General features: G+C 47.8%; 5 protein-coding genes across 5 annotated transcripts; 2 read left to right on the top strand and 3 right to left on the bottom strand.

Moving 5' to 3' along the window:
* Nucleotides 1-11,420: 11,420 nt before the first annotated feature.
* ADAMTS14 (ADAM metallopeptidase with thrombospondin type 1 motif 14) lies at nt 11,421-46,823 on the top strand (the record flags this gene model as incomplete). Its single annotated transcript, XM_082308123.1, has 22 exons — nt 11,421-11,493; nt 11,909-12,330; nt 19,423-19,579; nt 20,846-21,042; nt 28,795-28,878; nt 30,595-30,751; nt 35,652-35,757; nt 35,931-36,074; nt 37,957-38,089; nt 38,213-38,326; nt 39,718-39,866; nt 40,087-40,262; nt 41,086-41,219; nt 41,423-41,546; nt 41,669-41,752; nt 41,909-42,072; nt 42,758-42,974; nt 44,240-44,372; nt 44,513-44,720; nt 45,090-45,216; nt 45,674-45,784; nt 46,468-46,823. The coding sequence occupies 22 exons, from the start codon at nt 11,421-11,423 to the stop codon at nt 46,821-46,823; spliced, it is 3,570 nt and encodes a 1,189-aa protein (XP_082164249.1).
* Nucleotides 46,824-51,322: 4,499 nt separating this feature from the next.
* Nucleotides 51,323-54,915, bottom strand: LOC309588973 (steroidogenic acute regulatory protein, mitochondrial-like; the record flags this gene model as incomplete). Its single annotated transcript, XM_082308804.1, has 7 exons — nt 51,323-51,424; nt 51,564-51,657; nt 51,860-52,044; nt 52,884-53,042; nt 53,573-53,718; nt 54,472-54,579; nt 54,852-54,915. 7 exons carry the CDS (start codon nt 54,913-54,915, stop codon nt 51,323-51,325), a joined length of 858 nt encoding a protein of 285 aa, XP_082164930.1.
* Nucleotides 54,916-62,301: 7,386 nt separating this feature from the next.
* On the bottom strand, nt 62,302-74,243 carry LOC309588971 (microsomal triglyceride transfer protein large subunit-like; the record flags this gene model as incomplete). Its single annotated transcript, XM_082308801.1, has 18 exons — nt 62,302-62,449; nt 62,739-62,909; nt 63,208-63,332; nt 63,650-63,877; nt 64,309-64,430; nt 65,538-65,635; nt 66,251-66,465; nt 66,596-66,808; nt 66,936-67,043; nt 67,492-67,657; nt 68,049-68,206; nt 68,895-69,048; nt 69,346-69,485; nt 71,166-71,273; nt 71,927-72,034; nt 72,494-72,637; nt 72,843-73,024; nt 74,177-74,243. 18 exons carry the CDS (start codon nt 74,241-74,243, stop codon nt 62,302-62,304), a joined length of 2,655 nt encoding a protein of 884 aa, XP_082164927.1.
* A 23,190-nt stretch (nt 74,244-97,433) lies between these two features.
* On the top strand, nt 97,434-129,458 carry SGPL1 (sphingosine-1-phosphate lyase 1). Its single transcript, XM_082310595.1, has 14 exons — nt 97,434-97,489; nt 106,186-106,351; nt 108,277-108,344; nt 110,306-110,453; nt 112,137-112,216; nt 113,757-113,885; nt 120,909-120,997; nt 122,145-122,250; nt 122,730-122,828; nt 123,892-124,041; nt 124,300-124,538; nt 125,184-125,330; nt 126,366-126,486; nt 126,585-129,458. The coding sequence occupies exons 1-14, from the start codon at nt 97,487-97,489 to the stop codon at nt 126,723-126,725; spliced, it is 1,686 nt and encodes a 561-aa protein (XP_082166721.1). The 5' UTR covers nt 97,434-97,486; the 3' UTR covers nt 126,726-129,458.
* A 1,640-nt stretch (nt 129,459-131,098) lies between these two features.
* On the bottom strand, nt 131,099-254,632 carry PCBD1 (pterin-4 alpha-carbinolamine dehydratase 1; the record flags this gene model as incomplete). The annotated part of the gene is made up of 4 exons (XM_082308800.1): nt 131,099-131,197; nt 131,735-131,815; nt 132,181-132,312; nt 254,603-254,632. The coding sequence occupies 4 exons, from the start codon at nt 254,630-254,632 to the stop codon at nt 131,099-131,101; spliced, it is 342 nt and encodes a 113-aa protein (XP_082164926.1).
* Between the last annotated feature and the right edge of the window lie 28,888 nt (nt 254,633-283,520).

Below are 283,520 nucleotides of genomic sequence, written 5' to 3'. Positions count from 1 at the left end.
CATATAATTATACAATAATATAAAATACATGTTCTATAAATATTCTATAGAATATAATGTATAATAGATATTCTGTATAGCAATACATATATATAATATATATTCTATATAATATATAGAATATAAATATAAAGATATATTTAAAAAGCAGCTATTAGTAAGATGGGGTTAATGAGCTGACCTCCAGCCTCATTGGGGTATATTCCCTGCCAGGAGCAGCACTTAGGCAGGCAGGAAGGCATCAGCAAGGGGGGTCTGCAGACAAAAATACTTACCAAGAAGAAACTTAAAGGGTGTTTTTATATTTAAAAAAAAAAAATGCTATTTTCCATTGGATGGGTCTGCTAGCTGACCTTTTCACTGCAAATCACTTAACACGAGGTTCAGGGAGCAAAACAAGCCTTTATTTGTTTCACCTTTTTATTTGTTTCACCTCTTTATTACTCCCGAGTCCTATTTACCCTGTTTTTTCAGAGCCAGCTTTGCTCGGCTGAGGAAAGCCCATGGAAGGACAACTCGTTGATTGATTTTATTGATTTTCATGAAAACTGGTTCTCTGCAGGTTTCTGACCCTTGGTTAACTGCGTTATACTCGTATTTCTCCGCTACCCCCGTCTTCTTGTTCAGGGCTTTGAGCGTGGGAATACAGCCGAGGGGATCCAAGGTTATTTTGGGGCAGATAAGTAAATGTTTACATCCCAGCCAGCAGTCCTAAGGAATTGATTTCAGAGCAGGAAATGCAGATCCCTGGCTGGTTTTCTGCTATACTGGCCTGATGGTATAGCACCCATCCATATAGCAGGTGGTATAACATCTCAGTGTTCATCCCAGGTCTGCATCTCGTTTCCATGAGGGCATCCCTACAGCTCTGGGTATCACTGCCCATTTTTTTGGCTTTGTTTTATTTACAAGCCCTTTTTCCCAAACCCTCAGGCTCCTGGGGAAATGGGAAAGAGCCAGCTCTGCAGCCATGGGAGCCAGGCTGGCTTTAGGGATGTGATGTCTGGGCTGCCTAAGGATGCAGGGCCAGGCTCCAGGGGCGAGGCAAGGGGAGAAGCCACCACCCCTCGAAATCACCCAGCGTCCTGCCATCGCACCCATGTTTGTACACACAGGCTGGGGTGGGTCATGGAAACTCTTAACATTGCGTAAAAAAACCCCAAAATACCCAGCCCTTATTCTGCCTATGGAAAAAGTTATTCGCGGCATTGAAAACGTTCTTTGTGGCAACAGCTCTGATGGAGCCTGAAAGAGATGAGAGTATTTTGAAAACAGGACCACAGCTGCCTTAATAAATAGTGCTAGCCTGTGCCAGAGAAAATATATATATTTTATATATATTTTTATATATATATATAGCTGTAGGAGTGAATTTAAAGGCTGCCATGCTGGCACAGCCTTGCCTGTATGCACCAGGCTGGACTGCATCATTTTCTCAGAGGAATCAGGGTGCTGCATCCCCATCAATACCTCCCTCCCCACAGGGCTGGGACCTGCAGTCTTAAGGGCACCTGTGCTGAGTGAGGGCAAATTGTCCCCAGGTGGGCCCTGCCTTACACCCCTCCCCAGGAGCTGGAACCAAAGCTGGGGGCACCAGGAGCCCCCCCAATTTCTGCTTGCAGAGCAGTGACGTTTGCATTTCTCCCCATGCTGCTCAGGAAGCCTTGAGCACAGAGCAAAGGAGGGACGCTTGCTCCTGCACGCCAGAATACCCTGGATCATCATCAAAGAGGTTTTTTTTGGCCAGTTTGGGAGTCCAGCTCCGTTGTTGTAAAAGCAGTGAGTGATTTTATTACTTTTTTTCCTTCTTTCTGGCTGCAGCGTGGGGGTAACGTGGCAACGGTGACTTTTGTAGCTGTGCTCTGCTACTGGCTAACGAGACTATTTTTTAAATGGATAAGCTTGTAGTTATTTATACTTCTATTTGCCTTCCCATTCCTGAGGGTTTGGTGTATGCTGATATACCCTTTCCAGGTTTTTTTCTGCAGTAGATGTGCTGCACTTGTGCTCTTTTCACATAGCAAAGGTCACAAATAAGGGTATAATTAAAAAAACCCACCTATATATAATGAGACATGATGAACCCGTAACTGTTGGCAGTGCTAAATGGTATTCACTATCCATACAGGGATAAAAGCTGTCTTTTAAATCCCTATTAAAACATATTTTAATATAAAATGCTTATAAAAAAAAAAAAAAAGAGGAAAACCTTTTTGGAACTGAGTAAAAGCCCCGTGAGTTGATCTGTGGGAAGTTCAGGGTCAAAAGCTGCCTCATAAGCAGAGGTACACTCTAATTCCTTGCACGTGCAAGGGCATCGGTGCTATGCAATGCGTACAGACGTCTTTTCTCACTGCTCAGCCTTCGCGTTTGGATGGAGCTTGTTTCTTGTGAGCAATATTTTAGTGGAGAGTTGCACCCTGTTCAGCCATGTGTACCCTTAGATCAGCTGCCTCCCTCCGTGGAAAGCCAAGCTTTCTACCAGAAACTATTTTCTGGAGAATAATAATACATATAATAAACATGTGCAATAAATAAATACATAAATTCTCTGGATGGGGGGGTGAAAAGGTGGCCAGGGACTACATCCCAGCTCCCTTGTCCCCCTCCAAAACTCCCCCGAATAAGACAACCTGTGAGACCCCCGCTATTTTGTTAAGATTATTGACAGGCTGATTTTTTGACTCAAAAATATGCACAAATACAGCTGTTCCTGGCCAGATTCTCCTTTTCTGCATCTGTCCATCAGACAGGGGCCCTGGCAAAGGGACCCCTCTTTGGGCTTAGCAGAGGTAAAAGGAACGGGGCTCCTGTTACCTCAGCCGGGGTCCTGTGTCCCCCCCTCTTCTGGGTGAGCAGAAATCCTTGGAAGCTTAACTACAAGTGTCTTTATGCTTTTTCATACATCGAAAGGGGAAAATATGCCGAGGAGCCAATATTCCACTGGCACGTGGAACTGCAAGGGGAAACGTGCCGCAGCCCCAGATAATCACCGCAGCTATCAGGGGCTTCAGGGCTGCGTTTTTTTAAAAAAACCAAACAAACCCTTTTTTCCTATTTTCTCCACCCAGCTGTGGCAGCTCTGCTTAATATAAAATGTCAGATGCACCCCAGTCCCACGGACATCAGCTTTCCAAGTACCAATTCAGGAGTATTACCTAACCGTCAGTGAAAATAAAGTGTGTTTTGGGGCTGGGGGTGATATAATTTCTGTTTACCGCAGCACAAGAAGAGGCTGAGGTCAGGGGAGCTGTCGGTGGGCCGGGACGACAGCAATGCTGGGGAGGCACGTGCTGGCACAAGGCCACCGCAAATAGCTCTGACATAAAATAATAATAATAATAATAATTTCCATGTTTTTCTTTCTATGATGTACCTCTCCAGCAGAACCCCCCGACAAAACCATTGGACCTCTGCAAAGAGAGCGCATCTGTGTTTCATTTTATAGCTGAAGAATAGTAATTAAGATGCTTTTGCGGAGCCGGGGCCTAGAAAACTAAAAATAAAAGCCATATAGGCGCACCATGAACTTTCCTTTCCCCCACTCCGTTCTCACCCTCCCAGCCCCGTCAGAGCCCTATGCATGGCTCATTTGGGGGCCAAGCCCCCTGTCATTTTGGGGAATGGAGCAGCAGGTCTGGGGTGTGCTGCAGAGGCAGGAATAAATCACAGGCTAAAAGGGGATGCTGCAGAGAAGGGGGATTTTTGGCTACATCCAGAGGAGCAATGCAAATGCTGTCCTGCATGGAGGGGAAAGCATCCCTGCAGGCAGCAAGGGGAGGTTTTCTGAAGCCTCAAAAATTGGGGGCATCATGCAAAGCATCGGGGTTGGCTCTTTTCTTGCAGCGAAGTATGTACAAACCATGGTCCCCAGGCTTGAAATGACTTTTCTCCTCTCTTTCTCACGTTTGACCTGTGAATATTGCAGGGGGAAAAAAAAAAGCTGTTTTCTGGCCCTCCACCACCTCAGGGTGCTTCTGGCCCCACGCAAATGAAAAATTAATTATTTTCCCCAGCTCGAGCTGAAAGCACTGAAAGAGGAGACGGGGCTCAATGAGATTCACTCGAAAGCGCTTGCTGGCTGGCAGGGGTCATGCCGGAATGATAACCGTCAGCCGAAGGGATGAGTGAGGCCCTGGGGGACGGGGAAATGCTCAATGGCTAGCTTAAAGAGGCAAAAAAAAAAAAAAGATTCGTGTTTTACACACCAGTAAGCTTAATTTTAGCAAGAGGATGATTAAAAATTAATAAAACGGTCAATGTGTAGAGAGGGGAAGGCGCATCTGGAGGGATGCTGGGCAAGGCTAACCTAGTTTGTGCTGGGCCTCGATGGGAAAAAGGTTGCTGTAAATAAAGGAAAGGGCTGGGGACGCCAAGAGAGCGGGAAGGGATGGATGTCTCCCACCAGCCAGCCCCCTGGCATGGATGCATATTTCAGCAGGGGCAGCTCGTCTCCCCAGAGACGAAACGATGCTGGTGGGATGTGGGCGATGCCGGGGTCAGCATCCCGCCCCCCGGGTGGTCCAAGCCGTGGCCGCTTGCTGGCTCGGAGAGGCTTTAACAACCCTCTGGGTCCCAAGGATACAGAGTATATATATTTCTCTTGGATGCCACAGTGATCAGGTGGCTTTAAGCCTCTATGTAGGCACTGTGTTTTTGGGAAGGAGCGGTTAAATAGGTTTCCGCCCGTCACGGTGGGGAGCCCCTCACCCAGGCGTCTGGGCTGGCCAGGCTGCTGGCTTATTTAAACTGAGGTGGTGCCGAACGCCTGAACTCCTCTGTGGTCCCGCTGACCCGGAGTTTAACATCTGCTGCAGCTGGGCTCTGTGTTGGATTATAATTGGAAAACAAGGTTTTGGGGGGTTTATTTTTTGCTTTCCCATCGGCGGGACTCAGCCATGCCGGCGGAGCTTTCTCCGCAAACCTTGCAGCACGGTTCCTAGAAGGAGAGCAACTTTTTCCCTCCTCTTTTCCAAGCCTTTGCTGCTGACAGTAGGGGCTGGAAGCCATCCAAGGCTGTCAGTATAAATCTCGCTGACCTTGTTTCACCATCCCTTAACTTGCAGTTCAGCATCTCCCATCAGCCGGCATCGACTTCCACTTTCTGGCTCATTTATTCCTTTTTCAGCTTTACAGTTTCATTTCCCAGGCTTTTCTGTTCATCCCTGGGTGGGAAGGGGGCGGAGGGGGGACTCCTGGCCCCTAAAAACCTCCCAGGTTTGTCCCTGTGAGGTTGCCAAAGCAAATATCTCACAGGAATTTGAAGATGCAGCCATAATCAAGTGCTCTGCAAGAAGACGTGCTTTAGGGATGAGCCTGAGCCTGGCTCGCAGGAGAAGCGATGCTCGGAGGTGCAGTGCGATGTGGTTAGGTGGGAATAGCAGATGCTTCCCCTCAGATCGGGAAGGGCTCTGATCCCAGCAAATGCTGCCTGGTGCCATCAGGAGGATGTGTGTGCCAGTAGGGTTTGTGCTCTGTCCCCGTCTTGGTGCAGGGTGTGCACCTGTATGGGAATTTATCACTCTCCAGAGGGTTCTTGCTGTTGTCCTTCATGCATTATTCCCATCTTTCTGCGATAACTTGATGTTGTGTTTGCTGGCCAGCTGTTTCCAAGGGTCATTGACTGCAGGGGAACAGCCTCATGCCACATGCTTGTGGGATGCTGGCCTTGCTGAGGAAGCAGAGAGACCAGTAGCCTTTGGATACGTGGGCTGTGGAGTGGTGAGGGATGGGAAGAGAGTAGGACCTTGTACCACGGGACTTCACCGCGGTTTCCCACCCCAGCTGGCCCAGCTGCTCTGGAGACCTGGCTCTCCCTTCTGGATCTTGGAAAAGGGCACTGGGAGCCTGAGTGCTCCCAAAAATCCACGGCATCATGTGCTACTTGCTTCCTAGGTGCTAAATCCATATGAAGAACTTGGTTTTCCACCTGCAGCCAAGTCTCACCTTAAAAAACTGTGATGATGCCAGCGTGTTTGGAGCCTTGTGGAAAAACAGTGCCAGTCCCTGCCATTGTTGCTTGGCTTCGTAATAGCATCCAGCATCTTTGGTATGTTAGCAGGAGGAGTTTGGTGGCAGGATGTATCAGACATGTATATTTGCATTAGTGCTTTCCCTAAGCAAAGCTTGCGGCTCTGAGTTTTGCATGGGTGTTGCAGGTGTTTGTGTGCAAGGGAGCCAGGGGTGTGCAAGGGAGCCAAAGGGTGTGCAAGGCAGACGGGTATGGCTTTGCTTTTGCACTTCTGGAGAAAAAGCCCAGAAGCCTTTAAGTCGTATGCCCATACTTTTGCGGAGGATTAGGATGGCTAATTGGATTTTATTCAGGGTGCACTGCGAGCTCAGCATCACAGCTAGGGAAAGCGCTGGCCTGAATAGGGAGAGGTCAGAGGAGATCAGAGAAGGCTGTGGAGGAGCATGGCAGCTATCCTCATGTAAGGAAAGGGCTGCAGGAAAACCAAGAAAATCCAAGTAAATGGCACAAAAACTCCTGGGCGTAAGCAGCTGCAAGAAACATTTAGATTAAACAGGAGGAAAAACTTTCCAAGAAAAGAAAAGCAAGACACAGCAAAAAAAATCAATATCCTGGGGGCTTGTGGAGGCTCCCTCCATCTTTGGAGGTCTTAAAGCACGGATTAGGGAGAGATCTGCCAGGAATGATCCTGCTTCAGGGCAGCCAGAGACCAGATGATGTGCCTGTCAGCTCTCTGCCTCCTAGAGCAGGGCTTGTGCTTCTCCTCCTCTTCTCCTGGATGAGCACGGCATCTTTGTGACCCTCCTTGGTGGTGTTCCAGCAGCACTCCTAAAAATCTCCCCGGAAAGAGCTGAAATCCTGGAAAAGGGATGTCTTTCCCCTCTTCGGCTGGGGGGTGCTTTAGAGAGGGAGGGGAAGATGCTCAGGGGACTTTTCTCTCCAAATAGCAAGGCTCCCCTCCTGCCACCAGCGCTGCAGCAGTAACTATTTTCTGGTTTAATCTCACGGCGGCTCTGCGTGTTTGAGGGATGAGGTCATGCTCGCTCACCCACAGCCCGCTGGCGCTTTTGCTTCGGTCCCTCTAGTTTGGGGAGCCGGGGGGGTGGGGTGGGTGGGATTGCACTCCCTGCAGAGGCTCTGGGTCCCTGCATGGTGGGGTTTTGGATGTCTCCTTAACCACCAAGCACACCTGCAGACCTTTCCCCTTTCTCTGTGCATGGATGTGTGTTACACCCGGGATGGGCATAAGCATTGGGTAAAATCCCCGGCTGTCCCCCCTGCCCATCTTACCTGTGCCGGGATGCTAGTCCATCTCTCCTGGGATGCTAATCCACCTCTCCTGGGGCTCCTGCTTGCTTCTTGCAGCCAGTTTTAAAAACACAAACCAAACCAACCGGCTGGAGAAATGCTTTTTTCCTTCTTCTTTCTTTTCTTTTCTTTATTCCCCCCCCCCCCCCCCCCCGCTTTTACCACTCGACAGGAATCAGCCCATCATGAGGCTTTAAATCTCCGGGAAGAAGAAATGTGGTGACTGATGGCTGGAAATACAGCCTTTGCTTCTCGCTCTGGTAGATCCCAAGCTCCTGGCTCCTAAACTCATGATAGTATGGGTAGAAAAGCCAGTGTAGATAATCAGTGGAGATTGCTATGGTTTTATTAGACCTAATGCCCTCCCCTCCAAGAGGCTTGCACGGCTGAGCAAAACAATGGGTGCCCATAAAGACACAAAAAATAGACCCAATTAAGTATTTTATTTTAAGAAATCCTTCCAACCTGGTGTGAAGTTTTTCCCATCCCTCAAGTTCAGGATTAATTGCACTTGGGGGCCTATAGCCGCATCTACTGCTGGCAGGGAGGGAGCACCCTTTGCGGAGGTTTGGGGCACGTCGCCTGGGCTCCGGCTCCAGATGGTACCCATCTGGGATGGGCAGAGCTTGGTCACACTGCATCTCTCCAGGCTGGGCAGAGTTTGGGTACCGCCAGATAAAAATCAGGCTTTGGGAATACACACTGGAGTCTCCTGGAGGGAAAACAATCTGGTTTGGGGTTTTAAAAGCAGCAGCTGTTGGCAGCTTTCTTCTCTGGAAGCTGGAAAGAAAAACTGCTCCTCCGCAGACCTAGAGGTCACCTAGTAAATGGGAAAGTCCCCGAAAAGATGTCACTGGCAAAGCTCAGGGCTAAAGAGAGGAGCGCCTGTTGAATCAGAAAGCAGAATTACAAAGTTTATTATCGATGGAGGAAACAGGAGCTCGAGATAAAATAGCATTCGAGGAGGGGAAAACAGGAAAAGGCTCCATTTGAACTCAAAAACAGAAAGGAAAAGGTTAAGCCTAAAGTCAAGGAGAAAGGTTGGGGCAGAGTGAAAGGCTAGGAGGGGAAAGGTGAAGCTTGGAGTCAAAGAGGAGAATAGAGGGGCCAAAGCAAAGGGGAAGGACATAGGAGGGAAAAGACAAGCAGGGAAGGAAAGAAAAGGACAAAACAGGGGGTAGAGGGGCTGGGGTTGCTGCAGGGGTTGCTTCTCCTCAGCTGCAGCTGAAATGGGGTGTGGCGGGGCTTTTGGGGGGCAAGAGTGAATGTGTTGGTGTGGAAAAGAAGCTGGGATGTCTGGGTACCCGCCCGGCCACCTTGGCCAAGTCCCCTCTGGGGTGTGAGAGACACTCGGGGTCTCCTCCTGCCCAGCTTGGGGTGATGCTATAATGCAGTCACCGTCTCTCCTCTCTGTTATTAATTTATTATAAAAAACTAAATGTTTGCAGATCTTGATTTAGCTTTTCTAGCAAGAAATATCCCATATTGCTTTCCCATCCTCTCTTTATGCTGGGAATTGGGAGGACGCAGGCTGGAAAGAGCAGCAACTTTTTGTTTTTAAATGATGGTGTATTGGTAGAGATAACACAAAAATCCACTTGCAGTGGTCGATCATTTTAATATTTCAGGCAGGTAAGACCAACGGGTAGGGTTGATACCACTGCAAGGGTGAAAAATTAATATCTCAGCCTCTTGGAGCTCATGAGATCCACTTAAGGGTCTTCTTCCCACCATGCGTAGCAGGCTATAGGATCGGTACCCTATACCATTTCTTTATTACCTTTAGAAGGTCCGCACATGGGGGGAGTTGCATGTCAGTCCAAGGCCATCATTGTTCAGCCAGATTTACGCTGCCGAAGCCAACGGTTTGGTAACGCTGGGGAAGCATTAATGGTCTAGAGGGACTGGATGAGTTCATGGATGAAGAAATAGTTTCTGCCTCTGCAAAAAAGTAATTAAATGATATTTTGTGGAGCCGTTCTTCACAAGTAAAATATGCTCTTTATTACGTGTTTCGGCATAAATCTATTTAGTCATAATTAGGGCTTGTTCCAGCTTTAATGTTCTAACGGGTGCATATCTACCTAAATCACCTAAAATGCTTGGAGCACAAATTCTTTTTCTATCTTAAATGCAAAGAATCTCTTACATATCACTTCTTGTGTTTAATTATGTATTGCACTATGCAACAGAAGCACGCAAAGATTTAGTTTAGGAAATAAAATCTGTTCTTCCAACTTGAAATTCTCTTTCTCTAGCTGAAGTAAGCTTATTCATCTCTTTTTCCGGAGGTATCTTGTGGCTTTACGTACTGGGGTTTTTTGCTTGGATTTTCATCCCTGAGGCTCCTCTCCCCTCCTCTCCCCAAAACCCAACCCAATCACCCAGCTAGAAAGCAAGGCTCTTCACCCTCATCTGCAGCTTCAGAGTGATGCTTTGGCAGCACCCATTCTACGTAACACGACCGGAGAGCACTGAAGTACCGCTTCCCTCAGCACTTCGCCAGGAACGGCTGCAGCAGGACCATCTCCAAGGGGTTCCCTGTCCCCACGCGTGGATCCTTCCTCCGGCACCCAACAGCCCCACCATCCACGCACATCCACAGTGCAGGTAAGCTTTCCAAAAGTCAGCTTTTCTCACATGGTGGTCCTCTCCTGCCGCTCCTGGCATCACTGTGCTGCTGGGCTGGGAGCAAAGCTCCAACCAAGGTCCTACCAAGAGATCCAAAATAATAATCCTAAAGGTAGAGCTGATGTGAAGTTTGCAGCCTGGCACGTTGTTTTCCCTGCTCACCTTTCCCATGGCACTCTGGCTACTGTGGTGGCTTAGACAACAAGGTCTTCAAGGCAGGGATTACCTCTTATGACAGGCTTTGCTTCCCTGAGTGTTACCCAAACTGCCCCTGAGGCCCCAGATAAGTATAATCCATGCACAACCAGCACAACTGGTATTACCGGTGCTGCAGGACAGCCCCCTCCCTGGAGCTGCCCTTAGAGTCCTGTCCAGAATGAGATTTAGAAGAAAAAGAAGAGCTGGACCTAGCAAATGCAAAAAGTACCAGGAGGTGTGCTCTTCTGCATTGATGGAGGTGAGGTTTGGGCAAGAGATGCTGAGAGGCCCTGCTCTGGAGGGCTCTGGTGGCCACCTGTTCTCTGCCCTGGGCTTTGAGCATTCACATGGTGGGTGTCTTCTGCAATGAAAATAAGCCATGAGAGAAGCCCCTTTACTGGGGCATTGGATTTGCTGGAATTCTGCTTATTTTTCGGGGGACTACCTAATTTATTTGCCCCTCGTAAGGGTAGTAGTGAGGAACCCGATGATGCAGAGCACGCACCGAACTGTGCAATGCCCTTTGGAAAACCCAAGAGGTGGTCATGCCTGGAGAGCCGGCAACGCGGCATCCAGAACCGAGGCGCTGCTCTCATGCAAGCGCCTTCTCCCATCATATCTCTTCCTAAAAAGAGAGGAGTTAAAAAAAACCCAAAACCCACCATCCCAGATGTTTCTAAACAGGATGTTTACCTACACCTCATGAGGCGGCAGTGGTTTAAGTGCTGGGAGAGGATTTGGCTCTCCCTATGGAGCTCCTCCGTGCGGGGTCCCGCTCCAGCGTGGGGCCAGGGGTGGGTTTTGGGGAGACCCCGAGGGAAGGGGCAGAGCAGGGGGGCTCCCGGCGCGCCTCGCCTTTGTTCGGGCAGGGCTGGAGCCGAGCGGCCGCGGGGCGGGGAAGGGAGGGAGGGAGGAGGGAGGGCTGGCAGGCCGGAGCCGCCTGCCCGAAAAGGCTTTTTTTAAAAAAAAAATCTTCAAGAAAAGAAGCATCTGAACGCAATCTGAGAACTTTTTTTTGATTTTTAAGAAGAAAAAGTAACGGGAAAAAAAATTTTAAAAAATTAAAAAAATTTTTAAAATTAAGAAAAATAATTACCCCCCCCCCCCAACTCCCACCCCTTCTCGCAGACCCTGCCCCCGGCCCGCCCCACGCCGCGCACGGGAGCCCCGGAGGCGGCGGCGGCGGCGGGAGCGGCCCCGGCCCCGGCGGCGGCGGCGGCGGCGGCGGCGGCGGGGGGAGGCGGGCGCCGGGCGCCGCCCGCCCCGCATCCCGCCCGCCCCGCAGCCCGCCGCGCCGCGCCGCCGGCCCCAAATGGATTATCTGCGGCTGGTGCTCTCCTGCCTCGTCCCCCTGCACGGCTGCCTGGCCGCCGGCAGCGCCCCAGGTACGGCCCCTTCCCTGGGGTGGGGGGTCCCGGGGGCTGGGGGGGGGCGGGGGTGGTGTTTTGACAGGTGGCTTTTGCACCCCGGAGGATGGGGAGAAAGGAGAGGGCTGCCGCCGGCCTGGGGGTTTGGTTTCAATGGGAAACTGGGGGAGATGGAGGCTGGGTGAGAAATAGTTGGCGTGCTTGGAGTGCGAGGGGCACGTCAGCCCGAGTTTATTCTGCTACGTTTGACGGCGCCCGGTTAAAACTACAAAGCGGAGCTGCATCAGGAGGGAAAAGCCGTTGCTGGGCTTATCGAGCGGCGGCAGCGCTCGCCAAAGGCTGCCCGAGTTGGGTTGGCCACTGACATCCTGACGCGTGAGCGGGACGCTCCGTGCCCGTCGCCGAGCCCGTTCCCTCCGTCTTGCCTCCGCAGAGCTCCTCCTGTCCGGCAAACTCAGCGAGTATGGTGTGATCGTCCCCTTCAGCGCCGATTGCCGAGGCCGCTTCCTCTCGCACGTGGTGTCCGGCGACGCGGTGGCGGGGATTCGCGAAGCCGCCTGTCCCCCAGCCCTGCACCCGTCCCGCCGCCGCGCCCCCCGCAGCCCCCTGGATGAGTCCCCCCAGCGCCGCGGGGCCGGGGGCCGCTTGCTCTACTTCAATGTCACGGTTTTCGGGAAGGAGCTGCACCTCCGGCTGAGGCCCAACCAGCGGCTGGTGCCACCGGGCGCTGTGGCCGAATGGCAGGAGGATTTTGAGGTGCTTTTCCGAGAACCCCTCCAGCAGCGGTGCCTTTTCATCGGCGACATCTCCGGCATGCCCGGCGCCGCCGTGGCCATCAGCAACTGTGATGGACTGGTAAGCTCGAGGCCGGCGGGGCGGTTTGTGCGTGCTGCCCGTGTTTTGGTGCAGTTTTCTCTTAAGAGGTGGATCGTGGTGTCCTGAAACCTGATTTTTGGGTGGCTGCACCATATGTTGCCAGTTACCGGCTGGCTGTTGTGGGTCCCCTTTCCCCACGTGGCTTGTGGCGTAAGCAGGGCAGGGTAGTACACGTGCGAGCGCTCCATCGTTCCGCTATATGTGCAGCCATGCAGCTGTATTTATTTAAAGGGGTTGAAAAAATTGCCTGTCCCATGCCTGAGCTGCCTCCTGCCCAGAGGTGGACCGTGTCAGATGCCGTTATGCCTGCGGGCTCTGCCCTGTCTCCAGGATGGGTACCCACGCTGCTGGTGATGCTGCTTCATCCTCGCTCACCTGCCTTTTACCTTGGGACTGCTTCAGGAACTTTTTCTCTGCGTTTCCCACCTCTTAAATGAGGCCGAGTGACCTCGAGCATCTCCTGAAATCACTGTTAGCGTGCAGTCTCACTTCTGCTAAGCATCTTTTTGGGGGAGGACCTCTTTTTTTTTTTTTCCTAATAGCTGATATGCTCAGAGCCTTTTGGTTTTCTGAGTGCAGGGTGAGCGCAGTTCAGCATTGGTAACTTAGTGCCGCAGTGCTTGAATTACTTAAATGGCTCTGTTGCCTCCTTAGCCCTGGCATCTGGTCTGCCCGTGGGTTTCCTACTTTTGATACACTTGAGGAATTTCTTCTTATTTTTTATACCTTTGGCTCATTGCCCTTCAAATTTCCTTTGAGCCAATTTAATTCTTGTTTTAGGTGCCAGCATTTGCTGTTTTCTCCTGGTACCACTTAGGTTGCTCCTGGGTTGGAATAAATGTCTTATTTTGCTTTTTTTATATATATTTCTTTTTTGGATTGTTTTATTCTGGGAGTTCCTTAGCCAATTTTGGCTGCTAGCACAAACAATTTGGCATTCCTTTCTTTTTATATAGCGCCTGGTGTTACTATACAAGCAGAAATGATAGAGCAGCACAGCTAGAAATACGTAGTTCGCCTACATATAGGAGTTTATTTTTTTGCCAACAATTTTAGCACATAATCCACACCTTTTGAAGCATCTTTTTTGGAATTGGATGAAGCTGTGAGTTTGCAGAAATTTCTCCGTGACATGGATCATGCTGGGGCTGGCGAATTTGGGCAGGCTTGAAAGCTTTAAAGGTATTTCCTATAGGTCCAGCAAGCAACTAGTAGTGCTGTGCCTGGAAAGAAAACCTATTTTTGAAGTGTGCAGGTTTCATTGCAGATATAATTCCCACTGGCATCGTGAGTGAAGGGATGCTGGAAGCCTTTGGCAGCTGAGTCTGTGTCACGCCGCGGCTGGGAAGCAGCGAGGATGGTGTTAGGGAGTTTCTCTTCCCTGGAGCCCACTCTACTGTTAGAGTCCATCTCAAGTAGGCTTTAGTTTAACTTTTGTAGGCTTTAGCCCCAAGTTCTCCCATCTCAGCCCCTTGCACACCGTCTCATGTGGGGGTTGTTATTATTTTTGCCCTTGTTCCAGCCATCCCTTGGCCGCAGGTAGTAGCAGCGATGCCGGTTTAGGATGTAGCTTGTACTGCAGGATGCTTCTGCATGTGGATTTATGCAGCTGTACCCATCTTGCCATCTGTGGTACCCCCATGCCCACTCTTTTAAGCTCATGTAAAGAAAGAAACGGCTTTTCCTTCAGGATCAGCAGCTCAGGGCGCTTGCTTCATCCCTCTTTACCTTCATTAACCCCTGATGCAGCCAGCTCTGTGGGGGCTTTGCTGTTGCTGTGTGGGGTGGGATTAGCCGAGCCGTGTTGTGCTGATGCACAGGGCTTTGGTGGTTTGCAAATGCCGAGGGCTTCTGCAGGGTGGTTTTGGCGTGCCCCCATTTCCGAAGCTATCCTGGGACACGGTGTTAGCGTTGTGGTTGCTGATGTGCTGTCTCACAGATGTTTTATTTCTTCATGTAGAGCTCCAGCAGCACTAGGGAAGACAGAAAAAAAACCACGATTTTTTTTTTTTTTTTTGATTCCTGCAATGTATTTATTGCTCCATGGCCAACAAATAAATGCCCTGGCCTTAAGCAGCAATTTCCCATCATCTGGCAAAGCACATGTGGCGATTGCAGGCGGGGGGAAGAGGTCAGGAGGACAGAGCCCGAGCAGGCTCTGCTCCTCCCCTGGTAAACAGGATTTTGTGCTACCGCCAACGTAGCAGTTGGTTTCTCTCTTTCATGGGTTTTTCTGGCTGGTGTAGATTGCTGTATGGTCCTCTGGCTTAAGTTAGTCTGACAGCTTATATCTGCTCAGGGTCCGTTCCCTTTGGAGGAATTGTGAGACCAAGAGGACCCCAAAAAAACGGTGAAAAGAGCTTGATTTAGCAAATGGAGCAAGAAACAGAACCAAAACACGGTGGTAGGTGTGGATGGGATGGGAGGATAGTATTTATGACCGCACTGAAGTCCAGCATGGCCCGTCAGAGAAGCAGCAGAGCATCTGGGAGGGATGTACATCGTGGAGACTGTCGTTAACATCGTGCTAGATAGGGACTAACTTAATGTGGGGCGCACTGGCTGTAGGTAGCTTTGTTGCTCTTTGAGATGCATGCACCCTGGAATTGCTGTGGACTTTTTCTGGAAGTTACCCATGAGTTTCAAAAGGGGACTGTGGCTTTTGCATCCCAGTATAGCGTGCGTGGGAGGCGCAGGACTGCGCTTGGCCGCTTGTTTCTGGTCAGAGGAAGCATTCTGGGATGCTGCGGATGAAGGCTGTGTACACAAAGAGATTACGCTGTGTATAAACGGAGACTGAGATTATAAATAAAGAGGGGAACAAAAACCCCAGTTCTAGAAAAACAGAGTACACATTAAGTCTTTCTTAAATCCATATTTAGCCATGGAAGTGAGCTGATACTTTTCACAGATGCCAAACCCATGGCACCTTCCACGGCTGTTATTTGCTGCAGGCATCCACGCATGAAAATCTGGCCTTTTTTTCTGCAGGGGCGTCTCATACCAGGGTAGGAAGATGCTGTCGTCCATAACATAATTTCAAAGCTGATCCAAGCCACCAAATTCCTAACTGGTAAAGTAGCATTAGTCAGAAATCACCCCCGGTGGACACATCTCGCTGCAGTGAAGGCATCCCATCTTTCCACGCTGGCTTTAGCAGCGTGTGGTCGACCTTGCTTTTCCGTGCTTTGCTGTTTGCAGAGATGGGTGAAGAATTATCATCTGTAGGCACCGTATTTGCTTTTCATGGCTGACTTTTCCCCCACTGCTCTCTGGGGTTATGTGCACCAATGTGCTGCAAACTGTAGAGCCAGCATTTTCCGTCCCTGTTGCCCTGGCCTGCTTCGGATGGGTGGCAGCAGATAAGCAGAGCACAAAAGCCCTCAGGAACAGTAATTAATAGGGAACGAAGGGATAAACAGTCCCCATAACGATGCCCCTATGCAAAAAGTATGGATTTGCCTTCCAGGATTTTCTCTGCAGCTCCTGAACTGTAGGGTTAATTTTGGGAAGAAAAAAGGTGTTGGTTTAAATGCCTAGAGGGTGAGATGTCTCAAGATGTTGCTCTCAATGGGAATGGAGCAAAGGTGTCTGAAGGTGGTATTTTACACCCTCCCCCCGACTTCACTGGTGGAAAGCTCTCCCTGCGTCCCGCTTAGCATCTTGCCCGAGTTTGCAATACTAGACTGTGTGCCCGGTAAAGAACGTGGAGTGAAAGTCTCAGTGGTTAATTATCTCGCTTAATTCTGTGTTCCCCCGTGATGCCAATGAGCTTGCAGATGGCAAGGTACCAAAATAGTGACCGAGCACCTCTGGGCCATACCCTGGTGCCACGCACACTGTGCTGCTCCCAGGTGTGGTCCAGGTCCGTGCAGGGCAGATACGTCCCTTGACAGATCCCCCCGATGCCCTCACTGGGCAATCTCTGGATGAAGGGGGAGCAGTGCCTGCGTTCACACAGCCTGGCTTTCTGGGACTTTTTGTCCAAATTAAGTGTGAATCGCGTAGGAAAAATACATACTATGCACGCAGCTGGATTTCCCCCTCCTCGGCGCTGTTTGCTTCTCTGGCCGAGTGGAGCAGCTTTATTAATTTTTCCACATTTCAGCTGCGTTGAAGTGTCAGAATTTCCTGAATTCCTGTGGGAGCTGGAGCTTTTTACCCCCAGCGCTTACCCGGGGTGCCGGGGGGGTCCTCCTTAGCGAGGCTGGCATTAGGCCAGCGGGGCCAGTTCCTCTCTCCCATAGCCTGGGGAGACGCAGGAGAGCTGGAAAAGAGACTTCACCTTCTGCGAGCTGGCAGAATTGAGTTTGGTGTTTTCCTTAAAAGAAAAAAAAAAGTATATTTTCCCTCTTTCCAGTGGAATTGTCTTCAAAGGGCCTTTTTCTAGTTTGGGAATTACCTTCACCGAGAGCTGCAGACAGCATCTCATGTTAGAAATATCAGAAATGGTAGTCCCACCTTGCCAGATTTCATTTGATTTGGTATTATTAAACCAAATAAAATTGGGGGTGGGAAGCGCATGGCAAATTGATCGCTGAGGATGGGATCGATCTCTTGGCAAGAGCCCAAGGAAAGCTTATTGAGGCTTTTTGCGTGGTGTCTGGCCTCTCTTGCTGCCTCCCTACAGTCATAACCTTCCCAAAGTGCTGAAGTACAACCTGAGCTGCTCCTTTTTAAGACTGAGCAGGTTTGTGCATGCCTCTTGCAATGGTGTTTTTGGGTTGGTTTTTTTTTTTTTATTTTATTTTTGCAAATGCCAAGGTGACTGCTGCGGTTTCTGTTTCATTTATTAGGCTGCTCTGATCAGATGTGCACACAAGTCCTCGCGGTATCCGCTTTGCCTGTGGGTCGTGGCTGGAATCAGCAGCGTGTTGCATCCCGCCTTTGGGAGGAAGCACGGGCGAGAAAGTCTGGGCTGCTTTGTTTCTTGAGCCATATATAATTAATCACGAGCTGTAGAGCAGCGCAAACCTGAGTGGGCTGTGGCTTGGGACCAGACTCTTTCATATTTTAATCCAGCCTTGCCCCAGCACAGCGGCGCAGCCTTCCTCCGGCCGCCTGACTCAGCAAGTCCCGGCTTTCGCCGTAAACCCATAAACTGGCTTTGAGGTGCCTCGTCCCAGGTGAAACACCCCGTGACAGGACTGCGAGGGGGTAGCAGTGTCCCAGCAGACCTCCTCCTGGGGCAGGGATTGCTTCTTATGCCGCTGGGCTAAAATAGGATGCTAGCAAGGGTACCGTGCTGGGTGCTTTTGGGTAGCAGGAGTGCCACTCCAGCCTAAATTTGTAGCCGCGTGCAAGCTGGAAGCATGTTAGTTGGTGGGAAATAATCAGCGTAATTCACGCATATAAAATCCAAGCGTGTTTGTGATGCCTGTGTCAGATGCCCAGGGCTCTGCCCTTCATAGCTACTCATTTTTGTGTTAAGCAATGGATGCCCACCTTCTCTTATCATATAATAAAGAGCAACGGCTTGGACCTGCCCCATCATGGACTTGCCCGGCCATCACTGGACCTCACCTGTGGGTTGACTCCTTGGCTTGATCTCTGCCTCATCACCACCACCTTGCCTGGTGCTCCAAACTCATGGTTGAACCTGGCTGTGATCTTCATCTCCTTGGCTGGAGGTGGTGGGACAAGCTCTGGCTGGAGAGGTCCTGCTCTGGTGATCTGAACGTCTCCTACGGGAAGGACCTGAGATACGTGTGTCAGGAGAGTTGATCCTAGCACAACTGCCCGTACTTAGATTCCTTGGGAAGGAGGTGAAACAAAACCAGCCAAAAACCTTCTTTCCAGAGGAGTTAAGCAGCTAATAAAACCCAAGTGTAGCAGGAAATTTGATGAAGTCTAACAGAGCCAGGTTGGCTGATGCCACGATGAATGCAACGGTACGTGAATGCGAAGGGGATCCAATGACCCAGGCGGGCTTGGAAGAGCCCCAGCTTTGCCTGGCTGTTTACAGAGCCCAGCTCACGTCTTCGTACTGCTCTGTACAAAATATCTATCTATCTATATATATAGATATAATTTTTATTTTATTTGATGGAAACAGTTCCAATACCCCAGCCCTGATGAGGACTCCAGTAGGTACATGCTGTCAAAGCCTTTGCTGTAAGAACAGATCCATATGTTCTGCCTGTGCTTTCCAGGCAGCTATTCAACAGCAGGCAGCAGCGGGCAGCGCTGGAGCAAGGAGCGCACGCATGCGCGATGGAGGGAGCTGTGAAAAATGCTGGGCTGGGGGGGGCTGCCCACGGGATGGAAGCCAAATCCTGGTGATCCTTTTGCTTGCCCGAGGTCTGAGCCAGCCGGCGCTGCGGGGTATGAGTGCTCGGGCTGATGTCAAGGGGGATTTGGTGGGAGCTTGGTGTTAATTAGGAGCAGGTTGGTAGCCAGGACAACATTTCCAGCGATGTTTGCCCTCTCATTCATCTTCCCCTTCTTTGGGAGGTGGAGTTTTAAGGCTTTCCAGCTTCTCCTCTGAAGGGATTCCCCTGCCTTAATTCCCAAGCACTTCACAGGGCAAAGATGATGGTTTCTTTTTTCCTTCCTTCTCGCTGTGACTGCAGTTAGTAGCGTCGGTGAAATGGCTGATTTCCTCCCCAGCACCGTGGAGGTGGGGATGGGGATGAGGATGAAGATAGGGAGGGTGCAGGGAGGCGAGGTGGCGTGGGAGCCCGTGCAGCCTGTATCCCCTGATGCGCAGGGTTAGGCAGAAAAACTTGTCACTGATGAGAAGGAACGGTTTCCTAGCCATATAAAGACATAACTTGAATTGTGGCCAGTTTTTTTTTTTTGGTTGGTTGGTTTTCTCCCCCTCTTTTTATTTTATTTTTTTTCCATCTACAGGAGAAATTAAGGGTCATCATGCATGAACATGATAATGGATCCATCCCAGTGTCATGGAGTAGCAACAAGACACCCAGTTGATTTGGGATGCTTTTTCCCCTTGCATTCATGCATGCTCTGCATCAATCTTTAATGAATATATTGAGTGTGTATATACACATACGTGTATATAAAACCACACCTTTTTTTCTCTTTTCTCTATTTCTTTGTGGAGTCCAGGCTGGCCTGATTCGGACAGACAGCAACGAGTTCTTCATTGAGCCCCTGGAGAGGGGGCAGCAGGAGACAGAGGAGCATGGGAGGGCCCATGTGGTGTACCGCCGGTCGGCCATCCGGCAGGACAGTGCCGAGCCCCGCCAGGACCTCCACCCCGAAGGTACGGGCTGCTCGAATCTAGTCTTTCCCAGCAATTGATAATAACTGTTTCTTGTCGGGGGAGGATTTCTCCTTCCACTTGCCCTCTGGCTTGTACCTCTCGCCCTATGGCTTTAGGCTGGCTTTAACTGCCAGTTGGGTCATCAGTGAGAAGAAAGGAAAGAAAATGCTGGGAACTTTGAAATTCTTCCAAATTTGGTTAAAATTGGATGACTTATATATGAGTTATTCTTCCTCTTCTTCAAAGAGGAAGCATCTCCTAGACAATGTGGGTGTGATCAGGCCCATGGATGATCACATTGGCCTTGGGATGGGAAGCAGAGTCGGGACTCTTGAGCGAAGGGGTATGGAGGAGCCTGACTTGGTCCAACTTGGCTGCTGACTGCAGCTTGGAGATGTAGGTGCTGCAGTCTTGTTTTAATCACCCATACGTTGTGAAATGTGGAGCTGATTTGACTTTTTAACAGATGATAGAAGCCCTTCCTTTTCCCAGCGTTCATAATTAATTTTGCTTTTCTAGTGCCTTGTCCTTTTTTTTTTCCTCCTTCTTTGCCTTGAAGGAGAAAATGTGGCTTTTTTTTAATAGCATCACTTAGCTGTGCGCTGCACTCTGTGTTCATAAATTGCCTGCTGACTTCCCCTCTCACCCGTACAAAGCCAAGCGCACCCAGAAGTGTTTACAAGCGCGGGGTCAACCTTGTGCAAAAGCACTCTATAAACCTATTTGTATTTACGTGGAGGCATTAGCCTTCCCCGGTGTTTATTCAGCTCTTGTGGCACCATAATCAGCTCCCTGATTTTTAAAAAAGTTTAAAAGTTTTCCAGGGTGTGCTCATTGCTTTTGTAGCATCGCTAATGGAATTGCAATTGAGAGCTTTGAGTGCGCTGCTGGGTGCTGGGGTGAAGGATGCGATGAAGGGTGAAGGATGCTGTGAAGGATGGAGGATGCTGTGTCTGCAGCTATCTGCTCTCAAGGAGCAGCCCCCAGCTTCGCACGCGTCCTCCCCAGCTATCCACCACCGCCCCAGGTGTCCCACCACCACCCAACAGACAGTGTAGGACCATCATTGCACTGATGTGTCTTTTCGTGCCGGTGCTCCCAATTCAGAGCCATTTCCCCACTGTAGAGCAAGCTGGATCAGCGACCTGGTTGGAGTTATACATCCTATTTATTTTTCCTGCTTAATTTATATTTTTTTGGAGTGTCGCCATGGTGTCAGGTCACCTCAATGGCTCTTTCTTTTTCTGTCCCCCATGCCTTGCTCAGTGCCCGGCGTGCGGGTGGGCGATCTCCCCAACTCCCTGGAGCTGATGACGGAGCGGCTGGGGGACGCAGAGCGCAAGAGGCGCCATGCCAGGAAGGATGACTACAACATCGAGGTCTTGCTGGCGGTGGACGACTCGGTTGTACGCTTCCATGGGAAGGAGCACGTCCAGAACTATGTCCTCACCCTCATGAACATAGTAAGGCTTGGCTTTGGGGGCCCGTTGGCTCCCACCCCTCCCTTGGTTTACTGCTATTCTGTGGCTGCGAATCTGTTATCCCAGAAAAAAATGGGTTTGGGACAGGAAAAGTGCTGCAGGAAGAGCTGTTCCTTCGCTGGAACAGCCGGCTTTGGCATTTAATAGCTGTGGCAATGGGAGTGATGGAAAGGAGAGCCCCTTTATGTTCATCTCCATCATGTTCCCCTGGCCAACAGCAGGGTCCGTCGTGTTGGTTGCTGTCGCTGTCTGTCACCCGAGTCCAAGAGCATCTTCTGTTTCTCCTGGCCAAGACCATCTCCTCCTTGTGGCCGAAATCTCAGCAAATGCTAAGAAAGAGAATGGTTGTTGACTGTTTAGTTTGAAATTATTTATTTATTATTTATTTTGTAATTATGATGTTTATTATTTATTTTGAATAATATTTGTGTATGGGGGGGAGGAGATTTTTATAGATTTTGGAAGTTTTTTCACGTTCCTTGGGAAGCCTGTGCACCTTGAGGATTAGTCAGATGTGTTTGAAAAGGAGTTTATAGCAGCTTTACAGCAGCCCCTCTTCTGCATCTCTCCTCACCCAGTGGCGCAGGGCAGCCTGTGCTGATTACGTACACCGCTTTTCTTTCTTTTTTAAGATAAAAATGTACATGTTCCCCAAGTTCTGAGAGATGTGGAAGGATCAATATTTATTCAGCTAGTCATCTTGCAGGAGTTTTGCTCTGCCAGCACCTGAATGTCTGCGAATAGGGTCCATGTTCAAAGATCTCTTTTGTGCGCTCTCCCATTTTTGTTTTCCATGCTTTATCCTCCCTTCTATTTATTTATTTTTATTTAAGTACTCTTTTCCATGGTGATGGAAAGTGTTCAGAAGGCACAATCAGCTCAGAAATAACTAAGCTGTAACGATGCTTTTGCTTTTTGATTGCTTGCTTGTTTGTTTGGGCATTATTTCTGCTCTGGCAGGCAGGCTGAGAGCCATATTGCCAGTAACGAAGGCGAAATTATCAACATAAGGGGTAAGGATTTGTGGGATTAGAGGCGAAGCCTAACGTGGCCAGTCCCAAATAGAAAAGATGTTGGTTTTAAAAAGCAAATGCCTTTGTTGCAACATTTTATTCTCTGGTGCGTTATCTTGATGCTCGTGGTAGGATGCTCTCAGCATCACTTAAATTCTCTCTCTGAAAGTTTCTCCCCTTTGCTTATTAAATCCTTCTGCAAGGGGGAAGCCGCAGGGTTCCCCGTTCTGACCCCAGGCTCTTCCCACGTTACGGGGGTCGGAGATGATGTCATTTTTCTTTTCCGATCCGGGGGGACGGACGGTTTGAGCGCCTGGGGATTGTCAGCTCTAATCAAAAGGTTGGTTTTCAGGCGCATTTCATGGTTTATACCCCGCGGGCAGGACTTTTCAGGGAGTGAATGCGCGGGATGCTGGGCTGGGAGAAGGGAGGACCACTGTCTATTCAAGTAAAGGCGGTGCTGGAGACTTTAATGAATTAAATAAAAGGGGAAAAAAGCAGCATCAATAAAAGGGGGGAAAAAACCCAGGATAATGCATGCAACAAATACTTTCCCCAAGTATTATTTCCTTCTATACATTCTTCCTCCACCCCCTTCCCCTTCTTTCTTTCTGGTTTTTAGTGCGTTTTCTTTCCAGCTTTGCCATGACCTCTGTCCGCCTCCTCTTCCCTTGGCGCCGCCTCGTTTCCTTACCGGCTCAGATTGCCTTAAAATACCCGATTCAGCAGAAAAAAAAATGCTTTCTGGCCTGGATGGCAGAGGGGAGAGAGAGGAGGGTGCCGGGGGTTGGCGGGGAGGAGCGTGCTGGGACCACACAACTGAACACTAATCCCATTAGTTGGAGGCAAGGGGAAGGAGGGGAGGCTTGGCCAGCCCTCTAATGAGAAAAGGACTTAATGAGCTGGGCTGGAGTATGCTGGGGAGATGCTGCATGGGAGCCAGCTGGGAAAGCCTCCAGGAGTTTTGCTATCAAGATATATCCCAAGGAAGGGGGGCAGGGAGCTTGGAAGTTCATAATAAACTTCCCTGGCCTTTTCTGGGGTCCCTGTTGAGTGCTGAGGGGGTAGTGGGACAAGTAGCCCTTCCCGGTGCTGCACGGGCTCAGCTTAACACAGTGCTGCTGTAGGTAGGGTCCTGGGGCTCTTCCCAAGGCACAAACCCTTTTAGTAGGAACTCTGTGTCGGCTGAAGCTCCGTGATAAATGATTTGTCATGGAGAACTTTTTTTTTTTAAAAAAACAGCCCTTATTTCATTGCCAGAAATGTGGATGCCAGGCTTTTCATTGAACGGCGCTGTGTCCGTCCCGGGAAGCTGACATGAGGATGACTGCTCCTTTTGTGCACCTAAGAGCTTCCCTGCAGGCTGCCATCCCCTCTAGCTCCCAGCCTGCATTCCTAGCCTGCCACTCCCTTCTGGGCTCGGAGGCTACACGAGGATTTTGGGTCAGGTTGAAGTGAGCGGGAAACGCATCCTTTGCCATCGCTTGCTGTGCACGCTGGAGAGGGAGCATCTGATATGAGCATATCTCATAACTCCGAGCTGAGCATCACTGTGCGTGTCCTAGCAAAACCTGGCCCCCTCCCTGATGCTCTCAGGATGAATGTTTGGTGACGTGGTGGCTGGGGCAAGTTGTTCCCCTGTCTTGCTTGCTGCCCGTGGCAGGGATTGCAATGCTATTGAAGCAAAATTAGCATCCCCCAGCCACAGTGACTGCCGTGTGAGAGGGCTGAAGGGTGGGAGAAGGGCTGGGAACCAGGAGGGGATCCAGCACCCTGTCAGGGGAAGAGGAGAGGAAATGTTTTGTGTCCTGCTTTGCTTTTTCGCCTCTTGCCATTCAGTTGGGCTCCTTGGTTTTCTCCTCCGGACTTCCCACCGCTCGCCCCTGATGCTCTCAAGGCTGGGGCTGGCCCTGCTCAGAGATGACAAGCCAAGCTATGGGCTCTGTTAAGCCTGGCCCTGGTGTCAACTGCTTAGCTGGGGTTTTTGTAGGATATTGCCCGTGATTTGCTTAAGGATGCAAAGGTACTTGGTGTTTTCCCATTGTTTTGGGTTACTAGGGAAACCCCGCGAGTCAGAGCCCTCTCCAGGCTGGGACTTGCCCGACTCCCCTCTGGCACATCGGCTGAATTATTGTTCCCAAGAGCTGAGTGATAAAGAGTGCTACTGAGACCCTGTGGAGGAGGGGGTTAGGGGAAAAAAACCAAACCTCTGGCTTTATTTTTAACCTGGGATTATCTGAAAAGCCAAGCCAGAGCGTGGATTGCTCGAGAGACTGATTTGCCGAGCTCGATGCCATTTCAGGAGGGAGGCCAGTCTAAAATAATGGGCAAATTATAGTCCTTCTGGTGTATGGATTTGTTTTGGGGTGGTTCGTGAGCCATCTCCTTGCTAACTGATAATAGCAAAAAATACCTCTGATGTCTCCCTTACACGTGCATGTGCTTTTTCCTGCCCCCTGTATAGACTCACGTGTTTGTTGCTATGTTTTTGTGACAACATAGCCTGTTGCATGGAGAGCTGTGATAAAATCTAGAGTCTTGCTCTGCTGAGCAAACCTCCCCTTTCCTCCATTCCTCTGTATTGAAGATGTGGGTAACATGGCTCAGCCCTTGCAGAGGGCTGCAGGGGATGCAAGTGCATGTAGCAAGCCCGAAAATGTGGTTAGGAGGACTTTTGCCTCTGTTCCTACCCCCTCAGCCCGAGAAAATGGGGGGGTGAATCCACCAGCCTGAAAATTGAATGAGGGAATAAAATAAAGGAGCTTAAAGATGACTTGGCTGTTCTGAGTAAGCGATCTGGGGTTTTGAAATGTCAGCTATTCTGCTGGTTTGGCAAATTCTTCTCATGTCTCTCTCTTTTGTTTTCCTTCCCTGAAGAACGTTAAGGTCTAGACATTGCCAGTGCGGTTTGCTGTCGAGATCTCATGTCTGGGGCTGCAGACTCGGGGCTGGCCAGACTTGCAGGGATTTAGGTAGGCAGCCTTGCTCTCTCCCAGTGCCGGTGAGGGTCTGGGGGGGCCCCGCACTTTGTAAATTCACTGAGCGTTTTGGAGAGGATGCACAGTTTTAATGTTCCTTTCATTGTGTAAAGCTTAGCATCGTCCCCTTGGCGTTGGGGCTGGGGGCTGGGGGCTTTTTTGTTGTCTGCGGGAGGTCCTGTGGACTGGTTGTTCTTGCTGGTTTGCCCTTAACACACAGCTAGCCTTAAGGGCTGGTCTTTTTTAGAAGAAAAAAAATCCTCTTTTAAATGGAATAGGAAAGCATTTCTTGCCAGGTGACAATATTATACAGGCTGGGCATCTAACCATGTGGGCGAGAGGGATAAGAAGATCTTTATCCCATCTGTCTTCAGGGCGGTGGGTCCCTTTACCGGAGCCCTTTACTGAGCAGGTATTTTCTGGAGGGATTTTCTTTGAAGATGTTGACTTGCTTAATGGCATCCGCAGAGGGCAGGGGGAGTTGTGCCAAGCCTGCAAACTGTTCCCCGGGCCCATTTCCATCCCCTCTGCCTGCTTGAACCAGCTCCAGAGTGGGCTGATGGGCAGCAGGCACCAAGCCCTTTTTTTTTTTTTTTTTTTTTTTTTTTTTTCCTCTCGATCAATTATTTATATCTGGCTATTAAGGGAAGTCCATAGCCTTGGGCAGTCTTGTTCGACACCTGCTTTCTGAATTAACTGTAAAGGTCTGAGCTGGTATCTGTTAGGTACAGATCCCTGCCTAACTGCTGCCCTCCCCTAGACAAAACAGGGGCTGGGGTTTAGGGTTAACCCTTTGGCTCAGAGGCTGGAGGGGTACCTAGTCCCCCCTAGCTGGAGGAGAGTGGGATTTAGCACAGCTTTAAAAGGAAGATTTAGGGGATTAAATCCCATCTTGGAGTAATACAGCTTCTTGCGTCTTAGTCCTTTAATGAGCTGTTTCTAAGCTGCTCGTGGTCCTGCTGCTGTCCATAGGCGCTTCTCTAGCAAGGCTGAGGAAGGATGCATGGTGCTGGGAGGGTATTGATGAGTTTTGTCGTCAATGCCTGTGAAAAATATTGCTGTTCCCCAATTTAGGATATTTTCTTTCTCCCGGGGTAGCTAATGTTGTCTGGGGGTGCACAGTTTGGGGCAGGGAGCTTGTCTCAGACCTGGGGACTGTTTGGAGGCACCACTGGTAGGAAGAGATGTTGCTGAGAGGAGGGCTGCATGGTAGGTCAGCTGGCACAGAGCAAAGCTCTTGCCCTGACAGCTCCCTCTGCTCCTGCTCCTTCCTCCTCTGGATGCGACCCTCCTCTTCTCCCGCTGGCTGGGGCTGCTGCGCGGAGGCTGTCACGGAGCATCCTTTCCTGCTGCTCGAGGGGTCTCCCGAGCATCCTGCCGAAATATCCTGCGCAGCCAGGAAGGATAGTCTGCGCTGCTCCCTTGGATGCTCTGAGTTGCGGCAAGGTCAGGCAGTGGCTTGGCTGGGAGCGCTGGCTGGTGGAGAGGTAGCTAAGGCAGGAACATTGTTCATCCCAATGGACCGAGGGGTCCTTGGGAGCGGGGAGCAAGCAGCAGAGTGCTGGTGGATGATGCTGAGGTGCTGACTGAAGCAGAGGCTTAATGATGCTCCAGCTCCTGACAAGTGCTGGTGGTGAACGAAAATATGTAAAAATTTTGGGAAGTGAAGGAAATGGGCATGTTTTCCCCCTTGTTCCCTTGAACCGTCCCCCAGATCCAGCCCTCCGGCTCTTCAGGGCCATAGCATATTTTTCATTTCTCCCTCTCTCCTCCCATTTCTTGCCCTTTTATATTACCTCTCATATGACACGCATTAAGGTTGAAATATTTTTATAAAGGGTCAAACTCCTGATGTGGGACTTCTCAGATCCGCTAACATTTTCTCCAGGATGCCAAAGCCTCCTACGTCCCAAAATGCAGGGCTGAGCATGACCCCCCTGGGGTGCTGCAGCTCCTTGCTGGGATGGATGCTTCGTGCTTTGGTGGGACTGTAGGTATGAGTAATGTTTGCAAGCGGGAGCCTAGCTGCAGCGCTGCATGACCTTCCTCCCATCTGCACACATCCCCCCCCAAAAAAATCGTTAGCGTTGGAAGAAATCCATGATATTCTCATTATTCTTACAAAATGCCTTTAAAAGGTACTGGTGCAGCATGAAGGAGCATCCCAACCATGATAAGCAGGGATGAGCTGAGGATGGGTTGTGTGGCATTATCTTTCCATGCTGCTGAAGCAATGACCCTGCGGGGCTTAGAGCCTCTGCATCCAAAGGGATGCGTTAATGAGGATGGACTGGCAAATTATTTATTGATTTTTTTTTTTTTTTTTTTTTTTAAATCAATTTTGCTGCATTCAAGACGTGGCAGGCTCAGGACCTGCATCACCTCTCTGCAAAGCTCGGAGCTGCTCCATGGGAGTATTAGTTGTCATGGGGAAATGTTAATGCTGGGTCTTTGGGTTTAAAAATGGCCCGAGTGGGTATTTCAAACATAAGCAGAGCCCATAAATCGGAGGGCTTGTAAAGCACTCGTGCAGTCTGGAAAATGGCAGACTTGGATGCTGGCAGCAGTAAAGGGGCAATTGTCACCCAACCCTCAAGTTCAAATGTAAGCCTAAAAAAAAAAAAAAAAAAGAGGAATGGGGGGGGAAAAAGAGAAAAGCTCCATAAATCTGGCTTTCACCTATTCTGGAAAACTATGATAGAACTGAGGTAAATTATTCCTCTCTTGGACAAAGTTGAAAAAGCATTAATTCTAGTTAATTAAACATTAATTCTAGTCAATATTAAAAATTGTTTTAATTTGACTTCCTCAACTTCTGCACTGAAGCCCCATTTGTGGCAGTGTTCATTTTGGAGACATTTGGGGAATAAGAAAGTCCCGTTCTCTAAAAATCAGTATTTTTTTGTCTGAGCTGTATTTTCACACGTGCTGTGTAGGTGGGTGAAGGCTGGTGCAGGATCTCCTGTGCTTGCATGGGTTTATGGCTGCCCGCTCAGTGCCTCTCTCGGTGGCCGGCTGTCACCACGCTCAGCTCGCAGGGACCTTTCTCACTTGGCTGTCGTCTTCTCTTGGTAGCACTTAGGAGTAGAATTTGTTTATTCATCCTAGAAACGCAGAAGGAAAAGGTTATAGCTCATTATTTCCTTTGCAAAGTCATTTTTAATAGCCGACGTTGATAGATGCCTTATTGACTCACAAGCCCTCCCTCTTCTTCTCATTGTATTGTCTTCTCCTGGGGTTTCTGAAGCGGTAGGTCAACTTTGACTCACTGGTATAACTGAGTAATGCCCTTGCTTTGATATGATCTCTTGCGTCTCCCCAAAAAGCCATTTTTTCTTTCCACCAAATGCAAGGATGCTGGAGTCCGAAGCGTTTCCTTCCATCTGAGGAATTCATGCTCTGAAGGGGGTAATGGCTCATTGCGAGATGCTCGGCGGTGGAGGCAGCCCCCGTGGGAAATGCAGCCCTCCTCCGCTCTCTGGATGGGATGGGTGATGTCATTGACCATCTGAGCCACCCATCCTGGGGAAATTTGGCTTATTCCAGCTTGGCTTTTTGACTTTATGGTTTTTACACAGGGGAAAATAAAAAAAAAAATAGCTGGGGGTGGGAGGAGGGAGATGTGACCTTTGTGCCTGGTCTTGTGCGGTCCTGGAAAGCGGGGTAGGATGCTGAACGTGGGAGCGTGGAGGGGCTTGAGAGCTGGGATGATCTTCTCTGTTTTATTTCCCTTCCTTCTTCAGGTGGATGAAATTTATCATGACGAGTCCCTGGGGGTTCACATCAACATCGTGCTGGTCAGGATGATCATGGTGGGATACCGCCAGGTAAATACAGCACTCTGACGCGGTGAGGAGGAGATGCTATTCAGGCTGGGCCCTGCTTCTTGGCCACTTACCCGGCTCGAGCCCTGCCTAGTGAGGGAAGAAGGGTTGCTGAAATGCAATATAGGCGCAGCAGGCAGCTGCTGCTTCTCCCAAGGCTGGCAAGTGTGCAGCAACACCATGTCTCAGTGTCTCATCACCATAATATTTAGCACTTAGGTAAGCCCTGGCTTGGAAAAGTGTGGTCGTTCAGGTCAACCATCGAAGCCTGAGTGACGACTTGTGCTGAGCAGGGATGAATTTGAACCCTTATATGGCTGGTTTCTGGAGCCTGAAGGTCTGGAGAGCTCCATAGCCATCCAGCCCCAGGGCAAAGAGGGGGTCCCTGGGGCGATGGTGAGTGGCTGCGATCAGCCTTTATCTGCTTGCTCTGGGGTGCGGGAAAAACCACAAGAGGCTTCCTCAGAAGCTCTAGGGTGGCAGTAGGTGATGGGACAAAGGTGGCTTCCTAAGTTGGCAGGAGCTGGATATTAGTGAGGAGAATCCAAGGCCAGGATCACCTGTATCCCAGCCTTGACTCAGCAGCCCTGGAAGGCTTTGCTGGCTGTCCTGCAGCTCTTGGATGGCTTGGGCACGGACAGAAAAAGCACAGGAAGGTTTCATGCAGTTTCTCAGATTGCATTTATTTTTTAAGGCTCATTTGAGCATGACAGCCAAAAGATTTTCTTTAAAACAATATGATTTGCCATACTTTTTGTGGCAAACCCCTATCCTACATGAAGCATTCTAGCAAGGGTATTCATGACTCAACATGGTGATGTCTGCGTGTGTGGTCCACAAATTATTAGGTCTTGGAAAAAACCCCTCTTTGTTACAGAAATCTGTTTGGCTGGCAGAAACCCAATGCCTCCTAGAGACCCAGGGATAAGCAGATGTTTGAATCCAGGCGAGATCTCAGCTCACCACTGTTTAGGTCTGATGCTTCCTGAGCGAATCCTCCTGTGCCTTCTTGTCTCCCACCTTGCGCTTTGTAGGATAAAACCTCCATGGCTTCCACTTAAGGGCCAGGGGCAGGGCAATATTTCTTTTCTTCCCACCGTTGCAGCTCAGCAGGTACCTACCTGAGCGCATCATTTATTTTAGAGAGCATCATTTATTTTAGAGAGCATAATTTTGCAAAATGCTAATCTTGAACAAAAAAAAAAAAGAAGGATAAGTTGACTGCTGTAATGCAGTCCTGGACACCTCCACCTATTTCCTATTGGGGTTTCGGTCTCTGTGGGTCAAGTTTTACAGGGGAGCATTGCTCTGCTCATTGCTGAGCATCAGCATCGTACAACGTCTCGACGAGGAGCCGGTGCAGGAGCTGGGAATCCGCATCCTCTTTGCTTCCCAGCCACTCTCCTCTTTTATCTACTGCTGCCCCGAGCGCTTGTGTGACCAAAGAGGGTCATATACCCTCCTGTACTAGACCACATCCATTTGTGGGAATGATTTCCTTGCTGTTTTTAAATATAAAAAGGTGCAAGATGCTTTGCAGACGCAAAGCAGGATGTTGTTGCTCCTAATGATGGAGAAGCACTGCTTAGGAGTCTTTCTGACCCCAAAACTCTTGGCAGGCTCCTTCTCCCCCCACTAGCTTACCCATCTTTTTCTTTCTTTTTTCTTTCCTTTTTTTTTTTTTTTTTTTTTTTTTTTTTTTTTTAATTCTTTACCCAGTCAGTCAGCCTGATAGAGCGAGGGAACCCATCTCGGAGCTTGGAGCAGGTCTGCCGCTGGGCTCACTCACAGCAGCGCTCCAACCCGGAGCATGCCGAGTACCACGACCACGCTGTATTCCTCACCAGGCAAGATTTTGGTCCCGCAGGTATGCAAGGTACTGTATTTATCTCGATCAGGTATGTGCAGTTTGCTGGGGGAAAGCCAGTGAGGGGAGAGGATTTCTTGCAAACACAGTCTGTTTCTTGGCCAGCAAGGTCCAGAAAAAGGTTATAAAAATTGGTATTTTTTTTTTATGTGAAGTAGAAGGCAGGCAGAATTAATCCAGAGCATCAACCTGAATGGATAAAAAAAAATCTTTATTAATTCTGCCCTTACTTTGGTTTCATGCACAAATCCTCCCCTTGTCCCAAAGTGCCCTAAACAGTTTAAAAATAACATAAAAAAGGTGGAATACCACAGGGAGCTTCATGGGGCCAGTCAGTCCTTTCTGTTCTCTGGAGGACCTTTAAAACCTGGTTTTACATGGGGTGGTTTCTTGGCCCTCTTAGCACTGGACATGGGAGCATTGAGTAAACCCTGGGCCAAAGAGGAGGTCAGAAGGAGTGATGGCAATAGTCCTCTCACCCTCTTGGTGCAGAGGCTATGCTGACATGGTCTGAGAAGTTAGAAACCTAGGCAAAAAAATTAAAAAAAATTGCAGGAAAAGCTTCTGGCATTTCATGGCTCCATTAGAAATGCGGATGCTTTGGTGGCACCATGAGAAGTGACTTGTCCCAGTTCTCCTGAGCCTGCTGCCTCCAAATTGCCACCTCCTTCTTCCCACCCTAGTGGCACAGTCTGAATTTCCCATCAGGAGTCTCCCTTTGATGCCACGAATGTGCTGGTAACGTCACACTGATTTGTAGCACAAGTCCTTCTGGTGTGCATGGGAGGAAGGAGAGATGGAGCAGGAGTCCTGTCCTTGCCTTGATTACCTCCCTGAAAAGGTTCTCCCTGCAGCAGGGGATGAACCACAGGAGACATCCAGCTGGAAGCCCTCTTGAATGTGCTGTTGGCCATCAAAGAGCAGAGCTTGGGTTGTGCCAACAGCCTCTCTGCTGAGCTGTTGACTCGCCTTGGGCACCTCATCCGGAGTCACGTGGCAGCATGGGTGAAATACCAGGTTTTGTTTCATTTTTCTAGACCCTACCTGGCAAAGTGACTGTGTCCAAAGGCATTGGTGAGAGGACCTTTTTTGGCATGTTGGCAGAGGGGGGAGACTGGCTGGACTCCCCCTTGGTGGGAAGGAGTTGTGAGATCGATGGAGTAGCCCTGCTCTAGGGATGCTTGCTCCAGCTCCTTCCCCATTTCCCTGTGGATCTGGCACCCTGCTTTTCATGCATCTCCAGGACGGATGTTTGCTTTCTGCAGAAGTCCCCATGGCTGCCATGTCCTTGCCTGGCTATGTTGCATGGCACAAGGTGCTGGTGCTCCTCACCCATCGGGAACTGCCCTCGTTTTGGGCTGCTGGAATAGTAACACTTTGCTTACTCTTGCCTCTTTTCCTCAGAATGATGTCCTTTTAGCTCCATATCATCCCTTTTCAGCTCAGGGCTATATGCAATGAAGAACCAGACTGCAGCACCTCCAATACTTGCTCATGGTGTATGTTCGCTGGTGGTGTCTAAGCGGCTTGCTGACGTGATGGCAAATACCTGCTGGCTTCTTTAGGCACTGCTGTAGGGTGTATGTGCCAGTTGGGAAGCATCTGCCCTGCTCATATGTACCCTGAAGCTAAGCTGAAGGCAGAGGTGGTCCTGCCCTGAAGATCCTACAGCCTAAATGAACAAGCTGGGAGAAAGGAAGCCTTTGAGGATGAAGTCCTCCAAGTCACAGGGACCTGGGAATGGAGCCTAAATGTCAAGCCCGTGCTTAGCTTGATGCCTCATCCCTCCTTACAGTTGTGTGCCCAATTAGCAACGGAGATGGGCTGAATCTGACTCATTAACCCACGCGGTCCTCTTAGCCCAGGCTAAGCCAACAATGCTCCATCACCACATTCCCACCAGACATGGCTCGTACCTCCCCCTGTGTCGTGTCACCTCCCCTTGGCCAGTAAACCAGACCAGGGTCTGGTCTAGCGCGGCACTGGATGCAAGTCCTTGCAAAGCGTTGCAGTCTTGTGGCATAGCTCTTCTCTGTTGCAGGTCCAAGCCAAGCCCTAAGGAAGTTTACAAAAACTTCTTGGTGCGGGCAACAGCCCTGCTTGCAGCATTTCTTGATGGGGTTGGGAGCAGTCATGGCCAACATGGAGAAATTTTGGAAAGCTGATGCAATTGTTGCTTCGGGAATTGAGGGAAGCTGGAAGGCATGAAGGGGAAAGGCCAGGAGAGATGGCTGAGCTGCGCTGCCCTTGCACGTGGGTTGCAAATAAACCCCTGCTCTTCAAAGAGAAATGCCTCTCGGCGGTGGACAGATGGGTTGTAAATTATTAATTGCTGCTGTTGAAGCCCTGTCTAAGCCAGAAGAGAGTGCCATGTCCCTCTGCAGCGGGCAAGCATGGAGGGCTTTCTGGCCCAGGCTGAAGGATGCTTTTGCTTAAATTTCATTTGTTGCCCTGTAATCACCCATGGTTGGCCTTTGAGCAGGCTGGTGGTAAATGTAGAAGGTCAGAGAGGCTGAAAGCAGGTAGGAAATGTCCATAAAGAAGAATAAAGTGCATTTGGAGGAAGGAAGAGACTGTCTGGTGTCTTGCCGGTATGGTGAGGACATGCCGCTTCTCTTAGGTGTGTGTCTGGTAAGCGTTTGCAGGCTAATCTAGTCTTTACCAATTACGTATTTTCTGGGTAGTAAGTTCTTGCCATCATTCTCCTGTGGAGAGCCCTTTATACTTGAGACACCAGTGTCTGCCTTCCTGAGCATCCACCTTTTCATATTCCTTTGTCCCATCTTCCATCCAGACATCCAGAGCCTCTTTGGTTGGGAATGTGTCCCATTTTCATCCTAGACAAAATATATTTGCTCTCCCCTTGTACAGAAAACTTTCCACATCTTTGTTCTTTCTTGTGGAACGTTTTGGGGAGGGGGGGAATCTTTTAATGTGGTTTATCCAGGATTTGACTCATTACTGTATGGTTAAACCCAATTATCTGATTTTCTCTCTCAAGCTTCTAGTTTGCCCTGTTACTGTTTGCTTTCCTTTTGACTGCAGTGCCCATTGAGCATGTCATTTCTCCGCTCTCTTTCTTAAGGTGTTTTAGTTTATTTGTTCATTGGAGTAAGTCTGGTTGCCCACTTGAACGTGGGGAAGATGAAAAACAAATGCTTCCCCCAGTAAATAAAACCTCAAGTGTATTTATTGAAGCTGCTTTGAGAAGATCCTTGTCATTGCGGACGTTTCTCTGAGGTTACGTGGTGCTTTGCAGGCAGAAGCAGACTCGCTCTGCATGTAATGAGAGTCGGGTATTTATTTAATCTTGAGCTTTTTGCTTGGCCACTTGGGTTCACCCGGCTTCTCCTTCACTTGGAGCGCAGGTAAAAATGCATCCATCGCTTCCCACAAAATACCGTGTGAGTGAGCCCTTCAAAGGTTTGTGTCTGGGCTTGTTTTGAAAAATTAAATTATTATGATGAGAGAAGTTTCCTTTAGAAGTTCCAGTGCAGGTGGACAACCTGGAAAATCTCTGCTCAGCTGATAAATAAAAATATCGAGGGAAATGCTTGCCCCAAACACCTTTTGTTTTGCCTTCTGCCTGGGGTGATGGTAACTTCTGGGCATCTGGCGGTGCAGCAGCAACCCATCCCTTGTCCTGTCAGGCATCCGATCCTCTTAGTACAGCCAAAGTCAGTTACTGTTGACTTTAGGGCAGAGCTGTAGGAAACCTTTTATTTTTTACTTTAATCTCTTGTCCTTGGCCAGCTGTGTGGTGCTGGGACCCACCCGCTCATTCAGCTTAGGAATTAAGCTGAGTGCAATTGCGTCTTTCCTCTCCACCCTCTTCCAGGGCAGTTAGTCATGAGTTGTTCCTGGGGTGCTGGATTGGTGTGCAGCAAATGGCCCATGAGGATGGCGGCACACAGGCTCAGTGGACCCCGTTTTTTGGCCGGGGTGTGCACAGGAGGGCAGGTGTAGGGGTGTGCATCCACCCTCAGCTCATCAGCACTCCTGCTGCAGCTCAGCCTCCCTCTTGGCTCGTTGAGCTTTCCTCTTTGAGCATCCCTATCCCCAGGGCAGAGTTATCCAGCATGGTCCTGCCCTGCTTTTGCCTCTTGGACCTGTAAGTCCTTCCTTCACTAACTTCCTTTCCCCTTGATGCCAAAAAGGGTCAGTCTTTTAAAAAAAAAAAAGAAATTGGAAAGTAAATTCTAGAAGGTGCCAAGGAATTCATTGAATTGGGCAGAAATAATGTGAGAAAAGAAGGAAAATAAACCAAAATCGAGATGACGCATCGCTGAATGGGTGGGGGGAAGGCTTCCCTGCCCACAGCTGCCCCACTGCACTGCACTTGATCGAGGGCTGGGAGCTGGGGAGGTGCATGGTCCTCCCCGGCTGTGTCTGGCGGGGGGGTGCCCCTGTGCCTGGGGCTGGTGCGGGTGCATGTGCGGGTGCATGGCAGGGGTCCCCTGTAGCCTGCAGTGAGCGAGGCTGTATTTTTGGCGGGGCTCCGGGGGACACCTTGTGCCTTTTGTTCTCTCTCTTCCTTTCTTCTTTATTTTTCTTAATAAAGAAGAATGTGGGGAATGCCATTTCTGGGCTGGGAGGTGGTAGTCACTGACACCAATAAAGCACCCATAGGTCCCTTGGCTGCCCTCTCGCTGGCCCAGGTGCATTGGCACGAGGGCAGAGAGATGCTGGAGAGCCTCGGCATAACCTCAGCCTGCTTTTGGCACTGGCAGCCGGGATGGTTGTACTGGCGAGCAAGTCCTTGGGCTGCTGTCCTCTTCGTTTTCTTCTCCTGTTGCAGTTGAAGCCAGGCTGCGTTTTTTTTTTTTAAATTTTTCGTTCCCCCCACCTCCCGCCTCAAAGGTTTTCTCTCTCCTCTCTTCCTCTCTCCTTCCCTTCTCTCTTGCCCCAGGCTACGCACCAGTGACAGGGATGTGCCACCCGCTCCGCAGCTGCACCCTCAACCATGAAGACGGCTTCTCCTCGGCGTTCGTCGTTGCCCACGAGACCGGCCACGTGTAAGTCACGAGGGCAGAGCTGGCTGTCCCCTTCGGCGGGAGGACAAGCGTGGCGGTGCCCCTTTCTTTGCAAAAGGGACTTTCTGCTGGTGCAGGCGTGCTCACCACCGCAGCATGAATGGGCTGGTGTAAATCCCCTGGGAACCCGACTTTACACCAGCCTTTCCCACTAGGTTAGGCATGGAGCATGACGGCCAGGGCAACCGCTGCGCTGACGAGACGAGCATGGGGAGCATCATGGCACCCCTGGTCCAGGCTGCCTTCCACCGCTACCACTGGTCCCGCTGCAGCAAGCAGGAGCTCAACCGCTACATTCAGTAAGTCAGTTTTAACTAGGAGGGGATGTTCTCCCTTCAGACGGCATGACTGCCTGCTTTTTGTACCCAGCAGCTCCTGCGTGAAGCAAGTGGTGGACAGGTCCCCATTGGGATTGCTTGTTTTGGCAAGAATAGCAAAAACCGGTCCTTGGGAGGTTATTTGCCCTTTTTCTTCTACGAACAGCTTTGGTTCCTTGCACAAGTCTGAACTGGTTTTGGGCTGTGAAGGCTGGAGGCAAATAGGAGCCTGATAAAAGCTGGAGATGTCAACAGAGCAATAGTTTGTAGATCTCTGCTGGTGGAGCCCAGATGCAGATCTCAAATATTTTTGCCATTTGCTTTGGGGGCAGCCTGTGATAGCCTTTATCCTTTAGGCTATAAAATGTTGTGTGCTGCATGAAAAGAAAGGTGTAGAAACAGGCCAGCAGCTTTCTGTGCGTCAGGGCCAAGAAGACTATCAGGGAAGGAGGTGGCAGTGGTGGTACCCACTAGTGCCAAGGTCTTCTGTCCCCTAGGGAGCTGCAGGCAGGGAAGGGATGCTTGTCTTTGGGGGACGCTGCTGTGACAGGTTGACCCTGGCTGGATGCCAGGTGCCCACCAAAGCCGCTCTATCGCTCCCCTCCTCAGCTGGACAGGGGAGAGAAAATATAACGAAAGGCTCGTGGGTTGAGGTCAGGACAGGGAGAGATCACTCACCAATTACCATCACAGGCAAAACAGACTCGACTTGGGGGAAATTAATTTAATTTATTACCAATCAAATCAGAGTAGGATAATGAGAAATAAAAACTAAATCCTAAAACACCTTCCCCCCACCCCTCCCTTCTTCCCGGGCTCAACTTCACTCCTGATTTCTCTCCCTCCCTGCCAGCAGTGCAGGGGGATGGGGAATGGGGGTTGGGGTCAGTTCATCACACCTTGTCTCTGCCGCTCCTTCCTCCTCAGGAGGAGGGCTCCTCACACTCTTCCCCTGCTCCAGCCTGGGGTCCCTCCCCCAGGAGACAGTCCTCCATGAACTGCTCCAGCGTGAGTCCTTCCCACAGGCTGCAGTTCCTCACAAACTGCTCCAGCGTGGGGCCCTTCCACGAGTGCAGTCCTTCAGGAGCAGACTGCTCCAGCGCAGGTCCCCCGCAGGGTCACAAGTCCTGCCAGCAAACCTGCTCCAGTGTGGGCTCTTCTCTCCATGGATCCTGCCAGGAGCCTGCTCCAGCACGGGCTTCCCACGGGGTCACAGCCTCCTTTGGGCATCCACCTGCTCCAGTGTGGGGTCCTCCATGGGCTGCAGGTGGAGATCTGCTCCACCATGGACCCCCATGGGCTGCAGGGGCACAGCCTGCCTCACCATGGGCTTCACCAGGGGCTGCAGGGGAACCTCTGCTCCGGTGCCTGGAGCACCTCCTCCCTCTCCTTCTTCACAGACCTTGGGGTCTGCAGAGTTGTTCCTCTCACATAGTCTCACTCCTCTCTCTGGCTGCAATTGCCCGGTTGTTCCCCCCCCCCCACCTCCGCCTTCTTCACTATGTTACCCCAGAGGCGCTACCACCGTCACTGATGGGCTCGGCCTTGGCCAGCAGCAGGTCTGTCTTGGAGCCGGCTGGCGTTGGCTCTATCGGACGTAGAGGAAACTTCTAGCAGCTTCTCACAGAAGTCACCCCTGTATCCCCCCCTGCTACCAAAACCTTGTGATGCAAACCCAATATATCCACGCAGTTGTTTTTTGCTGAAACCATGTTTTCCAGCAGTGGGTAGTCAGTGTCAGCGGCAAGAGAATTCAGATTTCTCCATATCTGAATCTGGAGAGAGGGCTGGACGTGAGGGAAGGGTGAGGGAGGGAAATCCTCCATGTCTGACTCTGCTTTGCCTCTGCCCTGCATCTCTGCAGCTCCTACGACTGCCTCCTGGACGACCCCTTTGAGCACCAGTGGCCCACGTTACCCGAGCTGCCGGGCATTAACTACTCCATGGATGAGCAGTGCCGCTTCGACTTCGGCGTGGGCTACAAAACGTGCACGGCGGTGAGTATGGGGCCAATACAGGTTGCATGCCCATATTGCCCCTCCTGGGACAGCCAGCCAGGCTCTGCGAGCCTGCCGGGGCTCCCTGCTGCCGTCCCAGCCCAGCTCCTCTGCGCTCCCCAGTTCCGCACCTTCGATCCCTGCAAGCAGCTGTGGTGCAGCCACCCGGACAACCCCTACTTCTGCAAGACCAAGAAGGGGCCACCCTTGGATGGGACCGAGTGCTCTCCAGGCAAGGTAGGGGCTGATCCTCCCTGATCCTCCCTTGGGAGGGGACGTGGACACCCTCGAGGGCGGCGGTTGGTGGGTGCCTGGTTTTTAGCTGGCGTTACTCCTTAATTTCCCCAGTTTGTGCTCAGATGAGGACTTCGTTTTTTCTTCTGATCTGCCTGCTTCTGCAGAGCAGCAGGACTCGTTTTGTCACCTGGCAAAACAGTGATGATGTCACTGCACATTCAACCTCATGATGTCATCAGGCTTTTACTTTAGGCTCTCTTAGCATGTCCGTTAGCACAGTATGAAAGCGTGGATACGTTGGAAAAGCTGCTGGCACATGTAGTTTTTGGGTGGTTCTTTGCTGGAGAATGGATGGGCGTAAAGTATCCAACAACTTTTGATAAGTTTCTGTATAAATCCCAGCAATCTCACTGAAAATGCTGCCTTCTCGAGTGCTTGAATGACACTTTTCCAAAAGCTTCCGAAATCAGGATTTTTGAATCGTGTACAGATGTGTTACATGTCGTGCTGGCACGTGGTTCCAGAGGACTGCAACATCTGGACTGGGAGGTCCTTCTTTCAGGCCCGTGATGGGCACAGGCTGGGCTTTTCCCTGAGGCTGGAGTTAAACCCCAGGCCTGGGTGCCCATGGGGTGACACCACAGCTTCGTGCCAGGCGTTGCGTGCGTGCCTGGGAAGAAGTGTGGAGCTCCGGATTTCATTTATCAAAATGCCCAGCAGCTTGCTGCTGTGCTCCTTGCAAAAGTTTGGGTTTATATCTCCTCTGTGCCAGCGGGGATACATCCCCAGGGCTGATCTGGTCCTGGGCCCAGGTGTAATTCAGTGCCTGCCCGAGTATCTGCATGGGTAGGGAGAGGCAGTTTGACTACAGAGAGAAAACCAGTCCAGGAGCTAAAAAATTTGGTGTTAGGGAAAGAAAATCAAAGGAATTTGTTTTGCAGAGGTATCTTTGCATACCCCAGGCTTGTGCCTTCAGCAGCTTTTTGCATGAGTTTTTGAGCACGTTTATGCAGCTGCAGGCTTTTCTTACCCGATCCAAAGCATGGGTATGTTGGGAGCCTGCCCTGCTGATCCCTGTTCCTCTGCTGCATTTTCTGCTGCGAGTCCCGGCCGTGGAGCTGTGCTGGGCTCTCAGAGCAAAGCTGTGGACTGCTTGTGCTCCTGGGTCGGTTGTGAAATGATGCAGCTTGCTTGCCCAGGGACCACTCCTGGTCCTGCTTCCTACGGGAGGGACGTGCCCAAGGGCATGATGAAGAGCACCTTCCTCCCGTGCTTTGCAAACTGGAAGCCGTTTTTGCAGTGCTGTGGGTGTAGGAGGGCTCTCTTTACTGGTGCCGAGGGCTTTGGAAGAGGCAGGTGTAGAGCTCGCCCCTCTTTCTCCTCCCTTCCAGTGGTGCTTCAAGGGTCACTGCATCTGGAAGACATCGGAGCAGCCTTACAGCCAGGACGGCGGCTGGAGCTCCTGGTCCAAGTTCGGCTCATGCTCCAGGACCTGTGGGGGAGGCGTGCGCTCTCGCAGCCGGAGCTGCGACAACCCGCTGTACGTTTGGCCTCCGCCTCCCTCCTTTTAGCGGGGGTAAAACTGGAAGTGGCCGAGAGCAACGGGTTCCTGCCTCTTCCCCTTGTGCGCTCAGTCGGCTGGGATGAGGACATCTGCTCCTGCCTGGGCTGTGCCATGCATTTGGGTGCTGAGCTGTGTCGCATTTGAACAGCATCTCCCCCCCTCAATGCTTTTTTAACCCACTTGCTTTATTTTCCAGCCCGGCATACGGTGGGCGCCACTGCCCGGGAGCCACCTACGAGTACCAAGTGTGCAACGCCGAGGAGTGCCCGGGGCCCTACCAGGATTTCCGTGCCCAGCAGTGCTCCAAGCGCAACTCCTACTACACCCACCAGAATAGCAAGCATGCCTGGCTTCCCTACGAGCATCATGACGGTGAGTGGTGGCAGGTCCTGGCACAGGAGCAGTAGCCAAATTGCCTTCCTTCCCAGGGGAAGCCATGCTGGTCACCGTCACCATGGGATGGGGACTGTGCCAGCTGCACAGACGCTGGGTTGTGAAACGCTCCTGAGCCAGAAACTAGAGTGCAATAAGCCAGCATCAAACAGCCAGGTCCTTAAAATCAGTCTCTTGTGCTTGCCCTCAGGTGTCACTTAGAGAAACCCAGATGTTGCTCTGGTTCCTGCTGTCTCAAAGCACAGCAGAGATGGGCTGAAAAGATCAGCTCGTGTTGAAACCTCTCCCTGCTCCTCCTGCACTAGTAAGAGGAGAGCCCCTTGTAACGGTAGCCAGAGATAAATCCATTTGCACTACTTTAAAAGTTTTATCTCTGCTCTCTGTGTGCTTTGGCACACAGAGGACTTGTTTTCCTTGGAGGTGGTGGGGTGACCATGCTGCCTGCTCGCTCCTGGCGCCGCAATGGGGAGCGTGCCGCTCCGGGCTGGGATGGGAGCCAGGTCTGCCTGCCTGGCTTGGTGTTCCTCATGCACGCAGCCAAGCGTCTTGCATTTCAGTGTCACGTAGTGTGTCCAGTCCCGTTGCCTTCTCTTAATTTCCTGAGTGTGCTGGGCAAAAGTTCAGGCTCTTGAGCAGCAACTGGGCACGGCAAAATAAGGCACACGAACAGCTTGGGCTTTGGAAATCTGGCTGTGCTCAGGTATATAAGCTGAGATGGGTTTCTATTTTCGATCACCCTAATCTATTTCCGCAAACCCTTTTTCCCCCTGCCTTTTACCCTTTACTTTTTATTTTGCTCCAGATGCTCAGAAGTGTGAGCTGATCTGCCAGTCCGAGGGAACGGGGGACGTGGTGTTCATGAATCAGGTTGTTCATGACGGTACCAGGTGCAGCTACCGAGACCCCTACAGCATCTGCGTCCGGGGCGAGTGTGTGGTGAGGAGCTGATGGCTGCTGCGTGACTGTCCCTGTCCTTTGCCTGTCCAGGAGAGAGCTTGTGCATCCCCTTGACCCACTACCCCTTGGGGACGCATGTTTTAGCCTAGGGACCGACCAAAAGGCTATGGGCATGGCGGAGCGATGGGATGGGCTGCAGGGATGTAACCCCATGCTTGTCTTCTCTTCCCCACGGGTGACAGCACGTCGGCTGTGACAAGGAGGTCGGCTCCCTGAAGCAGGATGACAAGTGTGGGGTCTGCGGGGGGGACAACTCCCACTGCCGGACGGTGAAGGGCACACTGGCCAAGACGCCCAAGCAGCCGGGTGAGCGGGCTGGATGGGTTTGGGAGCGGATTCGGTCAGGGTCAGCTGGATTCACATGTGTGTGTCTGGTTGGAGCAAACCTGCTCTTTCTTTTCCCTCCATCCTTCCTCCCTGCCTTTCAGCAGGTGTTTTGAAAATGTTTGAGATTCCAGCTGGGGCGAGACACCTTCAGATAGAAGAGATGGAGCCGTCATCCCACAGCATCGGTGAGTACGCTGTAGTTCAGCTCTCCCTTCACCCACTACCTCTTTCTCAGCCCCATTCTGACAATTCCCACCCAAAGGGTCTTATTTGGGTCATTCCAGTGCTTCAAAGGCAGTGACCAGAGGAAATTACATTGAAATACCTCCTTTCTCCTCCAGCTGTTAAGAATCAAGCCACGGGTAACTTCATCCTTAATGCCAAGGGCAAAGAAGCCAAAAGCCAAGTGTTCATTGAGATGGGGTTGGAGTGGGAATACACCGTTGAACATGGCAAAGAGAGCCTGAAAACCAGCGGCCCTCTGCACGAGGCCATCAGTGTTTTGGTAAGCCTGGCTGATACATCCTCTGGGAGTGTTGGGGATGACCATCACCCAGCAGTACAGAGAGGGAAGGTGGTCTGAGATGGGATGTAGGAGGTGATGGCAGGACTTTGGTAGAGAAAGGATGTAGGGCATGTCATTAAAACCAGGGAAATGAGCTAGCCAAAAGCAAGGGGCAATGAGCTGTGTGCAAGAATCGCATAAGGATGCATCACTGGGGTGCTTGCCTTTGAGTCCAACTGTATTTTGCTCTGTGCAGCAATTGCTTATCACTCCACATCTCATTTTAGTTACACTGGTATTTGGGGGAGTTAGGGATTGGGTTCCCTGGGCACCCAGGGAAGGGTAGGTCTTCACTCCTGTCCATCCCTGTGGTTGGCGCTGGCTTTGGGCATAGACTGTGGTCCTGCAGGTCAGAGGAGAAGCCAGGGGCATGCAACCCAAGGCTGGAGTTGGGATGTTTAGTCAGTGTTTTTCTCCACAACTGGAGAGGTACGTTCCCGAAGGGTGTGTTCAGAACCCACCTAATCACGCTGGAGGTAGTAACGGGGTTTGTTTCTCCTACTCTTGTGTGTACTGTACCATGTGGTGGTCCTTGTTCACTTCTTTTTTCTGTGATGGCCTCCTCTTCCCTTCCCTCTCCCATGGCATCACTGCTTCCTCTCCTTCCCCCTCTCTCTGCCTGCAGGTCATCCCTCAGGAGGAGGAGACGAGGAGCAGCCTGATGTACCGGTACATCATCCATGAAGACCTGCTGCCCATGATCGGAAACAACAATGTCCTGCTTGAGGAGATGGATTCCTATGAGTGGGCCCTCAAGAGCTGGTCTCAGTGCTCCAAGGCATGCGGAGGAGGTAGCTTTCCCTTCGTAGCAGCCTACGGCATGTGCTTGGGAGGATGCTTGCGTGCATTAGGCAGTGCATGAGTCCTTTGGGGCATCTCTGGCTTGGAAACGTGCAGATGCTGTTTTAAAGTGTTTCTCCCCAAGATCATGCATGGCAAGGCTTTAGACCTGGTACTGCTTGGAGGCCTGGCTTTCTTCTCCACACTCATACCCATATTGTTTGCATCTCTGTAATTTGAGGGATCTACCACGAGGGAATATGAGTGTTTAAAAACCATTATTGCAGAGCAGTTTAGGTGAGCATTTTAGCCACATTTCTTATGAAAACAGGCTTATGCGATCGTGTGTGCATACCTTTGTCTATCCATGTATCTGCTATGAGTTTTTAATTTGCTGGCTGTTTTTAGCCCAGTTTGAGCCCAGAAGTAGTGATTTTGCAGATGACTGCTCCTAAAGCTTGCGTGCAAATAGGTGTGGACACACCCGGAGGTGCTGTGATGGAGGGCGGGTAGCACATGTGAGCTCTTGCCAGAGTTATTGCTGGATTTTTCCCTTTGGGAGGAAGCATGTGTGCCTGCATGCTGGCATCAGGGGTTTGCTGATGAAAGACTTGCCTCAATATGTCCAGTGGGATGCGACTTCGAAGCTGGCCCTGCTCTGAGCAGGTGCTGGACCAGAGACCTCCAGAGGTCATCTCCAACCTACCTGACCCTCAAATGATGGAGAAGACCTCACGCTTCCAACTTGCACTGTCCAGCTCACGGCTGGACGATTTTAGGACTTGCAGAGCTGGAAAGCGAGCCCTCGCTGGCTCCCCGGACCTTGCTGCAGCAGGGCTCCTGGCAGGGTGGCAGGCAGCTCATGGTTAAGGCTGGCTTAGCCCCAGTCTGGTCTGCTCCCAAGCAAGCTCAGCTTATTTGGCACATTATAGCAGTGCTTTGCCTGGGCTTGTGATGTGCTGCTCTTTTTCCCCGGTCTGGAGAAATAAAGCCAAATCCGTAGCTTGCTAAGTGCTCATGGCTGTGTCTCCTGCAGGAAACTCTGCTGTCTTGACCTGGGTTTTCAGGAGAGCAGCTTGGGGGAGGGAGTGGGGGGAAGGCTGAGTCTGCTTCGCCCCTCTCTGTGTGTGCACCCCAGGAGGCTGGAGGAGGTCCGGCACCCACACGAGCATCCTCTCCACGCCTGGGTGAAGCACTGCTTGGGTCCCACCTGAGCAGTGACATCCGTGAGCACGTGTCCCAGCAGCGATGCCGGAGGGGACCGGGCGGGAAGCCGGTGGGACCCCCTGCACCCGTTGCCTCACCGCCTGTGCTCTGGTCTCCCCAGGCATCCAGTACACCAAGTACGGCTGCCGGCGGAAGAGCGACAACCGGATGGTGCACAGGAACTTCTGTGACAACGGCAAGAAGCCAAAGCCAATCCGACGGCGCTGTAACCTCCAGGAGTGCTCCCAGCCAGGGTAAGTCCTCCCCGGCCGGCCTGAGGTGCTCTCATCCCCTCTATGGGGGTATTTGGGGCTGTGTTTGGAGCGCGCCGGCCGCTTCCCAGCACAGGCATCGCCTCTAACGCCTTCGCCGTGTCCATCTTCCCCCCTGGCAGCTGGGTGGCCGAGGAGTGGGGCGCATGCAGCAAGTCCTGCGGCAAGCTGGGGGTGCAGGCGCGGGCTGTGCAGTGTGTGCAGCGCCTGCAGGACGGCACCAACCGCACCCTGCACACCAAATACTGCCCCGGGCAGCGGCCCGAGACGCGCCGGCCCTGCAGCCGCCTGCCCTGCCCTGCCCAGTGGAGGACAGGCGCCTGGTCAGAGGTGAGCTGGGGCGGGGAGGAAGCCCCCTGGCTGCACGGTGAGGTCTGGAGGAGGAGTATAGGGGGTGGGTGTGAAGGCCAGGTGCTTATAGAGCAGGCTGGTCTCATAGGGATGGAGATAAGGGTACAAAAGCCCGCAATGTTTACATTGAGGTTTGTGGGGAAACTCAAAATTAGACAGGGAATAACATCCCTGTGCATCCTGGTGGAGAACAGGGGGGAGTTGCTGGAGAGGGGGGAGGAAAAGCCCTTATTAGAAAGCAATATCCACTCGAGGCATTGTCATTGCAAATACTCCTCCAGGGTGGCTGTTGGGGTGTGCTGGCTCCCCCCCGCCATCACTGATGTCTGTCCATCTGTCTGGGCACAGTGCTCTGCGAGCTGCGGGGAAGGTGTCCAGCAGCGGCAGGTGGTTTGCAAAGGCAGCGAGAACGGCGGGCGCTGCGAGGGCGACAAGCCGGAGGCCGTCCAGAGCTGCCACGTGGCCCTCTGCCCGGGTGAGAGGAGGAGGAGGAGGTGGTGGCACTTGGCAGGGGTCACGCTGGTGGAAACCAACACTCTTGCATGCCTCCAGCCCATATCTGCTTCAGGGGGATGCAAGCAAAGCAGGTCGTGGTGAATGTCCCAAATGCTGGCAGAGAAAGGGTTAAATACCAGCCAAAATATGATGCTTTTCTGGTCTTTCTGGCCCTGATATTTGCTGTAGATGGTTTTGGGTTTTCTGGCAGTTTGGGAATGCGATGAGCTGAGGGTACGATGGAGATGGGCATCCTGCAGTCTCGGGGTTTTTTGAGTGGCTTAAGTCCTGGGCCAAGCGGGTGCTCCCCAAGGGACCTTGTTTTTAAGGAGATCCCTTAAAACAAAAAATTCCCCCACCAAAACACCCTCCCAAGGTATTTCAAGTGCCCCCAACCTCCCATGGCGGTGCTGGGCATCGTGGCACTCTCTCCGCAGGGAAACTCTCTGGCATCACTGCCAGCGCCGATGCCGATGACCACAGCACGCCCAAAGGGCAGCAGGTGCCCCAGGATGGACCCAAAAACCCTGTTAGCAAGATCTCCTCTAGTAAGTGTCCCTGCTCCGGTAAGGGCAACGCTTCCTGGGATAACCCTCCTGAGGGCTTCTGCAGCTCCCTGTGGGAAACGTGGGTGGCTTGGAGGGAGGGTGCACATCCAGCAGTGGTTTGGGAGAGTTTTACCCTCCGCTGCTGCATCTCTGCTGCCTCTGCTTGCAAAGCCTGCCGCTCGGTTGCCATCTCGTGGAGTCTGGGATCTTGCAGTTTCCACTGCCTTTGGCTGGGCACTGTGTCGTACTCCCTTTGCCACCTGGATTTTATGCTGTTTCCTTTTTACTGTGAACTTTTTTCAGCCTCCAGTGTTTACCCAAGGGGGGAGGTGGCTTCTGGCTTTTACCCCTTGCTCTAAGGGGTTGCTTAGGGCACTTTGTACCTGGGATGAGATGCATTGTGATCTGATTTAAGATGCTGGTTTGGAGCTGTTTTTTTTCTCCTGTGCATAGAAACCTTGAACACTTTGGCTTTATTTTTGAACTCCCTTGCCCCCCCTTTTGCATACAAGCATTGCCAAAATTGCTGCCCTGGAGCAGAGAGGAGTCGTATGTTCAGCAGCACCCTGCAAGGGGGGCACCCCATGTCCTTGGGGACCATCGGGAGGGTGCAGGGGTGGGAGACTAATGCCATCCTTGTTCTTCATGCTGTCTGATGCTGCTCTGTCCCTGTCCCTCTCCAGGGGAGCCTTGCCTCGGGGACAAGTCCATCTTCTGCCAGATGGAGGTTCTGGCCCGCTACTGCTCCATCCCTGGCTACAACAAGCTCTGCTGTGAATCCTGCGGCAAGAAAGCCTCCTCCACCACCAGCTCGCCCCCCGCCACCACCCCCAGCGCTCCCCCGGGAACCGCGGCTCCCAGCCCTGCTCCGCTGCTCTCCCCCCGCCCCACCGCCCCTGGCCGGGGGGGACCCGGTGGGGACCCCAGCCCGGCTCCTCGGGCTGGGTCAGCAGCCAGCGGAGGGATGCCCGGCAGCAGTGCTTTTCCCGGGGGGCTGCCAGCCCCAAACGAGCCAGGCAGGGGCCAGGCAACCAGGTAACCTGCTCGGGACCACCTCACCACAGGGCAGGGGAAGCCTTTCGCCTCCCTCCCTTTCCTCCTCCCCTTCTTTTTGTCTCTCTCCCCCACTTTCAGTGATGGTTTTCATGGGTGGCGCTGCCGGGTTTGGAAACAACCCGTCTCACCCAAAAATTCCTGGGGAAACCACTTTTGTTCTCATGATCCCCCCCGCCCTCCCAGCTGTCGCATGTTTTTTTTTGACAGCACCACGGAAAAAAGGTGAAAAGGAGCAAAAAAAAAAAAAGCAACAGCGGCTTGGCTGCGGGTAACCCGCGATGGGCTGCTTCCTTCCAAGGTGCTAAAAAGATTTTGGGGGGGACTTTAATGTTGCTTTTTCCTTTCACCTGCCTCAAGCAGCAACACAAGATGTGCTGGAGAGGAGGGTTGTGGCTTGTCAGTTCAGCCCTGGTGCTTGGGGGTGGCAAAAGGAGGATGCTGAGAAGCTGGGGGGGCAAGCAACCGGAGGGAGGTGGAGAGGTGGGGGGGGAAATGTCGGAAAATACCCAAAACTGCTGCCCTGGCCTGTCCCCATTGGGGTAGAGAGTTTGGGAAACATGTCTGGGGGAAGATGGAGCGTGAAAACCATAGACCAGCTTCTGTCCTGCATTGCAGGATAGGCAGGAGATAGTCCAGGCAACTCTAATGAGCAATAAGAACAAGGTCAAAGACCAAAAGTACATGTAAAAAATGCCTGTCACCCAGCAGTGACGTTTTAGCCAATACTGCCCTTGGCCAGCCTTGAGCTGATACTTATGCTCAGCCTCCCCAGGAGCACCAGCCTGAGCCCTGTACCCTTGTACCCAGTGTCTGTGAGGCATCAAAATGGGGATGACTGGGAAGCCAGGAGTGGATTTTAGGGGCAGTTACAAAGAAAGGAGAGAGGAAGATTCATCTGCATCCTTTTTGTCACTTGGGAGGGGCTGAAAGGGAGGTGATTTAACGCCGTTAAAAAATATTGTGCCAAGTACTAAACGTATGCACAGCACTTTAGGAGCCTAGGGCTGCGTGCAGCTTGCTTGGTGTCAGGCCAGCTCCAGGCACAGGGTCTGCCTGGAGGAGTTACAGTCCTCAAAACCTCTCCAAAGCAGGGTCAGGCGGGCTGCTGTGTCCCCGAAGGGTGTCTCTGAGGGGGCTGCCGAGGTTTTGGTGCTTAGGGGTGTGCAGCCTCCCAGCTGAAGGGCATCCAGCACCTCCAGGTGCGGTGGCAGGGGGAAGGTGGGATCCCATGGAGGATGAGCCGATAGGGTGGAGATTTTGGGGCCGGAGAGGTGGAGTCCGAGGAAGGCAAGGCTGGGCGGATAGACCAGTTTGGCATTGCAAAGCAGGATCTCTTGGGAGCACATGCATGGTGTGGGTGCAGCCACTGGCCCCGATGGTGCTGCTTCCCTGGCCACCCAAGGAACAGGATGGGGCATCTATAGGGGCAGTGGTTGGTAAGCTTTTCAGCTGTCAGGGGCTTGCTGGCGAGGTGGCTGGGGGTGCTTGGCACACACCAGGAGCCCACGGGTTTTAGGGCATGCTGCTGTTTGAAGCCTGGTGCTTTCAGTGCCGTCGGTGCAGGGGCAGAGCACTGCATCGATAGCACTCATGTGGCTGCGAGAAACTTGAGGTCAGGGCATCTCAGAGGAGCTCATGTCAGTGTGCAAGCTCCCCTTAGCCTTTGCTAGTCTGGCGTGGCTTGCAGCAGGGGAGAGGTTGAGGTACATGCTTTAATTGAAACGAATGGAGACCTCTGTGCATTCTTGACGTTCTAAGCATTGGACTCCCTCTGCAATGCTCTCCTGGAGCTACCCAACGGTACAAAAAGGGCTGAAGAGATGTTAAGATGGCAGCTTGTGCATCCTTCTGCCCGCGGATTGCATCTGAGTCAAGGCTGGATGAGCATTTATCTAACTACTCTTAAAAGCACCTGAGGCTGGAGGGCCCCTGCCTCCTGGGCACTGCCCTTTGGCATTAAGTGGGCTTCATGAAAGATGGAACGAAGCCACACATCTGTCTGAGCCAAGCAACCAGCACACCTCGTGGGAGCAGACAGACGGAGGGATGCCTATGAAACGCTGCAGCGGGGTGCCCAGGTCCAAGGCATGCAGGTATTGGTACCCATGGGATCGATGAGATGCTGTGGGTGTACCAGGGTGGGATTCATCCCTCGGACTGCTGACACCACCGCCGTGCCCCTTGCCAGCCTGTCCACCACTGCCCTCTGTGAGAGTGTCAGCATTTATTTATTGTGCCAAAGATAACGCTTCATTTACTCTTCAAGGAACATCTCTCCCCAGCGGCGCAGGGCAGGAGGGCTGGGGCCAGTGCAGGCTGTGCTGCAGCCCTCTCCTGCTGCTGGGACAGCCCTGGGCTGGCTTGGGGCCCGACTGAGCTTACTTCACCTTTCCCTGCCCAAAGCAAGGCTTTTCTTGAACGTTCAGCCCCCTGCCTCGTAGCCTTGGAGGCATTGAATAAAAACAAAACCTTCCCCTGTCAAAAATGGGCTGTAAGGTCTCCAGGGCGCAGTATATGTGCGTGCAGGCATGCATGCTCACTCCTTCCTCCCAAATTCTCAGCTGCACCCCTCCCTTCAGTGCTGTCCTGGGCACTAGTGCTTTATTGCATTAGGAATATTTGCAGTGGTTCCTTGCTATACCTCAGAGGAGAGCTGTGGCTCAGGACTGGTCCAGCCCCCTTGCACCCCAGGTCCCCGGCGGGGGGCTTTGGGGCATGGGGGCTGTGCTGCAGGTGCTAACCCCCACCGAGAGAGGTGGGTGAGATTATTTAAAGCACGGTGCGATAAACTCCCCCCTGCTCTGCCACGTGTGGATGCTCTGGGGTGGTGATGCTGCAGGGCTGGGACCCAGCACTGGGATATTTACTCCAGGTGAGCGCAAGAAGCGCCTTGGGTGGGCTGAGGTTGGGTTGCTTCTCACTGTGCAGACGCCACGGTGGGTGGAAAGCTGCGGCATGGGGATGTAGCGGTGCGATGTCCCAGCTCCCAGCAGGGATTTGGTCCCGTCTCTGGGAGGAGTGGGTGCGTCTGGTCCCCTGTGTCCTCCTGGGCTGGGCGGATGCACCAAGTCATTCCTGTGATATAACCTTGTCCAGTGTTACGATGATGTATAAAGTTTTGTACATACGAGATTCAGAGCTTTTAAACTTTTAATATTTATTAATTTTGTTGGGTTCTCTTTTTTCTTTTTTTTTTTTTTTAACTCTAACATAATGTAAAAAAAAAAATCACATCAAAATCTCTTTCTGTTGATTTATTTGTGTGTGTGTGTGTGTGTGTGGTTATTGAAATGAATTTCACACAGTGAGCCACTACCTCTTTATTTCAACCCAGCTGCTCCCCTTTATCAGCCAGTTTCACATAGCTGTTTTGAGATGATTTCCCCCTCCCCCCGCTTAAATAAGACAAAGCAAAACCCACGGATGTATAAATTACAAGCACCCTGCAATGGCTGTAATAACATTTCATGGCACTCAGCTGCTCAGCTTCACTCTTGAAAGGCTTGTTTTTAGCTGCGGTGGGCAGCCGCTTTATGGCACAACGTGTTTGTTCCCAGGGTGCAGGATCATGTCAGGATCACTGGAGCGGCCATCCCTGCTGCAGGGATCTCCCAGGGATCCACCTAGGATGAAACCCACTGGGGGGTTCATCGTGGTGCAGGTCTGCAGCGACAAGTCCCCTGGCTGCATGGTCCCTAAGGGCGTGATGCTGCGTTACGGGGTTGTGGGGCTGAGTCTGACCCTGCTGCTGCCCGTCTCCATTAACTGCTTTCTCACCTGCCTTGCCACCCCCTTCCACGTTGCAGTACCCTAAGTCAATTGAACTGATGGTGAAAAGCACATTTCTGACTCCCTGGGACATGGCTTTAGTACCATACGCCTGCTCTGGCTGTGCCTGCTACTGTTGGCATAGCAGGAGAAAAACGTCTATCTATATACATATATACACACGCATAAATATATAGCTCAGCCATTCCAAAATAAATAAAGATGTGTTGCTGGTTTAGGCCAAGAAGAGCCCCTGAGCTTGCACTGACAACTGATACCATGGTCAAGTAATAAATAAAGAGCAATGGAACTGGGGCAGGGCTGAAGCCGCAGAACAAACGGCACCGTGGGCAGTGATGCCCAATGTCGGGGTGTGTTTTGGCAACCACCCCCTTCCCTTGTGCACGGCGGTGAGGAGCGATGCCGAACACCAGCTACCGTTGCTGCTCACGGGTGAGGTTTGGGCAAGGGTTTTTAGGCAACCCCTAATGCAAGGCTCAGTCCTTGCAGATGCTTCACTCCATCCCCGAAGCAGAAGCACAGTGCTGGGTGAAGAGTGTCCTCTTTGCTCGGGGTTGCTCAGTGGGTACACTGCCTTGCCCCATCGCTGGCGGCCACGGCTCCTTGGCTGCAGCGCCAATGAGCAGGGGAAGGAGCGGGTCTCCAGCTTGGGCCATGTCCCTCGTGCTCGGGCAGAGCCCATCCTCCCGCAGCTCAGGAGCATGCAGTGGCAGAGAGGTGTCGGCGGAGGTGCTTGATGAAGTCTGCTTGAGACTGTGGCAGGACGTGATTAACAACAGATGCAGGGATCCAGCCCTTTGGGAGAAAAAAAGCCTGAATTTGGCCCTGCTGGGTCAAAGAGAGTTGGGGTGCCCATCCTGGGGAGCAAGGTGCATTTGCATGCCAGGATGCATACCCCTTGCTGTCCCACCCCAAGTAACACTGTGGCACTTGCCTTCAGGTCCATGCTGAGGAGCCAGGTGAAGCGGGTACAGCCGGGGTCCTCCGCCAGCGGCTGCAGGACGATGCAGCTCAGCCGGGACTCGGCCCTGCAGTGGGCAAAGAAGCAGGCAGTTAGGGTCCCCCCCCAGGAGGAAAACGGGGTAAAGAGATCCCAGAGCAAATGCAACAGGGAGGTAGCTCTTGGCATGCCTCCCTTGCCATGCCCCGTGCAAACGTTCATGACTGCAGCGGTGGTGTCCCCCCGCCAGGACACGATATCCCATGACGGTCACTTTGCGGGGGCTGTACCTGATGCACCCTTCCTGCAAGGGCAGTGGCTCAGTGTGGGTGGCGGTGCCCACCAGGTAGATGGCTGTCTCCCTCCTCCCGCGGTGCCGCACGCTGACAAAGTCCCGCTGGCCCACCAGGTTGCCCGGGCTGGGGGCGGTGACTTCGTGTGTCACCAGTGTGTCTGTCCCGATGCGCTGCAGCACCTACCAGAGCAAGAAGTGCCCCCGGGATTAGGCTTCTTGTGGCTGCCCCTCCGGGGACATCCCTGCCATCCCCTTATTCCTGCCCAGGGGACATTAAGCCACCCTGGGGATGGCAGCATGAGCAGAAGCAGCAGCAAGGCTGGGGCCTGGGGCTGGCACCTGGTGGTAATTAAATCCCAAGCCCCTGCAGGCTATTAAGGGGGAAAGTGGGTGATTTTTGCAACCTTTTTTTATCTGGGATGGGATTCTCCCTATGCTATTTCTTTTTCTGAAGGGACAGGGAAGTGGTAGCTATAAATAAGCAGAGGCTGGGTAGCATCTGAGCCAGCCCAGGTGAGCTAGGGGAGGCTTTCTGAGGCTGGCAGCTTGCTTAGGGATATGCTGTGGTTTGTGAGCTGAGAAATAAGGCAAATAAATACTCAAAAGAAGCCCAAGACAACACATCAGCTTCCTGGGGGTGCCCCCGCCCCAGTGTGATATATTTGGTTTGGCCTCTTTTTTTGAGCTGAATCCTCTGAACAGCTTCTCCCCTGACATTAAAGTCTGAGCAATGTCAGAGTCCCCCAGCATGGAAAAAACTCTGTGAACAGGTGCTGTGCAGAAAAGAGAACTTGGAAACGACACGTTTCTCAATGCCACGCCAGTAAAGCACATCTTCTTTCCCTGGGGTGATATCCTGCTCTTGCAGGAGTACGGAATTAGCTGTAATCCTTCAGCAATCTTAAAAGCTTCGACAAATACGATTTTGGGGATGCTAGCAACCCTGGTGATGCAGAGTCTTAGACCGTCTGCCCACGATGGCATCGCTCGCTGCCTCAGTGCATCCCTCCCCACCTTACCTTCACCCGGCTGAGGGTCGGGTTCCACTGGGGCATTTGCTCAATCCTCTCGAACAGCTCTCGGTGCAGCCGTGCCACTGGCACGGCCAGGACCACCTCTGCCCGAAACACCTTGCCCAGCCCAGGGAGGGCAGCACTGGACACGGTGGCCTCGGCATCCTGGGAGAGCAGAGAGCCTGTATCAATGAAATGCCTTGCTAATAAATCGTCCCAGTCATCTTTTTAATCACTGTTTGGTTTACAGTTGAAAGCTGTTATATCTAAATCATGCCACTATGATTGCTTTTTTTTTTTTTTTTTTATTTTAAGCTCCTTTCTAGCTAAATTAAACAATTCAGCAAACAGCTTAATGAACAAACACCGTAAATAACAGCAAAGTCACAATCTGTTGGTTTTTTTTCCTGCAGAAATGCTCCTGGCTTTCCCTGGGAACATGATTATCTGAGTTTTCCCTTCCAAGCCTTTTCCTGCTGTGTATTTACTTTGCAGATTTGCTTGCGAATGTGCTTAATGAAGGCTTGGTTGGAAACTCTTTTTGCCGTGCTTTTGCATGGCACGTCTCCTGTGCCCATGGTTTCCCTTCAAGCAGGAGGAATAAGAGAAGCAAATGTCATCTCCCCAGGCTCATTTCTCCTCCCGAGAGCGTTTCTGGCATGAAGCAGTAAGGGCAAAAGGTGGCCGGGCTTTACCAGCGTCGTTTCTGCCTGCCAGCTGGTGTGCTGCTGCAGGATGCTCAGCGCTCGCTGCAGGGCTGTTTCTCCCTGGGTGATGTAGGAGAGGTCCACGCTGGAGAACCGGCTGGGGCTGACGTCTCCGATGGGCTCGGGGCAGGCAGCTGCAGGAGCAAGGCAGAGCAATGTGAAAAGCCCCCTTTGCTTTGCCTGTGCACGTGGCTGCGGGCAGAGAAGTGCAAACATAGCTGGAGCAGAGGGTTTTGCTGACCCAAAGTCTCGGCTCTTACACTGCTGTTTCCACCACACAACTGGTCCCCTCTTGGGCTGGGGATGGCTTGGTGCAGAAAACCTTTCTGTCAGGAGCATCCCTGGCATTCAATCACTGTTTCTGTGCTGACTGCTTGGAAAGCTTTTTGAAATTGCTTTCCAAATCATTTCCCAGTAACACTGTGGTACAAATTGCACATTGCTTGGGTATTATTAACATTGCATAGGCAGTCTTTGGACCAAGCCACACTTCAAAAAAAACCCAGATGAATTTGCCAATTTTCAAGTCTTTAGGTAAGTGGGGGAACTAGAGACACAGCAGACATGCAACAAAACACTGATAAGTGCCTGTAACCTCTGCTAAAAGCTTTGGCTGCCTGTACGGTGAGCCAATGCAATTTACCTTCCCAGAATCCCAGGGTCTCCCTGCTAACCCAGTTTTCCATCAGTACAGGGAATGCTTTTAAGCTACCAGCAAGCTGGAGACCAGCCCAGCAGTGAGAAGACAATTAACTCTGTCCCCCAAAATATGGGTCAAATCATATAGAGAGGTGTGCATTTTAATACGCATCCCTCCATCATGTGTTGCAAGGGCGTTGTGAGCAGGGCTAGGAAACATGGTACCTAAGTGCCCAGGCTGAGCTTACCTGTCTCCTTTCCCATCAGCCTCTGAATATAATATGGAATTTTGGAAGGCAGGCAACGGAGCCCTCTCACATCCTTCTGTATTGCTGCAACGGCTGTTATCTTCAAGCCTAGGGGAGATATGTGCAGGCTTTGGTGAGCACAGAGCGTGCAAGGAAGATGCCGAGCTGCCCTCCGTCTCTGCTGGAAGTTGATTTGCAGCTAAGACCAAGACTACCCTATGCATGATACAACGCGGGAGGAATATAGATGCATAGATGTGACATTTCCAAGGGAGCACCTCCCAAGGGGATGCCCATCAGATGCAGGCTTAGCATCTCCTTTAGGACCCTCTTTTCTGCCTGTTTTTCCCAAGGTTGGAGGGGAAGCGAGTGGTGCTTACCGGGCAGGCGGCGGTGGTGGTCATGGGCGATGCCGCAGCACAGCTTGACGGTGGCCTGCAGCATGGCGCAGGAGCAGGGCTGCCTCTGGGAGCACGCCGCATCCTGGCACGCCTTTATAGCCGGCCTGAAGGACGGCACCTGATGATAGGACCACGCTGCCAGATAGCAACTGGGAATAAGGAGTACTCAAGGACAAGGCAAGCGAGAGGAGGGGCCGGAGGGAAAGGCCACGCTTCCCTCTGAATGAGCAGTCCCTGCCTTGCCTCCTGCCTTGGGCAGGCGGCTGTGAATGGCCGCATCCCCAGGGCACCGCTGAGATGGGACGCTTTAGTGGTCCCCAGTGCCACTTTATTGAGGACTGTGGTGGCAAACCCAAGCTGGCAAAGGCAACTGGTGGCACTTGCATAGAGGGAAGGATGGGGTGGGAGTTGAGAGCAATGTGGCTTTGCTCTCGGAGAGCATGGAAGCTGCTGTTAAAACCATATTTGTGGAAAATGGTGTTTCTTCCTATGGAAACTTCACAGAAGTTATGGTGGTAATTGCTGCTGTTGTGACTCCTCAAGTAATGCTTTATATTCCTCTTTCCTACTTTACTCCCTCCTAATCGTCCCCTGCAGACCTCTGTTCATCACAGTGATGGTGGGACCACTACATCTTTTGGCATGAAGTTATTCAGTCCTTCCTCTTGTGTTTTTAATGGTCGCTCTTAAAGGTTAAACACAAAACCTACTGGGTCACTCCTTAAAATACGGCCACACTGTATTCCTCTGGTCCTTTGCAATACCTGCTTTTTCAAGTGCTTTGAAACCCTGCTTGATTTTTACCATGGAAAGGCTCTTCCACCCATATTAAGCCGAGGGGTCAGATGCTTCTGTTTCAGACAGCATCACTATGGCTCGCTTTACCTTCAGTCTCTGAGGCTACAACTGCCCAAATATTTGGAGTCCAGGAGGGCTTTATGGCTTTAAAAGGGATAGGAGAGACTTCAAGGCTTGCAGTCTGGGGTGGTTGTGGCCAGTGGATTTCTTGCTGGAATGGGAACAGTCCTTCTGCGGCTGCCATGCAAGCACTGCAGGCAGCTGCCTGCAGACCCCCGTTCCTCGGCAGCTCTGAGGCTGTCACAGCGGTGAATGGGGACAGTCTGCTGAATCTATACAATATTGCATGTTGATTTAATAAGTGTGTTATTAGGAGTGGAGTAGCAAGAGAGATGCCTGTGGATGGCTTTTGGGCATGGCAGAATAACTGCGGTGGAGGGTAATTGAGTAAATAGGAAAAGCAGTGGTAGGAAATGACTATTTTCACCCAAAGCTGATGGAGGTAAATATGGTTATTTGCTCTTTCTGACTCATAGTGCTGGGTCGCTTCAGGAGCAGCCATTGACCGATGGTTTGACCCTTGCAGCCTGCCCGGCATCCCGGTGGCTGAGAAAGGCGGCAGTCCCTGGCAGTGCAGCGAGATGGGCCAGAGCAGGGGCTTGTTCCCATGTCACCCTTCACAGCCTTGTCCCACAGAGGAGCTGGGGGCTCTGGCTGTCTCTCCAAACATCTTCTGTGCTGCTAATATATTTTTTTCTACAGCAAGCATCACATCTCTTCAATACTCCCACTATTGGCAGGGATGGAATGGGTAGAACACTTTCCTAGGAAAAATGCAGCTTTTTTCCCACGGGCTTTGGCCCTGGTGTGCTGGAGGGATTTATCCCAGCCATGGGGACTTGTTGGCTCAGCTCAGCCAGTTCCCAGGCTCCCCGCCTGACTCAGCAGCCCTGGCCCTGAGCTTTTCCCCCTGGCTTTTCCTGCAGGGATAACCTCATGGCACAGCTGCAGTGGCTTGCACAGCTGTGTCCTGTTGCAGCTTCACGGCTTTCTCCCTCCATTCCTGATTGCTGGGCAAGTTATAACAGCACCTCCCTGCTAGCTGCTGCTCCTTGGATGCTCTGCTGCTTACTTGCAGTCTGCTCCAGGGTGACTTCGTATGTGGTGGCACCCAGATAAGTGCCTGTGTGCATGTTCTATACTGCCAGGAAAGCCTTGCAGATATGCCTGTGTGATGTGCATGGCCCAAAGCAGCTGCAAGCTTTGCAGCAGGGGCTTGAGAGGTGCACTGTAGCCCAGCTGCAGCTCTATGGGAGATTTGCTATCGCCAGAGCTCTCTGTTCAGTGCTGGGATTTACACTGCTGCTTTGGTGAGTTGCAAACCACTTTTTCTGGATTTTTATGGGGTTTGGGGAGTCACTGGGGCCCAGCAGTTAGGAAGTACACCACCTTTTTTGCAAGCTGCCTAGGAAGGAGGGAGCAGTGGGTGATAAGAGATCTGCCCCAGCGCTTTAAACGTGCACCTCTGCTAGCTCCCAGGGAGAGCCAGTCCCTGTGAATGGTCTATCCTCTCACACACATTGCCCTCACTTTTGCGCACGCTTTCTGGTGTTAGTTTTGTCTCTGCAGAAAGCTGTAATAGACAGGCAGATAATGTTTTATCGCCCCATTTGGTGAGCAGTGTCCATATGCTCTCCTGAGGGCTGTACGAGATGTCCTGGGAATAGAGTGACTTACAGGGGAAAAGAAAATATGAAAAATTGCCTGTGATGGCACGCTTGGAGTCTGAGAGAGGATGGCATTGCCACATGAGACCCTAGCTCAGAGTGGTGAGGGGCTGCCATGCGTCAGCCCTCGTCCCTCCCCTGCTGATGCAAAGGTCCCATGACCTTGGGTGCCAGTCATGGGACATCCCTGGATGCAGGGTGCCATGCATCCACTCCCTGCGTGGCTGCAGTGGAGTGGTTTTGGCCTGGTATCTCCACCAGGTTTGGCTGCAGCCACTGGAGGTCACTGCTGATCTGCAGCTCCACATGCAAAGCCACTTTTGGAGAGGCGGGTAGGAGCCCTGCTCCCAGGTGCTGGCTCTGGGCTGCTCTGCCTCTAAGCCCCTGCAAAATCCCTGGGAGCTGGGTGGTTGCTGGCACACAGGACCTCCACCAGAAATAAGATCTGGCACCCTCAACCCTCCCCAATTATCCTGCTCCTGGATGCAAGGACCCTTTGAGGACCCATCACTTCCAATTGCACAGCTCAGTGTAGGATCTCCTGGGAGGGATGCTGGCTCAGGCAACATCCTACAGCTCCCGAGAAACAGCAGTGCCGAATGTGAAATGCAAAGCCTGTAACTGGCGCTTTGGGAGGCAAAGGCAGAATTTCAGCAGCTAATTCTTCCCTTGTTGTTCTTGTCAAATAGTCTGAAATGAAGTTAGCTAGTAGGAATAACGTACCTTTAAAGGAGGATGCTTTTATTCATTTCTCCTCTTTGTGGCCAAGGCCCTTTCTGCCCCCTTTGACCGAGGCAGCTTGGTGTCCCACGGGGTGCTGCACTCCAGCTCTGTGGGTGCAATACAGTCAGCGCTGGGGGTTTGGGGCTGAACGGTCCCTTTTAGGAGAGTTTGGAGCCACTGCCAAAGAAACGAGTGATTTTACAGAATGCCCATGTCCCTTCACTCTCTTTTGCTGTTTGAACATCCAACCAGAACTGGAAAAAAAAGATCTATGGAAGGGACCTGGGAAACTTTCACTGGCTCAGCAGGAGGTCAATACTTCCAGCAGCAATGCAAACTGGTGAAATCTCCATTGAAATGTCCTCGCCATTTCCAAGGGGGGCTGGAAACACATTTCCAGCTCCAATCCCAGCTATAGCGCCTGGCCCCTCTGGCAGGACAAGTATCATCCTTCAGGACTAGAAGTTCAACCAATGTAGGGTAACGCTGTTGCTCGATGTTAAAGTAAAACCTGGACTAAACTCTTTTGGGGTTTCCACACCCCCTGAACACTGATGTCTTCTCATCTGCAGGTAGTGAGTAAACCTCACTTATTTGTTTAGGGCAAAACTGATCTGCTACCCGCTTTAAGAGCTCACCCATCAGCAATATTATCTTCTCCCCACCCCAAGGGGCAAGGGTGGCATTTTCTGATTTAGCCTGTGCAATGCAAACCTCAGCTGAATGACAAATCCACCTCTCAATCTCCTTTAGAGAAGGAGAAGGGGGGGTAAAGAGCAATGGAAAAGGTCCTAAATGGCAGGTGGGTGCCTTCTGGCTTTGACTGAGGAGCAAATGCTGAGGCTGAGAAAGGTTTTGGGTCCAAATGGTCCTCCCCAAACACCTGGCAGAGCAGCGTGGCTTTGGATGGGGATTAAGGCTTGTGCAGGTCCATAAGCGGTCACAGGGGTGCCAGCAGAGATGATAGCAGCTCATCAGCATGTAAAACAGTCTGAGTCAGCCCAAACCCTGACCGTGAGACAAGAGGAATGGGAAATAACGGGATGCTCCCTGGGGAAAGGGTGAAGATGTGGAGCTAGTGGGACTCAGAGCTGCTATCAGCAGCCCTGCAGAAAGCTGAGCAATGCAACAAGGGCGATACGGGCTCCCTCCTCCCACGGTCACACAGGGATCCTCCTGTTCAGACCCGAGGGCAAGTCCCAGGGCAATTTCTCTCTGTGTCCTTGGGGCCCGCTCTGAGTGAGACTGCTCTATAATCAGCAGAGCCTTGATTCAGGGGAAGCCCTGATTTTAAGCAAAGTCTTGGATGGCCTCCAATACCTTTGCAGAAGTTGGCAGGAGAGGATAAAGCAGCATCTTCAGCCCCATGGGAATCCTCTTGCAGGTCTGCCATCATCCCTAACAGTGCTCTGGGGCTTTCTGGGAGCAGAGGTAGACCTCGTGTTCCCATCTTGCAGCCCTGATGGGGCATTTAGTTACATGTCTCTGGGGGACCCTAAATACGGACCTAGAAAGCAGATCCCTTGGGAGTGTGACTTTATTTAAAGGTGGCTTTGGCCATGCTGTTCTTGCTGGAAGAGCCTGTGCTATGGGAGCTGCTTTCTGCCTCTTTCCTCTTCCTGGCTGTGTGTCCAGAAAAGTTAAGAGTCAAAGAGAGAAAATATAAAAATACATCACATTTATTTCTGTACATAACCAAAGCGCTTGTAATTAGTGCCTCTAGATGGAAAACTAGACAAGTTTTCTTCTCCCAAACCAGGAGACTTGGTGCTACATTGTCAGGCTCATAATTTAAAAAAATGGTCCATGTCCCTCTTTTTCCTAAAAAGCATGTTTTATAATACAAAATAATATTTCAAAGGCACATTCTTATCAGGAAGGAATGAAGAAATACTGCTTTTTCCTTGTGAGCCTCCCTCCAGCGCTGGAGAGGTGTTCCGTGGTTGTGGCTGATAACAATCCAACTTGAGAGGAGAATGCAAAACAGAAGAACAATATTTACTTGAAGCTAATTGTAATTTTCACAAATGGTCACCAAAAGAGCCCAAATATCAGCAGAAAAGGGAAGCTGCTGTATCTCTTTGTTGCTGGAACGCTGCCTTCCTGCATGTAGGGTTGAGGCAATCTTATCTCCATCTGCTGCCTCGATTAAAAGAGAAGGAGAACTGCTGTTCAGGCGATAAGAGGGGCCAGAGGCTTCTCCATTAATATGTAAACTTTGGATCAAAAAGGAAGACGAGAGGCTCTAGGCAGAAGCCGCCTCTCAATAGATGGGTTCTGAATCTGCATGCACCAGCAAAAGGCACATCTAGTACGTGCTGGCTTCTATAAAGAGGAGGAAGGGGACGGGATGGAGGTGTGACCCCGCTATTTAACTTTTCCAGTTTGGGCTGAATAATGTCCACCCTGAAAGATGATTACCTGAAGTAAAAGCTTTGTAATGTTTGTCCAAGCTCTCTGTGACAGATACCAAAATCGAGAAAGGACCATATCAGTCAAACATGATCTCTTGCCCTCCATGGCAACGAGCATCTTAATTTGCCCTATAGGATGGACTGAACCACCAATAATTCATTGAAAAAAAAAATACCCAAAGGACAGAGAAGTTTCCAAACACCTCGGCAGTGTGTGCCCATGGTTTGAAATCATCTGGTTCCCCAGCTGAGCATTGCTGACTTCAGATCCAGCTCTGCGTGCCACCCCTGTTAGAGTAGTAATTTCTCTGCTTCCAGTCTCATCGCCCCATGCTGGGAGTCCTGATAATCTCCAAACACCTTTTTAATCCACTCTTTGCAGACACTAAAATGCTTGTGCTCTTGTGGCTTTTAATTATAAGGTGTTTTTTGTGACTTTGGATGATTCTTGCAGCCCTGCCTGTCTTAGAGGAAAAAAACATGTGGAAAAAGTCAAGTGTAGACACTAGAGCAGGAAGCAGTCGCTGAGGATCAGCATCATGAGCGGGATATGCAGCGCTGCGAAGAGATGCTTTAATGCCTTGGAGACACCAATGTCTCTTCTGTTTTTCATTCGGCCAGTCCCTGCTCGAGTCCCCCCATCTCCTTCCAGCCTCTGCCAGCAGCCGGTGGGTCTCCAGCATTTTTTTCTGCATTTTTCAGCTCCATCTTCAAGACAATTCTCCCTGTTTCAAGATGAGGATTGAGACTGCTGGTCCATGCTCTTTAGAACGGTCTCTTGCAATTTGCTACACTATCCCTCGCTCTGTTTTAACTTTGCTTTCATTTCCCCAATTTTTGGGAAAGCTCTGTGGGCTGCATTCCTCTGCCTTGCTCCTTTGTTTGTTTGTTTGTTTGTTTTCTCCAAGTGTGAATCTGACCCCCACTGAAATACAAGCTGTTCCCTGCCCCGGCCTCATCCTTGCTGCCTGATGTGGCACCAGTCACATCCCTGGCAACAGAGTGCAAATTCCCCCCAGGAGTAAGAGGATGGCACCAAGCTCTGAGGGAGCTGAGTTGCCTTCATATGCAAATAAATGCAAACAAACACCTTCGATTAATCTGGAAAGCACACAAAATAATTGGCAACAGGTTATGCAGCATTTTGTCTTGCTTCTCTGCCCTTCTCCCTGGGGATCATTCTGGGGTGGATGTCTCTGTGGTTGCATTAAAAAAAAAATTAATTTAAAAAGCCCACACCTCCCTCAGAAATAAAATTTTGCATGCTCCTAGACTCTTTTGGCAGCTGCAAAACTGTGCATTAAAGGAGGGTCATTCACTCCCTCCGTGGGGATCCTCTTCCCTGCCGGCTGCAGATGTGCTCTCTTCTGACTGCTTTGACAAATGGGGAGAAAACAGCAATTTTGGGTATAGGCTTGCAGAAGGGTTTCTTAGGCTCTGAGAAACTCATTCATTTGCAAAGGCGGCTGTTTTTCACAAGGACCAGTTTGGCTTCCAGCAAGCCCTTCCCCTGAAGGGGAAGAGTTCAGGCAGGGGAAATCTCAGCCTTCGGGGTGGGGATGGCAGGCTTGGCTCCCCCAGCCCCAAGCAAGGGGTGCCTCTGGCTGTCCTGCAGCAGTTGCTCTTCTGTGCTCTTCTGCTGCCCTTATTGCAGCATTTTTCTTATTAAAAGATGGTTGTGGAGGAGTTGGGCAGAGCCTTTGACAGCTCACATAGAACTGGGGTGTGTGGCAGGCAGTTATCCAGTCCCAAAGTGCTCCAATTCCGCTAGTCGTCTTCCGCCGTCAGCAGGAGGTTGCAGACCTTGGAGTTGGCCTGGTGCAAGGCAAACTCCCGCCCAGGCATGGTGCCCTGCCTGCCTTTTCGAGCGGTGCTGCTCTGGCTGCCGGCAGACTTGGAAACTGTGAAGATTTCTCTGTGGGACAAGGAGACAGCAAGATGGTCAGGAGGCTATGGCGGTGGTGGACCTCATTCTCCTCCCAGACCAGCATATTCACCTGCAGGGCTTCTTGTGATGGTCTAGGCATGGCACTTCCATCCCCATCACCATGAACTTGTGGTGTCCTTCACCCCCTCCTACTGGTTTTGACCCACCCTGCTCAATAAGTGCACAACCATTAATTCCCTCCTCTCCCCAAGAAGTCCTCTTTTCTCTCAAGCATGTCATGATGTTTCTGCAGTATCTGGCTGTATCCAGAGCTTACCTGTATGGGACCTGCTCCTCTTTCAGCTGCAGGCACATGAGCACTGGGCTGCTGGAAAACCTCAGGATGGTGTCAAACTGGATTGAGGTCTCCAACTCTGTCTGGCTTCTCAGGGTGGCTTGGAGGAAAGGGGCATCTAGTTCTGCCTGGAAATCAATGGCGAGACTTCCCCTGCGAGAGGGAAGCACGTGGGTCTGGTCACCAAGCCATGGCCCTGTGCTGGGCACCATGCACCGGCACCAAACAAACCCGTAAGCATCTTAATTTTAGGTCTGGCCATGGAAAAGGAGTGTGTAACCAATGCCTGCCAGACACCTAACCAACATGTCCACCAGGCAGGGCTGGACCCAGCAGGAGAAGAGCAGGGGCCTGTGGAAAGTCAGCCTAAGGTGGAACATCCCTTGTGCTGGGTGCTGAGCCCCCTGAGTACCCCGCATTCCCAGAGCCAAGCAAGTTCCCACCCACTGACCTTGTGCTGATGCTGGTTTTCAGTTCCTGCTCCCAAATGCTCACGTCCATGTCAGCTGAAATGTCAAGCCCCAGCCCGCCCTGGAGTTTGATGGCCACTTGGAGGCCAGACTGTAGAGGAATGACCTGGGAGATTGAGAAGTTGGAACTTGCTGTGATTGGACACCTCTCTTGGCCAAGCAGCTGATACTGGCAGTGACGCATGGCTGTGAGGACTATCCCAGCCCCGCAGCTGGACTTTCGTGGGAGGAATTCAAGCCACGTGTGTCCCATGGCAGAGCTGAGACATCTCACTGTTTTACCAACCCCAAGAGACCTCTGGCAGCGCCACCTTGCTCTTAGATGTGTATCCACAGTGAGTAACTTACCTAAAATCCACTGGCTCATGCTATGGGATTCACTAGGATTTGGCATGGAGGCAGGTCACCCAGCCCATCCAGTACCTGATGATGGTCCATCAGCAGGAGGTTCCCTTTGACCACACTTGTGGGTTCTCCGCTGCTTAATAGGACCTTGGCCATTAAGTCTGTATATCCCTGGAAGAAGACTATCGGCCGCAACCGAACATCAAAGAAGATGGCAGACATCCCGGCCATGAGCTCTGGCTCCTCTTCCCCTTCCAAGACGTTTTCTCCCAGCATTGATTCCATCCCTTGTGCTTCAATAGTGACCTAAAACGCAGAAGCAGAGACGTGCAAGCTGCATGCAGCAAAGCTGGAGAGTTCATTTTGTGCCCTGCAACGCTATTTGAGTTGCTAGACTTGTCCAGCCCTTGGACAGGCATCCTTTGAAGCAGGAGGATAGCGACGGAGTGGGCTGGATGGGGCATCTAAGCTATCCCTGAGCACTGTGCAGCTGTGGTGTCACATCCCCTGTTTTTTTGGGGGGGAGGGCAGGGGACTCCCTTCTCCAGAGCAGGTCTGTCTGGCTTCACATCGGTGATGAGGGGTATGCATTTGTGTATTTCTGATACAGGGCACACTGAGTGCAGAGCTGAGGTCAAGCACCATAAGGAGGTTAAGAGGGGACACAGAGGGGGCAGTGTCACTGCTGGGTTAGTGCTGCCACCCCCCTCCATGTACATGCCCTCCCAGCAGCACACCTGAGCAGCGCGAAGCTGCTGGCCATGGCTGAGCAGTGAGAAGTCAGAGACGCTCTTTCTCAGGAATCCACCCTCCAAAAACAGCAGGTCCAGCCCGAAGGTGGAAAGCAGGTCCTGGGTGACTGAAAGACAGAGAGATGCCCGTAAGCATCCCTGGGCAGTGCCTGGCACATCTCTTTTTGCAAATAAGTCACTGAACAGTGGTGAACCATAAATGTTCAGAGAGCAGCACCAGGGGATGAAGGCTGACAAGAAAATAAAGAGCCCATAGGTAGGATGTGCAAGGCTGGGATCCCGGCAAGCGTGTTCCCTGCGCCCGGTGCCACCAAGTCAGTGCTTAGCACAATGGGGCAGTTTCTTAAAAGAGCTTGTCCAGATTGATCGCAGAATTGGGAGGTCACAGGGTATGTTTAAAAGCAGGATCCTGAGAGCTCCTTGGTAATTTGTAAGCCTCCTCAATAGATTGTATGGCTAGTCCTGTAGAGCTGTCCTATCTATGGTCAGTGTGGCTGACGGGCGCAGATCTCATATGTTAGCCATTAAATATCTGGTAAAGCTAAATGATTCAGAGGGGAAAGCTTCTCTGCACCATCTCCTTCCACTCCTGCAGTAATCAAAGGATTTAGCAATGCAATGTTTCTCTTCCAGGTGTTGGCTAATTTGCCTCCACTGACCCCCTACAAGGCTAGACTGAGATAATTTGAAGTGGGACAGAAATGAGAGCTGAAGGGGGGAAGATTTAAGCAGATATTTAGCAAGTGTCGATTGTTGCAGTCTCTCTGAAGTTTGATGATTTTTATCTCAGTACAAGGATTCTCCTCTTTGAAGGGCTTATTAAAAATACCTAAGGAACTGAGGAATGGAGCTAAATATCTTGACTTATCAGGAAAAGCACAGAAACTCCCACCTACACTCTACCATTGGTTTCATCTCCAGCTGAAGTTCCTGTTTTAAATTAGCAGGATTTGGGGAAAGTATGTAGCACAGCCCAGCCCTCCTGCTGTAGAAAGCCGGGTGGTTGCAGGGGTGTCAGAGAAAGGTATATGTATCTCAGGTGATGGCAACCAGCCAGCCTCAGCTGGTGCTCGGGGACATGCTCAGAAACTTCACACTGAGATTTTGGGGCTTTTCTATAAAGCCAAGACCTCTTCTGAAAGTTGCCTTTCCCTGCCAGCCCGTCCTTTAGCCATTTGAGAGGACCATGGGATGAGTGTCCTCCATGGTGTCACCTGTCAGAGGTCCCGAGAAAGAAGAGGAGATGCCAGCTTTCGAGAAGAAGTTGTAGTTATTTATCCGTGGGTCTCTCATGATGTCTTTCATTATCTTCCTGGAAGCAAGAGGGAAAGGGTATGTCAGCACTGGGAAGAGAGAATGTCAGTGGTCATTACAGAAGGCCGTACGAAGAAGGAAATACAAATTTCCAAACTATTTCTCTCAGTTGCCCATGGAAGTGTGAGCAAAAAAGGAAACAAGCAGACATGGGCTACCCTGAAATTTCCCTCTCCTCTGCTTTATTAAGATAACCCAGTCAGATATTTTTGTGCAGCTTTGCTTAGCTCTGAAAAATGTTAGTGCTCAGTTCGTTTTGTGCAGATCGGAAGATTAATGCAGTTACAAATTGTGCGCTGCCCTGAGAGCCAGAGCTTTGGCCTCCAAGGACTCTGCTGAAGCCGTGAGCCTCGGTCCGTCTGCCATGGGGCAGGACGAAGAGGGACGCCAGGTTTCGGCTGGCTGGGCATCATCTGCATTAACAGCCCTGCTGTTTTCTTCCTCCTGCAGCTGGGAATTTCCAGGCAGCTCCAAGAAGTGATGCTAGCATGCACTCTTATCCAGCTTTAAAGGCATGTTGGGTCAAAAGCCACAGCTGGAGTGTGGAGGAGGAAAAAACAGCGATGCAGAGCTAGGGAGGGGAGAAAAACGCAACCTTCCCCTCCAGACCTACCTTGCTGGGTGGTAGTCGGTACGCAGGCAGTTCTGGACCTTCAGCAGCAGAAATGTCGCTGTCTCCGTCTCCAGCCCGTTGGCAGCCAGCAGGATGTTGATGACATCCATGGGCGAGGGCTCGTTATCTAGGAGGATTTCTGCAGCGGCCAGGCGACATGCTTTTTCGTAGCTCTTCCTCTTCTCGTGGAAAATCCTCCTCATCGCTCGTTTCACCTGGTGCGAGAGGGCAATTAAAATGGTGCTGTTAGGGTGGTGATTTGCAAGTGGTGGCTTCATTTGCGCCCCAATGGCTTGGCTTTGAATGGGAAGAGGAACACCAAGCCTTGGCAGTTTTGTTTCATACCTTGCGGGAGATGTGCTGAGCAGGGAATTGCTGCAGGGCAGAGATGGCTGCACTGGTGATAGTGGCGGGGCCCTCCTCAGCGTGATCCAGGAGGGTGGGTATGGTTTCGGGGAGCACTGCATTCCCCAGGGCCAGCAGGTAAATGACCACCTCGGACTCTTCCTTAGCACCTCTTAGCCCCCTGAGGATGGTTTCCACCCCACGCTCCACCTCCTGCTCAGGGTTTGCAGGAGGGCAGAAGCGGAGGAGAGTGAGGTGAGGGACAGGAGACATTCTGGGCACCCCCGGAGGAGGGTGGGGGTCTGAAAAAGCCAAGCATGGGGGTTTGCAGAGGACCCACCTGCAGCCCACAGAGCTTCTGCTGGCACAGCTTGCCAACCAGAGAGCCCATGGCAACTATCCCTGTCTCCTGGACCTCAGGGGCCAGCTGCTTCCCATCCAGCTTGTCCTGGGCACCGGGAAAGGGGTATTAGGAAGCACGAAAAAAAATGGGGAAAGAGAGAGAGAAGGGGTATGTTTTACCTCTTATCTCAAAGCGTTTACCAAAAAAGTAAGGAAAAACTAGTTCTTATCTGCCTTGAAGGAGAGGCAATGCACAATTTAATTGGATAAAATGCTGATTTTTCACGGTGGCTTTTAATTAAGCTTTTATTATCTGTAATGCACTGATATAAAGCACTTTTGGCTGAATGCTTTTCCTCTGAGGAACATCTAATCCCATCGCCACTGTCCCATTAAAAGCACATAAAATAATCCCATAAGCAAGATATATTTCTACAGAAGCATATTTTCCTTTTTCAGGAAAACATGCTCGCTGTTCCCTCCTGCCTGAAATGGGGTGAGGATCCATCTCAGACTCAGGATGCTCAGGGAGGGAGGGAAATATCCATACTCACTAACACCAGTCGGAGAAGCTCTCCTGAAGGCCGGGGAGAGAAAGCTGCTGCATAGAGAAACTTCTCCAGCAGGGACTTGGGCTCCTTGCCGAAATCCAGAAAGTCCGAGAGAGCTTCCAAGGATGCCACCGACTGTGCGGCCACCGCTGCCTCCACGACGAAGGGGCTGGAGCAAGAAGAGGGAGGTCATCAGTGGCATGAGCCCGGCCCCAGCACCCGCACTGACAAGGGATGGATGCTATGGCCATGGGTGGATGATCTGTAAATAACAGATCTCCAACAATATTTGCAGAAAGCCTTGTTGGAGCATTCGCTCTGCTCCAAAGCCGGCCAAAAAAAAAAAAAAAAAAAAAAAGCCATGCAATGTTTGTCCAGAACAGGCATTAAGAAAAAAAACTCAGTATGTTTGCACTAGTCAGGACAGCTGCCTGGACTAGGTATGGTGTATGGACCAGCACCAAATGACCCTAGTTGCCAGGGCCAGGAATGACCCTACATACCAGGGCTCTACATGTACAGAAAGCCAATTTTGGCAAGATAGCTCCTGGGAGTCTCACAGCATCTCCTCAGGCGCTCTCCTCAACAGCTGCAGAACATCTCTCTTCTTGGCGCTGCGCAACATCTGGATGAACCTCTGGAACTGCCACGTGGTGGCCGCCTTCGAAGTGTCCATTTTGACTCTCTGGCTGTCAAAAGCCTTCAGGTAGGCTCTCAGCTGCAAAGATGAGGTTTGTTAGGTAGAATTTAGCTTCTTTTAGCCCTGATCCTGAATCATGAGGTAATGTTTATACTATGAAAATATTTAGGAGTGGGAGGGGCCCATGGGGGTCATGCAATTACCTGTGAGTATCTACTGCAGCCTCCCACCCCCACCGCTGATGACTTGTGCTGAAGCCCCAACGCCCCAATTTGTGGTATGTGCCAGGAAAAGAGCAGGAGAAACTGTGAGCATCACCAATGCTTAAAAGTCATTGCAATTCCAGATTTCCTGGGTGAAAAGCCTGGAGGACTTGAGGAGGCAGAAATGACCCCGTCTTTGCCCTTGCTAGCCTGACCTGTGGTGGAAATGTTTCCTGACCTCAGACCTGTGATGAGTTTAACCGGATGTGCCAGCTGTGCACCAGGTTGCTTCTCCCATCACAGAAATGCAGCTATGTCTGGGGGGACAGAGGGGTCCTTCCACCATGGGTAGCAACCTTAGACACTATTTGGGAGAGGTAACAAGTCAGGCTGATGCCCTACAGTGCTTCTGGGGCCGCATCGTGCCTCGACAGTGGCAACCAGCCCCTCCAAATGCACCACTGTCGTTTATTCCCAAATCCTGCAGCCTTCTCCTGCCTGCCCAAGTGCCCAGCTTGGGGGAGAGCAGCTGGTGAGTTTTGGGGGTGGGTACCATCACTGACCGATGGGCAGCGTGTGCAGACCCTCCTGAAGGGCAGGCTGGCCATGCCCAGGGGCTGGTGCTGTCCCTCCGTGCCAGCCAGCGCGTCCTCGAGACTTTGTCCGGCCACCTCTGTTGGGCCAGGCATCGGAGGAGACACTAGCTGGAGCTGCTGCCTGTGGAGGAAGAAGTCATCGGGAAATGCTTTGTCATTTACACCCTCCATGGCTCAAAGGCTGGTTGGGTTCATTGCAGGGTTGGAGAAGGAGGAGATGCAGGGGGAAGCTTCCAAAAGGTGTCTGGTGTTCCCTCCGTGCCATGCTCAGCTGCTGCACCCTGTCCTCCTCGCTGCCTGCACCAGGCTGTGCCAGCCGAGCTGGCAGGAGGGCAGCGAACACTTTAACTCCGGCACATGCCCCTTCATCCCATGCCAGGCTACCCAATTTGGGCAGTGGTATGGGGACATCACTCACCTTGAACGGATTTTGATGCCGATGGTGGACCTCAGGGCTGGAGACACCACGTGGCTTTCCTCTGCCAGCACCCACTGGAGGAGGTTGTCTTTCACCATGTACTGGCTTTTGCTGGTGGGCTGCCACTCGACTCCAAAAATCTTGAAAAAGGAATAGCAAGGAGGAAAAAATGCAAACTTTTCTCTCTTCCCCTCTCCCCAGGAGATTTCTCTCCTCTCTATTAGCAGCAAAAGAGCTTTCCGGTCCACAAAGTCACCCGCTTCGCTTGCAAAATGTAGGAAAGGAAAATCCAGAAGAGCTCAACCTCTTCCCAGACGCGGGAGAAGGCAACACCGGGTGAGGACCACGGCGAGGGGATGCTCTGCCTGTGGCCGATGTGGGGAGACAGACTGGTGACACCATGCGGGCTTTCTCTTTCATTACAAGGTGGTGTCACCCTGGCTTAGCCACAGAAGGAAAGGGCAGCAGAGGGAGCAGGAGATGCTCCTGCCTGGTGTAGGGGAAGCCTGGAGACTGCAAACTGGAAATAAATGCCTCCCAAAGCATCGCTCTTCCTTTAGGTCCATTAGACAGCGTTAGCTCCATAGCTGCTCCATAGCTGCCCCAAAACAGCTGCACGGTATGGGAAGAGGTATGGCCCTCGATGCCAAAACCCACCTCAACCTGACGAGCATCAGCAAGGACATTCTCCAAATGAAAGAGAAAGCTAAGCAACAGCAATTTCCACCGAGCTCATGCCAAAAAGTGCTCGGCTTCCTCGCTGTGCTGCGTGGTGACCTTGGGGAAGCTCGCTGGCTTTTTTCCTTTCAAAAGAAATGATGCACTCGCTGGACTTCACCTCTGTCTCGTCTCTCCGCCCCAGCGAAGGGAGCGCTGGTCATGCCGGGAGGTGCTATCGGAGCAGCTGGGCTTGCATGTGGCAGGTCTTGGGGAAGGGAAAGAGCTGAACCATGTGCAAGCGGTGGTTTTTGACAGCAAATGGTATTAGCAATAATAATATCACTATTTTAATAGAGAGTTTTTTATCCATAGGCTTTGCTTTTTACAGATCTGGGCAGCATCATTATTTTGGTGTCACAGCTATGGACACAGGCAAGGTCCAGAGAGCTGCCTAAGTTGTCCAGATGGCAGGCTTGTGGGAAAACCTTATTGCCAAAAATGTGCTATGCAGGGTTTTATTATTTCTTGGGTAAGTTTGTCATGATTCATACCCCAGAAAGCTTTTATTATAAGAACACTCAGAGTTTGACTGCCAGGTGTCGAGACCCCTGCTGAAGCCCATGGGCTCTCTGTGCAGTGATGTCCATTTTTATATTGTATTCAGTAGAATTTATATATTTTTAAAAAATGGCAGGCATAACTGCATTAAGACCCACAGAGTTTCATCTATTTATGTCAGGGCTGATCACGGGCTACCGCTTTAAATGAAACAAGTAGCGGTCTTTGGTCCTGTCCCCTGTCAACCTAATCCCCAATCCGATGAGTCTGACGTCTAGAAAACATATCTGTATGTCCACTTTCCCAAGCAGGATTAGCTGACAGGTCAGAAGTGATAACAAGAATGGGGATGGGATGACCCAGGACATCTTTTCTGCTCCTACCCGCCTCAAAACCATATGCTCCTCCTGAGGTATGTTGGTACATCCCACTTTGTGTGTGGGTCTAGGAGCCGGAGACCCATCCCAGGCTGGTGCAGAAGGCTGAAGCCAGCTGGGAGAGGGACGCGCAGCCCACCTGTAGGAAGACTTTGGGGACAACCCTGATGTACTTGATGTAAGTTGAGCCCACCACCGCGAGAGCAATGGACTTGCTTTGTTTACGGAGGCGAATCCAGACTTCGGCTTTGAGCAGCTGAGGAGATCTTTTGTCTTCGTGACGGAATGGTTGGACACGGTGTACGTGACTTGGCAGCTCCCGGAGACGTCCTCCTGAAACACAAATGTAAGTGACCATGGTTAAGGGGATCGGCTTTGACTGAGCCTGAATAAAATGATCTGTGTAGAGGACAGACACAAAGGACAAACTAATAAATAGAAAAATCATCAAAAAGCTAGAAACTGGGCCGTATTTGGGGGTGCTGGATAGCTCCGAGTCCATCTGGGCAGGAAATTTGCTTTTGGAAATTTAGGCTAACATCATCATCAGCACCTTTGTGCCTGCATTTTGGGTTTTGAGGTTATTTCATGTTGTTCACAGGTCACTACAGCATCAGTTGAGCTCCGGAGGGAGGAATTTCCCTGCCATTTGCCAGCTGCTGGCTGGGCTGGGCAAAGCAAATCCTGCTTGGCAGAAATTCTTGGAGAGTTTTTTCTCCCCTTTTCCTACTGTCCAGGGAAAGACAATGATTTTGTAAGTGTGCCCATTCCTGAAAATCATCTGCAGAATATTTTAAATCTTCTGTCTTTCCAATAGTCATCCTCGCTCACAGCCCAGGAGCAGCTGGATCAGCAAAGTCCATGATATTTATCCTGAATTTTGGCTCTGCTGAAGCACCTCGGCTGGCTGTACTTTGGGGCCAGCTCTCCTGCTGTGGTATGGTCCCTGGCTTTTGGGCAGGATCTGGCCCTGGCTCTGCACCTACCTCCACTGCGGTGCCAGCATGGGGCTGGAGCTGGAGCAGACTGACGATGCCTCGCTTCAGGTTTGAGACCAGGATGCTTTCTGTTTCATCCCCGTAGAAGGCTTTGACCTGGGAGGGCAAGAGGGACGGCTCTGGGGGCCCTGTGGGCTCCCTGCTGCCTTCCCTGCTGAAAGGCATCTCCCCTGCAACCTAAGCAACACCCTGTAGATACCCAGATATTTGTCACAAGGAGGACCAAATCCCTCAATAGCACGGGCTTTGTGGATGCATGCCCACAAATTTTCCCCTTTTTTCCTCCGATGGTTTTCACAGTTAGGACCGAGGCCCTTTTCACATGGGATGCTGCAGCTCCAGCTGAGCCTCCAGCCCCTTTGGAGGATGGGGCTGCATCTAGGATCACACTGGACCGTGCAGGAGACCTGCATTTTCCACCCTGTCCGGTTCCCTGTGCTCTGATATGAAACCAGAGGTGGAGCAGGAGTTCGTAAAGGCTTTGTAGCTGGGAAAATTTGGGATGTGGGCAGGTCTGCAGAGGGCATGAGCGAGCCTAGGACGTGTCCAGCTGACCTTCCCGCTGCTCCAGGAGATGAACACTGGCTGCTGGAGCTCTGCCCGTGCCTCCTGGCTCAGGGCAATCTCTGCAGGGGGACCTCCAGTGCCATCCTGGCTCCTCTCCTCTTCTGGCCTGTGTTGGGCTTTCAGGTCACGAATCTATGACAGCAGAAGACGGCAGAAAGCAGTGACCAAGCATGTCTGCTCCAAAGTTGCTATGCATTTTACCTGCAAGTGGTGGCCTCTTGGACAGAGAGGTCATGTTTCAGATGGCTTGGGCTAGAAAGGGAATGGGGTAAGGAAAGACAGCATCACTGCTCCCAGGAGGAATACCTGGCTGCAATGGCTTTACTACCTCACGCACCTGCACCTGGAGCAGCTCTTCCCCACCTCGGTCCCTCCAGAGCCGGTGCAGCTGGACCAATGCCTCAGCCCGCAGCCAGGCTCCCTGCGGGGACTGCGTGGATGTGTGGTCCAGCTGGACGTCTAGGGTATAGCGGTACTGATACAGCATCCCAGGCTGGAAAGAAAGCGGCTGCAAATCCCCTAAGGAAAGATGCAAATGTTGAAGGTACACAGCCACAGACCTCAGTCCCTCTGCTTGCTGCAGCCAGCATCCTCCATCCTACAGAGGACCTGGACTTGCAGGGATGCTTGCGACCTGCATCATTTTGCCTCCTGGAAGTGTCATTTTTACGCTGAACAGTAGGTATAGCTGACATGTTTAGGGGAGAACATGGGAAGGTTTTAATGGGAAATTATTTGTGCCTGTGGTTTGGATATTTGGGTGTTCTCGGGGTGACAGCTGATTCCCGCTTGCGTTTCCAGTCCTGCCTCAGAAATGATGGCCAGAGTGGGGGCCCTCCATGGGGACTTCAGGACTTTTTGAAAGTGCCAGAGAAACACACTTCAAACCTGAAGGAAAGTTTCCTGAGCGTGCCCACGGACAGGAGGGATGCGTTGAAGTGTCTTTTCAGCATTGTGCATTAACTGGGGCAACTTAGCATTTTTATTTAGGGGAGAAGACAGGCCATATCGTTCATATTGTGTGTTTCCCATTGGAACTGCCAAATCTTAATTAAATTACTGACTTTGTGATGAGGCAAAATGAAGCTGATGGGGCAGCTTCAGATCAAAACTCCCTGCTTCAATCTTATTTATCTAGAACTATTTGGACTCGCTTCTCTTGTTCATATAAAAATATGATTGTAGGGGGGAGGGTTGCCTTTGCCATGACATAACCAGTCTAATTGATTTTCTAAAGTAATTTGAAATTCTCCTGCAAATCTGACGCACTTGCTAGCTTTCTGAAATGTTTTACAGTTTTGCTACTTTTGTCATAATGATAAATTAATGGAGGGAAATCCAGCTCACTCCCTGGGGCTTTCCCCCATGGGTCAGACTGAAGAGTTTCTGTATTTCTGCACTGTGTGCAGTTTGAAAAGCCCCAGCTCTCCGGTTTTCCTCACCCCCCCACGGAGGACTTCCACGGTCTCAAAAAATTTCCCTGCCTCGGGAGATGCTCAGACCGTTCGCAGTTGTTGTGGCAATAACTTCCCTTCCCAGCCGGAGACTGGGGAGATGTTGCATTACGGCAAGCCCTGGGAGGCTCTTTGTGCACTGGGATGAGCATCCCACCTCTTGGGGCATCCGGACCCCATCGTGTCCCTGGACCCGAAGCAGCCCAAAGTCTCTTACCTTTTGCTGTGGTCACGAAGGAAAAGCAAAGCAGGCAAATGTATCCCAAAACCGCCTGCGGATTCATGGTGGGCTCTGGAAGCTGGGCGGGAGATGGAGAAGGAAGGGGGGTGGGAGAGGGACTATACAACAAAAGTGGACAAGATTTGCAGCGTCAGGCGATGGGGCCCGACCTTCTCCCTATCCCCGCCTTACACACCCATAGAAAAGCAAATAATTAAACCTTTGCACCAACCCCCAGCAGCCATGGAGGATTTGGAAATCAGCTGAGGTTTGCCAAAGACCGGCGGGAGGGGAGGAAAGCTGCAAAAAAGAGCTGCCAGAAGCATTGCGGGGTGGAGAAGTTGCCAGTTTGCCTTGCTTTGGGAGGGGGATGCTCAGAAAGCTGCTCCGGCCCTTGGTGAACCATCCCTTCCCACCAGAAGGAAAAGGGAAAGAAATGGTTGCTTTTAAAGGAAAAGACCCAGAAGGGGGAAGGCAGAAAACTGCTTTTCCATCTTTTTAGTTAGAGACTGGGATTTGCAGCCTGAAGGCTCAAGTTACTTAAAGGGCCAGGCTGGAGGGGGATGGGGAGAGCCTGCTGATGGGTCGGACTGTGAACACTATTACCCCCCCAAAAAACAGCATGGGAAAGGGTTTAGGAGATGGGTGCTTTGCTGGTTATGCTCCACACAGCCTGTTAACCCCTTGGCCCACCAACCCTGCATTTTTTTTTTCCAGGCATGATCTTTCTGATTGCTTAGTTTAATTAGTTCCTAAAGACACTACAGACTGCAAAGGGTTAAAGTCCCTACGAGGTGGTGATGGAGTGGCTTGGAGTCCTGTGAAGTCTTTTTCCCAAAAAGAGCAGGCAAGCGGGAGAGTGCAGGGCACATCGCACCCTTCTTGTACGGGGATCTGAGAGGCAGTAATGTCATTATGGAAGCGATCTGTGTATTGCAGAGGGACCAAAACCCAAGGGGTTTGGTGTTATGGCATTTTCAAGGGCATATCTTCCAGCTCTGCATCACCAGTGGGCTTTTGTGCCACTACTGTGACTCAAAAAGCAGGGCAGATCCAGCTGTGAGCTACCTAGGGAAAGTCCAGCTATAGGTTTCCCATATGTGGTGTCTCCATTTGGTGCTCTGATGGTCTTTATGGACAAATATCCCATTTTTAGATTGAAGCCTTTCCTTCTCTTTATTATTGTCTTTCTTGCTGGTCCACCAGCTTTTCATTCAACAGTTTCTTTTTGAGTGACGACCATTAGGGCTATTCTTGAGACAGCTGCTCAAGATGTACCCCACAAAGTGTGTCACCATTAGTTGGGAGAGTCTGCCTGCATCAGCTTCTCCTCCGGGGGTGCACGGACCTAGGGGACTTCTGCTCTGCCAGCATGCACCGAGCGAGCAAACCACACTGGGGATGGACAAAAGTCCTGCTGAACACAGAAAGCTTTAGCCTCTTAGCTAGGGTGGGGAAAAAAATGAAATATTTAAAAGAGCAAAGTGGCTGCTCAGGGTCTAAGTCCCAAAAATAAGGTCCCAGAGTGTTTGCTGGTTGCAGCTAAACACACTACCTGGAGAGGAAAGGCAAACAGAAATAGCTTGTGGAAAAGACCCTGCTGATAAGGAGGCTTCAAACTGGAACTGAACTTTGGCAGGCTTCCTTATTTAGACTTGGCTGCTGAGTCCTTCCAGGACTGGGATGTGGGAAGCTGACAAGCTGCCACCTGCTTTCCTGTAGTCCTCTGGACTGTCGATTTCTACCCGTTGGGAAGTCTGGGAGGCAAAACCATGGGATAGTCACTCGGCAGAGTTTTCCCAGCGGTCCCAAGGAAGGGAGTTTATCCACTGCCTGTGCTGCCGGGGATGAGCTGCTGAGCTGCCGCTTGAAATCTGCACGGGAGGTGTCTTGCTGTCATTTCTTGATCTCCTCTGTTATAATCTCATCCTCATGACAAGATGGCAATGGGCAGGGAAAGTAGTCACGTAGCTGGAAAGTCACCAGGGATGGGATTTATCTCTGGGTTCCTACGTCAGGTCTCTAGACTAAACCAACCATCCCAGATCCTTCTAAAGACAGCGGAAAGAGAGAGGTGTCTTTGGAGAATGCTATGTGCTGCTTATCTTGGGCACTGCCTTACTGTGACATTCATCTCCCTCTGATGGTATTTATTTAACTCCATCAATTATGTAGGAAATTTAATACCTCGCTCAGACTTTGATGTGTAACTTTGAATCCTGCTTTCTGATGTGCAGCTTTGCCAGTTACTGCGACAACGTCTCTGCCTGGAGAGAAACCTCCCCCGGGTTTATTAGTGCAGGAGGGGAGGCCGGGATGCACAGTGAATTTCAGTGCCTGTTTTCACCTGGTTTCTCTTCCTCTGGACCTGGTTCTTGCTTCTGTCTCTCGGAGAATCTGTGAAAGAGTGAAGCAGAAGTCAGATGTTTTATCTTCCTGGTGCTCGTCATGAAAATGGGCAGATGGCTTCGCCTGTTGCTCAGTGTTGCTGTGTTTGTCCACTCTGTAGTGACTATAGGACACCGTGGCTGTGGGTCTAGGCAAAGGGACTGCTGCCCCGCATCACTGCACGGTTACCCATACCCTGTGCTTTCATCTGCGTACTGCTCAAGTGACGGGATAAACATCAGTGAGCTTTGAATCCATCCTGCAGCTGAAACAAAAGAAGGGGAAATAAAGCATTTGTGCAAGATTAATTTCACAGCATTCCCTGACACATCTCTTCCCAGGCGCTGGTCCTTCCTCCGTACATGGGGGAGCCCCAGAGCATGGCCTCCCCCAGCCTCCCGCTTGGTTCTCTGGACTGGCTCTGTAGGTACCTGCTGGGCTGCTCAGTGCGGATCCCCGGAGGCCAGATCCACTGTGATCCCCCATCTCTGCCCCCATTGCCTGTGGCTCAGGCTGGAGCTTTGTACCTGCAGGCTCCAACAACCCCAAAACGATGCTTTTATCAGTAAGAAGAGGTCAAAGTGGAAACAGAAGGAAGCAGGTTTCCACTGTTGCGTTAAAAGGTTTGATAGTAGCGTCACAAGCTGATCCTCTTTTCTGGACCTTCACTTTTAATTTCCACTCACTTCAAATTTAACCAACTTTTATAAGGCCTCCAATTTGCTAAGCATTCTTCCCAAACCCATCTGGGGCTGTTGTGCTCTTGGAAAGATGGCTTATGAAACTTTGCAAACCCACAGACAGATGCATGGTTGTGTTATCAAGATTATTCTCATACTAAATTCGAAACACAGCACTATACCAGCTACTAGGAAGAAAACTAACTCTATCCCAGCTGAAACCAGGATAATGGTCTCAAAAATGGCACTGCTGAAATCCTGTGTGCTCCTCCGGCCCCTCATGTATCATCCAAGGGAAATGTGATCTCCTGTTTCCATCCGGGCACAGCCTGCTAGTGCAAAACCTCTTCTAACAAATTAAATTAAGGTAGTGCAGTCAAGGATACCTCTCCATCATTTCACTTTCTTATTTGGACACTGTGCTGCTCTCTAAGTCTAGGTTCCCTTGGAAGTGACCTGGTAGCAAGCTTTACGGACAGAATGTGGATGCCAAGCCCCCCACTCTGGTCTCCAAGCCTCGTGGTCCAGGTGGTCCTCACCACGCTGGCCAGCTGTGAGCAGCCACTGCTGAATCGCCGGCAGGGAGTCCGGCTGCAGGACCTGACGTGGCAGCTCTAAAACCCGTTGGCAGGAGAGCAGAGCAGAGAGGGTCAGCGTCACCAGGTCACCGTGCCCCAGGGTCAGAGAGGCACACGGGGACCTTGCTACCGAGGTTTGTCGTCAGGGTGGACTTTGGCAAAGGGTGGTCAACCTGCCCAGAGGATGAACTCACCTAGATGAAAGCAGGATGGAGGCAAAGGGGACTGTTGCATCAAAGCCCATCGACTGCAAGCCCCCGTCCATGGGTGTTTTCAGGGGATTTTCAAGTACAGATTCTCATCAAAAATGTCTGGTGGAAATAATGAGGGCCAAACACTCCTTACCCAGGGGAATACCAGTACCAGTGGCCAGTCTCTAGGCTCGGAGGCTACTGTACTGGGGTCTGAACTGGGGAGGTCGCTGCACCCTCTCAGGGATTTGTCAGCCCAGATCTTGGCTGGCTGGGGAGTTCCCAGCTCTGTTTCCAGTATCTGATCACCCTGGGGTGGATGGGAGGGTGGAAGGAAAGGCTCCCTAAGGGCTCTGTTCCTTTCCCCTTTTTTTGTATGTAATCTTTAGTTACGCACCCACTCCAGCCTCTTATTATTCAGGAGTTTTTAGGAAGGACCTGGAAGCAAGTAGAAAAAAAAAACCCACTGATGATAAAATATGCAGATAGTCCAGAGGGGGAAGCAGGAGATAACAAAGAGTACATAACAGGCCCCAGGGGTAAATCTTTAGAGGCTGACTCAGTAGAAAAGAGCAAAGAGCAAAGGATGCCGGCTGCACTTCCAGAGTGGGGGAAAAGTCATTCTCCCAAGGGATGGCGTGGCTGCTGCCAACCAGGACATCGCACAGCAGGTCACCTTAGCAGTGAGGATGATTCACCATGGAGCAAATTGCTGAGGGAATCAGGGAATGTTCTATCCCTCCGTAACCTCAAAGCCAGAAGGATCGTTTTGCTGGAACACATTCAGCAACACAAGGATAACCAGGCGAAATTCTTCAGCTCTGCTAAACATGGCAGATGACATAATAGAATGACCTATAGTGGCTTTAAATCCCATTTGGTGCCACCCATCTTTTCTACTATGGACCAGAAGCTTGTGAAAGCAGGCCTTGCTGTCTGCCTGTCTGTCACAGCCACCTCAGCTACAGCTCTTTTTCAGCCATTCCAATCTCTTTTCCTTACCATGAGCTCTTGCCGCTGGAAGGGGAGAGCAGCTTGCCCTCCGCCGAGTGTTGTGTTGCACTTCGCTCCTCATTTGCAGAGGTCTCTCCTTCCAGCTTCTGCTCAAGTCCCTTCACTCCTGTCCCGTATCAGCTTTTCCACGCCCCGTGGTCCTCTGTGGTCCTCTGTGCCTTTGATCTGCAGCTGCTGATAAATCTTGGTCCATCTTTGCTGCCGTGCCTCTCTGGGGTGTTCAAGTCAGGACTGTGTCAGCTCAACTGTCTGCTGAGGCAGGACTGAGCTCGTGAGTCAAGAAGTGGAAAATGACTGTCAAACCAGTTCTTGGTTTGGCTCAAGCCCCTTCATTTTTGTTGCCAGAGGCATTGGCTTAAAGTGGTGAAGGCAGGTTTCCAGCGCTGCAGGGAAGGGGTTCACAGGGCTCCAGAGACTGCGAGTTTGTACATGACAAAAGGATGCCTGTTGCAGGGGTTCAAGATTTTGGATGGGAAAGCTCAAAGCTTGGGTTGGGGAGCAGGATTCCTCCAGCTGCACCTTTCACCCTGAGCGAGGTGCTCTTTTACATTTGCCTTTTCCCAAAGAGATTCCCAACAACCCTTGAAGTCCTGAAACCACTCCAAAACCCAGGACTTAAAAAAGTGATAGAGCAGCCTCCAACTGAATTTAATTGAGTTTTTTCTCCTTGTTCCATCCTCTATTTCTCTTTTCCATTCTAAGCAACCTTCAGCTGCAAAGCTCCCCATCATGCATCCCACAGCACCTTCTCCTGCCTTGCCACCTCCCTTTTTGTCATTGCAGCAGTAGAGAAAGCACTGACTCTGCCAGCAAGCTCCTTCAGTTCTTCCCTCTAAGAGAAGAGAGAAAAACTGAAGATGCATGAGCAGTTCCCACATAATTGTACTGGTGGCACTTAAAAGTCTCCAAAAGCCCCGAGAGGAGAGATTTCCTCTTGTTTTTCACTCTCCTGTCTTTGCATGCTGTCACACCACCAAGCTGGTGCCACACCAGCGTTAGGACCTAGGGGAGAAGCTCTGTCCAATGCTCTCCCACGGATGGGTGAGACCAAACCCTCACCTTGCTAGAGAAAGAGCTGGGTAGAGAGCTGGGCTTGCAACAAAATGGTCTGGTGTGGGGAGTGAGGCAGGGGGCAGGCAGGACAGGACCTTCTCTGACTGGTGATCCACCTTGCTCCACTTAATTTGGGTGCTTCTAATCAGGTTGCTTGCAGCAAACCGAGCTAAAGGCATGATGAAATTTCATGGTGGTGTACTTAGTTAAATTTTCATGGTATTGCACTTGATTGGGAAACATGCAGGCGACACAGCGGGTCTCAACTGGGACGATGTGGCCTCCGCTGCTGGCAGAAGGCGATGGACCTTCGCCTGTCACCAGAAGAGCCCTTCCCAAGATGCTCTCCCTGCTGCACAGCAGGAGACAAGTGACACCTCTGAAACCTGACAACATCTTTCTGCGGTTCAGAGATATTTCAGCTCAAATAGGTAGGATAAGTTACCAGATCATAGAATCATAGAATGCTCTGGGATGGAAGGGACCTTTAAAGGTCATCTAGTCCAACCTCCCTGCAATTGGCAGGGACATCTTCAACTAGATCAGGTTGCTCAGAGCCCCATCCAGCCTGGCCTTGAATGCTTCCAAGGATGGGGCACCTACCACCTCTCTGGGCAATCTGTTTCAGTGTTTCACCACCCTCATCGTAAAAAATGTCTTCATTATATCCAGTCTAAATCTATCCTCTTTTAGTTTAAAACTGTTACCCCTTGTCTTATCGCTACTGGCCCTGCTAAAAAGTCTGTCCCCAGATGGAGGAAGGGACCTGGTAGCCCCTAATTTTGCCTTTACAGCCACATGTTTCAAATGTGAAGTCCATGCTCCCTCACAGGGTGACCATTGATGGGTTGTTTCCTTATGCAGCAGCTGAGCTGCTATCCTGCAAAGGTCACCAGCAACTCTTTAAAGGCCAATGCTCAAGTATCTAATGGAGAAGCTAAATTGTCCATTCCCTGTCTAAACTATTGCGTCTCTACCCTGGACAATGCATTGCCTCTCTCCTCCAGGCTGGAGGCGATTCATCTATGGGAAATCATGGAGATAATGGAGAAATCTTGAAGGAGCGTCTTCTGCAGCCCCTTGGAGCTCCCTGGGAGCAGATTATGATGCTCTCCCCCAAAAGTGTGCAGCACTTTGAGTGATCAGAGGTAAACAGAGCCCTGCAACAGTTTCTAAACACCCATTCAGGTGTGCCTGATGGGTGCTTCCTTAGTGCTTTACCAATTCCTGTGCTTATGAACCTGTGCAGACTCTCCTCCTGCTAAAAGCTGTGTTTTGACACAGAGGGAGCCTTCCCTGCAGTGCTTCTTAGATGGGGAGGAGCAGGTACGGTCCAGATGCCCTGAGGTTGCATGGGACATACTGTCCAGGAGGAGCCTTGGGGCCAAGTGTGTTCAGTGTAAAGCTGAGGGCACTAATGAGCCTTAATAGCCCTAAGGAGGCTCACCTGGGGCCTCCACCCACACCCATGGGCCCAGGAGTGTATTTAAGCTCAGCCTCCAGCTTAGAGAGATTTTTCAGCCTGTGTCTGTAGCCTTGGTATCTGCTCTGTCTGCCCTGTATCTGCTGTTTTTGGATGGACCCAAAGCTGCTTCATGTACTTGCTGTGTTGGCAAGTGCTGATGGAGCCTTTTATGAGGACCCAGCCTCAGATGCTTCCAGACAGACTCTGTTGGTGGGGGCACTGCCTGTACTGGGTCACCCTAGCTCAGCCCTCTGTGTTGCATGGGGCCATGGATCCTCCAAGGAGCAGTTATTATTCTGAAAATGTCTACCTCTTCCTCCTGCTTCCCCTTACACGGCTCTCTGAGGTAGGTGAGATGTATCCTATGACTCTTTGCTGTGCAATAATTTTTTGTTGGGCCAGGTATATTGGGCACCTGAGGTCTGACTCTGCCACTTGAGTTCATCATATAAATGAAATGAGATCTGAGGAGCAATACTGTGCAGATTTAGTTTTTCTACAAGACAAACAGCTTAGGACATAATAGATGTTCCTGCAAAGCAGCCCACTGCCTGCCTTGTGAGCAAGGGCAGGAAAGATCTGACTAGTGTCTGTGTTACCTGTTTAAAAAACAAACAATATTCAAAGACAAGCAAAAAAACCCCTCAGACACACTCAGGGAGTAACAGTAAATATTGGGCTTTCAAAGGTTTGGAGCTATTTTATTTGTGAATCTGTCTTATTTTTTCATACAACTCTGGTCTTGGACCAGCACTTTTTGAGATAGTTCACATAAGTTGGGTCTGGCAGCCAGAACTGCTCTCTTCCCAGACTGCTTTTTAGGCAATTTCTTCCCAGGAAAAAAGTTAGATTATGCTGCCTGGGTGGAGGAAAGCAGTCAACACCAGTGATGAGTTTGTTATGAGACATATAAAAAGAGCTACTTGCCACCAACCCTGCGGAGAAGCTTGCAGACCCCCCCCCCCTTTGCATGGCACTGTCTGTGCACTTTGTGCTTTATTGTGTGGAGGTTGCTAGGCTGCATTTCTCAGGGCAGCAGCAAAAGCCTGCCTCCTTTTTGTTTTCCTTGTTTCTCCATTCCATTGCCTGAAATGGGCTGTGAAATAACCTTCAGGCTTGGCTCCTTATGTGCCATTGGTTGCTCACCATAGCTACATCTCAGGGGGCCTCAATAGATGAGGTCAGGGGCGGGGGGAAGAGCCTGGGCACAGCAAAGTGGTAGGAGTTGGGTTTACATCTCAATCTGAGGTCTCCCGAGGTCTGATAAGCTGAAGAAAAGACTTTGCTGTGTTAATGAGCAATGATATTTTGTGCAATTGCAGGAAAATAGGGCTGGGATTGACTTCAAGATGTCACCTGGCCCATCTCCCTGTGGCTGGCTTTACCATGACAATTTAATGTCTGACCTCTTTCTAAAAAGCCTTTGCTGATGGAGATTTCTTAGTTTCTATAGTGAATTTATTCCAGTGCTTTACTGCTATAAAGATGTCTCATCTTACTGCAATTTTCCCTTATTGCTTCTAACCCTAGCCCCAGTTGACATGGAAAGTTGTTTCTTTTCTTCTTTAGGAGAGGAATTTGAAAGTGTCTTGGCTGCAGCCCTATTTCCTTCTTCTCTCACCTCATAGATCCTGTTTTCCAGATCCCTGCTCTTTCTATATAACCGTTGGTAACCAGCCGAATTACAGGGTTTGGTTCCCTAGTTAAGGCTCTGGTGTATGCTTGTTTTTCTGCCTTCTGGGAGCTGTGGAGGAAGGTCTGGCTTTGAGGAGCCCATCCTGTTCCCTCTGCTCAAGCAGCTAATCTTGCAGTTATTTTAATCTCCCTTTGTGGTTCTTGTTTTGGACTTTGGCACTGATGTGAGGGCTTCCTTAGGCTAGTGCAAAGCACTTGCTGAAATTAAAAATATCTGGGAAATTTTTCCTTTTTTAACATTATAATGGTTTCTCCAAGTTGTTGAGATGTGACCATATTTGTTAAAAACCAACAGTGCAAATGCACATACATTTCCCCCCTCCCTAATCACCCATGCTCCATCTTCTCTCTGCATGGTTCATTAGTTTGTAATCTCAACAATTGCTAGGGAAACATTTCTAATCCTGTCAATTGGCAATGCAACTGCTTTTTAATTTAGTTTTAAAATAGGTTTTTAAGTCAGGCTATGCCTATGCTATTGATTTGAATTCTTGATTTAGTAAGCTGCTGATTAACAAGATCTTTGCTACGCTTCTTTAATGCCTTTCTCCAAGGGTCAAAGAATAACATTTACAGGGATGGAAGCAGTGTTGCCCAGGAGTTGTTTATAAACGTAGTGTATTAAGCTAGGTTTCTTTAAAAGCCGTTTTGTGTAACTTGTGCTCGGTGAAATTAAGGCACTTGAATTACTTTGGAAAATGGTCTATTTAGGATAGATCTGTACTATAAAGTGTGGACATCCACCTGATGTGGATGGTCAATGTGTCCTTTGATCAATGTAGGGCCAGTACCCTCATGAAATGTCTGATCTGAGCTAAGCCCAGCAACATAGAGGAAAAGGCACAGGCTGAGCTTTGTTTTCTGTACACATGAAATCCCACTGATGTGCTTGAAGCATGGTCCTCCTCAGCAGCTTTTCTTGTACTCAGTACTTTGGGATCTAGCTGCATAACTGCAGAGGGGATGAGCTCCCTTATTGCAGGTCGAGTGGTGGAGTATCACCAGCCTGCAGCCAGATCACTTCTGGTTCTGGTTAAATTCAAGGTAAACAAAAGGATTTTTAGAGATGCTCCAGGTGGAAAGAATGTAAGAGAACAGAAATAGATTGGAGCACCACTGGCATTGTAATTGATATTTTACTGTTCCTCTTTTTATTTAAAAAAAAAATACACACAACATTAACTTTTTAACACAGTGTTTTAGGAGAAACACTATAGAAAAACCTCACAATCCTGCTACTGCTTCCTTTGTTCAATTTTAGTGGGTAGTTTGCTTCATTCACATGCTTTATTCCTGTAACCAGATGGTTTCCTGAACTGAGGTCCCTTGAAGTGATCAAGCTTTCAGAAAGCCAAGAGCCTTGTTCTGTCTGAGAGGAATTGGGTGTTTTTGATGACACGGCAATATGTTTTAGAAAAATCTTTAGAACATTGTGCACCTTTTTAGCCCTGGTGGTCACTTCTTACTCTGATTAATGCCAGGGGAGGAGATAGCTCTTGAGTGAGAGCTGCCAGGAGCAACTCTGCTTGATGGATGTCTTTCTGCAAATGCTGGTAGTCATTTCATAGCATCTGTCCTCTGAGAGCTAATGAGGAGATGCTGACATTGGGCTTGCAGAAGTCAGAGCATCCAGAGGACATGAAAAGCCTCATGTCAGTGTGCATTCGAGTCCTACTTGGCCATTAATTTTTCAATGTACATGGCATCGTCAGCAATGTCTTTGTTTACGTGCTGGGATGTAACTACTAGATTACTTTGCTGAGCATCCTGATGTTTAAAGCAAGATATTCTACTTACTAGTGTAATCGATGCTGGCCAGATACAAGAGTAGGCTCCGTTAACAAACACAAAAGTGGCCAGAGAAGCCAATGCTGGGGCTGTCTTTCAGTCGCTCCTAATCTCTGCTGCCACCGAAAGCATCACCTTGTGGCATAGTGAGGATAGAGAACAAAGTCATGGGGTGGTTCCAGGGGGTGTCACTCTTTAACTGGTGTTTAAACTGATATTCCTCAGACATAAGGAAATCACAGAGGCTTTCCTGGCTCTGACATGTGCATCTTGTTACCCATCAAACCACTGCTGTGCTCTGGTGTTGGATGTGGCTCTGAGAAAATGAGAACTTGCTTTGAATTAAAATGATGATTGACAAGCCTCAAGTGCAGCTGAAGGATCTCTTGCTTCTCTTTGGAAGAGAGATGTGAGTCGTGAGGCATTAGGCCAAAGCTTGCTGCATTTTATTTACATTTTTGTAATTGAACAGGGGGTTGATAAGATTGACAAAGAAGATATGACTTAGGAGCTTGTTAGACAGCAACCTCTAAACTCTCTGGGTGATTTAAAGAACAGTAGGGTATGAAGACTCTTTTCCAGTGCGAGATTAGAGTAATCAATAATAACATGCTCACTGACATAAAAGTCACTTCTTAAAAGCAATTTATCATTCATTGAAATGCAGGAGCTATGGTGTTTGACAAAGCCCCAGCGGAACGATGGAGAATATTCCTGACTGATTTCTCTTTCTCTTCTTGTGCCAGCAAAGAGCAATCAATCATATTTAAGGAAATGTTTTTTCCTCTGTGATCCCCTGTAGTTTGGGGGGGAAACAGTATCCAGGGGCATTAATTATTTAATCCTCATTGCCTTCTTCCTCTATGTGTGAGGTCTGGGTATTGTGCTGGGAAGTGGGCCCAATATAATTTCTGGGCTGTATATTGGGACTTGGAGCTTGAGTGCCTGATTTTTTTTAAAGAGGTTAACAGTGGAGACTCAGCTCCCTCTATGGTTAAAAGAAGGAGAGACACATTCCTTCAAGGGGTCTTTCAGTCCAGATTATGCTCTTCCAGAGTTTGGTATTCACTGTGTAGTAGCTGAAGTCTTGCTGCATCCTAAAATTGTGGTATAAATCCTACTCAAGGTGGTAAATCTCCCAAGTGTATGAGCTATGAATTGAATCATGCTCTTGGGCCAATACACCTACTATGGTGTGACAAGAGGTGCAAAAGCATTTGCAAATGAATAAAGAATAATCGGGACTGGTATGGAAACACTGCTCTGCATTAAAAGACAATAGATCTTGAAATGCCTTTGTATTGTGCTGAAAATCTGGCAAGACATGGAGATTTTTACTGTGTTAGGCACTCTTGCCTAGGGGCTGCTGGAGGTGAGATGAAGCTAATGCAGAGGAATTGCAAGTGCATGGTTTTTTCAGCCAGGAACCTGTATGGATTTGCTGCAATTATGAGGCTGTGGCTTATCAGACTAGAGGAACCCCTTAAAGGATTGCAGAGAGATGCAGAAATGGGATTTTAGGTTTGCATCCTTGGTTGCTGAGCACATGGCGGGGTTTGAAGTCTCCAGATGCCTCTTAGCAGAGCTGGAAGGCATGATGTGGGCAGCAGTTCCTCCTCCATTGCTTTAGGGGCTTAAATTATAAAGATGAGTTTAGTGGCTTGGTCACTTCTGAGCTGTGCTGTTGTGAGCAAGAGAGCAAGGGACACCTCCAAAGGCAATGCAGCCCATTCATGGTCAGGAAGATCCTACTGCTGAATCTTCTCTATCAGCTGCAGAATGCTGCTCAGGCACTTCAGTGAAGTGGGATAAATCCAGGCTGTGGTTTCTGTGCCACACAGATAGCAAGGAGCAATTATACAGTCTTCTCAGGCTAATTCCCGCCGTGGGGCTGTTGAGAGTAGTTTGCTGTCATTAGACTTTGGAAGGGGACCATAAGTGCTATTACATGTCTGTGCACCAAATGTAGTGGTTGCAGCTGTGGCTGTGTTATAGGAACAGGTCCCTTGTGAGGCTTGGAGATAATAAACTGATATGCATGAGCATGTGCAGATATGATGATAGAATACAGTTTTCCAAGATGGGGCTTACTGTTATAAACACGGGGCTGTTAGCTGACTTCCAGGTACCCATCTTGCAATCAGCTTTCTGGGATGTTTCACCATGCTGAGGCTCAATTTGCTATGCCATATGGGATAGTCAATATTTTTTCCTTGTTACCAAATATGTTTGGTGTTAGCACGTGAGAGCAAAGAAACAAATACAGAAATTCTTTGACATATACATGACACCTCAGAGAATTTTGGCCCTATTTGGTAAAAAGCATGGCTTTTAATTTCTGCTTGCTTGCCTTGCAAAATGCTAGGGTTTCCGTGTTGAAGGGGCGAGAGGTTGTTGCTTCTTTCACCCCTGCTTCCAGAGAGAAGTTAGAAAGCTTTTCACCAACAAGAAGCTCTGAAGAAATCAGTGGGAAACTGATTGCAACACTGAAAGAGCAAGTTGAAATTGCAAATATTACTATAGCCACTCTGAAGCCAGGACCACGAGGTGCTTGTTACAGTAATCTAAATCTAGTTGGAAAGGTGCCTCTGGCAGGGAGCAGTGCCTCTACCTAGTCCTTGGCAGGCAGGATTTTCTCTGAATTTAAACAGCTGCTGCTGGAAAGGTGTTAGAAGCTGTCTCAGTTGTGGTCTAATTGTCTGGTAACAGCTTGCATTGCTTTCCAGCCTGGACTGAACTTATTCTACCAATGGAGCAGTAAGAAGTTTGTATCCAAGTATTTTAATATTTATTGGGCTAATTCAGTCCAATGGTAAAACTATTGCCATTACACTGGGAATTGTCATCTTCTGGATTTTACAAGTCTGGTTTATTTTTAAAGTTTCTTTTGTGACTACCAAGAACATTACCTGAGGTAATATCGAAAAAAAAAAAAAAAAATACAAACCCAAAATTGTCTGGAGTGATGCTAGTATGCTGCTTGGATGACTGACCAGAGCGAGTGTACAGCAGGATGTGGTAATTCATGGAATTGCTCCAAACTGGGCTGGATTCTGGTGCTCGCGGTGGTGAAACACTGTCAAAGTGCTTGTGCAAGCACCAACTGTTACAAGATAGTTGAAAGTGTGAGGATCTCATCCAAAGCTTGTCTGATGTGCCTTTGCATGTAGCCTGTGCTACACAATTAAACCAGAATGTGATATAGTGATTCCCCAAGCTGTTTTAAGGGCATAGTGCTGGAAAGCATCTCTCAATGACTTAACCCAGACCTCTGAACTCTTGCAGCTGTGGAAGAAAGTCCAGGGTCAAAACCTGAGCTCTGCCAGCTCCTGGGTGCTCCATACAGAGACCTGAGGACTAGCAATGAGCCATGGGAGGAGAAGGGATTTGTTAGGTGAAGTTCCCAGGTGACTTTTTGATTCTGTGGATGTTTCAGGCCCTGTTGCTGCCTTGAAAGGGTGAAGCTAATAAAGCAGATATGCAAACAATCAATCAATCCCCCTGCTTTGGGTAAGGACTCTTTCAGCTTCCTGCACCCAGAGCATCCTCAATAGAGAGGGCAGCAATGTGGTACCAAAGGGCATCTGGGAATGCCTCCTAGCAGCAATATGACTTTTAATTTTTTTAATACCTCTCAGTGCCTGTCTAGAGGCTTTCTTGGGACAGTAGAGATGGAGCTTGATGGTAAAATCACATGCATACAAATGCACTAGGAAGACAGTGCTTATGCTGATGCCATTTAGTCCATCTTGCCCTTTTATGCCACTGGTCTTTAATAAATCCAGTGCCTTTGGAAAGAAATGTGTCTTGAGCAGGGCAATTGTCAGACCTATAGAGATCAGAGGGATGTGAAAGCAGACATGAAACCAGGATGGGAACAAGGGCAGAGTTGCGGAGCAATAGTGGTAACAGGAGCGACAGGCTGGGGAGGACCAGAAGGTGGCACTAGGACAGGTCTGGTGGTGTCACCTCCCAATTGACCCATAAATACCTCCTCTGTGGGTGCTAACTGGGGCAGGAGGGGGCTCAGTGTCTTTCCTGCAGGGCTTTCCCTTGGAAAGGAAAGCCTAAAGTGTTCTTGCCATAAACATCATCAGAAATGTCTGGTCTGGGTGTGCTGGGATCAGCACTTGCAAGAAACCCTTAGGCTGACCAGAAAATGTAGATGTAGTAATCTGCTACTCAGCATCTTGGATTATTCAAGGAGCTGAACATTTCCTGTTTTCAACTTGTGGTAGATGGTGTCTAATGGCTAATGGCTCTGTACTTGATAGGCTCTTCTCTTTTTTTTTTTTTGTAAAGGCAACAAAAATTTCTTTTGGGGAGCTACATGTAGGGCTGTAAAACTCGACAGGGAAGTGGACAAAAAAAATCCCCTGTATCTGTTTTTCTTCTAGAGAACTGCTGCTCTCTGACTGATTTGCCATTTTCCAATCCTGTGCTGCAGTCATTAAGCTAAGTAATTTCTGAAGTTTCTAGGGGGAAAATGTTGAGAATGTATTACACTGTGTTCTTTAACCTCTGTAGAGTTTATATAAAACCAGAGCTTTGTATTTCTTAATATATACACAAAATGCATAACATAAATATTTATTTCCAAGTGCTCATATTTCAGCACTTTGAGTAGCTTCTGTCCTGAACAACTTGGAAACAAGAGAAAAAATGGGATTCCTTTTAATTCCATCAGTTCCAGTGTAATTTTCTATAAGACAAGAACCTATGCTGCCTGCCAAATAGGAATACTGTACAGTTGTTTCAGGAACTGAGCCCATATGTGCACAATATAAAGTTGCATCAACAAAGATTACAGGAAAGATCTTTGCTAGGGTAGAAAATAGCTACTGTTCTTCATCTGTTTAGTTATAAATCAAACAAATCAACTAGAAAATTCTAGGTTAACCAGACATAATGTTTTTTTTATGTAAACCCATGTTAGGCTTTCACTGTGAGGGCCCTTTGGACTCATTTATTTTAATATTGCTTTTTAAAAGTCTGCTCCTCCGATTGGTATGAGTTTTCTTCTAGTCCCTCAAAGGTGTATTCATGTGTTTAATTTTATGCACTGTAAATTTTGATTAAGTTTGTGCTGTACTTTGAGTTGAGGCTTAGAGCATCTGCTCAAGACCAGACTTGCCTCTGTAAGTCTTCAGGGTAAGCTGGGGGAAGAAAGCTCCTGTTGACGAAGGTCTAAATAACCACATTTTCCTGGAGCAGTCAGGCTGGATGTACTGTACCTGGCTCAGCCTCTGCAACACATTGCACCCATGTGTGTATTGACATCGTGTGCAACATGGCAAACAAATCTTAGGAGGGCACTGATGCAGTTTTCCCTGAGGCAATCTGGGGTTGTAAACGGCCTATATCTGGGCTGTCCTTATAACAGCATCTTGCAGCTGAGTTACAAGTGTCCTGTGCAATATGGATGTGAGCGGTCAGATCAGGACACGCTGTGCTGAAATACATCACACTCGGTCTTTGCAAAATCAGGATTATGTTTGTAAAAGCTGATCAATGGGTGCATGAATTGGGATCCTCTGTGATGGGTTGCACCCCAGCAGCCACTTGGCTGATCTCTATGGGTTTGCATGTGCTGTGGCCATCTGCCTGATGTGAGCCATGGAGCAGTGGAAGGGAAAGGGGGAGGAAAGTGTTCCTCTTTGCCATTGATATCTCTTATCCTCTGCTCCCCCAAGACTTATACAGAACCACACTAGCAAAACAAACTAAATGACAGAAGTGTGATTTGGGCTGTGTTAATATCATGGATGTTTGGAAATATGAGTCTTGACCCACACAAACCGCTTGTGGGGAATGGTCCATTTACTTAATTTTACTGCTTCTACTTTCTGCTCCTAAATAGTGGTCAGATTCTTTTCTTAAAATGATTCAGCTAACTATATCATCAATTTTTTGAGATTACCTGCTTAGCAGATGAATTGCTTACAGACTGCATCTGCTCTGTACCTAGTTATGGACACTTTTGTGGATGTTCAGTGTGGTATTGCCCCTGTGCTTTGATTAGGCAGGCGAAAGGACAGGGGAAGCCTGGGTGGCACTCCTCCTTGGGCCTGTTACTTCCTCCAAACAAGCAAGTGAAACTGGTCAGTGGACTATTTCTATGCCAACTCAAGCCTCAGCTAAAACAACATTAGCAGGTGATGGATGTGACTTTAATTTTATTGACCCTGCTTTTATACTTCAGAAGCATGTTGTCTTGAAATCAAACAAAACAGCAGCTCCACACTCCTGCTGCACAGCTGTGAACTTCGGATCCTCACACGAACTTGCTTATGACCCTTTCCGGCAGGGCTGCGTCCTGGGGCTGTGTGGGCTCCTCAGTTGCATGCTCTGGATTCCCGGCCATGCAGCACAGAGGGCTTAGCCAGTGCAGTGGGGCGGAGGAACCCTTGGAGGTCCAGATCTGCTGACTTGACAGCTACTCGGTGACCTGTGTGGCTGGCAGCTGCTAGCAACTTCCCAGTGCTGTGTACTGTGGTTTTTAATCAGTCAGTAGGGAATGCATGGAAAGGAAATGAGTCTGGGGTGAGACACAACGCGTACATCGTGATCTATTCTAGGAAGCCAATGTGTTTCTTATTTCCATCTCCTACAAGCCATGGCTGACTGGAGCAGAGATTGTAATTCCTGCCTGTTGCTGAAGCGGAGAGCAATGTTTCTTGCAGGAGCTTACTGTACCTTCCTCATAGCTGAGAATTACGGCTGGAGGTTTGCTAATGGCTAACCTATTGATTTGTTTCTTAATGTGGTGTTGATGATATGCTTAGGTAGGCAACATTAAACTGCTTGTAAATGGCAAATATGAATGATTGTAAGTCCTATAGAATCAGAGAAAGTAATTGTCTCTAAAAGAAGCCCTCTGATCTGATGTAGATCAAGAACCTTAAATCTACATTAAATCTTGTTACTTCTCCCTGTCTTTTAAAGGCTAGCCCATACCTTCTCTTCAGGACTGCCAGATCTAAGCAAAATGGGGTTGAATAGGTGGAGCTGTTACTACTTTAAACTCCATCAAGAATGCAATATCCCATTAAAATCCTCAGCAAAAATATTTAAATCTACTCTTTCCTCTCTGCCTTGTGAGGTTGTCTCACAAATGCATGTTGAAGCCAGGGTGCTGCTGACACCTGAACTGAGAGGCACTGGCTTGTGCTGCTTGATCGCAGCTTCTTTTGTTCCCCTCAGCCAACTGGTTGCTGCCTGCTTGCAGGAGTGAGCAGGCAGCGCTGGGGCCGAGAGAAGAAAGAGGGGTTTGTTCCATTCAGAAAGTTATTATAATCCCCTCTTTTCATTACTTTGTGGAAGGAGGAAAAAGCACTCCTTTTTTCATACTCAACTGCTTTCAGACTTGACTTTTTGCATTAGCCCTTCAACCAATTAGTCCTGCTGGATTGGTCTCAATGACATTTTTTTCCCCTTATAAATATGTAACCTGTAATACCCACACACAGCCCTGCTGGCAGAGAGGGTCTTGGAGTGTTGCAAAACTGGGACTTATTTGATTTTTTTTTTTCCCCTCTCCAGCCCCTTTTCCAAGACAGCCTTTAAAGGAGGGTGTGAGAATTCTGTTTTAGCATGGGCAATGCTGGCAGGCATCTTGGTTGGCAGAGTGGAGGTGGCCAGACTGCAGCTCTGCAGGAGAGGTCCTCTTGGTATTGCTGGGAGGCTGCAAGTGCTAAGAGTGATCATCTTCCAGCAAACCTACCCTCTTGGCCTTATTCTGCACCAGGCTCTAGGTCAGCTCAGGCCATGCAAGCAGCCTGGCTGTTGTGCTCCTCAGCCCCAGGTTTCCCTTCCCAGCCCTTCTTGGGGTCAGCAGCAGCAGGGTCAGGAGAGCAGGACCAGGAGCTCAGGTGATGGCCAGCTGCTCCTAGGAAAGGCAACTCCCTTCTCTGTGCGAGAGCAGCTGCTTTGGCACAGCCACAGCACTAATCCTGCTACCTGCAAGGAGAAGCCAAGGTACTTCCAATTTTTTTTCTTCACCTGAACAGTGGCAAAAGTAATTTCTGCCTCAGCTGTGGAGGAGCTGAGCTGTGTGATGGACCAGAGAAAAACAGAAACCCTGCTTTAAATGAATATGGAAAACCTAATCTCTATGGAGTAAGTCTTCCAGTTTCAAGATAGGTTCTTAAACTCAGTCATAAAGCTGTGAAGAAGCCACAGTCCTTTGTTGTAGCGTGGTTTGGAGAAGTGGCTCTGGCTTTTGAGGCTTACAAGTTGTTATTACTGTAATGGAAAGGCTGTTGCAGAACCTCAGCTCTCTCATGGCTACAAACCCTCTTGCAATTCTCAGCCTAAATGGGTTCAGGGTCAACCTGCATCCGTTTGTTCTCATGCCACCATTGTCCTTTCACTCAAATGGCTCCTCTCCCTACCTGGTGGGTCTCTTCTTCCCCCACCCACATGTTTATAGTGAGATACAGTATTCCTCTCTCCCTGTGCTTTCAGCCAGATTAAACAAACCAAGCTGTCGGTTTCCTGGCGTTACGTTGTGATGGATGTGCTTGACCCCTTGACCAGACTGGCAGTGGTTTGGTGCAGACTCTGGAAGAGGTAAAGGTCTGAGCTGTAGCTGGGCTGTGAACTCCACTTGTTTCAATATGTTCTCTGAAAACCCACAAAGAAGCAGAGCGACACAGTGAGCATTGATGCATATGAGCTTGGAACACCGATCCTGTGATTAACACATGAATAGTGGGTGGCTTTTCCAAGACTCATTTATGAAGGAACAAAAAGTTGTGGGTACAAGGAGTCTCCTGCATACCTTTTCTCTCACATGTAATTTGACTACAAGCCAACCACTTTATCCTATAAATATGACAGCTTAAGTGAGCCACCTCTGAGCTCTCTCTGCTAGGCAGCAAGGCTGCGTGGCACTGGTCTCCCCTTGAGCTAGGACACATCTCAAGGCTGCTCCTTGAGGCAGAGGCCTTTTACCAATGACAGATCTTTGGTAAGCGACTGATACAGAATCATTTAGGTTGGAAAAGACTTTTAAGATCATCAAGTCCAACCATTAACCTAGTTCTCAGCCAAGTCCACCATTAAACAGTGTCCCTAAGCGCTACATTTACCTGTCTTTTCAATACCCCCAGGGATGGGGACTCAACCACTTCCCTGGGCAGCCTGTTCCAGTGCTTGATTACCCTTTCTGTGAAGAAATTTTTCCTAATATCCAATCTAAACGTCCCCTGGTGCAACTTGAGGCCATTTCCTCTTGTCCTATTGCTTGTTACTTGGGAGAAGAGACTGACCCCCGCCTTGCTACAACCTCCTTTCAGGTAGTTGTAGAGGTGTATATTGAGCATAACCTTGTAGTATGGCAACTTTGATTTTTGTCTTGGTAACTTTGCATGCTGAGTTGATGCTAATGAAGCATTATATAAACTTTGCATGTACAATCCCTTAGACATAAACTGTTGACCAAGTCTGAGACTGATTGGACCCAGCTGCACCTAAGCTCCATCAGGAATTTAGAAAGCAAGTGGGTCTACTCTGAACCTTGTGACTCAATGGGAGGGTCTTCCTTAGTCTTTGCATCTCCAGTTTCTGTGAATCATTCTAACTCAAGTGTAACTCAATTTTCCTTTGTATGGTTCTTCCATGCAGTAATTAGAGTGAACCTTGCTATCAAACATTAAGTTGCTCTTTTACAACTTCATATCAAAACCAGCTTTGCTAATACCTTTGTCAGTGATTCCTTAAGTGTTCTAAGTCACCCATTTGCAATGTATGTGAAGGTGTGTGTAAAGATTAGCAAGGCTTGCAATGATGCATCCTAAGAGGCTTTTTTTCAGGGCTGAAGGAACAAATAAGATTTCCTCTCACCCCCTTGAGAGCAAAATGTTACTCAGACATAATCTTTTTTTAAAGGATATTTTCCAAATAGCGACATTTTTCTGGAAGTTTGAGGGCCTCGGTGCTTATTGCAGAGGTTTTTTCAATCAGAAAACACAGCACTTTCTGGGTCATCTCAAATAGATGCTTTCTTGCTTGGTAAGTGCATGGGAAGAAGACCTACTTTGTGAGACTGATAGTGGGTTAGTAACAGATCTGTTTGTTCCCTTTTCTGCTAAAAAGAACATCTGATATCTAGGAATACTTATAAAAATAATCCCATGAGGGCAGTTTTCTTGAGATAAAAGTACTGTCTGGTGACTTATGTAAGATGCCATCTTCTGCGAGAAGACAGCTTGGATGGCACAGTGACAGCTGATGAGAACAGTTACCACTTGTAAATACAGCACAGAGTTAAATATTTGTACTAACTACAAATGCCAAGAGCTGATACTTGTATACACATTTCAAAACACTGTGAAAACAAAAGCATGGGAGATTAAATGCAATAATTTAAAAAGCCACACCTGAATCTGTGCAAGAGAATATATAGACTTGTACATTTTAAAACCAAGATACGTTCTGGAGTGACTAACCAGAAATCTTCAGTTTTACTTCTAATGAACTTACTGTCTTAATAGGTTTGGAAGCTTCCAACAAAAGCTGCATCTCAAACACTTTATTATGGATACAAGGGGCATCAGAAACCTGCAGGTTTCCATTCAACTCTGGCAAAGACACCAATGATTATTTAATAACTGGTTTGAGTGTGGGCTTCAGATTGTGCTCCAAGACCTCCTGTGTAGGCCCAGGTGAAGACGGGCACTTGCTCCTGCTGCCATCTCCAAGGAGAAGGGCAGTTGCTCAAGGTAACGCACCAGGCTGGTGGCAGAGGCAGCACCCTATGACACACTGAACTGCAATTGCTCCATGCGTTAATTTTTGGGCTGGAAATGAGCCAAATGCTACCGTGGTATTTGTCCAATTCACACCACTTACTGGCAACCAGAGCATCCACTTGTGTGTTTGCCCTCAAAACACAACCCTACCTGAAGCTAGGCTGCTCCTTTATCACCGCACAAGGAACTACTTATTTGAAATGTTTCCCTTTCTTTTTGCCATTGCCTATCTCTCCCTCTTTCCAGGTTGCTTTTGGTTCCCCAGAGGCAGCCTCCCACCTCCATGCTGCTGTCCCACCCTTGGGGTGTGCTCACTAGAGCTGTGAAACATTGCATGGCTACCTCCCTCTTTGCAAACTGGATGCTACATGACTGGAAGCATCCTGTGAGGAGCAACTAAGGACTCTGGCTTTGTCTAGTTTGGAGAAAAGGAGGCTGAGGGGCAACCTCATTGCTCTTTACAGCTTCCTGAGGAGGGGACGTGGAGAGGGAGGTGCTGATCTCTTCTCCCTGGGATCCAGTGATATGATGTGATGTGTGGGAATGGTTCAAGGCTGCATCAGGGGAAGTTCAGACTTGACATTAGGAAATATTTCTTTACTGAGAGGGTGGTCAAACACTGGAACAGGCTTCCTAGAGAGGTGGTTGATGTCCCAAGCCTGTCCATGTTTAAGAGGCATTTGGACAATGCCTTTAATAACATGCTTTAACTTTTGGTCAGCTGTGAGGTGGTCAGGTAGTTGGACTAGATGATCAAGTAGGTACCCTTCTAGCTGGAACTAATCCGTAACATGATTTCTTCTAAATGTTGCTTCCCACAACTTAAAAGCCCTTTGGATGTTTGCCAGGTGGGGTTTGCCCTGGATGCCTAAAAATTGCTGTAGGAGGCTGGTCCCAAACAAGATTCTGCTTGTTGTGTTTGAAACCCAGCCCCCAGCCTCTGTCTGGTGGGGTCACACTTGATCCACCCAGAACAGAGTTTAATGCTATATTGACCAGTAGCTCCTGCCTTACATTTTGCACAGAACAAAAACTTTCTTCCCCCCAAAATGGAGGAACACTGTGCATCTAACAAATGTACCGTAAAACCAGTGATAGGGGTTAAGAGCAACTGGATGCTGGAATAATCTCGGAATAAAATTTCTCATCAGCTTCAGCTCCACTTGTGCTAACCAAGTATTTGTCATGCACAAGGATGACTGTGTGTTAATGTAGAGCTCTTGAAGCAAGGGGCTCTCCTTGTGTTTTGCAGCAGCTGATTAGGCTCAAGCTCCGAGAACTGCTTGCTTGTTAATTCCCTTAATTGTCATTATCAGGAGCGCCTCTCTCTGTGGAAGTGGTGTGAGGAAGCGTTGGGGTGTCAACACTGGGCAGGGATCAGAACGAGTTTATAAACCGCTTTTTCAGGCTTTTAACCAAAAGCCTGCCTTTTCCCGTGCTGCAGCGCTGACTTCGCAGCCCTTACGCTGAGGGAGCGGCCTCGGCTCAGGTCTGACCCGGCTGCCGTGCTTCCTGCCTGCCGCTGCCCGTTTCGCGCCGCCCCGCCCTGTCGGCGGGAGCGCGCGCTGCCCGCGGCGCGCCCGGCAGGGGGCGCCGTCGCGAGGGCGCGGCGGGGAGGCGCCGGGCAATCTCGGCGCCGGGGCGGGGAGAAGCGGGGCCGAGCCGCGACCCTGCGGAGCTGAGAAGGCGGAGGGGGCCGCGATGGTGAGCGGGGAGCGTGGGGTGGCGGGTCCCCGCCTTGGCCGGCACACGGAGGGGCGAGAGAGGGGGGGTCCCGGCGTGGCCTGCGCCGTCCCGGCCCTGAGGCAGCGAGGCCGGGGCCTTCTCCGGCGGTGGGCGGGTGTGGGCCGGGGGCTCTCGGGGGCCGCCTGGCCGAGCTCGGCCGCCGGCGGGGGTCCGGGGCGGGGGGCTGCGGCAGGAGGGAGGCGGCCGGGCTCCGGAGGCCGGGCGGGGCCCGTGCTGTGCCCCTAAACAAGGGGGATGTCACTCTCGCAGGCCTGCTAGCCGTGCAGTGCTTTCCTTGCCTCCCACAGGTGTCTCGTTTCAGGGCAGGGAGGGTTGGAAACGGTATTTTCGGATGGCTCTGTGGGTTTATTTCAACGGGGTGGGGTAGAAATTGTATTTTCCACTTGCTCTGGGTTTTGGTGAAGGTACCTGAGCTTCTGCTAAAAGTTATCTGGCTAATAGAGACCCTGTTTACTTACTTACTCTTTTTTTTTTTTACTAGAAGTAGTAGAGAAGCAAAGTCTACGGTCACAGTCAGGATTGCTTGAAATAGAGTTGGCTCTGGCACGCAGTTTCTGAGTCCTCAAACCTGGAAAGGGTGCTGTCTTTTTTTGTTCACCCCCAGGAAGGTGCCTTGAAATCGTGGCTGCTGCTGGGTGGTAGATGAAAGAGCATCATCTGTGGCCGACTGCCTTTTCCCACTTGGTCACGGGGAGCGGCTGTCGGTGCCCAAACACTCAAGAGCCGCTGCTTCTTCCCACTCTGGCGTGGAGCTGTGCCCAGCCAGTGTGTCACCATTTCCATGTGGGGGGACAGAGGCAAGGCCCGTGGCATGCCTCGGTGGCTGTCAGCGGGTGTAGCCTGGGACAACATCGAGAATTTGCACAGCTTGTGTTTCAGTTGCTTTTGTTGCCAAAAACTAGCTTTTTTGGAACGAGTAAATACTGCTCACCTTGCTCACAGTGTGGTCTAGACTGGCCTGGGGTTGCTGGAAGCGTGCTGTGTGGTCAGGCTGTTCTCGCCTTAGTCTCTCTGTGCCAAGGCTTTGCGGAGAAAACGGCTACTTACTGTGTCTAGAAGACCTGTGCAGATTTGCTATTTTATTCATTAGACTAGATGGTGGCTTTTGCCCAGGGTTCCTGGCTTCTGGAAAGCTAACGAAGTTGGCTGTATACTCAGAGGCTGAAGCTTTCTCTGGAGAAACACCGATACGTGGCATTTTTCCTAAATTATGGTTTGAATCTGCGATCTTCCCCATGACCTTAGCAAGAGGGATTGTGAGGCACTGGAAATTCTCTTACCTAGATGAAGAAAAATCTTGCTTATCCCACGCGCTGTGTACTTTCAGCCTACTAAATACAGATTTCCACTCTCTTGCTACCCTTACAAGTTATAGATGAATCGCTAACCTGAGCAGGGGAGGATCTGCTGAGATGACACCTTGCTCCTTGCCTTTGATTTCTTCAGCGTGTGCTTCCACTGTTTGGTGGTGGTAAGGTAAACTTAATCACAGTGTTTATTGTGTATATGCGGTTTAATTGGTGTGGCAGCGATCAAAACCGTGCTGTGACTGTCTTGGCAAAAGGGGTTCAGTAGAGCCCGTTTCTGTTAATACAGATTTTGAGGTGCTGCTTACTTCTTCTGCCAAACACACGGTTCTGGCAATAAAAAGGCGTAATTTCAGTCTGATTTCTTCTTGCACCAGCTGTCTCCCACCACAGACCCCAGCATGCAGTGAGGGTTGTTTCAGAAGGCCTGATCTGTTCACACTCTTTGGTTTTTGGAGAGAGAGTGATGTGTTTTTTGACCTAGAACTATTGCTCTTATTCTCTGCATCCCAGGTGGTCAAAGACATTCCCTTTCAAGTATTAGAAGGCCTTCCTTCTGGAGTATTTAGTACTGAAATCTCTTTGTGTACCAGCTAAACGGCTGTGGCCCTTTACTGGTTAGTGTAGTGATAGGGGCTTTGAAGTATGTTTTAATACTGTCCTTAGAGTGCGATGTGTAACTGAGATTTGGATTCTGTCAATTGATGTTGTAGTAGCAGGTGTGTTGGTCTCTTTGCAGTGGGCTATGGTGGTTGTGATACGATTTTCTTAATTTTTTTTTAGGAAAAACTTGTGTTTCCTAGAAGTTTGCAGGTAGCCCTTGTGTTCTGAGCGTTTGTTTCCGTCGCTCTTCTTAGCTCATCCAGATCCATACATGCCACGTATTGGGAAGGGCATGTGACTAGGTATCACAGGGGATGAAGGGTTTTGCATATTGATGTTGATAAGATAGCCTTTGAGGATTCTGCACTGTGGTCAAAGTTGCCCAAGAACGGGGCCCTTAACGTATAATAGCGGCATTCAGTTTGTGCTGATACTAGGGGTTTTGTCGGAGGCTTGCATAACCCTGCTAGGAAACTGTGCCAGGTCTTGGTGCTGCCTTTGTTCGCGGATGCCTGTTCCCAGAACAATTGCCATGCTATCATCTGCTTTCGGACAGCTCCTGCCAAGACTTTATCTTTTAATGCTGCGTGTACCTCTGCGTGGCACTGAGCTACTTGCAAAATGTTTCAAATAAATACCCATTTTGTTCTCCAGAAGGCATGCAGAAAGGACTGTGTGATCCGCATCTGAGAGGATGCCGAGTGGAGGAATGAACAAATGTGTCCAGATGAGTCCCAGCACACGGGGAACTGAGTGCTTCTTTTATCCTAATTATTGCAGGTACTGGGAGAGGACGTTTCCTTGCAGAAACTGCACTTTCTTGGAGCCGGTGACCCACAAGGAGATCCATAATGGGTTCACGCAGGGTGTCTATTGAGTGAATTGTATCTTTTATGAGATTTGAGCTCTGTGCTACCTGGAGCGTGCCTAGATGTGTGCAGAGACATTGCTTTTATAAATCAGTTTGTTGTACTGAGCAAAGTGAACAATAGCTAACAACATCTTGTGTGTGTTTTGGGTTAAATGAAATCTGAATTTGCACCTAATTTTGAAAGTCCTTTGGGCTCTTGTAAAACTACAGATTTTTTGAGCCTTGAATCAGCCTTTTTCCGTCTTGTTTTGATAGTTTTGTGTTCCTTCTCTGCAGTGGAAGCCAGGATGCTGCTGGTCTTACTCAGAGTTGCTGCCTTGTTTGTTTTTGTGCTGAAGCTATAATTAGCCATTGTCTAGCCACTCCCCTTGAAATCTCAGGGCTGGTGGGATAGTACATATACATTAATTTTGCATACACTGTATGTGCCAAAAACCCCAAAAAGTCATACCTCTGGGAAAAAAAAAGGTTTCAGTATGGCAGTGGTGGAAATAAATGCAACGCAGAAGAAGCTGGTGGTACCAGGGAGCTGTGGTAAGATGAGCATTACCTGAACGTGTTTTTCTTTCATACAGTTCAGCCCATACATCTAAAGGTTCATGATTCTTGATTTCTGAGAGATCCTGTACCTGGTATCGCTCTGTATGCCCACATCCTTTGGTGAGGGGGGCAGCACGCAGTCCAAACCTCAAGCTGTAGTTAGGAGCTGACTAACAAATATTCCCTGCCCGGTGTTTATGTAAAGATATTTGTCATGCTGGGGGTGGCAGGGAGGGACGGAGGAACAGATTCATTACTGGGGTGCGAATCAAAACACTGCAGGCACATGCAGCAACCAGCACCCTCCGAGGCTGAGGTGGCGTTGCTCAATCCCATTCCCCGGCTCTCTGGTAGGAAGCTGGCTGGCTGAAGGCTGCAAGTCCAGTACTTACCTGTGACTAGGCCAGTTATACTGCGTAGTTATGCTGGTCAGACGTGCCTTTTGTGGCCAGAGCCTGTACTGGCAACAAGGTGTTAGCTAAGGCATTGCTAATTGAAGTCTTCCTTCTTTTTAGGAGCAGAATAAACAAAGCTGCTGTGTCGTTTCTGGTTTTGCACAGTTTCTTTTCAGTCAGGAAGCCTTCTCCTGGGAAAAACTTGTTGCATAGGAGCACAGGCCTTAATTACAGTGGCAATACCTGTATTCTGTGCGTTACCCTAATCAGAGTTGACCTAGCTCATGCAGTCGTTGTGAGCAATCTCCCTCTGCCTTGATTTACTACGTGCTGAGTTGTGCGACTCGCCGCCTCGTTCATCGGCTCTGTTGAAGTGAGGAAAGGCAAATGGCAAACACAAATGTTAAGGTTCGGGCACGGAGATGTGGTCAGAGGGTCCCTGGTTTGGGAAAATGTGTGGATTCGGGTGAAAGCTGAGGATGTGGTTTCATCTTAGCAGTTCCTACTTGCACAGTGAGCCTAAGACTTATGCTATTGCTTAAAATAAACTTGCCTTTAAAAGCTCCTTTTATTATGTGGCTCACTTTAAATGTTCTCCTGGGGGAAGGAAGATTCTGCTGATAAAACCTTATTTTCTACTCTTCCCACAGGTAAACTTTAACAGTGCTTCCACTTTACAATGTCAGAAACAGGAGGCACTTGCAACAAAAGTGTGAGGTTCTCCAGTTTATTGCCTGTTTCTCTCTCTCTCTTTCTTTTTTTAAAAAAGGCTTATTTGAGTCCTAAAATTTGCAGCCAAGGAAATGCTGTTCTGGCAAAACTGCAAAATCTGCTCTCGTTAGCTTTGGCATTTTTTCCCGCTTCTTTCTTTTCTATCATCTGGGACAGAAGAGCATTACTGCAGTTAATTTGTCCTCTTTTGTAGTGGCATAAGTGCTATCCCTGGAACCAGCTCAGCTAGCTAATGGCTTTTAGAAATAAAGTACTAAGGATGTATTCCTAATCTGTGGAGCTAAAAATTCAATATGTAAACTGCTTGGGTTGCCGAGTGCATTAATATTGGTACAAATGAATGCTGCAAGTCCTAATGATAGCAATTAGTATTTTATCTGATACCTGGGCCTGTCTTAATGCTCTGAGAATTAAAAACAAATCCTCCAGTGGAGATTTTTTCTCCCATGCTTTTTAGTGTGCTCATAAGTTGGGCTTTTAAACTGCTTCTAAAATAATCCTGTGTCTTGTGAAGCTTTTGTGGGGGAAGGTTCTGTTAAGGAAATAAAACCAGCTTATCTACTCTCCTATAATGGGAAGGGAAACCTTTTTTTTTTTTAATATCTTCCCAAATAGGCAGGTTATTGTCTTACATGAAATTCTGTCCTGTAGGTAGGCTTAAAATCAGGCCAGCTTTTGTTGTCTTTAGCCCAGCTGGGGGAGTGGTAATAGCAGGGGTGAATGGATGATATAATCCCGCAAAGCTGGAAGTCCATCCCTTCTTATTGCTTGTGATGAACATTTCTTTTGGATGAGGCTGATTGGAGAAAAAAAAAAACAACTCCCTGTTTTTTACTCTGTTATGAGCAACTTCTTCAGGGCTGCAGGGGAAGAGATTCAAATGGCTTGGCTGAATGTAGGCAATGTATTTATTATCCCTGCCTCCTCCCTGTAAAATAAGGAAGCGGTGTAGGGCCGCAGCAGTGAGGTTGCAATCACATGTTGTTGGCTGTAATAAAACCAGAGTACATTCGAATGCAACCTTCTAAATGCCCTCTAGTTTCTCTAGGATTAAGTTAGTAATTCGGAAAGTAGACGTCTCATATCATGCTGGATACTTTGGGGCAAAGAGGCGCTTTAAAAAACAGAGTGTGTAGTTAGGCAGGGAGCTGAGAAATTGTATTTCACTGCTAACTCGTTTTCTATGCCAATTTTCACTGTTTTTTTAACCCTTCTTTTTAGTATTTAAGTTGATCAATCTCATCCTTCAAACTCTTGTAAGTATGAAATGACTGAGGAAGGAGAAAGTGAGAAATACAGAGAAAACTTTACCATGTCAAACTGTATTCTTTGTGGAGTGATCTCAGATTGTTTTTTAAAGCCAGAAGGAGAAAGAAATTCCTTAATGGCTTAGAATTAACATCATGAAAATCATCTCTTATTTGTTCGAAGCTTGGATGTAGCATTGAGTTACCGTATAGCAGTGCTGGCGTGCATGCTTCTAGCTTGAGGTAAACTTAAGGTAAAATATTTTGTCTTGCATCTCAGTAATGGAAAAGTGAGTCAAGGCAGAGGCACAATGCCTTGTATATACGGTAGGCTAAGAGCGACGTTGCTCATTCATCCCTGATGTCTTTGTTATGCACCTGAGCCTTTTTTTGCTCGTAATCTGGCTGAGAAAATACCTTGGTGCAGCAGCACGCTGGGGTTACTGTGGTGTCAGGCGTTGCAGAGCTTCCATCTGCACTTTGCTTGGGATCACCTGAAGTTCAGAGTCGAGCAGTCTGAATTTACAGACCAGAGCACTGGTTTGGTGGGCTCTCAGAAAAGAGAGGACGGAAGGGCTTTTCCAAGGGTTTGCTTATCCCTGTGATAGGGTGCAAGATATGCCACTGGTATTCGTTGCGTCTAGAAAAACTGACTTATTTTTTCCTCTTATGCCAGTGGAGAGCTGATGTGGTGCCGAATGCAGTGGTTTCAGTGGGGAGTGTGTGATTTGAGAACAAAATGTGCAGTTGGCTAGGGTCTTCTGTCCAGAGCTTTTTCCAAAAGCGAGATCAATCTCTTGCCAGATTCATTTATTTTAGCTTGGCCATTGACTTAAGTGGCTGCTGTCTAGAAGGTCATGTTCCATTTTGATTTTGGGCTTAGAGCTTACAGTATCCTACATCTTCAGGAAAAGAAGCACAACCCGCTTTATATTTGATGCTGCAGCATTTTCTTGCCATCAGTTGAGAACAGCTGTCAAGACTTCAGCACATTAGTGGCTCCGCTTTCCATCCTTTAAGTGCAGTTCCAAAACTGGATGATATCCTGGCATTAACTCCTAGGCAATGAACCAAAGTCACCATTGTTGGCTAAACATGCCTTTCCAGGGATTTTTCAGAGAATATTGTGCAAACTCAAAACTTAAGTACCACCTCTGGTTAGTTGAAAAAGGTAGCTCTTCCCTTAAATTCTAGGGTTAAATCAGTTTTGTGGTGACTGGATTGGAGGACTGGGCATTAGCTACGACAGTGCCTAATTGCAGTGGTTTATGTGGCTGTCTCGTTTTCAAGGCTGAAGCAGCTGGTGTATTTTTAAATTGCCCTTTGCCAAGCGGATGGGTGCTAATTTGACTGCTCATAGCTGAGTGCTGCTCCTTATGAGGAGACCTGGCTTTGCCCAGTTTGGTCTGTGTCCTTTGGCCTGTGCTGGGACGTGGGTGATATTAGTCCTCTGCGATGGGCTGACACTGTTGTTTTCCTGGAATTTCTTACCTTTATGTTTGGGTTGCTTAAATATTTTTAAACTTTCTTGCATTATATGCATTTTACTGCTTTTCCAAAGTAATGAATATTCATTAGTGTTTTTTGTAAGGAATCCTCCCTTTTTCCATTGATTATTTGGAAGAACTTGGCTTTTTTAAGGCTGTTTGTAGCCTCTCCAGTTGTATTGAAATGACATGTTACCCCTAAATGTGACCTAAAAAAACCCTAAATGCTGCTTCTGTTGTTGGCTCGACCCAGAAGTGAGATCTGTAAAGGGTGCTGAGAAGGGAAGTTTTAGCAGCTTTTAATTTAGTGGTTTATTTATATCAGTCTTTGCAAGCCGTTCTAAACCCACCAAGAGTATGACCATGTAGGTATTAAGGATGTATTCCTTCCAAGGTTTATTTACAAATCCTTTGAAAGGCCCTGTGTGCCTTCTCTGTTGTTTGGAGGGTGAAACTTTGTAGTGCTGAAGATCCCCCTGAAAACTCTCCAGCAAAACTGGGGAAAACTAGGCTTGATGATAGGTTAAAAGGGGAGAAGGCTTGGGAAGAGTGCCCTGGGGGCAGCTGAAGAAGCTTTAAAAAAAGTAAAGTAAAATGCACAAGCTTTTGTCTGTAACATGCAAGAAACCCCCCAAATACTTATTTTTGGTCATAGCTCCAAACAAGGTGTGGTTACCTGGATTCTTCTTATCTCCAGAAACCTTTTTCCAGAGAATTGTACTGAAGACCCCAGTTTTTGGGGAAAATGGCCTTTTTCCCTTGTGTATGTCCATTTTTCCCCACCCTGTTCTTCTGAGACTCTTGAAGAGAGTGCACTTTGAAGATACTGATTAGGTACTTGGGCTCTGTCCCTACAGTAATTGCTAGTTTGACATTGTAATTGTTATTGCATCACAGTTTTCTGGGTTTTTTTTTTTTGGCAGCAGCAGTGTTTGTCTCTTCTGTCCTCCCTTTGTATGGAGAGTACTAATTAGATCTTAAACTTAAGGAGTTGCTGAGTACTTCCATCTTCTTTAAAAATCCAGCCCTGGATACTTAATAGACCTGTTTTGGTGGTACACGATGAATGGTGGCTCCTCTGATAGGTGTACTGTAGTAGTTCAGTCTTCACTCGCCACCTAATAATTCCTTAGAAAAAATATTGAGATAAACATGATTGTTTCTCTCGGGCCATGGTAAGATCTGATGATGAGTCTTGGGACTGTGAAGTTTGCACATCTTACACGTCTGCCCTTGGCACTTCTCTCTGAATATTTGAAATCTCTCAAGATGTGTATTTTTATCGGTAGCTCTTGACTAGAAATGAGTGACAGCTATCTCCTACCTGTTCTGTTTACAGGAATTAAGGAAAGCATGGGATCTGCAGACTGAAAAGCACCTTTTTAATAGACAATAGACTCATAGACTTTTTGACGCCCTGTTTGTGTGCATTTGAACTTCTCTCAATATCAGTCTCACTTTCTTTTGTACAGGATGCCATTATTCCCTACAAGGAAATCCTCCAGATGTATTGGGAGAAAGCAACAAGCTTTGTGAATGCCCAGTGCGATGGACTTGAACCTTGGCAACTGGTTGGGTTGACGATTTCTTCTACGCTCATAAGTGTATGGCTGCATGGCTTCCTCTTCCACTCCGAGAGTAAGTATTAGAAATGGGGGATTTTCTTATGTTTGGGGGGAAGGGAGGAGGGACAGAGTTGGTCCTAAGTAGTGGAGGGAAAGAGGATGAAACAAGGCCAAACACTTGTTAAAACAGTCCTCCTGCTCTTAACTAGTATTAAAAAAACCTTCTTACAAATTAAGGTCAAGGCCTGTCCGATCAATGAAACACCTCCATTCCTTCAGAGGGTGCGGTAGGCCAGCCTGGAATGAAGAGGGAACTTCCTCTCGTCTCCCTTTTGCTTTTGGCTAAACCATTTACTTGTCACAACACTCTCTTCTTGCTCAAAACCTGGGGAAATTTATCTGAGAGCTGGGTTCTTGTGAACTTAGTCACTGGTGAAAAGTGCTTGGCTAACTCTTGCTCTTGATTGTTTCCCTTCCTGCTGGGGGAGGAGACGTGGTTTTGATTCAGTGTTGGAGGCATGTTTCATCCTCAGGATGTTCAAGGTAATTGCATGTGGTATTGTTGTGTGGATTTTTTTTTTTTTCCGGAGCATCTTCCTGTTTTGAGCAGTTTCTGGTGTTGACAGCTCTTCATTGAGATCTCTTTTGGTGAACCTGTAGTTTTCTCTGGCTGCGTGATGGTCAGAGGTGACTACTTTGCCCTCAGAGGAGAATATGGTGCTTTGCGGTTCCCACTGGCCTTAGGGTTACACTCCAGTGGCAGTATGTTAAAAATAGCCGACTTTTTAACTTGATGTTTACTGCTGTGCCTCTCTGTTCCTCAACCAGCCTTTTTTCTTTTTGAAGACGGGAGTAGCCGAGTAGTGGGAATGTCTATGGAAGGAACAAAATGGTATGAAGCCTTTCCTCACTACAGGGTTACGTTAGCATCTTGGCTAGTATTTGTACTGTTGCACAGTATTTTTTTTTAAGTATTGACTAACTATTATAAGATCTGATTAGATTGTCTGAAATTTTCAGGAGTTCGCAGTCTTCTCTCACTGTGGAAGTTATTAATGAAACTGTGCACACTGAAATGTGCAGCACAAACGTTATTGTCAGAGTGTTAACGAGTATCTGCTACAGATTGTGCCAAACTGCAATTACTGTCCTTCTGTAGCTTTTCAAAATATATATGAAGTGGCAGGGAAAATGTAGGTAAAATTGCAAAGTCCTAAAATGGTTGATTTTTAAAGTTTGTTTAGTTATTTCTTGGTGTAAGTGTTCTGCTGGTGCTCAGTTGAAACGCCTGTAGGCATTTTTGGTGGCTCTAAAGCATCTGTGTCATCCTGCTTTCATTCCTGCCTTTAGAGCTACCCTGGGAGTTTTCCGGTGTTTGTCATCAGTGACTTCTGTCACTGCGGTATTTGCACTGTGGTGGAATTTCTGCCCTTCCCTCTGTCCATCCCCTTCCCCTGAGTCGCATCCCGTTGCATCACGCGTTTCCTATATCGGATGGCCGAACACCGGGTGAATCCTTGTCATGTTACAGCTGAACTACTATTTCCTCCTTTGATCTGGGAGACTGTTTCATATTGCTGAGTGTTTTCATGTTACGGTACTATTCTGGTTTGAAGACGCAGAAAATAATTTCAAGAAGTATTTCCCCTTTTTGCTGGAGACCTTGCGTTTAGTGAGTCCTAGAGTCCCTGTCATCTCTGTAAAATTCCACATGTGGGTACAAATTCCCATGTAAGTAACAAAATGAGTCAAATTATTGATCCTTATAGATGGCTGCTGTTCTGCAAGCCAGATGTTTCCGTAGCCTGGTCCATTTCTGAACCTTGCTCTTTGATATGCTAATCTGTCTCACCATGTCCCCTTGGTCACTGTGTTGTTTTAGCCTGGATCAGAAATACTGAGCCTGCGTCATGGGCTGTATTGGAAGTATTGTGCTCTGAGTCCATTTTTTTTGTTTCTTGACTCATATTAGGTTAATTTCTGACTTTTGTCTTTCAGGTTTAACATCCCGAACTAAAAAACAGTTCTTTAAACTACTGAGAAAAATGCCGTTTATCGGGGCTATAGTAAGTATTTGAACAACTTCTCTTAATGTTATCCCGGGTCCTTGTTTCAGCCTGCATAGTGCTCTCTGAGACCTTACAGTTCTGTGCATCTTTGCTGTAATGTTACTGTGATCATAATGATCCAAGGATATAGGTCTGGAAGGTCTTCTGCTGCCACCTGGTTTAATGAAAGCTACAATTTCTACCTAGTCTTTTTGTCAGAGTATCACTCTCATAAAATGGGGGTGCCACTTTTTTTTTTTTAAAGAATCGATAAGTACAGTTACAGAATTTTCCAGTAACATCTCCTCCTTGTTAGATTTTAAGAAAAAAATTTTATTTATAGAAGAAGGGGACAGGATTGAACTTGAGTTGTTCTTCTGAAATGATGTCTTATTCTTGAGCAAGTGTGAGATAGCCGGGTGTTTGTTACACAACATGGAAAGATAATTTTTTTAATCAGATGACTGTCCATGATTAGTTTACAGCTCAGATACCTATTGGCAATAGTTAGCATTATAGCACATAGATATCAGAAGTTTGTGTAATAAAAATGAGACAAGCTTTAGTGTTTGGGAGATATTTCTTTTTTCATAAAAACTTGAAACTACAAATGTCAGCATGTTTTAGCATGTTAACGACTTAATGATTGAGAAGTGCACAGCTTGGTTTATTTTACCTAGTAAATGATGGTATCACACTTGATGATTGCCCTTCTTTCTGCTTGATGTGTTGGCAGATTTACACATTGATTTGGGGGGGGCAGGTGTGTTATAGGTGATTTTATCAAATGAAACTAGCAAAGAGGAACTTTTTCCTTTTGGAGTGGACACAGAAGCTGTTTTCAAGTTTCTCCCCCAGCCCTTTGGAAGGGACTAGCATCTCCCTTTTATTTTAAGTCATGTTAAGTGCCCTAGCTTTCACCTTCTGACTTGAGGAGCCTTTGATGAAATGAATTAATGACTTGTTCTCTTCTTATATTTGTTGTCTACCTATTAGAAAAGGACACTTTCCGGGCCCTTTGTATACAATCCCTATTTTGTCCAGACTTACCTTCTTGGGGCTAGTGCTATTAAGCTCTCCTGTGCCAGAGGACTCCTGGTGTGTCCTATCTGTGTACTGTTTCTGCTCTTTGGTAGGCTGATACCTGATAACGTATCAGTTGCTTCCCGGAGGCCTTGACTTTGAGACATTCCAATTTCCAAAAGTCTTTAAAGCTGATGATAACCCAACACCTGTGTTGCCTGGAAGAAGAGTCTCTACTTTGGAATGTGTTGTGAGAAGTCTGGGCCTCCTGAATGTAAGGTGTGGGTGGGAGGAAAGAAATCTCCCAACTGTGCCTGTAGTGAAGATTTCTTTATTGTTTCTCTGTATTTTCATGAGTTTCTGAACTGTGTGTATGATGGCGGAGGAGGCAAGGTACAAAATAGAATGCATTTGAAGACTTCCACAAATTAAAAACTGAATTAAACAGGTTCTGTGGATAAAAATGCAGTATTTTTGCCTTGAGCTTTGTTTTCTCAAGCATTAAGGAAGAGGCTCAAAGCTCCCACTGCTCATCTGTACCCAGTGAAGAATGTACTTTGTCTGAATGTTTTGGTGGTGTCTGTGCTGTTAAATGAAACGCAACCAAACAGCGGCCTAAGTGCCACTCTGCAATCACCCATAGCGGTTACTTGGCACAGTTCTGGGCTGTGCCAGCTAGCATTCCCATAGGCAATTCCCAGTGTGGTTTAGAGACTAGTGCATGCCAGTTCACCATTCCAGGCAGCTTGTTTTTGGAGGGAGAGGTAGGTAGGAAGGAAGAGTTGAGCTGCGTGGCTGTCAACTCTGCTATGCTTTTTGGTCATAGAGCTGAAACAGTTCCTATCTGTTCTGCTCAATAGTGCGGATGTAGCTAGTGAGTTCAATCTTGCATATACTCGACGATTATTTATAATATGGCCACCGCCATTGTTGATAGGGTTTTCCTTTCTTTTTAGATTCAAAAGAAGATTGATGAAGCCTTGAATGATGTCACTTCCAGTTTATCCTTCCTGAAAGATGAAAAGGATTATATCAAAGCGCTGCCAGAACAAGGCATGAGCCAGCCTGAAGTACTAGAGAAGATGAAAGAGTACAGCTCAAAAGGTATGAATGTGAGTCTGTACTGCAGCAGAGGTGGGTCTGTTTCATAGACCTAACGTTAGACTTACTCTCTTAAATGAGATCTAATGACTCCTGCTCATGGTTTCATCTTAAATATTTCTTCCCTGACGTTCTTTGCTTGCAAATTTTTGTCTGTTTTCCTTCTGGAAGTGACTAAGATCAGTATTCATGACTTCTAATATTGTAATTGGGGTATTTACAGTGAAATTCTGTTCCTTCCCCGAGAGTTTTAGACTGATGATGGGATAGCTGAGGAGAAGAGAAATACGGCGGAAATTATTTGAATGCATTTTTGATTACATTTCTGAGTAGTTTCCTTGAAGTTTGACTTTTACCAGAAATGTGTTTTCTGTGAAGCCCCAGGGAATACTCAATAAACTGTGTCGTGTCGTCCCCCCCCCCCCCCCCCCGCCAACTTCCAAGCAGGATTTTTAGGGAATTTCCAAGACTCTCTTAATTGAAGTCATAGTGGTTTGCATCTTGAAAATGCCCTTTACAGAAGGCAAAGTCATGATGATGTTCTCCTGGCTTGCGTCTACATAAGCAGTGTCTGAAACTTAATTTGAGTTGCCTCACTCATGTAAATATCTCCACCCTGATTCATGTACCTATTACTTGTAATGAGCAAATTTGGGTGACTTGCTGTCCAGAGGAGAAGATATGACTGCCCTGCTCCTATCCCAAATTTGAGAAATGCCCAAATATTCTGCTAGAACAGTGCATCTACTCCAAATTCAGAAACAGAGTTTCACAGTTGAATATCCTGTAACAACTTCCTTCTTTACTACTTTTATGTATTGCTTATGTAGCTTCTGTCTGTGTTTTCCCTCAAATGATTATTTCCTTCCTTCTCTGGGTTCTTCTTTCCTTTTTTCTTTTTGTATGGCCCTCTCCTTTTCGCACATGTGCATGCCCCTTTGAAAGTTGCTTGGAAATCAGGGTTGGATTGTGACTATATTCACCTTGTATATGCTTGTGAAGGTGATGCCGTTGAGTTTTATGAAGGAGGTTAACAGTTAGGAGAGGGAGCAAATAACCAAACAAGTGGAAATACACTGCTGGGGTGTTTAGAGGCAGAAAGTTACTTGGTTAAGTACCATCATGTTGGGCAGTGGGTTGAAACACTTTTCAACAGGGTGTGCTGCTGGTGCTGTTCCATCCATCTGCTCTCATTTGTTAATGCTTCAATGGCATATAATTTTAGGTGAAATTTAATTGAGGCACCCGGTAGTGTAGGTTTTAGCAATACAAGCTTGGCCTTTCCATCTCTTCTCAGCTTACAGTGGTAATGGGTGCTCTTTGAAAGTGGCTTTAACTTTAGCCACTCTAGAGTTCAGTTGGTTGGACAGCAGTTTGGGGGGACTGAGTGGGGATTAAGTGGATTACATATAACTGCTTGCTGCAGCTAGATGTTGTGTATGTGCTGACTCTTTAGTCAACATTTACTTCCAGTTTGATAAGTTCATGGGATACACGATCCCAGAGGCTTAGCGTCACGCACACAGTTGTCTCTGTGGCACAAAAAGCATACTTGTTCCTCATCACTGAAATCTCAAAAGCTGAATCCTCATCTGCAGAACTGGTGGGAGGACTTCTCTGTGCACTTCTACGTGCTTTCTGTGAATGGCTGTGTTGGCAAGCAGTGTGCTCTTCCTTCTCTTTCAGGAGATGTACGTTGGCAGGATGGAAAAGTCTCTGGGACTGTGTACAGTGGCGAAGAGAAACTCACCCATCTGCTAGTGAAGGTAATGTGCAAGCAGTCTAACTTTGCATCTTTGCAGATATCCTTAGCATCTTTAGGGTGACCAGAAACCCCTCAACACTGTACCAGCATCTTTCAAAATAAATAGGGAAGGTCTGAAACTAAGACTGCCCAACTATGAAGACGGAACCTAGGGTAAATGTAGGTGGAAGGGGAATTATTAGCAAAGCATTTGGGCAATGTAAAGCTGGCCAGGTGACCGTCCCTGTGAAAAAAATATATAGAGAAAACTAGGATCCAATCAGATGAGATGTTGTTTTGAGTAAGAAAGTAAGAAGCTGGTTACAAGTGAACTGGAAACTGGTACTGACCTTCTAATTCAGGGAATAGTAGGAGGCATAAAATTGCCATAGATCAGCTTCAGCAAGCCCCCCAACAGATGTGCCTTTGCTGCAGGCTGGAGTGAAAGCATCCTTGGCTGTCCTGTTACTGGGAGGCGGTGGGACTTTGGACTGGAACAGCTTCACTGAGCAAAACTGAATTCCTCTTGGTTTAAGGAAAAAACAAGTTTGTAAAATGTTTTTTGGCGGTCTACATCTTACAACAATGGAGCATTGGCATGCTTCAGTGGCGTCTTTGTTAGGTCTGTTTACCTACTCAGGAACTTTTTCCCTTTGAGAAAGTTGGAAAATAACCTAAAGAGGTTTTTTTTTTTTTTTTTTTTTCCAAACAGGTCTGTTTTCAAATATATCTACCTCCAGCGTTTTTTTGCTAGAAAGGGAAATCTAACTAACCTTCTTGCTCCTGGGAACAGCTTTTATAACAGCTGTAATGAGCTCTGTTTGGTGGTTGCTAATGGTGTTTTCTTCTGCTTGTTGGCATTTTCTTTGTCACTTCTGGGGAAACATAAAGCTCAGAGCAGTCTTTCTAGAGGGGCCTCAGCTTGGACTGAGTGTTGTGGAAACATTTTCTCTGTGCTGATTATTTGCTGTTTTTTCTGCTGTATTTCTTTTAACATCCCTGCAGTTGGTTTTTGATCTCAACTGCAGGAGGTCGGAACTGGCCTGTTCCAGCCTTATCCTGTGAGCCTGCAGTTGCAGAACAAGCGTGAAATACTGGTTTCCACTGCCACTTTTATTGCAGTGTGAGTGGGCAGTTGTGCTTTTCTAGCTGCTTCAGAATTCCCCTTTAATAGTAAACTTGAAAACTAGTTCTGCAAAGTAAGTTTTTTTGGCCTGGTTTGTGTAAAGCAATCATAGAGTGCATATTGTGTTCTCTTTTAAAAATAGCTAAACAATTCAACCTGTCTTTACAAAAAGAAATATTGTGATGTTATAGAATCACTCCAGAGGCCAGAGTGCCCTAGAAAAACAAGTCAGTTTGTTTTTTCCCCCCTCAGCCATAGCTTCCCAGCTTGTGATATTTACTTGTAGCAGGAGTTGAGTCCAAGGAGATCTGCAGTATTGACTATGGCTAAATGCAGCTAATTTGCTTATACAGTGTGTATGGTGAGTTCCCAAATCTGCACTGATAATTCAGTGCTTCATCTGCAAGGCTAACTTTCTGTCTTTTGTTTTCTGAAGGTGTATGAAGAGTTTGCCTGGAGTAATCCTCTCCATCCAGATATATTCCCTGGTTTGAGGAAGATGGAAGCAGAAGTAGTGAGGATTGCCTGTACGCTCTTCAACGGGGGCCCCAGCTCTTGTGGTGCTGTAAGTAGCCGGTCTTCAAGTGTCCCATGAATATTTTGGATATTTCTGACTTTGATTTAAGTGTAAATGCACGTTCTGCTATCTGGCTGAGGTCAAGCTCATTCTGGTATATGCCATGCCAACATAGCTGTGCAGAAGACAGTTGCTAATTGCTGCTCTTGGTGAAGCTTTATGAGAGAGAGTTTAACTCAGGGAAGTAGTTCTTCAGACAAGTCAGCTTTTTTTTCACACTCTTATAAATGATACAGGCTTGATGACAGTTGGAAAAGAGAACCAGTGTAACGTACCCTGGCTGGTTGTCAGTTGGGGATGGTGAACAGAGCAGTGTCACTTTGAGTAGCTCCCCTCAGTTTTAATCTCTGAACTGGAAATCTGTGAGCCTGCCAGAATGCTAAGATTGAGGACAAGGCCGGCTGGCTGGCCGGTCACCAACAAGCAGCTTGAAGTATTGGTGATCAAGCAAGCATGGCATGTATTGTCATCTGTCCAGCTGGAAAGCTGTCTTCCCAGGCTCATGTGGCCTTCCAGTGTGCTAGGCTGGAAACAAGTTTTAAAGCCTTGATAGAGTTCCTAGCAAGAGTTCAGGTGTGTGTCCTTAAATTGATGATTCAAAGTTGGTCAAAGAGCAAAAGTTGTGAACTTGCATGGTGAATTACTGTTATAAAAATGAGCCCTTTTTTTTTTACGCTCTCCTCTCTTGCTTTACCTTTTTGGTAAGGATCCTGAATTCCTTAGGCCAAATTCTCTCCCTGTTTACATGGTGTATGGGACAGTGAGGTCTTACTTCCTAGCATGGTGGTCAGGTGCAGCTGTGATACAAGCAGGCTGCTTAATAACTTGCAAAGAAGTAGTTCCATTTGTGAGAAGAATCCAGATGAGATTTTTCAGACACTGGGTGTAAGGTGGTTGCTGTCTGTAAATATGCTAGGGAGGGAGAAGGCCAGCAATAGCTGAAGATCAATATGGGAAGGCAGTGTTGACAGAAGAGCTTAGGAAGTAAACTGGCCTTGAATGGTCTTAATCTGACAGTTGGAGGCTTGGCTGTGTTAAGGAAGTAAGTACTGGAGTAGTCTTATAGTAGGTGCAGTTGGGACCAAGCTCTTAACTGGATTGAAAATGAAACTTGACTGTGCAGTGTCTGGGAGTGTAAGATGCGATTGCTTTTGGTAGCAGGAGGTTGCACCCTGTGACTTGTCTTCTCGGAACTGTGTTCCTCCTGCCGCCTTCAAGCTTAGAGAAGGAACGTGCCTCTTTGCTTATAGAAAGCATTTAACCTCACCTCATCTCCTTTATGGTTTGCAGTGCCGAGAACACAGGTGAGATTTTCCCTGGAGTGGGGAAGAGGCTAGGTCTAAGGCTGTTGAAACTCATCTTTATCGGCAGTTGAGATGTCAATTGATACAAGTCAGATAGCTCTGTGACACTTATCGTATGCTTGGAGAACTTTGCTCGCTGAAGCCTGCAACGCATGTGTTCAGTTTTTGTTACATAAAGCATGTGTTGTAAAAGTGTCAACCTTGGTCCTGTGTGCTCTTTCACTGAAATTTAAAAGTAGAATTGCCTAAGAGGAGAGGTTCAGAATGAGTAAAAAAACTGCTTCAAAACAATCGGACAGTGATCATGGCCACCATGAGACCTCCATGGATGCTCTCTGGGGAATTCTGCTTTTCCCTCTGTTCTGTTCTTCTTCCCCTCCGTTCCGAGGATTGTGCTGTGAAGCTGCAGCTGAGATTAAAGCAGAAACAAAGCAAATGGGGAAGCGTGCAACCTGCCGTGGAGTTACGTTCTAGCTGGCTGCACAGTCAAATTTGCAGGGTGAGAGGGAGGATTGAAAAGTTGATTGGCCAGAAACGTAAGATTAATTGCATCCCTGTAATTATCTTGTCCAAATGAGTCTCTCCAGTGGACTTTTTGTCTTCCTTCCATGTTGCCCTTCCTGACTGTGAAAAGTGTCCAGAGTTGCTAATCATTGATGGAGAGATGTGGCTGAATATATGGAGGTCACGTGCTCTTTAAATAGTTGGGCTCAAAGACTTCTCTTATTTTCTCCTCCCCAAAACAGAATCAACATTTCAGAATTATTTCTGGAGGCTTCGACAGTTACAAAGTCATTTTAAAAGAGCATTTTTTCAAACTGATGCCATGCTTTCTGTCTCTGGAAGGCCCTGCTGTAGCCGGTTGCTCAGACTGCCGCAGTTATACTTCAGCAACCGGTGAGGCTGTAAAACAGAGGCGGCTAAACCAGGGAGGGTGCAATGCTGTGAGTTATCTTTATCTTTAAATTGATCTGTTCAGGAGGTGCTGCTGGCTTTTTCTATTGAGAAGGCTTCTGGTTTACCTGATTCAACGTTTGCAGTGTTGTAAACTAAAACAATTTCTTTTTCCTGAATTTCATCACTGCCATCTCCAAGAAGCAATGTGTCTTATTGCCAGGTCCCTGTCTGCTGGGTTTGCTAATGTGATTTAAGCAACTGGGATTGCTTGTCCAATTTTGTTGGTGCCTGGTGATGGTCCCTGAAGGCAGATGGAGCTTGTTGGTGTTTCTGGAGAGTATATCTGTGGCTATGCTATGTGGAAAACACCGAAAGTTTGTCTGTGCTTCTCAGTGAGGCAATTTCACTTCCTTTGTGCTCTGATTTCCACGACACCTTGCAGAAACAGCACTTTTTGGGGCTAATACTCTGCTGCTCAGTGTGGGAAAAGCAGCAGAGTGACACATTTGTGCTGTTCCCAGAGCCTTCAGCAGCCTGGGGATCCCTGCGTGGTCCTGCCCGGTGTGATGTGGACATCTTCCGAAGCAGGGTCTCTGGAGAGCAGTCCCCTGCTTCCTCTTTGAAGGTTTTTGGTGTGCTTAATAAATGCTAAAATGAAACATGTCTTTTTAGATTTCTGAATGTGAAGTCAGATGAGCAGCTTGCATTATTGATAGCAGTTGCCTTTATTTGAGACATGGGGGCTGTAATTCTCCTTAGTTTAAACATGGGCATAAAAACACTAACAGTGCCCTTGTGGTGGGGGGTGTGCAGGCATGCCTTTTGCCTTAAATTGCACTGAGAGATGTTCCAGGTTTTTAAGCAGTTTTTAAAAGTAATCATTTTCAGCAGTGGATGGATGCTTCCTATTTCTCACTAATTACTACTTTTGTTCTTACTTTTAATTGTGTTATGCAAGAGCAAAGAGACAGGAATTGGTGATTTTTGGCTCCCAGGAGATTCTAATCACATTCTTGCAATGATTTGGAAGGACTAATTAAGCTCAGCACACAGAGGAGGAATGGGGGAGTTTGTTCTTGTCTGATGTGTGCATGTGTTCCTGTTCACAAGGTGCTTTGTTTTGCAGTGCTGGCTCTGTGGATTTCCCCTCTAATTTAGGGAGAAATCACCACTTTTATGCAAGCTTCAATGATTTTTTTTTTTTTTTAGTAGTTGTTTGAACTTTAAAAAGAAAGGGCAGCTTTGAAGTGCAGGGGAAAATTGCATGGGGGGTATTTGATGTCTCTCTCTATGAATTCTTCTTCCTGCAGCTGAGAACAGGGGAAAGGAGGCGAAATCAGTAGATGCAAACCTAAACCTCCTGTAGAAACAATCTTGTCTCTTCCTCCCAAATTCTGGGGCTTCCAAACTTTGTTGTAGTGCTGGCTGCACATTGGAAGTAGGACTTTAACAGTGAAATGTGAGTGATGTGTCTTGGGGGGGTTTAAACTCTGCAGATTTGTCAGGTTTTATCTGTAGTGATGAGCAGGTCACCTTGAGAGAAACAACTAGTGGAATTTACAACCTGCAAGTTTACAGGGGTTTTATGTGAGTCTGCAACTACGTTATGACCATGCAGTGGATTGTGGTATATTTTTAGTCTAATGCTACCTTAGAAATAAATTGTAGTTTGTTTTCTTATTCATGGGGTAGTTCAGCTCAGTGAAACTTTTGGTCAGCTTTGTCTCCAGGGTCTGAATGGATGTGTTTCCTAAGGCGAAAATGCAAGCAAAACTTTAGAGACCATGAACCGAAGTGGTGGTTCTTTTGTGTCTGACAGTTTGTCAGTGACACGCAGGTGGCACGGCCAAAGAAATCCTAGAATAGGGACCGTACCTCTTATTGCTGTTTTAATGATTTGGAGGGAGGGAGCAATGGAAGGGATATACTGAGTTTAGAAAGCAGGAGGGATATTTTTTCCCCTGTGCTTTCTCCTCTCCCCTCCCATGTGGAAAATAATAAATAAATCAAGAACAAAAAAGTCTGTTTGCTTGCCTTTTTCCACACACTTTGCCTGGCTTTTGAAGATAGCGCAGGGTTGGAAAGCTGCTTAAAACAATGCCTATTTCCAGCCCCTTTTCCCCATGGCATTGCTTGAGTGGACTGTGGACTTTCATTTAGAGGAGAGAAAAAAATATTTGTGCGAGCCATTGGCGGGTGCTGAATCACTGCGTGTTGGCCAGCTGCCGGCGTGCCGCAGGCAGTGGGGAAGTTGTATCCTGTGACAGTGATTCAAGGCCTGGCTATAGCAGGACGAGTTTGCTGTTGACAGCTAAGCTGACAAAGCCTCCTGCAAAGGAGCAGACTCCCTCTGCAGGTATAAACCGCGTGGACCAAAAGGGGTTTTGCTGTTGTAGCTGCGCCACGCTAAAGGTGCTGCTGTAGATCAAGCTGCTTTGGCATGTCTCTGTGGCGTACACTCATGTTGGTACTGACTGTGGGCCAATTTAGGAAGCTGATCTGGCTGAAATTCAGCTTTTTGGGTGGATTTTCAGCTGCCTGAACAAGCTGTCTGTGTGGTCATCTGCATGCCAGTCTTGGTGCCTGGGAGGAGGATCCGTCCTGGATGCTGTTCCTTACCCTGAATCTGACCGACTGCCGAAAAGCAGTGACTCTGACCTCCCCAAAAACCTGTGTGGCTCAGCGTTCGCAGGCAGGTGATAAGCTAGACTTTGAAGGAAGATTTGTTGGATATAAGGGCAAAGACGTTGGTGCTTTGGTGGAAAGATCGAAACAGGAATAAGACTGTACAGAAGCTGCTCTTTGAAGCTGCTCTTTGAAGAGCAGGTTATCTAGATGAGAGTAGAGGCAGGGACTGCCTGGAGCAGGCCTGGTGGCATGAAGTGTCTAGCATTCACTAATGTGGATCCTAAGATCCCGAAATCTTCCCTAGCAAAGTTTTCACAATCCTTGCAATATTGTAAGCAATGTTGCAAGCAGTGTTACAAGTATGCAATAATCCCATTCCTCTTCTCCCAGCCAGCATTAGGAAGGCAATCCATGTTATACCAGCTGTTTTTTGTTTTTTTTTTTTTTTTTTTTTTTTTCCCCAAAGGTAATAGCTGACAACTTCACAGATCTTTTCATAAGAAGGGTTGAGAAGTGAATGACACAGCCCATAAAATGCTTAGGACATTGTGTTCCTGCTACCATCTATTTGCTTCACAATAAATGCAGCGATTTCTTTATCCAGTGTGAGGCTCTGTTAGGGTTTATCCGTGACAGCTGTTGCTTTACAAACTACCAAAAAAGCAGAAATTGTCTGTGGTGTAACAGTCACTTCCACACTGCCTGTGGCAGCAGCTGCTGCTAGCTTGGATCATGTTAGGAACAAATGTGGCAGGCTGTCTTATGTGTCTGTGAACTTTGTTCCTTATCTCTGTACTTAATGATTAGTCATTGTCATGCAGTCACACTACTTCTTTGCATTTTGGGGTTTTGCAGCTGTGTCAGCTGGGAAAAAAAAACAAAAGAAAACCCACACTAGGAGATGTCATAAGGCATGCAAATGTGATTGCATCCTTTTTATGTTTATTTTTTTGGGGGGGAGAGGTTAAAAGGGGAAGTTGCAGTTTGTTCAGCAGGTCTGAGGATCAAAGTTAGTCCTCCGTAAACACTGTAAGTAGGTTTTGATTCCTTTCTTTCACCTGCACTTCTGTATACCTGTCCGAGGTGCCCCCCATCCTCGAGTTATGGCTCACGCAGTGTAGCAGTAAGTCAGTGCTGCAGGCTGCTTGAAAAACCAACCTCACATTTTACAAGGTTAAAGTTTTACTTTGGAAAGTTTGTGCTCACACACTTTTCTGTCCCCTGCATGTCAGAACTCATAAAGGCTGGCTGACAAGAGACAGTCCTCCCACTTGAGGAATTTCTTCCTGTAAAGAGTTTAATTTATTTGCTTGCAACAGCTCTTGAGTTGCAGTATGCAATAGTAAACTTAATCAAACAGCTTGTGCATATAGCTTCCTGTCTTCCACCTCCTGATGCAAACCCCCTTGTTTTCCTATGGTGAGGGTAAAGAGGGCTGGGACAGCACGGGTAGTGGACTGTGTGGATACCGAGGCACTTGCTGGGGAGAGTAATGCAGAAATTCCTCCTGGTATAAAATTTCTTGGGTCCTTGAAGACTTACAAGCTCTGGCCTGGCGTTGACCAGACCTAGGCTGGTCTCTGCAGAGAGGAGGTGGGAGAGAGCTCTCTGCTCTGCAGTGTTCCAGGTTCTGGGAAGGTTTTGTAGCTCAGGAGCGGTGCCAACGCTGAGCTGGCTCCATGCCTCAGTGTGGCGCTGCGCCAGACCTAATGAACCCTGCTGGACTTCAGTTGACTTAATACAGAATCAACTTCGTTGTTTCCTTATATGTGGCATAATTAATCTGTAATCCAGATAAACAATCCCCGGGTAATCAAGAGCTAAGTATGTACTAGTAGTTTCATGAGATGTGGTCGTGTTTGCCAGCTAGTGACTGTGCAGTATGGTCCCCTCTTGTCAGGCTTTTGAGTTGGATTTTTTTTTTTGTTTTCCCTTTCCCCCTCCCCCTTTAAATAGAGTCAACATTTATTTAAATGTGCACTTTCGAGCTGAATGTCAGAAAGCTGCCTTGAGCTGTTCAGTGACTTCTACTGCCCTTGAAACCTGAGTTTTCCTGTACATCTCTTGCCTCTGAAGCATCTCTGGGCAGAGATGCTGTGGTAGCATCCCTTTTTTGCTTTTCTCTTCTGCAACATCCATGTAAGCGGTTGTTTTTCTTGTTTGCTTCTTTTCTTCATGACAGATGACATCTGGGGGCACTGAGAGCATTCTGATGGCCTGCAAAGCATACCGAGACCTGGCTTACGAGAGAGGCATCAAACAGCCAGAAATGTGAGCGATACTTCCGTGGCTTGGTTTTCGCTTTGGGAGCTTGCGGGACTTACTGTTCCTCTGAGTGGAGGTGGCTGCTAGACCCCAATATTCCTTCATTTCATAGCTCATTTACCCCCTCCTCCTTGTCCATCTGCGTCTGAAGGAGAGAAACCTGGATTGAAAGAAGCAGTGTGAAAGCACAGGAACCTTTAAGCAGATCCTGGGGGGCTGTGGTAGCTGTGCTGTGCAGATGTTTTTCCCAATACCTGCATGCTGCTCTAGACAGAGCCTGCTCATATCCGCTTTGGGCCCCTCTCGAGCAGAGATTGTCAGGCCCTTTGAAGTGTTTAAGGGTTTTGATTTATTCAGATCAAAGAGGGTTTAGCCTGAGACTAAAGTTGGGGCTGGTTGGAGCTGAAATGAGGAATTGTACTAATCATTACACTGCTAATAGAGGATTTGCTCTCTCTAAGGTGCTTCTTTTTTTTAGATGGTGCATCAAAAATGTTTCTCTGGTTAATTGCTTACGGGGGAAAACACAGAGAGAGATGAAACACTGTGGTGTTCATCTTTGGTTAATTTCCTGCGGTTCTTTTCTTCCCTCTCTAACATTTTTGCATGCTGTTAAAGGCCCCGATAAAGATACGATGCCTCAGAAAACATGATTAATTAAGGGTGTTCAGCCACTGCTATTAGAGATGGGAGACAGCAAATATTGTGTTCATTTGGTGTATTTATGCTGCTCCTTCCCTTTTGTATTGTCATGTGCCCCTCTCAGGGAGGGTAGCTGGTTGGAGATGGCACAGTATTGTCTGATATGACAAGAAATTAACTTTCTTGGGAGCTCTGGTTCCTGGTTCACAGAAGACCATGCAGTGGAATAGAATTACTTTAATAGGTTTTCTCTGGGTTGTTCAGATTGAGTTTCCATTATTTTAGTTCAGAACAGCACGCAGCCTCTCGTCTGTCCCAGAGAGCATTTTCCCCAACTTTTTTCTTTTTTTGGTCTGTATGATTTTTGGCTAGTTGAAACATGCAGTTGACCTGTTTGTGACCTGTCACATGCAAATACCTGCAAGTTGAATTGTTTTGCTCTTTCCCCTCCTGTTCACGGTAAGGCTTAGGTGCTGCCTGGGTTGACCTATGCAATCTGTTACTTTTCTAGGTTGGTCCCGGTGAGTGCTCACGCAGCGTTTGACAAGGCAGCACACTACTTTGGACTGAAGTTGATTCACATACCGTTGACCAAGGCTATGGAAGTGGATGTTCAGGTATTACTTTAGGCAGCACAGCACTCTTTCTGTGGGAAATTAGCATTGTACAGCAAATAGCAAGAAATCTACCTATCCAGGTGGCAAATCAGTGGATAGAGGGATGAATGCTTCATGGAAATAAGGAACAATGGCAGGAGTAAGTGTCTGTCATTGCAGATAAGGTTTTGTTTGAAGTAATTGGATATAAACTATCCCTTTTTCCTGTGTGGGTCATTTAGAATCAAATAATTTATGTATTTCACAAACAGCCCCAGATTTCAGATGAGGGCAAACAAAAGCATTCTAGTCTTTCCAAGTGGATGAGTTAAATTACTCAGTTGATGTCTGCTGATGCTTGTAGCTCATTGCTTTGCTTTCCATAGGCTTTTGTGTGTTGGTTTTAAGACCAGACGCTGCACGTTTTCCCTTTTTATCTTTTCTGGCAGGGTGGCACTTGGTAAGTGGAATGTGAGCATCTTCTCTCTTTAAATCTTCAGGCAATGAGGAGAGCTATCTCGAAGAACACAGCAATGCTGGTCTGTTCTGCTCCCCAGTTCCCCCATGGAATTATGGACCCGATTGAAGAGGTGGCAGAGGTAGGGTGCCCCTGGGATTTCTGGGGTGCTGTGGCAATAAAACCAGCATGTCCTTCCGTACAAGAAGAGCAGAGGGGTTCCAGGATGCTAACCAGTGAATCTGGTGGGAGGAGCGGCCTGGTTGGGAGGGTATTACTGTCCTTAAATTGGGTATTAACCGACGGCAGGGTATGTACAACACAATTTGGAAGTTAGGAGGAATATGGGACTGTTTTCTTGCACTCTGTAACGGCTGCTGGAGGGTGGGCTTTAAATACCATAAGTACCTCTGGGCATTGCCTTAAAGCTATTTGTGTGGGGCTGGATTTTGGACTTGAGCTGGTGCATGCAGTGTGTAACAGCAAGGCAAAGTGGCAAGCCTTTTGCACATGCTTTGTCTCTGAACTCTCAAGTCTGTGCCGTAAACTTCTGCTGTAACTGAAGGTATGTATTGTGTATGTGACTTTGAGCTCTGCTGCACCCACTGCGAGACCAACCAGAAGGGCATTCTTTGATGTCTGAGAGGAAATAACAGCAAAATAGTCCACCTGGTAAAAAGGCTTTGATTTAGGGCCTATTGGTTGTAGCAAGCTTGGTGCAGAAGTTGGAGGAATGCGTGGAGGGAGTAGGAGTCAAAGGGCTGGGATCTTATTTTTCAAACACACATCTTGATTTTTCTGTCCACGCTCCAGTTGTTATTTATTTTGTATGTAACCAGCCAAGGCCTCTGATATTCTTTTCAGTTGGATCATGCCCTTACACTTTATTGCGGATGTTCCTTTCAGACCACATTTGTCACATCTCTTTGGCAAATACAGCAAGCTGCCAAAATGCAATGTTGTTATTCCTCTTCCTGGCAATCTTCAAATGTGTGGAAAGCAGGAGAAAGCATCCCACAAGTAGCGAGCCCTTCCAGATCTCCTATCCTCAACAGCTTGAGAGTGGCATGCTGTTCCAAAAGGGTCCAGGAAACATTTAATTGTGAAATGCAGAGTACCTTTTGGTGCCTGAAGTTTGGGTGCCCTGACAACATTGTTTTCTTGCCTGATTGCATGTTACTCACCAGAATGTCTTGTTCACACAGCTTGCGGTGAAGTACAAAATCCCCTTCCACGTTGACGCCTGCCTGGGTGGTTTTCTTATTGCTTTCATGGATAAGGCAGGGTTCCCTCTAAAGCGTCGCTTCGACTTCCGCGTAAAGGGTGTGACCAGCATTTCTGCTGATACCCACAAGGTAAGAAGTGGAGAGAAAGGTCTTCCGATGCTTTCATTTTTGGGGAGCAATTCCCAATGCCATCCCTGCCTTCAGACATTTCTTCTCTGCAATGTGGAGGAGTGCTAAAGTGCAGGGGTAAGGCCTGCCCTATTCAGATGCTTTGTGCAGTGCGCCAAAGTATGGGCAAATGGGATCTTGGTGATGGCATGCAGCGAGTGCTTGAATGTATTTCTGTGCCCTCCTGCTGCTTTTCAATGCTTTCTGTGCCCCTTACAGTATGGCTACGCTCCCAAGGGCTCCTCAGTGGTGCTGTACAGCGACAAGAAGTACAGGAGCTACCAGTTCTTCATAGCACCTGACTGGCAAGGGGGCATATACGCCTCCCCCTCCGTGGCAGGCTCCAGGCCTGGTGGAATCATAGCTGCGTGCTGGGCAACTCTGATGCACATAGGGGAATCGGGCTACGTTGAGGCTACGAAGAGGATCATTAAAACGGCTCGTTTCCTCGAATCGGAGTACGTGCGTGCCTTAGTGTTTTGATCACACTCTGACCCTGTTCTGGACTCGTTCTCCCAAACTGCTTTTGTTTCTCCTGCAACTTTTTCCCCCCGCCCTGGAGAAGCTATAGCGTGTTACCTGCTGGGTGGGGATCCACTGGGCAGTTATAGGAGAAGGTCCTTTGTTTATGCCCAGGTTGCTGCCCTGTGCCAGATAGCCGAGAGGCACAGGGAGGAGGGGTGCAGGCATCTTTATTTGGCTGACTTTGCTTTGAGAATTTCTTCTGCCTCAGCCATGGCTGAGGGGGAATCTGGAAGGACTTGCTGAAGATGGTGAAAGAAGGGTTATACTTGCTCTTTTTGGGGTGCTTGTGTTGCTATGTGAGCTGATAAGCTGATCTCTGCTGCTCTGATATCCCTTGCCTCTCTGTCCTCCCTCTTTTCCATTTCTTCCTGAGTGTACTTGACTTTAGGGGCCTCTAATGACCTGAATCCTTTTGCAAGTTCACACAGCCTGGGCTGGTTGCATGATTTTTTTTCATAGGGATGTGCTGTCATCTGTTCCCTTCCGTAGCTTTTCCTTTAAGGCTCCAGATAGATGGACAGAATATCTGATCCTTGTAACCCTGGTCGGTCACTTCTTTCCTCCTCTTTCTTTTTAAGGTTGAGAAAAATTGACAGCATCTTCATTTTTGGGAAACCTGAGGTGTCTGTCCTCTCCATCGGTTCGGACACTTTTGACATTTATCGATTATCTAATTTCTTAGCTGCAAAAGGATGGAACTTAAATGTCCTACAGTTCCCATCAAGGTGAGTTTGTGGAGACCAGTGGAGAGTGATGTGCCTAGCCAGGCTATGCAAGATGGTTGTCTTCAGGCCATGTAGTGCTCTCGATTTGCTGAGTGGTGTTGTCCATATCTGATAAATTGCATGTAGACTTTTCCTCTGCAGAAAAGGAATTACTTTTGTAATTGCTTATATATAGCAGTTACTGCAGTGAGGATAAGGCGGTAGTAATTTTAATGAGCCTGGCAGAGGACATATCTGAGGCTCCCTTTCTATTTACCTCTGTCTAATACAAGCAGAAAAATATAAATAGCCAGGGCTTTATCTCATGTTAGTTAACTGAGGTTTTGTAGATTGATTTATTTATTTTTAGTATCTTCTTGCTGTCCACTGAAGGTGAAGGTAATTGAAAGAACAGTGAGGGGCTGATAATTTTCAGTGATCTTTCCAGCCTGGTGTAAAATGAATGTTTGTCAGAGAGTTTCCTTGAGTGGGTAGTTGTTGTTTTTCTGTGGGTAAAAGGGGCAAATGCTCTCAGATGTAGCTGCACTGAAAAAATTTTGGACTTGCAGTTAGCATGAAGTGAAGTCGAGAGAGCCTGAAGCGATAGCTCGGAGATGTGAGTAGCCTTGTTCCTTCTGGTGGATGCTAACTTCCACAGCTGATGGCTGATCTGAGCTGGAGAGGAAAGGGAGGAAAATGATGGCAAGGATCACCGTGCTTGCAGGCAGCTACGTTTTTCTCACCAGAGGTAGCTGGAATGAGGTGAGAAAATTATAGGCCTTTAAATGTGTATGGTGAAGTCAGGAAGGAAGGAGGAGTTGCTGTTTTACAAAAGAACTGAATTCTCTGCAGCTTGGTTCTAGCAAGTATTTTGCAGGGGTTACCTTTAATTGAGAGTGGATCATCTTCTCCCATTATACTGCTGAAATGCTGTTTTAAGGAGATACACAGTTGTCACTGGCCAGGGAAGGACTAATTTGTGGTCAGTCGCTCAGAAAATGCAGAGCTGTATGTACTTGAGATGGTTAATCTCTCCCCTCTCCCCTGCCTGCCCAGCATTCATCTCTGCATTACGCAGTTACACACGAAGTCTGGTGTTGCTGAACAGTTCCTGAAAGATGTGAAAGACAGCATTGAGGAGATCATGAAGGACCTCAACGCCAAGACCACAGGCATGGTAAGGAGGCCAGCATATAGTGAGGGTGCATTTGGGGTGACCGTGTTTCTCTGACGGCATTAACGATCCTATGTAACGACCTCTTCTTCTCTGCCTAGGGAGCCATCTATGGAATGGCCCAGTCCGTCCCAGACAGGAGCTTGGTGGCGGAGATTTCTCAGGCGTACTTGGATGGCCTCTACAGCACGGATGTTCCTTGCAGTGAAAAGCACATGAATGGCTCTCCCGGCCACCACTGACTGTAGTGCAACGATCGGTGGCTTGCCAGCTAGCACTGGGATGATTCTAAAGGTTTCCTAGGGGAAGAGATTGCAGTAAGCCTTTGTTCCTACAGTTGCAGGTCTGATGGTGGCTTGATATTGAAAACTTCCTTCCCCGTCTTAGTCTGTTCTGAAATCTGCATTATTTTCATGCCCAACTTTAGTTTTAGGGCTTTTCTCCCCTTCCCCCTGCCTATTTTCATCATGACTATTGATGGTGAATTGAACGTCCATTCCATAACTCCAAATTCCTCAGGTATTCTGTGTGTCACTTTCATTCCTTGCTGTTTCTTCTCCTCAGACCCGGTATTCAGCCGGTGTCCAGCCAAGTGTTAGATTTGAGTTCTCATGTTGTGTTCCAAAGCTTCAATCTTCCCAGAAGCTGAAGGTAGAAAATAAATTGAATATTTTGTTTTCTTTTGAGTATTCCTCCAAGCTACTGCATTTAACAGACTGTGCTGGGAGCCTTATATCTATGTAATGCAGAGCCGATAAATTGGCAAAGGAAAGATGGTCATGTACTCTGTTTGAAATCCCCTCTGGAGATCTCAGTAAGACTGCAATCAATATCTGCTGAGGAGAAAACAACCCAACACAAAATCCTTTTCTGGAATCTCTTAGTTTGAGTAACAGCAGAAATAGAAACCAAGCGGGTGGTGTAAGGAGAGGAACTGGATGGTACTGAAAATCCTAGGTACATAGTAACTGTTTTGCTTCCCTGCCTCTTCTAGGAGGCATGCATTTACCACCTAGAGTGCTTGTTGTACCTTGCACAATTCCGGAGATGTGCAAAACAGTGATTTCACTGTTCATAACTTGAAGGTTTTGCACTATCTCACAATGCTGTAGTAGAGTCAGTCAGGCCCTGGCGTGTGTCATGGCTAGGGACTTCACGTGCAAACGGATGGCGCCAAAGCTGACCTTTTTTTACCATGATCTTTTAGTATAAAAAGGTGACTTTTGTAATAGTAGTAATCTCTCTGCTCTTTGCACTGATTCATTTAAGGCACATTCTCAAAAGGGCATTCACCATTGTGCCTTGATGCTTCTCTGGCTTTTTTTTGTGGGATGCCAGGGAGGGTTTGAGGGTTCAGCTGTCGACCGCAGCGTTTGCTGCGGTCGTTTCCTTATGGTACTATACTAAAAAAAACCTCAAAGGCAGACTGGCCTCAGAGAAAGTATGCTTGCCTATAGGTAGAATAGTAGTTGTATTGAGCCAAGTCCCTTCACAGTATTACAAAGATGCTGGTATAGCTCTGAGAGGTAGATGATAGGATGCAGCAAGTTGGAGGTATTCAAGCCTTGGGCATGTGGCTCACCCTTCCTACTTTTCTCTGCTGTTTTTACAGTGAGAGAGTTTTCCCAGTGCAACTTGTGAGGCAGTTGCGGCCTTAAGGACAAGCTAGAATCTCTTGAGTTATTAAACAGTGGTAGAGTCGCCCCTGCAGGGCTTTCCCAGGTGTTTCCTCTCAGCTTTTTGCATGATACTGAGAGTTTCCCAGGCGGAGTTCAACACTTGGGAGAAGACTTCGTGCCATGTCTAGAGAGTCTTGTGCAGGGCAGTTGAAGGCATCTGTATCTCTGCTGTAGTGGGCTTGTTAGCCTGAAGTTGACCCTCACTGGCTTAACGCAGCTGAAGCACACACTTGCACAATAATTATACCGAATGAGAAGGTTACTTACCAGCCACTGCACAAACCAGCGCAGCAGCCTTGGGCCCAGGGATTGTGGGAAGAATACTTGCTTTTTAACAGGTTTATTCTCAGTGCTAGGAGACAAAAGTATTTTGGCCATCTGCCCTTAAATTGATGACTTTATGCATGTCTCTGAGCCCTTGTGAAAACATCGCATTTGAATTGTGTGATAGTCTCTTGGTGGTGTTACCAGCTCTGGCAGTCAGCATTTATGTTGGACCTATTTATTCTGTTAATGTCTTACCAATGTGACCATGAATTTGCTGTACTTTGGAGACAGTCTTAAGTGTCTGGCTACTGTGATGGTTCTCTTTTGAACCGAGATATAAAAAAAAGAAAACAAAAACAAAAAAGGGAGGTACTCTTTTTGTTTCTGCTTTAAAAGAAAGGGGGATGGATTGGGGTGGGGTTATGGAGAGAAAAACTCCCTCCTCTTCCCTGGTTGCATTCTCCTCCGAGGAAGTAGATGGATCTAACAGATCAGTGCTCCATTTCACATTTTTGGATGTATTTGAAGATGTTATTTGTAAGTCAATGTATTCCATTCTGGGCCTCACTTACTAGTGGTGTTTCTGGGTTTAATTATTTTATGTGTATTTGTTCTATACTGTTAATATAATCTGGTCAGGAATAGGCCACTGTAATTTACTGGTGTGTTATCTCTATTCATCCTTGTTATCTAACATGTAATCTGCATCTCCTTTATCATGCCAAATGGTCTTAGGAAAACGGTGCAATTAACAGGCAGTGTAATTACTTAAAAGAGGAGAAAAAGAAGAATTTTATGGACTGGATTATGATCTGAAACTGGATGGTACTTTAGACCTGGAGTGATCTTTGTGACTATTAATTCCTGTGAGATTTTTGACTGTCAGGTTTTCCAAATTTGTTGCTTGTACAAAGCACTCCCAAGGGATTTGCGTGCTCTTAGGTACTAGACTGAAGAATATCCAATGGGATGGACCAAGAAGAGATGTGTGTCTTCATGCCATGGATTTCATCTGCACTTTTCTGATGACTTGGGGGAGGGGTGAGTGGAAGGGTTGCATACAACACAATAATATCTTGCCCAATAAATACACATTGACTTTTTAACAAACAAATGGGACGAGTTGTTCATCTGATGGCAGTATTCTGTATTGTTCTAATTTGCCACTGTAAAACTGTAGGCTGAAATAGCTGAAGAGGTGGTGAAAACAGGCCTAGTTTGTATTAAAATGGTGCATTTAGCTATCTAGGCTCATTGAACTCTTATTTTTCTGTTTCAATGCTTATTTGAATGAGTGGGGACCTATCGCTCCTGGTCTTTGCTCATGCACAGCCTAGTCTGTAGCAGGGAGAATGGTTGCTGAATCTTACTAACCCTGCCGGAGGGCTGCTCTTTCATTCTGTCAAGATAAAGGTGGTGTCTGTGGCTGCACCTTGCCTGTGGTGGTCAAGGATGCTGAAAATTGTCATTTTAAGAGCTGTGGATTTTTCTCTTAATGCTTTATAGAACTTTAAAGGGTTAAAAAAAAAAAAAAAGGAAAAAGGCAGACCTGAATTTTGGGTGTTTGTAGTGTTTCTCCCAGACTGTTTTGCTGAAAGCAGCTAGGGTTGGTTTCACAGCAAATTGTTCCTGTTGTACCAAAAACGCAGCAATTTGGCTGCAGACTCCCTGAATGCCGAGATCATTGTGTTACTGGAGTGAAGATCTTACACCACCAAATCCACCTACAACCTCTTTTGGGAGATACCCCACCATAAGAAGCCCCTGGCGCGTTGCTTGTGCTGCTTTCGTGCCTTTTGGTTGTGCCTTCCCTGTGTGTGTGCGCCTTGGCCATGATATGCTTCTGATTTTAGCACAAGCAGTTTTTATGTGATCTGCTCTGGCTTTGATAATCTCATTCTCTTTCAGACTCCGTTCACTTTGAGGTGCAGGCCTGCGTAGGCACATGCCATTTCTCCACGTTGCTTTATCAAGAAGCTTTTCCATGGCAGAAGCACCTTCTTGAGAGCAGTCAGGCCAGTACCTGCCTTGGGAAAACCTGCTGGCATTATTTTGACAGTGAGGCCTCCTTCCAAACTGACATCAGGTTAACCAAGACCTTTATTGTAAACATTTGCAGTTGATGTCCTACTAAAGGCCGGTTACAATAGGGGTGAGATCACATGCCTGCTTATAATACTGCTAGAGAGAGGTTACAGTAATAACCAAATTGCACATCACAGTTGCCGGTATGTTATAGAGAAACCAAAGGGTTCACGTACCATGTTTTAGGTAGAAAGCATATTCCAGTAGGTAAGAAGCAATACCACAGTGGCTGGATGGGGTCAGGCTCTGGAAAGATTTACTGGTGCAATTGTGTAACATGACTCCTGGTAAAAGGGCACCTCTGCTGAAAGCCAGAGAGGCTCAGCAGTTTGTGGGCTGGTAGCGCACAGCTAATGAAGGGTTTAAGAATGGAAAGCAACAAGATCAGAGATGGATATATGCATGGTGCCCAAGAAGCGCCTCCATCCATCTGAGTTGTGGCAGGGAGTTTGGCATGGTGTTAGACAGTCTGGATCCAGGAACTAGCTTGGAAGTGGGAGAAGGGTCTAGGTGCAGCCATCCAGGCGAGATGCAGGTTGTGGCAGTGGCAGAGTTGATTTTTGGCTTCATGTGTCTCTCTCTAGTCAGGAGAGAGAAGCTACGACCTGCTCGATGAAGCTGGCCAAGTTGATGTCTCGCTCCGATAAGCCTCCACACTCGTGGGTGCTCAAGGTGATGTGAACCTAAACCAGACAGACAGACCGACCAAGTGTTGCTGGCAGAAAGAGCAGGAACAGTTCCCCCCAGTGCTGCAGACAATTCGCATCTGATGAGGCAGGTATTATGTTCTCCAGACTTGTTAGCAAAATTTCCTGGGGTGGGAGAGGTGGTCTGGCATTTTGCCTGGTTTTCTCCTTCCTACAGCTCATCCTGGCCACAAGCTGTCACTGCCACCCCTGCCTTGGTCACAGCAGCCAGCTGTGCCCACTTTTCAACTCTTTCTCCAGAAGCTTTTCCCCTTGCTGCTACTTCTGATCCCGATTTAAAAAAGCAACCCTGGTGTGCCAGGCAGCTACTGCTCAGCTGGACAGGTTAAAAAAGGGGGAGGAAAGGATCTGTGGGTGATAGCTGTAGGCTGTCTGTGATGTGCCAAGGGAACAGCACCTGAGGAAAGAGGTCCCACTGATCTGGACAGCACTTGCTGCTGCTGTCCTATGCCTCACAAAAGGGATGTGTTCTCTGAAGAGCTCCGGTTGCCTGCCCCCATCCCTCTTTCTTACCTTATTGTACACATTGAACCATTCAGGGTGGTGATCCAGTTTTTCTGCCTGTAGAGCCACTCTGGTCATGAAGCCAAAGGCCTGCCCAGTGCAGTAAGAAGAAAAGTTAGCTCTGAACCACTGACCCTGTGATATATTGTTTTTCACCCCATTGCTATTAATTTTACATGATGTGTTTCTAGGTAACCCAACTAAATGCAGGACCTGGGATGTTCTGTATCTTTGTTGGGGTTTTCTATGGGTTTTCCTCTTTTTGGGGAGCTTTTCCCAGACAAACCATGTGCTGGGTTGAGCTCTTTGGTGTCTTGGGCAGGTTATCTTGCTCAGCCATTACATTTCAGGAGAAACACGGAGGGGTTTCTTTAGCTGAGCCTTGCGGATGAGACTCCCTGCTCTGCAAACCAGGTCTCCCGCATTGTAAAACTCTGTGCCACTGATGCTCATACCCGGTTGAAGTCCTTGAAGTGGAACTCTTTGAAGATGGCGTCTCTGCCTTCCACCTCGTTCCACCCCACGGCTCTCAGGTTTGGCAGCAGCTGCTCCCTCTCCTCCGCGCTCAGCCTGTGGGCTTTTCCTGCCTGACACCGCAGAAAGGAAAGGGAAGAGGAGCAGATCAGCGTGGCAGAGGTAGGATGAAGCAGATGTTCAAAGCAGCAAGGCATCTCATGGGTCATGGAGTCCGTGCAGACTGGGTGGGAGGGTTAGAGTGTGTGTGTGGACCTGAGTTGGGGGGTGCTGATGACAGGGGATATCAATGCTGTCCTCTGCTCCCTGCCCTGGGTACATCCTGCATGTACCTAGGTCAAGTGAAGTCCAGCTTGTCACTTTTGTCCTCTGACCTGCAAGACCTACCACTTTACCAGTGTATATATGTATTCATTAAAACCTGAGGTACTAAGAAATGATGGCTGCGTAAGGTTAAGCTCCCAAATACATTAAATATAATCTTCTGGGGAAAAAAACCTGAAACTTTGTGATGGCTTCTAAAACTGAGAATTGCTTGCTTTTGACGTTTGTGAGGTATCTTCCTGAAGCAGGAGAGCTTTATTTGCAGGTCATCTGCACTGGAAGCCTGCTTTAGAGGAGAAAGAAGTGTGAGTCAGAGAGATGAGTCACACTAAATTGGAGTTCAGCTTCTTTTCCTTTTCAATCTCCCTTATGTTATGATGGAGTCTAAGAGGCTGTTTCTATCTGAGTAACAAAGGGCAGGGGGAGGGATTGTGATTTAGCATTGTCTTGCCCTCTTGGGCAGAACTGCTGTTATTTGTTTTTCAAGGGGAAAAGAAAAAAAAAAAACCAAACAGTTCTTGGCTTTGGGGAATGAATATGGTCAAAGATGAAACTAAAATGGAGTTCTTGGGGGTGGGGGCTACCTGAGGCAGCGTATCTTCTGGCTTGGTGGGGAAGGCAGGAGTGAGTGCGGAGGGGTATTGCTCTATCTGAAAGATTATGTTCTGGCAATTAAAATTCTTTCTTAGTGGGTGATCTGATCTTTTGCCTTGATGAGGATTGTTGTTTCTCAATGACAAAGACCAACATGTCTTTGCAATTTGTTTTCCTTTATATGCTGTAGAGCAAAGTGTGGCAAGTTAGGTATGAGTCCCAACGAATACAGCCCACTGTTTCTTGTGGGTGTTTGCTCAGCTGTTTAAGATGCTGCTTCTGAGCATCAATGTCCAAGCAAAGCATCTCAAGGGGCTGCTGACCAAAGAGGGCAAATCGTCCTTTCCTATAGTTTACCTACTCACAGGCTGTACAAAGCCAAAGACGCAGCCGTGGAGCTGATGTTTTTGTGGGGGGTTCTTTGGTTTTGCGTGTTTTGAGGAAGATTGGAAAGATCATGCTCTATTCCCCTGCTACTGGGTCTGCTAAGCCACTGGGGCCGTGTGGGTGGCTACCTGTCTGCGTAGCCGCGACCCTTATGCTTAGAGAAAGCTGTCAGCTGCAGAGCACTCCATGAAATGGAGAGTGCCAAGGTGCGCGCTGAGGGGGTGGCTGGGTGTGGGATGGTTCCTGTCCCCCTGGCATCCCAGCTGCACGCTCTCCCTCTTGCACGGGGTTTTGGGAAAGCCTTCCTCGCTCCTGCGTGCCCCGGCCTTGCTACTAGCGTGCAAACCACCCACGCCACCTTTCAGTTTGTGCGGTGTTTTGGATGGCCTTCTGCCAGCCCCGGCTCCACCACCCCCCACTAACGTCAGCCCCATCCCTTCCTGAGCCTGAGCTCACTACCTTTGGAGGGAAGGTAGTGAGTAAACACAGCTCAGTGCAATAAACCCTCAGCCGTTGCCCTTCCGTGCCGATGGCGTGATAAGCCGGTGCGGGTAGCTTAGCAACTGGATAATGTGGGGACGGAGGCTGGCTCTGCGCGGGGCCGCTGGCAGGGGGGCACCTGTGGGGGCTGCCCTGGGGGACTCTGGTGGGAGTGGGGTAGGGTCTACACTAGGTTTCAGGACCAGGGGCTGAAAGCTCCTGCTCGTATATCGGTGCTAATGAGAGAAAAGGCTGTGTAAAGCCGGAGCTGTTGCTTGCCTGGAGCAGAGGGGTATGAACACAGGGGGCTGGGTGCTGAGCCAGCCTCCTCTGGGCAGAGCAAGAAACCAGGCTGCTTGGAAGGGATGTGGCTTAATTGTTCTCTGAACCCTTTTCTGCATTGAAACTACATGGGAGGATGGGCCCTGGGGCTTTTTCCGGGCCCAGCTCCTCTCTGAGAGCCCAGTGCCAGTGGGAGGCATGACCAGGCTGAGGTTTGGCCAACAGACCACATGAAAGCCAGCTCCTCGGGCTGCGTCTTGTGGTGGCAGACCCCCTGCCCATCACACCCTGTGTGCCCTCCATGCTGCTCCCTCCCCAGCACATTGGCCAGCCTGCTGTTTTTGTCAACATAGCATGTTAATGCTTTCATGTGCACTTACTCCTTTAAAACACACTCTTCTCGTTAGGGAAATTTAATTATTTTGTGTTCTTTTCCTGACTTTCAACTGCTAAGGCATTGGGATTTTTGTTTTTCTGTCAGCAGGAAACCAAGTTGATGCATTGTGCAACCAAGGGAAAGGAACAAGCATGGGAAACTGGGAGAGCTTTGGGCTTTTTGGAGATGAAACAACCCTCTGTGCTCAAACTAACATCTTCCCTTTTAAGGGTGACTTGTCACCTAGGAGAAGGTAAAGGAGACAGCCCTGGCGTGAGCAGGACCTGCAGGCAGGGCTGGAATGCCGTATGCCACAAGACCCACAGTCTTTTGCTCCTGTCCCCTCTGCTGCTGTGAAAAAGCTGATTTCCAGCTGGCCAGGGTGGGTTGCATGGGCTGTGCAGATGGAGCATGTGTGGGGGTCATACTTGCCATGCAGAATTTGAGTGGGGGTCACGCTGGCAGTGCAGCCTTGCTGACGGACCCTTTCCCTCCCCCTCGCAGAGGAACTGAGCCTGGAGAGCGCTGGCTTTGGTAATTCAGCAGCAGCTGGCGGAGCTCCCTGTGTTACTTATTAACCACAGCGTAGAGCTCTGCTCCTTTCTCCCTTTCCTCCTGCCTTTTCTCAGAGGCTGAAGCTACCGCTGAAACCTTCCTGCCCCATCCTTTGCTGCTGCCTGCAAAGCAACAGCCAGATTTCCCGGTAGTGACTTACCATCGCCTGTGGGTCTCCGCGGCCTCCGTCCCCGGTCCAGGCTGGGTGGTGGACGCTGTACTGTAGCCCGGTGGAGCAGTGGCTTGTCCGGGGCGGCGGGAGGGAGGCGTGGCGAGGGGGCCGGGTCCACCCACGGTGAACTGCTGCCCGCGCCTTTCCCAACGCTGTCTGGCAGTGGTCACCTGCCTGTGCGGCCCTGCCGGACTGCGGGGCTTGGGGGATGCTAAAACAGGGTCTCTTTGAACCCCTGCATGCTGAAGCGGTGATGCATCCACCCCTGAACCACCTGCCCCTCTCCTATAGGGTCACTTTTTTAACCTGTTGCACAAGCAGAAAGCAGGATGGGATGGAGAAGGGGCAGTCAAAGCCGGTACCACTGGATGCTGCTGGCAACGTATGTGATGAATGTGACAGTCATCCTGGCTGAGCACACGTGTGCCTCCCAGCCCTTTTAGCTCTGTGATAAACACGACCTGAGGGCTGCATTGTCTGGGGACAGCCTGGATTATATTGCAGCACGTGAACCAAGAGACAGGGTAATGGGGGGAACCGTGTGCGGCACAATGCTTCTGAGCGTTTTTAAGGTGTTTTCTCCCGTTGCCGAGGGAACTGTGTTTGCACGGATGCCGCATGCTGCTCCCTGGCGTGTTTTTGCTCTCCAGGCCTGCCGGATTTGTGCCCATGTCCTGCAGCTCATTGTCTGCTAAACCTGCTCACGTGATGGGCAATTTTCCAGTGCTGACAACAATTTTATACCATGCTGATGTACGTGGTAGACAGAAATTCAGCACTCTGCTATACCCTCATGGCTTTCTTTACCCTTGAAGCAACTGATTCTGGAAATTTTTTAATATAGTGTGACATACATCCCTTGTATATACTCTTGTGCACATTTTGTTTTCTACTGTTAGGGTTTGTGGGTGCCACAGAGATGATTTGTTTCTCCAGCAGGCAAGTTAGAGGGAAGCAAATTCTTCCTTTCCTTTTTTTGCCCTCTCTAGATTTGCTTGCCAGGGTGATGAAAAGGGAAAATGAGCATCTTTTGTGTCTTGGGAGACCCTGAGTGTCTGTTTGGGGAGAAAAGACTTGGAGAGCAATGCAGCACCTGAGAAGAAAATAATTGTGTGCAGATATGAAGCTGGAGGCTTTGATATGGAGGAGGAGGGGTGCTGTACAGTTTCCAGCAATGAAATCAGGAGATGGGATTGTTTGTAAGGTTGGGAAAGGCCAGCAGAATAGTTTCTTAGCATAAGTTTGAATTACAGGACTGGCAGTTTCATCAGCATAGCCCAGCAGAAGTGCCCCTGTAAACAGCGGCATAAGCAGGAGGTAAAGGAAGCAATATTGTCATGAAGTTGCAGGTGGAGATACGGGTGCTGCAGATAACAGCTGTGTTCAGGGGATCTCAGCTGCAGTTTTCTCAAGAAAATGCCGTGACACTTTTGATGGTGACTTGTCAGGGCTTCAGATGCACCTTGGCTAGGTGACAGTGCCTCTGTTGGCCTCCCTATTGATTTGGAGATGGGGGAGTAAGCAAATACCCCATCTCTCATGGAACCCCGATTTCCCTCTGTTGGATTTTGTTCCAGCACAGCTGGGAGATGATCCTATTTACCTTGCCAATACGTGTGCTGCCAGTACAGAGCAACTGACAGACACCTCAGCTCATTAGAGGTGAGAATTTCTGTGGTTGGAGAACATCAGGAGAAAAACGATTAATTATACTGTGTCTACTGATTACCCAGCTCCTTTGTAATGGCATTTTCTCTCCTAGGTTATAAATCAAGCCTTAACCGCCAGACTTACATCCCCTTGCAGAGGGATGTGCTTTTGCTGAAAAGTGTCAACAGGGCAGTTGTGATTTTCCTCGGTCTACGGTGTGAAATTGTGGCCGGGGGGATCCTTTGGCTGACTCCAACTCCTGAACCCCTAAGTGCATGAAAGTCACCCTCTGCACAGCTTTAATTTCTCTTTTTGAGATGAGACTCTTTAGATTTGCTTTTAATGATTAATTGAGTGATGTTGGGCAAGCTGTTTGCTCAGAGCAGTTTGTAGCCCCGTGCAAGAGGCATGCTTGTTTACTGGCAACAGATGATTTTTTTTTTTTCTTTTTCCCTCCCTTGTTGTCTAGTTTGGAGCTGTGCTTCTTTGGGCTAGGTCAATGGCAGCTAAACCCACATGTGAGCGTTGCTTCTGTGTATTGGGAGGAACTCTCATATCAGTCACCTACTACTATTATTTTTATTTTGTCAATACTTTTTTAACATAATGTACCTGACCCTGAAGGCTGCTTTGGTTGAGATCAGTGTACTATCTCTCGTCTCAAGATTTGCTTTTTGAATTCCCCCCCCTTTCTCATTTTACGTTTCCTGAAACATTTTTGTGGTCCCTTTGAGGGAAGAGGGATACTAGTTTCCTTCTCTGAGAGCGCTGGCTGCAATGTGTGACTGCTTGCAATCATGTAAGAGATGTGGAGAGCGTGATCCTTGGTGCTTCCAGGAGAGCGAAGCTCCCTGCAGGAGCTTAGGACTCTCCAACACAGCAACAAGTGGCTTTTTTTGGCATGCTTTTTTTTCCCCCCACATGGTTTGATATTTTTTTTTTCTTTTCTATGTTTTTATTTCCCCACAGTATGTGCTGGCTCCTCACTTAACAGTATTAAAAATGTGCTCAATGTCATCTTCCTGCAGGTGTGCTTTTCCAGGTGACCCTTGGGAACCGCTGACCTGTGGGATTAGCATTAGCATGGTTCAAGTCACGGTAAATTCACTTATGACTTTGCATCTTGGGCCCTCTCGTGAGGCAAATGGGATTAACCAGCAAACAAAGTGATGGCTTCTGCCATCTTGTTTGCTGCAATGCAAGTTTGCACTGGACGGGCTGTTAGCAGAGCCGCTGACTCAGCAGCAGGATGTTTGCTGATGACACTGGCAGAAGGAGTCTTTATCTCAAGCAAGGTGCAGTTACAGGGCTGGGTGTTTGTTTTATATTGTACTTTGGAAGAAGGGTGGGTGTCCTCTGGCACTGCATGGGAGAGGTTTGTCTGTCATGTCCAGGAGGGACCCAATGGGGGTTACCAAATAGAAAACACACATCATGTGAAGATCTCCTGGGCCTGAAAGTAGGTGAAGGTAGAAAAAGGGAGAAGCTTCATTTATGCTTGTTCTGTTCTTGTACTTCCCAGGTCCACTTCTGGCTGTAGCTGGAGACAGGGTGTGAACTAGATCCTGTGTCAGGATGTCTGTGCTCCTTAGAGAAGGCATTTAGAACATCCTGGGTGTGCTCTTAGTTTGCTTCGGCTCGAACTGATGTGCTTGGCTTTTCTTCAGGTCTGGCAGCATCTGCCATTCCTTCTTCCCACCGTTCGGGAGGGAGAAGGGCTTGCTATGCTTCACCTCTTTTCCCTGAATGGGGAGAGCCAGGGCAGGAGGACTGTTAGCAACCCACGAGGTGGGGGAGCAGATTTTTGCCTGGTGGGTACTGAATTGTCCATGTATTTATGGCTTTGAGGTTGCTCCTGTGATGAGACTGAAACTCATGTGTTGTGGGTAGGGGGGAAAAAATTGCTTAGTTAGCAGGGAAACAATTAACCAGCTGCAGTGCCTCAGGAATTCACTGGGAATACATTTTCAGAGTTTGCATCCATGTTAATGGCTTTTGAGTGAGTAGCTTGGGACAGGGTCACAATCCCCTGGTGTGAACCTCAGCCCCAAAGGGTGTTTTAAGCCAGGGTGGGCCAACCTGTCTCATCATTGACTGCTCTGCTGGTATCTGAAGCATTGCTCTTGTGGCACAATAGATTTAATTAAAGAGTTTGTTTAGCACTGGAGGGGATTTATTGCAGTTGTGACAAGTTTAAGTTGACAAAAGGGCCCAATAAATAGAGATGAATCGTTAATTATTCCTGGGTGAGACTTCCTCTTGTAGCATCATTTTATCAAAGTCAGTGAGGGCCAGGATTTGGCCTCAGCACAATGAGCAAAATAAATTGGATGTTGGTACAAATAGGGGCTTCTCTGGTCTGCTCACACGATGCTTTAGGTAAAGGGCCCTGATGTTAGGCAGTGTGCAGGTACCCTGGAGAAGGCTAGGTTGAAAAAAATGGCTAAAAAAGTGGCATAACCACTGTAATGTGTAGAAAATGTGAATACCAAAGTGGGAGACAACTGCGTGCAAGACAGTGGAGTATCATAGTATCTGGAATTGATGATGGTTGCATTGAAGGGATATTTCCCGGAGGAGGAGGAGGATGATGCAAACCTGAGTCCAAAGTACCTGAGTGCACGTTGCCACGGATGCCTTCTCCTGTCAGACTGGTGCAGGAAGAGACAACCCATTGCTAGCCGATACATGGAGAAGCCTGGCATGAATTAGATTTGCAAACTCAAGAGCTGAGCCAGAATAATCCTGCTTTCACTCTGCGTTTGTCCTTGAAACCAAGTGGCATGACAGAAACAAGGGCCATGGGCCCTAGCAGCTAATGTACTCCTGTGTCACAAGTCTTGTCCTCAGGGTCCCCAGGAGTTTGCCTCATGGTCCATGGGGGACGGTGGTGAGATCATGCAGTTTGCTGCCCTGCCAAGGCCTCTCCGTTCCCTGCAACGGGATATATTTGCCCTGGGGGAAGGTAACACATCAAAACAGCCTTCTCCCCACCCCTTGCTTTGTCCAGTCTGCTGATGGATTAATCACATAACTTCCCTGGGCACAGCTGGAGCCTGGTGCAAGGGAAACTTCTTGTATTCAGCTTGTTTCCTGACTTTCAGTCCAAATTTGAGTTTCTTTGCTAAACACGTTGGATTTTCTGGCAAATTTGCAGGGGTTGTGGAGCGTGAGTATCTTGACAGATCTGGAAACTTTTCTCCCATCTTAAAGAGTGAGTTTTGCTCCTCGTTTATGCAGGGAGAGTTGGGCGCTGCATGTTAAGCGGCTGCTGTAGAGCCATGTCTTGTCACTAGGGGTCAGGAAAATGCTGAGAAACGGGAGAGCTCCCTGAAAATGCAGCCCCTGGCAGGAGGGCACAGGGTTGGGGCTCTCAGAAACCCATCTGATCCCGAAAACCAGGAGTGATTGCTGACATTATCAGCTCTGCTAAAGAGTGGCTGCGCTCAGCAAAGCGGCTCTTCAGCTGGACCTTCATGACCAAATTGTGTCCCGTGAGAAGCACCTCCAGATCCTTTGGTGTGCACCAAAGCATCTGTGCCACTCCTGGGACATGCTTGCCCATAGATAGATAAGCATTGAGGATGTCTCTCCAGCCAGATTGCTCAAGGTCTTTGGTTACCATTGCTGTTTTTAAGTCCTGGAAGTCCTTGGGTTTTATTTGCAGCTTCCCAATTGCAGGTCTTGCAATAAGCTGCCCTGAGGTAGGGTCAGGAGAGGAGCCCTGGGTGTGGACGTAAAGGCAAGGTTTGTCTGTACAGACCTTTTATTGGGCAGGATTAAAAGGTAGGATTAGAGAAGGCAGACAAGCTTTTGGGGATATAAGCTCTTCGATCGGAACTAGAAACGGCAGGCTTCAAAGCCACATGAGTTGAAAAGAGTAGCTCAGAGATTAGTGAGAAATTTAACATGTACAGTTGCTTTGGAAGGAAAGAGTGGCTGTAACGTACAGGAGATGATGATAGGTGAGTGGAGAAAAAAAAAAATGTGCTAAGGCAGTGATTTTCTTGGAGACAGAGACAGGTAGCTTATGGGCTGTGGCACATGGTGAGGCTGGTAGAGGGCACAGTGGCCAACTCCAGGAGCTTTCCTTTACTGTAGAGTTGTGAATTTTATTTCCCAGATCTGCCTTTGGGAAATGTTTCATAGTATTTTTTTTTTCCCCTCAGATCAGGGCTGAGAGAGCAGAGGGAGTGATTTTTTTTTTTTTTTTTTTTTGTTGGTGATAAGTGGTTCCCTGCTGGCTGCTGGGCATGCTTGTCCCTTGCACATTGTCTGTGGGAGTCTGTTTGGGCACTCAGCGGGTGCTCAGTTTCATCTCCAGCCTTCCCAAAAGGGAAGTAGGTGAGCTGGATGAAGTGTATCACATTGCTGGAAGCACAGGGGTAATATCCAGGCATGGAGCTGCTGGAGATATGTGGGCCAGTTTTGCGGGTTTTTTTGTGCAGAATCTGATAGCAGAAACTCATGTGTGAAATTCATGTCAGGTGCAGCACTGATCTTTTTTTTTCTTGTTAGCATTAAACATACTCTTTTGATGAGGTTACTCTCTTATTTATATTACCACCTCTATTTCTCCCCAGCCTAATGAGTTTGTACTGCTTCTTACAAACTGAATTCATCTGTTTTGCTTGTTCTTGCTATTAGTGGGAACGACCACTGGACCATGCTGTCTGCACTGTTTGTTCGAAGCAGGATAAAAATTAATGGGAAAATTGTGTACACAGCAGTCTTAAGAAACCAAAATGCCACTGTGCCTCACCCATTGGGGGTAGCAAATTAGATAACGTAGCAGCTCGCTTCAAAGTCTGAGGATAAAGCGTTCTTGTGGCAGGCATGGCAAGGAGGGGAGAGATGAAATACTACAAGCTGTCACTGATTCACAGCCTGGGCTGGAAGTTTGCTGATGTGCTACGGCAAAAAGGAGCTGTGTTTAATTTCAGCTGCCTCCGCTCCCTCCTGTGACAGCTGTATCTTGGAGGGGCTTTGGGCTCAAAAGGAGGGACTTGTTACTCGTAATGGTTTGCCTCAGCTCTTGGACCTCTGCTTACATCCCTCTGAGGTGCTGTTGAAGGTTGTCTGAGTAGTACCCTGAACTGGGCTTGGAAATTGCTACTCAGTGTAGGCTGGGTTTATGACCTTGCAAAGGTGAAGTCTTGAAGCTGGTAGGGAGGAAGGAGAAAGGCAGGTGATCGTTTCTGACCTGAAGTGGAAAATCACTGGTGCTGTGAACTCCTGGGGGACATTGCATGATGGCACAAGCTGCCCTGTGTTGTTATCTCAGAGCTCATGTCCTGTGGCAAGATAGCTTTCATGGGGTGCTGCCGCTGTCTGCTTGAGGCACCATGAAGAGTCAAGGTGTTGGTGACAGTAAAAAGGACCAACAGTTCCAGTGCAACTGGGAGATGTGATATTGCCTGCTGTGGCAGCAAGGACTTAAGTCAGCAGGATCAAAAAGCAGCCTCTGTGCACTAGCAGCAACATTGCTCAGCAAAAAGAGGGTTTCTCTCCAGGAACCAGCTGTTGATCAGCAGTTTACAATGAATGCCCAGCATGTAAATAAATACAGATGCTGTGGTGGTGCCGTGGACTTGAGCCCGCCCTTGAGGCCTGCATGGCCATGTGCTCTGTGATAACTCAGCTGTCTCTTCTGATGCACAATTGAGCAGGTGAAGCTGATTCACTCAAGCCTGGTGACTGCAGCTGATCTGCTGCTTTAAGCAGGTAACTAGTGGCTTATATGACTGACAGGTGTCTTAAATCAGCAGGGATACTCCATGAAGTATTTCAATGTACCTCACCCCAATAGATGCTTGGGAATCCAGTCTTGCTTTTGCTACCAAATTCAGCATAAGGAGGGAGGACTGTGATTTTTAAAAGCACCTGCATTTTTGGGTGCCTTCCTGGTGCCACTGCAGTCCTCCAGTGCACAGACATAGCTCTTGTGGGGGGAAGGAGTGAGGGCCCATCTGGTGAGAAATCAGGTCTGTCTTACCCACCCTGTCTACACACTAAAATTTGCAATCTATCTGAATTGTTCCTTCTGGAGCCCGGGTGTGGACTGCAGCTTAATGCTCCCATCTTCCTTAGTGGCGCGTATTTTTCATTAAGTAATGCTCTAGAATATTTGCATTACAGGCTATGAACCAGAAAAATCAGACTGTTCTTGCTGTGGTTCTGGGTCATGTTTTGCATGCGGTTCATTGACAAAAGTAACCAACCAGCAGGGATGAGTTGGGTAGAAGGTTTTTTTACTGTCTTTGTGGTACCATCTTCTGATGAAATTTGAGAGGCAACATAAGATCTGCTCCGCGTTTAGTTTAAGAGGAAGAGATAGTACACTAGTTTTTATTTCTCTTTTATTTCTTTCATTTATGCTGCTGGAAGGTTTGGCTCTGCTTTAGAGCATAGAATTGCTTTTCCTTACAGAAAAGGTGTTTTAGAGCTTGGAGGAAACTTTAACAAACTGGAGGACAGGCCTAGATCTTCCCCCTCTTTGCCCTGTGTCTGTATCTTCACTGGCAGTAAGCATGGTGCAAAAAGCACCTGTCTTATTTTCCAAATCACTATAGCCAGTGATCAAGTCTGCCATGTCAACAAAAAGCATTAAGACCTCTGCTTTCTGCTGATGCAGAATGACAATTTGTGGCTCAGGCATTACAAAGATGTTAGATGCTGAAATTATGACCACTCTGTCAGATTGGCTGGATAATTTTTGCTCCTAAGCCTTCCACCAAGATGATTTTCAGTGCTTGGAAATTAGTCTTGCTCTGCAGAGCTGTCAGTGTCTCCCAGCTGTGTCAGTATGTGCTCTAACAAATGTGTGTATATATGATATAGCTATTTCATCATCATTCCCTGCACTCTCCAGACACCTGGGAAGCTTATCTTAAGTGCAGCTCTCCTATCCCAGGAGTCGCTTTTGTTAATTCTTCTTTTCGTTTGTTTTTCAGTAGTGTAGAAAAGCCCCAGAACAGGCTTCTTGTGTTTGGTGTTTTCCCCCCCCCCCCCCCCCCCCCCAAGGCCCTGTAGACACGCAGGGGGAGAGATTTTGTGCTCCGCGTACGTTATGTTTGAAATGGATGGGGGGAGGTTTTATTTGTACAGGTAGGAAACTGAGGCAAGGAGAAATCAAGGTGTTAAAGACCCAATTCTCAGCGAAAGTTTGTATCCTCCAAAGGTAGAAGGCAGAAAATTGTTGTATAGGGAGGCTGTGCTGAGGTCTCTTGGGCAGGTCTGAAAGGGTTGCAGATCCCCTTGCAGAATGGGAGAAGCAGTGCTTAAAACAGCAGATCCTTTGAGAAACAGAGCGCCCATCCACTGACATTCCCCATTGCCGATCTGCAGCTATGCTCTTGGGTCGTCCGAGAGGGGCCGCCTCCATCCCCAGAGCACTGTTCCTCCCTGAGGATGCCTGGCCCTGTAGCAACTCATCCTGGACACATCCCTTCCTAGCAGGAGGTGGGAGATGCAAACAAGCCCTCTGGAAGAGTTTCTGCCTTTGTTGCTTGCAGTGAAGGTGAGCTGCGAGCCTCCGGTTGCCTCATCTTCCTTTTGGATACGATCCCCGACCGATTGAGGCTCTATTATTAGTAGCCAATGTGCCGGTAGAGTCATTCTCCTCCTAGCTCTGCTAATTAATCAATACACCCTGTGACAGCTCTTGACCATTAAATTGACATTTCATTAGTATCCAGACCCCAACAGCATGGATGAACCCATCTGTCTTCATTAGCTCTTGGATTTCAGCATCAGGAACAGGAGCCAAAAGTGACAGTAAAAGGGCAGTTTCCTGTCTCGTCCCTTTCTCATCCCAGTGAAAACTGACCTTGCTGATGTTTTTCTTTCTTTTCTCTCCCCACCCCTTGTTGTATGTTGGTTAAAGGAGAACATGGGCAGTAACTTCAGCTCCTCTTCTTCTTATTCTAAGTGATTATCCTTAGGAAAAAGGTGGACAGGATCCTCTTTAAAGGTAGATAAATAATGTATGATTATCCTCATTTTGTAAGTAATCCGAGAATGTTTCTCAGGTCACGAAGGAAAGAAAGCGAAGATCAATACTTATCGATGTCTGAATTATCTTCCGCCATAGTAAAAATTAACTTTGCCAGTGGTTTAGCTGCATCTGCGCACAGGTAACCCTCAATTGGCCAAAATTTTATGCACAACCTCAAAACCAGGAAGGAGGAGTTAGACTTCTTGGAAGTTTTTCCTGACCTCACCAAACATCTGGTGTTTTCCTGGAAGTGATGAGAAACCACCGCTGTATGCTCAACCTTGCTCTCCACAATGCGAGGGCATCACTGTCCTTGCTCATCTGTGAGGTTATTTCCTGAACGCTGGTGTAACGCGGCAAATATTCAGTCATGTTGGGAAATGGTGTAATTTCCTTCCTGCTAGTTGAATCTGTCCTGGAGCAATTCCTCCTTTTGTCAGATTTAGATTAAAGAACTAAAAGGACTCAGAGAGGCCTCCTGAGATGCTGAAGTTTGTCCCCTGCTCTTGGGTTACACGATGTGGTCCTCCAATCTGTGAATGTCGTGGGGGTGGTGGGTTTGGCCCCTATTAACTTCTCTTTCTCCTAAAGCGTGTCCTTTCCTGTTGGTTGGGAGGAAAAAAGAGAATAAAGGCCAAGCTTTGAAGAACTGAGCTGGCTGAGCAGCTTTGCTGCTCCCATCAGGCGTTGTACACCATGCAGAGTTGTACTCTGTGCTGCCCAAAGACCCGTTTGGCCATCCCAAACGGTGGGGCTGTGGGGCAGGGAGCGCCTGCCCATCTGTTTTCAGTAAGAACCACAGAAATGCAAAGCGGGATTTGCATGAGGCTTGTCAAACGAAAAGGAGATGGGTTGTACTTGGCTGCGGTGCTTATGGGGTGAGTTGCGAGGGTGTTCTGTGGGCTCAGGGTGTTTCATCGGCTAAAAGTGAGAGCTCCCCGAGACTTCTGGAAATCTCATGAGGCAGAGCACCAAAAAGGTGTGCTTTGAGCACAAGGAAATTTGTGTGCTCCTTTGACCTTTTGCGGCATCAATACCATGTCCCATGGGTGGCCCAGGGAGGGATCGCGCAGTGGATAATTGCGCTGCATCTCAGAGCCATTCGGGCCTCGCTCCCTCCTGCACCATGGGTGCCAGAGATGAACAACAGATGTTATTCTTACAGTTTGCTCCTCCCAGGCTGCTGTGCGTAGGCACTGCTTGAGCTTTTGTGTTTTGCTCTCTGTTTTTGCAATAGTGTTTCTGGGATTATCTTTTCTCCTCTTCCTGTAGAACTTACTCGGAGCCGCCTCCATTGATACGCGTCTGTATCTGCTGAGAACCCTTCTATCAGTCGTTTGCCCAAAGCCACCACTCTAAGTTATTTATACAGTGATTAGTTAAAGCTTCAGATATTTAATGCAACCTTTAAATCACACATCCACCAACGGCTATTGGTCACATAAAATTTCATTGAGCGGTATCTATCACTTACTGTTTTTCTCAATGTGTGCATATATTTAATTTTCTGCAGACCTCTCTTGCTGATATTTTCTGCTGAGTAAATAGGAAATCGAGGGACTTCAAAAAGTGTTTTGTTGCATTGCAGTGAGTGAATTACTTGTAAAGAGAACATGGAATATAAAAATTCATCTTGCAAAAAAAGTTGTCCTGTTGTATAAATCCCATCTCTCTACGTTAAAACAGAATCAAACATAAAAATAAGATGTATTTTTTTCACAGCATATGTAGCTAGTAAGGACTCTTCCAACCAGCTAGCTTTGATTAATCAGCCTTGTTGGGTTTACTTCTGTTTTTTGCCTCTTCTGCCTCAGCTTGTAGTATGCTTATGGGACAACATCTGCTTTGTACTAGGGGTTCAAAACTGTGCATGTAAATGCTTGAATTCAAAGATACAGTCAAAATTTAATATTTTTAAGTTGGCTCACAAAGCCAAGTTCTTGGCCTTACCAAAGGAAATGAAACTTGGAAGAAATGGAGGTAGAAAATGTAAACTTGAAGTCTAATGAAACAAACTTAATTTTTGGAACAAGTAGTAATTAAAAGAAGTGAAACAATACTATGCCTGCATCTGCAAGTGGAGTAGCACTGAGAGCTGGGCTGAGCCCAAGCCAGCATAGACCCTGAAGTGAAGCATCTGGGTACCTAATCTCACTCTGTGGTCAAGAGAGGTGGCTTGAATGAATCTCAAGGGATGATCCTGGGTGCATTGAACTGCTCCATGAGGGTCTGTCCATGACCCCAGTTGGACGTGACAGCGGCTGGGACCAGGGAGCAAGGAGCCTGGAATTGGGTAGGTTGAGTGCCAGCCTAAAGATTCAAGTGCTTCTGTGTACGTGCAATGCAAATTCTCCTTTGCGGGTGTGTTGGGTCAGTTTGGAAAGCCATGCTCAATTTGTGTGTCCTCAGCTTGGAATTTGGGGGCGCTTTTGAAATTTGAAAACACTGCATTTCAGTTGGTCTGGAGTAAAATGTTGCAATATGTCCATGTAACATGGTTGTGACCATCTTAGCCAGCTTGGAGTGAACAAGTCTCTCCCTTTCTGTAGGTTTCTGTAGGGTTGGTGAAGAAAGGAGGAGGCCAGGGACTCTGAAGAGGAAAAGGCATGAGCTTTCCCCAGCTCTGTGTGCTTTAGCAGAGACCTGCCAGCCTTCCCTGCCATTGCAGAGCTGCCTCGATAGCCCCACAGCCGCCTTGTAAATGGGATGTCCACATGCATCCCCTGCTCCTTCAGTCACAGCCTGCAGCCTTTTTGGTGGTGAGCAATCCAAACCCTGAAACAAGTGCAGTTCTGGGGAGCAACAGGCTGGTGTTTCTACCACCCTCTGGCAAAACAGCTGGCAAATTTGGAGCCCCATCTGCTTATGGGGTTTGGTGGAAAGGAAAGAGAAAGTTGCTTGTAAGTCTAGTGCCAAAACAAGGGACGTGCAGTACTAATGGGGGCTTACCCTGGGGTGCGGACACAGCCTCACCTTGGCACAGCCCTTTCCCAGCCCAAATATGGGGCCAGCAACTCCTTTCTCCTCCTTTAACCTGGTTGTAAGGAGCTGAGGAGAGGAACAGGAGGGAATAAAAGGAGAAGCTGAGGTTGGGGAATGGCAGGAGAGGGCTCTCGGTGGGCAGTATGGATGGCTGGGTTGCGGGTTGGCTGCCTGCCTGACCCTCACCGGGCCTAATAATGTTTTCTTCAACTCCTGACTGCTCACTGCAGTTCATTAATTGATTTGGCAGAGCAAAAAGGAAAACAGTAGTGACTGAGTGAAGTGAAACTACATATTTTAAACTGTCCTCCTCGATCCCAGCAAGATTTCCTTTGCCCTCTTTGGAGCTGGTTGATGTGTTGGTACCCTGCTGTTCTTCATTCCCCTCGCCCAAGGTTTGATGGATGCTGAGGTCTCATCTTTGGCTAGAAGATGAATTGGAATTTCAGTCATCCTGGAGACAAATTTGCCACTTATTCCTGTGGCAAATAAACTTCAGGCAGAGTTAGCTGCTGCCCTCGCTACAGCAAAGGCCTTGTCCTAGTCTGTGCTGTAATTAGGTCATTAATTAAAGAGCTCTCTGAATATTTCTTCTCCCCCTTTTTTGAACTAAGGATGGAGTCACACTTCACACACTGGCCGAACTGTACCTGGTGGGGCTGAGTAATAAGGACACAGTAAATGCAGGTGATGGAGAGTCCTGCCTCTGTGTCTTCTCACACAGCTGTGAGTACCTTACTCCAAGCCTTGTTATAAATAGGGGCTTGACCTCTTTTTAACCATAGTTAAAAGCGGTGTAGCCCCTTCCCAGCATTATGTGGTATGGCACAAGAAAAAGGGAAAAAAACCTCCATGGACTTCAGTGGACCCTTTCCAGGTGTGAGGGAGCTCCTGCTGTATTTAAAGTTCAGAGCCAAAGACTATCTTTCAATACATTGTATTTAACTTTGTCCAATTCCGTTCCCTTTTTCTGCAGCGATAAAACCACTATTGCTCTTTCATCGCTCCCCCTTTCTTCCCAAGTAGGTTCTGTGAAAACAGTGTTTGGGGGCAGTAAATCACAAAATGGAAGCATGCATTCATAAAATGCTTTATGCCTCCCTCCATCAATATTTCAACGTGCAACACAGACACCAACATTTCATTTTAATTATGCTGCAAATTTCCCTGTCGAGGAAGAAAGCTGAACTCTGCAAGCCAGCCCAACCCCATCCCCATCCCCTCTTTGCCATGGGAGTGCTGCAACATCCAATTAGCCATGTCTTTTGTTCATCTGAGTCGCGGGGCTGTATGTGTGCCTGGTGTGTGTGTCTCCTGCAGGAGGAAGAATTCCAGCTGGGCTGAATCTGGCCTGACTCGTCCTTTTCTTGCCACGGGGTGAAGAGAGATCTTGAAGCCATTCGTGGAAGTATCTGTGGGAGCTGGTGCGTTGCCTGGAGCCCTCCAGCGGGCAGGAAGGGCGATCCAGCACAAACAGAAGGTTTTGGAAGATAGGCTCTGACAGTGATTAGAGGCAAGGGAAGGCTTCCTTGCTACAGTGAGTGTCACATTTTTTTTTAAAGCTACCCTTTCTGAGGTTGCATTAGTTGCTAGGACTGTTTCCATTCGCAAGAGAAGAGAAAGAACGTGACTGAGGTGTGCCAGTCACTGATCGACACGGGCAAGTCAGCCTGTGCCCTCTTGTAGCCCTTTCTAGGAGATGTAAGAGATGGCCACTTGCAACTGAGTGGCAATACAGGAGTCAATATGTTGCACACCCAGTTAACATGCTAACCTGCAAAACTTGCCAGAAGATACTGCCGAGTCCTCCCCCAAAAAACATAGCAGATTTTCTCAAAGTATAACATTCATAGGTATGTGAGCTAGGATAAAAATACACATGACAAAATGCTTAAGGAAAGGGTCCCCTAATGCAAAGGAAATATATCCCTCGTGGTGGTGCTATTCCATCATTGTCAATTATAAGGAGTGTTAAATGTTCCTCTGTAGCAGCTGGTGTGGGGTATTATTTTAGAGAGGGCATTAAATTAGATGGGTTATCAGTGTAATTCAATATGACATCTTCTGTGGTCATATCCTGAAGACAGTGGAAAAGGTGGGGAGAGGGAGCAGCACCCGTGACACACACAAATGCTAACTGGAAGGGAAAGAGGCATTCATTTCTTGTTAGCGCATACAAATGTAAATGTACTGATTTATGTAACTTCTCAAAGCTTAGCTGCTCGCTGCCTGAAGAAGCATTCTTAAAACACATATCCAAATTAAGATGCCACGTGTCAGATAAATTGCTCTGTGTAGAAACTTACTTTGCAAAGTCAACGTTTTTCCCACAGCCTTTTTAAAGTCCTTAAAAAAACCCAAAACAAACTGTATGGAGGAACAAATGTCTGTATGTTGTTGGTGTTAAGGTCCAAGAGGTGTTTTTGAGGCCAACTGTGTCAGAGAAAGCCAGTGTCATGGAGTCATGACAGCCCAGTCTTAGATGGACAAGTGTTGGCATCTTTGGATATGTACTCATTAAAATTAATTCAAGTCCAAACAGCACCAAAGAAATGATTTAACAAACGAATAGCCTTATTTTGACCTGCCTGAGCACAACGATTTGGGATTCTGTAATGGAAGGCTACACATTTCAAACTGAGATGGGGAGTGTGGGACGTGTTATGCTTCGCCCAACATCTTAATGCAGCATTTCCTCTGCGAGGGAAGGTGTGAAAAGTAAAGTTAAAACTGTGATCTCTGTTTTTTCCTCTCCCTAGGACTGGTATCTCCCTATCACTCAGAGCTACGCCAGACTCACATAGAGGAGCTCTCAGGTAGTGTTATCCATGGGGTAACGGATATTTTCCTACTCTGTATGTATGCTTAATAATGTATGTGCAATGCCCAAATGATGTTAGGATAAGAATGGTTGCTATTTTGAAGAACTTTTCCTAGGACCTCCTTGAAGTTCCTCTGAAAGAGCTCTTGGGGGGGGTGGGGGGTGGCTGCTGATGCAAAAATTAATCTGATGTTTTGTAAAGACAGAAGATGGAGAGGTATGTATGAGGCAGAGGGCCCTGAAATAAAGTTAATTTGCAGAAAGACCGTAATAGGTCAATAGGTAAGTCTTCATCTGTAAGTCTGGAGAGGGTCATGTGAGCTGAGCACTGTTAGGAGGGATGTGCAGTGGGATGAAAGCTAGGCACACCACCAAAAAGCATTTCTGGAGATGGGACTGGCAGTCCTGGTCAGGGCATGCCAGGTGCTAGATGCGTCACCCCATGCATTAGTGAGGAAGATTTCCTTGCACGGTCTTAAGATGACACAGACCATCCTAACAGCGAGAAGTCTTGAACAAGACTGTTTAAAAAGAGCTGGAATTTATCTGTCTTCACAGGAAAGGAGTGCTGGCAGGTTAGGGTTGATCTGCAGGAGAAAAGAGGAGTCTGAATGAGAAGAGTAGTTTGTCAGATTAATTTGCCTCCCTGCATGGTGCAGCAGTTGCTGTCGGTCTTAAAGAACCTGTGGCTGATGTACATGGCCCATAGGTGTAGTCAGCAAGGTTTTTTGAGGTGGGACCTTTTTATCTGGACCCTGAATAACAGGACTGTTAGAGAGCAGGTAAGAGGGGGAAAAAGAAAAATAGTAGTGTCTTCTGAGAATCCCCTCCCCAAATACGCGTTGGCACGTCCCCGCGCAGCACAGAAATAAGCAGAAGGGATCTATTTACATGGTTATGGGTTTGCTGTCCTTGAATCCTGTTTGAATACACTCCATCCCCGAGTTGTTTTGCATTTCACCAGGGAGTCTTTTGTCTAAAGGGCATCACTGCTACAGCAAAGTGGAGCATGTCCCTGCCCCTGCTTTCTCCAGTGGATATCACATTTCATTACCCTGATGAGCCTGAGTGAATTCTCCCGGTTGTGTTAATTTGCCCACAAGCCAGCCTGTGTCACGTCCGCAAGAAGCCTGTGACGTTTTCTAGCCTCCCCCATCCCTCCTGGTTTCAAAACCTCGAATAATAATCGCAGCCTTGTCCCTTTTTTCTACTTACTGCTTCTGAAACGGAAGGGAGAGGGGGCAGAGGGGCCGAGACACCCCCTTCCTGTCCGCACGGATGCGGTCAGCCCCAAGCCCGGTGAGCATGGGAGGTATTTGCCTCTCGGGGCTGTGCGTGTGCCCAGCCTGCTGTGGTGCTGCAAGGGCTTGTGGCGGCGGGTGCCTTTGCATGACCTTTGTCTTTGTGGTTTGCAGCTCATCAGTGAAACGGAAAGCAGGTGCTGGTGAGTGGGGTGGCTGTTTTGGCATCGTCCTACCCTTTGGGCTGCTGTGGGTTGAGAAGAGGAGTGCTCCTGTGCATTTGATGCCTTCACCAATGCATGGGTGCATTGCTAGGGAGAGGACCACGTAGCATTGGACAGCAAATGCTTTAAACCCAGGATCTGAACGCTGCGTTTCAGAGTGCCCTGCAGGCAAGGCGTAGAGGAAGGATTTAAAATTAGATGCATGGGGGCAGGTGAGAAGTAAAGTATTTGTGTTCCCAGTGTGGTGCTGCTCCTTCCCCAAGTCTTCAGTTTAATCTACATTTTGGACTACATTGATAGTACCAGAGAGTTGAGGCTGTTTTCTAAAATGTTGGTATCTTAATGTGAAGTGAGGTGTGCTTCTGTGTGTATCGCAAATAATATTCTTGTATTTTTTTTTTTTTTACTTTAAATAATGAAACTTCTGCTTTAACTAATGATGCCTTTAAATGATGATAATTTTGCTGTTCTAGCAGCCCTGAAGTTGAGCCATTGAAAAATCAGTGGTGCTTGTATCAGCCTAACCTTAAGGACAGGTATTAATTTCTCAAGAAGTCAAATAAGCTCTAACAGGACAGAGAAAATTAGCTACTGATTATCAGTACTTTTAAGAAAGATGAAGACGCACTCTTTCAAAATACTTCTTCTGTGATTATGCCCTTCATCAAACCATCCCAGGAAGGCAATTCAACACTCTGCGAGGCTTAGCCGCGCCTCGTGCTCTCGACTGGTTATTAGGCCTTTTGGATAACCATCATACTCTGTATTCAGGTTTCCAAGTGGAAAGGTTAATGCACATTGGCTCATAAACACCACTCTGAATGTGCTGAGATGCTTTGTACCGAGCGCACGAGAGCCTTGGTCACGTGCGGACAAGAGTTACTTGCACATGGAGAACCGGCGACTGATTGAAAAAGAGTTTCAGGCTAAGTGTATGAAGGGGCCTTTGAATGGATTTGGCTGTAACACAAAGCTGTTGCTGGAGAGCTCTTTGGCAGAAGGAAAGAGGCTCCAACTAAGAACTGGTTGTGTGTTGTATGAAAGACAAGAGGTCGGGGATTGGAGTAAGTGGATCTTAGAGTAAATAGATCAAAGAGATCAAGATACAGAAACTAAAGTGAAAGAAAATGACAGGTAAGAGTAACCACTAATGAAATTTGAAGCCCTGAGCACTTAAAATGTGGTGAAGGAGCTCCAGGAACTTCACTCAGCCCTAAATAACCAGGATAGGTGAGAACTGACCTGTGATGTGCTCCTAGGTGGGACAGAGCGATGGTCTGGGCGGCCAAGGACTGCAAGGATTTTGGGAAGGATTTGGTTGTGGATAGCGTGGATGTAGCATGCATGCCCCTCCTCAGACCCACTTGGTAAGCAAAATCCTTTTTTCCGAGAAAAGGAAAGGCTAGGACTTCAGGCAAGCTGGGTGACAGCTTGGAGGCTCATTATGCACCAAGGCTGTTGTTACTACGCCTTGCTCAGCTTGGTTCACACCTGGGGACAGATACACAGCACCACGTATCCTGAGGATGTTGCTTCTGATTTATATTAGCCATTTCACTTAAAATGAAGGCAGTGAGAAGGTTTCGAGTGGTGTTAGGGGGAAAGGAGTAACCGATGAGGATGTTTAGGGTGTCCTGACTGAGTGGATCACCTTTTGAGGTGTCTGCTTCTCCCTCTAGGAGCCTGCGATCCCAACCTCACCCCTTTACCGGGTGCTTAACGTCTGGGGACATCAACATACCTTCATGGGACAAAGTAATGTGTACCCTGAGCTGGGCAGAAGCAGATGATTCAAACCCTCTCCAAACACTCCTAGCCTGGCCAGAAGCTGCTGCGGGGAGTGATTTCTAGTCCAAAGAGAAGTTTCTTCTCCCAGCATCCCTCTGAGACGTTTTTCTTTGCCCTGAAAGGATTCCTCCCTGCATGTTGAGTCATGCTTGAAGAAGTGGTTGTTAAATAAGTACCGCTCAGCTTTGCTTAAAACAAATGAAGTTGATTTAATAGGGTTATAGAACGGCCAGGTATCTGTGTTATTTAGGAGTATTGGCACTTTGAAGGCCGAGTGCTAAAAGCACTTCGTTTTTATTTCAACTGTTAATTGAAAATCAGCTGGTTCGTCTTGTTCTTTCCACTACTGCTCCTTCTCCTCTGCTCCCTGCTCTCGTCTCCCCCATCCCCCTGCGATAGGATAACAGCTGTTAATGCAACACCCCTGCACAACGTGCTAGTAAAAATGTGGCACAAGGCCAGGCTTTCACTTGTGGTTTATTGGTTTAATTAACCAGGGTCTTGCAAATACTTCTTTGTGAGGCAGAAATGAGACGATCTAATGTTTCTTGGGCTGGATCCTTACATCATTTTTAGGCACCTGGTGAAGGCACCAAGGTAAAAACTTGGCTTCTCTGATTAACCTTGACTGAATTCAATAATACATTGGAGTCGCATTATTGCTGACCTTGTGTTTTGCTACCTTCTCATCTTTCTAATTTGTCTTTTCTTCCTGCCTTTGCAATAACAGTCCAAAGTGTTAAAAAAAAAAGTCTCCTGGTGTCTCGTGGGAGAGCTCTTCTACTTGCAGTGGTTTGTTGTTTTTTGTTTTTTTTTTTTTTTCTTTTCAGTATATTTCTTGTTGTTTGTGTTTTTCTTGCATTTACACACGCAAACATTTGCATGAGGATACTGCTTAAGAGTTGCTTGGAGGTGACCTTCTAATATTTTTTTTTTAATGAATTTGTGTGATGTGCTGAATACCGCCAGCCATTAAGATAATTTGGCATTTGTTCATGCAAAAAGAAATTCTTCCTATGTGTCATTTTAGGAGATGATCTTGACAGTGTTCATGAGAAAAGCAGTGTTGAAGCTGGGTTGTCCACAAAGAAAAGTCCAGGTGCTGCCTGGGTTTGTTTTGAGTGATTTGCTATTCCCCTCCCCACCCCCCCAGTTTCTACTGATGTGATGTCTTCTCATAATTTCTGTCTATGCTGCTGAAGTTGTGTGTATTATTTTGGGTGAGGCATGAAACGGAGGATCTGAGCACTCATAGTGATCTGTAAAGCCTCTGGCATCTGTTTAGAATCAACTCCAGGGTCTTGTTCAGGGGTATTTGTGTGGATGCAGCAGAAATCTTGTAGATCAAAGGACAATAAAGCCAGATCTTAAAATCCTTTAAGGATTTTGAACACTCTAGCCCTGTTGCAATTCCAGTTTTGGGGTAAATGCCATTCACCCTTCCATTTTGAAGTTTCTTTCTATTCTTTGCTTCCTTTACTGATATCTAACATCATACACAGTTCTTGTGGTCCACCCTAGAAGGTGGTAGCAGTAATTCTTTCTTAGGACTTTCTAATGATTTTAAGGGGAATGGTTGCCTTAGAGAGAATATTGATAATCATCTTAATTGACAGTTCTCCCTTGCTAGGATCTCTCCAAATCAAGCCCATGGCAGGTCACATTCCCATGGGGTGCCTAAAGCATGCTGTTAATTCCTGGAAGCATCCAGTTTTGTGGGTAAATAGTTTATTAAGACTTGCCTTCCCGCAGTGATTTTTCCATTGGCATTCAAGATTTCTATGCGAGAACTGTCTCCTTTACTAGGAGCTTTGATACAGTAAAGTGGAGCTTGATTCGGGACTTCAACAAATAAAATGCTTGCAAAATATCCCAAATTGGGATAAATAAAATGCTTGCACAAATCAAATGCTTGCAAAATATCCCAAAAATAACCCTGGTGTTTATTTGGCCGTTGGTGGAGTGGTTTCTGGACTCTCTGTGCATGAATCGCTCCAAGACCCAGGTCCAGCTAAGCGGGAGTGCATGAGGCTCTCGCTCTGAGCAGGCCACTGTGTGAAGGTGCTGGTGAGCTATCTGAGGTATCAAAGAGACTGCAGGGTGTCTCCAGAGTTTTTCCTAATGTAGCCCCATGTCTATGGTGGCTGCCTTTCTCTTCCTTGGCATTCTTGTGGAAACCCAATGTTGCAATTTGGTGAGTCACGGGCAATTGAAGTACCATCATCATCTGCTTCATGGGTGACAAAGGGTAGACTGCAGCTAGGTAAACTACATCATGCTCTGTCTCCTCTCACCTCCTAAACTGCTCTGACGTCACCCAAGTAGCTGCAACTGGCTCACCCGCTCACCAATGGTGACAGAGCCAAGTATAGGGAAATGACTGTAGTTGTCTTTACTAGAGTTTGTAGGTGTCTAAGGCACGCAGTTGGTATTTCTCCTTTGGTTCTGCTGTTTCAGCTACCTGATGCAGCTGGATAATTCATCAGTACAATCCTCTGTGTGATACAGGTTTGGCCAGAAAGTACTTGCTTTTAGATGTAGGCAGGTGGGGCTGGCAGGACCAAGTTGTTGGCTCCAGCCCCCTGTTTGTGGGCAACCAAAGAAAATGTTGAGTCCAGAAGGGTCCAGGGAGCTTCTGTTGTTCAAAGCCATTGCACAGGCATTAGAGCCCAGGCTGGCTGCCAGCTGTGACCCATCCTTGCTTACCCCGGCGTCCACGTCCAGCATTGGGAGTGATCTCTTCGTGAGGCTGTACTTGCAACACACTCTGAAATGCCAGCAAGTGTAAAATCTGGTAAATGTATTGCTTTTTTCCTCTCTGAAGCATGTTGAAATGCTAACTGCCTGTTTACTATCTTGTCCAACTTAAGATGCTGATTGGAAGCGCAACATCCTTAAGTGAGATGGTTGGTTGCTTGCTTGCATAACACTTCTCCACTGCAAATCACAGTCTTGGTGGAGTTTGTAGTCTGATGGATTTGCATAGGACCATCTCATTTGGAAACAGATTTCATCTCTTAGCTAACGCTCTGCCGACCTGTCAGATGCATCATAGGTTCCAGCCATTTCTCTAGGAAGGGGTACTTACCAGATGAGATGTTTTATCTTTCTTTGGGGGAGTGGGTTTAGTCCAAGAATATACCAATATAGAATTTTCTTACCTGCAGGTCAAGAGGAAGTCTACATGTATTTTTAGAAACACAGACAGTCAAACCATTAAATTCATTTGTCTTTGCTTTAATAAAAGCGCTCCTTGCCTTTAGAGAATGATAATGGCACTAGATTAATGTATCCAGGAGTACCATTGTGAGTGGCAGCTGGAGAATGAGAACTTGATGGGATCCAAAATGAAAGAAAAATGTTTGCAATCAGTTTTGTTCTTCATTCTCCTCTTACCCCAGCTACCTGAGATGTTCAACACATAATTCTGCAATTATGTAGTGTTTCTTCTAAAGAAAGGCACTGTAAGTCTTCCATAAGAAACTCTCAAGATGCTATTTTCATGCAAATAGCTTTGTGTGCTAAATTGAGGAACTTAAGAACCACAGAAAATATAGGAAATGTGGGCAGAATGCATTTGAAATGTAAAAGTTTCCTGGGAGTTGTCAACAGCTCTTTAAGAAGTCTATTGCCCGCACCTTTCAGCAGCTTCTCTTTGTGATTGCTGGCAGAAAAAAACAACAATTACCAAACTGAAAAGATTGTATGTAGTTTGTTGTGCTGAGGAACAACTCTCAAGAAGCGATAATGGAGCGGAAAGACGTTCTGCAGTTCGCCTTTCTGGCTTTGATGAAAATCGAGACGACAGCAATGCCCCAATTCTTTTTCTAGTTCACAAGCTTAAAGTAAGAGGATACCCAGTTTTCTAGATGGCTTTCCCTTAAGGGTTCTCTGACACCTCCAAACACGTGTCCTCATACCTGTGCCTTTCCTTCAGTGGCAACCCTAGCAAAGAAACCTGACTTTCCTGGTGGAAGGATCTTTATCGCTCACGCAGACTTGTACAGAAGATGAGTGTATAAGCCTTGATTCTTGAGGGCAAAACCAGCCTGGAAAGCATCCTCTTGAAATTGAGTGTGGTATGAATAAAGCAAGTGACTTTTCCACACCACAAAGATGAGTACTTTCTACTTCACTGCTGCGGATGATTAAGGAAAACAATTGCATTCTGACAACATGCATTGACATTTTAAAATGAAAAAGAAATGAAGAACAGATTCTGGGAGGCTTGCCACTAATGATAATGGATTTCCCTGAATGGGAGCCTTTTTGAAAGCCTGATTCTGGTTTTTTTTATCATGTTGCCTAGAACAGGCAACACTGTCACAGGGGACAACTAGTGGGTCAGAGAAGTTCAGGGGGTAATCTGGGCAACCGTTCTCAAAGCAAAAGGAACAAAATAGCTTTACACATACAGTCATGAGCCCACTTAAAACCAAACGAGAAAAATGCCTGTGAGAGCAAAGAGGGGAGGAGAAGCTAGGTTAATGCTGATAAATGAATATTTGACGTTTAAGTTCAACTTTCATTTGCTTGCAAATGAAAACTATTGTGTCAACACTGCAGGAGATGGTCCATGCATGTGTTTGGGTTTTTTTCCCCAAAGGTTAATTCTTCTTTGATTAAAAAAAAAAAAGTGAGAAACGTTGACTTTAAATGATAGGCAAACACAGAGAGTGCCTCCCTGGCAGTGTGTGCTGCACATCGACAGCACAGCCCTGCTCAAGCATCTGGCAGGGGTCTGTGGCGTTATGTGATAACACGGCATTGAAGGAAGAGCTTCCCAGACAGGTGTAAAATCTATTGCAGTTAGCCATTTTGCTGTAGGAATTTTTTTGCTCCTTGTGACACTAACTTTCAGCTGTAGGGTTGAAACTGGGACGTTTACAGCTGCATCTTTTTATAGGCACTATGTGATAGGTAATTTTATGTGAAAAATCTATTTAGTCCCCTGATGGAAGAAGTAAACTTAGGTGAGACTCATTCTCCTGTGAATTCTTGGCATGCCATAAAAAAAAGTTGCAGTTCTCCAAAATATCAGCTGTAAAACTTGTGCCTTGTTAAAGTTACAATCAGAAGATGTAATAAATGGATTATTTAAGCATACGTTACCATGTAATGTTCATCTTGGGGCACTTGGATTTTGACTCTGTAGTACTGTGCTTTGCCTGGCAATCTTGTGGTGGCTGCTGGGGTGGAAAACACAAACCCTCCTTTAAATAATGCATCCCTTCCCTGCTGTGCCTCTCCTCTGGTTCAAAGATAGTCCCCCTTTAAAGTTTAATCAGTAATTTTATCATTGCTCACAGGCAAAAGGTACTGATCCAAAAAAAAAAAAAAAAAAAAAAAAAAAAGAGTGCCTTGGGATGGAGAAGTTTAACACTGGATGGAATTGCACCTTCTCTTCTGTTCCTGCTGTTTTTAATTGATTATTCATAACTGTGTGTGCTTATTTGGATGGGCTGGCCCTGGGAGGGTGACGGGAGTTTGTCAGCTGCTGCTCTGGCAGACATCTACACCTCTTCTGAACCCATCCATGGGGGAACCAAGCTGGAGCAGAGCAGGGGACAGGTAGTTTCTTGGGCATTCGGTGGGGTTGCTTTCCCCAGGCAGCTCTCCCAGAACTGTTTCTGCCTTTGCAAAAGTGCCTTTGGCCTTTTTTTTTTTTTTTTTTGGTATCTCTCACCTGTTGATGCTCCTGAAACACTAAAGGGGTAGATGTGGCAGTGCAGTAATTGAAAGGTAGATGTTATGAAAGGTATTGAGAGACTTGAGCTGATGCTTTGTCAAAACTCACGTTGTTAACGTTGTCATTTTTCAGAGCAGAGTCCCAGTGCTCACGGGCAGCGCTGCAGCGGGAGGGAGCTCCCCGAGGGTCGGAGAAGGGAAAGCACTGGGGAGCAAGCGGCAAGCTGGGGAGGCAGGGGTATGAAATGCAAACTGCTTGAGTTTGGGCTTGTGTCCATGCCTGGTGCTTCCTGTTGGCTTTTCAAGGGTGTTTGGAGGCGTCTGTCTAACAGGAATGGTTTGGCACAGGTTCCCAGAGGAAATTTAAGCCATCTCAGCCTGGGCCTTAATTTCTATGAGTACTGTTTGGTCTAGAGCCTGCTTGGCCTTTTGGGCTGAGGCTGCATTAATCCTGACTTCTCAGAGGGCACTTCATTATTTAAGGAGGATAATATCAATCTGTTGGTGTGTCGGCATCTGACAGAAAAGGTTCATGTTAGCTCTTTGTACTTCTCTGGCTTCTCTTCATGGGAACACCCAAACAGTTGGTCATTTCCAAAGTAGAAAGAGGAAAGCGCATCTTCTTCCTCTTTCAAAGACCAGCACTGTAGACACCTGTGGTGGTGGCATCTGTGGGAATCTCTTTCAGTCTGTCCCTGCAATGAGGACGCACAGGCATATGCATTAATGTTATATACGTTCTTGCTACTGTTGCTTCCTCTCTGAGACCCCTGCAAAGCCAGTATAGGGTAAAAGGCTTGTTTCTAACTCGAATCACTAGTATTCTCTGGAGTCTCCTACAAGCCTAAATTTGGTTGATAGAGCTGGTGAAAACAATTCAATTTAGGGCAATTCCCACAGAGGATACTATTGGTTTTACTCAGTGTGTACTACCGTAGCCTTTAGTCTTTTTTGCTTTTCCACCAAACCTTTTTCTTGGTCAGTCCGGCTGCCACTTTAGATCTCTCGTTCTTCCCATGCTGCTTTTCTGTTTGAAGAGAGATGCAAGAAAATCACCCCATAACAACCAGGGCTGTGAGACATTTCCAGTGTTTGAATAAACCGTACAGGATTTTTCTCTTTTTATTCTTCTGTGATTGCTGTCCACATAGGTAAAGCCAGGCCCAGCAAATGCTGATAATTCAGATAAAATGCACAGTATTTAGGCCCTGTGTTGTTAGCTGTGTGGTGGAAAAGAGTCATTTAGTACAGCTTTGCAGTGGATTGATACAAAGACGGGAGCGGAGAAGTCTCTGGCATGGGGTTTTCTCTGGAGCTTGGTGCAGAATTTTTATGCATGGCTTTCTGGATAGCTGCACAGGTATTTATCCACTATATAAATAGGAGATCGGCATCTTTATAGATCTATTACAAATGTGTTCTCAGCTCAAGGTCACAGTTGTCTTCGTTTCTTGCGTGTAGCTCGTTTGCTGCCTTTTTCCATGCCTTACACTTGCTCTGGGACTGATGATCCATGCTGTGAACTCTCCTGTCTCTCATACTTCAGGTCCTGTTTTGCTGTCTTTTATCTGCAGGGATTTCTCCTGTGAGCTGTAATGTGGTCATAGATTTCCTTGTTGCTGTTGGTGCTGTATAGATAACATTTAAATATATGTTTTTTTAAATTATGCAGATTGAAAGTTTCTCCCCCAGAATCTAAGTTTGAGGGTGTTGCTCTTGGTGGGAAAGCACTGAAGGACTTTTTTTTTTTTTTTTTATATCTCTTAACAGTGTTCCCTGTTTAATAGAATGGGTTACTTATGAAACCAGCTGGATTGCTACTTTTTTTAGCCTGAGCTTGATGCCCAAATCATGTTAGGTTGCTTGAAGCTTCACAGAGACTTAATTCACCCCCACCCTCACCATGGGTTGCACACTTACCTCTTTGGATTTGTCTCCAGTTCAAAGCCAAAGGCTTATCTGCCACCTCTGGGGTGTGCTGAAGATAGGGATTTGCAGCTCTGCCATGGAAACGTACTTCTCCAGTGTGTGATGGGAAGAAGACTCCCGCAGAAGCCATTCCTACCGGGCAATGAATTCCAGTTTGGTTTCTCTTCTGTTGGGAAATAAGGGAAGGTGGCTCTGGGCAGGCAAGAGAACCAGGTGAGCCCTTTCTGCAGGAAGTTTGTTCCTCTAGACTGTTGTTGGTGTGTTTGCTGGGCATATACCTTGCCTCAATTTATGTGATTAATTTTTTTTTACTTTCTTTAGGTGAAACGTTTTGGAGATGACCACAGTTTTCTTGTGCTCCCATTTGTGAATATTTGCCAGACGATGTTTTTTGTCTATAGGTTCCAAAACACAGTAAGTTCCTGATATTTAAAGCCTGTAATTAAAGAGGTGGGTAATTTTGCAAGGGCATACCCATTGTCTGTTTCCTGATTTAGAGGAGTAACTTTTTTAGGCATGGCATTTGTATCATGAATGTCCCCTTCTGTCAATTCAGATTTCATTTTGCAAATGTTCTCTAATATTTCTGTAAAACTCAGTTTCAGCAAATGTTCTTTCTGGAAACTTCAGCTGCCAAACCATGCAGAGATACTGAATGCAGAGGGAGTATGGGCTGGAGCAGAGAATTTATGAAGGTTGCTGGAAGGCACTCTTGGGGAGCCGCATTCAGCATTTCCTGGGGGATCATACCAAGGATCCCAAACCCCTTGACTCTCCAAGCTATTTAATAGTATTTTTGTACAGCCCCAAGACTCACCACCTTCCCTGTTTTTCTAACCTGTAGCTTGCTTCTCTCCGCCAGCCTCAGCCTACTCGCTTCCCTCACCTCCCTGAGCCATACCTTTCCCATCTAACCTTCAGGGCTTTCTCACTGGCAGAAATTCCTGCAGGTGGAGCTGGAATGACATCCTGCTGCTGGAATAAGTTACGAGGCATCAGTTGTCACAGAGTAATTGCTTCCCTGTGGGTCCTAGTTCTTGTGCTTGCTCTCGATATGCCTGTGCGTGCAGCCGCCTGGACAGAGCATCCTGCATGCGTGACGTCCTTGTGGTCCGCAGGCAGTCTGAGCAGCGGGTGGCCAGCCTGCCGTTCAGCTCTTGCTAAATTGTGGTGTTTCGACCACCTCCGGATCATGAAACTGGAATATCAAAGGATATTGTGCAGCAGTTGAGTTCATTTTCTTATAATAGGTGTCCTGATTTAATTCTGACAGGAGGGAATCTCATTCCATCGCTTGTCCCCTAAGGACTGTGATGAAGGCATGGTTTATAGCAGAAAACAACTTGTTACTGGATTCAGCTATATCAATGTTATCCATGATAAGGTTGTCCTCACCATGGCTTTGCACTGATTTAGCTTTGCACTGATTTATCTAGAGAGGCCTCTTAGCTTTCCCAGATGCTGGGCAGCCCGAGGGTATGCGAGGACAGCAAGAAAATCAGGGGCTGGCTGCGCTGTTGGTGGCTAATTCTCCTGTTGACTGTTTTCTGCAGGTGGCTGTTGCCTCTAATCCTCAAACTGGAGATATGAGCTGCTGGTTTGGCTCCCACTGCACCTTCACTGTGCTGTTAGATCACACCAGCAGAGTGTCTCCCAGGCTGAGAAATAACCACAGGAGAGCTCCGAAAGGTTGGGAACGTGCTCAAAACACCAAAAAATAGATCTGTACAGGATTCCAGCTGTGGGCACCAGTATAAAAGGATGGCAGCTTGTGAGAGAGAAAGAAGGCAGGCTGGGTTGCATGAGAAGACTGAAATTAATTGTAGGGGGGCTGGGATATTTTTACTGCAAGTTGTTCATTGTCCTGGGAGAATATGGGATGTCTACTCTGGAAAGGCTGTCCTGAAGGCCATGCTCCAGCAAAGCAATCCTTACTTCTGTGCACAATTGTAATGCCATCGCTTGGGTGTGTTGAAGGATGGGATGCTCAGTGTGGGGTCTTCTCTGTGCCTGCCCCCAGTTACCTGCTGCAGGTGATGAAGGGGTCCTAGATATGGGTGGGCAGAGCTCTCCATGGGTCCCCTTCAAGTGGCCACACTTCTTAGGACTGCGCCAGCAGCCTCACAGCTCCTGTGCCAGTGAAATGCGGCCATAGGCCCTTTTATCTGCAGCAGGTACAAAACATTGGCTGTGCTGAGTTCACTGGTGGGTCTCCAGCGAGAGGCAGGATCTGATGACGTGCCTGAGAAAGACCCTGTGCCCCTGTCTTGCTCCCTCCCAGTCTGGGGCATTTTGCAGCTTCAGGGCTTCCTGAGTTGGAATTTAATCTGTAACTGTGTTTAATAGTCCTTGATGGAGTTCTGCTAGTTTGCTTAAACATTTGTGTTATGGGCCCTTTGCATGCATGCCCTGTTGCAAGGAGCTCTGCAGTTCATGCCTTGTATGACAGAACTGGAGATGTGTTTCAGTAATGCTCTTTGGTTTTCCTGGTACGTTGAGTTTATACGGTTACTTACCCTAGGGGCCCCCTGCATCCCCTGACCTTCCTCTGGCAGGAGGAGCACCTTGCAGTCCTGCTTCTGATGGCTCTTTCTTCCTCTCTGAAGAGTTTTGGAGAGGGCGATCTGCTACCACCGAGGGCAGCAGGCCAGGGCTGGGGGAGCTGCTGTGCAAACTGTTGAGCTCCTGCTGGGGTTTGGTGCCAGTCCCACAGGGCTCTGCTTAAAACATGTATGTTCTCAGCTCTGTCCAAAAAGCAGAGCTGAGCTCAAACAGCTGAGCTAAGCAAACCAAGGCGCTCCCCCCCTTCCCCCCGCTGCTTTGCTTTCACTTATGTTTCCCCATGAATATCTGCTGGAAGACCTCACGTATGTCCCATCTCAATGTCTACTTGGGCATGTCCATGCCCCTCGTGTGCAGAGCTGATGTTCTCACAGTTCCCTTTCCCCTGGGTGTTTTCTTTTTCTTTTTTTTTTTTTTCCCTCCTTCTTCCTGCAGTTCAAGAGCCCAGGTTATTTTAGCACAGTAAACATTTTTTTGACAGTTAGTGACATGAATAAATCCTTTTCCTCTCCTCCCCCTAGTTTATTATTTAAGGGGAGAAGATGATTAAATCCAGCAGAGCTGATTTGAATTCTCTGTTAGCAGGAAGAGGGCGGCCGATGGGGGTCTGTCAAGCCACAGAGTTTGCGTTCATCAGCATCTTGGGAGAAACAGAGATGCCAGCTGCTTAGAAACATCTGGTTTTGGTTGTTCTCCCTCCGCCCCCACCTTTTGCTTTTCTTTCTTTTGCTGTTTCTGGAGAGTTTAGCATTACTGACTCTAAATGTTTGATCTAGTGGGGCGACAGCTTGGTTTTCCCTCTTCTACTCGAGTACCAGAGCCCTGCCAGGGTACTGGGTTGGAGTCCAAGTGAGGGTCAGCCAGAACAGTCAAAAAAATACTGGTCACAGGTTTCTGAAGGAGAAGCTCTTTCTGTTTGGGGCTGGGCTCTGTGCGCCCGAGGGCCCGGTCTCTGGTTAATGTAATGCCAGCTCGAAGCAGGGAGGGAAAGCCAGGGCCCCTCTGTGCAAAGGGAGAACATGTTTTCCTAACCTCGGTGGCATGGAAACACAAGCAGTTAGAGCGAAAGAAGCCCCAGTAGAGTTAATTAAGTGTTGCATTTAAGAGGTGGAATTGAATGGAATTGCTTTGCATTTATTGAAGCTAGCTTTTCCTGCTCTCGAGGGTTGGACAAGGGTTGAGTACCTGTGCTGTTAGGGATGGGAAGGCAATCCTGAGTGGTGCATTAGTGTGGACTCAGCTGTAGAGTTTGAGAGCAGTTGTGAGCTACTCTGAGCAGTGTTTTTTGCTCTCCAGCAAGCCCTTAGCCTGCCCGGCAAAGGCAGCGTGCTATATGTATGGTCAGGAAAGATGCAGGGGTGGAGGGTCCCCTCCTCTCTATCCCCTTTCCCGTCATCTTGACTAAAACAGGTGTCTATAAAACCGGTACCTGCTGGCGACTGAACAAACCCAGCTGGTGCATCTGTAGAGCAGAGTGTCATCCCGTGCTCAGGTCCTGCTATGTCATCTCCCAGTGGTGCTCATCCTGGCTAATTAAGCAGGGGCTGAATAACCCAGGCAGTGTGCTATGCTGATGTGGTTGACCAGCTTGGCATTGGCTTGGGTCCTCCATCAACCAGAGGAACTGGTGGCTGTGCGGTGCAGACATTCCCTAAAGCCTGTGGCTTGGCCGTCACCGGGGTTAGGAACCTGTGACTTGAAATAATCAGTGCTGTTTCCTGGGGTCCGGATGCCATTGAGACTGGAAAATTCAAAGTAATCTTGTTTGGTGTCTGCCTGCACCTTGCTAGAGGGGAGTTCTGTTCCACTAAAAAATACACACCAATGTGTGCCAAAATGAACAGTTTAATGTATAAAGCAGAGCAGGCTCCTCCTCTCAGCATCGAAACGGAGCTCCTAGCCTCACCTGGTCACATCCCCTGCTGCCAATATTTCAGTGGGATAGGTTATGTCTCATGGTATTTTGGCAATAGAGGATGACTTGCAATATTTCAGGTTTTCTTGAGGTTGTCCTTTCACCTGCCTGTCTTTTCCCTTCAGTCTTTTGTGCTTCTGATGACTGACTTTATTATCTTTGCTATTTCTAACCCTCTTTTTGGTCCCTGTTGGAGCTTGATTTCTGCTGGGGGGAAGATGGAAAAGGTCAGGCTCTTGCTAGTGAAGCTTATTTAATTTTTTTGCTGCATCTGTGGGCAAACTTGCATGTACGTTGCTGGTATGAACTACTGGGACCCTCCTGGACACATGGGCCCCATGATTGCTTATTTATTTACCTCTTTGTTTCTCCCTGTTTTTCTTTTCTCCCATCTGGCCCAAGTGTTCCCAGTTTTACTCTGCTTCGAGAGAAAAGCTTAGTGGACTACAAACAGTAAATAAAACTGACATTTGCAGCAGTCAGTCTGATACAACAGGACTGGGATGCAGCAGCACTTCTTTGTTTGGGCTTGTTTCTACTCTTTCTTTAAAGCCTCTTTTAATCAGGAGCTAATGACAACTTTTGGTTGCGAGAGCTGATGCACAGGAAAAAAACGAGTTTGCATTCAAAATAATGCAAACCGTTATAAATAGGAAGATCTGCAAGGATATAATCAAGCTAAATTGCCCATTGTTACTCTCACCATAGATGATTTCTTGTCTCTGCTATCTGGGTTGAGTTGTCGTCTGGGTTTAGGAAAAATGTGTTCTCTTTTTATTCCAGTTACAAACCTATGCAGCAGCAGCTGGTCGTTGCAAGAGTGGGTTTTGCTCTGGGTTTTGTGCCGATCAAGCAAATATTTTGGTGGTTTGGATATTGCCATTCAAATTGTCTCATAAAAAGTGTCTAACAGACCTCTGCCACTCTCTCTCTGCAGCTAAACTGGCCCCGTAAGGTGGACCCATCTCCTTGGGGAGCGTGTTGCAGACAGACGTAAAGAAGTCTTGCAACAGGTCAAAGCAGCAGCCTGCCAGGAAAAGCTATGACTTTGGAACAGAGAAACTGTCTCTGCCTGCAGATGGTATGCAATAAGCTCTGGATTTTAATGACTCGGTGCAATTTATCCTATTGAAAGTAGCTGAGCCTGTAAAGAATTGGTAGCTGATGCTGAAGTCTCCAAACAGATCATAAAGCATTTAATACTTGGGTATTTTTTTGTTCTAATTTTCCTGAACTGTCTCATACATGAATGCAACATAAAAGCTGCACGCTTTTCTGTGCTTTTATTGAAATAGGGTATTGTGGAAATGGCTTAAGTTGGTCAACGGTATTCTGGCCCTCTGATTTTTCTGCTAAATGTCCCTGATCTTTTTTTAATAATTTGGTTGATTTTTTCACTGGGCAGTTCTCAGAAGAGTGTGGGTGTCTTCAGTTACGGCATGACAATGAAGCTTGCCATGAAAATATCACAACATGACAAAGCCCTCATGGTTATGGAAGGCAGGTGTTGTTTGATGATGTCACTTTTGTCCCAAAACATGGTCTTTTACTCATTTATTCTGCATGTGTGTGTCTCAAAGCATTTTCCCCTTTGCCTCATTGCGTGCAGAGCAACCTTTGCTGAGGAATGGTAGCATCCTGAGGGTTAAGTGACCTAATTTAATCTGTGCTGCTTTCTTCTTTCTAACCTCAGAAGGCAGAGACCCTGAACTGAAAAGTATATAAAAAGATTCTAATTAGCACAGGACAAATAATAAAATAAGGCCTTGCTTGAGAAGGGGATTGATTGAGTTAGACAAAACCACAAGTGTGACACGTACCTGAATGCTCCACAGCATCATTTTTTTTTTTTTTTTTTTGGCCTAGTTCTTGGTAGGAAGGCAAGCTCCTGGGTAGAGTTATAGCTCTCATCAAAGAGTTGTCTTGTTTGGACATGTTGACAAGTCACTGATGTCCTTGTCAGCTGTAAATGTCAACCTGGCTGTCGGGAGGCAGCTATGTATGAGAGAGGTGAAAGTGTCTGGGCTCACCTCCTGCCTCCTCGTGTGGCCCACCCGTGACAGGCAGGAAAAATCTTGCTTTGATGAGCAGCTGGGAAGGGCGCTGGCTTGTGGCTGAGCATGACATTGAGTCTTCTGGGGTACAAAGAGGTTGTCTCAATCCCTCTCTCATCACAGCCTTGCTCAGAAGGTCCCATGAGGAGGAGCTGCTCTTAACCTGCCTTCAGCTTCCCTTCCATAGAAGACAGACACCCCTGGAAAGACGATTTTTGGAGTGGCCAGCATTGGAGGGCTCTTGGAAAAAGGCCCTGTGCATCTGGGATTAACCACTAGGACATCACAGCTTGTAGCATTTTTGGCCAAATACCTGGTGAGCTGAGAGGAAGAGTTTTGCTGGATGCTTGGGGAGCTCTTTCCTCCACCTGCAATTGTTTGGCTAAACCTTCATTCATCTTTATTGCTGTTTTTCTAATTCTTCTCTGGGCTCCTAATGGCCGTGATTATACCAAATGTACCACAATTCATGTACTGTGGAAATGATTTTCAGGCCCAACTGTCTTTTTCAGTGCCTGGAGGATCATTAAAAATACTGGTTTTTAGAAGTAAGGCTTTCTATCCTCCCCACTCTATTTCCAGTCCTGTGTTAACCTGCAAAGTAGTAAAATTGCTGACTTTAGTATGTTGCATTAATTAATTATCTCTATAGCAACATCTACTGATGTCATAAATATGGGAATTCAGCAGCAGAGCTGGATGGAAGAAGAGCTAATAGATAAATGGGGAGAAAGGCTTTTTTTTTTTTTAAAAATGCTCAAATATCTGCAGTAGTTAAGGAAACAGAAGATTACTAGTAAAGTAATATTTTGCATAGTTTCTCTTTTGCTGCCCCGTTCCCCTTTTGACTGAGCCTTCTTCATTACATAGGTCCTGCATGTTCCTGCTAAAGAGGTTTTCCAAGCTGCTGGTCTGCCTTTCCATCTGCTCAAAGCACTGGGTTATCTCCTGCTTGCTTTTACACACTGATACGTAGAAATACAGGCAGCAGGGCTCCTCCTTGTAGGAGGAATCCCTTCGACTTTGGCAAAGTCACCCTGCTAAGGATGGTTCTCCAGGGGGAGGAAAGGGTATGGATCTTGAGAAGAGAATAAAGTTAATTTTGGCACTGTGGGAGGGTGACATGGTGTGAGACAGAGGATGTCAAGAGGCAGAGGAGATGGAAGAAGTGAATTCTGGCTCTGAGAAGGCCAGGATGCTCTGCTTAATGTGTATGCCAGTAGTCATGACTTGTCTGGCTTTTAGGAGTCCTGGGTTATATCCTGAGGTCCTGGCTGGGCTGTCTCTTCCTTGCCTCGGTGCTACTGCCTTGGATAATAGGCAGTAGAGAGGTGTCTGTATGAATGGTGCCTGTGCATTGTGCTTGCACTGAGCCCTCTGCAATGGGGCTCGGAGAGGAACTCTCTCTCCCTGTCTTCCAGGCGTTTGTAGCAGATGTGATGTCCTAAAAACGCTGCAGCAATGGTTTGTGATGATAGCTGCAAAACCGGGCAGGGAAGAGGGCTAAGTAGTTGTTTCAAGGGAAGAAATATGATAAGAAGAGACCATAATTGCACTGCAGGTCTAAAGCTCCGCGGAGGTTGAGACCTGGTGCTTTTCTAGCTCTTTTTTTGTCAGATAGTCTATTCATTGAACACTTTTTTGTTTTGCTATTTGTTTCCCACCATCAGCTGTGAAGCTGATCAATTCTTACCAGTCCAGCACAGAGCTTGAGGAGTAAGGGCACTCTCCATTAAATAATTTATTCAGTTAATCTATTTTGATTTTTGGCATTTGACAGGTCCCAGGCAGGGTACAGTACGTCTGTGTGGAGGAGTCTCGGTATGCAGCGCTGCTATTTATACAGCATCCCGGCTACGGGAAGTGCTGCGTGGATGTGCTTGGCAGGGTGAAGAGCTTGTGATCTCGGAGAGAGGGTTTTAGGATGCTAGACGTCCTAAACGCATTGTGTTCTGTTTCATACAGAACGAAAAGACTTTGGGATGTTTGCTTAGTTTTGCATTGAGGTGGAGCAGAGAAAATTCATGGCACAGATGTGATGGACACTGATAGGTGAGCTGTTGGGCAGTCCCTAGGATGCATCCCTTGGGATGAAGATGTTGAGGATTAAAACCCTTCTTTGGACCAGCCCAGATCATCTGGGCATCTGCTGGGAAAAGAAGGCCTAAAACATTGCTGGTCTGCTCTGTATTTAATTAACTGCCGTACCCAAGCCAGGGAAGATTTAACTCTGAATGCAGGACATTACACAAACCTCACTTTAAAAATCAGTGCTCTCTGCCTGAGATATGGGCAGAAAGGGTTAAAGTGTAAAACAACCTGCCCTTTTCTATATAAATTAAAAAAAAAAACCTGTTAACATGGTAATATTTTTATTTCTGTAGAAAAGTGTTTATTTTGGTAGCGTGTACAAAGTTTCAGCTATTCTAATACACTGAGATTTCACAGCCAAGCTTTCATGTTCCCAGCAGAGAAGGAGGTGAGATACTCAAAGAATCTCTGTTCTTATTTCAGCATTGCACTTGCCAGCCAAATTTTCAAAAGAGCCCAGTTTGCTGACATAAATGGGGTTGCTGATGTGCCGAAAGAGAAGGAAGTGCCGGAGAACATATTCTTCGCTGGGTCCAAGTCTCTCCCATTTTATCTTTCTCTTCCATATGTTTTCTCTGTAATGAGAGGAATTATTTATCGTTAAAGTGATATATAATTTAAAAATTAAAGTTAAAATTAATGAATGCTTAAATTAATTTACTGACAAAAATAAATGTCTGTCCTTCAGATCCTATAATTTTAATTGAAGTGGGCTACAGCTTAATTAACATGTATTGATTGTAGTCCTGTGCGTATCTATAGGTGGGTGGACTGTGTAGCCGCATTGGGAGAAATCCTCCTCGCAGATGAAGGTGCGTTAAGATTTGCTGATAATGTTCTGAATAATTGTCCTGTGAAGAGACAGAAAAGTCTTTGGTCTCAAGCTGTTTTCTCTGCAGAAAGCTTAAACAAAATATGTTGTTTAAAATTAGGGCTAAGAATTGGCACAGCCACTTTATAGATGGGAAGAGAATTCTGCTCCAAAAATATTAATGATCTGAATCATTAATTAGATGAACGAAGAATACAGAAAATTGGAAGGAAGTTGGAGCAAATAAAGAAGCTGACGCAACTGGAAATTTTGGGGAAAAAGAGGTAGGCTTCAATTTGGTCTTGGCTCCCTGCACTCTTTCCCCCTGGGCAGATGTCCCCTGTGTCCTGGTGGGTGATGGTGGGGAGGAGGAGTATGACAGCATGGGGTGTCATTTTAAGGGAGGTGTTGGCCGATTGGCCTGCAGAGGACCACCTGCTTTGGGCTGGTGGGAGGAGACGACATCCCAAGGCCCCTTCAACCCAAGATGTTCTGGGAGCCTGTGAAGCCTCAGGGCAGGCACCATGCAAAGCCCCTGCAAGCAGGAGCCCGTAGAGCAAGGAGAGAGAAGGCAGTCCTTGCTCTCTGGCACAAAACCCTCAGCCTGATGCTGAAGACTTTTTGCTTGACCTGTTCTGCACAGGAAAGGACCTATTCCCAACCTTTGCAAATCAATCTCTTTAAAGAGAACTCTGTATTCTCTGGCGTTAATATTTTATGTTTTGTCAATACTATGAATTAACAGAATGGAAGATGTGCCACATCTCACCTGGCAGCTGCAGCTCGCAAGCTGCCTGGCCTCCTCTAAATGATTCAGGGAGCTCTTCCTTGGGGACCCTCTGCTATACATAGCATGAGAAGTACCCAGAGGAGCCTCCTGGCCCTTTGGGGTGGGTTTTGGTGTGCAAGGGCCATCCTGTTAGGGGAAGGGTTTGGGTAGCGTAGGCCCCATAGCAACTGGGAGCAGGCTCTGGCAGCATCTCTCACTCCTAACCCTATGGATGCAGGGATGCCTGTAAAAGGGGGTTGCCTCTGGGAGGTCTATGGATCCTGGGAGCGTAAGAGACCATGAACCTGCTGCAACAGGCACGGCAATGTGCCAGGCTGCGAACAGAGGGTTCCCGTGCTGAGCTGGCAGTGCTGTTTGCTGCCTTGCCCTCCCCAGTTGAAGGCAGAGGAGATGGAGGGGTTGTGGGAGGGGTGCAGGGCACCTTCATTCCCCTGTGCTCAGCACCCAACTCTGCTTGGCCCTTTAGGGTTTGCTGAACCCCGGTGATGCCTTGGGACTTTGCACCACGACAGGACCTGGTGGCAAGCTTGCAGCTCCCTCCCTTCTTCCCTGCATTGGTTTCTGTGACTGTCCTGGGCACTGAGTGCTCCTGGGCACATGGTGGCACAAACTGGATGTTAGCTGAAATCAGGCTTTGGCAGTGACTGTTCATAGGGTGGTGAGCTGGCATAGCTCAGGGCTGACTGCCGGCAATCGACTCTTGGATGTGTGTCTTCGTCACTGTGCTGTCTGCAAGGGAGAAAAGCCGGTAAGCGTATGTGTTCTCTTAGCCTTGGATTTGAGCAGTTTTTCTTTCCATAGCACAAGCTCCTCTTTCTTCAGACAGGTTGGTTTTTTTTTTTAATTGAATCATATAGGTGCAAAGAAAAAAAAAACCCTCTAGACTTGACTAACAGCAAAATGTTTATAAACTCAGATTCAGGTTGCAGAGGCAAAGCATAAAATAAAGGAAGGGAGATTTTTTTTTTAGGGTTCGTGAAGTCTCATCTCCCCTCAGCTGGAAGAGCCTCACAGCCTTCTTCTGTCACTGCTTTCTGCTCAGGGTATGGGGAAGGAGCAAACAGCGATACTTTGGGGAGTCTTCCACCCCCTCTTCTGCACCTAAATCCAACTTGCAACTCAACGTGCTGTTTCTTGCCTTGCAGTGAGGCAAAGGTATTAAAAAAGCAGCCACAAACCAACTAGCTAATTAGGTAGTGACATTTGATGTCACGTATGAGCCACCAGCCGCTTGTGTCTGGGAAGTCCCTTCGCTGCTGGGGCGTGGGAGCACCGGTCCGTTCTGCAATCACGTATGCTCTGACCTATATCACCCTATATAGCCACTGTAGGCGATCCCATAAGCAATTACCTACTGCTCCCAGACACAGTGCTATGCAGGCTTCTGTATTTACTACACACAACAGCAGACAGGTTAGCCCTTGGATTTCTTGTGTTCCTGAGCATTTTCAGACAGGCATAATATTTTATCCATGTTTTCTCATATTTCACACAGCGTGATCTGTTGCTGCATGGGATAAGGATGTCCTTGCTCCTTCTGAATTTTGTTAATTAAAGTTTTCCCTTTGGCCTACATGCCCTTCAGGAGGGGTATCTTGATTCATCCAGGAGAGTCAGGTAAATGGAGACTCCTCTTCCAACTTGTCAAGCCCATCCCTTGCGTTGTCCCTTTTTATTAATGCAGTGCACAGGTAATGCCTTCCTGAAGACTTTTTTTTTTCTCCAATGTATTGAATAAATTCTACATCATGAAGGAAAGTAACTTGCAATAATGAACCATCAGTGGGTATTTAAGTTTGCTTTAATGGGTCACGTCGCGGTAATCTACACTTTTTTCTGGGAAGATCATACTGGGCCATAATCTTGATTCATATTTATGTCAGAAGAAAATATACAGTGGAGATGGCTCAGAAAGAGCATTTCCCTGCTAAGCAGCCAGATATAAATGTACAGATCTTCTAGAAATATGCCAGTGTTTGGATTGGGGGAGGAAGTATCAGGTGTTTAGGACATTTTCTCTTACTTGGAAAAGTTCCTCAAAACCAGTTTCTCACCCCAGGATGTAACCTAAGAAGGTATGTGCTCATGGGCCCAGAAGCGTGCAAGGTTGAGCAACTTTAAGGTTACCTTTAAGAGCATCTTTATCATATTCGTCTTTTTTCAGTGCTCTGCTTTGCATGTGGCTTAGAGAGATGTGTGGGCATGAGAAATGCCCGTAGGTAGTTTTTCTGGTTTAAAAAAAATAATCGGAAGGGAAGGAGAGGCCATTCAGTGTTATACAAATAAAAGCAATGGAGGTAAATATAATCAATAAGGTTTGACCTTCTAGTCATGTCCCTATGCCCATTATTCCTTGTTGGTCAGACCCTTCTGAAGGCCAAGCCTGGAGTGGGGTATTAGTGGCATTTAGGTTGTCTGCAAGAGGAAAAAAATGAAAATTGTGTTTAAACCCATTCCTCTTGGCCAGGACAAGCAGTTCTGTCTTGATCCACCGCTGCAGGAAGATGAGATAAAGTTGCAAGTTCACTCGGTCAAGATAGATGAGGGTACAGGGGAAGGCAATGAAAATAATACAAATTATTGGAGCTGTCTCTGTGAGGCTGGAAGGAAGGGACAAACATGACTAATGCCGCGTGAATGATTTGCAGAAAATGATTTCTTCGACAAACTTTGCCTTTATAGAGGTAAACTGTCAAAGGCCACAATGCAAGTTTTCTGATGTGTTCATGAGTCAGAATTATTTAATGAGGAAATGAAGCACCCGTCCCCCAGGCCTTCAAGCTGGGTTACCCAGGGGACTAATGCTCCTCTTGGCGAGAAAGGAACTCAGACAGCAGCTCCAAGCGAAGAGTGCTTGTTCTTGAGGTCCCTCCAACCTCTTCCAGATAAAATTAGGCTGCTTAATCTGAGGCTTTTGGATTACAGGGAGTACGTATGCAACGCCATGAGATGTGAAACCTAAATGCGAAAAGGGGGTTGGTAGCGCAGGCATTCAAGTGTTGATGCTGGTGCTCTGTTTCTATAAATATTTCTGGTGGTTTGTATCTATACACACTTTATATTTTTCCTTTTCTGATACAGTCTTATTTTTTTGTTCTTTCTGTCAGCCCTTGTGATACATCTGTAAGAAGAATCATTTATTCAGCAATTTGTTCAGTGTGATTATCTCTAGCAGAAAGCCAACAACTAAAAATTAGTGGTTTTGCACAAATACAGGCTAAAGAACTAGACTTACTTTTTTTTTTTTCTTTAAACATACATAAATGCATTTGTTGAAAAATAGGGTTTCAGGTCAGCTGAAATTACTTGTGTTGAACTCAACAAAAAATTACAACAGAAAGTAGCAATTTAAAAAAAAATCAAACCACTTCTTTGTGTGTTTTTGAAATGAGATGCTTTGACTTCTACTTTTTGAAGCGGTGTTTGCAGCCTCAATGAAGCTAATGCTAACTTTAAAAAAAAAATGTTTGGTGCTCCCCCAGTGAACCTTTTTTTCCCATTTTCTCCTTGCTTTTAATTTTGTTTAGAAAGAAATAAGCAAAACTTTGTCTTGAGTTTCCCCCACCTTGCTGGGGGGGGGGGAGGGGGAAATCCACGAATTACATGGTTATTAACTGTTTGAAGCCCCCATGAACAGAAACACAAGGCGAAAGGAAAGCTGCCAAGCATTTGACATTTTCATTCTAGTAAATATTTGCTTTTTTCATTTGGTTGCCTGAGCTCTGATTTGGGAAAACGTTACTTGCATGCCTAATGATGACTGTGTACTTAAATCCCTTTGGCTTCTCTCCTTTCAGGTGAGTCAGGCCATCTCTTCCCCTGAACAGGGAATGCTCAAAGGCTCCTTGATGGAGGCCACTTAAACCTACGGTCTGCTGGAGTACCTGCAGACCTGTGGGTGAGGTCCAGCTGGGGAAGTCCTCCTGTCTCAGGCGTCCATCCCCTCTGGCTCTCGGGTGCCTGCACAGATTCTCCGTGCCGTGCCTGTCCTCTGGGGTGCGGGATGTATCCATGAAGCAACTTGAATTTTCACTGCTGTGAAAAGGGAGAACAAGCCACGAGTGCAAGCCATGAGAAAAGGGAAAGATGGAGACATCTGAGCAGCACCTAGGATGTCCTTGTACCGGAGAGTTACTCTGGCTGCGCATGCCAAAGGGAAGAGCAGCACCTTAAAATAACTCCTGCCAGCACAGCACAAGTATCTTGGATCCTTTCTGGCATGGCAAGGGATACCAAAAACTGGATGCCATGGAGGCTGCTGGAAGAAGAGCATCTGGAGGGGGAGGTGACACGTGGCCTGAGCTGTAGGATGGGTACCGGAGACTTGGACTTTGCTGCACCCCTGCCGCAAGAAGGCTTTGAAGCCTTCTCCCTCCTTGCTGCACAGGTGTAACTCATGTCCCAGGAGCAGCGAAACAGCTCATGCTTGCGTGGAAATTGCTGGTTTGAAGAATTAAGTGAAAGACCACCGCGTTTTTTCTTGCTTTCCCAAACGGGAGATTCATGAGGTGGCCATGTGAGTTTAAGGGAACTTGCACTCTTTTCATCATATTGATGGGTGGATGGATTTTGTTTCTTGGAGTGTGTTTAAGGCTTTAATTAAATCAGGAGTACACTCTCTGCAATGGTTTCCTGCTGCTTATCAGCCTCTTAAGGCCTTGATTCATTACTCTGTATTATTTTTTCAGTCTAAAATAAGCTTTAAAGACCTGTTATTGGAGAGATTAAAGTTATAACATAAACAAACTCATATGCATGTTGTTTTTGCATGGAAGATGCTTTTAGTATCATATTTAATGTTGCAAACAAAACCATTGCTTATAGTGAGCTTTGCAGCCTGAATGCCTTTGAAAGGGTAGATACAGACCCTGTTTGATCTTGTGCTATTTGGGGCTTTTTATTTGCATTTTGTGGCTCTTGTAAACAAAGGCTCCTTTATACGTCTGTAGATCAGGGTGTCACCCACAGAGCCCTGTGGAAATGGGAGATGGCTCTGGAGGGTGCAAGACACAGGTTCAGGGGCAAATGGAAATTAGGGATGTAAGAGCGCTTTCGCTTCGAGGTTTGGCTCATTGCAGCGGAGGCTGGAGGTAACTGTTTTGTTTTCCCCCTGTGCCGTTTGATTTTTGAAGAGGTGGCAGACTGGGGGGGTGAAGGTGCTGCTGGCATGATTGTTGTTGGTGAATTTGCTGGAAATTTGCAATGCCTCACCCAAAATGCAGAGAGGTGCAATAGCTGCCCTGGGCAGTTGCCGGGAAACAGTCTCCCCATCTCTGGCGACCTTCAAATGAAAACTTTCCAGGGAGCATGGGGCAGTCTGCTCTTTGCGGGTCCCCTCTGCCAGCCAGCAGGGAAATAAATACCACACACACAGCTAACTTCAGCTGTGCATCAGGGGGCAGGGAGAAGAGGAAGAGCGTGGTGCAGAAGAGAGGTTGTTCATTTGTTTGCTCAAGGGATGCACCACGCTTAGAGCTGCAGGTCACATGGGGGTGGTTGTTAGGGGAGGCCTCTCAGTTTATTGCAGGCTCACTCTTGGCGTGCAATGACCTGAGCTGTTGGAAAACTTGTGGCTGAATGCTGCTTAGGAGGCTTTCTGCTGGTGGCTGATACCTGCTGGAAAGGAAAGCCCAAGGGGAGCAGTGGGGAGGCTCTAAGCATCCTGCTGCACAAGCCACTTCGTCTTGTGCTACCATGCAATGCCATGCACATCCTTGAGGCACAGGGCAACTCTGAGCGGCCTCTGGTCCTGAGCCCTTGAGTGCCACTGCCCTGTGGGATGGGAGATGGGTACCCCCTGGTCCTCTGAAAGGCAAACCTGCTAAAAAGCCACCCTCCAAATCCGGCTGCTTCCAAAGCCATCCCTGTATGGTGGCAATGCTATTTTGCGAGGCTTTCATGGTGGCAACCACAGCGTCAGCTCTTTTGGCACGTGCACAAATGCGAGGGTGCAGGAATCAATCAGGCGGTTGCTGCTGTTGTGTGCAAGCAAGTTTTTCTAATGTAGTTATCTCTTGTTTCTGTAAAGGTTATAAAAGTAAATAATCCTGCTATAACACAGTGTCCTCGCAGTCCCTGCATAGTTCCATGGATAACTCTTGCTGAGGCTGACTTGTGGTGATTAATACGCTACAGAGGGAAATTATTTTTAACTAAAGCTGAGAATGTGCCCTGAAGAAGCTTGTTCCCTTCATGTCCCCTGTGCTCGAGGCTGATTAGCTTTTGTTTCTTCTTCCAGCCTTAACTGGGGAACTGTCGTGGTTTTTTCCCTCCTCCCCTGCAACGTTGATCCCCAGCAGTGTGAGGATTAGCAAGTGGCCAAACACATTAGGATGTGACCTTGCTTTGCTCTAAGATCCCTCCTTGCAGGCCTGGACTGCTGGGCTGCCATGGAGAAGCAGGCAGCATCCCTACGGACCAGGTAAGCAATGTCAAGCCTCTTTCTGCGCCTCGTGTAATGCCTGGGGAGCCCAGAGAGGTACTGAGGCCAGGGAGGAGGGGGTGTGAGCAGGGATGAAGCACAGAGCTGGGCAGGAGAGATGCTGGCCCTGTGCAGGAAGGGCTGAAGTGTATCGCCCACTCCCTTCCTGGCAGTTGCGCTGTGCTGAATTAACATTTATGCTGGTCCTGTCTCTGTAATGGGTCTTTTAGCACTCTTCCAGAGAGCTGTTTTGGATAGTGCCTTGGGCTATAGCCAAGAAATGGGAGACCACTGGGAACTAGGTTGGTGCTGCCCAAGGTTTCTCTGAACAGCGTGGCAGGGTACCAAGTACACGTAATATAGCTGCCAGGTATCTTACCTCCTAGGTGCATAGCGAAATGCACCTCTAATGTTCAAACGCGGTTAGCTGGTTACCACCACTACAGTCTTCTGCTGAAAGCACAAAGTGAGGCATACAGCTGTTTTAAAAAATAAGGAGAGTAATGAAAACTGTCCCTTTTTCTTGAAAAGTTCTCAATATTGCACCCCTCTCTCTCTCCATCCCATATGCGTAAATTATCTTCTGTGGGATTTAAGTTCTCCAGTTTTGCGTTCTGTAATTTACCAGAAATGCTTTGTCTTTGTGGACCACAAATGTTCCCCTGAGCCATCCAGCTCTATTTGCTCCCCACAGACATGGCTTTCTCCAAAACTCTCTGCTTAGTGATCAAATTTCTTTTGACCTCTGAAAGCTTTGGCTTGGGAGGGAAAATCTTCTACCCCAGGATGGATGCTGCTCCCTGCGCAGGGATGCTGCAAAATAAATTCCACCACGAGGAAAGGAGAAGCATCTAATCTTCCTGCTCCGTCGATTTAGCTGTGCCATTAGCTGGACCCTGCACATAAAACTAATTTTATAATTTGTAAATGTAGCTGAGTGGGTTTTATAGAGGAATGTCGGGAAGTGATGAAATACCTTCAACAGATTTATAAAGAAGTTTAATGCATAAAGCTCTCTTCCCCCCTTCCATCCCCCTACCTCTGTCTTGGAGTTGCATACAACAGAAAACATGTCCATGGTAAGGGCTTTGTGGCCAGCACTCAAGTCTTTAATTTTGTTTTTACAAGACAGTTTTACAATGTCAAGAAGAATGGAAAAGCTGCAAGGCGTGCATGCTCAAGACGCTGTGCTCCTGGAAAGCTTTGGATGGGCTCCAGGCAATGTTTGGTGGCCAAGAAAGATGAAGGTCTTGGAAAGAAAAAAAAATAATCAGCCAAGCCCTCACCCCACAATCTTCCTGTTCCTGTGAGCTGGGAATGTCGTTGGAGCATGGGAAGGACAGAAAACATGCGTTCCTGCAACATCACATGTCTGGGGGTGAGTGGTGATTGCATCAAGAATAGCTGCTTCTGTTCCACCCTGTTGAATTTTCCTTATGTAATGAAAACAAGCCATCCTATGACCCGCAACACTAAAAAGTTTGCTTTTTGCTTGTGGTTGGGCTCATCATGGAGTTCCTGTGTGGTTTCTCTGGAGTTTAATAAGGGAGAAATTCCCAATTGTTGGCTTTTCCTCTGAATCAGAAAAATGTCTCCCCTGCCTGCTTTCACCAGGGAGGATGATGCTTGTGGTACACAGTGTTTTTTATTTTGGGTGGGGGGGGCTCTTCTGTTCTTTTTGGATGTAGTTAAAATGGACTGACAGGTTCGGAAGTGATTAGTGAAGGGACGGACAGATGAACGTCGTGACCATATGTACTCTGTTTCCTTAGGAAACCAGGCTAGCAAGCGTGCCTGGATGTGTCACAAAACGCCCATAACACGAGTGCCTGCCTCAAACGGTCCTGGCCTCATATGAGGGCTTTATGAGGTTATGGACTTAGAGATCTGGATTAGCAAGCTGGGGCCAGGCTGATAATCAACATTTATAGAGCAGCCTTATCATAACCAGCAGCAGCCCTCCGCTCCCCCCTCTGTATCACCCAAGGACTGAGCAAACGCGTTGGCCAACTTTCCTCCTTGGCTCTCTACTGGGGATTATCAGAAGATCTTGCCTGGTGTGAAGGAGGCTCCTCCCAGGTCAGCTTGCCCATCTCTGGCTCGGCAGCTTGCAGATTAATCTCTGCATTAAGACCTTACGTACCTGAAAAGTGTCGGAGGGTGGCTCAAAGCTGGAAGGATTGCCCGAGTGTATTTTTCCACTCCATCTCTCTGATTTTATGTTCTTGGTTGTGTTTTGTTTTAACGATTCCCACCTTGGACTCTTCCTTGATTTTTCTTCTTCTCCCCCCCCCCCCCCCTTTTTTTTTTTTTACTGTCTTTCTATTGAACACTGATGGAAAAAGAGAGTGCTTTCCTCCTGCCTACTTAAATCTTTGGCTGACTCGCACGGAAAAACAGTCACACTTACTGCAGCTCCCAAAGCCTTCAAATCATCAGGAGAGAGGGGAGGAGGGAGCCGCGTAGAGTGAAGAATCACCTTCCTATAAACTCGTGATCTGTCTGTGTTCATACAGATTGCTGTCTCTGATCTTCTTTTCCTCTGTCCAATATCTCTTTTCTATTATCATTCCTCTGCCTTTGCCGTCAGATCTGTGGTGTGTCCCTTTTGCTGGGACATCTTGCTCCCAGGAGAGCTTGGATAAGGACACTGGGACTTGAGGATCCAGATTATTGACAAGAAATCATTACTAAAACCGTCTAATGCATCTTCTGTAATTGATACAGCAATGGGGGGAGAGTGGTTTTTCCTGTAGATGCAGGGCTTTTTCCCCCCGCTAATGTCTTTAAAAGCACTGAGCGTGGTGTCCTCCAGCCATTTCCTGATGGGTTAAAACGCGTTGATGCCGATGCTTTGGGGTCTGTAAATATTGCCCTGTTTGCTACTCGGGGATGAATACACTTTCAGGGAAGCAGATGGAGTACAAAATACGGAGAAGCAGAAGGCCCCGATGGGTAGAGAGCTCAATCCCAGCTAAGCACCATCCTATCCATAATATTGGGGTCCTTCTTTTAGCTCCCAAGCTGCTTGGTCACCTGTGTATGGCTACATCCTGAATTGTGGCCCTATTGCCCTGAGTTAAGTTAGGTGGATCCTACAGGGGAAGAGAGCAAGAGAAGTGCTCTGAGTGGGGCTGAAAACACCTCAACCTGTTACCTGGGCCGCTGAGGGCAAAAAGCCACCTGGCTGGGGCAAGGGTGGTGGTGGTGGTGTCCGTAAGGAGCCCAAGGAGGGGAGGGATGGGGGTCTATCGGGGTGAGACTTGGCAAAGCCCCCATTTCCTCAACCAAGACTATCTTCTGACAATCTCCCTTGGCTTTTTGCTGGCATCTGTTGCTAGGAGATAGAAAGCACGGTCCCTTTTGAAGCATTTTCGGCTGCCCTCTACCTTCCTGGAGAGCTTCAGCTTTGCGCAGTCTCCCCGCTCCTTTCCTTCTCTGACTTGTCCCTTTCATCTTTCTCCCCTTGCCTCCATGGATCAGGAAGGACTCGCCCGCTGCAACGTGGTGCCATGCTGCTTGTAGGGTGCTTGCTCCAAATGGTGCTGCGAGCCCGCTCCCCAAACATGCTTATCTTGATTAGCATGGGATTCAGCAGCAGACACCTGTCTGTGAACTTAACTCCTGTGCCAGATGTTCACGTTCCTCCCCAAGGATGGAGGAGCCAGGACTAAGAAAATGAGCCCCTCTGGCATGTGTGTAACTCCTTCTGTGTGCAGATATGGGCTACACAGGGAACCCCCACCACCTCCTTGGTCAGGACTTTGCCTTCAGGATGTGTACCAGCTTCTCAGCCCTCTGCGGGCATTTTTCTTCTCTGTGGGCTTTGCTTGGGCATCAGTCCTGCTTCAAATAAAAGCTTTATGGTGCTGCTGTTAGGAAGCCAGGCAGCAGACAGGTTTGCCTTCCAGGGTTAAAGTAAAAAGGGAGGTGAAGGATACTGCAGAGGCACAGATGAGAATGGGACAAGTATGTGGGTAGGGACATTTGCCCCAGTTTTGGGCTCTAAATCGCTCTGTGTGCCTTTTAAAAAAAAAAATCAACAAGGAAAAGGTATTAAAAAAAAAAAAGAGAAACCTGTTCTCAGTGTTACAGACATGTGCTTGCAGCCTGCTCCCACAGCCACAGAGCTGCATATGCAGAGCAGGTGGTCACTTAGGGCAGCAAAATGTTTAGTGATTGCCTAGCGAGTAAGTGACATTTTCCAGCTTGCCTAAGGATGCAAGAAAAATGCATGTGTGTCTCCACCGGACCCACGAGCCGGCGCTGACCTATATACATGCACAATTATACACACAGGCAAATGCCTGCTTCCCCATCTCAGAGCAAGGGGCTGAGCCCGGTGCGGTCATACACCAGAACAAAAAATAGCTGGTGCAGTGTTTTTTCCTGAGAAACCCCCCAGATCCAGGGATGTCAGCGGAGGGCTCGGGCTCGGCAGGAGCTCAGTGGGGTTGGAGTGATGTGTTTAGCCAAGCTCCTGTTTATTTGCCTTTGGAGTCAGGGATGCAGCCGGTTTGGGGGGAGCAATGAAAAATTGAGCCAGTCTCCCCTCCCTGCATCCATTAATGCCCGCTGAGTGAGGGGCTCCCTGCTACAGCTGATGACCTGCCTCGAAGGCAACGGGGCTGGTACCCCTCCGGTGCTCTCTCCTCCTCCTGTCTGTGCTGATTTACCATTTCCCATTTTCATTTCTATCGTGGCCTGCGGCAGCCACCGTTAGTGATTGCTTCACACATTCATCATGCTGCGGGCGTCACAGCGTGATGGCTGGTGCCTTTGTTTGATTTCCAAAAAACCTCCCCCCAAACCACCAAACCCCAAGCCAGACCTGTTTTAACCTACCTTTAAAACTGAGATTGCAGGAGAATTTTCCATGGGAAATGGAGACGTTTTCAGTGATTTCTTACTCTTCCCCTTTTCAGTCTCGCCCTAAGATTCGGTTTCAACATTATGGGCACTGAGTTCTCAGGGAATGCTTTATTTTGGAGTGATAGCAATACAGAAATGAGAAATAAGGATCAATCTCAAGAGCTAAACTGAGCTGATTCTGGGAAATTTTTCCTTTGGGACAGGCCGTGCAAGTGTTAACTCAGGGTGGTTGGTGGCAACTTGGAGGCATGTCTTGCTTCGTCACCAAGAGGTCCTTTTGCTCTACCACACCTGGCCAGCATCAGCTGTTTGAGCCTTAATTCTGCCTGTGCTTCGTATATGGAAAGGGAAAAGCTCACTGTAGAAGGAACAACAATAAAAACCAATTTATTCTGTAAGGAAGGGCTCATCCTACCTGGCTCCCCAGCTGTGGTGCAACACAAAACCCTTACCATAAATATGTTAAGGTCCATGCTAGAAGCAGCAAGGGCTTTCTGCTTCTCTACACCTGCTTCTGCCCGCTGTCACGCTTGGGAACGTATTACTTGCGTCGAACTTGAGTGAGACAAACTGCTCTCCCCGCACCCTATCCCTGGGCCGCCATCGGCTGTGCGGCCACCCTTCCGTCCCACTTAACTGCTCAGGCTAACGAGGGAAATCAATCACGCCGCCCCGGGGCTGGCCATCCATCTCTGCCAGTGCTGCCCCCTCCTCGGCGGCGCTGGAGGGGCCGGGGAAAGCCTGGCCACCCCTGTGGCACGGACAGCCTGAGCTTAGATTCCCCACAAGCGTCTTGCAGGAGAAGGGCGCAGGTTGTAGGGAATTGCCACGTTGCAATTAAAAGCTAATATTTCAGTAGTGCTGGATGCTTTGCAGTTGCTCTCTTGGTATTAATAATCTTCCTTTAACTAGGAGGCATTTTTGCTAGATCTGCTTGTTTCTAGCTGAAAGAAAACCCATTACAAGACCATCTTGAGTCCTCTGTAGCGGGCACTTCTCTCTTTTAGCAGAAATTGTTGGCTCAAAAAAGCCGCAGCAACTCAGAAGTGTAAAATCACAAATGAAGTGAGTTGTGTTGGAGGACACTGGCAGTTTGCTTTATTTTTAACACCCAATTTCTGCAAATCCCCCGTGGAGATGCTTGAAAAGAACATATTTCCCCTTCTCTTTTCCTGCTAGTTTTGTCATTCTGGCAAATGGTTGATGTGTTGGTTGTGTTTCTAATGCTGCTGGAAATGGCTGTGGCTTTCGTGTCTTTGAGCCGGCACCAAATGTGATTTCCGCGAAGAAATGAGAGAGAGAGCCTGGAGATAACTGTTCCTCTGGCCCTATCGCACCCCACTACGGTTTGCTCTCCTACGAATAACACCTGCCTATTTTACACCTTGACAACAACTTTCCTTATTTATTGAAAGGCTAGGGATTCTTTGAGGATATTTCCATTTTTCTCTGCTATTTCTGGCGGTTGTGCTACAGCAAATTGGTCTCCAGCTGCACCGTTTCTCCTCCGTTTTGGCTGGAGGGAGCCTGTCTTGCTTGCTGGGTGATCAAAAATCATCCCACGAAATGGTACCCAGTCCTGCAACGAGCTGTTGGGGGATACGGTATTAAAATAATGCCTTACTTGGCAGCGATGCGATGGCGCATGGGGGCAATATTGTGTTGCTCTGCACTGCCTCGTAGAGCGCTGGCACCTCCCTGGGGTTGGTGGCCACCGAAACAGAGTGATGTACCGCTTTGCCTCTGCTTTTGGTGACACGAAGGACAGCTTGCGCTCGTTTCTGTCAAGAGGAGACTGAGATGGAGTGTGAGAAGTTTGTTATTCTGCATGGAGTGCAATGAAGAGCTGGTCTAGGTCATCAGTGAGAAGGGGAGAAAAGCATGCTTATACAAGGCAGAAAACAGTTTTTGCTGGGCTAACAAACATTTTTGGATAGGTCAAAAAGCAGAGTTGCTCTCTGACAGAGTCTTTTTTTTTTTTTTAAATGTCAGCCCAATACCAGCTGCAAAGACACTGAGTTTCTATGCCTCTGCTTTTCTTAAGATGTCGTATCCAGGAACTAACCACCTCCCAGAAATAGTTAGGATGGCAATTGCCTCGCAGCCGGCTTTGAGCTGTACCCTGAGCGAGTGCTCAGGCAGCTGGCTGCTTTTATTAATCTGTCCCTTTTTCACTCATATTGAAGGAAGGCCATGCTAAGTACCAGCTTCTAGTTAGAAAATGATAAGTACTAGTGACATGAAAGATCTAACATTATTAACATTGTTAATCAAATATTTAAACAAAATACTGTAAAGTCTAGTTTCATTAAAGCTCTGTGGATTTGCGCACCGTACCCTATGTATGTATGTTGATGTGATGTTTGCTTTTTCCATCTTTTGAAAGCTTTTCTGGTGTTCTGGCTCTTACTAAAATGAGCATTAAACAGTCCAAATGGCTCCTTGGCTGGCGCTCTTAAAATTCTTGAATCCATGTTCCCTAGCCTCGATCACCTAAATATATCTTGCTCTTGTAGTTGCCGTGTTTTGCCACTTTTGCATAATCTTTAGTTGTTATGAAGTCCATGGATTTGGCTTCTTCCCCAAGTGCTAAGTGAAACAGCAATATTTACATCCCATGCAGTCTGCTGTCAAGTTCTCTCTTTTCATGAGAAAAGCAGGAATGAAACCTCTTATTGTCCTCCACTCCTCTGGACATAGCTTTCTCCTTTTGCAATATGAGCTGCTGTCTAATACCAAATAGGATAATATTTAATCTGACGGACATCATATGGTTTCACAAAGTGGCGTAGCGTAATTGGAAAAAGAAGAACGGTTCAGGATTATGGTGAGACCACTCAGCCAAAATGTAAACTGAATACATTACAAAGCATTACGGGACCTGCTTGTGCTCCAGAACACTATTTATGATCTTTAACTGATTGAAAATAGCTGACAGGATAAAAGACGAGCCTGTCTGTGTTAGTTTGCAATTAGGCACTCGGCTCACAAGCATCTGTTTTTAGGAGAGATCACCACTGGCGATTGTATGGCTCCTGTTTTCCTCGAAGGGACACTGCAGCTGGACCGAAGAACCGGGGCTGGAAAAGGGCTGCTAACATGATAAAAGAAATGAAGCTCCTGTGTTTGGAGGGAAGAAGAGGAAAGCCTGACTTAATTAAATTAGCAAAATGAAAGCTGAGGAAGATAGCTGCCTATAAATACATTGGTGAAAGACGGGGAGGGGAGAGCATCAGTGAAGGAGAACTATTTATGCCTGAGGACAGTGTTGGCACAAGAACAAATGTACGTAAACTGGTCTAGAATAAATTCAGCCTGGAAACTGGAAGATTGTTTCTGACAATTAGAGAGCAATCAGATTATGGACCAGCCTCCCTGTGGGAACAGAGGGGATAAAACCCTTCCCGCTTTTAGCGGGACCTTGCAGGAGGGTCGGATCTGATGAACCAGGGATGCTGTGTAGCCCAGCACTCCTTCTCCTGTCCCTATTTTCCTATGATTTCTGCCTCAGCCTTATATTTATGCCAATTCTCATCACGTCCCACCTTCCTCCAGGTCCCCTGATATGTATCTCAGTTGCTGGCTTCACTCCCCTCTGATGCAAGTGGCTTTCTTCTAACTGTAATAACTTTCCTGCATGGTCAGGAGCCTGCAATATTCTTGGTGCTCTTTAATTTTTTATCTCTGTGCCCAATCCCTCTTTGTCCATTTGTCCTTCTTGCATGGAGGAGGCCAGACAGGGGACAGATGGTGTCCTCCAGCCAAGGTGGCTCTGCCAAACTCCACACAGGTAAGAGACTACCTGGAGGGGACTCTGCTATTTTTCTGCTTGGTTTAAATAGGTACAAAATGGTGATTGGAGCCTATTTCCAGCCTTTGCACGATATGGCCCTGAAAATAACTTGTCCCACTGATGGAGAAGGGCTTTTTGGAAATCCAGAGTACTCCCATTTGTATGCCTGTGAGCTGCAGATGCTGAACAGCCTCAGGAGGCTGATAGCAGTAGTTTGCAATCTGAGCTCTGGGAGATACCCCGTTTACACAGCTCTTTCTAGGACTGGGAAATGAGATGCTTCGTAATACCCTAATTGGCTTTTTGCGTGCCTTGGCTTGTGTTTCCCTCAAACTCTCGTGAAGGGGATGCGGGCGATGAGGTCTCTGAGCTCACCTTGTCTACAAGGACATCTCCAGGATGGCATCAGTGATGCTCCTGGCTCACAAGATTGGATGTTTCTGTTTGTTTTAGATGCAGTAATGAAGCTTATATGTTTAAGTTGCCTTTTTGCTAAAAACATGGGCAGTGGATGGATGTGAGTGGGTGTGAGGAAGAAAAGGGTTTTCTTTGCTTGCAGGTTGTATCCATTACACTAGGCTGGAGCCTTTCTTCATTTATTGCCATAATAACTAGGAAATGCACTCTGAAGCTTCCCAAAAGGCTGGAGGCCTTGCAAGGAGAAGCATAAACTACATTCCTCATGCAATCAAATCATAATGCTGAATCCCAAGTGTCCTAAGGAAAAAAAAAACCCAACAACTTTGTAGGGTATTATGTAAGCTTTCTGGATTATCTAAAGAAATCTTTTCAGCAAGGTAGTTGAAATACTGGGTTTTCAGGGGAATTAAATGCCTGCCTGTGTGTGTTTTGGGCACCTAATTCCTCTAAGGCCTATAAAAATGCCTGCCTTCATTCGTATTCTCCAAGTGTCAGCGCTTAACTAGCCTTAGCTGCATGCGTGCTACATCAGATATTCAAACAATTCCTCTTGATGAGGGAGGAAAGCCTTGTGCTAACGCTTCTATTCTGCATGCACACAGCTCTTGCAAAGGACTAGCAAGTGCATCTGTTTGAACTTTACACTGCCTTCATTTCATTTCAATTATATATTTAGTTATCATTATCAATCTTATCACACGTGGAAGTTGGGGAGGGGGGATATGGAAGTTCTCAGGCAGCCAAAATAAAACCCCTTCACTGTGATGCTTCACCTCATTTCCTAACCTACTGCCTCGCATCTCAAAAGCATGCATTTCTAACCCCGTTAATGCCATCTTTTGTAAAACTTTATTCCCCTTCCCTGCCATTATTGCAGGTTTTAGATTCATTCTTATCAATTCTTTTTTCATAAAGCAAAATAGAAAAGATATCTGATCAGAATGCATTAAAAAAATAATCCTAAACAATACAGTCAACCAAACTAATTTAGTAAAGCAACAGTTTGCACACATCAAGGGGTTTTATTCCCTCAATGCTTCGACATATAATTGGGCTGCAGGTAAAGTTGAGCAAATCATTTATGGAAGGACAAAACCATGGACTTTCTTAGCAGAGAGGGAAGGCTCTGCGCACTGGGCTTTGCTGGGCTTCCTTCCACGCTGAGGGGCAATTGAGTGCCCGGTCCTCGTGGATGGGTCACTGAGGAAGGACTGTGGGGCCACGTGAGCTACCTTCCCCCAGCTGATTTGAGCCAGCCCTGGAAAAGGCTTGGTTTGGGTCCCAGCTTCCCCGCAGCATCAGGGAGGGATTTGGGCTGTGAGCGCCTGAGCTGCGGGGTGCTACCCTAGACAAATCCCAGCAGTGGGGTGACTGATGCTATGGGGACAGCGCTGGGGTGGGACTGGTCAAACTTCTCTTTGATGGGGCAAGACCTTAAAGGGGGTGAATTGGTGAGAAAATAATTTGCAAAACTTCTGCCTACTCCTTCAAACTCCTTGCCACCCTGTTTTTTTGGTATGGACCCATAGGATATGGCCCCAAGGCAGCTTTATCGTTGTCAGAATTGCACATATTCTGATCCCAACCAGTTCAAACCTTATATGCCAAATATGAAGCAGTTGGGCTGTGTCTTGTGCTCCCTCCCAAATTAAGCCCCTTGCCTCATGCATCTGTAAAATGACTTCAGAGTGCTGCATATCCTGTTCCCCCCCCCCCCCCCCCCCCCAATTCCTGCCTTTGTTGATTTGGGTCCTAAAGTAGCAAAAAGAATATTGAAATTCTCACACCTTCTCTTTATTTATTTAGTGTTACCTTGGCTCTGCTCAGTCAGGGTGCCTCAACATTAAGATTTTACCAGCCAAGCCCTGCTGTGCAATGCATGGGAGCGTTTCTGCTTGCAGCCCCCTGAGAGCAGGTGGAGAGTAAATCGATAATTCTTCGGTAACTTAAACCCAAAGGCAGCACTGTGCTCAGCTCTGGCTGCTCTCCCATGCGTGGCTGGTCCGATCTCATCTCCTCCTCCCACTGCTGTTGCCCTAATGCATTGATTCTGAGATGCTGTCCTAAAGACTGTTTTGGGGGGAATATGTTAGATGAGGTGGAAAACCAGGCTGAATTCCTTGCTGGAGCTCTCAGCTAAGCTGCCTTACTTCATGCCTCTCCAGTGTGTCTATCTGGTAGCATAAAGGAAAATGTCATTAATTTTCAGCCTAATCCCTATTGAAGTGTTGAGCTCCTTCTCCTGATGGCCAGCAGCAGTCTAGGAGATGCCAAGACAACTTATGTGTCGGTCAGGGCTGTGGGAAGTGGTCACCCTGGCTGGTGGGTGCGATTTGCTTGCAGGTGCTGCAATGCAGCTGCCAGTTCACCCTGGGACCAGACCTACGAGGCTTTTTGCCATTGCCTTTATCCTATTTCAGGGGTAATGCTCTGTCTCCCTCTTCAGTAACAATTACTGACTCTTGTCCATGGTCTTGAGATGAACCGGTCTCTTCATGCCAGCATTGCCAGCCCTGCATCTCCTCTGGGGCTGTGTGGGGACAGAGCGGGTGGCGGGGAGCCCCGGGGCTGGCAGCAGCTGCTGCTCTGCAGGTGAACAGGGAAAGAGAGGAGGAAGATGGAGGAAGAGCGGCTGGAGCTCGTGCTCGACACGCTCATGTACTTATTGGCGACAACTTCAAACCTGGGCTGGCATCTATTGCTGCCGGTGCGGTCCTGGCAGAGGGGCTACGCTTGTCCCTTCTGCAGTCATCCCTGTGACCCGCTGCTGCGGCACGCTTCCAGGAAAGTCATCAGGTACTAAAAATAACTGGGGAATAGCTGATGGTGTGTCTTCTTTCCACGTATTAGTGGAATTAGCCAGGAGGCTGACTCCAGCTAGGACCGCTGCTGCCTGCAGTCGGCTGCTCCCCTGTCCTGCTGGGCAAGGACAGGAGTCTGCTCGTCTCCTGAACAGGACTTGGAGGTCACGACACCTTGGTGTTGCTTTACAGCTTCACTGCCACACTTGCTAGGGTGTCAGAAGCAGTTTTCCCCTTATGCTATGAAACTAGGTATTGACAGGCAAGTCAGCTCTTCCAACGCTCGTTGTGTTTATTGCCTTTTGCAGGCACGGCATCACATCTTTGGCACAGCTTTGCTTGAGCCTCTGGATGAGCAGAGGCTATGGATGTAACTTCACATCCGAGAGACTGAAGTCCTCCAGCTTTGTTGCTGTCCTTATCTAGTGGGAGTGAGGAGCTGGTGTCTGGAGTATCTGTAGTATAAATCACAGCCCTCCCTCTCCTTATCTGTGAGCTGATGATGGGTGCAAACACCCTTAACTTTCTCCTACAGGACAAGCCAGAATTTCTGGACTGCCCCACAGGAGAGGAAAAACAAAGAGCTTGCTGTGTGTGCTGCAATGGTCTTCTGTCCCTTGCGTGACCAGAGAACAGGGCTTGCAAATTGCTTTGCTGCTTTTCTCCCTCTCCATGTCTCTGTTGCTTGTTATCATTCAGGACATTGTTCTCTTCACTGGCCTTTCCTGCTAGATGATGCAAAGCCAAGTGATGCAGGGCTCTGAGGAGCATGGGCGAGCTGACGTGGACCTTGCTGATTCAGCGAGGCTTCTTCGGTGGTGAGGTCTGGAGGTTGCAGCTGCAGGCTCGCTCTGGCGTGGTTGTGGGTCATAACCACCTAATAAAAAGCCTTGGGTGGTCAGGGTGCCCTGTGGCAGGTGGCAGAGGTGGTCTACACACCCTTTTGTGTTAAATAGCTGTTTTATTCTGGCTTCTGTCTGAAGGGACCTATGCTCCGTGACCTTGTGCGCTGGGTTGCAAATAGCAAGATGCCCTACCTTAGCAAAGCGTGTTCAGTTCTTTAATCAGCGATGGCAGTGTCCGTAACCTTGCTTGTAACAGCTCTCTGAAATGACTACGCTTTATCATCCATGCTAAACATATTCAGCCCTGGAAACTAATGACGGGGGAGGTGTCTCCATCCCTGTTCGTGGAAAAGGGGCTCTTGTACGTCTCGCTGGTGTGGGGAGCTGCGTGCTCAGGGTTACTCTGTCAGCTAAGCCCTCATCATCTCCTTGGGTGTGTGAAGTCCTTTGGCTGGAAACACTGAGAGCCCTGGCAATGCAAACCAAGTTCAAGGTCTGGTCAAACACTGCGGCCGGGGACATAGATCTGACTGCACTCAAGCTCTGCTTTCCTGCTCTGGACTTATCTCTGCTTTTAATTTAGCTGTTGTATTTATGACTCTTGCCCTCTAATTATAGGTGATATGTTTCTCAGCTTTCCTTTCTGGGAAACTTGTCTGCATGTGTGATTAGGGGTGCACCTCCTTCGTTAGGAAGCGGGATGTGATTCCCCTCGCCTTTTCCCTCCTCTCGCAGCTGCAGCTTTCCTGGCTGCAGCCCTGGTGAAATGTGGAGTTCACAGAGGGGACAGCGACCAGGATTCAAGGGGAGGTGGGTATCTACTGTCCTCTCTAACTGCAGTTGCCTCTTTTCTTATTTATAAGTGCAAGCAAATAAGTACTAAAAGCTTTTCCCCCACCCCCCCACCCCGTCCTTCTCCTTGCATTGCATAGTCAGACTCTCTCCTGAGATACCTCCTTGCAATGTGCTCTCTCCCCACAAAGCTACTTCTGTATTTCTTGGCATTTCTGCAAGGACTTGATTTATTTATCTTCCCATCTCCCCTTCTTTGTTATAACTGGAGTTTGGGAAGAGGACTGGGTGAAGTTGTCCTTGAGCTCTCTGCAGGTGATGTGGGGACTGGAGATCCCTACTCATGTTGGATATTGCTTTTTTTCAGCAGGGTGCTATCTGGCATCCCTGTTCAGAGTCACGTTTTGGACTTGTGACGCATTATGCTTTAACAAAGTTAGTACCTCTGAATCTCTGCTTCGATGGGTCTTAGTTTGCTTGTTCAATCCAGTTGCGTGGGTGGATGCTATGGGTATCGATTTGCCCGCAGAAGGGTGCTGCTTTGGAAACAGGTTTGCATATGTCTTCCATGTGGTGTGGTTCCTTAACCTTTCTGCTCCAGAATAACCCAGAAAGCCTCATAAATTCCTTCAGATGCTACTTCTGGCTGTTCACGGTGCATTTTTAACCAGGCAGCTTCTAGATGTGCTCTCTTGAAACATCTACTTTGTGGTAAAGGAAAACCCCATCACTGATGCTGTCAGTGGAGAAAAATGTATTCATTATTATTATTATTATTTTTAGGAAAGATGCAATCTCACCTCATGCATAAAATTAGTTTAATGAAACAGCAGGAATGGGAGGGAATATTGGCATTCCTGTGCTTGTTTGTGGAGTGAGCGAACAATTTCTTTGCTCCCTCTCAGGCCTTGGATGAATGATATGTCATTGAAACTGCATTTTTAGCTGAGGTGTGTCCATGCAGACAGCAGGGAACCAAAAATTAGGTTTCAAAAATTATTTAAAACGAAAAAAAAAGGGGAACTAATGAGCTTCTAAACATAGTCCTCAAGCAGCCATGAAGGCTGAAGCCTTGGGAACAACTTAGGGAGAGAGAAAAGAGGGTGGCGGTGGGGCAGCAAATGGGTTTATGCTCTGTCTTGTAAATTCTCAAATGAAGGGGATGCCTTTCATCTAGGGTGGAGGGGGCAAGCAGCACCTTGTCAATAGGGTTTGGGGCCCAGACCTCGGTGTGTCCAGTGGTCTTGCCTGAGCTAAGGTTGCACCATGCTTCTCTTGAGGTTATCACTTCTGAGTTTAGCTGTAACAGTGGCTACAGGCAACAACAGTGACTACAGTGTGCTGGTAGCACTGTGAAAGTGTGCTTATGCTTGCCTGCCCCTCTAAAAACTACTTCTTTCACTTAACTCTCTGGGAATTGGAAAGGAGAGATGAGGATAAAAGTGATAATGTCATCTGAGGGCATCCAAACGGCAGTGATGGCAGCGCTGCTGCACAAGCTCTTGTCCCCTCCAGCAGTCTCATGCTGCTTTGTCCTTTGGCTTGTTTCCCCTTGGGACTCGGGGTTATCTTGGGGATTTTTTCACTGAAAAATGAACTTTAATTAATAATCTCCCTCTCCTGTGGAAGCAGTAACTTTGTAGAAATTTCAAACCAGAAACTGTTCCTTCTTCAGCAGCTGGAGATTCCTCCCCTTGTGTTTGGAGGGACATCTTGATCAAAAAGCTGAGCTGGGTGCTGGCAGTTGGGCTTATTGCTGCTTCTGGCCCTGGGATTTAGGTGGGACCAAGCCAAGTCCTTCACTCAAGAAGATGAGAAAAGGAGGGATGACGTACCTCGAGAAAGGCAGGAGGAAGAAAGCAAGCTGTGCTGTGAGCAGCAGGAGTAGCGAGGGAGCAAGGACATAAATAAAAAGCCTGATTTTCCCTGTGCCCCTGCCTTTCCTGTACCGCACTCCTCTGGTCTGTCTGACCACCTTTAGTGCCTCTAGATACCCTTGCACAATATCACAGCTTTGCTGATGTCCTTGTCCAGGCCTGCACTAGTCTGGATGTCTTTGCTGGTGTAGACGTAGATTTTCATGAAAGCTGGTAGGAACTGTGTATCGTGGGGAGCCTCGTCGTCTTCTCAAGCTTTGGTGGAATGGATCAGCTAGAATTAAGGGCTCTTTGAGTGAGAAGGATCAATGGATGGGCTGGATATATGTGTGGGAAGGAGGCAGTGAGAGGCAAACTCATTTTATTTCCATCAATAGATGTGATTCAAGCTTGGGGTTCTGTTGCATGTCTCCTGATTCCTTCCTTCCCTTGCAATTTGTATAGGCTGTTTACACTTTTTCCCCCTCCTCTTCTCTTCCCTTCCCTCATTGGCTGTAGGAGATAGACACTTTTTTAAATACAAGGTGAGGGTTTTTTTCAGCTTGTCAAATCCTCTCTGGTGGCACCAGGGCTCTGAGAAACCCTAGAAGACTGAGGCTGGCTGTGTGCGGTCTCATTTTGTTTGGATGCCAACCTCTGGCACTCCCTCCTCCAACAACCTTACTTCATTGTGATGGGGCTCCTGCAGCTCCCTCAGTGCTGCTTGCTGCTACTCACTCCAATCCCTTTCCTTCCTCCAACTTGTCTTTGGTCCTTGTCCATCTCACAGCTTTCCTGTACGACTGTTCTTCAACTCACATCTTCACCTTGCTGCTCTTCAACCGTCTCCTTTCCATTCCCCGCACCTCCCTCTCTTAATGGCTCGGGTACCTCCATGCTGGTGTTTGACCCAAGCAGGCAGTTCCCCACTGCCCAGCCCCTTTCCAGAGGAAGCAATCAGCATCTACTTGTAACAGTAAATCTCATGCAGTGCAGCAATGTGTTTGAATGAATGCGATACTGTTGGATACCGTTGGCTTCGCTGACCAACATCTACTACTTAATTATGGTGCAGTGGCAGGGGACAAAATCTGCCTGAATCCTGGAAGCAAGTGAAAACACCACCTTGAATGAGCTTCCTGTGCTCTGGGTGTGAAAGTAACTCCGCTGGTACACGAAAAGGGATATAAAACTCTTTTTCAACCTGCTTTTCTTCCTTCTCCTCTTTGCCATCACTTGGTCTTGCTGTAGAGAGTTGCTTTGCTGTGAGCGCACGTTTGTGGCTGCTGGCGTGCACCACAGTGCCAAGATGATGGAAGCATTGATCCAACTTGATGTGTGACCCTGTTCAACACAGCAACATGCTGTGCTGTCAGCGTTAAGGTCATCTCTAGAGCTCCTCTAAGCCAGGATCACAGGCCAGATTGAATTGGAGGAAAACCTTACAGCTTTTTCCAGAGCTCCTGCTCTTGGGGGTGTGGATTCCCAGAGCATACAGGGACTTGTTAGGGATATGTGATCTTGAGTGGAGCAGGCTTTGCTGGGAGATTTTAATCTATTTTTCTAGCTAGCATAGGTGGATTTTTCTGTGATAAAAGCTGTAAAAACACCGAAGAAGCCAGAATGCTTCTTCCTGACTTGTAATAATCAGCTTCTAGCTCTGAATCACCCCAAAGTAATAGGACCTGCTGTAAATATGGCTGAGGTTAAGCTTTGTTTGTAAGAGATAAGAGCGTCTAGCCTTGAACCAGTTCTTTCAGAGGTGAGCAGAGGGAGCTGGGCAAAGAGGAGGTGCTGCTGGTGTCCCCCTTGGGGGAGAAATTTGGAGTCAACCAGCCCGTTAGTACATATCAGAGAATTCACCTACACCAGTCTCTGGTTTGCTGGAGACTGTTTTCCTTGCTCCTGCGAAGAAGGTGGCCATTGCTTTATGATACCTTTCAAAGTTAGCTGCGTGGTGCTGTTTTACTTGGCAGTAGCATAGTCTTTTTTGCTGTCTCTCCTTGTCCTGGTTTCAGCTGGGATAGAGTTAATTTTCTTCCTACTAGCTGGTACAGTGCTGTGTTTTGTATTTAGGATGAGAATAACGTTGGTAACACACTGATGTTTTGGTTGTTGCTAAGTAGTGCTTACACCAGTCAAGGACTTTTCAGCTTCCCGTGCTCTGCCCGGTGCACAAGAAGCTGGGAGGGGCGCAGCCAGGGGGGCTGACCCAGACTGGCCAAAGGGCTATGCCATACCGTATGGCGTCATGCTCAGTATATAAACCATCGGAGTGAAGGCGTTTGTCTTCCCAAGTAACTGTTATGTGTGATGGAGCCCTGCTTTCCTGGAGATGGCTGAACACCTGCCTGCCGATGGGAAGCCGTGAATGAATTCCTTGGTTTGCTTTGCTTGCCTGCACAGCTTTTGCTTTACCTATTAAACTGTCTTTATCTCAACCCATGAGTTTTCTCACTTTTACTATTCCGATTCTCTCCCCCATCCCGCTGAGGGGAGTGAGCAAGTGGCTGTGTGGTGTGTAGCTGGCTGGGGTTAAACCAGGACACTCCTTTAAACTGGTTTTGAGCAGGAAAACAGTTCCCCCAAAGGTTACTTAAAAAGTTCTTGTCAAAATAGAGACAACCATGGCATTGGGGTTTGTGCATTGAACCCATAACGCAAACAAACAGATCCAGTTTAAATGCTGCACCAACTATAAACCTTACGCTTTTTAACTGGGAAATTGATTTTAAATCCAAGCCTCTTTAAAAATCTAATTAATTTCCTTAAAAAAAAAAAAAAAAAAAAAGGGAAGAGTCTTTCTCTCTGTCATGCTCCACCAGGTGAAAGAGAGGGAGGAGGAAATAATTCTTGGCTGCATCTCTGCAGGGTGCTCTGTTGATAACCTGGATAATACAATCTGATTTTGGCCTTGAGTCTGTTCCCTTGGATTATCACATTTCTTCAAGGACCAAAAGCTGTGCTGGTGATTCAGACCTGGAGGAGAATGTCTTTTTTGGTGGTAAGCTTTCAGGTTTTTTCCCCAGCCATCAAAGGCCATGGAGGAGGCTTTTATCATGTTATCAGTGGCTGCTTTATGGAAAACAAGTTGTGGGCATGCTGACCGGAGCCCAGATCTCCTTCCTTCTCAGTGAGGACCCTGCTTGTTGGATTAAAAGGGAGAGAGAGGAGGGGGGAAAAAGGTGAAAGAAAAGTCTGTCCTTTGAGAGGCGTTTTGGAGAGAGCATGCACGTGTGTACGCCATCTGCCCTGAAAAGAAAGTTAGATGAATTTGGAGAGGAGGGTGTGTGTACGTATAAAATCTAAGGTATGCCACACTTAGTGTTTTGGCTGAGTGATCCATCAGTAGCCGCATGCTGGATGTGAAGCCTCAGTGCGTAGCCGTTTTCCATGCTTATATTTAGGTAGGGAGCTGTTTGTATTTAGCTGGGGGTGTGGGATCTGCTTTTGTCCATCAGATGCCTATAGGTCAAAGGCTGAAATCCTAACTCTCATATGCCTTTTTTTTTTTTTTTTTTAAATCTTTATGATCTAGGTTTTATAGCACTCATTGCAAGACTGGGTTCACAACTCTTTACTCGAGAGGCGAAGCATCCTGACTTTTTCTCCATGCTTTGGCATAGCTGCAGCTAGTTTTGCTCCAGGGAAAAAAAAAAAGAGGTGGGTCACCTTGCCTCTGCTGCTGCCTAAGCATGCAAGCATGTACGTCCCACATCTCTTTCTTTGCAGAGGGGTTTCTTCCCCTCCCTGGTCCAGGCGAGGCGTTTTTCCTGCAAGCCTAGGTGCTGAGGGATGGATGCTGGAGCAGAGGGATGCCAGCTGGCCTGCTTCCAGCGGACTCCCTCCCTCCCTTCGCTGCCTGTCACGCACCCGCAGCCACCTCGGAGCCGGGTTTGTTTATAGAAACATTGTCAAGGAAAAAGTCTTTCCACGGGCTCAGAGGAGAGAGACGTTTTCAGCTACTCAGTCACCCTCAAACTGTGACAACGTGACATATCAGCTGCATAAAATTAATTTATTTAGTTAAGGGAGGTGTTAATTAAGAGATCTCATTTATTGTGTCTCTGCAGACAGCTCTCGAGGGCCTTTTGAATTGTCAGCTCTGGTGACAGCAAAAGCTAATGGTGTCACGAGTTAATAGCGGTATGATTCATGCCGAGGGATGAAGTGGGAGATGGTAGAAGGGGCTGAGAAAGTAGTGAAGGAGACACAGCCAAGAGCTGGTGGCAGAGGCTTGGGCACACCTTGCTGGAAGCCGGTGAGCCAGGACAAGGTGCTTTGCCCTTCCTCAGCCTCCCCCCAGTAAATCCTGGCGGGGGAAAGGCTCCGGCTAAAGGCAGCTGCCCCGGCTGCAGGAAAGCCCGGGGTTTGCAGGGAATCGTTGGTGGAACAGCTTAGCAAGCCCGCAGATGCCAGGGCATGTGCAGCCAAAAATATATTTGCATGGATCGACTTAAAAATAACCAACTATCTGTGTGATCTGAACTGGAAAAGGATCTTTCATTTATTTTGAATAATCAACTCTTTCTGTACTCTGAGAGGTTATTTCTCGTTGGTTAATCAGAACATGTCAGTCTGATAACCCAGTGTGGTCCTAACACCAAACTTATGGGTTTAAATGTAGTCTCAGAAAATAACAAATACCTTTTATCTGACAGAATTACATGCTCCAGTACAGGCGTTTATAGGCATCTCCTTCAGTAAAAGCTGCGCCAACACTTTTTTCCCCACTTTTTTTCCTTCTCATGATCTGTATCGAGTTGCTTTTGGAGGGAAATTGGAATTCTCTTGATGCAGAAAATAGGCCAAAAGGGGGGGGGGGGGGGGGGAAAAGTCCAGGAGAAATGCTAGACTCTGAGTAGGTGGTGCTGCCTTCTCCTCGTCAAAGATGTTTTGTGTTTTCAGCTACCCAGTTTGTTAAACAAAGGCGGTATTTCTTGTGCTTAGTAAATCAGCCCCATCTCTTCTGGGTTTTCCTTCTTGTGTGTCCTCAAACCTTACAAACTAAGCTCTGTTGAAAAGCCAGACTTCCAATTTCTGTCTCAAAACAAGTGTGAGAGGCGGAGGTCGACGGGATGCCCCAGCCATTTTCCAGCTGCTTTCTCAGCCCCGAAGGAACCACCTCCTGGACTGCAGCGAGCTGATTAAACAAGTTAGTATTCAGGGAGAATATGGGGCACCTATAGAAAAATATATGGCTGCTGGAAGATTATTTTAACTGGCTCTTGTTGCACATACTGAACTAGCAATTTTCTCCAGGTTGCTGGTTTGATTTTCTTTAACCCTCTACTAGCGAATGTGTATTACTTTTTCCTTTTTTAATTGACTTTCAGTGATTTAAACAAGGCTAAGCATCAGCCTCATGTAGGCTACCATTACTTTAATAATGATTTATATATATTTTTAATTATTTTTAATTTAAGCATGTGTGGGTTGGCAGCGGCCGTGCAGCTCAGATGAGCCCCTGGTCATGCCCCTTGCCGGGTGAACTGTGTGCCCCTGCCAAGGGGGATTGAGGCTTCAGGGTAGTTTTCTGCCATTGTGAGCTCAGGGTTGGTTTTTGTTCTGCTCAGCTGCTTGGGAGTGATTTGAAAGAGAGGAAGGGCATTTTTCCAAGCAGACCCTGTGAGGATTTTGGTCCGAAAGCATCACTGGGAGGCACCTTGGTGCTGAGCGCCTGCTTCCCTGGGGACATGCCGCATTTTCCTGTCCCGCTCTCTTGGAGGGAAGAGAAACCTCGGCTTGCCTGTGGCTCCCATCACAGCTGTGGGACCTGCTTCCCCTCTGAGTTAGCTCTTCCTTTGCTCTGGTGGAAATGGGCAGAAAGGTAAAATATGGTGCGAGACAGAGGTTTTTGTTTCTGATTTAACCCCAGAGCAATGGCAGGGCTTTCCTGTGATGGGAACTGTAGGGCGAGGAGTTTTGCCCTTTGGGAGCTGCACGTCCAAGAGATTTCTGCCTTGGGACTGGCTCCTCTGAAGCCATGCAGGGTCTGACTGAGGCTTTTCCCACAGCCGTATGGTGTGGATTCTCTGCTGTCTACTACTGTGGTTGCATCCCCAGGGCTGCCTTGCCCTGCCCGGCTCAAAACCAAACTGCTGCTGTACAGCACGACCCCTGTCTGCACAAGAGGAGCAGCAAAGCAGATGCCCTGCTACTGTAAATGATGTGAGATTGGCAGGCTGGGAGGCAGAGGGAAGTGTGGATACAGCTCCCAACCTGCCTGGGAAGGATTATTGCTCTGCGCGGAGTGAGTGCGACGGAGCCCTGAGGAAGGGGTGCTGTGGGAGGGGGCACGAGCAGGAGACAAGATCATCGGGGATTCATTTAAACCGCAGTGTCGGATCCTATAAATCTGAAGGCTTTTGCATATTTCCATATTTATATATGAAAATTCCATGAAGTGGCTTAAAGGCAATTGAAATAAAAACAGGGCTGTCAGAGCTTGAAAAGTACTGGCAAATCTCTAACAGACCATTTAATACAAACGTATGGACTTGAAAAAGCTCCAAGCGGGCAGAGAATTTCTGCATGCAAATGCCTGGCCAGCCCCGTGTTGGTCCCTGCATGCTGCGAGCACGCTGTGCCTCGGGTCGCTCCGGCTCCACTGGCTGGGAGGGTGCGGAGCGAAGGGGCCTTTCAACCCAGCTTACATCCCACGAGGAAGGCGCTGGAAGGGACACTGGGCTGCTGTCATTTCCCTCGGCTGCTTTTTCACCACCTTGCGTGTGTGCTGTGATGGTTTGGGGGTGGATAGGAAGTTGATCTTCATGGCTCCTTGCTTGCAGTACCCCAAAACTACGAGCTGGGGAGGGCTGCAGGACTGAGCATCACTGTGAGGGATGCCAGTGGCAGCGCTGGGACGATGCGGTGAAAGCGTTTTACATCCCGCAGAGGCTGTGGTTGTGTGCAGGCTGTTTCCCTTCCCAGTTGAGACTTTCTGCTCCTTCTCCCATGAGCGTCTGCCCTTTTCCTTCCTGATCTTTGGTTATCGGTCAAAACAAGAATTCTCCAAACCACTGGTCTGAATCACCCTCACTGACCTTCTGCTGTTTAGCAAGTCTCTTGCCATGGATTAATTTGTAGAAGCTTTGCAGAGATTTATGCTTTGTACCTGGCATGGGGCCTGAGCGGGTAGAGTGGCCCTCCAGGTTTGAAAACATACTCCTTGGATTATCCTGCATATACTTGTGCTCTTTTTTGAATGCCTCTAGTTGTTGTTCTCCTTGGCCCAGCTTGGGTACTTGATCAGTGCTCCTTGGTGTAGGACCTCAACCCTTCCTGGTCTCCTTGAGTCAGCCCCAAATCTCAGTGCAATGTACTGTAGCTCTCAGGCCTGGCCTTTAGTTTTCATATGCACCAAATATCTCTGAAGAGAAACTCCCGCTTTCTTGATGTAAGGACAAGAGCGAGCCTCCCCCTTCTCTGAGTCCTCTGTCATTCAGGGCTTTTTTCCCCCTCTTCAACCCCAAGGCGGGTAGCTGGGGGCCACCGCCGCATCTTTTCTTCTGAAGTCTCCAAATCAAAAGGAAATAATTAGTGGAGGACGAGAAAGCTTGGACGAAAACAAGCTGTCAACAAGAAGAAGGTGTTAATGTGTCTGTCATCCCTCTTCCCTCCTGGCCAGTCCCCAGAGGTGGAAGGCTGGGCGCTCCATCTCTGATGGAGGAAAGGACGGCGTCGCTCGCCTGTCAGCCGTGGCCGTCTGTAGATATCAGCTCTTGTCTCGTGAAGACGCGTCTTGCTCTCGGGCCGGTTCCTTCTGCTGTCCCCTGTCTTGTGGCTGGGAGGGATTTGCTCCATGGACAGCTTGGACGTCAATGGCTGTGACTTCCCTGGCACAAGTGCTTTCAGCTCAGGTTTTATCCACTAATGTGGATGCCTAAAATCGATTTGTATCCTAAAAGTGCCTATTTCTCTTCATTACAGAGAGACAGGCGTGCAGAATGAGTAGCTCAGATGTAGGTGTCTGCAGTTATTAAGTTAAGCAAGACGAAAAACAGTGTCAGCATCTTCCTTGGCTTTGCTTAGGGATTTGCTCCTTCTCCTGTAGGACTCCTCATGGTGACTTTGGTGCAGGGTGACATTCTTGGGAGTCTTGAAACTTGCTGGATGTTTTCTGCCTGAGATGCTATGTCGCTTCCCGGGGTGAGGGGTGGACTCTGAGGCTGTATTGCTGCAGCAGTCCCACACTCTGGCTTCTGTTTTGCCACAGGATAAATTTTTTAACGTTGATTCAAAAAGCATGTAGGATGTTGGCATTTCAGGGTGTTGCCTGGCCTTAGCCTCTGAGACGATGACTGGAACAAAACCTTGACTGAGTGACCGTTTTCGGTGACAAAATACACCTCAGTTATTTCATTCCTTGCTAATTTTTGGGCTGAGGAGCAAGCTCTCGCTGTTTGCAGGCATTTCTTGCAGTGTCCTTCCTTTGCCTTGATGAGCAAACAACATCACACGTAATTGCATCTCTAAGGGATCTTCAACTAGAGGTTTCTACCTGATTTATCTTTAATGTCACTGTTGGCTGAGGCACTTTGGGGTGATTCTGGTTTGTCAGGCTGGAGGATGAGACTCCATGGAGGTATCTTCTCTTTCTCTCCCCCTGTCCCTCATCCCTGCTATGGTCATGGTGCTATGATGGTACATATAGGGCCATGTAACCCCATAGGAGGAGGACACGCCAGTTCCTTTCTCACTCATGTCCTCTGTGGTTCCAGCCCCTGGCCACCAGCAAAGGTGCAGAGGTTGATTTCTTCTACCCAGAAGAAGAGGACGTGGTTTGAGGGAAGGACCTGGGTGCCAGGGTGCAAGGGGCAGTGGCCCTGAAGCGCACAGTTGGCTCTGTTCATTGCTGCCACCTATTGCTGGGCGAGGGGGAGAAGCGGGGCTCAGCTCTAAAAATCCAGAGGTGCAAACATCTGGGGAGCTTTGCTCAAAGTTCATATAAACATTGGGTGTAAATCTCCCCAAAGCTGTGACCTTGGTGGTGGGGCTGTCACTCTCCATGGCCCTGCTCAATCAGGGACTTTCTACTGCCTGGTGCCACCAGCGATGGGTATTACAGGAGGCAGGTTTTAAGGCTGGCAGTGAATTTCTAGGGGGTTTTTGGGGGCCAGGGCTTGCTAGCTTTTAAATGAACTCTTACACACTTCAGCCTTGCTCATCTTGCTGTTGGCAAGCCTTGGCTACGCGGAGGAGAGTTTGCCTGGCCAAGACAAGCGCAAGTGTGGGTGAAGCTTCCAGCAGCTGGGGTGGACGGAGCACCACCCCAGCCTTCAGCAAGACTTTTGTCCACTGATTTCAAAGAAAAAAGGGGGTTCCCTGCCAGTAACCGTGGCCTAAAATACCCGGTAAGGGTGTACAGTGCAGTGGTGCTGGTTTCTCCAGAGAGGCAATTCATTCCTTGGTCTGTTCTTGGCCTCCATCCATCAGGTTTATGGCAGCATCTCTCATCTTCTTGTGGGGATTGCTTCCAAGTCCTGCTGCCTTTCTCCTGGCAGGACCTTGCGATGTCCTCCAGCACCCATCACTTTTTCCACTGCTTGGCATTAGAGGGCAGTCAAAGGAAACCTTCCCTCCTGCTCTCCAGCCTCTGCGGGCTGCCAGCCAGTGCCTGCACCCGCCCCAGGAGCAGAGGACTGACCCCAAAGCGGGACCCAGCCGCAGCCTTTGCCTTGCCTTCACCCTCACCACCTTGTTTCGGGTTTCTGGCAGTGCCTTTGCCAGTCAAAGCCGCTCACGGTTTTGTGTCTGACATTTGGGAAGCAGCATTTGCAGTGCTGATAAATCCCGCGCACCATTTCTCCCCCGCCTCGCCCTCAGTCTCCTCCTAATTGACACCCTTGAATCTTGTCTCCGTTTGACAAATCAGGCTACTTATTATAAGTGATGACATGTATAAATATTGCAGGCATTCGTTTTACATCTGGATACCCTGATAATAAAAGCTATCAGAATCTCTTCCCCCTCCTTTGCATAGCAATTACTACCAAAGGGTTTTCTCCTCCATCACTGGAGCGGGATGTGGAGAGTGAATTGTGTCTGTGACAGCAAGATTTCCCTCTTGCATCGGGGGAACATGGTTTTGGGCAGTAAAATGGTTTTTTTCTAGACTAATGCAGCAGCAGCATGGTGAAACCATGCAAGTTGCGGATACGTAGCTGGGGGATCTTGCAGGAGCCCTTTTGCTCGCAAAATTCTGGGTTTGGTGGGCCTTGGTGTCTGGGGTGGCCGCAGTGGGTGGCAGTGGGTGCCATCGCTGGTCAAGGGTGTGATTTCGACTTGTGGGTGCTGTCCCTGTGCCTTACTCGAGCCCGCTTGGTGCTGTGGGAGCCTGGAGCCAGCGCCCGGCCGGGCTCTGCTCCTGCATCCTCGCCAGCATGCTGGCGGATCTCCTGGGCTGAGGCTGTCAAATTGCCGGGTATTATTTTTAGCCTGGTTTCCTGAGGAAAAGAAGCTTATGCGATTGTACTGTCTGTCAGTGCTTTTCCTCCCACCAGCCTCCTCTTAACAAGTTTTGAACCCCTTGTCAAACTTATCAGGAGGGATAGAGAGCTCCAAGATGTGAAGTTCCTGCATGTTTCCCTGTAAATTAGCAGCCGGGGCCACCTCGAGGGGACAAGGCTGGGTGGCAGCACCCAGGGGCAGAAGTTGATGCTGGGGAAGGTGCAAGACAAGAGACTGGGAACGGTCTCTCAGCTGAAGCCTTAATATCTCAAATACAGATATTAAGTGCTCATGCCTTAATTAAAGTTAATTTCTGGGAGAGGCATTTTATTACAAAAGGTTTCTCCAGCTCAGGCGTGTCCATGCCATCTGCTTGGAGCTGGCGGTGGCAAAGCCCTCAACCCTGCCAGCAGCGGGGACTGGCTGTGAGAATCGGCCGCTCTCAGGAGAAGGACAAGCTCGACAGAAAAGCCTCTTTTCTTTCCCTCAGCCTCTCAGTCCAGGTTATTATTGACAGTAATTTATTATTCTTTTTTTTAAGAACCAAGTGCTGCTGCTGGCAGGGGAAAGTGCAGTGTAATGTCCCATGACTTTCCTTGGTGTAGGTTCTCTGATGGCTAATAATGAGGTTGAGCAGGCTGTCCTTCATGGGGCTTTCACTGTCTCCTTTGTCTAGCTATTGATTTTCATTAAGCTTGCAGAAATGTAATAGTCTGTGATTTCTACCCTATGTCAAAACTGGATGAAAGTTATTAAATGGTGGCTTGAGCGAGGTGGATGTGTGTGCACGCACACACAGGTGCTCCCGTTTCTTAGGAAACTGATCTTAATGAGAGACAGCTCCTATTAATGCTTTCTTACTTTTTTGGCTGGGGTGTTTGCTGGAACTGGAATTTTTATGGGAAATCTTAAATCAAACAATGATGCTAATAAGCTGTAATCAAAACCAGGGAGGGAAGGGACCTGCTTCTTTCTCATCCCACAACCCTTCCTGAGATTACGAAAGAAGCTCTTTTTCCTACATCAAGATAAAACCAAGATATTTTTTAAAATTATTTTTTTTAACCAGAAGATGAGAGTGAAACTCCAGAATTGGTTTATGGCTGAGGCTTCGCTGGGAATGTTGGAGACAGAGAGATACAAATCCCTGCTTTGAAGGGTTTGAATCTGAGCCATCTGCATCCCTGGCCAGTACCCAACATACCAGGTTATTCGTGCTTTGTGAAGCTCTTTTTTTTTTTTTTTTTTCTTTCTTCCTTTTTTTTGGGTTTTTATTTTTTTAGCTGCTGACAACTCCACGATGACACTGAAAAATCTCTGGCCTGGGTAAATAAATTTGTCATTTGAAATGGCCTTTCTTCCCCCTCCGTGTGAGATCTTGGATTTGGCAAGTTGACGTTCTCTGACTAAAAACCATTTTGTCTCAATTTCTGACCGTTCTTACTCACAGTGAGTGGGTTTTGCCCATAAACACAGAAGTTGCTGGGTAAACCTGAGTAATTCTCCTTTTAGAGGCCTTTGCCTGCTGTCTTCTCCTCCCTCGGATAGCCGCCTGAATTTTGAGGCTTATTGTCACGTATTTTGATGTAAAACCTCAGCCTGGCTCCTGATTTACTCAGGAGAGATCCAAGTGTACTCAGAACGAGTCCAGGATTCCTCGTGAAATGTTCACCTGCTTAAAGAAGGCTTTAAAAATAACACCCTGTATTAAGAAGAAAAAGAAGGAAAAGCCCTTTTTACCACTTAATGCAGTGACGGATTTTTTTGTGTCTGTGCAAACTTTAGATAAAAGGGGCGGAACTTCTAATTACATTACCTAGGGAGGCTTAATAATGTTTGCCCAAAGTATCTTGTCGTGAAAATTCACCAGAGTAAATTCAGTTTAATTTCTGCTGAAATCCCTTCGCTTCATCCCTCCTGCTTTCCAAAGACCTTGTATGTAGGACTGCCCGAGGAAGGAGAAACTGTGGTTTTGCGTTCCTCTGAAGATGATTGTTGCATTTGGAGAGGGCTGGTGAAGATGCGGGTTTGGAGATGCTGTGTTGCATGACCTCCTGTGCTGGCAGGACCTAAGACCAGCTTATGTTGCATCTGTTTCTTGTTGTTTTGTTTTTTGAGATACCTATTGATATCTGTATTCTTGTAAAGTCTTCTTAGAGTGAGTGAGAGGTACTCCAGACTAAATTTGGCTGATTCAGCTGCAATAAGAACTAGCACTCCCCGAACAGGCAAGCCTTAAATTAATCTGTTTTGGACCTGGGAAAAAAACCAGGTGGGTTATTTCCAAGCATCTGTAAAAAGCAAAGCCCAAAAGCCCTTAAATGACGTTTGTGGAAAGCATGTTGGGCTCTCAGCGAAGCCCTGCTGTGGGATGAGAAGTGGCTCTTCAAGCTGCAAGGGGACTCACCCATTTATGGTGAAGTGGGCAATGAGGTGCCCACGAACCAGGTGTGTCACCAGAAACTAATTACAAGCTTAACCATGCTAGCGCCTCTCTGTGTCCCCATGTCACATTGCAGGGATCTGGTGAGCATGTAGATCATGATGAGCATGGGGCCAGCTGGGGAGTATCGTCACCCCTGTGATAATTACTGCTGTAGGAGGAACACAGGGCTGGAAGGATCTCGTGGCTTGCTGTCTCCAGTTGCTTGCTTTTACAAGGAACCAGTCACCATATCTGTTTTTATAAACTTTATTGAGAGCTATCTCAATGGCGGTGTCTTTTTGCTCCTGCTGTTCCCATGGAGGTTGTGTCAGGCTCTGGCTCGTGTGATAGTGAATAGTAATTAGCCAACCTAACTGTGCTGATGAGTGGTTTATATCTGCTCTCTCCAACCTCACCACAGTACTCAGGATATGATCTCTCTGAGATGTTCTTCATTAGCAGTTAATAGGTGTCTCTCTGTCTTTCCTGGAAATACTTTGAGTTGTAGATGCCTTTTTATAATCACATTGTGTCAGTGGCCCCTGATCTGTTGTAGGAAGGCTAAACCACACAGGTGGGTCTCCTTGTTTGTCATCTCCACCAAGTTTCCATCCAACACTGGAAGTCCTTGCCACTGGTCTTCTAAACCTGGCCTTGGATTTTATACCGTTGAACATCATTCTATGTCTGTTGGTCTGGTTCTCAAAGTCATCGTTTTGGGTTGTTTCGCCTCCTAAGCAGCGAGTTTGAGTGTTTGTCCCCCGTCATTAAGGAATCGTTGAATGTGAGTGGTGACTGAACAGTCTGCTCGGCAAAATCCCTCCAGACTGCCTCCTTTTTTGGTATTATCTATTGTAATCATATTTTTTTTAGGCAAGCTTTTCTTTGATTCATAATTCTTATTGTAATGTTCCCCTCCTACAGTTTAACTTATCATTTGCCCATGTGGCACAATATCAAATGTTTTTCTGAAGTCCAGATGGTCAAGCTTTCTGACAAAAGCCAAAGATTGGCTTTTGTCTAAAAAAAAGCTGTTATCTCCCAGAAAAATATATTTACTAGGCTCGCCTGGCAGAATCCATCTGTGTGAAATCCAGTTTGTGTTTTACTCGTTTTCTTAATTTTTTGCCTTTGAGTTTTTTCTCAAGCCGACATGCTGCTGAGATCAGCCTGAGCAACCTGTAGCTGCCTGAATCTCATCCTCCCGCCCCAGTCTTAAATATTCTCTCTTCTTTAATCTTATACCCTCCTTCCCTCCTGCTCCCCCTTGTTAGATTAGTTTAAAATAATCTGCAGAGAAAGAAGTCTCTGGGAAGCAAGGCAGCGCCACTGAAGTGATTATTTCCACTACAGTAAAGGTTGAAAACTGGTTACAATTATCACTCCTAGTTTTACATGCTAACAGGATTTGCCTTTGGGGGATTAAGCTAACTATTCTGTCATGCAGGTGAGTGTTTTGTTTTGCTCCTTTGAACCATCCTTTCTCAGGCTGTCAGGGAGTTTGCAGAGGAAGATAAAGGATGCCATCCGTATCCTGCTTTCCAAAGCCCCGACCACGGCTCGGTGTGCGCGCCCGCACAAGAAATGCTTCCCCTCCGCAGCGGCTCGGGTTGGAGAGATTCATTTCGGATTGTTTCAAGGTCATCTCAGGTGTATCCTTTTGCTGAGTGCACTTGCACCGCTGGAGAAGTGCGGATCTTTTTTAAATTCTTCCAGGCAATATAGCTGTGAATCAAGGGGCAGCAGGGAAAAATAACCTTGGACATTTCAAGAAAACAGAAATAAGGAGACTCAATCCAGACTCTGTGCAGTACGAGGAGGGTGAAGCTTTCAGGCTGGCACCGTGCGGATTCTCAAGCTGAGGGAAAAGAGTTGCTCTAGCCAGGAATTTTCCACTTAATTTTTCATTTTGACAGAAAGTATCAGTGTAATTGAATTTTTTGGACAGGACTGCGCTCAAAACATTTCAGTGAGCTCTTGTGACTCCTTGCAAATGGGGCCAGTGTCAGCTCCTGCACTGCCCGCTTCAAAATCCAGGGCTTCGTTAAAAGGACTGCATAGCCTTGTGCCAAAAATTTAGGGGATGGAGTTGCTGCCTTCAGTCGATGCTTCTTTATACAAAGTGGAGTCATCCGTCAGTGCCACAAGAGAGTTGGTCCTCGGTAATGGGAAAAAGGCAGCTAACTAGGGCAGTAGACCACCATGGACAAACAGCCTTCATGTCTGGGCCTACTGTTGCCAGTAGAGAAGACATCAAAAGCTGGATGGGTGTGTTTAATTTATAAGGTGGCAGCTGGGTTCCACTGGACAGAAATGGTCCAAAATGGGACCAAAGCAAGGCCAGACCAGGGTCTTGAAGGGAAAGAGGAAACACTGAGACTGGTTATGATTTCTGGGAGAAATAACCAGTTTTGCTATAGACAAGTGATCTAAGGCTTTCAACAAGGAAAGCCTGGGAGGAAATCAGGTTGATATAGCCAGTGAGCAGGACAATGAATGTCAGCAGGAGGTGGTCATGCACTGCAAAACTTGTATCCATTTCCATGTCTGAATTGTGCAAAATTAGGGGTTTTAACTTGTGCATTGCTCTAGGTTTCTTTGAGAAGATAAAGACCCTACAGCCCCTAAAGGGTTGCATTCTGCAAATGTCCACCCTTGTAAACACAAAACACCCTTTCTATCATTCCTGTCTGAGTCAGGATTACCTTAAACACACCTGAGTAACCAGTGCTGTTACCCCTTTACAGCTGGTGTAGGAGAAAGGCAGGACCAGAAAGTGGTTTTCTGTTGGCTCTGTGGGGAGGCTGTAGCTTTAGGAGATGACTGGAATGAAAGAAATCCCCGGTGAATTAATTGAAAGGGTCAATGTCTGTAGTTAATCAGTTAAAATTGCCTATAGTTATCCAGCTGTGTCTTTCATGTCAGCTAGAAGATGTCTGTGAGGCAGGAGCCGTCTAATATGTAGACTGGGTTGGTTTGGTGGTGGTTTTTTCCCTCCCCTGTGGCAAGTGGTTTTTCAGTGGACACACAGACAAGCATGTTTTTGACATTTATCTGGGTTTATCTAAGATCTAGTTTTGCCTCTATTTCTCCTTGCTGTTTTTTTTTCCTTTTCTCAATTTGGTGGTGGTTGGAATAACTTGACTTAATGACACATTTTCAGCACTGATTTCAGTGGTGACAGTTATTAACGGTTTCACGATAAGAAACAGGTGTTTCAGCATGGTCCATCAGGCAGAAGAAGAACAATGCCTCCCCAATGTCATTGTTCATGATGTATTCAATGACTGCTAGCTTTTTTTATGAAGATTTTATACAACCTCATAGGTAGCATTTACTATTTAGTATGCAGGCTTTGGGCAAGCTAGTGGAGTGGAAAACCTTTTAATTTCTTTTTAATGCAAACATGGATCTTGCAAGACCTTGTCAAGCAATTGGAATGGGTTCAGGCTCTTGCTTACGTCCCTCAGCATCACTTGGTGGTCCCCTGCAAGAAAATCCTGGGTACTTCTCATGGGAGTTGTGGTGCGAGGGACAGGTCCAAGCCCGAAGGGATTGGGGCGATTCTCCTGGCTACCACTCTTTTGCAATGAGGAGCCACACCTGGGATGGTTTGGGCAGAAAGCATCATTAGTATAATAGGGGCATTGCAACAGCTCCTGGGCTCTGCTGCCACTTCCCATGCTTTCTCATGGATGGGCGGGTAAGGAGCGATGCTTTTGATCTCTCAAATATCCTGGGTAGTTTTTTCAGGCAAGGTGTGAACATGGATCACTTGCTCTCAGTATGCAGGTGGGTTTGTTGGTCGTTTTGTTTGGCCAAGACCCATACTGTCCATTTTTGCTAACCCCCTGCTCCTCTGCTGCCATTCGCACTCTGCCATATACACTCTATCTCTGTTCTCTGTCTGATCTCACAGTGAATAATGCGAAAGGCCTCGGGCTCGTTGTAGGTGCTGTGCAGAGCTTGGCTGCACCTGGAGAAGGTGAAGGGGCAAAATTTCATCTCTATCTTGGATCACACATGCTGTGAGATTGATTGGAGGGTAGCTGCCATGGCCGCTAATAGTTGGATCCCACCAATGTGCTGCTCGTGTTCTCTGGCCGTGCTCCCAGTGCTCAGAGAGAAAGGTGAATATGAGGTAGAGTAACCACACTGGCTCTTTTCCATGTCCTGTGCAGGAGATATTCCCAGAGAGAGCTGCTCTCTCTGATTCAGTGTAGTTGGCTATCTGGCCAGCTGGTAGATGCCAGAGTGGATATTGTTGGGTTTCTCTTGAAGGACAACTTTCTGCATCTTTCATCTTCCCAGGGGGAAACTCCACGGGAGCCGGAAAGAGACAGAGCCCTCTGTGCTTGGACTGCTGCCTGAAGAATGTGGCAATGGGCATCTCCTCCTCTTCCTCACCCTCTGAGGATGCTGTGGTCCAGCTTTGACTGCAATGTAGGGCCATGCCCACCTGGCCTTGCTGGAGTGGCTCTATGAGCCTTGAAAACAGGACTGGGACACTGCCTTTATTTTGTACCACAACCTATGGCTTTGTTCTGCAACCTGTTTATTTCCCATTGATATCTGATATCACAAAGGGTTGGATCAGTGCAAGGTTCACCAGAGGTGCTTGATAGGTCCCCTTGGTCTTCAGCAAGGCAGTGCTGCCTCCCACCCCAGTCCTACTGCTTGAGCTCCCTAGTGAGCAAGGAGAAAAAAAAAGATTAATTGGTGATAAATAATGCATTTTGTTCCCACCTGAAGGTTGTTTGATCTCCATAGTCTCCATTCCTCCAGTGACAGGGAGCTCAGTGTTAATAGCTATTTGTCACCCATCGCAGTGCTTAAACAGCCTGAGCAGGGCTGTGCTAAGCTAATACATCCGTGCCACAGGCAGGGCTTCCCATTATTACTTTCTTTACAAAAATAGTAAAAAAAAAAAATTTCTGCTCTCCTGTGGTGACTTTTCACAGCAATTTCTCTAAGTGAAACAATTAACGAACATTAAACGTCCTTTTTCTGGGAAAGCACTAATCAGGAGAGAAGATACAGTATCCCTCTAAAATGTCCCTGTACATATATACATGCGCACAGAGCCCCTTCAAGGCTGAGTAGAATTGGAAGTGATAGTTACCAGTATAATATTTAAATGAGCGTTAATTACCATAAACCGTTTGGATTTTAATGTCTCCTTCTGTACAGTATGTAAATCAGGGCTGGAATGGGCTTGTGAGCATGCATTGGGCCTCTGGTGTTGTGGATAAAAGGGCTGATTTTTAGTACTGGGATTTAGCCGCGTGGTTTCCATTAATGTTAATGGGTGCAACGGGGCCAAACCCTGGCCACCATGGAGAAGGTTTCCCCTCTCATCTTCAGAGACAGCCCTGCCCCAAGGACAGCTTGTGCTTGCTTTCCCATCCCAGTTCCCTAGCTGGAGAGGCTTCCCGAGGAGGATGCTGATTAGATGCCAGAACGACTCGGGTTTGGATCTGGATGGAGGGATGTCTTGCCGTCAGTGTGAGATAGCAGCTCTTACGCGTTTTATTGGGTACTAAGGGGTTTTTATGGTGTTTTGGTGTCCAAACCGTGAGTGAGGTAATTCCGTGGTACATGGTTCGCTGGGCAGTGCTGTACTTGTATCTGCACCCTGCATCTTCTGTCCTCCCTCCATTCAGCCTGGCCTGCAACCTCGAGCGGAGGGGAAGGGACTTCCCGTGAAGCCGCTGGAGATCGGCAGATCTTCGGGCACTTTGTGATAACTCCACAGCCCTCGTCTTGTCCTTCCTCTTTGCCCCCCTCTCCCTCCATGGGGACCTAGTTTGCTTTGCAAAGTGGTCTCATTATAAATGCATCAGCCTCTGCCGGTCTCACACGCACAGCCTTCATTTAGCCCTCCAAGCTCGATTACATCTGAGGATGTCTTGGGGTAATTAAGTAATATTAGAACATTTTCTTTTCTATTTTTTTCCCCTTCCCTAATGCAGCTTTCAAAGCGCAAGCTTCAGTTCTCACCCACTGGAGCCCACTTCTCCGAGGCTCTGAATTCTCCCTAATGTACCTCGCCATGAATGAAGGCTAATTACATTTCTGAAAGATGTCATTAGTGTCATATTCATGCCGGGTTTCAGAGAGCTAGCGTGCAGCAGGGAACGCTCCCTTAGGTGTCTTTCAGCTTCACCATGCGCAGTGCCACTGGCGAGGTGTGGGGTTCAAACTGGCCCGGCTTTCTGGACAGCAAAGGGGAGCTCAGCTGGCAAAGCAGGGATGCTTTGGGCTTTGCTGTGAACAGTCTCTTGCCTTGGATGTTTTGTATCCTTCATCTCCAGAGCTCATCATGGTTTACAAATATTAACTAATTAAGCCTCTCAGAGCTCCTGTGAGATAAGTAATTGCTACTCTAATGATTGGCATTATATCCGCTCTCTTCTCTAAGCATTGGACAGTGCTTTTTGCTATAGAGAAATAAGGAAGCAAATCTTAAGCATACAAAAAGAGAAGTGATACTTTTGGATTATCTGGCCATTTAACCTGCTGGCCGCTGGCCAGAAATCTGGAGCTACTGCAACAGGTACCTGTGGCATTGCTTTTGAAGCCTACAGTCCACATTTCCTCCCTTTCATGTCTGTATAAACCCAAATGAGCTCTACTGACTTCAGCAGAGGCTCCTCAGAGGCTTCCCCTCTGAAAGAGAAACTAGAATTTGTCTATTTGGGTAGCTTATTGCTTGTATCACCAATAAGATGTTGGTTCCCAAGGAAACAAAAAGAAAATGGTGGTCACAAGTTGGTGTTTTTTTTTTTTTTCCCTCTCCCCTCTCACTAGGTGGTTACAAGGACAAGGTCCTGATTTTACACTACCACTGCTCTCCTGTTCAGCCCAGGGTGAGGTGGCCACCAGGCTTCCACAGGTGAGTACTGCTGTCAGGATGCTCATAAAAAGAAGTCACGTATAATTTAGGGTAAAATTGCCATGAAGATGCTTGTTTGTATTGTACTGTGTTGCATTTTGTTGTCCTAGAGAGATGCATTAGCTCTGCTAGTGAGGCTGGAGTTTGCTGCCTCTGGAAGAGGTCAACTATCCCAGGTGGTCCCTAGCCCTGCAAGGGAGCCTGATGTCCCCGTCTGCCTGCCTGGCTTTTTGGGGCACTGCCATAAGCAGTGTGGGGACAGGGGTGCTGCTGCTGTGGCCCAGGCTCGCTGCAGATCAAAGGAGGATAGTAAAGGTCGCTGCAGCCCGGCACTGTGTGCAGACAGCAAGTGATGTACTTGGTACTATTTCTTCCCATCTTCCACTTCAAAGGCCACTTGATTTCATTCTGCTGTATGACCCTAATGTTGGATACGCCATTGACCCTGTATGGAAGTGTACACTGAAGTCCAGGATATCCCACAAGGTTTTTTGGTTTTGTTCGACTTTTTTTTTTTTTTTCTTTTTCCCCTTGCAGGTAGATTTTTGGCTGAAACAATAAGCAGGAAACAGAAGGAAGTAAGACCTGGCTTTATATCGCATGAGGATGGATTGCAAAGCTTTCATAAAGACTTACGTTGGGGAAAAAGAAAAACTCCTTGAAGATCAGTCAGAGACAGTACTTAGGTACGGTTGCTGCAGTTAATTTAGGTCAAGCTGGGCTCTGTAGCACTGTCTGATTTGTAGTCGTTGGTGAGCAGCTGGCCTTGGAGGCATTACACCTGAGGAAAAATATGTGGAGCCATCTTCATCCTTGGGCATCTCTGCTACAGCTTCCTGGCTTTTAGGAAAACCTGGATCTGAGAGGCCTCTGGGTGTTGAGGTAGAGGTGAGCTGGCTCACCTCCTCTCTTCATCTATCCTCTTGGAGGGATCTCTCACCTCTCTGCATCTGCTGTGGGTGGTTTCCAGCCTTGGGTAAAGGATCCCCCTTGTCCCTCCTCTCTGAACAGGAGCACGGTGCCACCAGGAGCCCCGATGATTCCAGACAGGGCTGCATGTGGCTGTGCTTTGCAGGGATGGATGGGCAGACTGGCTTTTCTGTTTCGTGCACTAGTGTGAAATTAAAGGGATTTTGAAAAAAAAGCTGCACTAGCAAAGCTAAGCTGCCCTGGGAAATGTTGTATGGAGAAGGTAATTGTCTGAGGTGTGGGAATCCCAGGCTTTCCCACAGGCTCTGCCTTTCCAGTGCTGGCCAAGCTGCCAGCTCTCTCCCGTCTGGAAAAGGAGACGGACGTTAATTGAGAGGCTGTGTTTAATTTCGGGGGCAAAGGTAGTATCTGGGCTGCGAGGCAGCTGCAGCGGGGAACTGCTGCGTGCAGGGATGGACCGGAGCAGCCGTCTGGAGGTGCAGGTCCAGTCTGTGCCCTGAAAAGCAGGGGAGGCAGAAGAGAAACACAGCAGGGAGATTACTCCAGGCAAAAAGAGGAATGAGTCACAGACACAGAATTCGGGGCAGGGAGAAACCTGGGCTGTACCAGTCTGGTAGGTAGGAGAGTCCTAAACGAGTTCATTTCTGTACACTGAGATAAGGCCAGGAACCTGTGTTCACTGGCCCCGGCTGGTCTCATCTGTGATGTGCTGGCAGGGTTTTTACATAGACCCAAACTGACTTTAAAACCTCTATTTTCTGCCTATTCATAGCTCTGTAATTCAAAAGCCATCCTACTGAAGGCAGAGTCCTGGCAGTGCCCAGTAGCAAAGGGACAGGAGGCAGGAGCTGAAATGCTGTAGCTGGTCCAGGCGCTCCTGGTGTAGTGGTGTCTATCCAAAGGAGTGCTGTGACTTTACTATGAATGCCACGTGTTATTTGGCCGCATGAATGAGAGCCAAATTTTTGAAAGACTCCCATGGCCTGTAGTCAGCTGCAGGCCAGGGCTGCGTGTGTTCCCATGAGCATCCCATCTGTCCCAGGTCAGGCAACTGCAGCCTCCGGTGGCTGCAGGGATCCTGGGGGGCCGGCGAGGCTTCCCAGCGTGAGAACAAGCACCTCATCTCTGCATGGTCATCTAAGGTCGAGGCAAGAAAAGTTGAAGATAACCAAGAAACTTTTCTGAGCATATTTAGACCACTTGAGGTTGCCCATACTCTAATGACACATTCTACAGATTACAGAACCTAGTAATTACAGCTAATAAGTCCAAAATGTGTAATTACCCTGTAAGCACTTTGAGATAGAAGGCAGGAATAAGCATGGTCGTTACTTATTAGGTGATCTATCGCTTTCCCCGTTCGGCTTGCAAAATCCAGGAGCGGCAGAAAGTGTAGCTGCTCTCTTCCCCAGCCTCCATCCTCATCAGCGCTGGATGAAGGGAGGAAGCCAGCTCATTTTCCTGCATCTATTGCCCAGGCAAAACAGCTCCAAAATCCAGTTTCCTTTTCTTCAGAGAGATGATTCCTGATCAGATTTTCAGATCTGGAGTGGGAGGTACTTGAGGGGGGGTTGTGTTTGTTTTTTCTTCCCCCTACTTTGCTTTCCTTCCTAATTAAAGTAGCTCTTTTGTCAGTCCCTGAATTTCTTTCCACCCTCCAGTTTTCCCAGAGAGGCTTCTTAACATTTTCTGCCTCTAATCAATACACAATTTATATGCAATAACTTTGTCCAGAGAATAGGGAAGCAGCTATCAGGGTTTCTCCTGTAATTTTAGTGTGCTGTAGCCGTCGACTGAAGGTCAATGGAAGCTTGACTATGACTGATTTTTACTGTCTTTGGGCAACCCATCAGCAAAATGCAAGCTTTGTAAAACCTCGACTTGATGCAGGCCGTAACAGATAGTGCTATGCAACCTGCCAAGCACACCGTGAAGCTGGCTTCCTCGGTAATGCTGCACACGGCAAAGCTTTGTCTTATGCTTGTGCAACCTTTTTTGCTGGAAGGAGGGGACCCCATGCCTCCACAGGGCATGATAGATATCCTGACAGATGCTATTTTCCCCAATTATATGGGTAGTGGGTGCTTTGATACAGGTGAAGCTGGTGCCTGCTCAGTGAGCGAGGAGAAGAGCTCCATTAGGCACCCCTGGGGATGGCAAGACAATTCTGCAGAGAGGACCTTGTGCTGGGGGAGTGGGCACCTCGTTTAACCTGCCTCCCAGCCAGGCTCATGCTCATCTGTCTCCTGTCACTTGAGATCCTGCCGGCACCTCTTCAGCATCCCGTCAACTGCGGTTGTACTGGTACAGCTCCCACCGGGAAGGGGACAAAAGGACAGAGAGCAGGAGGGGCAGGAGAAGATATTAGCAAGGACCAGAAGTTGTCTCCATCCTCAGAAATGAATCTTCGGGATTCATGTCATTCATGTCATTCATGTCATCCTCTGTGCTTGTGTGTACCCTCACCCTCCCATGGACGTTGCTTGGGAGGAGTGGATATGTCCAACAGGAATGACCAAGGCCACTCCACGCCATTTTCGGGTGTCCCATGATGTGTTGCAGGCAGCGGGATCAGCTGGGGGACACTCCGGCTGACATGCTTAACAAGCAGGGAGGCGTAGACTCGTGGCCATTTGGTGTCTTATTAATCACATTTAATGTGTAGGTTGCTTTAGCGTTGATCATTTTAAAATTCCCTGTCGGAAAGGTTACCCATATAATTATAGGTATAAATCTCAGGGACGTTCTTGCCAAAACAAATGGAGCATCTCATGCTCAGGCCAGGGATGAACCCAAAGAAGCCGTAAAAAGGGTTCCTAATGATGGACCAGGAAATCTGCACCCAGTGCAGGGCTGAGAAGAGCCACATAACTGCAGAGATAAATGAAGCATTTGTGTGCTTGGGAAGAGTTCTTGCAGTTGTCCTGGCTTGTACAAATGGAGGAACTAGTGATCTCCAGGCTTCAGGCATTAAGCGATGCCCGAGTAGGCAGAGGCAAGGAAGAAGTTTGTTCCCGGCCACATGGGTGCTGCAGGGAGGGACGTGGGTGACCTCACCACCACCTGGCACCGACCAGCCCTGCCACCTGCTGCTACTGGTTTCTGGTCATTGATGGCAAAATTGGGAAAGGCTCCAAATCTGCCTCACCTGCTGCTGACTCCAGCAATATCCAGGCTCACGTTGCAGTCGGAGCTGGTGTTGGCAGTGTTTCTCAACAGCGTCTTGAACGCCGTTGGGTGCAGACTTGGGAAGGCACCGCACAATGCATGACTGTGGCCCTAAGGGTCCCAGCTAACGGGGCTGGAACAGGCTCAAATGGTGTGGAGTCATGAGGTGCCTCCTCCTGAAGGGTCTCAGGTGTGGATGAGGAACCTGAGGATAACCTGTTTATGAAGATTTTCTGGGAAGTGCTGGTAAATATCTTTGGTTAGCGACAGAAAACTTCAGTCTTTTTAGTTACTGGCTGAAAAATGCATGTTATTTGGTTGTGTTGGTGAAGAAAATGGAGTTGGGCCTATCTGCTTGGGGTTTTTTTGACATTTGAGATGCACAGGCTAGGTGAAAAGTCTACCGGAGCATCATCAAGTTCACATGTGCCCTTAGAAACCTGGCTGTTGGGAACTGCCTCTCCCCTGCTGCAACACCTTGTAAAACCAACCTCATGCCCTTTCTCCTCTTCAAATTGCAGGTGCCTCTTGATCAGAGCAGGTCTTGGATGGAGATATTCACCCCGCTTCACACTCCTTGTCTCCTGAAGGCCACGTTTGTCCACCTCCCCTCTTTCTGGAGAGGATGCTAAGTGAGTAGTTGGAAGGAGAGATGCTGATTTGGGTTTTTGGTCTCTGCCTGTGCTCAGCACTCAGAAGAATTAGTCGTTGTTCACACTGTCATAATAAATTAAGGTGCATGGACAACAGTATGTTAGAAGTAAAATATTCTGTGTTAGCAGTAAGAAGAAATATTGAAGACTTAAGTGTTTTGGATTGCTAATTGCAGGATGTGTTAATTGCAAAGCAAGCAATATAGGCTTTTATATAAACTCCGGTGCCCATACCTTACATTATGAATAGCAAGAAGAGTACATGGGACATCATCTTGATGAAATCAAGACAAACATCTAAAAACACTTAAAATACTCATCTGAAACCATCCTCCTGTCTCTGTGGTATCCCAGTTAATCACAGCCCTCTCTAAAAGCACTGCCTGGGTTTTGTCTTTTACACTTATGTTAGTTGCTTCCAACTTTCTCGTCAGCCTCATCTATAAATTCAGACTGTTCTTAAATAAGACTGGTGCCACACAAAACCACTTCTTCCATCCCCATGCACTGTCTAATGATTATTCCCTTATCCCTTTATATAACTGAATCAAGCCTGACACTTAAAGCACTCCCTTAGGGAAGTAATTGAATTTAACAGGGCTGAAACCAACAGGGTTCTAGAGAAATGCTCTAAAAACCTGTGCAAGATAATGGAAAACAATATCCTTTCGATAAGTTTCTGAACCACCCTGTAAAATTCTATGGCAAGAATGAAATTCAGTAGAATTTTTTTTGCCCATAAAGGCTAATTATGAGTAAATGGGCCCTGGTGCTTTTATTGCTGAGCCCCAAAAACTCAGTAGATACTGCTATCCTGCTTTCTCTTTCCCAGGCAGAAGGATGTTTTGGCTCTACTCCTTAGCAATTCATTCTTATTTTGATCCCAGATGGGATCTTGTCTAATTCAGACCTGTGGTACGCAGTTCTGCTGTGACTTGCTTCTTGACCGCTTTTTCCTGAGTCCCCCACCTTCCCATGGCTCTGACAGTGTTGGCTGCTTGGCCATCTCTTCCCCCCCCATTTTTTGGAGTTCTGAAGGAAACTTAGCTTGTCCTCTCCATTTCAGCTCAAGGGATGGGAGTTCAGTTCAGCGGATGGGAGAAAAGAGGCAGAGGAAATACGAGGCACTATGAAACAGAAACAGAGCAAAGATAACAATTCTCCAAGCTTTTCCAATCCTTCTCTAGGCTTCCTAAGCCATGAAAAAAAAAAAAACAACAACCAAAACCCAAAACAGCTTAGGCCCTCAGCTCTCAGGAAAAGATGTTTTTTATTGGACAAGGAGGATTACGGAGTGTCCAAAGCTTTGACGCTACAAGGGATTTTGTATTACCTTGCCTGATAATTCTCCCAGGAGCCTGTGCAAATATTCTCGTGAATGAAAACTACCGAGCTACTTTGCTGGTATTTGCAATTCCTTTTATTCACGCCGACTTTTTCTTGCTGAGATTGCTCACACAAAGGGCAAATAAATACTCAAAGTGCTCGTGCCTGAAATGCTCCTGCCAATGTTATGGAATGTTCTTTTTATTATTTTTCTCGGTGCATTCAAACAATTTCAATTGATGAACCTTAAAAGAAACTCCTGCATGTAAGGGGAAGGTGACTCAATAAGAAAAGAGAAAGAAGATCATGTGGTGGTATTAATGTCATTACCTACTCACCAAAGTGAAAAAAACTGGCAGCGACTAGGGTATATCCAGATATTAATCGAGAAGCTGAAATGAGTTCATTTAACACTCCTTGCACAGATAGTAAATGTTTCATCCCATTGACTTGTTTGTATGTGTGTTTTGTTTTGTGCTCTTTAACAAGAGGAGGGGGAAAAAAAAAGATGCAGCCAAAGTACTCTCTGTAAATAACTCAGCTTGCTCTGCTCTCTTCTTTAGAGCGGCAGATTTGCCTACTTTTGAAGATGTAGTTCAGGCTGTGCCCCCTTCTCTCCGAGGTGTACCTTAAAGTTGGCTTTCAGCTCAGCGTGATGTGATCAGAGATGACATTGCATTGTTCTTGGGACAGGGTAGTAGGTAAAAAAGGGCTGAAAAGGAACAGTGAAATTCATGGCTTGGCACAGCTGAAGGATCCCAGTGGGGGAGGGATGGAGCTTTCTCGGCGAAGGGAGGCAGATGTGGCTCTTTGCATCAGTGGTACTAATATGCATCTCCAGTTTAGTCCTAAGCTTTCTCTCCCAGTACCTTGAACTGGGAAGAGCAGAACTGGCTAAAGAGACTTGGGGAGTTGTCCCAAAACCATAGCATGTCTGCATCCTTTTCTGTTGGTGGACCAAAGTCCTGGGCTGCTCAAAGCCTGCTGCCTAACTGGTGTCAGCTGTTTCTCATTGTCCACCCCATGCAAATGACACCAGTGGGGACAGCTGCCTAAAGCCATCTCAGCAGAACAGCCATGGAAATATTAACCTCTTGGAAAAAATTAAGGCGCTTTTTTTTTTTTTTTATTCAGTAGATAGAAAGTCAGTTCAATTTCTGGAATTGTTTTTAAAATAACACTCAGTCAAAGTATTCTCACATGAAGAATTCAGGACTATAAGAGGGGACAGACATGTCTTGTTTTGTCCAGCTGGAGTAAGGTTGCTGATTTTTGCAAGGAAACCCCTTGCTCCAAGGCACCCAAAATAAAGCTTCCCTCTTCTAGGCTGCACCTTCTCCTCTGGAGTGGGTGACGGGATGCTAAACACATGGTCAGGATCTCCTGCACCAAGGCTGAATGTGTCCCAGCCCATTTACTGAGTCCCTCAGTTGGAAAGGAAGATCTAACACTTTGGCTACAACTGGATCCTGGCTCTGGTCAGCAGAGACACCCTGAGTCCCCAGTAAATCTCCATCCTGGGCTGCACCAAGAGGGTGGCAGAGGCACCAGGTGTGTCTTTTTGGGTTGAAATGTAGAAGTGAGCCAGCTGGCGGTAAGCAGCATGCAGCCTTTAGCTGGCGTGTCCTTCCCGCTGGGACGAGCAGGTCCTACCCCATGCCTCGACGTTTCTGCTTGCCTTTGAACCGAGCGAGTTCTCCGCTCCTGGCTCCGTAAAAGTACTAGATTATGGCAGGTGGTGGGAGGAATAGGAAAAATAGTAGCCTGGTAAGTGCTAAAGAGACCATCTGAGTAACTTGGGGTGATCTTCCCAGTGTGACCAGTCAGGCCAGGTCTGGCAGGGCCACACCATTTCCTCTTTACTGTGCCTGCAGAGAACTCAGAAGTCCAACCTCAACTATCAGTATTTTGGGTTTCCAAGGCAACCCCGGCTTTAACAGCCTTCATAATGACATCATTTGGTTGAAATGAGCATGCATGATCTTTTGATTACCACTGGAAGTATAAATTAGGTTACTCTCCCCACCCCCAGCCACTTGAAAAATAAATGCATTGGAGGGGAGGTGGGTGGGGGGAAACCCTCAGAAGAGGGTAAATGGAAAAATCAATTTTTACATTAATGGAGTCCTCATTCAGCATTTCTTCTCTTTATAGATTTAGATAACAGTGATATCTTAGTTTCACAGAGCAAAGAAATTAATTACTTACTAATGGTGCAATTCAGAAATTAATTTGTGTTATCCATTTAAATGTGTCATTATTAATCAATTTAAAGGAAGGGACCTGTAAGCCGGCACCATCTGAACTGACTTATGTTGCCAGAGGACTCCCCCTGCCCCCTCCTCACCAGCAAACGCACCCCTCCTGCTATCTGCAAGCTGTTGCACCTCAAAGTGCTCTGGCATCCCTGATGCAAGAAGAAAATGGATTCCTTGGGTCCTGGTGCACGGGTCCACCCTCAATGCATTTTCCTCGGTATGGGCCAGTGCCAGGGTGCTGCAAAGATTTTAAGGCTCTTTTTACGTTTAAGTTACTTGAATTCCTGGCCTGAGGTTCAATTTTTTTCTATTTTTTTTTTTTCTTCCATTTAAACATGCAATGTACAGAAAGAGGATGCGGTCTCCTGAGGCAGCTGCCTTGCGGAGATCTTTTGCTGCTGGCTTCCCAGCAGGTCTTAGCCAAGTTGTGGGGTTTTAGCACACCATGGGCTCCCTAACAGGGTCGGGATGGGGCAGCCGCCTTAGGAGGGTGATAATTAAATTGTCACAGATCTGATTATCTTGTTTTTACTGCTGCATTTAGATGGGAAGAGGTAATATATTGACTCTTCTTTTTCTGAGTAAGGTTTGTCCCAGGCTGAAAAGGGGAACCTCGTACCATGCGGCAAATCTTTAATTTAGTAAATCAACTAAAAAGCAGTGCTCAAATTCTCTTTGAAACACCTGCGATCTCAGTATGTTGCTGCTTTCCATACCTGGCTGCTCAGGCTTTTCCCTGGCAGGCAGGAGCCTGATCTAATGTTTTACATTTTTGTGTTATTAATGCCTCCAAAAATGTTGGATCTGCCACGTATTTCTCTGTGTGCTTCTTGGAGCAAATGGCAATGCCGATGACTTGGGAAGACAATCTGCTGAAGGATCCTGTATTCAAATCCTGTTTGGGCTGCTAGTATAAGAGTGTGATAGCCGTTCCTTTCCTGTAATGATACATTGTCATGTTAATTTTGATGATATCCCACTCTAAAATAGAGGGATGTGAAAGCCTGCAATTTGAGAGCCTACCATCATACCTATCTATCTGTCTCTATATTTGTATACAGGTTATTTCTTTCTTCTTTTCTTTTTTTTCCCCCTTTTAAAGTAATGCTTGCATTTAACATCTGCTGTAGTGATAATGCTTCTTTATTAGGTCTGGAGAAGTTTAGACATGTTTCAATGGTAAACCAAAGCCTTTATCTAGCTAAAAGGGTTTCAGATTAGTTTCATGTTCCTCCTCAATGTTTTGTTTTTCAAACCAATTACTGCCCTGCTGCCCACATCAGGCGAATTTCAGCCTGAAAATTCTCTTTCTTGAGCTAAAATACTTTGTCTGTGAAATGCTGAGCGGTGAGGGCTAGAGGCAAGTAAGCAGCAGGTTGCAGAATTAATCAAGAAATCATTTAGCACCTGCAAATAAATACTTGTATCTGAAGTCTTTATTGTTTTTCTCCACTCCCCCTTTGCTCTGGATAAATCTCTGGCTTCAGAGCAGAAATACTAGGGAGAAGCAGCTGAGATTTAATGATTTGGTTTGACTTTGCGCTGGAGCAGATTATGGACCGTCCTCACCCTCCCTTTTGCCAGCTGTGCTTGGGGGTCACCAACTTCTGATGGCAGGGAGGGAGCCCAGAGCTGGGAGATGGTGACAATATCCCTCTTACTACCCTTTCCAAAGTGTTCATGTGCCTATGCCTGATAACAAGACTTCAGCTTATCCTGGCTTGTCCCTTTTTGGAGCCAGAGAGCGCCAAAAGATACCACACCCTCTAGCCCATCCCTTGAACCTCCTGCACCCACGAGTAAGAAGTATTTTTTTTGTGATTTCTACCATGCAACAATCCATTTCTCCCACAGCCCGTAAGTCATGAGGTAACCTGGGCAGTGAGTTTACTGTCTGGGTTCTGGAGGGTTTGATGTAGGATTCAAGCCTTTATTCATTGCCAAGCAAAAGGAAAAAAAAATGTAAAAAATGTTAGTATGCATAGCATTCAAAAGCTTTTTGCTTTTTCTTATGTAGAAATTGAGAAGGAAAGATAAACCCAAGTTAAAAACCTTGAATTTCAGATGTTTACTGCTGATTATCTCCACCCAATTTTCAGAATCCTTGTCCCTTCTTAGGATGAGAGAAGAGCAGTCTGGGGCATTGGCAGCCTGATTTTTATTAATTTTCCTCCTCTTTCCTTCTCTCCTTGTCCAATAGCTGCAGAATACTTTGGCTATGTTTTTTTTCTGATGCCCTAGACTTGCATGGAGGCATGCTCTGATCTTTTTTTTTTTTTGTGTGTGTGCTGACAACAGCTCCATAAAATTAGGGTCTAGGTCCTTGATCGCTCTTACTGCAACAACCTGTTGAATTAATTTTGAATTGCCCTTGCTCCTGAGGTACAAATGAATGGCTCATAACAGCCCTTGTGGGATGATGTGTGCTGGTCCAAGTCTATCTTATCCCCAAACTGCTACGGCACATAAGTAACTCCAAAACACACAGCACTCATGAGTTACATTACCTTGCTGCTGTGCGGTTTCTGGAGAGCTGGATTTGGTGCCACCCGTGGCATGGGAACATGGGCCCTTTATAACCCAAAAAGCTCAGATTCTTGGGATTCTGCAGATTCCCTTATAAAACAACCCTGAAATGGTCCCTGATAGGTGAGGTGGGGACAGAGCAGGCTGTTTGCTTGGCCTTGCTTCTCTTCGGCTCTGTTGTTCTCCTTTGCCTGGCCTAGAGGATCTCGCCCCAATTTTTCTCGCATTTGTGGTGTGTGCCACCAGCAGTCCCTGCCGCAGGGAAGGGAGCAGGGTGGTTTGGAAGTTGAATTCCTCCCTCCTCTAGCAAAGATCCAGAGACTCCTTGGACCCTCTGTGTCCAGCAGGGATCCCCTGTTCCAAAATACAACCTGTGCTACCACCTGTGACAGGGTCTCAAGATCCTTGTATACCCCCAGCCTTGGCAGCTGCCCCTTGCGCTGGTTGCAGGACTCATTGCTGATGTCAATGGCACACAAGGAAGTCAACTGTGATGTTACACTTGCCCAAAGAAAAAGGTATTCCCAAAATTGCGGTAGCATGGGGAAAATGCATTGCAGTAAGCTACCCTGCCACTGTTCATATGCTGCGGGCAAAGTTTTGCAGACAGAGCTGCTCTTCCCATGTGCGCATCCCTGCCACAGCGCATGACTGAGCCTACAAGGGAAGGGGTAAGGTCACAGACAGCCATCCCCTCCCACCTTCAGCCAGGTTGCTGCCCTTGGGTGCTTGCTATCGTCAAGGCTTGAAGTTTTAATGCATGAGATTTAGTGTTTGAGCCGCGCTGAATGATGAGCTGCCTCCGGGCTGGGCAGTGTGCCCTTAACCCTGCAGCCCCGGGGTCGGAGGTGGTGGTTCGGTTATTGCCACGGCCTCGGTGGGCATGGCCACCCCATTGCTGCTGTGTGCACCCATGGAGGAGGACGGCACGGGCATTTCTGCACCGTCATCAGTCACCTGGAGAGAGAGGGTATGGGAAAGGGCTGCCCAGCAAGCATGATGCTGGTGCTATTTCAGCCTTCTAGCTGGAAGCTCTCGAGAGGCAGGGAAAAATGTATGAAGGGGTGAGAGGGGAAGCAGAAAATAAACGCGCAGCAAGCCCCGCCTGGGAAGTGCTGTGCTGGCAAATAGAGCCTGGGTCAGCAAGAGCGGGCGGCTGCACCTCTTGACAACTTTTTTGCTGGCAACTGGGGGAGCAGAAGTAGGTTTTATGGTCCTTGTTGCCCGTCTCTCTTTGCCATTCTGTTGGATCAAGTCCCGCTGCAGGGATAGAATCTTGCCAGGCCAGAAGGCTTTGGAAATGCTGCTCATCTCCTCCTGCAATGGGTGTCATCATTGCTGCAAGGAACAGATCTTGATAGAGCTTCGTCTCTCTAATCCCATACTGCGTCCCGGGTGACAGCTGCAGTGGTGCAGAGCACAGCCCCGTGCCAGCAGGGCTTAGGGCAATTTGCTCCATAGCTGAAGCTAATCCCTCAGGATGGTTACTGGCTTAAGACGTGAAAATAGGGCCTTTTCATGACTTCCTAGCCACTTCTTTCTCTCCTTCCAGCCTTAACAGTGTGATCCATGGGGTCTTCATACCTATTGCCACAAACCAGTTTTCCCCACTCCCTAGGTGCAATATTTAACCTAGCAGGTGTTATCCAATGTCATTACCTGGGGGTGTATCTTGAAAATAAGAACTGAGACCCATAATTCAGGCTATTAAAATGTGGGAGCAAGATCCCTAGTAAGACAATAAAACATGTCATCCTGAAAATGGGCTGACACATAGAAACAGGGGAGTCTGTTGTGAATACTCCTCAGGGCAGGGCTGTCCCCTCACCCTGTTGTGATGAAGTCTCCTTACTCATCTTCAGGATGGGTGAGTGTAAGACACAACAAAGCTTCACAGCAGCAAATGACGTGCTACAATAAGAAATGTTATGGGGAGCAGGAGGCAGGTGGAGGAGGCTGGAGATGTGTCCTGGAAGCACATCACTTTTTCTCCTTCTATAACTTGTTTAGACAACTCGGGTCCTTGCAGGCTCTTCTGTTCCAGTGCTGCTGTGGGATTCCCATGATCTGCTCCTGCTCCCAAGCTGCTCTTTCAGCAGAGCTCAGGCCCCTGCGTGGTCAGTAATCAGCCTGGCCAGTCGGGCCATCTTCACTCACTGCTGATAATTGCTCTGAGAAGATGATGTTTGCCAAGCCAGTCACTTTATCTTTTCCTGGCTGTGTCTAAGGGCAAGGTGCCACTGCAGTGGGACAGCAGCACATGAACTTCATCTGCTGAGAGGCAGTAGGCATCTCTAACACCATTTTGGCCCACACAGCTGATTATCTTGCATGAAATGAGAGCCCATTCAGTGTAACTAGCTAAAGGACAGAGGGTGGCTCAGCACCAAATAAATGATGTGTTGGTGTGGTAGCTGCCAAGAGCATCAGCCTGATTTGCAGGTCTGTGAATTCAGGGTCTGTGAATGCAACTCATCTTCCTGCCAGTGGGCAGGGAGGGGAAAGGGGAGAGGATGGCTGAAGGAGGAAGAAACTTGGAAGATGGTTCAGCTGGAACCCGTCCCCTTCAAGTGACAGTGATTAATGTTGCATACTTTGCCACTAAGCGGGCTGAACATGTGGTAGGTGCCTACCAACGCTTCCTCTGAAGGCACTTATCTCATAAAAATGAGTTCTCCAGTGTATTTGACAAAACTTGATTGATTTTCATCCTGCCTACCTTTCTGGTCCCTGCCTCTCACAAAATCATAGTGTACGTGAGAGCTTCCTCCAAGAGAAAATTGACTCTGGAGCAGTATTAGCACCAGTGAGAGGAAGATCTGGGGCCAGCTCCTTTTGATGTGGATCTTTTTGCCCGGTGTGCACCCCACTCTACCTCCAATGCTAATGTCTTCCCCATATCTTCAGCGCTCTCTAGCTCTGCCTGTCAGCTAGTTAAGCCACATCCTTGCAAAAGTTTTAGCATAGACTCACTGCAGTGCAGCTATTCACCCCTCCAAGACACCGGAGAGACTTGCAAAGGGATGGAGTTACAGAGGGACACAACTGTGCCTGCAGGAACAGCACTAAATGCCCATGAATGATGAAAAATACCTTGTTATTGAGCACAAATAATCTATGTTCAGAGGCTGGGCAAGTCAGGCTGGGAACGGAAAAGTCAGAGAGATAGGATCATCTTCCACAGGCAAGATGTGACTGTGCAGCTAGGGAGCCTTGTTCCCATCTCGGAAGAGACTGGGGCACAGAGCACCCATCAGCAGCCCATAGCTAGGAAAAAATACTTATATTGATAGCAGGTGCTATATTTTCATGTATAAACCTTACAATTTATCCATGAGAAAGAGTCCTGTGATGAAGTAATAACACAGATTATCAACATATAGAGGTAATATGAGGAAAAGCTTCTCTCCAGCACATCTATCTCCTTTCATCTCACCCAAAGCTCATCTACCTCTGCGGTATTAGGTAGTACCAATGAACCGAGAACTCCTTTTGAACCACTGGCACTTTCAAATCAGTTGTATATCCTCAAAGTTATAAGATAGGTGCAGGAAAATACAGCATTTGTAAAGCATTCTTCAACTGATAAGCAATTTAGCAGTAGAGTACCCTCTCTGGGAAGATGCAGCAAAGGAAGCACCTTAAGAAATTGAAAGGTACACCTGGATTCACTTAAATGAAAGGATCTTGTTAGGGAGGCCTAATTGGGCTGCCATAGTTAGCCCACCTGTGAACAGTTTTGTAGCTGCAAGAACTTATAAAAGCAGGAGCAAGGCACTCATGAAGTTTTCTGCTTTGTTCTGGAAGCTGAAGTTAGAAGAAACTTGAAAACTTGGGATATCAGGTAAGAAATATTTGGGGATTGTGGATGTGGGAGCAGATTTGAGCTAATTAGTTTCTCAGAGGGCTGCTACTCTGTTAAGAAATTCTTCTGTTTTAACTTAAGAAACACACGCAAGTAAAGAGACCGAGCTAGACGCGATGTTTTTGGAGTCCTCTAGGGCTGGGAGCAGGCTGTCTTTTCTCTCGCAAACAAATACTTTTGGGAATGAGCTTGGATCTAGGGCGCTCTGTTGCAGGATGCAGATGAAACAGTGTTTGTCGCTGTATTTCTAGAAGAGATTAAATGAAATGCGGAGTAAGAGATGCTTACCTGAAGAGCTAAGACTCTGAAAGCAGCACAACTCTTGTAAATCTTCTTTAAAAAGGGCTTTGCCATGCGAGCGGGGCTTCTTCTGGGCTATGGGGATGACTTCAGGGTGCTGCAGCTCTCCTGCTGTGCCTGCAGCAGGGACAGCTGGGAGGGCAAACTCTGCATATACTGCAGTGACTAAAATAAGATCAATTAATTAATTCCTCAGAGGTCACTGACTCTTACAAACTCTGGTTTTGGTCGTAAAGAGAAGCATGTGTATAAAACCTGCTTTTTTTTTTTTTTTTTCTTTTTAAGTTGCTGTAAACTATCAGGGAAGGAGTAATGTGGGACTGGATCCTCTGTCTGGAGGATCCAGAAATATATATTTTGCTGATGGGGGCTGCCTCCCTGGGGAGCAGGGCGTGTTTGCGTGGGTGAAGAACGGCCTTGGGCGCTTCTGCTTTCTCCTAGATCAGGCAATGACCCTGGTTCAGTTTCAGCTCTAGCATGCAAGCTTAGACCAAAGCTTTGGCTGTAGCTGGTTTCTAGCTAATATCAGCATGCTGCTGGTGTTGGCTCAGCCTCCTGGTCTATTCTTTTTCCCTTAATCTACCTTTCATTACAGAACTGCAGGTAAAAATGGTAGATGTGCTGCAAAAATGCTGTTCGCATCAGCCTTCTAGGCAAATGGCTGTAAGGACAGGAGTGACTATCTGTTTTCTTCCTTTTTTTTTTTTTTTTTTTTTTTTTTTTAACTTAGCTTCTTCTGATTTATAGCCTGAAATGCATTAGTTTAGTTAAATTTCTTCAGTGTAATGGCATGCTAGCTGGCTGGCTTAGTCTATCATTCTGCGTATCATGGTATTCTGCTTTCCTTTTGAATTGCAAGCCTGTCTGTTAAATGCATGGTGACTTCTGTTGGTCCAGGACCCCATGGGCACCCTGTTCTCGTCTCCGGATCCAAGACCTTCCTCTCTACGTGGGTGGGTGCATCCTATTCTTCCCTGTAGTCGAGTCGTGCACAGGAGTGGTCTGCCTGGATGGGCAAGCTGCTCAAAACTGTGCCTAGGCAGTGGCAACCAGCAAGCTGAGAATATATGGCCACCACTGCAAAATGGATTTTGGGCAACTGAATATGGATGCTGGGCAAGTAGCTAGTTTTTACTTGTTTAGCTCCATTAGCTGTTACAATGTTTGAGAAACTTGGGTGCTTTTATGTCTCTGGGATTCAAGACAGACTCCTGTATCTTTTCATTGCTGCTTTCTTGCCTGCTGCTCAAGGTCCTTGTTAAACTAATTTTATAGAAACTTCCATCCCTGCTCCAGACTCCTCTTCTCATAATGGGGTCACCTGTATTTTCTAGGCTATTGCAGCCCTGCAGTGAGCAGGCCAGACTGTTTGCAGCTGCATGTTGCTTTTTTTTAAAAAAAACAAAACAAAACAAAAAAAAAAAAAACCACAAAAAACCAAAACCCAAAACAACAACCAAACAACAACAGCAACAAAAAAAACCACCACAAAAACCCTCCTCTTTTTCTTGTGCGGCATTGTGCTACCAATACAAAGCCTGTTTCGCTTTTCCAGTGATAGGCTAATAAATTGAGTTTTCCTGCAGGAGCAGGGATACCCTCTCAGCCATGAATATCCATGTGATCCCAGCCATGAAAAGTCGTGTTCAAAATCAAAGATGATGAAATCTTTTCATTAAAAAAAAAAATAAAATTAGACTGACTATTTCTTCTCTGTTCCCCCCAAGAGTGCCCTGTGAATCGCCCTCTGAGCAGATCTGTCAGTTCGTAGTACTTGGGGCAGCACTTGTGGTAATTTATCTTCAGTTATTTTATTTCTACTGGTTTCTAAGCTAATAACAAGTGATGAGGGTGCATCTCCTGCTCTGGGCACCTTCCCATTACTTAACTAACAATTAATAAACCAGATAATGGAGTGTTTCTCCCACACAGGAATAAATACTCACTCTATTAAACTGCGGCAATGCAGCATCTCCAATCTGTTCGGAAACTGCTGCTGGTGCACAATTCAATGGGCCACTTAGAAAAAGGTATTTCTCCTAGTTTGCAATATGAAAATTGTGCTCGGTTTAGTGGTGTCCAGGCTGGACTGGGTAAAGTTTCTCACCCGTTGAGCCTACTTGGACTAAGGGACCGTGGGAATTGCATTGCCCTTGGAAACTTGCTGCCCATGAGCATTTGCTTTGCCACCCCATCCCTCAGGGATGCTCTGCAGGTCAGCTGTGGATGTGGGGAGGAGGAGAGCAGCAGGTTTGCAGTCTGGCTCTTTGCAGTCGCTGTGCATGAGCTGATCTGTGGGAGGCGGTGGGTCTGTTTGTTTGCCATACACTTCTTTAATTGCTAGAGCATAGGAAGGGTGCTCTTTTATTACAGTGTGTATACGTCAAAGCAAATACATTAACTCCGCATAAACATTTAGTTGCCGAAAAGCCTCTAATTAAGAGTTCTCACCAGCAGGCATCCAATTACTTATCTTGGCAGCTTCTCCTGTCCCCTCCCCTTCACCCACTCCCTGCATGTCCTGGGGGAGGGCTGGGACTTGCAGCATGATCTGGAGGGTGAGGAGGAGGATGGCTTCCCCACGCTGCTGGGATGACACAGAGAAGACTTGTGCTCTCATGACCAGTCTCGTGTGCTCTCCCTAATCCTGTGAACAGGCTCCATGCATTTCTTGCAGGAGCCACAGGCTGGTGCATGAGACTGGGAGGAATCCTTGGAGGTTAATGCACCACGCTGGTATGACTGTCACACCTGGGAACCTCTGACATCCCACTGTGCCGTCAACCCTGCGCTCCAGCATTGCATAAGCTGGACCGCAAAGTCCCTCAGCATGCAGTTGTCCTTTTAAGTATCCTTTCCCCCCCCTTCTCTGCCTGCCGCTGAATCTTTTGATTGTTTCACCTCACTCTGTTCTTTCAAAGACTAACCCCTGCAGAATATTGCTGGTGGCAGTGCATACTTTTTTGACATCCAGAAGCGTGCTAGACCACTGAGCTGCCATTTGGAGAGATCAAATGATTCCTGTGGCTTTAAAATTATGACACTAGCCTTGAGGGCTGGAGGAAGTGGATAGTCATGAGCTGAAAGCTGCCCCTTTGAAGTTTGGGATTTCTGGAGATGTCATCTTTTATATATATCACCAGCCAGGTTGCTTTTCATTTTGTTAGAGTGCTATTCTTGTCTAGATTCTTAGAGAGCAAGACCTTACTTCAAGGCAGAAGGGATGATGAGAAAGATATATGATCCCAGACGCTTATGCATTACATATCCCTTTGAAATATAATAGTTCAAATTTTTCAGAAATAATAATATGCTAATGCCTTACACATTTGTACACAGTGCTTCTCTCCTGGACGAATGTAAATCAGAAGATCCCCAATCTGTGGGGGAAAAATCTGTGCTTGGTCTGGTTTGACTTGTGCCAAAGCTGAGCCTGGCTTCAAGCCAGAGGTACTTTCCCAAAGTCATGGAGTGGATCAGCATCAAAATCTGTGCTCTTTGTCAAGGGACTGCCTTGCTGTCCCCATTTTATGGGGACAGTCACTGATGGCAGTGGTGGTGCGATAGCAGATGCTGACATGGAACAAGGAAACCTCCCTGTGCCCTTTCTGGTGCACAGCCAGCCCCTTACAAACAGGGTCTGAGCATCGCTTCTTCGTAGGGTTGTCGGAAGGACTACCAAAAGCAAAATCACTTAAGCAAACTGAATGGCAGTGTTATAAAGGACTGTGTGTTCTCTCAGCTGGGGGCTGTCTCGTCCCCCCTAGGCATCCCTCACATTGAAAGCTGGGGGACTGACTGAGGGGCATTTTGTGATATGCCATCAGGTGGGACTATGACATGACGGGTACAGGTTAGGCAGGCAAAGCCTTTCACCTCCTTAGAAGAAAAGAAGGAAAAAAAAAAAATCTATTATTCACTTCTGTACTTTTATCACTTTGTTTACTGCCTAATCCTCAAAAAATCCAGATGCAATGTAAAATTGTCCAACGCATTTTGTGAAAACCCACCACTGTTTTTCTGCCTTTTGGCTATGGTGCCAATATCCCTATCTTGTTCTGACATCAAGCTGTCAAGGGGCCTACTCCCTGCATCGCTGTTGTTTTCCCCATCTTTCACCTTTTCTCATGCTAGGGTACTTTTAAAGGAGTAATTATTTGTGATCTCATGGTTAACATCTGATCCAGGGAGAGAGGAGCTGCTCCGTGTCCTGCAGCATCCGTCCTTCTCATCCGCTGGGTCATCAGCCTTGGGCTTGCAGGATGATGCTGCGGGAATGGAGCCTCACGTCAATCTAGTGCGAGTGCTTCTTGGCCAAAAAACTCCCTTGAAGGTGGTGTGGCTTGACGTGATCCAAATCTTTGCCTGATCAAGAAGTGGTCCTGACCGGACCCTGCAACAAAGCAATAGGCTGTGCCTGCATGGATACAGGCTTAAAAATGCACTTTAGCCAAACAGAACTAGCTAAACTAAATTTTTCCTTGCTGGCTGTGACCTAGATACTGTGTCCGAAGAGGCCTTTGTGGCCACGGTCCTTGCTAGCGGAGGCAGCAGCTCTGGCAGGTGAGCAGGCAGAACGAGCTGCAGCAGCCAAAGCTGTGCAGAGACTCTCTCGTCAGGCTCCCACATACATCAATGTCTTGTGCCTATGAGGAACTCTTGGACAAAAAAAAAAAAAAAAAAAATCCCCTCGCACACAGAGCAGTGACAGATCTGGATTGTCTGGAGAAGATGAAATAATTTATAAGCTTCGGTTTAATGTTCCTGTTTCTTTTTTTCTACAGCTGCCACCTCCCCACCTTCTGTCACTGTCATCTAAATAAATTTACAAGGAAAAGAAAATAGTTCTCACTAATGTTCTCACACAAATGAAACATTAGCCAGAGAGACAAAAAGGAAATAATTGATTGTGAAAGCAAACCCCCTCTGAGACAGGCTGAGCATTATCAGGAGCAGCCTGGGAGAGGAACTGGGAGGAAAGGGAGAGGGGAGGAGGAGAACAGAGCGGGCTGGAACAACAAATGTAGCATTTATGATAATTATCCACATTTTAATCCCTGTTTCCAACCAAGCATTCACTTCCTTTAATTAGTTCTCGATTAGAAGGAGATTATCTAATAAATTGTACAAATAAAGAGTGGGTTATCTTTGCGGTGTTCCTGCACACGAAGTTCTGAATGGATGGGGACATAGGGACAGGGTTTGAGAGGGGCGAGAGCATGCAAAACCTTGCTTTGCTTCTCCCTTGTTCCCTTGGCTGCAAATATTGGCCGTCGCTGGCATTAGCGATGCGGCCAGTGAAGTAAATCCATAATTAAACTGAATTAGCATGTACTTGGAAGTTTTACATGCACAGACACAAAGAAGGTTCCTGCTTGGAGCATTTCCAGTATGATTTACAGGGAAGGGTGGGGAAACCAAATAAAACCTTATACTTTATTTAAAAAGTACTTTGCTGAAGTTGGTTCTGAATTTTTATCATGCTGTGTGCTTAGAGAATGTAATTTGGGGTTTCTGGGTGGCTGGATGGACAGGACCTCCTTAGTTTATGAGGTGATCTTTGGAAATGGCATGTTGAAAGTCGCTTCTCGATTGGCGTGTGTGTGTCATCTCAGTGTTGCTGTGCTGAGGTCTCTGGGTGATGCCCACAGAAATTAGACAGGGGAAGTCAACATAGGCAGCTTAACCCATGCTCGAGCTTCAGCAGAATCCCCTGGCCTGCCTGGAGAGGGCTTTCATCTCATATACCTTCACAGGTCCTCACTGTTGACCTGAGCTGGCCAGCTGAGATCCCTTCACAGGCAGAGATCAGAAACGGGTGCATCTGGGGTGAGATTTTTCTGGTCTCTTTTTGACGTTGAGAGAAAGTCGGCTAATCCTCAGAAGTGCGTGTTTCTTCTCCATTATTTATGGGGGAACGCACAGCAGCTTTCATGGATGCAGTGACATCCTGAACATTTATAGTGAGACAAATGCATCTCTGCCATGGTTTCTGTAGTAGGTGATTTTCACTGCTCATCTCTCCAGTTTGCTTGAAACTTGGATGCTAGAGTTTTCACTGGCCTCTGCAAAACAGTGAGGCAGCTCTCAAACCTAGCATCCTGGCGTTAGCAAGTTGTGCTAGGTGGATGTTAAAAGGTAGTCAGGACTTCTGCTCTTAGGACGACAATCTTTTAATTGTACATCTTGCCCAAGTGCAAAACCAAAGTTGTGCTAACAGATTAATCTACAGACCTTCATTTGCTTCTCTTGTCAACTCTGATAATGAGTTACCTGCGCTGTTTTGTGAGGTTTTCAGAGTTGGTGGGAGACACGTTATGGCGGGGGGATATATTGTGTCACACTTGCCCTGTGCGTGGTTTTTAGTTGTCTGAGGTGTGTAGGTGTGCACTGGCTGTTCAGATGGGACTTCTGGCAGACTGGGTCAGGTCTAACACCTTCCACTGTCTCAGTCCAGCTGCTTTGAGTTGCCTTTCAAAGGCTCTATGTGACCCCTTCTTGCTGAGCTAGCAGGGAGCTGGATTTTGACTCCAGCCTCCACTACGAAGTAGAGCCAGATACTGAACTCTTAAGCTTCTTGGAAAATTTCTTGATTTCTTTGGGCAGCAAGCGCTTTCCAGAATTGTGTCTGAGTTATGACTGGTGTCAGCATTTGTGAAAAGGCAGAGTGCCTTGATGCACTTATTATTAAATACAGCTGGGTGGGTTTGAAGGTGAAATCCAGCGTGTTTGCGATGAGGAGGCTCTGGGATGCCTTCATTGGCAAGAGAGCCAGGTTGTGCAGTCATGCTGTGGTCTGGCTCCACCCTTTCTAATGATTTTCTAGACCCGTGGTTGAGCAGTCAATAGTTTCGTTGTCTGGTTTCAATCCAACTTGACAGGGGAGTAGAGATCTTGAAGATACCGAGTTCTTGCGTGCTCCTGCCAGCACAGATAAATCAGTCTGTAGCACCCTCTGACATTCATTGCTGTTGCTGCTATTGCCTCTTGAACATAGACTGATGGTTGGGTGGTGTCCTCCAACGTGCAGTCTGGTGTTGCTGGATGGAAGGATTTTGTCAGCATCTTGTGATGTCTCCCCCAGATACCATACGACCAAGTTTGTCCAAACTGTTGTATAATAAGATATAAAGGGGGGAACTTGGCAGAAGCAGGAGTGAGAGGTTGGACAGTGTCTCACTGGGTTTGTCAGAGTGTGTATTTCAGTCAAGGACACGTCCTGCTTGCGTATCTGCCCAAAGTGACCTCCCTATCGATTGAGGCAGTCAATAGGCAGCTACTTAAGAATGAAGTTCGGTTTTCTTTTCTTATTTCTTCTTCTTCTTCTTCTTCACTTTAATTATCTAAGATAGATAAGCAGCTGCAGGCCAATTAGAAAACAATTACCTGCTGTAATCAATGCTGGCGTGGAAAAAGGGGAAGGGCGAGCATAAAAGATGAAGAAATGAGTTAAAACACAGTGCTGAGGTAACACTATATGCAACTCCATCCTTGAAAGCCCTTTGTCATAACTTTTCTAAGGTAAAGAGCCAGAAATGCCTGTGCAGCGAGGAGTTTCAGACAGAAACGAGCCAAACCAGTTGAAGAGAGTATGGAAACACATTGCCTGCCCCTGCAAAGGGCAGAGTTAAGGACTTCAGGATAAGGAGGGGGACAACAGCCCTCTGATTTTTGAGCAAGTCCCTCTTTTTTCCTGTGCTGCTTTCATCTGGGAGAAAACAATCCTAATTTTATATAGGCAGTAATGGGCTCTGCACCAGTTATTACTGCTCGCCAGTGAGATCTCATGGTTATAATAGAGAGCTGGATGAAAATATCAATTTGGTTCTCAGTGGCAATCAAAGGAAGCAAATAAAATTATAGGAATTACTAGAAAAGCAGAGAAAAAACCAGCAAACAGTATTATGTCGTGATAGAGGGTGCATCCATGTCATGAGTGCTATGCACAGCTCTGACCTGCCACCAACTCCGGCAGAAGAGGGAAGGGTGGGGAAATGTTCAGGGAGAGGCAAGAAGGTATGGAAATGCTTCTTGCACAGACCGGCTAGGGTAGGATTCAGAGGTAATGAAATGATTGCTCACTGCTTTTTCCAATAGAAAAGCTTGTGGGTAGCAAGTAAAACTAAGAGACAGCACATCTGAGGTGGACTGAAGATGACTAGTTGGTGGTTTTTTTTGTTGTTGGTGGTGGTTTTTTTGTTTTGTTTTTTTGTTTTTTTTTTTTTTACATGATGAGTAGCTAAGCTGTAAGCCTTTCTGGATGTTAAACTTCACATCTGCTCAACATGCAATTGAAGGGCCCTGTGGAGTGATGCAACACATCTGCACCCTGGTGTCCCCATCCTCTGCCTTGTCTGTCCGCATTGCAAGGACGCAGCCACCCCCAGCTCTGGTGTACTGCCACCAGCGTGACGGAGCCCTGCTTTTGGGTAGAGTCTTTACCTGCCACTAAAGCAAAGTTAGACTTTGGCGCACAAGAAAGGGCTTTTTATCCTTCACAGCCCAATTCCAGTGAGGCTGTGCTGGTGTTTCACTGACATCACTGTCTGTTGCCATGGCAGTGACTGGACTGTCACCATCTCGGCGTTATGACCTCACTGCCAGTGCCCGAAGAGGAAAATCCCGTCAAGTGAGAGAGGGCAAACCTTGGTTTAAACAGCAATTAACAGCGTTTTATTCCATTAGCATTCAATTATCTGTCTCCTTGTGGCAAGAAATCTGCACGCCAGTGCCCTTTGGAAGCGTGGGGTGTTTAACCCTCTAAAACTGCAATTAGAAAGGGAAAAACTAAATTTTTGCCAGCCCAGCTTCCAAGTTACATGTGCCTAGATGTTTTCTGCCCTCAACCCTGCCTGCTTCTCATGACAGATGACTGGATGAAAGGTTTTGGCATTAAATCTATTGCCGATGTCCGTGAAACGCAGTGACTGAGACAGAGGATGGGATGACCGGTTATTAGCAATAAAACAACTCTTACAGTCCTGCAGCCCCTACTCTGTGTGATAAAATCCCACGGATACACAGGAATGACCCGAATGCCTCCCTGTGTTCATACCAGTTCCTCGCTGCCCTGCCAACTTGCATCATAGAAAGTAAGACATCAAATGGACCTTTCTGCTCTCTTTTTCCCTTTTCCCACAGTTGGGAATGGCTGAAAGGTATTATTTTCATAGGGATGTCACCAGAAAAATGCACCTAAGAAGAGGTTGTACCTCCTCAGACTTGGTAAGGACTAGGGAATCTGGGTGACCCATGTAGTTCTCCTCTGATGTCAAACAAGCCCTGCCCAGAAAAGATGGTGATTTCTTAGCTGTGTTTATGTGATAGGAAATGGCATAGCTGGAAAAGGGGTGTTTCCAAGATAAGAGCCTGGTGAACGATAGCTACCCTGGTTGTCCTGCCTGCCGGTAAGCGCTTGTGCCATATTGCAGGACCCGAAAAATGAAGAGTTTATATTCACAGTGTTGGACACCTGGTTTTACCTGGGTGTTGAGAGCCTCTCAGGAGTCTGAAACCTCCAAGCCATGGGTGAATGTCTTGGAGAGCCTGTTGGATGTACCAGAAGTTGGTGTGGGTCCGGGGTGTGCTCCTGGAGCCATGCCTGAGGACCCCATCCTGGTTGGCAGTGTGCTCGGTGAGACTGAGCTGGAGAGAAGCCACCCTGGCTATTTCTGCACCCCAACACCACTGGTGAGCTCCCAAAATTCCCCCAGGCTGGTGGAAAGTAGTAATGGGGTCCTTCCCGCCCTGTTCAGCATCTGCTGAGGTCAAAGCTGGTGGGGGAAAAAGAAAGGGAAGCAACTAGGTGAATTAGGAGCACAAAATGCCCTGGGATGTAGCCCATGCAGACTTCAAGGGCCACATTGGTTATTCTGCAGAAAGACAGTGTTAGCTCAGCTACATTGAAGTGGCTCCTTGCTACAAAACCCTGAATCCCTGCTTGCAAATGTGGGGGAGATGAGCTCTCCTCTCATTTCCCTGGCAGGTGAGAAGCTCTTGGGGCAGCTTTCTCGTCTCTGCCTGCTCTATGTTCTGCCCCTGCCAGTGCAACCGCGGGTAAATAGCCGCTCGGTTGCCAAATAGCTCCATGTGAGCAGCAGGCGGACAAGCAAGACTGAACTGACTGCAGTCCTTGAGAGCCTGAAATCAAAAGCAGTGCTGGGGCTTCCTGGCACTCATCAGCAAAAGGTGAATTTTCTCTGCGGTTGCCAGCTTGGTTCCTCGTCTCCTCGGTGCCTGTGCTGCGTTTCTCCAAGGAGCACATCCCAGCTGGCTCTGAAACTGGAGAAGGTGATGCTAGGACCGGCGCTTCACTCGGAAAGGCTGTTTGAGAATTAGTAAGAAGTAGCAACGTTTTCCCTCCACACTTAATGTCGCTCTGATTGCCTCCGACAGTCGCCAATATTTCTGCTTCATTATATATGATGTGCAATAACAAAAGTTTTTTTGTGAAATATTAACTGCGCGTAAGTGGTTTGCTCGTAATGAACTGTCTACATGGAGATCGCTAACTACAATGTAATTATCAGACCTCAGTGAATAATTCATAGCAAATAATTTAATCATTTTAGTCCTTTCTGCCTAAATCAGACAGTGACTCATGATTTCTGAGAATTATTCTTAGAACACTTTAATAGCACCTATTTTACTCGGTGAGGTCAATCAGAAGTATTTGAAGTTCGGCTGTGGCAGGCGGATCTGTTCCTTGACCAGACAGGAACAGGCTTTTGTTGCAAAAACTTGAAAGAGGAAAGATAAAGATGATTATCTTTTGTTCAAACTTGCTGCTCCGAGCTCTGCTATTCTTGAATGGCTTTGCCAGTGAAATCGGGGCGCTGAAATGTTTGCGGTGAGACCAACGCATGAAAGCAGATAACGTAGCTGCCGTAATGTGTTGTTTTCATCATTTGTCCTGTTCTAATAATCACATGCTCAGCAAACAACAGGCTTTAAGCTCATCCTCATTGCAGGTCTGTGCACGGAGCCTGTGCGTTCAAAGAGCTGTAGGAACAGGGGGGTGAAAAGAGGTTTCCTTCTCCTATGGAGCAGAATGACACCAGTTCCGAGGCGAGAAGAAGCAGCATAATGTAAATTTGTCTCCCAGGCCTTTTGCTTGGAGAACTTTCTGATCTATTCCTCAATTCTCTTTTTTCCAAGAGTGCGCTTACTGCCTTTGCTTCCCAAAAACATATATGATCCATCACAATTTATAACCTCTGGTTTAGTGAGGAAGGGGCAGACAAATCCATCTCTACAAAAGCTTCTTTTTTTATTACAGTTAATACGCACCTTTTGCCTTGTGTAATGGCGCTTACGTTTTGAAAAAAATAAGTTTGACATCTTCCTATTTTACATCTTATTTCTCTTTTGCTGCGCGCAGCATCCCGCGATATTCACGTGAGCTGGGCAGAGCAACTTTTCTTTCTGTACATCTCCCTTTCAGTGAGATGTGGCATTGACGTTGCTGTTTTGCACAAACCTCTTTCTCAGCACCGGTATGAGACATGTTTAGGTATTACCCAGCTCTACAGATTTCCTTGTTCCCTTTGCTTTTTTCTTATTGGAGATGTCAACGCTTTGCAAATAGCTGTAGAGTCACAGTGACTTCAGTGTTTTGGGCTCCTTTTGCTGGTGAGAAGCATCCTGTACATGATGAGAGGTCTCTTTTTTGGGGGAATTGTGTGACTCTTGAAATCACTTCCTACACTGATCTGCTCCCAAAGCAGGTCCCATTGGTCCCTTGGCAGTTACAGTGGATACAGCCTAGTGCTCTATTGGAAGGGATGTTGGGGTGAGATGCTGCTGAGAGGCACCTATGGGGATGAGTCCCCTCTTGGGCAGGGGACAGGACCAGGGCATCCCCCCAGCGAGGTGGCTTGGTCTTCAGCATCGCTGCATCCTTCCCCCCCCGCTGTCTCCACTCCTTTGCCCATGCTTTCCTCTGTCTACCTCCGACCCTTTTTTCCCCTGAAGGGGCTGCAGAGCCTCCCTTCGGCTGGGCTCCCGCGGTGAAGAGATGGTCTCCTTTGACTTTGGCGTGTTAGAGTGTAAAAGAGCTGACCCCACCGAGGATCAGGCTTGACCCCAAACTGTTAAGGAAAAATGCAGACAATCCTGTAGCCCCATCCTCCCTCCCTCCGTGCCCTCCCTCTCCCTTTGCAGGACCCGGGAATGCTGTCGCTGACTCTGACAGCCCTCCGCCCTGCTCACCCATCGGGGCTTTGAAGATTTATTGTATGAAAAGGGGGGATGAAGAGCTCAACAGACATACAGAATGATTTTTAGGAGTTACTAGGAAAGGAGCATTGCTGTCGCTATTAGAGCAAACCTCACTTTTGAAGCGTTTTTGTTATTTTGCTCCTGTTTCCTGCAGCTGCAGGGAAAGCACAACATATCATCCCTACCTGTCTTGTCTGGTGGGCGCCCGTGTGTCTGCGTGATGCTGAGGGGAATGGGCTGTCAGCACGGGGGTTTTAAATGGGTCCAGGAGAGCCTCGCCCAGCCTCTGCCTCACGGGTCGGTGATGTTTTGTCAGGGAGACACAGCAAGTCGTGGCTTAGGAGTCGTGGCTTTGCGCTGTGAATAAGGTGGCCTTCAGGGTAGAGGAGGGCTGAAGCCAGAGGGAATCAGGTTTCTGTTTTCCAGGTAGCTTTGGGAATCTCTGGCTTAAAAAAAAGCAGCAAATGAGCTGCTACGTAGGTTTGCTGCGACACTTTTAAGCTGAGAATGTGACTTGCAGAGTGCCTGTTTGAGAGCTCAGCTGGAGGGAAGATAATCCAGGTTTAGAGACATAGGGGGGGGAACAAACACTAAAACATGAGTTTTATTTTTTTTGTATTACTTGATGTGGAAAAAACCTGGTATGGCAGCACCTCCTGAGGTCCCCACAGTGCTGCTGAAATATGGGATCTGCTTTGAAACCAACTGGATGGGAGCTAGAAAGAAGGCTGCAAGTCACGCATGCCTGGAGCATCAGGAAATGTCTGGTGCATCTGATGGCTCCCTGGCCTACAGCTATGAAGGGGTTGAAGTAATGTTTTTCTCTTTGCGGTGTAGGAAAAATCCCTGAAATGATGCTCCTTTTTGGAAATGGGCATCTTTGTCCCCCTCTGCTGGCCCCTGCCAGTGTGGAAATCTCTGGAGAGGGGGAGAGTGAGGTATCGGGTGCCCTGAGAAACAGTGGGGTGCAATGCCTGTGTGAGCAAGGAATATGTAGCTGTCCTTCCTGGAAGCTCTTCTCCAGGGAGATCCCATCCCTGGGAGAAAGCAGAGTTTCTAGAAGAAAAATGAAAGCAGGAGTCACTAGGGAGATGGTTTAGGACAGCAGCCCACCGGTGCATGAAGAAGACCAAACCCATCCAACCTGGGCATTTTTGTTCTGTCTGAAAGAAATAACCTGAAAGCCACTGCCAAGTTATGGAGAAAAATGCATAAGCCTGACTTTTTTTTTTTTTTTTTTTTTTTTGAGAAACAGATGTGAAATCTCATCAAAAAGTGAGAAACTTTATGTCGGCTCCATATGATCATGGAGCCCTGGGTAAGATCAACTTAAATCCACTCAGAGAGGCTGGCTTGTGCTATCATTAACTCACAGTTTCTCTTCTCTTTCCCTAGCATGTTTTCCTGCTAGATGATCCCCTCAAAAGCAGTACATCCTAGCTCCTCTTTCTAGTTTTGATCGAATGTATCCTAATTCTCACGCTTGCAAGAAGCCAGCTATATCTCCTGGACGTCTCCTGAATATTACAGGGATTTTTTTTTTTTTTTCTTCAAATCAAGTCAAATAAGGCCCCCATCTCACTTCACGAGAGGTGCAGATTCTCTGGATGCTGTCATATACATTAGATACTAAAATTACCAACTGTATATTACACAGAGGATGTCAACATGAAAAAAATAGACTATTTTCTTTTCTGAGTAGAAAGAAATTGGATGCATGTGTTCATACGCACTCCAGATTTGGATACTGCATCATTGTGAAAGGGATACGAGGTGCAGAGTATCTGGGGTATTGGTATGTAAATGACTGCTTTAATTATTGCAGTCTGATTGCTGATTTCCCATGTCTGGCGCTGCTGGAGCACCTGGATCCTACATCGATGTGGAGTTTACTCAGGTCAGGTGAGCAGCTGAGGTCTCATAGCTGCTGCTGCCACATCAGGTCAATACATTAAAAATCCCTAACCCGGGGTGGGAGGGAGGAAAAAGAGGTGACAATGATTTTGGTGCCATAACATGAGGCTTTGAAGATTGCTTTTTAAAAACTGGGACCAAGGCAGAGCAGGGATGCCAAGTGTGCCTGGGAGCTCCAGGCTGATCCCCTCCGGGTGCTGCCTGCTTTCCTTGTGCTGCAGGCAGAGCAATTCCATGCCAAATATTGACTCAAGCCTTGTGCAGATGTCCCGCACATCTTCCTCGTCCCTAGCGCGGCCCGGTCCCAGCCGTCTTGCCGGGAGGTGGGAAGCCCCCAGCCATGCGAGGGCTTTGCCTCCTCATTATCTCATGGATCCCCCCCGTCTGCACCCTGGGCTTTTCACAGACCCCCATTATTTCCAATCCCCTTCACTTGTCAAAAGTAATTTGGCGACTTATTATCGGTCAGACAAAACAGCTCTGGGCTCCGTCAGCCCCGATGAGGGGCCTGGGTCCTTTCAAACTTTTATCCCTCCTCCTCCGTGCGGACTCCCCTCTCTCTGGGCAAAGCTGCTGAGTTGAGTATGCAGCAGGCAGATCCCAGCCCCAATTAGCAGCCTTTGCGAAAGGGCAGGAATTTTAATTAGTCGAGCAGCCAATTATATCAATGGACACCCTTTGCCTTCTCCCCTTGTTCCCCTCTCTTCTGCCCCGCAGCTATCTCCCCGTCACCCCTGTCGCCGTGCTGTCTGTGGGCAACCCTGCTCTGAGCCCTTTGCAGGGGCTGGCAGCTGCCAGTGGGACCCGGTTGTCCCAGAGCCCGGCGGTGGCTGGCAGGTTTGTCTCCTCCAAGGCACGGCTGCATCCCTGACCTCCACTTGAACCAGGGCTTTGTGCCCTCCCAGACCTGCCCTGCCAGTGGTCATCTGAAAAAGGGGGAAACTGAGCAGGAAAGCACTTCAGATTAGTGCAGCCGGAGGCTCGGGCTTGGTTTTCTCAGTCGGATGTCAGGGATAGGAATGGGACAGGGAGGTTTTGAGAGATGAGCCTCTCCTCCTCTGTGTACGTGGCTCTTGATACTGATCTGACTGTCAGCTCTCCTCTGAGATGGGCTTAGGAGTTGGGGCATCAGAGAAACTTCCAGGCTGTTAATGCTGTCACTCGCCTATCGGGAATAATCCCTTCAGATCTGATCTGCTATTTCTATTTTATTTGCTTCCTAAAATTGCCTCCTCTCCCACTCCTGCACCACGCAGCTGGCAGCGCTTGGGGCTTTGCTGCATCTCCAACGTAGCTGAAGGGCACTTCTACCCATCACTGCCTCTCAGCCTAGCTGGGGCATCAAATAGCCGTCCTAAGCATGCTGGGCCTTGCCATTGATTAAACTTTTCCAACATTTGGTGTTTGTTATCGTTTCGCGCTAAGTATTACTCTTTTGCTGTAAGATCAGGCTACAATGAGTCCTCAAACCTGTGCGAAACCACATCCTAAAGTCTCTGGACGTGCTTTACAAGGTAATGCAGCTGATAGCATGACTCGGTAAATAGATGAGCTCCCACAGAGTCCTTCCCAAATTTTGGTTGCAGAAGCTGTCCCAGTTCTCTTCTGCACAACAAATACCTCTTCCCGGGGCGTGAAGCAGCTCGGTTGTCTGTCCATCCATCCATCCCACCTTTACCCTGCAGCAGGATCTAACCGCATCTTAAGCAGCACATTAAAGACTGAGCCTGTGTAAAGCTGAACCCCTGACCTTTTGGTGCGGAGGTGCAAGCGGTGGTAATTGAGTCGTAGTGACACATGCTGGTTATCTACTGTAGTAATTACCAGGCATTTAACGGCGTCTCGGCCATCGGAGGGGGAAGTTCTTTCCCACAAGTTGCAGGCTCTGGGTTTTGCAAGAAGGAACGTGTAGCGGTGCCGCACGGGGACGTGTGCGCAGATGTTATGGTACATGCAGGCAATTACCATGGGCACCTTGTTCCCCTCTGCAGGGGCTATTATATAGCAGCAGCAGCAGCAAGATGATCGGGAGCTGATGATACATGATGGGGAAGAGATTCTGAAGCCATCTGTCTCTACCGAGTGTGATATGGGTAACATCTGGTAGGCACGTGTGAAAATAGGATTACGAGCAAAAAAGTGACTGTGGGAACGTCTTGCCATCCTGCCTTAATCTCCCTCCTCCCATTATTCACTGCAATATCAGACATTCTCAGGTTGTGAGTCAGTGTTTTTCTCTGTGCATCATATATATATATACACACAATTTAATAGCTGGGTATTTTAATATGCTCTGAGCACAGGAAAAGTAACTGGGTCTGTTTCCACTTAAAATGGGGAAGAAGGGGGGAAAAAAGGTTGGAGGAGAGGCCAAAGGCCATGGAGGAGACCGTGTCTTGCTGTTGGTCATTCAGCCAATTAGTGGCAAAGAGAAAGGGATGACTCCCGTGCCATGAGTGGCACTTGCTCTCCTGGAAGGTACGATGTACACTTGGCGAGGGACTGATAGAGCCTCCTCATTTCAAACCAGCATGATGTTAAGTGGATAAAATGCGATGCAGAAACTTGGGTGAGATTTCCTACCAGGAAAAAAAAAAAAAGATGAAGTGAACAAAGTGGAGAGGAGAAGACCATAGCTAGACTAGGAGAAAAGAGCTGATCCCATGCTTCCCTGTCAAGTGTCTCTCTTGCTTTGATGGATCTCTGCAAGGAGCAAAAGCTTGCCAGGCTGCCAAGTGTCTTGTATACCCTGTCGGTCTGGTTTGAGTTCCTCCATCTATTGTGAATGCAAGATCTGAGATGAACGTGTCTTGCTCGAGACAAGCTGTGTTTCTTCTGTTTCCATCATCTCAAACTGTAAATATTCCAGGATTAGACCAAAACTGGCAATTCTGCTACTCAGGGATGATGCAGAGCGGGACAGGCTTTGACTCTGAGGGGCTGGTAACAGTGAATTGTCAATTTTCTCATTAAATCAAATAGATGTGATTCACAGGGATGAGATATGGGCAGCACATTAACCACCTCCTTAGAAGGATGGACACTGTTCAAACCACAAGAAACTGCCCTCCTTCACCTGGTGCCCTGCCTTTTATCCCGTGCTGTTGGGAAAAGACCTTCAGATGTTGTGAAGTACTTTGATTTCCCCTTTGAAAAACTGAAGCGAAGGAGGACAGATGTGTTCAGCTGCCGGGACTGCAGCACGAGCCGTTGTGCCTGGCGTTTGCTGCCTTCTGAAGCACGTGGCAAAGGCAGACAGAGATACTGCTCCTCACGGGGGGAAATAAAAGCCCAGAAACTAATAAATGTGTGCAAAGTGGCTCATTTTGTGCCTGCAGAAGGGGAGCGAAGGGCATGCATCTTTTCTACCCCTGCTCCTTCCTTCTTCAGGGCAGAGATTCCTATAAATGCCCATGATGTGAGATTAGGATTGGCTTTTTTACAACAGTTCAGCCTTCACTTAGGACCCTAAATAACAGCCAAATTCTTTCGTAAGGACACTGCAGCCAGCAGCTCTTAATATTGCTGGGCTCACTTGAAAATACTGTCTGCAATGGCTGCAATTATGAATTGATGGCCTTAAATTTGCCATCAGACCTAATGCCTGGTTTTTCTGTCTGGTTCTTGTTTCCATTCCGCCTTTTTGTTGGTGTTCCACAGCCACAATTATTTGTCATTAGTCATTAATCTTGAAAGCATCGGCTTTTTTTTTTTTTCTTTTTCCCCAGGAACTGTTGCCTGCTCCCTGGTTTTATTGTTCACCGTTTTCCATCACTCTTTCTCTTGCCTCAGTCTAATCAGTTTTGTACTGCTCTAAAAAGTTGGTGTTTGTTTTTTTTTTTTTGGTTTTTTTTTTTCCGATGGGGGAATAAAGCAAGGCAGTGAACATGCCCAAGAGACGTGTGCGCAGCTGATGCTGCCTACACCTGCGGGATGTTTATGCCCTGCTTACAGCCCAGCCCGCTGGGGAGGGGGCAGCATCGAAGCATTTTTCATTAGAGCGGTAACAATCCTGGATTTTTCTGGCTCGTGCAGTGCCTGAGTCCAAGCACGGATAATACCTGAAAGCGGCAGATTTTGGCAGGGGACAGGCACGACCCATGCTCATCCCACAGACCTCCCACCGCTGCGGGAGAGCCTCCGTGGGGTCTTTCACTGGGGACCCGTGGGGCTGGCTGCTGCTGGTGCAGGGAAGGAGCTCTCCCTGTGGAGCCAAATCTCGTTAAAAGGTGGGTGCAGGTGGTTCTCAGCCGGGATCCTGCTGGAAAATGATGAAACAGTACAAGAGGGGCAAATTTGTTGGACCTTCAACAGGCATCAGAGGCGAGAGTAAGGGTGTAAAAGAATAAGGCCGTGTCTGAAAGGGTGTAAAAGGCCTCAACAATACACGAAGGTGTTTAATTCAATGCTGCTCTCTTTCCCTGGGGTAGCTGAAAGAGCTGTCTTGCCAGAGATGGGTTAGGATGGGTCCTCACTGGCAATGCAAGAAACATAGGCATATTCAGATACCACAGATGTGCACTTCTTGCAGCATAAATTAATATGTTTCTTATTTTTTGAATCCTTTGACTAAAAAAAGTCATTCTGGTCGGGTTTTTTGGTTTCTGTTCTAACCCTCTTGTGGCACTGGTCACGAGGAGGTGTGAGGAAAGCTGTTGTATTGAATGTGCAAAGGGTTTTGGCTTACTGGGTGTGCCCATTTGTAAGCCGCAGGTAGGTGCTGAGTGAGACCTGGTAATTGGCAGGTGGAGAGTTGTACCTTGGAGCTGAATGAACCCTCTGCTGCCAGAGCAGCAAAACATCTCCCAGCTCTTATTGTCTTCATCCCTGGGGACAGTTCTGCGTGGGAGAGGAGTGCCGTTAATGGGGGACCACCGTGGTGGTTCACATCTCGTTTGCGTTCAGTCACCCACACAGTGTCTTGGTCCCTCAGTAGAAAGAGATGCTCCTAAAGATTGCTTCCTACTCTGAGATCTCCATCTTCTTCCTTCACCCTCTCTGAGACTGACTCTGACAGTGTTTTTCACTGCTTCTGAAGTTCTTGTCTTCCTTAGCGTTGCCAGGTTTCCGTGGTTTTTTTGGTTGTTTTTTTTTTTTTTTTCTTTTCCTCCACGTTTTTTTTCCCCCTGGATCCTGAGTCTTTCCAAAGAAATGGCAGGGGCGTTTATGCTTCAGCTGCTGCCGGCCCCTCTGGTGCCTTCCAGATGGAGAGAGTCAGTGCTGGTCCCGGTTTTCCTTCCTCCGTGCAGACACAGACTGGTAGGATAGGAGAGGGAGGGAGGAGGGAGTGAGTCTGCAAAGGATGCTCAGAGCAAGAAGTGAGGGATTGTGCACCCATCCCATGAAGAAAGTAGATACATAACAGGGGCAAGAAGAAGCTGTTTAAATGAGGCACGTGTCCGACACTCATACGTGAGACATTTTGGCAAATGTGATCAACAGCGGCAAAGCATATAATCTCCGATAGCTGAGCAATCTGTGGCTTTAATTATAAAAGTCACCAGGGATCTGGCAGTAGGTCCCTCGGCAAAAGGAGATGAGGAGGGGGCGGAAGAAGGGAGACTCTGGGTGGCAGCAAATTTGATTCCACTTCCCCTGCTGCCAGGGTGTTTGTTCCCCTGCTTGTCCCCCCCAGATGAGACCAAAGGCCCTTGTCATATGCAAACGGCCAGGGCCGTCTTGTTCAGGGTGGCCTTGATGGGACTAGACAGCATGAGATCATTGCTAGATGGAGGGCGATGCTTCTCATCAGGTACAGCATCATTTCAGTGGCGTTTTATGTTTGGCCGTGTCACATTGCATCCGTCTGGGCGTGCAGTGTGCTGTCAGATGGTCGCCTCTGAAGTCAGTAAGGCAGAACAGACCTGCTGGTGGAGAGGAGAGCGTGCCACCTCCGGGGGACCCGGGAGGGGAGAGACCTCGTGGTGAGCTTGTGGGGAACAAGTGGCACCGATGTGAGAGCAAATTGGCCGTTCTGGGGAGAAGTGGAACAAAAAATATCTCTCAGGAAGACAATATCCAATAAAACCAGAGAGTTGCAGGAGGGAGAGAACTTATGAGATCTAGGGAATAGCCTAAAATTCAGGCAGATGTATGACCAACAGGGAACACAATAGCATTGCAATATTTGGGGGCCAACTTCATTAGAAATAATGTTGCTGAAACATGCCGAAACCATATGTATGGCCTCCTTCTCTTCTTTACTATTAGATGTAGGAAAATGGTGTTGGGAGGAAGAGGGAAGAAAAGGGTTATTTTTGTTTAAATACTGCGGGACTAGAAAGGATCAAAAGCTGTGCTGAGTCTTCCCTGAAGCACTAAACATTTCTTATGCCAGCCAAGTGCCCAGAACTTGGCAAGCCTTCATCAACTTGATCGCTATCCAGTAGTCAAATGCTGCTATGGAAATCTTCCAAATAGCTGATGACTGATCATTAGTATTGTTTAAAAGCATGTGCAGCTTTTAGCGCTGGGTTAAAACACGTAAGGAACGCGGAGGTGCCTTACCTTTCAAAGCTGGGTTTAATGCTTCCCAAGGCGTTGTAGCTCCCTCAACCCTGCATCTGCCTCTGTTTATAAACAGGGAAGGTGAGATCTGGGCTATGCTATCAAAGCTGGTGAGGGTTTTTTGGCTTGGTACCAAGTCCACCTGGTAGCAGCCCCCGGCTGCCATGGGGAGGCTTGCTCTGTGTGTCCCTGCCTGTGGTCACCGAGGATGGAGGTCCTCAGCGGTTGTGTACCCCCACCTGCAATGCTGCAGCAATGCCATGCAGCAATTTGACTTTGCCTCTTGGGGGGGAATAAGTGGCCCAAGAGAAAGAATGAAGGGTGGCAGGCATCTGAAGGGACATCTCCAGCTAGCTGGTCTAGCAAACATCCACTGCACGCGCTCCTGCCTGTGTGCGTGCCTAAGGGAATGAAGTTCTGCAAAGGATATACACCTTTTGCTCAGCAGCTTTCCACCCAGTTATTGCTGAATGGAGAAGGGAGGGTGCAACACCTTTTTGACTCTGTTTCCCATCGGGAGGTGCCCATTGAGGTTTTCCTTGCCCCTGTAGGTGAGGAGTGCTGGAGATGTCAGTCTGCTGCTTTCCTGATCATCTCCTCCAGCTATGGGCAGAAGAGAGTCATGGGCTGACTGTGGCAGAAACAGATGGAGAACTCCCAGTCCAAAAAACTTCCCTTGTTTTTCCATTACTTGGTGCGAATGTGTTGCCTTCTCTTGGCAGCAAAGGCTTGGAGGCCTCTCAGCCCCTGGGCCAGGCACCACCTCCTGCTCCTGCAGCTGCTCCCGGCCGGAGGACCCCAGCGTCCTTCCCGGGCAGTTGGATGGCAGGAGCGGGGTGATTGTGGGGAAAGGGAGTTCTCCTGATCCTTGGAGGGGTGGGGAAGCATATGTTGCCCCTCTGCTGAGGAGGGGAGGAGAAGACCTGGATGTGTCAGAGAACCCTATTTTTTTCTTTTCTTACCCTGGCTGTATCGGATCATCCCGCTAGGACAGTGTGTTATAAAGCTCATGGAAGGGAGGGAGAGAGCTGTGTTTGACACAAATTGTCTGATATGGCTTAAAAAACGTTCATGTGTTCATAGCACTAGAATTAGCCAAATGTTGTAGCAGAGCTAAAGGGAAAGAAATCAACCAAACACTCTATTTTCCCATCTAAAACTAGCTAAGATGGATTTGGGAGAGACAGAGAGGGAACAACACAGGCAAAGTGGATTCGTAAAGACAAGCTAGCAAAGGCAAGTCCTGAATTTCAGAACAGTGCCTGCCCTTGCTGCCTAGCAGAAATCAAAACAAAAATAAGCTGAAAAACCTTTTTTAGCCTCATTTTCAAAGCCATCTCTGGCCTGGAAATAGCCCTGAAATGAGTCTGAGAAGTTAAGAGCCACACAGGGAGGCTTAGGGAGGGCCCTGCTGGTGTGCTAGGAAGGTTTGTTTGTGTGCAAAATGTATTATTACATATCTCGGAAAACAGATGACATTATATTGCTTCACATTTACGCTATTTTTGCTTCAAGGCTCCAGCGTGATTTGTGGTGGTGGGGCCAAGGGAAGATAACAAATGGGTGTCAGGAGCCTATGAAGAATGGAATTTTCCCCCCTTCTGTTATAGTATTAAATAGCTATTTGTATTACAGCAATTTTTTTTTTGTGGTGTGCTTAGATTAAAAAACTTTATTTGCTAATGCCACATTATTTAATTTAATCAGGCTGAAGTACAACTTTTAATAAATTTCCTTCCAAAATAAAAAATTACAAAGAAGTGGCAGAAGAATATTTTAATGAAAACTGATGAAGTAGCAAGTTAGAGCAGAATTATGTCCTCTTTCTGCCCTTTCCTACCACCCAACAGCACAAGAGAGCAGCCGATATCTCTCAGAAAATCATGGGCCATGGCATATAAGTCTTTTTAGTTTTCCTATCCTGCCATCTACTCTCTCGGGGAGTTGTTTCCTGATTTCTAGATGACCTGCCAAGAAACCAGGCCCTTGAGGAACCGCACTGAAACAAGGCAGGCAGCAGTAGCTATCAGTCTGCAGGCTGTGGATGCAAGACTGGACTGTCCAGGTGTTGAGGTATGCATGGGGGGGTTGTTCAAGGGCAGGGAACGTGTGACAAGGAGGACTATTCTTAGACGGATCCTCAACTGGTCTCGAATCCACCCTGCCGTCCTTCCGGATGATGGCACTCAACGGTGCCAGCAAATATTTACTCAGCCCCAAAGCAACCTTCCTTCTTATGCCGGGAGAGCAGTGATTGATGGATGCAAAAAATCAACATTTGCAAGTACGTAAAAGGAGGAGGATCTACATGCACTCGGGGATGCTCTTGGGAGAGTTGAATTCAATGAGGCTGACACCAGCCTCTTCAAATAACAGGATCATTGTCTTTTGCCCCCCACCAATGCTGGAATTTAGTCTTTGAGCATTTCCCTTTTATTCTGTGTGGATATATGAAGGAAGAGTAACCACAGCTTTATCAACAGGCTGAGTTGCAGTACCACAGCAATATCAAACAAAGTCTCACCTAGACACAACCCTGTTTTCCTTCAAAATCTCTCTCTGCTCATAAAACTGCTAAGTTGTCACATGGGGGAATGGAAGTTCTTTGAAACAGAGCAAAATAAACCCAGAAAGCAGAGCAAACCTCCACAACTAGGAGACACACACTTGCTCCCGGGAGCAATGTGTCCAAACCCACGACCTTGACAAGGTCTCACTTTGGCAATAAATACAAAAGATAAATCTGGGCTGAAAAGCAGGAATCCTTCCCTGCTTTTCAGTCCTTCCTGCAGGCATTCGGGTGTGAAGTGTCCTGTCAGCCAAATCACTGCCACTTATGAGAGAGAAGGTCCTTTGCTTAGCCCTGGAGCTCTTCCTCCTTCTGCTTGGTCTGTCAGTGATGTCATCATAATCACAAATTTATGACATCAGAATGCGAGTCCATGAGAGCAATCATGACAGATGAAGTATTACGGGTCCCCTGTAAGCAAAGCGAACACTCAGCGGAAGAAAACTCAGATGAAATTTATGAGTCTTCTCTAGGAACCGATGTCACTCCTGGCTTGGGGCCAACAGGATTTATGCTGCCTGTGCCATGGGCCTCGCTCTCGTGGGATTGGGCTGAGATTAATCCAGCCCATACTGACTCCATGCCACTGGGCACAGGGGCAGTCGTTGGGGAGACCTGGTGAGAAAGATCAACCATATGTGGAAGTGCCCCTAGGGGAAGGCCAGCACATGAGAAGCTCTACCTGCTGGTCCATTTTTACCTGCTACTTGACAAAAAATGCAAAGAATGAAGCAGTTCCGTAGCTGTAAGACACAAAGCTGACGTGTAATTTTTTCCTCGTCATCTCACTCACTGGATGGACCTCAGTTGTTCTTCAGGCTCATCCACCAGGCATGATCAGTGTGCCCATGATTTCATTCTCTGCATAACGAAGTTTCAGTAATGAACTGCCTCTGCTAGCAAGCTGGCACTTCATGTGTCTTCCACTTCTCGCTGATCTAGGCTGAATTTCAGCTGATGGCCTCTGGATCCCACGGTTGCTCTCTAGGGTTGGGCAGACCTTTAGGGTGGTCTTGTGTACCATGTCCCAAGCATGCTCCTTCAACTGCAGATCAGCAGCGGCAACAAAAGCTGTCCATAAAATATATTCTTCTCCAAAGGGTGAGCTGTGTTTTTCCAGGTTTCCTCGCTATCCTTTTACTAGTTTCCATGAAAACAAATTGCAGTTTTCATAAACATAAACTACCATCTGGCCCTGAAACGTTGGTGGGTGTTTTTATCTCCTGTTGACGGGATTTGCAAACTGTCAGGAAAAATCCTAGCAAGGTGAAAATGGGTAATTTTGGCATGGCTCCACCAAGCTTCTGCTCCAACCCCGATCTCTCGCTCTAAGGCCAGGTTTGCTGTTGTGGGTTCAGCTGCCTTGATTTTGTTGAGTGCTACACAGCATCATCCCAAGAAGGTTTTTTCTCAGGAAGGCTTGTCAGGGCCACCCAATCCCTTCACTTGAAAAGAAGCACACACACACACAAAAATCATCCTTTAAAGCTGTTTTGGTGCAAGCTTTTGTTCAGTGGTGACTCAGGGCCGGGCGTGAGCCTGGCACCATCTGCCCGTGGCCCTGGTATTCACGCCCCAGGAGCACAGCACGAGGACAAAACCAGCGCGGTACTGGGATGTACAGGCTGCCCGTTAGCACAAGCCCAGTTCCGTCATCCTAAACCAAAGGAATGCTTCCCCCCCGCCCCTAACTTCACTTAACAAAGCCATTAGCACTCCTATTAAATATTTAGCGTGGCGTGTGGTGTTATCCTACCTGCGAGCAGGGAAGGGCAAAGACTAGAGCAGATGGGATGGGGATGATTCAGAGCATGGTGTTACGTCCCAGAGCGCTAGCCAGGGAGCTGCTTAAATCAAATCAGGCTTAGTAATGGGAAAGTACATAATTAGATGCTTTAATGATCATGGCTGCCCTGTGTAAGGCTTTGCACGATCTCTACAGGCCGTTTTTTAGAGTGAGTCAAGCCTTGGATGAATTCTCTGGAAGGGTTTCTGTGATCGATCTGGGTTGGGGGAGTGGAGGGGATGTCTTCAGGATGGTGGCAATTAAAAGAATGGGCTTGTGCACGTGGCAGAGAATAAATAAAAAGGGGAGACCTTACTGAAGATGAGAATTTAGGCAAAGGCACGCCAGCTTTTTGGGTGCTGGAGAATAGAGGGAGTAAGAGATCAGCAGAGGTACAGTTGCCTTCAGTTTCTGTGTCTGTTCACCAAAGTTAATCAAAGGGTGGGAGTCTGACAACAGAACATAGTTGGCAAGGAAAAATGCGTGTCCCTAAAGCTGCCTGGCAATCTCAATGCACCGAAGAGTCTTTATATTCTCACTGTCTTTTGCAAATGATATCACAGTGTTGTTGCGGGTTTGGTGGATGCTGAATAGAGAGTTGGCATAGAGGTGGGGGCTTGACCGCTTGAGGCCTTGCCCACTTTCAGCACTCGCAATGAAGAAGGGCTGTGAGATTTTTGTTTGGTTGGGTTTTGTTGGGAGGTGGAATTTAAGAGGACGGGTTTGATACACAGACTCTTGGCAGGCCTGTTGACAGAGGTCATGTTACAAATACATCTCCAAACCAATGTCATTTCTAAAACACTTTCTCCCTGCATTTATACCAGTAAACAGATTCAACCTCTTGATGAAACAATTTCCAAGGTAAAGTCTCCAGAAATATAACAAAACCCGACATTGCCCAACGGGCTTAGGAACGGCTTGGGAAAGTCTTTGAATGCCTAAAGGGCTCCAGCAAGAGGACTTCAATAGGTGTTTCATCTGTGCTGAGGCTTCAGGTCCATCACTGGCATTAAAAGATGACTTACAGCTAAGAAAGGAAGGAAGTTGGCCGGACACCTTTTACGGAGATTTTTCAGGTAGAAAATGCTTACTCACGGGGTATTCATCCAGGGTATAGGAGATCATGTTCGAAACCTCTGCCTGATAGAGAGCAGGGATTAATTAAATATGCATGGGGCCAGAGAGAGAATCAGGCAGAGCAAACATGCAAAATCCTTCATCTTCTAGGGGAATGCTTGCAACCTGCGTATTGTGTTTTTTAGGCTGGTGTGCATTTCCTCTCCCTCTCGAAAGAATCAAACACTAAATTAAAAGGTCTTGGAAGAAAAATCCCCAGATCTCGCAATTCATACAATTCTTGTTTTCTGGCTTGTTCTCATTCCCGGTGCAGGCTATTGACATATTCGGATAAGGGTAATTCTGGGGATCTTGAGGTCTTTCTTGGATGCTGGACTTGAAAACTATGTTTAGACATGACTCAGAGTCCACCTGCATTTCAAAATTGATCAGAAATGAGAAGTGATGAATTCCTTTGTGCTCGTGTTTTTTCCGTCACTCCCATATTCCTTAATGTGCGCTCTCCCCATCAGAACTGCCCTCCTGCCTCAAATACAGAAAACCTGAACGTGCCTCCTCTCCACCACCCCCAGCCTTGGCGGATCTCTGTGCCCCCCACCCCTGTGGGGATAAGGAGCTGGCACATCTCATCTCCTGCACGCTTGGCATCCCGTAGGTAGCATCTTCAGTTTGCAATCAGCTCGAGGAGGAGACCCTTAACATCAGTCACTGGGGTCCCCTCTATTTTAAAGAGCATGCAGCGTATCGCACAAATAGTATGTGAGGATAAAGAACTTAAACGTGGCCTGATTTGGTGCTTGTCAAAAAGGACTTTCATGCGAACGCAGTCTCAAATTGTTGCAGATGAGAGACAAAAAGATAAAAAGTGTTGGTGCGAGTCCCTCCTTGGACACTTCCACTCTGGGCTGCTTTGCAGCTCTTTCTTTCCTGCATCTCTGAGACAAACCAGGAGCGCTCTTCTATTTAATAATAGGGGAAATTCAAGTGATTTCAATCAATCAGCCTTACTCGGGGTCTCTGGAGGACCGCAGCTCCAGCTCTCCTTCCCTTCCCCATTACGCTCAAAAAAATACCCAGGAACATCACATTTGTAGGCTGGCAATTAATAAAGAAATCCCATCATTCAGAAAAATAGGTAAATTTTGTTAGAGTCAGACTATGGGCTCAGCTGCTTAGTAATGAAGAGAGCCATCCGAGGCTGTATTTTACCCTGCTTGGCATTTTTTTGAATAAAACACTGTCCATCTCTTTCGACTCCTCTTGGCTGGAAAGAGAGAAATAAACTTTTTTCCAGGGGCCAGGCTAGAAAAGCTCTTCATCTCAGTTATGAAAGGGAAGAGGCTGCAGTTACCTGCGGGAGGATCTGAGTGTACCTGAAGGGATTGATATATTTTTTTCCCCTCCCTTACAAAGTCCATGTAACTCCTGTCTATTGAAATCTATTTAAGTAGCCATCCTCATCTCTGGTGGCCAGTTCTTGGTGGTACCCCCAGCTATCAGGGGAAGAAGAAATAAGTTGCTGACGTTTACCTGCAACAGGGAGCTGGTGTGGGGGGTTGAAGAAGAGAGAAAATGAGAAAGGAGAATCTCTTTCTTGCTCTGCTCAACATGCAAGGAAAAAAATCCTCTTCCCTTTAGTGAAAGCCATTAAAGAGAAAGAGGGAAGGAGGAAAGAAAGGAAGAGGAAAGTCATTACAAGTCTTTGAATCTGGAGGTCTTTTAAATCTCTTCAAATGAATGTAGGTTGTCAGCAAAGAAGAAAAGCAGGCACTTTGCTGATAGTGCAGGTACCAGTAAAACCTGCTGTGCTTCTAATGAATACTGACAAAGCACTTTCCGAGGGGAGGGAAAGAAAAACCCACCGGCTTTTGGAGATTGCTCTGCGGCGTGGCCTTCATCTGAACCAAGATGTGTGCTGCGTGGTAAGGAGGACCCGGCAGTTTCTCATCGGCTTGCAGGACTGTCCCCGAGCTGTCAGGAGGGAGGAGCAGTAAAAGCGATGATGGGGTCTGGGAGCACTTTGGCAGGGAATGACTGCAGGAGATGGCTCCCTTCTTCTTGCATCTGATTTAATACCGACAAGGGGGGTTGGGAGCAGGAGGCCCTGCTCACGTATGGATTTAGGAGGAACCTCCTGAACTTCCAGAGCAAGTCTTTCGAGATTTCGGTGTTCCCTGGGGCTTTCTGTAGAGCCTTTCTGAACTCAGCCTCAACAGGGCCGTGGGTTGCTGGTTTGGCTGTACGCTTGCTGCCAGTGCCAGGTGGAGATGCTGTCATAGGATTGTGCCTATAGCTGTAGGCTCGTGATCTCGGGCCATGAGACCCAGTATGGTGGCATGCCTTTTGCACCTTCTCTTGGTGCCCAAGTAATGAGCTGTTGCTTTGCTGTGACAAAGGGCTTCGAACTCAGGCAGGGGTGAGCTCTATTGCCACCACATCAGGTAATGGGGTGAGATGGGAGTGTGTATCCTCACCTGCTGCCTTACCTCCCAGCTGTGAGCAGATGTGTTTCCTTTATCGATGGTCCCATGGAGCCTGTCTCCCTGCTGCTGGCTGGGAAAGCAAATATTCTTGCTCACGTTGCAACTGTTGCTTCCAAAGTTACCTTCAGCAACTGCAGAGGCAACTTCTTTGATGATAATGGGAAGAAAAAGTAAAGATGGACAAGAAAGGATGACAACGGTGTGAATTAGCAGTCCACACAGCTAAGAGATGTGTGTAGTAACCTCTTTTATGTCTTATTCTTGCCCAGGGATACCTTTGTCTTCTGCAGCACGGAAGGATTTTTAATCTTCTTCACAAAGACAATCTTTGCAGGAGGGGGAAACAATCAGCTTTTATGGGGCTGTTCACTCCTTTATTTATTTGCAAATTCTTAGCAACAGTCAAACTTGAGCAAGGGATAAAAAAAAAAAAAAGAAAAAAAAAAAAGAAACAATCCAGAAAAGGTGAACAGGAAGATGGGTATTTTTCTTCTTACTGTATTGCACAGAATAAGAAATGGATGTCTTACACATATATAAATAATAGCCATCTATAACCTACTAGTATTGAGATGTAAATGAGGTAACAGTGGGAATTTTATCTCATTCAGCATGAAAAATGAGTCTCCTGTTACAGGGAGTTTAAAGGCATGCCTTTGAAGCTGAAGGCACAAACCCTTTGCTGAAGCACGGAGCAGTAAGGGAGGAAGGCAGGTGATCTCTGGCCAGGACCCCTCCTGCCATGCAGGCGTCATCCCATGTAGGGTCTCCAGCACGTGATGGCAGGGCGGCCAAAAAACTGGAGGGGGAAGAGGAACAGTCCGTGTACTGCTGAAGAAGGGATGCGTATTATTCTGCTTGAAGCATGGGAAGAGGTCAGTCTTGATCTCCTTCCCTCTAAATTGTCCCGATGAAGCAGCCGATATGGCAGCCCTTGATGCCTGCCCCTGTCTGATGCCGGAGAGAGACAAGGGGACCATGGGCTCTCCCGCGGCACTTTGCACTCTCCAAGCACTGAGACGTTTCTCCTCTTGATGCGGGGAGTATCAGACAGCACTTTGTATCCATTCTTTTCTCCAATTTCCCATCAAAAAGTTAGTATACAAAGGACTCTCGACGTGTACAAGAGTCTTCCCGCTCCATGAGTGTTTTCAGTCCTGGCATACCAATCACTCAAGCGAGCTCCAGACATCTTATTAACGATTCCAAGTGAGATCCTATTAAAATGGCACTGTCAAGTTGGTTAGGACCAGCCTCTCTTCATCTGTCAAGGAGTCTTCTCCTGATTCTCACTGCTTTAAAAAAAAAAAAAAAAAAAAAAAAAAAAGAGAGAGACAAACAACATCTCAAATTCACAGCACCTTTTGCTAAAACACAGATTTGGGTGGTTATTATTTAATTTGATGGAAGCCACTGTTCATGCAAGGTTAAGCCCACGTAGTTAAGAATTAGGAAATCAGGGTCACAAAGATGAAGATCGATTGTAGTTTGGCTCCCTCTGAGAGTGTTTGTCAGACAGAAGAAGATGGAGGAAAAAGCCTACAACAAAATAAGATTCCTCTAATGCTGTCACATCCTTGTTTTTTGCAAGAGGTTTTTGTTCACAACAGTGTGACTGGAAAGTCTTTATAGAAAAAATCATGTCGCACTATTGGAAAGATGCTGTTCCTGAAGATCTCAGTGGTCTCCACTCCTGGGGAAAAAAAAACACCAACAAAAAAAACCAAACAAAAATATATATATATGGTCTTTCACTCGTTCAGATGCAGAAAAGCAATTAAATCTTGCAGCTCAGACTGTGATCAATTATCCTACAAACAGCATATGGGCATGGAGAAAAGGAATAGTTCCTGAAACACATGGGTTTTGTATCGAAGTGTTCATCAACCGGTGAACGAACTGTGAAAATCTGTGAAAACAGCTGTTTGTTCTTGCATGCTCCCCAGAAGTCAGGGCTGAACTCAGCCCTTGGGTTCTTAGCCCTAAAACCTGGCCTTGCCTGTAAAACACGGGGTTGGGACTGGATAGACAAATGCTCTAATCTTGGTGCATCCTAAACTTGGAGTGTGCAGATTCATCACTCTGCTCCTCAGCTGTAGAAAAGGGAACAGCAGCATTTCTTTCTCCTTGCTGCCTCTCTCTGCTTTACCGTACCCAAACTGCTGGCCTTTCCTTGGAGATGTCTTTCTCTGATGCATGTGGTTTGTTCACCGTCAAGGCTGCTCACTTCTTTTTTTTTTTTTTTTTAATATCTAAGTGCTAGTGTAGTAAATGGTCATTATAAAGCTATAAATAGTTCACAACACTCCAATTAGGAAGCTGTACTTAACTGTATGAAAAACCAGAGGAAGAAGTTAGTTGCTGCTGCAGTCCCTGATGAGGAGACCCTTGAACTTAGCAGAAGGCATTCTCAGGTCATTCAAGTGTCCAGATAGCAGTCAAATTAGATGTTTGTTTTATTTTTTCCATGGGGTCAAGGGCATGTGTGGAGAGGCTGGGCCCTCTTAGCAGTCAGATAAATAGGCGGTGATGTTAGGGAAGTGGGAGACAGAGGTTCAAACAGTTTCTGAGGTCTGATAGCCAAGCCTGACGTCAGATGTGCCATTTTGGCTGCAGATGAGCGACGTGCCCTCAGCTTCACACGGCTTTTTCTTACTGCTCCTCATTTACTGGCATTGCTCCTAATGAAGCAAGACTCTGCTGCTCATGGCTTACCTTTCACACCAGCCATTTCACGCTTTGGTCATCCTCCTAAGTGCTCTGCAGCATCGTGGGGGTCCAAAGAGAAACCAATGGGTTCCTCGGAGGAGTAAGTGATGGCAGAGCAGCCCCCGCTTGCTCCCAGGCTGTCCCCAGAGCTTTGCTGAAGTCACCAATGATGCTGGTACCTACCAAAGGATGCAAGAACTCGTATGGGACTGCAGCCCAGGGTGGATCAGCGGACTAAGGCACTTTATCTGCTAACTTCTACAATAGTATCACAAAAAGCAAGGTACGAAAATTACATTGAAAAGAGTACTTGACAGTGTCCTTTTCACATTGCTCAGACAGCGGCCTTACTTTCCAATGCCTTTGTAGCAATTTGCATGCTATTACCCACAATTCCTTCAGCTTTAATGCTATTACATCTTGGCAGTCTCTCTAACCTAATGATGACAAACACTGCGGTATTCCTTATCTGCTCTGTGCCAAAAAACCCCAACAGTTATTTGGGGAGGAAAAAAAAAAGTGATTTGTCGTGTGTCCCCCCCTTTTTTTTCCTTACGTTAAAAAGGCTCTGGAGGAATGAAATGGGAGAGCGATAACTTTAGGACAGGACTGGCCATGATGCCAACTACCAGGTGGAGACCACGCTGCTCTTTCTGTTCGCTCGCAGCCCCAGCATCCCACACCTTCCACAGCCCATTCCCTGGCCCCTTTACAGCGCTTCTACTACCTACTTCTGCCATTTTCCCTGATCTGTGGTATTTCCTTTTGTCCGCTTCTTGTCTTAGCTGAGATGGTAAAGGCTTTGGGGCAGGGGCTTGTGTTTGGGAGTAATGCTGCAAGCTTCCAGGTGATGGTTTAAGTGCTGTCCTCTTCTAGGTTTATGTTGCTCTTCAGGCTTCCTTCCTCACTCTTCTTTGAATAGGAAATACATATCTGAGTGATGCAATGAGATATTCTGAGCTTTGAACATAATTTCTGCTTGGGCTGGCAATGCTAAGTTGGTGTTTGAGCCTGAGATCGTGCCAGCCAGCTGCTTGTTCCCCGGCAAGACGCCCGTAACACGGTTGTTGCAGACCTGGGCTTTGTAATATCGTGTTTGTAGGTGCCTGTCTCTGCCAGCACCGCAGGATTCAGTCCCAGGGGAAGGCACTGCCATGCTAAAAGGACACCCTCTGGAAAGTCAGAGAGATGAGTGCTTTGGCAGGGCGGCAACGTGGCGTTTTTCTTTGTTCCCTGGCACAAACCCAGCTTTTCATTATCTTATTAAGGCAAACAGAACTGGGACAATCAGCTCTGTTTGTCCACCGAGCAGAATTAACTCCCTGCACGCAGCGGCTGTTGATCCAGCCCAGGTGATGGGTGACCCCAGGTGCTGGGGACGTCCCAGGGATGGGTTTAGGCATCCCAGGGGATAACGGCGCTGCTGGGGCTGGCATGTGGCTTTCTCCAGCCTGACCCGTGGGGAAGGGAGAAGCTTTGTCCCAGAGAGGCGGTGGGGTAGCACAGGGCAGCGTGCCGAGCTGGCCCGTCAGCTGTGTTTCTCCAGACAGAATATGGTACGAATAAGGCTCGTAAAACATCCATAATAGCTCTGGTTTTGGCTTCTGCAGAAAGCCCTGCTGCTTTCCCCTCTTTAGCTTGCTTCCTATTCAAACGTCCCAAGGACTCTCAGGGGACAGCGGGGAACACGCGCCTGGGATCGGGTTTTCGGCGGCTGAGCGTCCACACCCCCGTCCTTTATTTTGTGCTCCGCGAGGAAACGGGCTGAGAGCCAGGGGCAGAGCAAGATTTGTTTAGCAACTGGCCCGAAAATAGAGTCACAGCAGCACATCGGGCACTCGCTGAAGTGTAGGAGAGGTAACCGGGTTCTCTTGCAAAGCTGCCCCTCCCTCCTCCTCCTCCCACTCCCTGGCTTATTAATTAACCTCTGTTAATTAAGCCGCAGCTCTCATGGCTAGAAGGTATCGGCATGTTCAGGAGCTTAGCAGGATTAAATATTATTAGATGTTCTTGGATAATAGGAATGCCTCTGTGCTCGGAGCTCAAGTTTGGTGGCTGGCCTGTAAACTGGAGCTAGAAAAGCGGGGGAGAAAGTTTTTATTCGTCGTGCCCAAACCGGATAGTCTGGCCCTGTGGAGGGAAAAAAAAAAAAAGCTGTTTTCAGTAGCAGAGCTCTCCTTAACCTCACCCAGGGAGCCAGAGGCTCTGAGCAGCCTCTGCAAAATAGGATGCAACAGGAGCCGGTGACACAGGAGATGTTATAAACCAAACGCAGGAGCTTCATTTGGCTGAGATTAGATGAAAGTAGTATATTTTGTGTGACCCCTTTCCCACCTCTGTTCAGGGCTGAGCCTTGTGATGCCGCCCTACGGAGGTCCTGCCACCCACCGCCCCAGGAAAGCATCCCGCCAGGGGCAGGAGGTGGACATTTTCATCCCTCTCCCCCTTTGTATGAAGATCCTATAGCATTCCTATAGAGAAGCAAAGGCAGCCGCGAAGTGTGCCAGCTTATAAAGTGAGCAAATGTAATATTTACATCAATAAGACTCCCCGTGTTTGACTAGCAGCTAAACAATTTAAGGGAAGATTGATTTGTTACATTAAAGGGTAAACCGGGTCAGGGTTATGAAAAGAAGCTTTAAATACCATTCACAAAAGCGACATACCAAATCCCCCCGCCGCTCTTTAAGCGCTGGAAATGTCACAAAGAGATAATTCAAGCGGTGGAGGAGCTGCCACATGAAAGCAGCGCTGGGAAGATGTCCACTTTTGAGGCCTTCATCCAGTTCAATATATGCAGCTGGATCAGGAGCTGGAACTTGTTGTGTCGAAATTTCAGACCATTTCCAGGTTGGAAGTTGATTTATTAATTTTTTATTTTACTTAGGAGCAGAAAGCTGAAAATTTCCCATAAAATAAGAAGTCAGATTCAGAGAGGCAGCTTGTTTAGATAACAATGCAGCAACCTAAAAATGTTAAAAAGAGCTTATAAAAGTAAACAAAGCGAGCGTGAGAGAAATTCAGATGGTTCCCTTCCCCCCTCCGGTCAAACTTTTAATTGCTGGGAATTCAAAGCAGCTCCATTTTCTGCTGGAAAAAGTGCTCCGTTGCATTTTTATAGCAGTTTCCTTTACCATAGGAGCCTCAGGAGCAGGATGGGGCCTTGCTCCATGGGTCAGATGGGCTGTGTATGAAGCAGGGGATTTCAGGCGGGGGGAAGCCAAAAAGGCTCTGGACGCCTGTTAGGCATCTAATAATCTTTCATTGCAGAAAAAAAAGAGGGTTATTTGGCCCTGAGGCGTGCAACGAATGGCCTTTAGCATGTTTTGCCCTTTTTCCCATGAGCAGGCTGTGACTTCTTCCTCCCCAAATGAACCATGACAAGCCCCTATCCAAACAGTAATAACAGTAGTAATAACAGTAATTATCCTAGCAGCAATATTAATCATAAAAACCTCAATTTTTCTTAATTCGCCACTCTCAAGAGCTCTAAGCCACTGACGTCAGCTGCCTGCCTGGGCTGCCTGCGCAGGGGTCCCGCCTGTCCCAGGACCTTCCTGGCCGGGAGCACGCTGCCCCGTAGCTCATCTGCGTGCTTGATGCTCGTAAGCGGGGTGCACTGAGCCCTCCGTGGCAGAATTTTGCCTGTTTTGGACTGATGGAGAGCCATATGCTTGGTCCCTTTTGCTTTCAGGGATGCCCGGTGGGTCCAGTTCTGCCGCGTGGGTGCCCGCTCCCGCACACTGAAACCCAGCAGCCTTATCAAGAGCGAATTAAATCCTCCTCTGATACCGCTCTGTGCTAAAGTCATCTGTAGCCCCAGGTGCTCATCTGCGGCGGCTGCCCTTTTCATTCCCAAAGCTCACTGGGTGCAGGGCAGACAAGGCAAGGCACACGTGTAATGGCTGATGAGGCTCATCCAACGTGAAAGGGCAAGTGGGTGAGCAGCCTCCTGGCTTGAGATTCTGCTGCTTGGGAGCCATTTCCCTTTATTCCCTTTTCACAAGGAAGGGGAAAGTGGGAGAGGGAAGCCGAAGGGCAGACATGGGGATTCGGAGAACTCCTCCTCTTTTGACTGCTGCTTTTTCCCCCCGGTTTGGTGCCTTCACGGTTTGGTTGCTGGAAGCGGAGAGTGAAGCAGCCTGTCTGCAAGCAATGTCTTTAGAGGCCTGCTGGTATTTCTCCGTGCAAGCAGATTTGGGTAGCTGTGTCATGGGCTGCAGCAAGAGGTGATGCTCCTCCATGGTCAGCATGTGGAGGGGTCCCCAGCAAAGGCCTGAGGAAATGCAATCAGGAAATTAGGATTTTGGGGCAAAAAAATGCTTTGCGAGGTCACAACAGATATGCACAGCCAGGGAGAAATCCTGGCTCTGCTGAAGCCAGCGGGGTTTTTTTTTGCTGTTGTCTTCCCAGGGACTGGGACATGTCCCATGTCCCAACGCTGGGGTGAGAGGAGTGGGCAGAACCGCTCGCGGCACTGGGATGGAGCCGGTCCCCGCTGCTCCTCTGGCCGTACAGCCCTGCCCCGTGTCCAGTGCTGGGAGAGGCGTGGGCTTGGGGCTCTCCTCCGGAGAGAGATGGGCAGCCCCCATCCCCATCTCTACACCGTGCCGCCTGCTTAGCACTGTGGCAATTAATCACTTTGTAAATATCTTCTGTTTTATTACATAAGCAATAAGCACTTTGTTGGAAATTACATAAGTTATAATCCAATTAAACAATAATTACATTGTAATGGCTTTGTAACTATGGCATTAATTAACTTTTATTGCCCTGTAAATTAAGCATGGTATTGATACGGAGTTGAGAGCAGGCAGCTGGCTCCGGTGGCGGGCAGGAGAGAGATGGGGACCCCCAAAAACTGTCAGGGGGACCGTCGAGGCCTGTAGTCGCATGGTCGGCCTTGGCAAGAGAGAGATTTGTCCAAGCCGTGAGCATGTCCATGTGCATCCTCTTCCTCGCAGGGAGGTCTCCTTCCCCAGGGAAGGGTCCTGGTGGCCAAGGGTCCCTGGGGACCGGCTTTGCGGCATTGACGTGGAGCCAGCGGCAGCACCGGCGGCTAGTGGAGGAGTGGGAAGGCGGCTGCGTGTCAGGAGAGCTGCTGCACGCCTACGCGTTGACGCTCATCCATACCAAGCACCAGATTCACCCACAGGTTGCAGGTGCTAAAGAGACAGGAGCTATGGCTGAGATCCTCTGAGGTACTCCGATACCTATCGTCATTTCTGGAGGGAGGATCTGTGGCTCGCTATTGGGAAATCTTCTTCCTGCAGGGGGTTTCTTAGCTGATGATGGCACTTCAAAGTGCCTGGTGTTGATGGCAAGGCAACGTGCTCTTGCCAGCTCACTTGCCACCAGTAAGCGGTGCTGGGATAGCACACCCTCCCCAGTTAGTAGGGAGAGAGGAGCCCTGGGAGAGACTGGACCTGCAGCTGCTGGATGCTCGCCCGCCGCCTGCAAAGCTCTCCTGTTGGCAACCCTGGAAGAGAGGCGACCTCGTCCCTGCTGCTGGAGCGAGCAAGCGATGGGTTGCTTCAGCAGGATCTCTCCCGATGGCTGTCCAGGCAGGGAAACTATTCTGGGGACGTGGAGAGCGGGGAGACGTTTCGCTCGAGGCTCAGGAGGCTGCTGCTTTGTGTACACAGCTTCCTCCCTTCCTCTTTTGGGAGGAACGTGCTCGCGCATAAACACTTCCAGCTGCTTTGGGCTCCCCTGGGTGCAGCCAGCTCCGCGCAAGTGCTGCAGGACAAGGAATTGGGACCAGAGCTGGCACGCTGTGGGTACCCCTCTGCCTTCCACCCCCATCCATCCCAATCCTTACATGTCCCCCTTCATCTCTGCTTTAGATAGAGACCGCGACTCCTGGGCGAGCTGCTGCTTGCCTGGCACGAAAGGGCTGCGAGGAGCAGGATTTTGCAGCAGCTGCTTTGGGAGTGGGCTCCCAGGAGGGAAGGGCAACCAGAAACCTATCTGGGCCATCTACCACAGGCTTTCAGGCGGAGCAGGGAGGCAAATCCTGCCTCCGCTCCTCACCCCCGCTTGTGGCTGGGGATTTGGTGACCGCATGTGAGTAAGGGCGTTAGCTTGTGCTGGGACTCATTTCTTTGCCGGCTGGAGATGCTTTATATGGGATGAGTGGCTTTTCCTAAGACAGTTCAAGCCGGGAGCCAACAAGTTGAGTCCTGGTAGGACTGGTAGCAAAGATACCAAATCGAGATGCCAAACTCTGACCAGAGAGCTGCTTCATTTTTGGGAGGGATTCTGTCCTGTGCCGATGCTCCCTGACACCTCAGCCCACACACACAGCCTGCAGCTGTCAGGGGAAACATTTGCAGAATAAATCTCCAGGTCTTGCAAACTAAATCTCCAGGTCTCACTGGGTTTGCCTCTTTGCTCCTGAATACACAGTGAGCAGGTCTGATGAAAGATTGGCATTTATTGCCAAGGCTTTAGAAACATGTTCTTTACACCAGGCATGCTTGGAAACTAGAAAATCAGCACAGCCGCTCGGATTCTCGCATAACCGGTAGAGTGATGCAGATAGGGAAATGTAACAAAAATAATTATCCTTTTGATCTGGTGTAATCTCTAAATCTCCTCCCCACCTTCTGAACCCTGTTGAACTACCTCTCTGCTCCCTCCCAGGTTTCTACCTCTCCGGCATCCTTCTGCTTCGCCACGTGTCTGCTCTGAGCTCTGCAATCACCCAGGACGCACAAGGAACCATGATTTGGCCATGCCTCGTCCTAGTTTTTTTGTGCTGCTTTTTCTTCGTTGTCCTGGCGTCTTAATTTTGCAAAAATCGCAGTTTACATGTGCAAAAGACCCATCCCGCTTTTGGAAAATGACTCGCTGGGGCTCGGCTCCCCTCTTGGCAGAGCCGGCAAGCCACCGCTGCTGCCGGTGGGCTTGTGCGATTGGGATTGCAGCGTATAAAACAATTATGGAGACCTGCCACCTTGTGGGAGCCGGGAGATGTGGCAGGACCCCCCCCCCCCGAGCCCCTCACCCTGTGCACAGGCTGGGTTTAGGGGCATCCCCACACTGGGTTTTGGGAGATGCACCTCCATGGAGGCAAAGTGCGAGCCTTAGGATAGAGATGGGCAGTGCTTCACCTTGCCTTGATTTAGACTGGGTCCCTCGAGCCACCTTCTGGAGCAGGTTTCGGTACCCAAAAAGGAGGAGCATAGTTTAGCTGCCAAAAGAATAGCTAAAAGACACCCTCCCTTAAAAAAAAAAAATAAGGAAGGGGAGAGAGAAATAAGTGAAGAGAGACGGTAGGAGATGAACTGCAGGGATGGGTGATGGGAGTGCCATCCATCATGTTTGCTTTCGCCCGATGGGAATTTCCACTCTCTCTCTCCAGCCTGCGTTCAGGCGCTGTGACTGCATTTCCCCAGTGCCCCGTCCCCTCTCCCTGGGTCAATAGTCCATCTTCTCTTGCTTCACCGTGGACCCGTCGCTGCTCCATAGGGCTGTCATTAGAAAGGTGAAGAGCATCTGTGAGAGAAAAACCCAGTGTTTGTGGCAGCTTGATTTTTCTCTTAAAGAGCTGCTGATCCTGTAAGAGAGGTGGATGTAGTGATGCGTGGAAATCACTCCCCAGTATTGCTCAGGGGGTTCCCTACTTTTGCCCCCCTTTTATTTAATTTCCATTTTCTTTTTAATTGAGGAAGGAAGTTTTCCTCTCACCTGGACATCTGTCCTTCCATCCCCAGCCAGCCCCTGCTCCCACGGCATCCCACCTTTCTGCAGTGACAAGTTATGATGTTGCTACAGAGACCTCTGACTTCAGGTGGGCATCTGGCAGCAGGAGCCAACGCGCTCCTCAGGCAGAGCGAGCTGTGTGCGAGCGGCTCCAGTGACTGAGGGGGTAAAAAGGAGGAAAAAAAAGAGATGCAGAAAAAAAAATAGAATGAATTAACTGATGCTATAAATAGCTCTGAGCTGTTAAATGAAATACTTTTCATGGCGAGTTGTGAAACATCCGCGGGGTTTATTTAATGCCTGGGTTTTTCCATCCGTCCAGCTCTGTTAGCAAACATAACCCATATGCTGTTGTTTTGGTCTCCCCCACCCCACGCTGGAGGCCAAAGGCTCTGCTGACTGCAGCTCCCCGTGCTCTGGCAGGCTCTGCGGAGAGGGGAAGGTGCTTATCATCCAGCGGGACCATGCCCACAGATATGCATCCTTGCCTGGCTCCCAGGGCAGGCAGGAGGGCGGCAGCCCGGGCGTCCCCGCCGAAGCAACAACCCCGTGGTGCTGGGAGCACGTAGGCAGCCTGAGAGCACCCGGCACTGCCCGGCTCCTAATCGGAGCTGACAGGGCTGAGGAAAGGGAGAAGGGCGAGGGAGGAGACAGGGAAAGCAAAGCAATGGTTCTTCTTGGCATGAGTCCTTGGGTACCGCAAGCATCCCCCCGGATGGGCCAAGCAGAGCCAGGGACAGAGGGCAGCCCCTCGCCTTGCTTTCCCCTTGCAAAGGGGTACCCGGGGTCAGTGCCACCCCGGGGCTCTGCGACTCGGGTGGCGTGGGTGAGCAGGGGCTTGCTGAGAGGGATAAAATGAAGCCCCCTCCTGAGTGGGAGGAGGGGGCAAAAAAGCAAACCTTCAAGGGAATTTCCTTTCCTTAAAGGAAATATGTCATTGCCTAAATCGCTGCGAGATGGCAGGAGCAAAAAAACCCCAGACGGGGCCAGGCAGGACTCAGCCGTGGGTGCTGGCGGAGTGCTGGGTGCACCCCGGGCTTGGGTGTGCTGCGGGGAGGGCGAGTAAGAGGTCCCGTGTGAGCGCTGGCCTTCCCGAAGGACCCAAGGTTATTACTGATTATTTAAGCTTTCTAAGCTGGCAAGTCAGAACCTGAACCTCGTCCCATTGAAAACTTGAGTCCTGTAAAGCTGCTGGTTAAATGGGAATTCATTGAGCATTAAATCCGCCAAAGCGTGGGGTTTTTTTTTTTTTGACTCGGTGCAAGCAGGATTTGGTTGCTGACACCTCCCGGCTTCCCCGGGGCTGAGCAGGTGCTCGCAGCAAATACAAACATCCCAATTCCCCCTGTGCCGGGTAAAACATTTTGGGATGCCCTCGGTTGTGGGGGGAGGCTGAAATATTTTGCTGGGTTGTGGCACATGTGCTTGCACTTTTAAAAGGGAGGGGAGGGAGGAGGAAGGAAGGGTAATTAATCACCAAAGATACTTTGCTCGTTTATTTTAACAACTGGAGTTTAGCTTAAATTATTTATGCTGAAGCTTCATAATGCACTAGGAAATGCACTGCAACATATGTCATCAAAAGAATGAAGCCTGGGTAATGCGAAACCGCGCTCCAGCCCTATTAAACTTGCGTTTAAGTGGGAAGAGGATGACTTTTTTTTTCCAGCAAATTAATAATGTGTGCTGATTAGCACAAAACAGATTAGCAAGGTTCCTCTCCATGTGCTTTGTTTCGTCAATAGAAACTTAATTAACAGCCCTCTGCCTTCTGATACCCAGTTATAAGACAACACTCCAGCATCACACAGACCTTAATCTTAGATTATGAGTTTGTTCGTTTTCTTTAATTTTAGCTACTATTAGTTACGCGCTGGCCGGGAGCTGTGTTTTCACAGCAGACAGGCCCAGTTTGGTAATACTCTTAACTTTCTGTATTTCAAGGCAATACTTCATGGGGTAGAGCATTGGGGCTCTCTTCCAGCATGAAATTATGACCTAGTTTACCACAAAAAGCACCAAAAAGTTATGAAAATGGTATGCAGAATATTTGGGACATGCTACAGATAAGCGGGTGTGATAAAGACAAAAAAATACTGTATGGCATGTGAGACAGAGGCTCTAAGGCATTTTTAATAAGAGGGTAAACCTTGATAAAATAAGAGCATCGCCCTCTTATGCTCCTGCGGACCCAAACGGACCCAATTATGGAGACTCCAGCCCTAAGGTGCAAATACCTAGTGCTAGGTGTGGTGCCTTATGGCTTGCTGAGCTCAGGGTGAGGAAATGTCCCATCCTGTAGTATTGTTATCCTGGATCAAAATTAAAAATTAAATTAAGGCCAAATTTCTCTGAAGCTTTGGCACCCCAGAATATGTTCACACACACTCCCCTGCCCAAAAGACCCACCGTTCATTAGAGGATCCCACACATGCTTGAAAAATGTGCACGTAAAAAATGACATTATAGCATGGCCCTTCACTCATTCCTTTAGCTAAGGCTACTCTTTCTTAAATCCCCGAGTGGTTTATTTTCCCACATTTGCTTCTATTTTCCCATAATTAGTGCACTCGCTACATTAAAGCTCTGGCAGAGCTGCATGCCCCATCCGCATAAAAACTGGTCATCTCCCCCTCCCTGAGGCAAGTATCTGGACCATCAGGTTTTACGCGTGGGCATCAGCAAACCTGCCCAAGATGCCCACACGAGCGGTCCAGGCACCACCCAAATTCCTCTTCAAGTTATGTCTTGAAAGGAGAGGAGCCAAAGTCCTGCTCCCAACTCGCCCTGCTGGGCTCCAGCCCTCCCCTTCCAACACAGTGTACGCCTTGGCATCCCAACCGCCATCCGTGGAAAAACCACAAAGAAAAAAAGTCTTTCGCCCAAAGACGCTGCCCAAATTAAGGACGAGACGAGAGCCCCTGGCCTTTGATCTTGTGCGCGGCGATAATAACTCATCTGGCTGACAGCAGCCTCCCCCTCCCCTCTCCTGCCCCCACCCCGCTTAATTAAAGGGAACAAAGAAAAAGTTGCTAATTAAAAGGAACAAGGGAAGGAGGGGGAGAGCACGTGGGAGGGAGGGATGCGGTGGCAAAGCAGCGCGGGGCGGTACCCGCGGCAGTGCCGGGGACACCAAAAGATGCGTGTGCGGTTGGGAAGGAGCTGAAAGCAGATCTTTATTGTCCGTGTATTGGGTACAGGCTGATCTGTGCTGTTGGGTCGGGCAGGGGATGCTGCTGAAGCACCCCAAGCCTCCTGCAGGCCAAACCCAGGGATGAGAGCCGGTGAAACCGGCCGCATCTGGCACCGTCCTTCCCTGTCTCAGGGCTCGCCTTGCAGCTTCTGCTGCGATTTAATCGGAAAGCTGCCTTCTCCCCACCCTCCAGCTGCTCTTTTTAGGATGCTGGGAAGGGCGGCCCATCATTTTGGCTGGGCCCCCACTGGCCCTGGCTCTGGTGCCTGCCTCCCCGATTTGTGGCTTATGGCAGTCCCGGTGTGCTGTAAAGGAGGGGTGGTTGTGAAAGAGGGACTGAGGTGCAGTTACGGAGTAAATTTGCAGGCAAATGACTGGTAGTGCTGATGTGTGAAACATCAGAAAGGTCTTCTGGTGACTTTTAGAGAGCAAAAAATAGCCTGTGGGTCCAAAGACCCCAACTAGCCGTAGTAACTTCTCCTGGCTTTACCAGCCGTATATCTGCTTGTTCCCAGTGAATTTGCAGAGTCTTTTCCATCTCAAGGAACGACATGAGCTAGCAAGGATTCCCAGCCATGCTCACATGCAGGACAGCAAAACACAGCCTGATTCAGCCCCACGGCAATAAGTTCCTGCAAAGCTTTGTGTTACGGGCACTGTGCGTGGAGAGGAGGGATGCTCTTCAGAGGGCCACGGGGCACAGACCTGCCTGGCTGCTCCCCGTGTGCCACGACCCCTGCTCCTGCCGACGGCTCATGTCGGAGCTCATCCTCGCTCCTAAACGATCCATAAGGACTTTTAAAGGTTCGATAGAAATAGATTTTACTCGCAGCTTTGCTGTGCAGCTTTCAGTTAATAGCTATCCTGCCGCTTCACAGTACAGCACTTTCCAATCCCCTAACATGTGGCTGGGTGGTAAGAGACCCCGGTTCACGTGCTCTCCCTCTTCAGCAGGTTCCCACTGAGCAGAGCTCCTTCCTTGGCACTGCCTGAGGCCTATCTCCCCTAACTTTGGATTTGCAGGCAGGACGTGCTTTGTCCAGGGAAGGCAGCAATGCCGGCAGTGCTATGCCAGATGCCGCATCTCTCCCTGGTGCTGAGAGAGACTGTCTGCCCCATGTCTCCTTTACAAGGGATGTGCTGATTTGGGACTGAGGCAGGTCAAAAGCGTACTTCATCCAGGAATATGTCTCTAGCCAAGGGCAAGCAGGGATGCTCATGGAAGGGGTGGAAAAAAAGGATGGGTTTTGAGTTGCCTGTGCATAACCTCCCAGCATCTTGTAGTCCCCAGCAGAGGTCCATGTGCATTCTCCCATCCCACCCCTGCTCCATGTGGTCCCCGTGAAGAGCATATTCCTCTTCCAGCCAACGCTGGAGGGCCCTTTGAAAAGCACAAATCAAAGCTGTTTCCATCTTAACCTCCGAACTGTCCGTGTGCCTGGTTTTATGCATAATTCATGTGTTCAGGCAGATGTACCCTGCCCCTCTGTAGATAATGCCCCACTTCCACTGAAGTTGTTCCTCTCTCTATTGCCATGTGTCTGAATCCTACTACCTTCCAGCCCAGCGGCATTTTTGGAGGAAGACCCTTGAGCAATTCTGCATCCTCTCTGGGAAGCAGTCTCAACTCTTTGGGGGATTTTTAAAATTTTTATTATTATTATTTTCTCCTTGTTGTCTTCCCTGCAAGTTGTCCTTCATCTGCTGGCAACCTGACGTTGTGCTGTCGGACAATCTGACCTGACACCAGTGGGGTCAAAAAAATTTAAAACCCCCAAAGCTTAACAATAAAAACAAGCAGCCGGGGCTGGCAGAAAGAGAAGATGTGTAAGTCAGAGGGCTGGCTTGGGGAGCTGAGCAGCTGCCAGGAAGCAGAGGGGCTGGGGGAGAAAAAGCAATGCAGGATGGAGACAGGGCAAAAATCTTATGAAAGTCAAGGAGAAAAGGACACAAAGAGTTGTGGGGGAGTGGGAAGAGTTTGTGAGGGACTCAGGGAAGATTTCATCTGCATAGCTCCATCTACGGTGTGCCAGCAGTGCAGCGGTCCTGCTGTAGCTGAGCACTACCCAAATTACCCCGAGCTCCAGGGAAGACACCGCTTGCACCTATTGTTTTGAAAAATGGGTCCTGTTCTACCTGTCTTGCCATTACAAATAGAGGAGCGACAGGAGTCAAGGGGAACATCAGCTTCCATCCAGGAGCGATGGGCGAAGCAGGGAGAAGAACAGCAGCAAGGGTGGGGGGACAGCCCATCTTCCTGCCTCCTTAGCTGTAATTAACCCCAGTGCTAATGAAGTGCAACCAGACAGCTACCTTCACATGATGGAAAGCTCGCAAGGAGCAGCACTGGCTAATGAGGACATTAGAGGCTGATCTCTCCCTTGTCATCCTCCTATTGCTTTAATATTAGGCTAATTTCACTTTAATGTAGATTAATTGGCATCTTTCTGCCTACAAATTCCTTGGACAGTCAAAAATATTGTTATTTTTTTGAAATTTTATTTCCCACCCAAACAAAATAGTTTCCTTGGATTTGGAGGAGAGGTGGAGAAAAGGAGAATATCTCTTCTGAAAACCAGAAACAAGACCCAGATGGAGGCCGAGCAGGAGGAAAAAACACGTGTTGTTATTCAGTGAGCAAATTCGTCTCGTCCATTCCTTTTCTGGGCAAGTGCCATTCCCTCTTTGCTCAGTGTGATGGCAAGGCAGAATGAAAGGAGGCTAAATCTGGCAAATAATGTGAGGAAAAAGCAGAAGCAAGCAACATCGAGTGTCTAGCCTTGCAGACTAAAGGAGCCAAAAACCCTACTATTTGTATAAATGTCTTTGCTCATTTTCCTCCTGGGGTGAATTTGGCAATTCCTTCGTTTCCACATGGTGAGCAACCTTAATACAAGCCTGCCCGTGCTGTCCCACCGTTGTGCTGCAAGGCTGGAAAAGGAAGGGTAATTGCATGGATCCAGACGTTGGCTGCATCCAACTAGGGCAAAAGCTGGGAGACTTGTGACGGTGTGGAAAGCAGCACCGGCTCGGCAGGAGCTGCAAGGGAAACCTCCAGCTCCTTTTAGAAGGTTGTCAGAGCAAGGCTGGCTGGAAAAGCCAATATGGGAAACCACCACGGTCTTCTGAAAGCTGTCTAGCAATGGGACAGCAAACCTTGCACAACGGCGGCCCATCACTGCTGTGAGATAGGAAGGGTGATTCAGAAAGGGAAGCAAGATTAGAGTGTTTTGCAAATATGCTTCAGGCTTTGTGGACCATGCTGCTCGTGGTACCAGCTAGGATCATGCAGATTGTGGGTTAGATAGACCAGGCAAAGCTGGTCTGTTTTGTTGGTGTGTCTAAGTTTTGATAGACATCTAGGTGGAGGAAGGAAAAGGTAGTGAGCTGGCTATCAGTTTGGCGTGGGGTGAACTAAGGGGAAAAAGATGGGGAGTGGTAAGGGACATATGCAGGTGGAATTGGTTGTTTCCCCAAACTGCTTTGTCAATCCATCCTTGGATTGAACTCGCTGGCATTTCCCTCACTGGCAGCACATGTTGCTGTGAGTGGGCAGATGTGTCTCCATCCAGCCTAGTACCGTGTCTCAGAAGATACAATCTCCATTAGCTGCAGCTAGATACTGCCTTCAACCCCTGAGCTCCCCAAATGTCCACACTGCCTATGTGCTGCCTCCTCGTCTGGCTGGAGTGACCCAGGTGGCTGGCCAGACAAGGAAGCCCAACCGTGAGGAGCAGGGACTGGCTTGGTCATGAACCTCATTGCCATAGGCAATATGGACATGCCTGACATCTGCCAATGGGCCAGACTCAAGTTCAGCTTGAAAAAACCATACTGACTCAGCTGGGACTTGTGGATCAATGATTTTCTGCTGCAAGAAATATTTTCCACCCCCAAGCATGCAATTTTAAGGTAATGTTTCCTTTTAATAAGGGAAAAACGGGTATCTGCAACCTTGGATGTTCTTCATATTTCTCATTACTGGTACATAATCATCTCCCCAGAAAAAAAAGCAAGATCCTTTTACACCTGGCTAATTCTGCTGCTGTTATTCAGTGCTGCTTTCACACCACTTCCCAAGCCTGCCAAGACACCCTTGAACCTGTTTAGGAAAGGTTAGGATGCTAATTAAGAAAAGCTATTTTTCCCCCCCACCAACCTGAGGGAGAAATGTAAAAAGATGCATGAGCTGGGGTTGGATCTATTATTACTCTTTTTTTTTCCCCGTGTTATGAAACGTATGTCCCACTTTTCCCCGGGGGAATGCGCTGCTCCTGCAGGTCCTGTGTGCCAGTGTGAATATGGGACAAGAGGTTAATTTGTAGCCCTGTGATGCACGAGCTTTCCCTTTGCACAAATATTGATCTAAGGCCGTTCGAATATCCATCCTGACCGTAATCGCAGCAGTGTGATATTGCTGCTGGAGATATGCAAGGACATCGGAGGGGAAGGGAATGGAGAAAGAAAGGAGAGACGGGTCGGAGCTGCAGGCTGGGCATCAATGTTCTCTGCTTCTCCCTTCCCTTCTCAACTTAAATATCTTTTTATTGACATTTCTCTCACTGGGCTGAGCGATCTTTCAAAGAAGAGGAAAGCAGCAGCTTTGTTCCACCCTGGGCATTCATTATACAATATCGTTTCACCGCTTGAGTTGTCTGAGCTGCCTCGGTAGTGTTTAGGAGAAGGTTAAATATAGCTGTTGAGTCCTAGGCAAATAAAACTCCCTTTGCCAGTTCAAGCCATAACAGAGGAGACCCTCTGCTCTCCTCCCCCTTCCCCAGAAGAAGAGCAATCGGCAGGCAGCAGGGATAGCTCCTTCGCTGAAGGAGCGTGAGTGGGGCTGGTCCCATCTTTCAGCAGCGCAAAACCAGACAGCCTGGGAGGACACAGAGGTTTTAACCCACTCCAATGAGTTTTGAACATGCTCGGCTTTAGGCAGAGCTCCCGTTCCCTCTGTCCGGTGGGCTACACCTCGCTCCATGCCAAAGCTCTCCAGAATTGTTTCTCTGTGAATAATAATGAAAAACCTTTCTAAATTAGCTGATTAGTCAGCTCCCCTAATTAGCTAATTACTCTGCTCTGCTTTCACTTGTGCTCTCCCGTCGTATTCCCAACCTCAGGTTGAAGGAATGAGCACGCACGTGGCTGCGCCGAGATCTTATCCTGCTTTGAAGGCTTTAAACTTGCATGATTCAGCCGTGTAAGGCTGACACGCAGCCGACCTTACACAACTTCTCTCTTTAAACTCTTTTGTGTTGAGTGATGTACCTGCCTCCTGCGCCAGGGACCAGCAAGTCTCCAGTGCCGGCTTATGCAACCTTCCCCTCCTCCGTCCCCGCTGCCAGCATCTGTACCCATTAAACTCCAACCCATCTTCATGCTTCATGTGGCATCTCGCTGTTGCCTACAAATCCTGCGGGTTTTCCCCAAAGCTGGAGAAGAGGGGACGTGTTGTCTCTGAAGCCGTGTCCTGGAACTAGTGAGGTATGAAGGCAGCTGGCTACGGGTACCAGGACATGACAGCAGTCGTGCCAGGTCAGGCCAGACATCCCCCAAACACAAGCTCCTGTCTCTGATGCAGGCAGTAGTGGGTGCCTGGAAACTTGTGTAAGTACAGGCTGAACAGTAGTGGTAATGCTCCAGAATACTTTCCCAGCCTCCCATGGTTTGCAAATCAGGGACCTCCTCACCCATAAGCGATGTGTTTGTACATAATAGCCTCTGCAGACAAGCTCTCAGCAGAAAAGTCCAGGTTTTTTATGAACTATTATGAGCTTTTAGCAGCCACAGATCCTCTGTTGAAGAGTCCCATGTGCCATAGAGACACTTGGGTATAAAAATAGCTCATTTTGTTTGTTCTGAACCTCTGAGTTTCCTCTGATGCCCCTAGTCCTTGCTCCAGGAGATGTGGAAACAGCTTTTCTTGTGATTCTCAGATTTCTGTCGTATCCCTTTCCAAGGCTGAAGAGCCCTTACCTAGCTAACGTTCCTTGTTCCTTTGATCATCTGGTTGCCAGCCTCTGAAGTTGTTATTCTCTGAATCCGTGATAGTTACCCTATAACCTTCAGATGGGGAGAGGAGGAGCACAACTTCATGGAGAACTCAAGGCTGGGCCAGTGCTTTCTGCTTTGTTCTTTGCTTTTCCCCCTCTGCAAGTCTTTTCCTTGATCCTCCATGGAAATTCATGAGCATGGTAGAAACCTGAGAGGGCCAAGGAGAGGAGGCTTTCTTGGTCGAGGGGCCCAAGGAGGGAGACTGCAGGGGGAAAGTGGATGGATTGTGGAATAGAAAGAGACGCATCAATGGGAGAGAGAGCCAAAACCAAGGGAAGTGCCAGAAAAAACTAATAATGAGTCTTCAGGTGGGCATTTTATATTTGGCTTTGGCTGTCTTACATGTTGTACAGCTACAGCCCCTTCTGCAAGGAAGGTGCAGGAGATGAGCAGTTGGTGTGGGTCATACCATGGTAGAGACCTTTCCCTTACCAAGGGCTATACAGAGGAAGAATGAGTCATGCACTTACTGTCTTGCTACACATAAGTTTTTAATGTGAGAAAACAAAACTTCAGAGACAAGGTACTGTTTTTATTGTAGTAGCATATTGGACCCTCTTCTGAGGTATTTCGGGGTGACTACAGGTATTACCAGCTGTAGGTGACATACAGAAGTTGGTTAAGCAGGCAACTTCCTCACCCCATACCTAATGTTGGCTTTGAGAGCTGTTAAGTTGACTTTACTCTTTTGCCACTGTCGCATCGTCCTCGCGAAGGGCTCAGCAAGCGACCGAGAGACGATCCCATCTGTAGTCAGAGGCAGGAATCCCCCCCCTTCCTCCTGCCTTTCCCATTTACAGACAGAAATGAGTCTGTGGTATGGACCCTTAAGCTGGTTAGACACTTGAGACTTGGAAGTCCTTAAGCACATTATCAGCTGGAGGTCCATTATTATTCATTGAATCTCTCCGGGGCCGATTGGAATCCTCCTTTTAATTGTCTGCATTCCCCTCTGTCCTTTTATCACAGAAGAAAGAAAGAAAGAGGGCGAGAGACGCGGCAGTCGGGTTATCTCATTACCCATCCCGGCCCTGGAACGGGACGCAGGCTTGAATCTGCTCTTCCCCTCCAGCGAAAGGAGGGAGCGTCGCCCATTTTACATATTAATGGCAAAATGACAGCCTCCCCCCCACCCCGCCCCGTATCTCCCTTAGCACGCTGCAGTTAATTCACATTTCATTAGCACGTCTGTGTGGCCTTACGGTGTTTCCCTTCTGTCGATGAAGAGATATTGGGAAGGCTTAGAGGAGCGGGAATTGGGGCAGGACAAGCCGAAACAGCTGGTAAGATCACTCGGGCTGGACTTGAAGCGAATGAGCTTTCCAATGAGGGGACTTTTTGGCACTCCTTTGCATATTTACCATGCCAGCCAGCATAGAGCAAAGGTACTACGGCCATAGCTCCTCAACAGTTTGTAAAGAATCAGAGAAGATCCCCCAGATTGACCAGCAGCAGAAGAAAGCCTAATAATTTCCCATTGGCCAAGCAGGAGACTGTTGTGGGCCATCAGACCACGGGCAGTCGTCTGCCTGGCTGGAGCAACGTCCTGCAGAGGGGAGGGAGCTGGGTAGATGGGGACACCAAAGCCCATCTGAGCAGCCATCATCGGCAAGTTCTGCTACCTCGTTGCACATTAGTGCCCCGCAATTGTAGGTCAAGCGTTGAACTTGCCCACTCACGACGCACCAAGCCACTGGGCAGGAGCAATTTTGAAGGGGGTTAAATGAAATACACCCTGGGAGGAGTTGGCCGTATGAGCCCCACTGCCAGCTCAAAGAATTTTACATCAGGAAACTAGTCTCCTGAGCTTGGTTTTCCACACGCTGAAACATTAATCAACTTTTGAACCATGTACCGTATGAAATATTCATCTTTTCTTCTTGTGAAAAACAAACCAGAAACCCCAGCTATCTTCAAAGCTGTCTCGTGGCGTTCCATGCTCTGATCCTTTAGGAATTGCTGTGTCATTTCCACCTAAGTTTAGTCTGTGATTGCTGGAGAGTGAGCGAGCTAAAAATCACTTCTAGAGTGACTTTACTAGTGTGTCTGGGTTTGAGAGACAAATGTTTTTTGGCTTGGAATTTGCTAGCCAGACCCAGGCTGCTTATATTTCCATTAAGGAGAGAAGAGGGGTTTAATGCCATTTTCAAACCTAATTTCATGGGTAGCCAATTCATGCTGTGATCCAGTGGCAGGTGATTTCTTTATTAAAACGTTTGAAGAGAAAGCAGCTTAGATCAGCCATCCTTGAAAGGGGAAAGTCCATCCTGCTGGTCCTTTAAACACTGGTGGAAAACCCTTCCCCTGTGGGCATTGCTGCCTTTCAGGAAAGGCAAGAACCGTGAGACTTGCAAGGATGGTCTTTTCTTTTACAGAGATGGGAGAATATACCCTCAGCATGGATCTTCCTCTGAAACTTATTAAGCTATGTGTGCTTGAAAAAGAGCTGTAATAAATAACTGAAAAAAAAAGAATAAGTAAAAAAATAAAAGAAACAATCAGATATAAAATGTACCTTCCATTAGCAGACCTTAAGGCACTTTTAGAAACATTGAATGAATGAAGTCTCTTCCTTGCCCTATCCGGGGTAAACAAATCCATCCTGTCCTTCAGCTTGATCTTGCAGTAATGTCATAATCCCACCTTTATTACATCACTGTTGTCATGGAAATAACTGTGATTTCATAAAGTCTCCGTAATGACTTTACCACAAGATCCATTAGGATGGGAAGATGGATTGTGAAGGCTAGAAAAATGCTTTCTTTAAGCAAATGCATACTGGATAATTAGCAAATGCGGCAAAGGGAAAGAATGGAAATTTGATGGGAAAAAATAAATGGATCCATCTTTAACATGGGCTATTTGTGAATGTTTTCTCTGATTTGGTTTCAAATGGCACAAAGGCACTATTATAATACTCCCAATCAAGTCTAAAAGTCCCATACTTCAGGGCATAGTCAGCACGTGTTGAACAAAAAGCCAGCCCCTGCTATAGCGTCGTCCCTCTTAAGTCCCTCAGACTTTGAAATAAAGGTTTGGGGCTTTCACTGGTAGCCCAAGAGCCTTCCACTTTACCGTGGGACTATTTGCCTAGCTGAATGGAGGAGCAGGTTGGGCACATGCTGAGAATGAGGATCCTGGGGGTCATCCTCGCCAGAAAGCCTTTTATATCTCAGCACAAACCCAGCCCATCAGCTCACCTTGGAAACCCTGCCATCATCCCCCAAAAGGTCTCTGGATTTGCCTGAACTAGGGAGCCTTCAGTAGGGAACACCTCCAAGGCCAAAGAGGCATTTGATGCCGAGGTGCTGGGCATCTGGAGGAGGCAGATGATGGAAATAAACCTTGGGTTAGCAGGAGCTGTCGTGAGTCAGGCTATAAAGTGGCAAAGAAACTGCTTTGGCTTGCATCTCATGACAGGGTGTTGAAGGAAGAGGGCTGCCTTAACTCCCTAAAAGTGTTTGGAGGTGTGACACTGAACGCAACTCCTAGCTGGAAGCCAGGCCTGCGGGTGCCCCTTGCGTTGCATCCTCAAAATGCAAGCACGTGGCTACTGCCTGTTTCCCTCCAAGGAGACACAGGCAGGTGATTAAAGGCTTGATGGAATATCAGAGCTACCTGAATGAGTCTTGCATCTCTCAGCACTCCAGGCATCAAAGCGACCTTGTGCTAACAGTTAATGCATGAAGTAATTCTGACTCTGGTTTCTTCTCTCTGAGAGTGGTCTGATGCCGATGGCTCAATCCTGTGTCTTTCTGCTTCCCTTAGGAGCAGATGTCCTATTGACATGTATTTATTTTTAATTTCCGGAGAAAAATATGGTATTTGTGATGGCGAGGCACACATCACTCACTGAATATTCTGGCCCAGGCTGATGGAGGATGCTGAAAAGTCTGCAAAGAGTGCTGGCAGTGGGTTTCTGCTCTGACCTGTGCAATCTCTTTTCTCCTGTCCCAGTGCCCTTGTACCATGGCTGGCAGCACCACGTGTAGCCAGTTCCCCGGAGGTGCTCACAGCTCAGGCAGCAAGGAATAGCAGGGCACTGGAGTTCAGAGAGGAGGTGTGGGAACACAATGTATGGGAAATGCGCAGGCACTGGACAGAAATGCTCAATTGAGGTCTGCTGGCTCAATGCTAAAACACCTTTCTGTGAGCAAGGGCTGCTTGCGCTGCCATTGCCTTCAGAGTTTCAGCATCTCTCCAGCTTCTCTTTGCCAGCTCTGCCTGGCCCAGGAATAGAGATGCAGAAAAGCACTCCTGAGCTAATTGAAGCGGTCATGTCCTAGCCAGCAGCATTTCTCACATTAGCCAAATTTGATCTAAAACTAATCTCCTAGTAGAGACAAATCTCTCCTCTGCAATCCTCTTACTATATTTACATATTGAAATCCACGTACAGTTTACTGAATTGGGCTATAGTGAGACTTGTGGGAATGGCTTGTGAAGTCCCTGGCATAGCTGGCTGGAGAGGGTATGAGGCACTAGTGACACCTGCATTCCCCAAATCCCTGTCCCCTCTGAAGGACTCCCAGGAGCTGGGTAGCTGGAGCCCAGTTCAGATACTTAAAGTAGTCTTGAGCTGATGATCTGGCTGTTCCTTCTGGTATGTGAATAATTTTTGGCTAAGGAAAAAAAAATATGATAGGACTCAATAGAGATACATGATCATCAGCGAACGTTATCTTGTTAATCAGAGGGTCTTACCTAACCTTAATTGCCAGTGTCGTTACTGACTGCTGTCAGATCCATGATGGAGGCATAACATGAATTGGCTTTGAGAAATAACAACTTTTCATGATTAGTTATTGTGGCTGGTCACGTGCAGTCTCTAATGATCTCCTGCGATGTTTGGCCGGAGCGGGAGAAGGTATTAGCCACTTGTCCTGGCCGGGCTCCAGCTTCGACTGTGATGATTGGCCAGACAAATTTCATACCATGCCGTCAGCCACCCATCATGATGTTCCTCACTTCATTCTGGCAGCGACAGAGCAGGGTAATGTGTGGTCTGAAACATCTGTTGCAGTTCGTAAAACCAGCGCGTTACGGGGGGGATTATTTCTATTCTGCAGAGCCAGGGAGCCAACAGAGGATGGAAGAGCTTGGCACAGCCAAAACAGGAACCACCTTGCCCCTTCCCGCATAAATACCTGAGCCGTCTATAAACCAGCTCTTGAATGCATCCCAAGTTGCCTTAAAATGCTTTGCTGGAAAGCAGCAATATCTCGGTGCTGACTCACTGTCAGCTCCACTGTCTGCGGATCAAGGATGGTGGCCATGTCCCGGCATGCAAACCCCAGCCCTGCTTCCACCCTTGTTCCTTCCGTGGGCTGCTGAGGTCGGTTTTGGACTCACAGCTGTGGAGCTTTAGCACAGAGCATCTTAGCTTCTAAGCATGTTCACCAGCTACAGTGGTCAAGAAAGCAGGTTGGGTGGGGTTTTTTCAGGCTTTGGATCTGAGTTTGGAAATAGGGTGCCAGTGAAGAAAGTAACTTGTATTTTAATTTTTTCAGTTAAAAAAAATTGTTCAGTTTGTTGTTTTTTTTAAGTCAACTGAAACAGAAACTGAACTATGCATTTTGGGTAAAATGAAGCATTTTCATTCAACTTAAAATGAATTTGTTGACCTCCAAACCATTGGTTTTGGGGTGTAATTTTTCAGTTGGACTGGTGAACCAGGAGACGTGTGACTCACACTGCTCTGCTAATGAGGTCCTGTGGTCTGAAGAATAGGTACTATATTGACAGCTCACTCCCTTTTTGCTTCTGATCTAAGCTCTGCAAAAGTCAGTGGAAAAAAAATGCTTTTAATAGGAGTCAGACCAAGCCTCTAATGCCATGTTTTGTTTGGGCCTGGTTGAAGGACATGGGGATCCTTTAGGATGCATTATGAATAGAGTCCTATTTTGATAAACAGTGCCATCTTTTTACTTCCCTGAAGTATATTCTTAGGCAGCTCTCAAATAACACCAATTTATTCAGATAGGCTGCTCAGGGCTGCAAGTTCTGTCTATTTATTACCAGGATGTTTTCATCTTTAAAAATACGCCACTTTTGATGAAGTCTGTAAGGAATGCTACTTTTGCAAACCTGGTGATGTCTCCTATAATAGCGAAGTAGCAGTAGGGCAAGACATAGCCTATCTTCTTGGCTGCCCATGCCATTCAGAAGAAGAAATCCTTCCACCGTGACAGGTGTCCCTGCACCATCAAGTGCTTGTGTCGCTTGTTTATGTACTTGCTCATTTTATTAGCAGTAAGAAATAAGCCTTTTGGCAAATCACCAGTGATTTAAGAGTTGCTTCCTGCCAGGGCTGGGGTTGAAAAATGTTTTAAACCAACTTCTGATCTTCAACTTAGCCCATTGTGCTCACTTCAGAGCAGCTAATCACTTGCAAGACGAATACCATATCTACCACCTGCAGATGAGTTGCAAATGTACCCCTATAGTCAGGATATCTCCAAAGAGGAATCAGAACATGCCTGTACCGCTGTCCTAGTGCCATATTTCTGTGATAGCTCCACATCGCTGGTGGTGTTCAATAACGCTCTCTCCACTGAGAACAGACAGGTGTTGCTTCTTCATGACTACTATGGATGCAGCTGAGCTATTGTCTGCTTTCTCCCCATGCTTAAATAGATGTGAACCATGCAATTTGCAAAACGCTCCTGAGAAAGAAGTAAAATATTCCTGGCATGGGGAGCGGTAAGGTGTCCAAGTGTCACTATCTGGTTTTCTTAGGTATGTAGTCATCTTCACACTCCTCGGTGCCTCCATAAAGGACACCCTAGGT

Source organism: Platalea leucorodia, assembly GCF_965183815.1.
Source record: "Platalea leucorodia genome assembly, chromosome: 4".
NCBI classification, from domain to species: Eukaryota; Metazoa; Chordata; class Aves; order Pelecaniformes; family Threskiornithidae; genus Platalea; species Platalea leucorodia.
Note: the sequence above shows the minus strand (reverse complement) of the source record. Positions and strands in the feature narration are given on the sequence as shown.

Coding starts and splice junctions, on each gene's coding strand:
- SGPL1 (XM_082310595.1), top strand. Junction 106,352..108,276: donor CTTCCTCTTCCACTCCGAGA/GTAAGTATTAGA, acceptor TTTGTCTTTCAG/GTTTAACATCCCGAACTAAA. Junction 120,998..122,144: donor GGCATCAAACAGCCAGAAAT/GTGAGCGATACT, acceptor TTACTTTTCTAG/GTTGGTCCCGGTGAGTGCTC.